Genomic DNA, 274714 nt, shown 5'->3' on the forward strand with positions numbered 1-274714 from the left:
AAGCAAGACCTGGACCCATCCTAGCGCAGATGGCACTAGCAGAACTAAGAAGCTGCTCTCAAGTTCCCCCACGAGCGACCCCTATGGGGACTCAGCTGACTCTTGACAATAGAGAGAAACAAAGTCAATTTTGACCAGCTTGATCTTAGACACCTACCAAAACCAGTTAAGCCAAAACACAGTCATTCCTGGGAGTAATGAAGGACAAGAACAGCTAGAAAAGAGGAGACAGCAAGTAGCCAACAGTCTCCACGGGGAATGTTCAGTCATGGCCTTGGCTCCTCCCCCTCACAGGACCTGTTAGTCCTCTTTAGGTTTCTCCTAATAGGACCACTAATAGGACCACATCTATTAAATTGCCTACAGAAGTTCCTGCAAGATCAGATACACAAAGTCACCAACCAGTCAGTCAATCAACCACTTCTTTAAGACTACCAGCCCTGGTGCCCAAGATGGAGACCTAGGACTCCTGACCAACTCCTCTAGCTCCAGAGACTCTACCCCCATCTAAAACACTCTCTAACCCCTTTTCCAGTTTTCACAACCTCTCTTTCACTTCCTAGGAATGAGAACTACTCTCCGGCAGGTCCACTCTGCTTGTTCTGCCTCTCTACAGCATCCCCACAAGGAAGCATCAAACCTAAGCTCCCCACACCTCAGATGAGGAGCCACCAGCCAGGCGAGGACTGGCAGATCAACTCCACCCACCTGCCTAGGCACAAAAAGCTTCGCTACCACTTACTTTGGTTGATACTTTTCCAGGTTGGATGGAAGCCTTCCCTACCTCCAGAGAAACTGCTGACACGGTTGCCTCCATCCTCATCCAGCAGATCATTCCCAGGTTCGGACTTCCCGCCTCCATCCACTCAGACAACAGTCCAGCCTTCACTTCTCAGGTTGTTCAATAGTCTCCAAAGGCCTCAACATCACTTGGAGGCTCCACATCCCCCACCAACCCCCATCCTCGGGTAAGGCTGAGAGGCCTAACGGCATTCTCCAGGATCATCTCACTAAACTTGCTATTGAACTCAGGCTCTTCTGGCCCCATCTCCTGTCATTGGCCCTCCCCTGAATTCGGGCAACCCCTAGAGCCCCCTCAGACGTTAGCCCCTTTGAGCAACTCTATGGGTGCCCTGTCTTAACCACCCAAAGCTTTCCGGTCACTCCCCCTCCCCTTGTGTCCTACCTGCTCTATCTCACACGTCCACACAAACTCCTGAGGGAACATGCAGACGGGTGTCTTCCTGGGTCATCCATTTCCTCAATCCCAGCACAACCACACACTGAATCAGACCCTCTTCAACCAGGTGATACAGTCTTACTTCAAGAGCTGTATCCTCAATCCCAGCACAACCAACCAACAAGCAGAACTTACAGCCACCACAGGAGCATGTGAACTAGCAAGAGGGAGAAAGCTCTCTCTACACTGATTCCAAGTATGTCTTTCATGTACTGGTTTCTCCTGCGGCAATCGGGAAGGAGGGGGACTCCTAACTACTAAAGGGACTGTATGATAGATGCAGCCTTATTTCTAATCTGCTACGGGCTTCCATGCCGCCTGTACAGCTGGGCATAGTCCACTGTGAAGCCCATCAGACCGACTCTTCTCCTGCCACAGTGGGCAACTCTAAAGCTGACCAGGCAGCCCGGTCAGCCGCCCTGCAGGCCCCATCCTCTTCCTCATTACTCCATCTTTCCTCTGAGGAGCGACCTCCTGACCCTCACCAGCTCATTAGATTCCTCCATTCACTGCTCCATTCTAGCCCCCAGAGCTTATCGACTTCCCTTCAATCTTTTTTCCCTCTTTCCTCCGACGATCAGACCTTTCTGCAACAGGTTACATCCACAGGCCAGATCTGCCAGAGGACCAATACCAACACCCCCCTTGAAATCCAGACCCTATCCTTCTCATCAGGCCTGTGGTCACACCCCGGGAGCTGATTGGCAAATTGATTTCACAAACATGCCAGGGTAAAAAACATCAAATATCTCTTAGTAGTGGTGGACACATTCTCAGGGTGGATAGAGGCATTTCCCACATCCAATAAGCGGGCATCCATGGTTGTGGATGAAAGGAAAGTGACCAAGAGGTCTTTATTGTGGCGCTGATTAACAGGGAAGGATGAGAAAGAGAGAGAGAGAGAGAGAGAGAGAGAGAGAGAGAGAGAGAGAGAGAGAGAGAGACAGCAGGGAAAGAGAAGAAAGGGAGAGGGGAGAGTTTTTATGGCCAAAATCCAATGGGATTTCTGGTCTGCAATCTGACTTGTTGGCGTGTAACGATCTCGGGTCACAGAGCAGGGGCTAAGGGTGTCATCTTCTGCCTTCAGGCAGACAGGCAGGGGTCAGATGTGGGTTTCTTTTGCACCAGACGGGTGGGGGTCAAGTGTCCAGCCTTGATTGGGGTCAGCGTGTCCAGCCTTGAGGCCACCTGCAGCTGACATTCCTGCAGCCTGCCCTGTAGCTAACTAGCTCCACTCTGGGGAGCCCCCTAACAGTGAGTCCGAAGCCCTTGGACGACAGCATTCCTGGGACAAATGCCTCCGTCCAGGGGAGTCAGGGCAGGGCACTGGGACCTCTGTCAGGCAGAAGCCCTGACTTACAGGCCTGCACCAGCAGGTAGGCCCCAGCCCTGGAGCTGAGCCACTCAACCCAAGCCAGACCCCCAAGGAGAGATTCACCACGTGGTCTGGTCACTCTACTCTACCCATCCTGCCCTCTGAAACCTCTGTGGGCCTCCAGGAGAGTCGTGTCCTTGACCTGTGGCTCCTCGAGGAGGTGCAGGAGATCTTAGCCTGGGCCAGGGTCAGGCAGAGTGCTCAATTGGGGTTTTCCTTCACCTATGTCAGAAATTTAGTGGGTTTGTTTTAGAAATTTTTTTAAATTGTTGATAGACCTTTATTTTATTTACTTATTTGTTTATATGTGGTGCTGAGAATCAAACCCAGTGCCTCCCATGCCAGGTAAGTGGGCTACCACTGAGCTGCAGCCCCAGCCCCTAGAAATTCAGTTTTGAAAGGGCAGATTATGAGGTTCCTGGGCTCTGGGGAGCAGAGAGTAAAGAGGCAGAGACTGGAGATCAGCTCTGTCAAGGGTCTACCCCACAGACACAGGTGGGGGACCTGAGGGACTGATGTGGCTGGGGTCAAGCTCCCATTTAAAACAGAGATGCAGCCCTGTAATCCCAGTGACTTGGGAGGCTGAGTCAGGAGGATCACAAGTTTGAGGCCAGCCTGGGCAACTTAGGGAGGCCCTGTCTCAAAATAAGAAATAAAAAGGATTTGAGGGTATAGCTCAGTGGTAGAGCATCAGTGGAGAATCCCAGGACCAGGTGCTGGCTCCACTGTGCCCCTGACCCCAACTAGCAGCCATCTCCAGATGACCTGAGATGGGTCGGGGTGAGATACACACCATCCCAGTGGCTCTGATTCCGAGGGACCGGCCTGGCCTGAGTCACTAACACGTCCTTCTGGGAGTGTCCCTCAACGTCTGCAGCTTGGAACCGGAGGCACACAGCAGCTCACAAACATCTCCCGGCCTCCAGTGAAAACCACACGGCACCCAGCCCCACCACCCGGCCACGTCACCCTGCTGATAATGACCAGATGCTGTCCACTGAAGCTCCTGTGTCTAAATCACCCAGCCGCAGGGTGTTATTGAGTAAGGACTAACTTCAGGGCAAACTCCTGTGCTTCCTGCTGCCTTTCAAGAGTCAGAACGTACCTTCAACGTCCTTGTTTTGTCTCAGCGGACGCTCTTCGGAAGAACGAAGGAGGAACCAGCCAAGGCCCTCAGGTCACTCCGACTCCGGCAGCCCGTGTGGACCTGGCTCATTCCAGGGCTGAAGGGAGCACCCCGGCCTTTCTGGCTACCGTCTTTCTTTCTGACCAGGTGCTCCATGACCTGGAGCGGAGCATGCTCAGAAACGTGCCTTTCCCAGGCCTGTGCCTCCTCCGTCAAACACCAGAACTCTCTGCGGGGACAGCATCTCTCTGAAAGGAGCCCAGTGCTGTCCTTACTCACCTGCTGCAGGTCATGAGACCCCCCACAGTGCCATCTCCCGCTTGTGCAGTTTGGCTTTGCACTCACCAAGTGCAGCACAAGGACTACCTTCTCCCCTGCACTGTTTGGGGGCCATTTGCCAAGTAACACCCCATCAACCCCCAAATAGTTAGTGTCTGTCTCTTTTGACCAATGCCTTGGCCTGCACAGCCACAGCCCTCGAGCTGTGACGTGGACTGGGCATCCGCCGTGGGGCCTGCAGCTCTCCCCACATACACGTTCTATCAAGTGACCCCCTGCCTGGCTCAGTGGACAGGATGTGTCCCATTCCCCGGCCAACTGAGGCAGGGGCAGAGGTCAGGCGGTCAGTGTCGGTAACAGGGTGGGGTGGAGAAGGTGGCGAGTAGAGAAGGAGGGTCGTTGGCCTCTGTGATCGTGCTCCTGGGCACTCTCGGCGTCCCTGCCCTTGGTCACGTACACACAGGGGAGACAAGAACTAAAGAGGGGTTCTGCAGTCTTAAAGAAGAAGTCGCACCCCCCACAGGCTCTGGCTCGGAGTCCCCGCTCCCCCTGGGAGAAGTCTGTCTCCACCATGTTCTGTGTGAACCTGGCTCTCGACGCCTGCCTTGGGACACGGACCCTCCTGAGCTCCAGGACGGTCATCAGGAGGGGGAGCTGTCCTCGGGCCCTGCTTGCCCTTTCTGCCTGATGCTCTTACAGAGGGCAGCGGCCTTGGTTGGCAGCCCTGCGTTTGGATTTGCCAGTGTCTCCTCAAGGTGGCCTCTTGATGGGGAGCCTGTAAGGCCAGGCTCAGGGGACCCCAATCCCAGGAGTGAGTCCCGGTCCTGTGTCCAGTGAGATTTTATAGGTTTGGGGGGATACTCTGTGTGTCACAACATCACAGCAAGTCATTCCACACCACGGGAAAGTCACACAACAACTCTTAACACTGGTCAGCACATTCACCAGGGGAACAATTTGGGTAGGCGATTGGTGAGTTCAAGAGGTGGACAGGTTTGAACTGATGGGTGTAGGCCTCGAGGGGTTGCAAGAGTGTAAAGGCTGAACTGCAGGGCAGCGGCCGAGACCCCTGGGAGGGCTGGGTATCTGGGTGTCTCGCTCTGGTTGGTTGTTGCTAGGTCCCAGTCAGGCCTCAGGCCTTCTTTTGGTCTTGGCAGGAACTTGCATTTGCTAAGTCAAGGACCTCTGGTCAGGGCAAATGACTCAGCAGGTAGCTTAGGGCCTAGGAACAGGTTTCCCAAGGACAAGGTCACCCTCCCTTTGGACAGGCCCTGCTGAGGTAGAGGCTGCTTTTTCAAAAATGGAGTCACATCAGTTTCTCAAACCTCACGGGACAGACCTGAGTCTGGAGCACCCCTCGAGGATGTCAGCTGCTCCCCACTTCCAGACACGAAAGCCCACGGCCACCGCTGCCCAACTGCGTCCTCTGAGTCTGGAGCTGAAGGCCTGTGGTGGCCACGCCAATTTAGCCCTGTGTAGGGAGAGGGATCTGGCATCTAGGCACAGCCATGCGCCAACCCGTCACGGACACCTTGTCCCTCGGCTCCCTTCTGCTCCTGGTCTTGCAGTCACACGGCCACCCCACTGCTGTTCCTTTCTCCCAGGAAGCACCTCAGCTGGCCAAGCGTCCAAGCCCGGGCACTGACCGTGCCAGCGTGGAGCCTCACCTGGATCACACGGGGTGGGAGTAAAAGGGTGCCCCGGGTCCCCCGAGTCAAGATGTACTTCGTGGCAGATGGTGCACCCCGGGCAGCCCAGGCTCTGGACGGTCAGAAGCCAGCGCCCAGCTGGAAGGGCCTCCTTTTGCCCATTGGTCGGCTCACCCGTGTGAAGCGTCCTCAGGAGCCAGTGCAGTACTCACTTCGGTTTAGTGGACCGTCGTCGCGTCCCCTGGGAAGCACTCCTGGGGGGGGGGGTCAGGACTGCTTTCCCGGCGTGGAGCCTGGGTTGCAGAAATGGGAGGCAGACATTCTGCCAGTGGGTCCTGGGGGAGTAGGGAGAGGAGGGCTCCCGTCCTGCCCCTGCCCCTGGGGCCTGCGCCTGGCTCTGGGAGAGAAAGCACCGTGCACTGTGAGTGATTGAGAGCTCAGAGTCCACTCTGGAGGACGCTGCCCAACCCCAGGGCCTGGCCACCAGGGGCCACAGCACCCGGGTCTTCAGAAGAGCGTCCCTCATTCCTCCGGCTCAGGAACTGCTTGAGGCGTTTCCTGGATTTCCAGTTTTGTGGTTGACAGATGTGACAACCCCCACTGGTGACAGGCAGGTCTGGTCACAGGGTGACTGTGTGGCCCGTGCCTACGTGTTCAGTCTCTAAGTCCCAGAAGCAAACTTCATAGCAGATACTCCCAAAGATGAGAATAGTTGTCAACTGCTAAGGCATCGTGTGGTGAGTCACCTGGGGGACCTGCCGCATGCCTGTCACAAACGTGTCACCGGTGCTGGGTCTGCTGCCTGGCGTGTGGCCAGGGCAGCCTGGTCTGTTCCTGGGCCTTCCCCTGTGACGACCTCCCACGTGCCTCTTCCTGAGCAGCCGGAGCGCCACAGGCAGCGGCATGGTCTCTCCCTCGGGGGGGACCCCGAAGGTGGCCAGGTCGATTCCTGCCCTCTGGGATGCATGTCCTATCAAAGGCCCAGGGCAGGTCCAGTGCGCTCCTGGGGGCCATGGCCTGTGTGTTCCTTAGGATGAGTTTCCTGAGCTTGTGACGCCCTGGAGAGCCGGACGCGTGCCCTGAGGGGGCTTGGGAGAAGCCCCCAGAGCCGTGGCGGGAGCAGGTGGCCGTCGCGCATCAGCAGGCGGAGCAGCAGGTGTGACTGGAGCCCTCCTGCGATCTGCCCGGGCCCCAGGCTCCGTCTGTTCTCTGAGCAGCTGCGGAGGGAGTAGGGACACGTGTTTTCACATCTGTGAGAAGGACTCGCCAAGCGGGCTGCTGATCTCGGGGATCCCTTTTGGAATGTGTCCTGCCCCCGGTCACCATCAGGAAGGCAGAGTCCATTCCCACAACTTCTAGGGGCCTTTCCCACGACCACAGCCACCCGAGGCTCAGGAGGCCAGGGTGGGATTCTCTCCTGGATGTGCGTGTCCACCTCAATAGTGCACCCCTGCCGTCACACACGTGTGCCCCCAAAGTTCACGCCGACCTCCCTGGGCCCCCACTCTGGTTGTGGACCACAGTGGGGCCATGGGATTCCAGCAGTGAGCAGTCACCCTGCAGAGGGCTGCTCGTGCCTCTCGGGGAGGCTAAGAGGAAGGACTGCCCACTAGAGTTTCAGCTGCGTCACAGGAACCTCGAGGCACCGGCTCTGGGCCCAGGGATCATCAGCTCCCGGCCCCCATCCCCAAGTCCCTTTTTCCAAATAACGTCACATTATCTCATGGGCCTCTCCAGCCCTGTGGTGGCTGCCATGGGACTCTGAGATTTCCACATTGCTGTCCTTCCACCACAGGGGTGGGGCGCTGGGTGACGGCCACATCCCTGGGCCAGGTCGGAGTCTGCAGGTGGAGCCACCACAGAGCTGACCAGGACAGTGCTCTGTCCTGGACTTCCTGGGGGAGGCCAGCAGGGAGGCCAACGTGCTCCCTGGCCAGCCTGGGCTCTGCAGGCAGGCCCTTGCACAGGCACACCCACACCCACCCACGTGTGCACTTGCACACACTCTGACACAGGAAGGTGGGGCTGGGGCCGCGTTCCCAGGAGAGCCTGGGCTGGGCCGCTCAGCTGCAGCTGTGCAGCGCCCCGGGAGCCCTCCCTGCACGTGGACTAGGCGAGACCCTCCAGAGCCTCTGGGAGGCCCCAGAGAGGGAGGCTTTGTTCGCCTTCCTGTTCTCAGAGTGTGCAGGGAGCTTGGCAGGGCCCCTGAAACCGGACCCCAAGCTCCCCAGGGGACACGTGAGCTGCCTCAGCCGGGGACAAGTGGACTCAGGGAAGGGCGGGGGTGTCAGGGTTCCCGGCAGAGCCAGGAAGGGCGGGCGCCGAGCCCGTCCCTGAACGGAGGCTTTCTGAGGTGGCCCCTTGCACCGGGACCCAGGAAGGAGGGCCCCTTCCCCAGGGAGGGTGTGAGAAGGCCACCCAGCTCTGCACCCAGAACAGTGCAGCAGGACGGACGCGGGGAAGGATCGCAGACGCCCAGGGCCCACGCTGTGTCCCCACTGGGAGCCCAAGTCCATGGGGGTGACTGAAGAGGCCCCTGGGCCTCCACCCTGTGTCCGGCCCAGTCCCTCCTTCACACCTGACTTTCACCCCAGCCCCCCACCCGTCACTGCCTGGCGGCTCAGCCCAAGTCCCACCTGCCCCAGGCCCTTCCTCGTCTTTGGCTCCCCCAGGTTCTCCTCTGCCAGTGTCCCCAGGACCAGTCATCTGGTGACCTCTGGACCTCCACCCTCGCTGGCCTCCCCAGGTCTGTGGGGCCTGAACCTGCCCAGGGCCCGGCGGCTTCCTGGAGGACAGACACCACCAGGCTCCTCCAGCCTGGGCCCAGCCGGTGGCTCCAGGCTCCCGTCTCCCTGGGCACTTGCTGCTGGTCTCCCGTGTCCCCTGCCTTCTTGGTCTCTGGGCTCAGTGGAGGGTCAGTTTGTCCAATGTTTGGACCCTCTGCACACCCCCCCCCATGTCTTCCAGGATCAGGGGTCATCCATGTCCCCTGCCTGGCATGAGGCTGACTCTGGAGGGCAGGTCCTGTCCATCACTGCTCTGGGACTCGTCTGGGAGTGAGTGGACGTGTGGGCAGAGGCACGGGTGGAGGACGACACAAACGACCCCCAGGGCAAGAGCCAGAATCCACCTTTCTGTGGCTGCAGAGAGCCCAGGCCCTGGCGGCCCCCGTGCAGGCGCTCAGGGTGCTGGGGTGCTGGGGAGCGGGTGATGGACCCAGCCTGATCCGTCTTAAGATTGGGAGCCATCTTGTCACCAAGCCGTGGGAAGCTCATCTCCGTTTTACTGTAAAATACTAGGATTTCTGTTGGCCTGCCGACATCTGACGTTGGGAACACTTGCTCCGGGCCCTGCCCATGCGTGGAGCTCGCCCCCGCCCGGCTCTCCTGGGCCAGGCAACACCCGCCCTCAAGTCCCAGCTGCCCTCATCCACTCTGATGGGACTCTGCTCCGACCTGGAGACGCACACCGCGAGGATCCTAAACCTGCCGTGTCTGCCCTTGTGTGGCGCTTGCCTGGACCCTGCCAGCTCTGAGTCCCCGAGACACCCGGCTTTGTGACGTCGGTGCTGTGACACCTTCTGTCCTCAGACCAGCCGCGGTCCTCTGGCCCGGCTGCTCGAGAGGCAGTCGCTGGTCAGCTCTCTTGGGCACGCAGTACAGCGAGCTTTGATTTGGTGTGAAGTTGGAGTAGGAGCAGGTGCAGGGCGGCTCAGGATGACCACCAGAAGGGCCCGTGCCCTTTCTCCACGGTCTGGGCCTAGGAGGTGGGAGGGGCTTCCTGCTGTCTCAGCCAGTCTTGCTGCAGCACAGTGTGGGGAGAGCGCTGGGTGTGGGCCAGCAGTGTGCCGGGTTCACTAGGAGGAGGGCACTCGAGCTGCCGGGCGCAGGCATGCAGTTCAGAGCGTCTGCATCCCCTTCCCTGGGGGAGAGGAGAACGGGGAATGCAAGTTCTCTCCAGGGGACCCCGTGGGCTTGGAGAACATGTGGTGCCCTGGACAGAGCCCTTGGACCCACAAAGGTTCTCTGTGGACCAGCTGGGCCTGTATGACCCAAGTCCACCCGTGTCCCGAGGACCACCATCGGCCTGCAAAGGATCATGGGGACTCGGGGGGAGCAGAAGCGATGGTCCTCTCCCTGGGGTCCGGCAGGCTCCCGCGATCGGAGGGAGCTGCTGTTCTCACTCAGGGCACCGTGTCGGGCGGCCATCTCCCCTTCAGCATGGGAGCCACAGCACAGGGCTGGGGGGCAGGGGCTTTCTGGAGCAGGCCCCGCTGAGCACCAGCTCAAGGGGACCCCAGGAGGGGACAGCTGTCCCAGTCACCATGCCCCTCTGGCCCTGGTGCGTGCGCAGGCACACACTGTGAGCACGTGCACTGGGCTCCTGGGGGACGCAGGGACGGGCACTCAGGAGCGGGTGTGTACACACCCAAACTCTGGCACCCGGGCCCGAGGGCGCACACCCCACGCGCACACAGGACAGGCAGGCCCCAGGCACACGCGGGTACCCACGTTCCAAGAAGGCACGCCGGCACTCCCGTGAATCCATGTGTATGTGCACATCGGCACACTCGGACACGCGTGAGCACACACGTCCACAGGCACTTTTGGCCCACAGAGGTGGAGTCAGCAGCTCCACCCTAGATGCTGGTCTTCGTGAGGGTCCCACAGGCTTGGCCATGACCCTGTCCTGGGCTTGGCTTCCTGCAGGACAGTCTCCCCAGCAGGTGACAGCAGGCTCCCATGGCCGGCTGGTTCAGGGAGTCCTCTGCAGGCAGCCAGCCGCAGAGAGGGTGTCGGAGATGGCTCCTGCTGCCCCGGCCTCTGGTGGCTCCCAGGCTCCTGGTTGGGCCTGATCTGGAGCCTCTGAAGGTAACAGTGTGAGGGGCTGGGAAAGACCCTGCTCCCGGGGGGAAGCTGAGGCACCCCAAGGCCTTGCTTTGTCTCTTCTGGACAATGAGGGGTTCAAAAGAGCATCCAGTCCAAACTGGTTTTTGGTTTTTTTTGGCACCAAGGATTAAACCCAGGGGCACCTGACCACTGAGCCAGGTCCCCACCCTTTTTTGTATTTTATTTAGAGACAGGGTCTCACTGAGTTGCTAAGTGCCTTGATGAATTGCTGAGGCTGGCTTTGAACTCGAGATCCTCCTGCCTCAGCCTCCTGAGCTGCTGGGATCACAGGTGGGCCATAGTGCCTGGCTCCAGTCCAGACTTCTATGGGGTGGCCGTCCGTACTGTCCTTTGCTCTTGGGACAGTCCTGTGTGACCAGAAACCATTAGGACCCGCTGTCCCCAGCATGGATGGATGGGACAGGCCCCTCGGTTGCAGTCCTGTCTTCTGAGCCTCACTGGCATGTGGAGGGAGGGTGTGTGGGAGGTCGGTGGCCCTTGGAGCCGAGGGAGGCCTGAGTCTGGGGGTACGAGGACGCAGTGCTGTGCCCAGGGCGGGGCTGGCCGAGGGCCTAGGCATGAGGTCAGGTTGGAGGCCGAGGCCTCTCTCGTCCTTCTCCAGGCACCCTAACCTCCTGCATCCACCAGCAGCTGGGAGTCCCCTGACCCTGCCGTGGGGTCTCTGCCCGCCAGAAGGCAGCCCTGCTGGCAGCCTGGGCTGAAGCTTCACGGCAATGCTGGGAGGGCGCGTGGGTGGCAGGATCCCCTGGTCCTCTGCCCCGGGACACCGTGGCTTTGCTGGTGGGGAAAGGCCAACCCACCCCTGTTACATAATGGGATCATAACAGGACCCACGATATGGGCTCCCAGAGGTGCTGCTGGTCACCGGGCCAAGAGGCTAAGCTCTTCTGAGTGGGCAGGGCCGGGCTACAGAGGGGTAAAGAGGTACTGTGGGGAAGGCCAGCCCCGTCTCTCCTGGGATCCGCCCTGGGGCAGGGTGGGGAGAAGGGAGGCTGTCGGGCTACCAACCCCTGTGGCCTCTACTTGGAGAAACTGAGGCCCGTGCCCTCGGGGTCAGCATCTGGGTGGGGGGGGAGAGACCCAGCCTGTGGGCAGGTCCTGGGTGTGAGGAGGGGTCTCTTCCCGGCAGACTCCCCCCCCAGCTCCTCAGTTCCCGGGAGAGGACTGGCCCTTCCCTCCAGCCCGAGGTCCTGGGGAGGGCAGAGACCCTGCTCCCTCTCCCCCCAACCAGCCCAGGCCAGAAGCCTCTGGGTCCTCTCAGACCCCAAGGGCCACTCCAGCCAGTGCCTCCGACAGGGGCTGGTCCTTGACAGCTGCTGTCCCCTCCCCAGAGCAGATTGCAACAAGCCCCAAACAGCCAGGCCCTGTCCCCCCTCAGCTGGACCCTGTGCACAGACACTGCTCCAGCTGGGTGGCCGGCGTCCAGTGGGAGGCTCAGGCTGCCAACACCTCAGCCTGGACAGGCAGCAGCCGTCCTGACCAGGAGCCCAGGTACCTTCCCAGGTGTGCCTTCTTTTCAGGAACATCTTGTAGTTTTCAGTGTATTAGTCGTTTGTCTGGTTGTTCAATTTATTCCTATATAATTGGTTCTTTTAAATTCAAAATGATTGTCTTGATTTCGGTTTTGAATTGTTCATTACTATTGCATGTTGATCTTGCATCCCACAACTTTGCTGAATTCTTTTTTGGTCCTGGGGATGAACCCAGGGCCTCCAGTGTATCAGGCAAGTGCTCTGTCACTGATCTACCCGCAGTTCCAGATGCTGTTTTCTTAATTCTTTTATCAGCTATAACCGTTATTCTGTGGTGATTTAGTATTTTCTAGATATAAAATCAAATCATTGCAAATAGGGATAGTCCTTCTTCTTCCTAATTTGGGTACCTATTCCCAGACTGTTTTATTGCAGTAAGATGCACATAGTATGCAGCCTGGTACCGACGCACATCTGTCATCCCAGCACCCTGGAGACAAGGCCGGAGGGCGTGGGTCACAGACTAGCCTCAGCAATTTAGGAAAATCCTGTTTTGAAAACCAGCCGACCAGCCACAGAGCAGACCCCTTCCCAGCTCAGCTGTGTAAGTGTGCGCCGGGGCGCCGGGTGCGGGGTGCCTGGGTGCAGGGTGCCAGATGCCGGGGTGCGGGGTGCTTGGGTGCGGGGTGAGCGTTCCCTCTGTTGCCTCCGCAGCTCTTGAGCAACTTCATTGTGCGCTGTTGGGGATCAGAGCCAGCTCTGGTGTCGCCAGGTCAGGCCGCTGCCAACCCCAGCCCTCACCCACCTTCCCGGGGAGGACTGGCCCCTGTGTGTCTTCTCAGCCCCTCAGGGTGCAGGACACGCCAGAGCGCTCCCCCCTCCCCTCCTTCCTTCTTTTCTGTAAGCAAAACTAATCACACGGTTTCAGCTCCATGATGAAAGTACAAATGACTGGGCAGACACAGACCTCAGAGGGATCAGCAAGGTTCCCTTATTCCGCCTGGAGTCAGTCAGGCACTGGAGGGCTCATTTCTGGGTACAAAAATGGCCCCAGGTTCCAGAAGGAGCCTGGGTTTTATAGTTTACACTGAGGGTGAACTAATCCTGCGGACCTAGTTGTGCAGGTTACAATGTCAGGGGAAGGGAGCCGCTGAGACCCTGGGGTGAGACCTCAAGTCCCACACAGCGCTCTCCTTCTTCCTCTGGAAGTCCCCGCGCTGGGCCTCCACGCAGCACTGATTGGCAAGGGGGGAAGGTCAAGCTTGGGGCCCAGTGTAGCGGCCTCCCTCCTCCAGGACCCACTGGGGCTGGGAAGGAGCTGGGTGAGCCTGGGGAGGGAGAAGGCCTGCTCTCCCCTGGGGCCACGTTACTGGGAAAGACTGACTCCTGGCAGAGGTTCAGGTTTGGCTGATTTTCTTCCCCCTCCCAAGCCAGGCTCTCTCCACGTTTCCGGCCAGGGGTTGTCTGGTAGGAATGTCATTCTCCAAAACCCTTCCTTTCCTTCCTCCCTGTCTTCCCACCTCCCTTCCTGTTCCAGACAGGTCTCTCTCTGTGGCCCAGGCTGGTCTCCAGACCCTGGGCTCAAGTGATCCTCCTGTCTCAGCCTCCCTAGCTGGGACTACAGGTGTGCCACCATGATGAACTTCCTTTGTAGAGCTGAATAGCATTCCATAATGTGGATGGCCTGTCCATTCATTGGCGGATGGACACTTGGGCTGCTTCCGGGCCGGCTGTTGTAGACAGCCTTGCTGTGTGCATGGAGTACAAGCACCCCCCCAGGACCCTGATTTCAGTTTGGGGGTATATATCTTCAATTGGAGCTGCTGGGTCACGTGGGGAGCAGCCAGACTGTCCCCGACAGCAGTAGGCCTGCTTTCCTTTCTTCTCACCTTTTTTGAACTGGGGACTGAACCCTGGGCTCTGCCTCTGAGCTGCTCTCTGCCCTTTTCATCTCATGCTCCAGCCTCCTGCCTCGGCCCTGGGATGGCAGGCATGTCCCTGTGCTGGGCTCAGTTAACATTCTTACCAACTGTGCGCCAGGCCTCTGAGGTCCCCGATTCTCCCTGCAGCCTGGCGCAGTCTTCCCAGTGAGGGGAGAGCACCTGGCGGCTAGAGCTGCTGAGTATCCCCTCTCTAGCCGGCCACTGTGCCCTTTGGAGCGGGGTCTCTCCAGGCCTGCGCCTGCTCTGTGAATCAGGCTGCTTCTTGGCGGAGTCTCAGGGGTTCTCTCTTCCTGATAGCAACCCCTACCACACAGTGACCGTAAACACTTCCATAGTCTCTTGGGGTTGCCCTTTTACTTTTGATGCCATTCTTTGGTACACACAGTCTGTGTGTGCGTGAAGCGGGCCAGGAGCCCGGGACGGTGGGCACTGGCTAGGCACACACTACTGCTGAGCTGCGCCCCACCCTACTCTGGGTGCCCTGGCTCTGGCTTGGACCTTGGTCTTTCGCGTTTTGATTCTGGTATGTGGTATCAGCCAAGGCCGTTCCATCCTCTCAAGTAGGAATCCAGTTTCCACACACCATTTGTTGAAAAACCTATCCTTTCCCGTAGAGTGACCTGCACCTGACCTTGCGCCGCAGGCTCCTTTCTGTGCCCTGGTCTTCTCCTCAGGGTCCAGGACCCAGCTGGCCGGCTGGTTGTGAATCAGGAAACAAAGGAGTCCCCCCCCCCCAGGACTGTTTATGCTACTTGGGCCCCTCTACTTGGGTCCCTTGAGATTCCCTACGAGATTCCAAATAAATTCTAAGATTCTATTTCTGAGAGAAAAAAGTCATGGAGTCCTGACCAGGATGGCCCTGAATCTGCGGATCACCTGGACCAGTGATGGTGGGGCCTAATAGAAGGGTCAAGGTTTATTTTTGCCACATGGATGTCGGTTTCCCAGCACTTCCAAAAGACTTCCTATCACTGGGTAGATGTGTTGGCAATGATCTGGCAGTGTGCACGCTGCTCTGCCCAGGATTGTCCCTGTTTTCTGGGCACCAGCCACTCTCCCCATTCCTGCCCCTCAGCACACGGGTGCAGTGGAGGCCCCCACCCCCGGAACACCCCCCTCGTGACCTCAGCGTCTCCCCCCCCCCCCCCCCCCCCCGGCTGCTAAGTACCCATGCACACTTAGGCGTCAGTGTTTTCATGATGTATTTGTCGGAGCTGGAAACAGGTCCTGCAGGCCTTGGGGTAGGAGTTGGGAAAGGTCCTCTATTTGCTGAGTCTCATATTGATAGTAGCCGTCCCTTGAATGTCTAGTAAATCGGACCATCTCGTCCCGGAGATCTCTTTGTGGAAATGTTTGTTAATAAAATCGAATTATAAAGGCTGGGGATGTTGTTCAGCGGTAGAGAACTTGTCTAGTATGTGCAAGGTCCTGGGTTCAATCCATAGCACCAAAAATAAATAATAAAACTAGGGGCTCAATACTGTGCTCTTCCAATCTTACACTGAATATCCTGACTCACTCCCCCGCCCCCGTCCTGAGGTTGAGCCCAGGAGCGCTCTACATCCCAGCCCTTTTTACATTGTGATCAGGCTTCCCCAAGTTCCCGGGGCTGGCCTACACCGTGTGGTCCTCCTGCCCCCCTCTGGAGGCGCTGGGAATATAGGCGTGCCCCCCGCCCCCCCCCACCCCCGACTGACTTCTTGGGTAATACCAAAGGTCTCCCCACCACCACCTTCCTTTCTGTATCTTGGCTAGAAATCACACTGCACCTTGATCTTGTGTGACCAGCCAGGCTTGGACCTTCCCAGACCTGATAAACAAGGTGTCTGACATCAGGCTCTGAACTCCACCCCTGGCCCCTGGCTGCAGACACAGGCAGAGGACCCCTCTGCTGCTGTCCCCAGGATGAGCTGCAGCACCAAGTTGCCCCCGAGCGTGCTTTGGACAGATCCCCGGTGCCCAGTGCTGCTTGGGCCTCTCAACCAGCCCATCTCGGGAGGCTTTGGGCAGTCCCTATGTATAATTGGATGGTTTTCATCACACTCAGAGTTGTGCAACCATGGAATCAACTAATGCTCAGCCGTGGCTGCCAGGAAACAGACCTCTCCTGCAGCTTAGGGGCAACGCCTTCTGCAGAGTCTATTTTTTGAGAGAAAGTAAAATGTTTTAAGTGACTTGTCTGAGGCTGGCCACCTCTGGGTGCCAGAGTTGGGGCAGGTCCAGCGGCCTGAGCAGGACTGCACTAGAGCACCCGTGTCCCCGCATCAGAGCAGAGCCAGAGGGCAGGTCCCTGAGCCTGGCCTTAGCTGGGAAGTGGTCCATCAGCCACTGAGTTTTACTTTTGCATTGCTGGGACTGAACCCAGCCCTTTTCTCATTTTGAGACAGAGCTCCCTAAATTGTCAAGGCGGCCACTCAAACTGCCCCCACTCGGCGCATCTGTGAATAATCTCCTCTTCTAAGCAAATATTGGTTCGGGGTTACACATAAAATTTAGCGAGGGGTGAATTTGCAAGTAATCTGCAAGTAGTGGGCGCCAACTGTTTGCATCAGTTCTTCCCATCCGGCCCTGGAGCCCTCCCCAGCTTGCTGGCCAGGTCCAACCTATGGGCACTGGTCCTCAGGTGCCTGGTGGGCAGTCACATGGGGGGTACTGAAGCTTAGTAGAGGCTTGTCCAGAGAATGACCAAGTACACAGGTGCTGGAGCCCAGGGACTCATGCACCAGCTGCTACTGAGCTACTTCCCCAGCCCAACAATTTTTAATGTTAGTCAATAACGTTTCACTTTTTTCCTACTTTTTCTATATATCTACTACATGTCCACTGTAGGCAGTTTGTGAAATATAAGACACCAAAGAGAGCAAGTGTTTTACCCACTTCCTCTTTCAGAGGTGGACTAAGCTGCACACCCTGGTGGTCTCCTTCTCTCTGGAAGGCAGGTGCAGCAGCTACCCGGGAGGACACAGCTCCCTTTGGAGGGCACGGGAGCTGCCGACTGCTCTGCTGGGGCCGCGCAGGGGCTTCTGGGCCGTGGGCTGCTCTGGAGAGGGAGGTCTGGCCTGGCTGCTCCTCTCCTGGGCCCCCCTGGCAAGAGCTGGCAAGGTGTGAGGGGCCGCAGGGTCTCGGGGCTTACCACTCCAGGCTGGACAGGTGGGGAGGCACCGACAAGGCATGGCCACTTCCTGTAACCGGCCAGACACCCCAGCCCGTGTGACTTGTGTGGTGGCTGCCTAGGGTGTCACCATGTCTGGGCCCTGGCTTCTCATGCTGTGTGGATCCTGGGGCCCCAGCTGCCATCTCTAGGTCCCACTCCTGCTCCTGAGCTGTGGGTCACCTCTGGGCTCTTCCACTCCTCCCAGCAGTGGTTGCTCTGCAGTCTGAGCGATCCACATGGAAGGGCCCGAGTCTGGGGTGGGCAGTCTTCTCCCAAATTGTGAGTTGCAGGACTGGCTTTGCCTGGGAACAACTTTTTGGATTAAAGTACAAAATTACCAGTTAGAAAAGTCTGACCATAACTCTGGCGGGCCTAGTCACTCAGAAGAGAGGCTACAAGACCTCAGGAGCAGCCTCAACTCGGATCAGAAAAGGAGAGAAGCCAGGTGTGGTGGCTGAGAGGCTGAGGCAGGATGTTCAAGAGTTTGAGGCCAGCGTCATCAACTTAAGGAGGCCCTAAGCAACTTAGCAAAACCCCATCCTGAAATAAAAAGTAGAAAGGGCTGGTAGCTCAGCAGTCACACACCTCTAGGCTCCAGCCCAGGTCAGACCTGCAGAGCCCCACTCCAGAGTCCTCCGTGGACAGGTCCCCTCCCCGCCAGCGGCTCAACTCACAGTGGAGAACACCTGGCTGCAAAGATGCAGGGAGTCCATGTGTGCGGGACAGTGGCCCACACCTGGGAGTCGCTGTTCTGGTGGCCTGAGCACATCCCTAGCCCAAGGACGCGGCTGTGGGGAGGCTGCGGGTGGAGATCCTCATGTGAGGGTGGAAGAAGGGGCCACCCAATCCCATGTCGGGAAGCAAGTGCCGGCTGGCCACACCTCCACTCCAGCAGCCAAAGCAGAGGACGTGGGACACAGGGGCTGCCTTCTTGTGGAACCGCTGTCCGGGCGACTTCAGAACTTACTGTTCTCCTCTCAGGCTTGCTGGTAATTTTTTTTCTTTTGGTATTGGGGATTGAACCCAGGGGCGCTTAACCACTGAGCCACATCCCCAGTAGCCCCTCCCTCCCCCCTAGAAATATATTTAGTAACAGGGTCTTGCTGAGTTGCTGAAGCCTTCACTAAGTTGCTGAGGCTGGCTTTGAACTCACCATCCTCCTGCCTCAGCCTCCTGAGCCACTGGGATTACTGGTGTGTGCCACTGCTCCTGGCTCCTGAGGCTGGTGACCCTTGACCCAGATGTCCTGGGGTGTGCCTTGCTCTGCTCCCCCCGACTCTGACCTGGCCACATGGTGTGGCTCCCTGCCTTTCACACAGCTGCTCCAACGCACAGGGGCTGGGTCCCAGGAACCCATAGCAAGGCGTAAATATCCCGAGTGGAAAAAGCATTTAATGCAACACATGGGCCAGCACCCTGGCTTGGCAACACAGCTAGGAGCCCAGGGTCCCCCATCAGATCCCACAGCTGCCTGAGCTGTGGCGTCATGGCCCAGGTCCGGGGCGGGTCGCAGGTTGTCGGTGGGAAAGGGATGGTGTTCCAAACGTAAGGCAGGCTCCCCAGCACGGGGCACATGCTTTCACCCCACGTAAGAACCCCAAGCTGACCCACGGCTAGCGAGTGTACACCTTCTGCACACGTCCACACCTGCCCACCGGGGGCCACCCGTTCTCAGCCACCCGCACATGGGAGTGCACACCTGTGCACACGCACACAAGGCAATTGCTTCGAGATGCGCCGAGAGGGCAGCTAGAACGCCTGGGTCCAGGCCTGAAAAGCTCTCAGAGCCTGAAGGGAGCTGAGCTGGGCAGGAGGGTGGCCGTGGGGAGGACTGCAGGGCCGAGCTGCCACCTGTGGGTGTCCACTGAAATAGGAGCCCAAATGAGCGCAACGGGAGGCTGCACTCGCTGCAGTTCCCCGGCTCCCTGACGGCGGCTGCATTAGGAACCCTGGCCAGGGTGGGAAGGACAGAGCTCTGTGTGGAAGACCTGATTGTCCAGCAGAATGGGGAAGGGCATCCTGAGGGCCCCAGGGGAGGCCAGCCCTGGAGGCTCTTGGCCGCAAGTGCAGCTTTACGGAGAACATGCCCTGATGCTGGTCCCAGGCCCTACCGAGCCGTCTGTGTGGGGAGGGTGCCCATGAGGCCTACAGGAAAAGCCCTCTCACTGGCCCACAGTTCTCCTGGCGTCCACTCCTGAGCATCCTGCCTGCCTGGCCTTCTGCAGGTGAGCAGAGGCCATAGCCTGGGAGCCTGGGTGTCCAGATGCTGGGCAGAGGCCCCTCCCTGCAGGCGTGATGCTCGGGCTGGGCTGGGGAGGTGCCTGTGGGCCCAGCAGCACCACCCTCCTCCCGTCACTCCTCCCTCCATCCCTGGGCAGCCAGAGCACGGGACTTGGTGGTCCTCGCTCACCCGAGCACCTGGCCCCTGAGACTGCTGAGAGATTGCGGGAGGCCAGCAGAGCATCTGCCCAGCACCTGTACTGGTGGCAAAAGGAAGCCAACCAGGCCCACCTGGGGGTAGCCACCAGGAGTCCTCAGTCACCGAGAGGTGAGGTCACCCCTCCTCTGCATGGGACACCAGTCCGTGTCTGGGTATAGCAGACAGTGCACAGACTTAAACCTGTGAAGGAAAAAAGCGAAGTCAAGACTGTGGGCCAACGGGAGCCCCAGGGGCCCAAAGCCTGCCACCTGCTCACCGTGTGGGGTCTTGCTGCAGACTGAAGCCTCCAGCCACGTTCACCACGTTGTGTGGGTTCTCGGGACCCCCGTAGCTTAGGGTGACCTGGGAGAACAGGAAGCAGACATGAGGGCCAGCCCTTTCTCCTCTACCCCTACCCCGGGGAAGATGCACAGGGGCTCTTTACCTGATGACCTTGTGCCCGGTAGCAAAATGACCTGGCCAGGGTCCCCCCCTGACCACACAGAAGTCCCAAGGCTGAGCCCTGTACTCTTGCTCAGCTGGGAGAGCACCTGGGTGACGGGCTGGCCAGCCAGGGTGATGGAGGAGGGTGGGGCAGGTCCAGGGGCAGGAGCGCCCGCTGAGGCGCCAGGGAGCCCAGGGCCTACCTGCTGGAGCACGGCCTCGGGAGGCAGCCTCTGCAGGTTCTCCAGGTGGGAGTGGAAGAGGGGGCTGTGCAGCAGGCGAGCACCCAGCAGCCCCTCCACGATATAGCCCACTGTGCAGTCATCCGGCAGCCGCACCCGCTCAGCAGTGCTCATGAAGCTGCCCAAGCTGCGGGGAAGGCTGGTCAGCTGCTTTAGCCCTCACCCCAATCCCGCCGCCTCCCAGCACCAGCAGCTGGGCCCCTACTCACCTGGCCCACGGGCTCATCTTGAGAGCAAGGCCCCTGCTCAGGCAGAACCCGGCCCCACCAGTGGCAAACCAGAACTTGCCTGTGGTCACCTGGAGACAGGAAGCTCTGGTCAGACCGCCCAGGAGAGAGCTCCTCAGCCCTGACCCCCAGCGCCATCCTCAGGCCATCTGCCCCATCACGCACAGTGCCGCCTCCAGGAACCCTCTCCGTGGCCTCAATGGGGTGGTCCAGGCTGGGCCTCCCCAGGTAGACGTCCTGGCTGGGAGAGAAGGCGGACAGCAAATGCAGCAAGCCCTCGGGGTTCACGTAGTTGTCATCATCCACGTGGCAGAACCACCTGTAGGGAGGGCAGTGGTGGACACGGGGCTGGTGGCTGAGAGGGCCCCCATCATTCACCCTGGGTTCCCTGGTCGGGGGGGACACCGCCGCCTACTTGCGACCGGACTCGATGAACTTGTCGTACTCCACAGACATCTTGCAGCAGAGCGCCTGGCGGGTTCGCAGGGCCGAGCAGTTGGTGTTGACGACGCGGCCGCCTGCTGAGTTGGCAGAGGGGAAGCGGAGGGTGGACGCCCAGCTTACCCCTGAGGTCGAGGCCAGAGGCAGCCGGAGCTCAGCCTCGCTCAGCTGGGACTGAACACATAACCGGCCCTTGGGAGTCCAGCAGTGGAAAAGGCTCGCGGAGGGGCAGCCCTGACCAGACCTGAAAGGGACGTTCCCTGCCGGGCAGAGGACGTGCACTGGCCCCGGGCCCCGGGAAACCTAGCAGTGGCAGTGGCAGTGGCAGTGGCGGGGGAACAGAACCTGGCCGGCAACACGGGGCCCCCGGGCGCTGGCCGGCGGGTGGGCGTCCTGGCTGTTCCCTCTGCTGGAATGTGACCTGGCCAGTGCCTCAGCTCCTGCCACGGGCGGCTGGGGCTGGACCCTGTCGAGGGACGCCTGACACCGGGCGACGCGCGGCAGCACCGACGCAGGGCGCGCTCACCTCCCAGCAGCTGGAGCTCGGGGTCGTCTCCGTCGGTGAAGATGAACGTCTGCGGGAGAAAGGAGCCGTGAGGCGCCCGCGCCCGGGGCCGGCGCAGGCGGGCGCGCAGGTGCGGCGGCGAGCCGAGGGCGCGGCGGGGCGCGCACCTGCCGGCGGGCCCGCGAGATCCAGGTGCGCAGCAGCAGCCGCAGGCGCGGCCCGTGGTTCTTCCGGGTGGTCTTGACGGCGATGAAGACGTCGTCGGGCCGCAGGCGGGGAGCGGCGCGGGTCGGGCCGGGGCCCGGGGCCGGGGCGGGCGCGTGTGGCAGCGGCAGCGGCAGCGGCAGCAGCAGCAGCGCGGCCAGGGCCGCGGCCAGCGCGAGGCAGGCCCGGCACAGCGCGCCCCGCGCGCGGCTCATGCGGCCGCCGCGACCCCGGCGCCGGGGACCGGCTGGCGTGGCCCACGGCCCCTTTAAGAGTGGCCCGCGCCCAGCCCCGCCCTGCGACCCGGAAGCGGCAGCCGCGTCGCCCCGGAAGTGGACGGCGCGCCGCGGCGGGGTGGTGGAAGATGCCGCTGCCGGTTCAGGTGTTTAACCTGCAGGTGATGAGCCGAGGCGGCGCCCGCGCCCTCCAGGCCTGGGGCCGCGAGGAAGGCGGGAGGCCGCGGGGAGGACGGGAGGTCCCGGGGAGGACGAGGAGGCCCCGGGGAGGACGAGGAGGCCCCGGGAAGGAGGGCGGGAGGCCTCGAGGACGATGGAGCGGCCGCTGGGAGGACGGGAGGCCGCGGGGAGGACGAGAGGCTGCCGGGTTGAGACTCCGCGCGCAACGTGGACTGGCCGCGCGGGCTGCGCTCGACCCGGCCCCTCCTCCGCCCTGCGCCAACGCTCCTCGGTCGGCGGCCGGGCGGGCTGCGGTCAGGTCGCGATGCCGGGCAGCCCTGCGCCCAGCTCGGTCTCCTCGTCGGCCTCCGACCTGCGGCCTGGCACGGCCGGGGACTGCAGCCTGAGCGTCAGCCTGTCGGCCTGCACGTTGCTCTCCGAGGTGCCCGCCAGGCCCTGCCCTCCCCGCAGGCCCTGCCCTCCCCGCGGGCCCTGCGCCACCCGATGATCCCTTTCTCCCTCCCCCTGACGCGGCCCTCACCTCCGTGTGGCTGTTCAGCACAGAGCCTCTGGGGTGAAGGCGGTGGCTGGGAACACAAGCCCACTTGATGTCTGCTTTCCTCCTCAAACCTGGGCAGCCACCAGCCAAGGGGCTTCTTTTGAGTTCCGTCGAGCAGGGGCTGGGGAGGGCAGCACTGGTTGGGGAGTGGTGAGCTGTGTCTTGAAGGACCTGAGAGCTGAAGGTGCCTAAGATGCCTGACCTATGTTACAGGGGGCTGTGGAGCCCATGCAGATTGATGTGGACCCCCAGGAGGATCCCCAGAATGCGCCTGATGTCAACTACGTGGTGGAGAACCCCACCCTGGTACAGAGCCCAGCCGGGGAGAGGCCATCGTAGTCCTGCTGGGTGTCCAGTCTGCTCTGTAGGCAGACTGATGCTTTTCCGTGACTTTTCTGGTCTTTCTCTGAACTGGGACTCTTCAGCTTTCTGTCACTCATTTATGTTGGGTTCTCAGCCTAGCCTGACATCCTGCACCCACTTCTCACCCACCTGGAGTAGCCCTGACTGTTGAGTCTCATCTCCAGGGAGACTCAACCTGTTAAATGCCGTTGGCTGTTCAGTCCAGTCCAGTACTAATAAGTGCCATGAGGTGCAGAGCCCTACCATGGAGTCTCCACCCACCCAGTGGTCTCAGCACCATCAGGTCCAGTGCCTGTTGTGGGCAGTCAGACTTCTGTCTGCTGTCTCTGGGCTTGGGATATGGGACCTTGCCTTATATGCACTGTCCGACCCTCTGTTTGTTTTCTTCTCACTCCTGTGCTAGGATCTGGAGCAGTACGCAGCTAGCTACAGTGGGCTGATGCGCATTGAGCGGCTGCAGTTCATTGCTGACCACTGCCCCCCACTGCGGGTGGAAGCCCTGAAGATGGCCCTTTCCTTCGTGCAGAGGACCTTCAATGTGGATATGTATGAGGAGATACATCGGAAGCTCTCGGAGGCCACCAGGTAAGGCCAGGGCCTTGGTAAAAAGGCATTTGTGGTGGGAAGTGTCCAGGGTGGATGTGGTGTTCCCCCTGCTTGGGACTGGCCTGGATGGGGGGGGGGGGGCCCTCCCGTGCTCCTGCCATGCCCGGTGCCCTAGCTGTGCAGTGACACAGCAGCACTCCCGCACGTGGTAAGCAGTGCAGGGGCAGGCTGCGCAGGCCCTGCTCGTGGTTGGATGGCATGGTTGAATGCATGTGTCCCAAATCCACACACCAAGGTGACCCCTGCCAGCATGTGATTGGGACAAGCCACTGTGTTACCTCTCCAGGCTGAAGGAGCTGCACCTGCCTGCATGTTCCAGGGGAGCCCATGGAGCTAGTCCTCTCCTGGAAGCACTCCCCTGGCCAGGTCTCCCCTCTTAGCCGAGGGCTCCTGGGTCAGAAGTTGTCCCTGTGCTCCTGGTACAGGTGGCCCTTTAGCTGGGGTTGGGAATGAGCCTCTTGAGGGCTTGTCTGTAGCTGGCAACATCTGCCCACCTCATTGGCCCCTGTGACCGTCGGCGTCCTGATGGCCAGGTCCTCCCTCAGGGAGCTGCAGAATGCCCCCGATGCCATTCCTGAGAGTGGTGTGGAGCCCCCACCTCTGGACACAGCCTGGGTGGAGGCCACTCGGAAGAAGGCCTTGCTGAAGCTAGAGAAGTTGGACACAGACCTGAAGAACTACAAGGGCAACTCCATCAAGGAGAGCATCAGGTGCTGGCCTGCCCAGGGAAGGGGGTGCCTGGGCCCAGCTGGCCCCCTGCTGTGTCCACTCACAGCCAGGTCTACAGGCGCGGCCACGATGACCTGGGTGACCACTACCTTGACTGTGGGGACCTCAGCAATGCCCTCAAGTGTTACTCCCGCGCCCGAGACTACTGTACGAGTGCCAAGCATGTCATCAATATGTGCCTCAATGTCATCAAGGTGGGCCTCTGGCAGGCAGGGGGCAGCACTGGGTAGCCAGGAGGTGGCAACCCAAGCTCAGTGTAGCCCTGCCCCTTGTTCTCCAGGTCAGTGTCTACTTGCAGAATTGGTCTCATGTGCTGAGCTATGTCAGCAAGGCTGAGTCTACCCCAGAGATTGCTGAGGTAGGGCCCACCTCCTTGGAGACCCTGCTGTGGGAGCCTGACCACTACCCTTTTGTTTTCATTCCCCTCTCAGGCTGGGGCTGGCCCCTGGGCCCCCCAGATGAGGAGGGGAGGGGCGCAGCCCTCTTATGCACGTGGCTTTCCCCTGCAGCAGCGTGGAGAGCGGGACAGCCAGACCCAAGGCATCCTCACCAAGCTCAAGTGTGCTGCAGGTGAGGCTCTCACCACCCAGAGGTTGCCCAGGCCCGAGTCCTCACCCCTGGGGCAGGAATGGCCCCGTCTCACAGCTGGAAGTTACTGGAAGGCTGCAGGGCACTGTTGAATGCACGTGTCCCAAATTCACACACCAAGGCGACACCTGCCAGCATGTGCCTGGGACAAGCCACTGTGTTGCTTTTGGCAGCCCAGCTGGTGTCTCTGAGCCTGGGTGTCTGATGCAGGCAGCAGCAGCAGTTCAAGGCCCTGGGCTCCTGGCTTGAGGAGGCATATCTGGAGTGTGGAGTTACTTCTGCTTCACAGTTAGGACTGTCTCTAGGTTGGGGGACACCACTGATGGCCAGGCCCTCGTGGAAACTCCAGGCAGCCTAATGCCGCCACCCTCTCCCTCATTGCCCCTTCTCTAGGCTTGGCTGAGTTGGCTGCACGCAAATACAAGCAGGCTGCCAAGTGCTTCCTGTTGGCCTCATTCGATCACTGCGACTTCCCTGAGGTGAGGGCGTCCAGGTCACATCGTTGGTCTCCTCTGAATGGGGTCCTAGGTGTTCTCTTGAGGAGGTGATGGGCCAGGTCATCAGTGAACCCATCTCCCTTTTTGCCCCTCAGCTACTTTCCCCCAGCAACGTGGCCATCTATGGAGGTCTGTGCGCATTGGCCACATTTGACCGGCAGGAACTGCAGCGCAATGTCATCTCCAGCAGGTGGGTGGGGTGTGGGGCCCTTCAGCCTTGTGCCTGGAGAGTAGAGCCCTTCCAGCCCTCTGGGTAGAGAGGGCAGGTGGAGGTGTGGGGCTGAGCACTCCGACATCTGCAGCTCCTTCAAGTTATTCCTGGAGCTGGAGCCACAGGTCCGAGACATCATCTTTAAATTCTATGAGTCCAAATATGCTTCATGCCTGAAGATGCTGGATGAGATGAAGGTGAGGGGCAAGGTCCTGGCCCTGCTGGCTGGATTCTGTCCAGCAAGGTCCCTAACCAGCTTTCCTCTGTAGGACAACCTGCTTTTGGACATGTACCTCGCTCCCCACGTCAGAACTCTGTACACCCAGATCCGCAATCGTGCGCTCATCCAGGTAGGCATAGGCAGGCAGAGGCTGGTGGGAATGGATGTGCCCCAGAGTGGCAGGCAGCTGTTGCTCTCTCTGCCCCGCAGTACTTCAGCCCTTATGTGTCAGCTGACATGCACAAGATGGCCGCAGCCTTCAACACCACAGTGGCAGCACTGGAGGATGAGCTCACCCAGCTCATTCTGGAAGGACTCATCAACGCCCGCATCGACTCGCATAGCAAGGTGGCTGGGGGCTGTGGGGCCCAGGGTGCCTGTTGGGCCCCTATTGGGCCCCGCTGAACCTGTCCCTGCACAGATCCTGTATGCTCGGGATGTGGATCAGCGCAGTACCACCTTTGAGAAGTCTTTGCTGATGGGGAAGGAGTTCCAGCGACGCGCCAAGGCCATGATCCTGAGGGCAGCTGTGCTGCGCAACCAGATCCACGTCAAGGTGAGCAGCTGGGGGCATCAGGGAGCGGGCAGCACCTGTGCATCCCCTGGCTGAGCTCTCTCCTGTCCACTGCAGTCCCCTCCCAGAGAAGGGAGCCAGGGGGAGCTGACTCCGGCCAACAGCCAGTCCCGGATGAGCACCAACATGTGAGGGGCACCCAGCGGCCTCCAGGATGGTTTGCACACCCCTTCCCTGCCCCCTTGGACATGCTCCTGGGCTTCCTGCCTGCTTGCCTTGAGGAGCTTGAGCAGCCTGACTTCTGGGTGCCACTCCTGAGCTTCTAGCCAGGCTTCTGTGTCCCTCCACCTGGCAGGACTCTGTGCTAGGGCCCGAGGAGGCAGACAGGGTGCCTACTGTGGCCACAAAGGACCGACCTCATGGGCTTCCATGCCCAGGGAACAGACTCCATGCAGTGCCCAGGCTCCTGCCTGGCAGCACGGTCTCCCACACCCTTCCTGTTCACGTGTTGTTTGGATTGCAGACTGTCGACTGCAACATACAATAAAGAGTAGACTGATGGTTGCTCTGGCTCTGTTTCCTGCTGTGGCCACTTGGATTGCACCTGGGTTGCTTTTGGCTTCTGTGGGCTCCCTCCAGCTGTCACCAGGTCTCCTGTGGAATGCTCTCTGGAGACTCTTGGGGGAGGTTGGGTGAAGCCCTAATTTCCCAGCTGTGTCCTGCATATAGGCTTTAGTGTATTGCCTCTTCATCTAGACTCCTAGGACCCTGCTGGTTCTAATCATGCCCTCCTAGCCCCGGGCCTCCCTGGGTCTGGAAGGGTGGTGGCCATAGGCTGTTGCATGTGTCTGCACATGTGTCTCTGAAATGATTTATTGTTCACTTTTGAACACACAAGCTGTGGACAAGGCAGGTCCAGCCTGGGCCTGCCTGGGTGCAGCATTGCCAGGTCCCAGTATGGGCCAGGGAGGATGTCGGCATGTCCTTCCATGTAAACCAGCAGGAGATTCCCTGAGTAAAGGCAGTTCCTTAAGAAGTGTCCAGGCCTCAGCTGCAGGCCCGGAGTGGGGGTGGCTCCTGCTGGCTCCTCAGGCCAGGGCACTGCCCACAACCTCAGAGAAGCCACCTGGTGCTCCAGGCCCTGTCTGTGGAGGCTCCTGCAGCCCAGGTTGGGTCCCTTTCCAAGTCAGAGACTTCTCAAATTTGGTTTTAAAAAGTAATCCGTGACCTAGAAAAGAAGAGATTGGGGGTCAGGAGGCCCAGATGCCCATTAGAGGTGGCGGGCTGACGGTGGAGACACCCCCTCACCTGGGCAATCTGCTGTCTCTCGGAAGGCTCGCTTCTTGCAGCAGCCCCGGCACAGGTTGAACACACACCTGTTGCCCTGGGCACAGGAAAGCTAGTGAGGTGAGGCCAGTCATCTGGAAGCCTATGCCAGAAGCCCCATGGCCTGGACACAGCCCTGGGAATCAGCACAGAAAGGCACTGCCCCCCAGGCCAGGTCACCCCATGGCTGACCTCCCGACTGGACAGTACCATCCCCATAGCAGCACAGGGACCGTCTGAGACAATGTTGGGGTAGCCTGCACTGCCCACCACTTCCTGGGCAGCAGGCTGCCAGGACTAACCTTTGGGTTTCCACACTGGTCACACTTTGCATATTTTGCTGGAAAAAAGAACAAAAAGAAATGCTGGTTGAATGAGAGCCAGAGATGGGCTGAGTGTCCATCTCCACAAAGCTTACTGGGGCTGTGGGGGCTCGGGGGCAAAGGATATGGGTTGGCTACATCCCACCCCCACCCAGTTCTAAGGCTCTGGTGCCCTTGGCTGTGTTTCCACAGCAAGAAGGCCAAAAATCAGGAACTCGGCCCCAAGCTCTGCTCTCTGTGGCAGCTACTCAGATGTGAGCAAGCATCAGAGTATCCAGGCCCGAGAGACATTACATGGTCTGGCCTAGGTTGCTGAGAGGAAGGCCACATTGGGTTGAGACCTCCCAGCACAAGCTTTGAGGCCACATGGAACTGTGAATCAGGTCTTCCTGTGAGGTGGAGCATTTTCACCCATAATCTGACCTCCTTCACAGCCTGCTACAGAGACCTCAGAACACTTCCCAAGGGCTCCTGAGAGCTACTCAGGCCATCCCTGTACAAGGCTGGGGCCTACCCAGTGCTCTGCTGGCCAGAGATATCCTCAGTAACCCAGTGGCCACCTGGACAACACCCAGCTGAGGACTCGCCCCACAACCTCATCTGACACATTGTAATAGATGTGTCCCCTGTCCACACCCCGCCACTCCTCCAGCACAGCACTACAACTGTGACAACTCCAAGCCCCTGGAGTGTGGGAAGGAAAGCCAGGCATCTGCTTCTGGCTCTGGAGCTGCGGAGAGGCAGGTGGAGAAGAGCCTCTGGGGTGGGCCTGACTGTTCCTGCCCAGCCATCGCAGGGTGCTCACGTTTCAGAGATGGGCTGAAGGTCTTGTGGGGGTTCCGCAGCTGCTTCTTCTGCTTGTTCTTGGACAGGCCATCTGTGCCACCCTCCTCTTCCTCCAGGGCCCTCTTGCTACGGCCACCACTGCTTTCCTTGGTGCTCTCCTTGGGCCTGGAGAGAAAGGGCAGTGAGCAGAGCCAAGGACACCCACAAGAAGTGATAATCTAGTCACAGCCACATGGGTCAGAGCCTCTTGGGGGGTCCGAGGGTGAGGAGGGACTGGGCAGCTATGGTGGGCACTAGTGCACAGGACATATGTGAATCTACAAAGCACCCTGGCCAGCTCCATTCTCAGGGTGCCCAGGCAGGGGCTGGCCTGTGTAGGACTACAGGGGGCAGCTACATACATATGGTGGGGTGAGTGGCTAGCACAAGGCTGGGGCCTCCCTGGGAGGGTGTCTGAACCTCAGGTGCCACCGTCTGAGCCACTAAGCCCAGGCAGGGCTGTGGCCACAAATGATAGCCTGCCTCAGCTGTAAGAGCTCAGGAAAAGTCCAGAGAATCCACGTCTTGACCCCAAGGACAAATCCCCCAGGTATAGAGGAGCTTGGGGAAGTAGCTTCTGGAACCAAATGTTCAGTGACAGCACCCTCCACCAAAGCCAGAGAGAGCAGGCGGGTCCCCAGGGGCAGCAGGTGGTACACCTGGGAAAGGTGCCTTGCTCCACACCAAGGTCCCCACGTGAGTCCCACATCCGTGGACTGGCCCAGGTGCTCACCCTGGCCGGATGCAGGGCTGGCAGATCCAGTGGAAGAAAGGCAGGTCACCAGTGGGCCTGGCTCCCTCCTCCTGCCGCGACATGTCCTCCTGCAAAGGCCCAGACCCGGTCATGACTGAGCCTGGCCACCATGGCTGGGCCCTGCAGCCCCGTACCTGCCTGGCACCGCAGCTTCAGCTCCCGGCTCACAGCAGCGATGCCCTCCAGGGTCTTCACTCTGGCGAGCTCCTCTCGAAGTTGCTGGTGCACCTGTAGCCTAAGGCAGATACCTGTCACAGGAGCTGAGCCTGCTCCTGAGCCCCAGCCACCACCCTGAGATGCACACAGGGCACAGAGCCAGTGCCTCCCACCCAGGCTCTCGCCTGCCCGCAAGCCTCTGACCCTTCAGCACCGGATTGGTGGCAAGTTGTTTTGGGAAGCACCAAGACACTGGGGCAGGGCCCCTAGATTGATGCCTGGGCAGTCCTGCTTGGCTTCTGCCTGATGTGTGACTCACGTGTGGTGCCAAAGCTTGAAGAGGTGGGCCCGGACGCAAGACAGTGGGCAGGGGTGCTGCCGCACAATGTCGAGGTACTCCTCAGCCAGCTCCCACACGGCAGGGCTCCGGCCCTCAAACAGTGCAGGGTTGTGCAGGTTGCCCTCTGCAGGCAGGAGGGAGGCAGGCCTTGTGGGGCCATCCCCTGGGCTGGGAGAGGAAAGCCTAGGACACCCTTTGGGTCACCTCCTGCTGAGGATAGGACTGACCACTTGGCTCACTGGCCAGTCACGAGTTGGAAACAGCCCAGGGAACCTAGTCTGAGAGTGCAGGCCCATCAGAGCAGACTGCCTGCTCATGAAAACAGGGCATCAAGGAAGAAGGGGGCTGAGCATCCGCCTGCTCACCTGCACTCATGACCCCCTGCACGCCTGTGTCCTGGATGCACCGCTCCACGTCCTGCAGGCACTGGATATTCCCATTGGCAAATACTGGGATAGCCACAGCCTTCCTGTAGGAGGAGAAAGGCCTGACCCTGCTGTCCCCAACAGGGCAGTGAAAGGCCCAGGAGAGACGGGGAAACAGGCCCCAAACTCCACGTTCGTGGGCCTCCCACCCCAACTAATCACAGAAAGTCAGGTGTACTGAACACCCCCAGGTGTGGAGCTGGGTTTATGCCCCGCCAGGAAAGACCAGGCTGTGTTCCCCACCCCGTCCACTCACCGCACAGCCTTAATGTGCTCCCAGGACGCTGCTCCTGACAGGGGCCCCTTCTGCTCCTTGGTGCGCCCGTGTACCGTCAGCAGCTAGGACAGACAGACCAGCACCCAGCTCAACCCACTGAACCTCCAGATCAACTCCAGGGAACCCCCTCCCTCAGTTTCTCTGCTTCCTAGCCAGATAGAGAAAAAGCCGTCCTGGGCCAAAGGTGCTGTGAGCCTTGTCCTTGGGATCTTGCTCCAGGCTACACCAAGGATGCCCAATCCTGTCCAAAGTCAGACCCCACAGGAGGATTGTTAAGTTCAAGGACAGCCTCAACAACTTTGCAAGGCCCTAAGCAAGGTCTCTTAGTGAGACCTTGTCTGAAAAAAATAAATAAATAAAGTGTTATAGGATATGGCACAGTGGTAAAGCCCCTCTGGGTTCAAGCCCCAGTACCGAAAAAAGAGCCAGTGCCCAGGCCAGGAAGAAGCAGTACCACCCAAGGTCATAGGTGTACAAGGGACCAGTGTGAGGGGGAAGGGAAGATGGGGTCTCCTGCCCAGGCCTTACCCCAAGATCACTTAGGATCCTGTCCAACCCCAGCAGTTAAGCACCTTGAAGGGCACCCTCAAGGCTGAGTCCCTCCAGCCTGCATTGGGCAGAGCTCAACATGCAGAGGACAGGGACAGGGGACCAGATATGCCAAGAGTGGTGTGGCCCGCCTCCCTAGCCCTCCAGGCTGCTGAGCTCCCCAGAGCTACTCCCATGGGGATCAAACCCTAGAGCCAAGATGGAATCTGTCACAGGACTGAGCTCAGGGTGGATGTCTGGGAGTCAATGGGGTCAGGCCACTGACAAGCCTACCAGCCCCAGCACAGAAAACGCCTCACCTGAATCCTCCAAGCAAGGGCCCCAAAAGGAGGGCAGACAACAGGCAGAAGCCTGTCTCACTGAAGCTTTCAGAGAGCTTGGCTGCCCCTCAGCCCTGACGCCCATGCCTGCAAGCCACAGCCCTCACCTGGCAGCCAGCCTTCTCCAGCATCTGGGCGTACCTCACAGTCTTGTCTATCTCTGGGAAGACGCGGATTTTGCACGTGACTGGAACTGAGAGTTTCTCATGGGCCAACAGAACTAGGAAGAGATATGGTTTCTGAGATCCCACTTTAGCCAGCTGAGCCCCACAGCCCAGGCCCCATGGAGTTGCATCAGCCTCCTGGAGGGCAGCTCTGGTCATCACCCAGCCATCACCCTCAGGTTACTGGGCAGGTGACCACAGCCTTTCCCTTGTCCTCACAAGTTCACATGACGTGGGGCCAATGCTGAGAGACTTGGCTGTCCCACAGGGCACTGGGGCTGTGGCCAAGCAAGGGTACTCCCACACCTACTGTCTGGCTCTAAGGGGAAAGCTGGTGCAGAACAGGTGGCTCTTCACAGGCACCTCTTTCCAACAGGGAGGGTACAGCAGCCAGGAGCTGCCAGAGTGATCCAGGACACTCTGTCACACTGTCCTCTCCCGGCCCTGCAGGGCTTCTCTGGGGCTCCTTCACTTGCCCACCTGGCGGCATGCGGCCACTCACTCATGCTTTGCAGCAGGTCCCACTCCTCCTGCAGAAAGGCGCCGTAGTGCCCTGTAGGAATGAGCATGGCCCAGTGAGGCCAGGGTGCAAGCTGCCTCAGCACCCTCCCACAACGTGGCCCACAATCCCTGTCCTTCCTGCAACCACAGGCCACAAGCCCCCTGCCAGGCTGCATAAACTAATGTCAAACAATAGCTGGGCATCTGGGTGGGGCAGGGGGATGATCACAGACCCAAGCAGTGTGCCAGCATCTGACTTGGGGGCTCTATTTGCCCAGCTGCACATGCTCAAAGGACACTGTACACACATCACGTGGGCCAGGACCAGCAGTACCTACTGAGGGGCTCAGGGAGGGAGAGGCTGAGCCCAGTGGCATGCCACATTTCTGCAGAGGCACTCATCACGGAGTAAGGAACCCTGCCTGTGCACCTGTCTAGTCAGGAGAATGGCTGCCTCCATCCAGCACTGAGGAACACCAAGGGAAGGACTGCTTGTTAGCCTTAGCTGCTGCCATGATCAGAGGCAGGGCCTGGGCCCCCACAGGGCTAGCGCAGGACCCTGAACACCAACTCACCCCTTTTGGCTATCATCTGTGGGCAGCCCAAGTTCAGATCAATTGCATCACAGTAATCCTGAGCCAGGAGAGCTGCCTGGACAAACACCTCAGGGTCATTAGCACAGAACTGAAAATAAGAAATATACCCATGAGCCAAGCCAGGCTCAGGTCCCTCAGTGCCCAGGCTGCCCAATCCTGTGAGGGGTTCCACTGTGACAAAATGGTTGTAGTCCTGGGGTCCAGCCTTGGGAGTATCCTGGCCTACCAACATTTACAATATGAGAGCAGGATTCATCCCCTCCCCACAGGAGAGTGCATTACAGATCTAGAGAATTCTCCTTGATGTGTAACAGAAGCTGCTAGTGCCGGCTTCTCCTAACAGCACAGGTCTCTGGTAACTGTTCCCAGAAGAAAGGCCTATGAGGGTGACGGGCAGCATCACGGTCACACCATGGGCTGTGAGTTGCTCCAGTTACCCAGGGCACTCCTTCATGAGTGCCTGAGCCAGCTCCAAGGGAGGGGTAAGCCTCTGGGAGGTGCACCTGGAGGATGGGCTCAGCCACAGGTGTCTGGCTGCTGGGAGTAGCCAGTGTGAAGGGCTACGGTCCTTCACCGCTGGGGACGTGGTTTCTGCCCACCTGCACTATGAGCGGCCTGTCCTCAGGACACACTTCGCAGTACAGGTTCTCCTTCCGGTAGTTGGCGTCCCGGACAAAGACCTGGGCATGCAGCATAGGAGTGTAGCAGAGCTGTGCCCCATGGCGGCGGCTCAGCAGCCTCCAGGCCAGCTCGCTCTGATCCACCATGGGCGCCACCACATGGCGAGCGCCCCCCAGGGTGCGGCTCCAGAACTCGAACCCCTGCAGCTTGGGCATCACGTCCTCACGGAGGGGGGCACCAGGCTCCGCCCCAGCCTGGGAGCCCAGAACAGGGCCAGACCTGGGGAGAGAGGCGGGCTCAGCCTCGGCCTGAGCTCAGTGCAGAGCGAGAGGCGGTGGGCACGGGCTCTCTGAGTGGTGACCCGTCTCCTCAACCAGCGCTGGGCCCGGGAACCACCTCCAGCAGGGACCCCGGCCCATCCTCGCCCTCCTCGGCCCTGGTGTTCAACGCTGCCTGGCTGGGCCGTGTGGACAGCGCCCCCGGGGCAGGGCCTCCCGCCCCGGCTCTGTCCGGCTGTCCGCGGCCGCCGGGGAGGCCCGCGACGGAGCGCCTTGGGGGACTGACTTCCGGCACCGCCGGGAGCCGACCAGCCCGGGGTTCAACGCGGGCCAGCGCCAGGACGCGCTCCGAGCAGGCCGCCCGCGCCCTTCCTTACCGCGGCACCACCAGGAAGACCCGCTGGAACGCGGCCGGCGCCCAAGCTCCGTCAGACTGCGCCGCCGCCGGAAGTGCCGCGCCGGAAGCGCGCCGCCGGGCGCTCCGGGAGGCCCGCGGTGTAGCAGGAAACACGGCCTCGGAAACCGCACCTGGCGCCAAGGGGCCCGAGCTGAGCGGACGTCGGCGGGAGTTCTTTCTCAGGTCCCAGGGACCCCGGCGGGAACCGGTCAACGCACCAAGCACCTCAGGAGAGAAAAGGTCCTTCTCCGGCCCGTCTCCCCAGTTCCGGTCGGCCTCAGCTCCCCGTCACCCCAGCTCCCTCGCTCCCCTCTCTCTCATCTCTCCTGCTCCCCGTCTCCCCTTTCTCCCCCTGCCCCCCCCCCCCCCGCTGTCCTAGTGCCCTGGGGTCCATTCCTTCCTGCCTTGTTTTGACCCAGACCTACTCACACTCAGGGATGATAGGAAGAATGTGAAGCTGAAGACACTGCAGAGTCAACTAAAGTTGAAACGAGTTTTTCAGAGCTCATCTGACCAGAGGCAGCAGCTTCTTAGAGCTTATCTGACTAGAGGCACCAGACACTTGCAAGGAAATTTGGGAATCAGATGGCCACTAGAGGGGGCTGGGGTTGCAGCCTTGCCCAGCTTGTGTGAGGCACTGGGTTCTGTTCTCAGCACTGCATATTAATTAACTAATAAACCAAAAGTCCACCAACAACTAAAAAGAAAAGAAAAGAAAAGAAAAGATGGCCACAGGACCTGCCACAGCTGCCTATGATCCCCTGCAGAGTCTCTGGGTCTGGGAAGCCAGCAAAGGAGGAGGTCCCAGCCTTGAACCTAAAGGCTGCTGAGCAGGAGCCTTGTGCAGGGTAAAGCTGTGAATGGACTTTGAGGGCATCTGCCGCCCACACTCAGAGCCATCAGAAAATGGTGCCAGCCTTACTGGGTCAGGATCTTTAAGTATAATTGCACTAGCCTGTGCTGGCCCAGGAGGCCACCCTGGTCAAACACTGCAGAGCATACAGACTCACACACAATTCATCCAGGCATGTTACTCAACAAGAAAAGAACAACACTTGATGGGAAAGAGGGAATTAGAATCCAGAGTTTCTATGGTATATTCTCTAAAGTGCCCAGTGTTCAATTACAAAATAAGGGCTTGGAAAAAATCAAGGCTGGCAAATCTCCACCCTGTCAGCTCAGGACTGACTTCCTCAACAAGACTCCTAAAGCACAAGAAATAAGATCAAGAATCAATAAATGGGATGGAATCAAACTAAAAAGCCCTCAAAGCAAAGGGAATAATCAAGAATGTGCAGAGCACATGTACAGAATGGGAGAACATCTTTGCCATCTGCACCTCAGATAGGGCATTAATGTCCAGGATACATGAAGAATTCAAAAAAATTGACATCATGGGGCTGGAACTGTGGCTCAGAGGTGGCGTGCTCGCCTAGCATGCGCGAGGCACTGGGTTCAATCCTTAGCATCACATAAATGTAAAATGAAGATATGTGTCTACTTAAAACTTAAACATTTTTTAAAAATCAACATCAAAACAACAAATAACCCAATCAATAAATGGGCAAAGGAACAAAATGGGCACTTCACAGAAGGAGAAATATAGTCAGTCAACAAACATGAAAAAAATGTTCAACATCTCTAGCTATTAGAGAAGTGCAAATTAAAACTTTCATCTCACTCCAGTCAGAATGGCAATTATCAGGAATACAAGTAACAATAATTGTTGGTGAGGATGTGGGGAAAAGGCACACTCATACATTGTTGGTGTAACTGCAAACTAGTGCAACTACTCTGGAAAGCAGTATGGAGATTCCTCAGAAAACTTCGAATGGGGGGGGGGGGCTGGGGTTGTGGCTCAGAGGTAGAGCACTCACCTAGCATACATGAGGCACTGGGTTCGATCCTCAGCACCTCATAAAAAAATAAAGATTTGTGTCCACCTATAACAAAAAATAAATGTTAAAAAAGAAAGAAAGAAAACTTAGAATGGAACCACCATTCGATCTAGTAAATCCACTCCTTATTCTATACCTAAAAGATTTAAAATCAGCATACTACAGTGATGCAGCCACATAAATGTTTATAGCAGCTCAATTCACAGTAGCTAAACTACGGAACCAATCTAATCTAGGAGGCCTTTAATAGATAAATGGATAAAGAAAACATGGTACATGTACATAATGGAATAGTACTCAACTGTAAAGAAGAATAAAATCATGGCATTTGCAGATAAATGGAAGGAACTGGAGACTATTTTGCTAAGTGAAATAAGCCAATCCCCCAAACCCCAGGCTGAATGCTCCCCTGATATGCTGATGCGCCTCACAATAGGCAGGCAGGGTGGGGTGGGGTGGGGAGGGGAGTGGTAGCTGCCAGATTGGACGGGAGGAATGGGAGGAAGGGAGGGGGATGGGAGCAGGAAGACAGCAGAAGGAAGTGGACATCACTCTCCTGTGTTCAGGTATGAACACATGACCAGTGTGACCCACATGGCGTACAACCAAAAGAATGGCAAGTCGCTCTCCATGCATAGACGATACGTCAAAGCACACTCTATTGCCATGGGTAACAATGGCAAGAAAAAGTCTCTTTAAAAAAATCAGGGCTGGGGGCCAGGCGCTGTGGCCCACACCTGTAATCGCAGGGCTTGGCAGGCGGAGGCAGGAGGATCTCCAGTTCAAAGCCAGCCTCAGCAATTTAGTGAGGCGCTAAGCAACCCAGTAAGACCCTGTCTCTAATAAAATAAAAAATAGGGCTGGGGTGTGGCTCAGTGCCCCTGAGTTCAATCTCTGGTACCCCCCCCAAAAAAAAATCAGGGCTGAGATGTAACTCAGTGATAGACCACATGCCTGGTGTGCCTGAGGCCCTGGGTTCCATTTCTAGCACCACAGGGAAAAAATTCAATCAATAAATCATGAAACATGTAAAGAAAGGAAAAGGTACAGACCAAGCTCGGGAAAGAAAGTGACGCCCAGAAGCCGTCTCTGACGGGTCCGACACTGCCCTGAGCAGACAGTTCAGAGCAGCAGTTATAAATAAGCTCAAAAACTAAAACCACATTTAAAGAATCATTATTTTCAGGACTGGGGATAGAACCCAGGGTCCTGCACGGGCCAGGCGAGCACTCTACCGCTGAGCTACAACCCAGCCCCTAAAGAAGTCTTTTTTAAAAAAAATAATTTTAACTGTAGATGGACACAATATCTTCATTTAATTAATTAATTTATTTTTATGTGGTGCTGAGGATCGAACCTCACACGTGCCAGGCAAATGCACTACCACTGAGCCACAACCCCAGCCCCCCCAAAGACGTTTTTAAGATGTGTGACGACCTGCGTTACTGAGTAGAGATGCAGGTGCCTACGTCTGATGGAGAAGGGCTTCCCCCAGCTGTTCTTGTTCAGGAGGAGATCTGCCTATACTGGCTCCTGTCTGACCCAGGCCTGGCCTATACCTGCCTGGCCATTGCTCTGGGACAGGGAGCCCAGCTTAGTGTCCCCCAGAAAACAGCCTGTGGTCGCCCTTGGCTCTTGAGATGGAAGATGCAACCTGAGGTGCTTTCCCATGGAGCCACATCCCCACCCTTTTTATTTTATTTTGAGACAGGGTCTCAATAAGTTGCTCAGGCTGTCCTCAAGCCTGTGATCCTCCTGACTCAGCCTCCTGATTTTCTGGGATTACAGGTTGGCACTCAAACACTGAGCCACATTCCCAACTCTTTTTTCATATTTTGTTTTGAGACAGGGTCTTACTGAATTGCTTAGGGCCTCCCTAAGTTGCTGAGGCTGGTTTTGAACTTGCAGTGCTCCTGCCTCAGCCTCCCCGACTGCTGGGATAACAGGTGTGCCCCACTGCACCAGCTACAATGCAATGTTTTTCTGTGTGTTTACAACAGCTATTATGGGCTCATTTCCTACCTCATTCTCATTTTTAGCCTGTGGGGAGCCACGCTGAGTGACCACCCCTTCTAGTCCTGATGCATCACAGGGATCTGAAAGATCACTGCAGTCTGGCGTGGTAGTGCCATTAGTGCCGTGACTGGGGACTCGGTCGTCTCCCCCACTTGGACAGCAAGGCCAGTTGTCTGAGTAGGCACACCTGGGGTAGAGCTACACTCACCTGTGCCTTCGTAATCCTCCTACCCCTTGCCCTGTTTGGGATAGAATGTTCCATGGAAACTCCCTTTGTGTGTCCCCTTCTCTTGCTCTGCCCTTGGGTGTGGCCTTCCTAGCTGTCAGTCAACCTGTTGACACATACATCAGGAAGCTAGACTCAGCACCCCCAAACCTGACCCCCTGCCTCATTGAATGGCTTCTCCCCAATAAAAGTGTTCAGCACGTTTTCTCTCTCTCTCTCTCTCTCTCTCTCTCTCTCTCTCTCTCTGACCCCTAAGGTCAGAGGAGCAGTCACAGGACCCACAGGAAAAGGTGTCTCTTGTGTGGTTACTTCATGCAGCCGTGTTCGTTCGCCTGGAGTGACTTGTTTTAGTTGTGAGGAGCGCGACAAGTCTGAATGATGTCTGTTGCTTTTGACAATGCTCTGGGAATGATGTTCCCTCGGTCCCTGTCCCCCTGGGGAGAACAGGGAGCTTCCTGGCCCTCCCAGGCATAGCAAGCCAGCACTGCTTCTGAGCTAAGGCTGGCACAGGCTGGGGATGGGGGCAGCCTGTGGTCTTCTCTGCCTGCCTCTCCTGGGCCCTGGGGCTGGAGTTCTGGGCCTGAGCTGCACCCTCTCCCCAGAGGGGGCAAGGCGGGGAGGAACCTCCGGCCTCTCAGCTGCTCTGGCTCCGCATGGAGCTCCTGCAACACAGAACCAGAGCAGGAAATGCCCCGTGGGAGCCGCTGTGGGCCTTGAGGAGGTGGCCATTCTCTCTGCCCCACCGGGCCCTGGGCTTCTGCCAGCTGGGCAGGCGCAAGGGAGTGATCCACAACAAATGCCCGGACTCTGTTCTGCCGGGATCAGGTGGACTTTCCTGAACAGTGTCTCTCCTTGGCTGTGTGCCCGTAGACACCTTCCAGAGACCCTTCCAACTGAACCGGCTCTGGGCTGGGGCTGGCAGTGATGGAGCAGGTGCCCTGCCTGCACAAGGCCTTAGGGGATCTCTGAGGGGGCTGCTCTGTTGGGGATGAGCTCAGCTCCTGGGGCCACCACTGAGGAAGTGTGGGTCCCCTTTGGTGCTTCACAAGGACGCTCTGGCCCTGAGCTGGGCCAGTGCTCTCCTGTCTGGTCACCCCCTGCCCCGGGTGCAGTGCGTTTCTCAGGGAGCCCACGTTTTATTTTTTGGGTGGCACTTAGACCCAGGCTGTCCTGCTGGCTTTAGGCCCTTCCACAGACCAGGGTGAAGGAGACGTGTGAGAGTGTGAGTGGTGTGAATGCCCACATGGGAGTGTGTGAGCATGTGAGATTGTGTATATGGGTCAGTGTGAGTGTGTCGTGTGTGAGTGTATGTGAGCATGTGTGTGATTGTATTTCAGTGTGTGTGAATGTGTATGAGCATGTGAGTGTGGGTGAATTGTGTTGGTGTATGGGCATGTGTATCTGTGTGAGACAGTATGAGTTTCAGTGTGTTAGTGTGTGTATGAGCGTGTTTGTGTGTGAACGTGTGTGTAAATGTGTGTGAACGTGCATGTGAGTATGTGAGTGTGTATATGTGAATGCATTGTGATCATGTGTGTGTAGCCTATGTGTGTGTGAACAAGCTAGTGTATGAGCATGTGTGAATGAGTGTGAGCATGTATGTGTGTCAGCGAGTGTGTGAGGAAGTTTGTGTGTGTGTGAGCATGTGTAATCATGTGAGCATGTGTATGAATGTGTGTGAACATGTGTTTGTGAGTTTGTGTGAGCAAGTGTGTGTGTGAGCTTGTGAGCATGTATGTGTGTGAGCAAATGTGTGAGTGTGAGCATGTGTGAGAGTGCATGTGAGTGTGTGAGCCGTGCATATGAGTGTATTGAGTGTAATCATGTGTGAGGAGTGTGTGTGAGCCTGTGTGTGAACAAGCTAGTGTGTGTGTGTGTGTGTTTGAGTGTATGTGAGCATGTGTGTATGTGTATGTGTGAGCAAGTTTGTGGACATGTGAGTGTGTGTGACTGCATGTGTGTGGAGCATGTGTAAGCATATGAGCATGTGTATGAATGTGTGAGCATGTGTGTGAGCTAGTATGCGTGAACATGTTTGTATGAGTTTGTGAGCAAGAGTGTGTGAGCTTGTGTGTGAGGGTGCGTGAGTGTGTGCATGAGCACATGTGAACGTGTGATTGTAATTTGTGATTGTGAGCATGAGCATGTGTGAGCATGTGTGTGAGCAAGTGAGCAAGTGTGTGAGCATGTGTGTGAACTGTGAGTGTGAGCGTGGGTGCATGAGTGTGTGTGAGCATAGGTGAGTGTGGGTGTGAGTGTGCATGTGTGTGAGAATGTGAGTGTGCATTGTGTGAGAGTGAGCATGTGTGAGCATGTGTGTTTGAGCATGTGTGTGAGCGTGTGCATGTGAGCATGTGCATGTGTGAGTGTGGGAGCATGTGGGACATGTGTGTGAGTGGGGGTGCATGTGTCTATAAGCATGTGTGAGCATGTGTGTGAGCATGAGTGTGTGGCATGTATGAGCTTGTGTGAACATGTGTGTAAGCATGTGTGTGTGAGCCTGTGAGCATATGTGAGTGAGCGTGTGTGGGTGCATGTGTAAGCATGTGTGAACATATGTGTGTCAGCGTGTGTATAAGCATGTGTGAGTGTATGAGTGTGTGAGCATGTGAGTTTGTGGGTGTGGGTGCATGTGTGAGTGTGTGTGTGTTTGAGCATGTGTAAGTGTATAAGCATGTGTGCTTGAGTGTGTGGGCCTTGTGTAAGCATGTACGTGAGTGAGCATGTGTAAGTGTGCGAGCATGTGAGCATGTGTGTAAGCATGTGCTTCAGTGTGTGTAAGAGTGTGTGATCATTGTGTGTGTGTGTATGAGCATGAGTATTTGTGTGTGTGTGAGCATGTGTGTATGAGCATGAGTGTAAGTGTGTACGCACGTATGGGCATGTGTGTAAGCGTTTATGAGCATGTGAAAGTGTGTATGAGCATGCGTCCGTGTGTAAGTGTGTGAGCATGTGTGTAAGCATGTGCTTCAGTGTGTGGGGGGGCGTGTGTGTGGGCGCGTGAGCGGTACCCCTAATTCCTCAGCTTAACCCTCGCTGCAGCCGCGCTCGGCTCCTGGTCCTCGTCCTCCCTCCTTCCTCCCGGGGACTCCGCCTGTCCTTCCTGCCCAGCACGCTCAGGCTCCTTCACTCTTGGACCTGGGGACAGGTGCACGCGTGTGCAGCTCCTCCCCCTCCAGACCCAAGGCACTTGCACTCAGCACGCTAGCGGTTTGCTAGGGTCTGCAGGACCCACTGGGCCGCATGCAGACCTTCACCGCCGCAGTGGAAGCGCTTTCTGCTTGGAGCTGTGGCTGGGGGTACACGCCAGCCCGCCATCGCTGGTCCCCTGGCAGACTGGCCACCAGCAAAGCCTCAGTGCCTGCCCCTCGCCTCCCTGGAGGAGGTGGGGACCTGGGCTGGGGCTGTGCTGGCCAGCCCCTTCTCATGAGAGGCCACACCCTTGGCCTGCAGGGGTCCGATGGCTTGGGCTTGTGGGCTGTCAGGGGTTAACACCCCTTAACACCCCGCCGCCCTCCCCCGCCGCGTCCTCCCTGGGACAGCCTTCCCGTCTGGCCTGGCTGCTTAGAATTATTCTGAGCGTCCCTGGAGCTGTGTGTGCCCCTGCGCAGGCCCACAAAGGCCGCCCACCCAGTCCACAGGCTGGACGCTGACGTCAGATGGGCCTGTGGGCACAGGTGTCCATCCGCGTGGCGGGGACCGAGAGTGCACCGCTGGGGGGCAGTAGAGGGTCCACTGTGCCTCTCTGGAGGCCGCAGCTGTGGAGGGGGGCATTTTAATCGGGGCTGTGCCCATATTGACATCTTGCTTCTTTTTCCCTTTTCTTTTCTGGTGCTCCTGTGGTACCCAGGGTGCCCTCCCTCTGGGCTACATCTCCAGCCCTTTAGTTTATTATTAACAGGGCCTCTCTAGGTTGCTGAGGCTGACCTTGAACTTGCAATCCTCCTGCCTTAGCCTCCCCAGTAGCTGGGATTATAGGCCTGTGCCATGGTGCCCAGCTAGTTCTTAAATTTTTATGCTATTGTAAATGGTGTTGCAATTTTTTTTTTCCCCTTTGAGATGGGTTTCACTGTATTGCCCTGACTGGCTTCAAAATCCAACTGAGTTTGCTTTTTAAATATCAATTTCCACTTGAGCTCTGTTCAGTGGCACACGCCTGTAATTCCAGTGACTTGGGAGGCTGAGGCAGGAAGATTTCAAGTTCGAGGTCAGCCTGGGAAACTTAGTGAGGCCCTGTCTCATAATAAAACATAAAAAGTGCTGGAGGTTGGCTCAGTGTGGAGCACCCTGTAGTGAAACATCACCCCTACTGATGATGATGGTGACCATGATAACAGAATTTGTCAGGTCTTGGTGTCATGGTAATGCTGGCCTCATAGGGTTGCAAATTATTTCCTTACTGTGAAGTAAACTGTGTCCTTTTCCAAATTTGCATGTTGGAACTCTAACTCCCGACATGACCATATTTGGAGACAGGGTTTATAAGGAGATAATAAGATAACAAGGTTATGGTAGGCCCCAGTCTGTAAGGATTGATGTCCTTGTAAGAAGAGGAATAAGCCGGGCACAGTGGCACTTGTTTGTGGTCCCAGCTACTTGGCAGGCTGAGGCAGGAGGATCGAGAGTTCCAGGCCAGCCTGCGCAATTTAATGACCCTCTTTCAAAATGAAACATGGGAGGACTGGGGTCACAGCTCAGTAGTAGACCTCCTCTGGGTTTAATTCCAGGCCCCCAGAAGAAAAAGGGGTGTGAAGGGGTGCCGCTGCTGTGCGACACAGTCTGCAGTCCCCGGAGAGGTGGGGAGTCCAGCCCAGGACCTTCCCTTACTGTCCTCCTAGCAGTTCTGTTTGAGGATGCGTACCCAGAAAACCGAAGCAGGGCCCCGGTGCCTGTGCACGGGCTCGCAGGGTGGGCCAGCACAGCTGATGCAGGAGGGCGGCCCGGCCTGGGGGCGCAAGGCCAGCCTGGGCAGCACAGCCAGATCCCATCTCAAAACAACAATGGACAAGGGCAGGCTTTGCTCTCCGTCCACCCAGCGGGCACATGGCAAGAAGGTGGCCACTGCAGGTGGGGAGGGTCCCACCAGGACCGCTGTCAGCGGAGACCCCAAGCTGCCCAGCTCTGGCGCGCTGCAGCAGGAGCCGGCCGGTGGGCCTTGATTTCTGGAGGAGTCGGGAGCCTGGGCAGCACTTTTCCTGAGTGCCTGCTGGACTGCAGCCCGCCTGGCGTCTCTCTGGGAGGGTGTGAACTGCACCTGTCTTTCCTTTGGTAGATGCAGGGTACTTGGGTTTCTGTTTCTTCCTCGCTTGGTAGCTTTTGGGGGATGGAGTGCACCGTCCCTCCGCGCTCCCCATCATTTGAGTCGTTCATGACCTCCCGTACTGTCCTCCTATCTTCTCTTCTTCCCAGTTCAGCCTGATTGAAGAATCATGAATCACTTACCTTCTCCAAGACATATTTCAAGGTGTTGTTGGTTTCCTGGTGTTTTTCTGTCCTTTATGTAATTGCTTTTCACTCTGACCTAGAATACCCCCTTTCTTCTGCTTACTTTGAGTTCATTTGTTCTTCTTTTCAGTTTCCTAAGGGAGAATTTGTGTTCCTTAATTTGAGATATTTCTTTTTCTATATGGGCCTTGAGTGCTACAAAATTCCCCAAATGTGCTTTAGCTGTATCCCACAAATTTTGGTGTGTCACGTTTTTGTTTTAATTTCCATTCATCTCAAGACATCTTCTTTTTTCTTTTTTTGGGGGGGGTACCAGGGATTGAACTCAGCGGCACTCGACACTTGAGCCACGTCCCCAGCCCTATTTTGTATTTTATTTAGAGACAGGGTCTCACTGAGTTGCTTAGTGCCTGGCTTTTGCTGAGGCTGGCTTTGAACTTGCGAGCCTCCTGCCTCAGCCTCCTGAGCTGAGGTGTGCGCCACAGTGCCTGACTGAGACACTTTCAAAAATCTTTTGATTTCCTCTTTGACTCACGGTTATTCAAAAGCGTATGTGGTTTCTAAATATTTGAGGCTATTCCAGACAACTTTTTGCTTTATTCAATTGAGTGAAAATATTTGATTTAAGGTAAATCATTTTTAACTTACTGAGACTGCTTTTATGACCCAGAAAAATGTCTGCTTCTCCTTCACACCTACAGATTCTGTTCCCTGTGACTGGAAGTTCTGATAGAGTGGCATAGGAGCAGGGAGGCTGTGCCTTTGGGTCCATTGACACTTGTTTCATCACGGAACGATCCCCTGCATCCCTGGTAACAGCTCTCTTTGGAATCAGCCATCCCGGGCAGGTTCCAGAACCTCATTCCCCTTCTGTGGCTGGTGCTGCCATGTGCAGAGGACCGTGCTGCCTGCCGCGTCTGTGGTGGGCGCGGGGCTGTTCCACCTTTGGCTATTACGAAGGTCCATGCTGGGAGCACGGTGCCTGTCTGGGTTCTGCCCACCCAGGACTGGGATTGACTCCAAGTGGGGGTCTTCCAAGGCACCAGTGGTTCCCACAGCAGACCACCGCCAGCAGGAGGGTAGGGACTCCTCCATGTCCTCAGTGCTTACTTCCTGCTGTGTGAAAACTGTAGCTGTCTTACGGGGTGTGAAGTGGTCCCTTCAGCTGGGTGCAGTGGACGCCTGTGATCCCAGCCGCTCAGGAGGCTGAAGCAGGAGGATCACAAATTTGAGGCCAGGCTCAGCAACCTAGAGAGGCCCTAAGCAACTCAGCAAGACCCTGTCTCTAAATAAAACACAAAAGGGCTGTGGATGTGGCTCAGTGGTTAAGCAACCCTGCCTCATCCCCCACCTCAAAAAAAAAAAAAAAAGAAAAAGAAAAAAAAAGACACAGAGTGAACATTTCCATCCCATCAAAAGAAGGACTGGGAGCAGAGCGGGACCAGAACCCAACTGGGCAAACAAGTCCTGAGCTCCATGTCCAGCATCTGGGGACACCGCCTGGAGACGTCCTCTCCCAGGGCTTGTGTAGCTGTCCCTGTGGCCCTTGTGGTGGCAGCCCCAGTGGCTTCCTGTTGGCTTGTCTCTGCTGGATTCCTGCAGCTTTCCTAGGGCCGGGTCCCACATTCCTGGCATTTCTTCACCTCCCTCCTCACATCTCCATGCTTTGCCCTCAGGGTTCCCCACGGGACTCTGACCCTCAGCACTCTGCCTGCCCACCCCCTGCCTTCCAGCAGAACAGCACCACGTGGTGAGGCCCAGTCTGCTGCCATCTCCAGCAGCAGCCCAGCCTCAGGGACCCTGGCTGCGGCAGCCTCTGCGGGTCTGGTGACTGAGCACAGTGACTGAGCACGGTGACTGAGCACTGGTGACTGAGCACTGGTGACTGAGCACGGTGACTGAGCACTGGTGACTGAGCACGGTGACTGAGCACGGTGACTGAGCACTGGTGACTGAGCAGGGTGACTGAGCACTGGTGACTGAGCACGGTGACTGAGCACGGTGACTGAGCACGGTGACTGAGCACTGGTGACTGAGCAGGGTGACTGAGCACTGGTGACTGAGCAGGGTGACTGAGCACTGGTGACTGAGCATGGTGACTGAGCACGGTGACTGAGCACTGGTGACTGAGCACGGTGACTGAGCAGGGTGACTGAGCACTGGTGACTGAGCAGGGTGACTGAGCACTGGTGACTGAGCACGGTGACTGAGCACTGGTGACTGAGCACTGGTGACTGAGCACGGTGACTGAGCACGGTGACTGAGCACTGGTGACTGAGCACTGGTGACTGAGCACGGTGACTGAGCACTGGTGACTGAGCACGGTGATTGAGCACGGTGACTGAGCACGGTGACTGAGCAGGGTGACTGAGCACTGGTGACTGAGCAGGGTGACTGAGCACTGGTGACTGAGCACTGGTGACTGAGCACGGTGACTGAGCACTGGTGACTGAGCACGGTGACTGAGCACGGTGACTGAGCACTGGTGACTGAGCACGGTGATTGAGCATGGTGAAACAACTTTCTAGGCACCCCCTGTGCAAGCAGTGTGCCCCACGGGTCTCTTCTCAAAGGAATTTTTAGTTGTACCCCCTGGAGCCTGGGACGGGTGTGGTCTTGCCAGTGCTGAGAGGCCCTTAGCCGTCCGCCCGCCCGTGGCCTATGGGAAAAGTCTTGAGCGTTTCTTTAATGGCTGTAACCATACTTTCTTTAGCCCCAGTTTTACTCACAGTTTTCTGGCCAAAGTGCAGGTTTTTAAGAGTTTTCTGCTCCCAAACGTCACAGTATACCTGGCTAAAAGCTGCCAGCAATGTTCATGCCACTGCACACATGCTGTGCTGTCTGGACATTTTCTCTGCCAGATTAGGAAATCCATCACCTTCAATTCAGACTCCCGCAGAAAGTCTCAGGACATGGGCGCCATGTAGACAGCTTCTTAGCCAGAACATGACCCGGTGCCTCTAGTGCAGTTCCCAGTGTCCAGGCCCTCTCTTCCCTCTGAGACCTCATGAGCCCTGCAGTCCTCTGGGTATTCTGGACTTGGGAGCTCCCACCAGAATCGCTCTGGAAGCTCCACTTACAACAATCTAAAATCTTTCCAGCTTGCATCTCTATAAAGTTTTCAAAAATTCTTCCCACACATTCCAAAAAGTTGAAGAAGCTTCTGAACCACAGGTCAGGTTAGTCACTGTGATGACCCCACTTGTGACACCAATTTCTGCTGTGACCCAAGGACTTTACAAGAACGAGAGAGAGGAGGAAAGGGTTATTTGGAGTTCATGGTTTCAGAGGTCTCAGTCCATAGATGACCCACTCCATTCCTCAGGGCTTGAAGCCGGGCAGAGTGTCACAGTGGAGGAGTGTGGTGCAGAAGGGCCGCCAGGAAGCAGAGAGCTCACACCCCAGGGGTCACTCCCCAGCCACACCCCAGTCAATCCCTGTCAGGCATCAGTGCACTCACTGACCCCATCACGGCACCTCCCACCGTTTTTGCATCGGCCCACACATGAGCTTTTGGGGGACACTATTTTGGATGGAATTGTTTTCTCTACTTGCTTCTAGATCATTCATCACTCGTGTGTAGACATACACTGGATTTGGTGTTCTGATTCTGTGGGCTGGTACTTCGTTGAAGCAGTAGGGTTTTGGTGGACTTGCTAGATTTCTTCCTGTGAGACCATGCCCTCTAGGGATGATCCGCTACTTCCTCCGCAAGGAGGCTCTTTCATTTCTTTCTTCTTGCCTAATCATGGCACAAGAACTTCCTCACCTGGTCCTCAGGGGACTCTCCTCCTTCCTTACTGAGCATGATGTCAGCTGCGGCTCTTCCCACGTGGGCCCCACCACAGTGACGAGGCCCCTTCCCGTGCCCTCCTAGTGCCGGTTTTGTTGTGGGAGGGAGGGGGTTATTACAAATGCTGTTGCCATCCCCACTGTGTGGCTTTCCCTTTATGCTGTTAGTCTTGCTGTCCAGTGACAGACACCACTGAGTCCTGCTGTGTGGTCTTTTAAGGTGGTGAGCCCAGCTTGGCAGTGGTTGGTCTGGATCCTTTCTTCCTGGCATCGTTGTCTGGTTCGAGTATCAGGTCTGGGTAGAATTAGTTGGAAGTATTCCCATCTCTTCGACTTTCTGCGGGGGTCGAGAAGATTGTTTCTTTTTCTTCCTTCTTCATACTGGGAATTGAACCTGGGGATGCTCCACCATTGAGCTGCATCCCAAGCCCCCTTTATTTCTTATTCAGGGGCTTGCTAAGTTGCTGAGGCTGGCCTTGAACTTGTGATCCTACTGCCTCAGCCTCCTGAGTGACTGGGATTACAGGTGGCTGTCACTGTGCCTTTTATATGTAGGGTGTGTGTGTGTGTGTGTGTGTGTGTGTGTATGCGCACTATATTGGGGTCAAACCCAGGGCTTTGTGCACACTACGCAAGTGCTCTGCCACTGAGCCACATCCCACTCTATGATTGATATTCCACTCATTTTAAGGTATTTTCTGATTTTCTTCTTTGACTCATTGGTTGTTTGAGAGTGCTTTTCAATTACCACGTATTTGTGAATTTTCCAGTTTTCTTTCTTTTATGGACTTCTAGTTTCACCGTAATTGGAAAAGACACTTTGTGCTGGGTGTGATGGCTCATACCTGTAAGTAATCCGTGACTTGGGAGGCCGAGGTGGGAGGTTGGCAAGTTCAAGGCCATCCTCATCAGCTTAGTACCTACCTCAAAATAAAAAGTAAAGGGGGCTGTGGTTGTGGCTCAGTGGTAGAGTGCTTGTCTAGCACATATGAGGCACTGGGTTCAATCCTCAGCTCGACGTAAAAAAAAAAATTTAAAAATAAAATAAATTGAGGGTATTGTGTCCATTTATAACTAAAAATATAAAAAATAAATAAAAAGTAAAAAGGGCCAAGCGCAGTGGCACACACCGGTAATCCTAGTGGCTCGGGAGGCTAAGGTAGGAGGATCACAAATTCAGAGCCAGCCTCAGCAACTTAGAGAGACCCTAAGCAACTAGGCTAGACCCTGTCCCTAAATAGGATATAAAAAGTGCTGGGGATGTGGCTCAATGGTTGAGTGGCCCTGGGTTAATTCCCAGTACCCCCCCCCCCAAAAAAAAAAAAAAAAGAAAAAAGTAAAATGGCTGGAGACGAAGCACAGTGCTTGTCCAGCACACACGAGGCCTTGGGCTTAAACCCCAGCACTGAAAAAAAACAAGCGCAGTATTAATGTCCCAGACTATGTCACTTTGGGGGACCTGTTCCTAGGTGTGTGTAATTGTTATCATCTAGATGAATGGGAGCACTCATCAGTCTATGAAGCCCATCTATCTCTTGCAAACTGTTTTGACTTAGCGTCTATTTTGCCTGGCAAGTGACGTGGCGCCAGCCCAGCCCTTTCTGTTCCTGCATGTATCTACGTGGGTGCGTGAGGCATCGACCCAGCTTCCTGCAGGCCGGGCAGCTCTCTGCCGGAACTGCACCCCAGCCTGGGTCACTGGGTTTTTTTTTGTCAGGGGAGTACTGGGGATCGAACTCAGGGGCACTCAACCACTGAGCCACACCCCAGCCCTATTCTGTATTTTATTTAGAAACAGGGTCTCACTGAGTTGCTTAGTGCCCCTGAGGTTTTGAACTTTCTATCCTCCTGCCTCAGCCTCCAGAGCCACTGGGATTACAGGTGTGGCCACTGCGCCCGGCTTGGGCTGTTGTTTTTATGGAATGTAATTTCCCACTCTTTTCCTACCTTATTGTGTCTATATCTAACGTCACTCTTTGGTAGATAGCATTACCACGTATTTGTGATAATGCTAATATTTGTGATAATAGGTGGCTCCTTTTAAAATCCATTACATTGACCTGATTCTTTTTTTTTAATTATAGCTAGACACAATATCTTTCATTTATTTTTTAATTTGTTGATAAACCTTTATTTTATTTATTTATATGTGGTACTGAGGATTAAACCCAGGGCCTCACACATGCCAGGCCAGTGCGCTACTGCTGAGCCCCAGCCCCAGCCCCTGACCTCTGATTAAAAATCAGAGTTTAATGGGCTTCCATTTAGAGTAAGTATCGGTGAGGAAAGAGTCACTTCTTATGCTAAGCTATTTGTTTCCTGCATGTCTCATATATATCTTGTTTCTACATATTTCACAATGGCCCTTTTTATGTACTTGATTTTTATAGTCTTTTCTCCTTCTTTCCATTTCTATATATTTTTACTCGAGTTCTTTGTGGTCACCTTGGGGATGATAGTTCACATCTTAATAACCACCCAGCTGAAGTACTACTAACAATTTTGAAAGAATATGAAAATGCTGCTCCAATATACATCTGGCCTTCACGCTGACCCCAGGGTCCACCTTGATGTTAACCTGGGTCATTTTTTCTGGCACTAGGGACCGGACCCCGGGTGTTCCACCACCGAGCCTCAGCCCGGCCCTGTTGATGGTTTTGTTTGGGGGCAGGGTTTTGCTGGGTTGCCCTGGTGGCAGGGCGGCCCCACACCCTCTTCTGGCCTCAGCCTCTGAAGTGGCTGCATCACAGGTGGGCACCACCACCTGGCGGCACTGGCTCTGGCACTTAGCTGTGTAGTCCCTTGAGTAGTATTCCTCATCTCCTCGTGACTGGGCCCCACTGACGTCCCCTGTCTTCCCATTCCAGCGGGACCCTGAGGTCCTCCTTGTGGGAAGACAGGGCTGTGGGTGCTGCCCTCCTCCAGCTGCACCTGTCTGGAGGCCTTCTCCTTCGCTGTGGAAAGATCTGCTGCTGGGTGCACTTCACTGTCACGCCCCCTGCTCTCTGCTCGTTTCGGATGCGAAATCAGCTCTAAATCACATCAAGGGTCCCTGTACACAGTGACTCGCTTCTCTTGCTTGGTACTTTCAAAACTCTTTTGTCTTTTGGTTTCCACTATAGAATCTTCTTGGACAGACACAATCACGTCTTTCATTGGAGTTACGAGGTTTTCAGTCATTATTTTTGAATGCTTATCATTAATAAATGCTTAACATTATAAGATATTTCAAAAATAACTTCAAGTACTTGTGCTTTCTCTGAGGCATATGCTCGTCTGTTTGATGGTGTCCATATATATATATATATATTTTTTTTTTTTTAAAGAGAGAATTTTTAAAATATTTATTTAGTTTTTGGGGACACAACATCTTTGTTGGTATGTGGTGCTGAGGATCGAACCCGGGCCGCACGCATGCCAGGCGATCGCGCTACCGCTTGAACCACATCCCCAGCCCCATATATTTTTCTTTTCTGTTTTTTTTTTTTTTCTGTTTCTCGGGATGAATGATCTGAACCTCCTGATCTTCAGATATATCCTTTCTTTTGCCTGTTCAAATCTGTGGTTGAACCCCACTAGTAAATTTTTCATTTCAATTACTGTAATTTTTACTCCACAATTTTTGGTGGTTTTGAAAGTTTCTATTTACTGATATTCTCATTGTAATCATAGGTCACTCTCCGAATTCCCTTTGCTCTTGGTCCCATTTCATCTCGTTGAGCCTGAACTCACTGAGTTTGAGAGTCAGATTCTCTCCCATCCTTTCCCCTGCATGCAGACTCCTCTGTGCGGAGTATGTCTTGGTGAGAGCTGGCATTTCTGCATCATAGCGTGGTGAGTGAAATGTTCCAGTTTCTTTAAATCTTTAAAAAAAAATGTTACTGTCTCTAAGTCCTCTGATGGCCATGGAGAGAGCTGTCTTGGTCCATTTTCTACTGCTCTAACAGAATACCAGAGACTGGGTACATTATAAGCAATAGAGGTTTATTAGACTCTTGATTCTGAAAGCTGGGAAGTCTAAGATTGGGGGGGGGGCTGCATCTGGCAAGACTTTCTCCTCTTCCATACCCCTGCGAGGAGTGGGGTGGAACCCAGGGGTGCTCTTCCTCTGAGCCACATTCTGTCTTTGCAGCTGGGCCTGGAGTTTCGAGGCTCCCATATTGAAGACCTGTCCCCATGTAGCCGAGCTTGAGAGGCCCTGGGAGGTGGCTGGGTCATGAGGCTCTGCCAGTGGGTCAGTGCACCAAGGGTGCACTGCTGGACCTGGGCAGTGGTGGAACTCCAGGAGGGCCCTGGCTTGGGGAGCTGGTCCCTTAGGGCTGTGCTTCTGGGAGCCAGTGTCTTGCTGCTGGCATTCCCTCTGCTTGGTCAAGTAGCTCTTCCAGAAGTGGCCGAGCTGGCCCCCATGGGCTGGACCTCTGAGACTAAGGCCAGACACACCTCCCCCCTTGCTTTGGGCAGACGTGTCGCATCAGAGGGCGAGAGGCTGGCCGGCACTGCTGACTGGTTGCTCCGTCTGTGGTCACCTGCATCTCAGCGCCAAGGACCTGGCCCTGGCGGCCTCCACCCACATCCACACCTGCAGGGCTGGCGGCTTTTCCCTGCACACTGCCCAGGCTCTGGGGCCTCCCCACCCACTCCCGCCCAGCCAAGACTGCTTTGCCCTACTGTGTGCACTCAGTGCCGCCCTACTGTGTGTGTTCAGTGCATCAGCTCAGGTAAGTGTGGCCTGGGTGTTGCCGAAGGTGCTCTGTAGGTGGGGCCAGTATCTGTCATTGGTGGGTCCAGCCCAAGCAGACTCCCTATCACAGGCAGCTGAGTGAGCCTGGTCCTGGAAAGGTGCCTGCAGGGCTCCGCTCCTCTGGCAGAGCCCGGCTGCACCCCACCCACTCGTGCTTCCCCCGATGGCTGCAGGTCCTGTGTGGACTGTGCTGGCGGATTGCCAGCAGGATGGGGTTGAGCTGCAGCACAGGTCAGGGGAGGAGAGAGATCTGACCAGGTCAGCGTTCATGTGCGGTTTAATTGTGGGGAGGCTTGGGTAACAGGAGGTCAAGAGCAGCATTTACCAAGTTGGTGTAAAAATGGAACAAAATCCAGACATGGTCCCGTACGCTGACAGTTACAATTTCAAAACCCAAGCAGCCATCTGAGTCATTTCTTGGAAAGTGAAGAGCTGGTGCCCGGCGCGATCCGCAGGGCCATGAGGTAGGCCCTGCATCATGGGTGCAGCCGGGGGTGCTGGGGACCCAGGGGCCACAGGCTACTGCACCTGCTGGAGACCTTGTTCCCTGGGGGTCCCGCCCTCCCCTGCGGTGGGCAGAAGGAGCAGGGACTGGCATGGGGGCTCCAGCCAGTGGGTCTGGGCAGCCACCCCTGTGCATGGGAGACACAGAGCAGGTCTGGTGCTTCCTGGAAGTTTGCCCAAGGTGGCTCCTGCCATATTCAGAGTTGGGGTGAGCCCTCAGGGGTCCTTCCCAGCAATACAATAAATATGAGAATTTAAATGGAGAAACAACTATCCAACCAGCGTGGCAAACCCCACACAGATACAAAAAGGCTCAGCCCGGCTCCTGCCGGCCCGCTGGCTCTTCACAGATCAGGTGTCTCCGAGTCAGCAGCTCTGGGTCCCCTTGCCCACCCTGGAGGGGGTGGGCAGGTGGGGCATGTGTGATGGTCCTACTCCTAGCAGCCGCTAGGGGAGGCGGTGGTGCTGGGCCACAGGCGGGGTCCCACCAGCAGGACCCTCTCCAGCAGCCCCTGTGCACCAGGTGTGGTGGGGGCGAGGACAGGGGCAGGACCTAGCCCTCCCGCACACTCACGCGTGGCTCGGCCAGGGAGCTGTGGATGATGCTGATGATGGACTCCAGCCCGCTGCCCTCTAGCAGCGTGCGGTGGTCGCCCTCGATGACGTGCACCGACACCTTCCCGTCACACACCTGGGGGTGGCGGCTGTCAAGCGGCTGCCCGGCCCCACCACTCGGGCGCCGCCCCACCGCCGTCCCGCTCACCTGGGAGAGGTTGTAATCCGAGCCCAGGTCCTCCCCGTAGGCGCCGCCCGTCTTGGCCCGCAGCAGGGTCACGTTGCCGTGGTACTTGGCCTTGGGCGTGTACTTCTCAGCTGCGCGCAGCTTGTGGTAGAAGGACAGGGCTGCGAAGCTCAGTTCCTGGCGGTCCAGGCCCTGGTGGCTCCTGGTGATGAGGTCCACGGCGGCAGCCACACGCTCCTCCAGGCCCTTCAGTGGCAGCAAGGCCTCCAGCACCTGAGGGGACCGGCTCTGAGTGTGCCTGGACCAGCGGCTCTGAGCCCCCCCCACAGCCCCACACCTCAACCCACTGTCCACCTTGAGTGCTCCTCCCCTGCCCTGGGCCCCACCCCTTGCCAAGCTCCTCCCCTCCCTGGGCCCCGCCCCTTGCCAAGCTCCTCCCCTCCCTGGGCCCCGCCCCTTGCCTGCTCCTCCCCCAGCTCTGGGCCCCACCCCTTGCCAAGCTCCTCCCCCAGCCCTGGGCCCCGCCCCTCAGCAGGCTCCTCCCCCAGCTCTGGGTTCCGCCCACCTTGCTGTGCTCAGCATCAGTGAACTGCTGCACGAAGAAGCACATGGCCTCCGCCTCCGCCTCCGCCTCGCAGCCAGGGGTCATCTTTGCTCGATAGCTCTGTGGGGCAGGAGGGGCTGCTGCAGTGGGCACTCTGCAGCGTCCAGGACTCTGCAGGGAGTTGGCCCGTGTGTAAAGCCAGGGCTCTGGGTGGGGCAGCCAGCCTGGCTGGCCTGGCTCTCACCTGGGTGTAGGCCACCACGTAAGCATGTGAGCCGTCAAACAGGAAGAGGCTGTGGTGGGCCGGGCCCTGCTGGGCCTGCAGTTGGGAGCACATCTCGAAGGCCACACAGGCCCCATAGGAGTAGCCGGCCACCCGGTAGGGCCCCTCGGGCTGCACCTGCTTGATGCAGTCGATGTAGTAGGCAGCTAGACTCTGGATGCTGTCCAGTGGAGCAGCTGGAAGGGCAGCAGCAAGCACTCAGCAGGGGCAGAGCAGCCAAGGGTCACAGCAGTGAGCACTGCTTGGCCTGTCCACGGGAGGTCTGGGGGGCTTACCTCGGGTACACTGCAGGCCATAGGTGGGCACGCTGAGCTTAGCGGCCAGGCTGTGGAACACAGTGGTGGAGCCCTCTATGGGGTGCACCAAGAACAGGGGCCGCTCGGAGCTCTGCACCGAGTTGAGCCGTGTTAAGGTGGGGCCCTCGGGGTTCACCAGTAGAGTGCTCATGTTCAGCTGGGCCTGCTGCTGGGCTGGGCTGACCACCTTGGATTTGGAGGATGCCACCTCTGCAAAGACAGAGGCAGATGCCAGCCTGGCCTGGCACAGGGCTCCCATGCACACAGTGCCCTCAGGAAGAGAGCTGCATTGCTCCCGTGCAGCTCTGGTGGATGAGGACCCTCCCCCTGTACGCACCAGGGGACGCATGGGTCTGGGAGGACAGCTCCTGTAGCTTCCGCAGCGTGAGCCGCTGCACCTCACGCATGGAGAGCACCAGGTCATGCTCCCGCTCCAGGGTCTGCCGCACCTCCACGCCCATGAGCGAGTCCAGCCCCAGGTCTGCCAGGGAGCTGTCCAGGTTGACCCCAGCCAGATCTCGAATGCCTGTGGAGGGAGGGACCCAGGGGCCAGTTGGAGTGGGCTATGGCCAGGGGTGCAGAGGCTTGCACCTGGCTCTGTGTGGCTCCCTGCCCCTGCCACAGGGCCACAGCAGCTCCAGCTAACTCTGCCCCTGGCCCTGCAGACTGGCGTGCCCGACCCTCGGTGACGCCCTTCCAGACAGGGGACGCAGGCGCAGCAGAGCGGGGTTTCTGCTGGCAGTGCTCACCCAGAATGTGGGCCACGGCGTCCACCAAGTCCTGCTGGCCCTCGGCACTGCCGCGGGCCAGGGCCTTCTTTTCAGCCAGCACAAAGCTGCTCAGGACGGCGTGTGGCTGGCTCAGGAAGAGGTCCAGCACCTCCATGCAGGAGGTGATGCGCTGGGGCAGCGTGCCGCCGATGACAGTGTCATTGGTGCCCATGGCCTCCAGGACGATGCCCACATCTCCAATGGCACCCCACTGCACAGCGAGGCCTGTGGGTAGGGGTGGGTGGGTGAGGGCTGAGGGCAGGGGCTGGGCAGGGCGGTGGGGTCAGGGCTGCGGGCAGCGGCGCACCTGGGAGGCCCTCGTGACGGCGCTGTTCACAGATGCGCTCCATGGTGGAATTGGCGAAGCCGTAGTTGCTCTGGCCAGCGTTGCCGCGGCCACAGCTCACCGAAGAGAAGACCACAAAGTGGTCCAGCTCAGGGCAGGCTTCCCGGGTCACCCTGTGGACACGCCCGTCATTCTCTGCCAGCCATCACATCCAGGATCCCCACCCGGCCTCCCCCAGGACAGAAGACAGGAGGCCAGCGCACCTGTCCAGGTTCAGGGTGCCGCTGTACTTGGGTTTGCTGACGTCCTGGAAGAGCCCTGGGGTCTGGTTCTCCAACATGGCGTCCCTCAAGACCTGGGGGGAGATGCCCTCAGCACCTACTGCTGCTCGAGGGCCGGCCCCCAGCCCTGTGGCTGCCCGGCACCTCTCCTCACCATGGCCAGGTTGAAGACACCTCCGATGGGCCCCAGCTGTGCAGCCTCCGTGACAAGGGCTCGGGCCCCCTCCAGTGAGCTGGCATCGCTGGAGGACACCAGCACCTGGATGCCCTGGCGCCTCCACTCACTGACCCGCTTGGCCTGGAAGCCTGTGGGACACGGGCCGAGTGCGGTAGAAGGGGAGACACCCAACCCCTTCCAGGGTGCCTCCCTGGGGCCATGGAGGTCCTGGAGGGATGGTGTGTGACCCTGCTGGGGCTGGCTTCTCACCTGTGCGGATCCCAGAGCGCGAGGTCAGCACAAGCTTCCGGGCCCCCCGCGTCACCAGCCACTGGGCCAGCTCAAGGCCAAAGCCACCCAGGCCCCCTGCGATGACGTAGCTCTTGTGTGCCGGGCAGAAGGTCTTGGAGACGGCTGCCATCAGGGTGGGCTGTGGCCGCTGAAGCACAGGCTCCTGGTCCTCCTCGTGCACCTGAGGCCCAAGCGGCAGTTGCTCAGAGGCCTCCGGAGGCCTGAGCTGGGGGCCGGGCGGGGCGCTGCCCTTACCTGCACGAGGACCTTGCCAATGTGCTTCCCCTGGGCCATATAGCGGAAGGCCTGCTCCACGTGGGCCTTGGAGAACACGGTGCGCTTGAGGGGCTGCACCACGCCGTCGCGGATGCCTGCCCGCAGGAGGTCTGCCACTTCCTGCCAGCTGGCGCCCGCATCCTCAAAGAGCGCGTCCAACAGGATGCCGTGGAAGGTGACATTCTTCAGAAAGATGGCCATGCCTGGGGGGACATGCTCTTCATGGACACCGTCTCCTGGAGCCCGCCACCCACAGCCCTCCCGCGGCTGCAAGCCTCACCCAGAGGGTGGTTGTTAGAAAGGTCGAATTTGCCGATTTCCAGGAAGCGGCCATGTTGAGCCAGGCAGCGCACGCTGGCCTGCAGCTTCTCCTCCGCCAGGGAGTTCAGGACCAGGTCGACGCCTGCAAAGGGCCAGGTCAGGCACCCGAAGAGGCGGGTGGCTCCTCCCCAGCCCGGCTGGAAGAAGGCGAGGCGAGGCCGGCTGCTCACCTCTCCCAGCTGTGTGCCGCAGCACATGCTGTTCAAATGACGTGTCCCGGGAGTTGGCAAAGCTGGAGTCCTCCAGCTGGGGGAACCTGGCCTGGAGGTACGCCCGCTTCTCCGCCGAGCCTGGGCAGAGACGTCAGTGAGCCTTGCTGGGAGGTCCTCGCGGGCCAGGTGCTCGCAGAGGCCTGTGCCTTACCCACGGTGGTGAAGACGCGGCATCCCATGCCGAGCGCGATGGCGATGGCTGCCTGGCCCACGCCGCCAGAGCCCGAGTGGACGAGCACCGTCTCTCCGCGCTGCATGCGCCCGCGCACCACCAGGGCGTAGTAGGCCGTGGAGTAGACGACGGGAACGGAGGCTGCCTCCTCCAGCGTCCTGAGGGCGCAGTGCAGGGTCAGCGGGGCCAGCCGGCACCCGCCCTGTGGTGGGGCCTCCAGCACCTGGCCCGCCCACTCACCAGCCAGAAGGCACATCCCAGAGGAATTGGGAGGACACCAGGATGGAGGTGGCCAGGCCTTCGGCAGGCACCAGCCCCATCACACGCTGGCCACAGGCATCGCGGCCCGAGAATTCCATGCCCAGCATGCAGTCCCGGTTGGCCCACTTCCCTGGGGACAGAGAGCACAACTCCTGTCAGCAGGCCTGCCCTGCCTGCAAGGCTGGGAGGAGCCCTCTCCACTTGGGCCCCAGCGGTCCTGCCCAGCCCACCCCAGGCCAGCTCCCGGGCACCTGGGATGGCGTCGGGAGAAAGCTTGCCCGTGGCCAGCATGATGTCTCGGAAGTTGAGCGAGGCGTAGTAGATGGTGCAGAGCTGCATCCCAGGGCTGCTGCCCTGCACGTGCCTCAGGGGCGAGCACACCCAGCGGATGGAGGAGAGGTCCCCCCGGGTGAGGACGTTCACAAAGGCGTGCCTCGTCTGCTCCTCGGGCTTGTCTGGGCACCAAAAGCAGGGCTGAAACAGGGCCTCGCTGGCCAGGGTCCTCGCCCTCCTCCTTGGCCCAGCAGGCAGGGGCAGGGGCACGGTGGCCTGGGCTCACCCTGCTCCAGTGGGAAGTGGCGGAAAGCACCCCAGGCTCCGTCGCGGTATACGTTCATCACGAGGTCACCCTGCAGCACCTTTTGCAGTTCTGTGGATCCAAGGTCCACCTTGGGGATGGGGGACGTGCTGCTGAGGTTGGACAGCAGGATGCACCTACGGGTGGACAGAGGTGTTGAAGAAAACTGAGGGCGGGGCGGGGTGGGATGGGGCGGGCACAGCTAGAGGGCACCTCTCCTACCGGATCCGGTGCCCACCAGGCTCTTTGCGGAGACAGTTCACCAAGCCCACCACGCCTGAGGTGGGGCAGCCAGTGGCGGTTAGCCACACAGGTTGGGAGGAGGACTCTGCCAGAATGCCCTGCAGAATGAGAGAGTGAGCCACCAGGAGAGGTCCCAGCCATGCCGTACCATGCAGGGCAGGACCCAGTCCCAGAGCCCGACCTTCAGGGAGTCCACCCATCGGAAGCTGGTGTCCTCCACGGGCAGGAAGATGGGGCTGTCCTGTGGGGCAGGCCGGCGGCACAGGAAGAGCACAGAGCCGTAGAAGGACTTCTTGAGGCCGACAAGGTGCAGTGCAGTCTTGGAGAAGAGACTCTCCCACTCATCCTGGGAGTGTGCATGGAGGTCAGTGCCCAGCCTGCCCAGCCTGCCCCCCCCCTACCCAGCCCCAAGCACCCAGCAGAGGTACCTGGCTCAGGAGGCTGGGCCCGTGCTGTGGCTCTGAGCTGAGTAAGGCCAGGATGTCTCCAAGAGCATGCCCCCTGAGCACGGCATGAAGTAGCAAGAAGCCTCCCTCCTTGAGGGCAGCTGACATGTTGCCCAGGGCCAAGGCTGGGTCCCCCAGGGAGGCCACAGCACAGTTGCACACCAGCAGATCAGCCATGCCCAGGCTGCTAGGGGCAGGGTCCGCGGGGTCCCACTCGCCCTGTGCCACCTCGTACTGCTGCATTAAGGGGGCGGCGGCCTCCAGCACCTGCGCCTGGCGGTCTGTGGCCGTGTAATCCAGCTGCAGCATGGGCTGGGTGTTGAGCAGAGCCGGGACGCGGGAGTAAAGGTGTCCGTCCCCAGCCAGCACCTGGGGGGAGGGAGCAGCTTCTCAGATCAGCCACCACGGGGCAGGGGTACCCAGGCCACAGTGGAAACGGATGTCCAGGGGCCAGCCAGGGGCACACACAGGCAGCTGCCTGTCTTTTACCAGAGGCCCCATCTGTGGTGCTCCTGGCTTGGAGTCCAGAGTCTCCCAGGGCAGCTGCACGAACCGGATCAGCCACTTGCAGACTGGCATTGGGCCCTGCCCCAGAAGCGCCCCCCTGCCTCCCAACACCACCTCCTTCTGTTCTGCTAGTGGGGTTGGATTCCCCCGTCTCAAGTAGAACCAAGCACTGGACCCAGAGGAGCGCCTACCTCCACCACCTTCATCTTGAGGCTGGTCAAGTTCTCCAGGGCTGTGTCCACACAGGCCTTCAGTGCTATGGAGTCGAGGAGGCCACTGAGCAGGGCGTCCTCGGGCAGCAGGGCCTTCTCCTGCACCAGTGCCTGGCCCAGCTCCTGCTGCAGGTTGCCGTTGAGCTGCAAATGGCAGGCAGCGGCCAGCAGCCGAGACAGTCCCTGCTGTGGGGGCTCCCGGGCCCCGTCCAGCCCAAGCACCGACGTCTTCAGCCCTGGCTGGGCTGCCCTGGCCTGTAGTGCCTGTGCCAGTCCTGGAGAGAAGATAGGCCAGTGTCCTCTGAGCCTCCAGCCACCCCTTAGGCCCACTGCCTGACCTGCCACAGGAGGAACAGACGGAAGGACCAAGACCCGGCTGGCAGACGGTAGGCAGGCTAGTTGCGTGGCCAGCCCAGGAGGGTGGGCTCAGTGTCCCAGCCCCCAGTCCAGTGGCTCAGGACATGCCTGGTCGCAGGCCTTCCTAGGGCACCTCCCTATCCCCAGAGGCACTTGAGGCTCCTGGGGGGGCCTCACCTTTGCACAGCTCCATCTCCTCCTGAAGCTCAGCTCTCTGGGACAGGCACCCTGTTTCCAGGTGGGGCGAGAAACAGAACTTCTCCAGGATGGGGGTCAGCTGCTCGTGTTGCCGCCGTGGGGCCGCCGTGGTGTGCAGCTGCATGATACGGACGCCACCAGCGACCATGGTCTTTAGATGGTGATCCACCACCATGTCAGCCCCTGCAGGACACGCCAGTGAGGACAGGCGGGGCAGGCTGGGGACACACAGGGCGTGAAGCAGGGGCTGTAAGCAGTGCTACCTTGGGTCTCCCCCTGCAGTGCATACACTTTCTGCAGGTGGCTGGCAGGGTCAATGTGCACGGCAGTGATGCGGGTGGGCAGGTGCAGGCTGTGGTGGCCTGAGCTCAAGATGGACATCTGTAGTACTGTGTCCAGGAAGGTCACCCAGTTGTCCTTCCAGAGCAGCTTGCCTGAATTGCCTGTACAGAGAAGGTGGTCAGCAGGCTGGGCCTTGCCTGCCTTGGGGCCACCTCCTGAACCCACAGGCCCTCCATTCCCTCTCGGCTCTGCTGCCCCAGCTGTAGAGAAGGGCTCCCTGGTGGCCATCTGAATAACTGGAAGGCCCTTGCCCACCTTCAAGAGTGGCCTCGAGGATGCCCTGGAAGTGGGGGCCGTAGTCATAGCCACGCAGCCGCAGCTCCTTATAGATGTCTGCCTGGGTCAGGCAGGAGGTGGGCAAGGCCTCAGCAGGGCCCAGGTCTTCTGGGTGCTCGAAGAGCTTGGGGTCAGGGTCCTCCCATTGATAGACCTTCCCTATGGACAGGAGAAGCAGCGGGCCTGAGCCAGGGGTGCAGCAAACCAGTCCTCAGCCCCAGGCCCCAGGCTCAGCCAGGTCCCACTCACCGCTCACTATCAGGCTGCCGTTCTGAGAGATCTCGAAGGCACGGGACGCCTCCAGCAGCCGCACCTCCAGGGGCACCGTCCCTGTGGAGCAGCCGGTCAGACTGGCTGGGACCCTCCCCCCCGGGGGCACCCTGCCTGGAGCATCCTCACCTGTCCGGGGCAGGATGGTGGCCTGGTGCAGTGTCACATCCTCAAATACCACTGGTACCTGCTCCAGAGAGAAGCCCAGGTGGTGGGCCAGCGTCCTCCAGGCCAGGCACAAGTAGCCAGTGGCAGGGAAGAGGGCGCGGCCATCAATGCAGTGATCCAGCAGGTAGTGGTCAGGAGACTCGGGACTGGTGTCTGCAGGGGGCACCAGTCTCAGTGCTTGTGGGCACAGCCAGGAAGGAGCCCACTGCCCAGCCCAGCTCCCAGCTCACCAATGGTATAGACGGTGGCAGAGGCGGAGCTGGACCCATTGGGGAAGTGCTCTGTGGCCGGGACATCCCAGGTCTGGCTGTGGTCCCACTGGATGAGGGGGGAGATGAGGGGGGTTCCCCGGGGAGCCGGGAAGTCCACAGGCGGGAACAGGGCATCAGGGTTGACATTGATGCTGGCAAGAGGGGAGGGAGGAGTGGCTCAGCTCCTGGGGCTCTCAGACCCTTGGCCCATTTCCAACCACCCCCAAGCCCCGAGCTGGCCAAGCTGGGGGCAGCAGAGGCCACAGCCTAGGGGCCATCTGGAGACAGCACGGTGCCCAGTCCCTGGGGAGTGGGACGGGAGGGAGACCCACCCTGCCAGGTGCAGTTTGCCGACGTTGGTGAGGAAGAAGTGCAGGTTGTCTTCGTGGCCCTTCTTCATCAGGGGGATGATGGTGCAGCTGGGCTTCAGGCCCCGCTTCAGCACAGCCTGGGGGCAGGGCACCACGCTGGGACTCCCAGGCGGCTTCTTGGCTGTACCCGTCCCCCTCCCCCGGGACCCTGGGCCAGTGGTGCCACCCGTCCAAGGCTCCACCCCCAGCCCTGCCTGACCCAAGGCGCACCTGCAGCAGGGCGTGGGGTGCGATCTCCAGCACCACGGCGTTCTCGGGCACGTGCCACAGCGCCTCCTGGAACAGCACGGGGCTCACCAGGTTGTTGACGCTGTACTCGGGGGAAAAGGTGCGGGCCAGGCTGCCCTGCCACTGGGCCTCGGGGATGGAGGTGCTGAGCCAGCGGGTGGAGCGGGGCTTCGGCTCCCGGATCACCTGCCGAGAGAGCCAGGTCAGCAGGAGCTCGGGGCACCGTCCCCTGGGCCCCACAGCCTGGCACACACCTGCTTGAGGGCCTGCAGCAGTGACGGGGCGATGGCCTCCATGTAGTAGGAGTGGAACGCGAAGCCGCCTGTCCGCACCTCCTTGGCAAACACACCCTCCTGCTTCAGCTGCTCCACAAACTCGCTCACGGCAGCCTGGGGTGGTCAAGGCGCAGGTCACAGGGGCCCCTGGACCAGCTCTCCTGGGCAGCACCTTCCCATGCGGTCTCCCCACCTTGGGCTCGGAGTAGGTGGTGGGGAGGGGCTTTTGGAAAATGCCCTTCAAAGGCTGGTGGGACCCAGAGGCCTTCATCCTCAGGCCAGCCAGACCTGGCTGGACACACGACACTGTGGGGCAGAGTTCTGTCCCAGAGCCGCATGGCCTACCTGAGGTCCCGAGATGGTCACTGTGTCCTCAGAGTTGTGGCAGGCGGGCACTATGCCAACGGGGCAACGCTGTTTGGACTCCTCCCAGGATAGGCCTGTGAACACAGCTGACCTAAGACGGCAGCGTGGGGCCAGAGCTCCACCCCCAGCCCTGCCTGACCAGAGGACACACAGGCACAGCTGGGTGTGTCCATGATGACAGGAGAGGGCACAACGACAGCCACACCTTCCCAAGGCACCTGCACCCCTGCTGTGCCTGCTCTCAGGCCAAGGCGTCATTATGGGAATGATGTAGGCGGGAGGCTGGGTGGCAGAGGGGCCAGGGTGGGGCCACCTGGAGCCCACAGGCCGTCCTGTGGGGGTGTAGCTCAGGCTCATGGTCTCTGGGGCACCCAGGGACTGCTGCACAGATGTGTCCAGGCAGTGTGGCCTCTCCCTGCAAGACAGCCTCCTTTTTCAGAGGTGCCAGGAGAGCAGTCCCTCCCTGGAAGGTCCTGGGGCCCACGGAGGAGGGACCCACAGCTGACACCTACCCACAGCTGCCATAGAGCCCGCCGGTAGGTGGGCCTCCTTGATGCACTGGCCTCTCCAGTAGGCAGAGAGCACAGCCTCCTCCTGAGAGAGGCAGCCATCGGCATAGCCACAGGCCACCTCCCCCAGGGAGTGCCCCACAATGCCGTCCGGTCTCAGGCCCATGGAGGTCAGCAGGTCCACAAGAGCAATCTGGGGTAGGGACAGGCCATGTCATAGCAGCCCCGGGCCCCATCAGGCCATGTCCACCTCTTGACTCTCCCAGACCACCTCGTAAGAGGCACATCTGGTCCCGGAAGCCCCAGCATGGCAGGCTTCCCTAGGTATCCTCTGCCTGGGGTCAGGACCCCAGAAGCACCCCTCACCCATAAGACACTGAGTCCGGCAAAAGGATCTGCCTAGCAAAGGGCCCATCACTGGGCAGTGGGACATCTGACCTGGTGACCCCAGCCCTCTGGGAGGCTTTGCAATCTGGGAACATCCCTGGGACCTGGCAGGGGACAGGTGCCCTACCTGGATGGCAGTGAGGCTCACAAAGGCGTGGACGATGTCATCGAAGACCTTTTCATCTGTGCTCAGGAGGAGGTCTGACACCTTCAATCCAAATGGCTTCACTGCCTCATCAGAGCGCAGGATGGAGTCGCGGAAGCTGCCCAGGCGCATGAGGCTCAGCCCCATCCTGCACCACTGTGCGCCCATCCCTGTCCAGAGAGCACACAGGGTCACCGATACAGCCACGTACCCTGTCCTCCACTGCCCCTCCAGAAAGAGGCCAAGCCCCACGGGGTTCATGGGGGCTGGGGGTCTCACCTGTGCAGATGAACCAGAGTGGGCGCCGACCAGGGGGGACCTGCTGCACTTCCCGGCCTCCATCCTCGACACCCAGCACAGCATAGCCCCTGAAGGGCATGGTGGCCACAGGGGTGGATGCGATGCTGTTGAGCATGCTCACAAAGGCCATGTCCTGGCCATGCTGGCAGCCCTGATCCAGCAGGCTCTGCACAGCCTCTGCGGTGCGCCCACTGGCCTGCAGCAGGCGGGGCAGAGGGGCATGGGGAGCGGGCACTGGGGGCAGGGACGTGTTGGGTTGGAGAATGACATGTACATTGGAGCCTCCAAAGCCAAAGGAGTTTATGCCCACGATGCCACCGCGGATGGGCAGGGGCTGGTCTACCACCTGTAGCCGCCCATCTTGCAGAGCGGGGATCTCAGGGTTGGGGTTGTGGAAGTGCAGGTTGGGGGCCCAAAGCCCATGCTCCAGGGATAGCAGCACCTGTAACCAGAGAATGCGGTTGGTGGACAGATGACCCCAGCAACTTGTGAGGCTAAGGCTGGAGAACTGCAAGTTCTAAGTCAACCTCAGCAACATAGGGAGACCCTAAACTACTTAGCGAGGCCCTGTCTCAAAATAAAAAACAAAAAGGGCTGGGTAGGGGCTGGGGATGTGGCTCAGGCGGTAGCGCGCTCGCCTGGCATGCGTGCGGCCCGGGTTCGATCCTCAGCACCACATACCAACAAAGACGTTGTGTCCGCCGAGAACTAAAAAATAATAAATATTAAAAAAAAAAAAAAAAAAAAAAGGGCTGGGTATGCCTCAGAGGTCAAGTGCCCCTGGGTTCACATTTTGGGGGTGGGGGGTGCTAGGGATTGAACCCAAGGGCCACCACACCCAGCTCGCAGTCCTTTTTTTTTTTTTTTGCATTTTACTTAGAGACAAGGTCTTGCTAAGTTGCTTATAGCTTCACTAAATTGCTAAGGCTGGCTTTGAATCCACAACCCCTGGTTTGTTCAATCCTCTGTACCAAATTTTTTAAAAACGCAGGTTATCTACTCATGGACTCAGGCCTGCCTCTGTACAGGGGTCCAGGGGCTTCCATGTGGCCGCATGTGCTGCAATACAGGGTACAAGACCCTCAGTGTCCTCTCTGGAGCCCCTGCTGTCTCCCAGCCTGATAGGCTGGAAGCCCAGGGACCGTGGTCCTCCAGGCTGGCATGCCTGCTCTCCACTGAGGGGCCAGCCTTAAGGTGCCCTAGGACTCTGCTGATTGGTCAAGAAGTGGGGATGGACAAGCATGCAGGACTGCAATGCAGGCGTGGGTACCCCAGAGCAGATGCCCACCTGCTCTGGCACAACTGCTCCTGGCCCTCAATCAGGGACCCTGCAGCAGCAGCAGGCCAGGCCCAAGCTCTCCTGCCATGCCCAATCTGCAGCGCAGCCTTGGGAACAGGGGTGCAAGGTAGGAATGGAGGCCACAGTGCATAGATGCCTTGGGAACGGGGGCCCAACCCACAAAGCTCAACCACTGACCTTGGCCAGGGCTGCAAGCCCAGAGGCAGGCTCAGGGTGTCCCATGTTGGACTTGGTGGACCCAATCAGCAAAGGCTCCTGGCGGGAGGTGCACAAGGCTCGGACGATTCCATTCAGCTCCTGGGGGTCTCCCACCTGTGGGGACACAGAGAGTCAAGGTTGCGGCCAGAGGGCCCTGCAGTGGGGGTGGGGCTCGGTGGGGCCTTCACCTTGGTGCCTGTGCCATGGGCCTCAATGTACTCGAGGGACTCGGGGGCCACCCCAGCCATCTTGTACAGGGAGTGGAGGAGCTGCTCCTGGGCCTCTCCAGAGGGGAAGGTCACACCTGTGTGGAGATGTGCATTAGATCTCAGCAGCCTCTAGGCCTCCAAACTGATGGGCTGGAGGCCTGGACACACACTCTTCAGCCAGGCCTGAGGCCAAAAGCCCATAGACCCCAGCACCAGCATGTTGGCTTCACCTGCAGGGCCAGCTTTTAGGCTCCTGGGGCCTCTGCTGATGGGTTGAGGGGCAGGGATGGTGTGCACACCGCCAGGGGCCCCTCTATCAGGGGTGCACGGCCTTCACCTCTAAGAGCATCCTCTAGTCTGGTAGTCAGCGCCCCCATACCCACCTTGCTCCTTGTAGCCATCGGTGTTGGTGCCAGAATTCAGGATGGTGGCGTATACCCGCCGGGCCAGGGACTTCTTGGTCAGCAGAACTGCTACCACAGCCTCCGAGCGGCAATACCCGTTTCCTGGGACAAAGTGGTACCCGAGTTGAGGTCTGGTTCAGCCCAGGCTCCACAGGGAGCATCTGCTTGGCAGATGGCTGCTCTGGGGAGGGGTTACTGGGATAGGCTGGCAGAGGACAGGAGAGGCTCAGAAGGAAAGCTGTCCTGTCCCACTGCCCTGCCTGACCCTTAAGACTCCAAGGGCTCAGCTAGCCAAAGTGACCAGGGAGACCCCCAGCTGGGCCTTCCTGCTATCCCTACCTGAGTCATCAAAGGACTTGCAGGTGCCCTCTGGGCTGAGCATGCCCAGTTTCATGAACTGCACGGAAGTGTTGGGTTTCAGCAGCACGTTGATGCCACCCACGATGGCAGCGGGGCACTCCCCGCTGCGGATAGCCTGGTAGGCGCAGTGCAGCGCCATCAGGCTGGAGGAGCAGGCTGTGTCCAGGGCGATGCTGGGCCCTGTAAGCAGCGGCACGAGACAGGTGTGGGCAACCCAGAGCAGAAGCCTGCCTTCCCGGGCCCCACTGGGTTTCTGAACAACACGCGAGGGATCCAGAGACCCAGAGCCAGGTTATGCCACCTGGGAGGCCTGGGTTAAACCTACCTTTGAAGTCAAAGAAGAAGGAGAGCCTGTTGGCCATCATGGCTCGCTGGCAGCCCACCATGCTGTAGCCCAGGAGCGTCTCAGGGTCCCGGCTCAGGGCCTCCGATGCCTCGGAGCCACTCACACCCACCCAGACACCAGTGTGTGTCCCTCTCAGCGACGCCGGGTTGATGCCTGTCAGAAGCAGCAGTCAGGCCCAGCCCTCCCCCTCCAACTCTGTGGATGGAGGCACAGCCCTTGGCCTGTGCCTCAGAGGAGGGGATGCCCTCTCAGCACTCTACAAGGGGCCTGAATGAGGCGAGGTGTCCTGCAGAGGAGGTGGGAGCTACTTGGGGCCGGCAGCCAGCCCAGGTTAGGGGAAAATAAGAACCAGGTTGTGGGAGGCCATCCTCGCACGTGATTTGAGTCACCTCCCTGGCTGGGTGAGAGGCCCTTAAACACAGCTGTGTCAGAGCTTTCCCCACCCTTCTCCAGGTCTGAGGGCTTGTCCGTGCAGAGGCGTGTCTGGCCACTGCCCCGAAGACCCAATCGTCGCCCCTGACCTTGGGAGGCTGCCCCCCTCGACCTTCATTGGATGTGATTTTCCCTGGAATTTTTTGTTCCCCAACAAAAGCTCACTCCCTGGCGTTCTCTCTCGCTAGTCTCTTCTGTAAACCTCGCTACTGCATTAGGTGGCTGGAGGCGGGAGCTAGAAGCTGTCCCGGAGCTGGTATTAAAGGTAATAAGAGTCTTGTCTCTTTAATTTAAAACTCCCTAGCATTTACTCATGAATCGAAACTTTTTTCATGAAGCCAGCGCTGGTCGTGCGGCAGACCAGGTCACGGAGGAAATGGGGCATCAGTGGGGCAGGCGGATCCCCAACTAGGTCAGGCGGCAGCCATAGGCAGCCACAAGGACAGTGGACAGTATTGTCCCCAGGCAACTCCCTTGGCCCTTGGTATCACTGGTGAGTCTGAAAAACCCACTGGCCAATGAGCATCCCAGCTCCAAGGGCAGCCTGCCCTGGGACAGGCTGAGATAAGGAGCAGCAGGGAGACAAAGGCCGAGTGTCCAGACTGGAAAGAGGGACACTGGACAGTCCCCAGGGAGCTGTGCAAGTTATCCAGGATGGGCCTGGGCAGTGGGAAGCCTAAGGCAAGGGCCTCCACCACTGCTGCTCCCACTGCAGAGGCCACCAGGGTCCTACCCTGCCAGCTGATCCTCATCCAAGGGTGGGCACAAGTGAGCCACACTGCCTGCAACAGCAGCTCTGGGCTGGTCAGCATCCAGTGACCTGAGGCTCACCCCAACCACCTTACAAGGTCTGCCTGCTGGGGACGAGTCCATGCCACAAGTAGTAGGACCCAGGGACAGAGACAGCTGCTGGAGGCACCCTGCACATCAGCAGGGCAGGGCCTCTCAAAGTTGAAGCCAAGCTGAGGCTGCCCAGGGCCTCTGCTGGGGGGGCAGGGGTGTAGAAGCACAGGGGCTACAGCCCTGGCAGGAGATCAAGGCCCCCTTGGCCAGAGCTACCTGCTCTGCTGTCAGCCCCACCCTCACCCCAAGACCAGCCAGGCGTCAGGAGTGAGGAAACTGGGGCAATGAGGCACACCTGGGACACGGCTGGTGTGCGGTTGTGAAACTTCCATCTGCCCAGGGCCCGCCTCCCAAGCCATTGGCCCCCAGTCAGGGTCAGGAGAAGGTGGCTCACGCCACTCGACACTCCAGGCACTCTCAGAGCCAAAACAGACGTGGCTGGCACTTTGCTTTTTTCTCGGCTTTTCTGTGGTGCTGGGGCCTCGGGCATGCCGGCCAGTGCCAGCTGAGCAGCCCCAGCCCTGGCCACTGCAGAGGCAGTGAGAAGCCTGGAGGAAGATTCTTTAACTGTAGGCCCCCAGGGTGGCCAGCAGCACTCCTCCACCCACCTCCATCCACAATGGCCTCATAGGTGACCTCCAGCAGCAGCCGAAGCTGGGGGTCCATTGTGTGCGCCTGCTTGGGGTGGACTCCAAAGAAGGAGGCATCAAACTTGGACAGGTCCTTCAGCTTGCCAGACCGCCTGGGCAGACCATAGAGCCCTGTGGACACAGAGACAGGTTTCATCTCTACAGAGGTATCCGTGGGTGTCACAAGGGGCCTGGAGCCAGAGGAGATAATGAAACCCTGCTCTTCAGTGGCTCTGGGGAGCCACCAAGGCAGGTCTGCCACGCCCAGCCCCACCTCTCAGAAGGAACCCTCCGGAGCAGAGACTGCTGCAGGAAGCCAGGAGTTGTCCCTGCTGCTCACTAGACCCCAGCAGGGAGACCCTCTGCCCATCCTAAGGTGTCCAGGCCAGGCCAGACCCACCATGCTGACTCACACCCATCCATCAGGTAGCACTGCTTTGTGGAAGAACCCACTGGGCATGAGAGTTGAGCCAGCCTCCCTGAGCACCGGGTGTCTGTTAGTGCAGGGCACAGGTGGAGGCAGCACGCCAGAAGGGCCTGTCTCCAGCACCCTGGACGCAGGACTCCAGCAGCACACCTGTCCTCTTAAGAGTCTAGCTGGCCCAGGAAGGGCAAAGTTCACAAGCCCTGCTCGGCAGGCAGGGTCTGGAAGAGCCTGAGGCATAGCCTGGAGCACCCTCCAGCTGCCCTCCTCCAGGGGCCTGCAGCCACTCACCTGCCTTCCACTGCCGGTCATTATCTGTGACCATGTCCACACCACCAATGAGGTTGGCCCAGAACTCCTGCAGGTTCTCCGACTCGGGCAACTTCCCCGACATTCCAGCAATCACAACCTCCTCCATGGTTCCTCTCTGTGGAGAGCCCAAGGTAGGTCAGTCCCTGCTTCAACACACACACCACCAGTGCCTCAGGGGCATAGCAGGCCCTGGGTGAGGACCGCCCTGATCCACTGATGGTGGGGAGTGCTAGCCTGAGGACAGGAGCTTAGAAAGCCCCACGTGGAGACCTGGATCCAGGCCCCACCCTCCCCTCTCACTGGGTAGACTGGTGTTCCTGGGTCTTACTTCTGGCCTGCCACCTCAGGAGCTCTGACCCTTTCTGTGCAGAGGCCTGACCTCGGTTGACCCCACCATGCTGTGCTGCCCTGATTCCCCACCTTCTGTAGTCAGCAGGAGCTATGCCAGCTCCACCCAGGGAGGGCCAGCCAGGGCAGAAAAAGGTGGCGCTCCAGAGAACCAGCAGGAAACCAGGGGTCTGTCTGGTCAACCAGCAAGGATGCTCATCCCAGGCCCCTGGGAGAATGGTGCTGCTCCTGTGTTGGGGGTGGGGGCTGGCTGCTGCCCAGGGCAGCATAGAAGATGCCAGGGCTGGGAGGGACCCAGGGGGGACAAGCCTGGGCACTATGGGTGCCAAGACCTTGAGGAAATGGGGTAAAGGTGGCCTCTGCCAGTAGGACGGGTCTTCCAGCAGGATCCAACCTGGAGCACCACTCTTGCCAGACTGGGCAGGTGAGGCCTCAGGATTCTGTGCCCAGGCCAAGGCAGCAGTGGGCTTTGCCAAGCAAGAATCTAAGTTCCTGAAACATCTGCCCAGGAGCCCGAAGCCAGGGGTCCAGCGCGGAGGATTTCTGCCGCCTTGAAGGCGAGGGGCCGGGCCCAAGGTAAGGAGGCAGGCCGGCTGGTCCGGCAACTTCCGCCAAGGCCTCGTGCACTCCCAGGGCCTCCCCTAGCCTCTTTCAGCCTGCGCCCCGCGCACCGAATTGGGCCCCCGGCGCGAGTGAAGGCTCTGGCGCCCGCCCTCGCCGCGTCCACGCGGGCCGCCTGCAGGCCCGCGGCGCCCTACCTCCCGCAACCCGCGGGCCACGTGACGGTAGCCAGCAGGCCGGCCGATGGGCTGGCCGCCGCCCCGTCCGCACCCTCCCGGTCCAGAGGCCCGACCCGGCGGGCTGCCCCGGGCCGCGGCCGGTGGGAGCGCGTGCCGGCCGGGCTGAGTCTTTGTGGGCGCGGAGGCCCGCGGTCGGCGCCCTCCAGGCCGCCAGGGGCCCAGGAGAGGGCCGCTGCCGTCGCCAGCCGCGCGGTCCCTGCCCGGCCGCCCGACTCCGAGCCCCGCGGAGCGCCGCGTACCTGGACCAGGCGGCAGCAGCGGCGGTGGCGGCGGCGGCGAGCGGCAGGCGGCGAACAGTGAGCACGGCGGGAGGAGCGGAGCGGGTGCCGCTGCGGTCTCTCTGGCTCCCTCTAGGCCGCGCCGGCGCTATTTAAACCGCGGCCATCCCCGCGCGGCCACGCCACATGGGCTGACAGCTTGGCTGCGCCGCCCAGGCCAATGAGCGTCGGGGCTGCGCCCCGGGACCCGGCGCGCCGCCGTCGGTGGGGTGATGCCCGCGCGCGCCACCCCCCGCCCGGCCTGTGCGGGCGCGCGCCCCTCCGCTTCCGTCCCCGCTCCCTCCCGGCGCGGGGCACAGCGCGCGGGTCAGGCCGGCGCCCACCCCAGCGCCCCGCTCCTCTCGCCGCGTGTGCGGCACGCGCGCTAGGTGGGACAGCGTGCTTGGTTCACACTGGGACTAACCGGGGCCACGCCGGGACCTAGCCGGGCAAGCGCAGACAGCCCAACCCCAGGAACCGGCCCGCGTCCCCGGAACTCGCGCCGCCGAGACCCCGCCACAGCCGTGCGCGCGCGGAGCTGGGGGGCGTGGCCTGCGCCGCCGCGACGGCCAATCGGACGCCGGAGCCGCTCGCGTCCGTCCAATAGTGGTGCGCGAGTGGGCGTTGCTAGGTGATAGGGTGATGGACCTGCGGCTGGCCGCGCAGCGCGGCGCGGGCCACAGCGCGAGCGCGGTCGTTGACCCCGGCCCAGAGCGCCGCGGGCGGGGTTACTGTCGGTCATCGCCGCGCAGGCCGCCCCGGGGCACCCACCATTCTCCCAGGAGGCCGCCCGGGGCACGGAGACGCGGGCGTACTCGCGGCCCCGGAGCCAGCGCGGGGGCGGGGCACGGCAGGCTGGCGAGCGGCCCGCCGGACCCCAACGGAGTGGTGGGAACAAAGGAGCCGCTGTCGGTCTCCCGGGAGGCCGCGCGCTTCCGGCGCCCTCTCTCACTCCCTAGTGACTTCTCTGCTCAAAGTGTTACAGAATTTTTGGGAAAAACCAAAACAAAAAAGAGATGGCCCCAGGATTGGGGTCTCCTGAGAGTCCAGGAAGGCCACGGCCGGCCTGGTTAGAGCAGGGGTCCCACGGGCCAGGAGCCCTGGCAGTCCCTGGCTGTGTTGGCCCTTGCCGGGACAGCTGCCTGGCTTTCCCGAAATCACAACCCCTGGAGCCTTTCGTCCTCTGTGTGGGCACCCAGGAGCTGTCTGCAGGTGGCTCCCCAGCACCTCCAAGGGGTCTGACTCCTGCACTTGATCCACACATTGAGCTCCCAGCGCTGCCCCTGCCTCCCAGGGTCCACAAGCAGGGCATAGAACCCCAGGTCCCATGCGGATTTCTGTCCTCACTTCAGGGGCTTCACGTGGCCCCTCCTCTGATTCTCTTCTAATTTGGGGGCCATCTGGAGCCCTGAGAACCCCAGCTGTGTGTACATTGGAGACTGTCAGACTCACGCCTCCCTGGCTGTGGGCTGGCCATCCAGTGGTCAGCAGGGCTCTGCCTCTCAGGTGATGGGGCTATGACCTCAGTATGATCACACTGAACCTGAGCCTGGGCTTGTCCTCAGAGGAGGGCCGCTGGGGACTCAAATCTCTGGAAGGCAGCATTCCTGTCCACGTTCTCAGTCACAGCAAGGGAGAGGCAAAGCCTCACCTCAGGGATGTGTGCCCTTAAGTGGGAGCTCAGGACGCACCCCCCACCTGCCCCAGGCAAAGCTGCATTGCATCTGGCCTGTGAGAGGGCAGCTCAGCTGCTGCTGCTGCTTTTTTACTGGGGGTACCCGAGACCCAGGGCCTCACATGTGCCCGGCAAGCGTTCTACCACTAAGCCACATCCCCAGCCCTTTTATTTTTATTTATTTAGTACTGGGGATTGAACTCAGAGGTGCTCCTCTACTGAGCTACATCCCCAGCCCTTTTTATTTTTGAGACAGGGTCTTGCTGTTAAGTTGCTGAGGCTGGCCTCAAACTTGCACTCTTCCACCCGCAGCCTCTGGAGCTGCTGGGATCAGTGTGCACATTGCTCCTGGCAGTTTGCTGCTTCTTGGAACCCTGGGACAGCCTGCATTGCTGTGGCTCCAGGAAGCAGTGTGTGCAGGGGGATCCTGGCTGTGTGCACCTGAAGAAAGGGATGAAGCCAACAGTGAGCACACAGGGTGGAGCAGCAGTGATCTGCCAGTCATTCTGACCTGGTCTTTGACCTCTCAGCCTGCATTGTGGACCACGCTGCCAGTGTGGGCTCTCCTGTGTCTGGCTGCTTGTCCAACCCATACACCTGTGTGCCAGACAGGGAGAGGTCACTATCCATAGTTTACATGGGTGCGAAGCTACAAAGATCACAGGGTTTGCCAAATCACGCAGTAAGTTGAGGCTGGGTGCAGCCTTGCCCATGGACCTCCCACAGAAGCTGCCTGCTTGGTTCAGAAGGGGCAAGGCTGCTGAAGAGCACTCCATGAGGCCCAGAATGAGGCCACAGCCTCATGAGCTGTGCTATGGGTAGGGCATGGACAGGCCCAGACACTAGGGGAGAAAGGGCCAAGGGATCTGGGAGAGTAGGAGTGGGACAGGCCCCTAACACTCTGCATGGTGGTGGCCACTGTCCTGGCCACAGAATGAGTCTGCGTGGCAGCAGGCCGGAGTGATGCTAGGCCAGGGTTTTTGGTGGGAGTGTGTGTTCCTATGGCTCTTGGAGTAATAGAGTGGACACGAGTGTCTCATCCTTGGCAATGGCCAGATCCAAACATCTCACTGGACAGAAGGCTTTGCTACTGTCCAATGTGGGGTAACGCACTGTGTTGGGGGACCTCCCTACCCAGCAGTGTGCAGAGTGAACACCCCAGCATTCATGAAAGGGGACCATCTGGGCCCCAGGCTCAGGCTCACTTGGGTGTTCTCCAAACCCCTTTGGGGGGTCCTTTCAGGGGGGCCCCTGGCATGGCACTCACTGGGGGCAGGCTGGCTTTTCTGGTGAGTGTTCTGCTCTGCACCCCACTGGGCTTTTGGGAGGGCCCCATGGTCTGCGACACGGCCAGCGTACCGGTGGCTGTGGGTCGTGACAGTGCACGTGCCAGAGCCTGGCCTGGCAGGTGACAGAGGCCAGGCCAGGCTCTGGCACATGCACTGATATTTCTCAAGGAGGACAGACAGACAACTCTGCCAGCGGCGCAGTGGGGAGGGAGGCACGGGAGCTTTAATGACTCAGAGGCCAGCTCGGTGGTCCTTGGAAGCCCACCTTGAAGCTCACAGCTCCTCCACCACGTGCCACCTGTAGCACCCCCGTGACATGTAGGTGAATGGGCAGGCCCCAAGCACCCATGGGGAGGCTGTGGTGGGGCCCACTTTGCAGGGGGCCGAGGAAGTCAGTCTTTCCAGTTGTAGTTGCGGATCCTGGGCGGCTGCTGGCAGCTTTTAGGCCTTGCAGGATGAGACTTGGAGAGTCTGGTGGGCTTGGCCTTTGACTGAGCTGCCATCTTCATCCCTTTGATGGTAAAGGCCACCTGCATCTTGACAGGGCTCCTGTCACCTTCCTGGGGACTGTGGGCAGCTGGCGAGGCAGGCAGCTCTACAGGTAAAGAGGAGCAAACAGGCCCAGGTCAGGAGTGCAGAAAGGGGGCAGACATGAGCCTGCTCAGAGCCAGTGCCCACAGCCAGCCTCCAAGTGCAGAGGGAGTCGTTCTGCTTGCTTGTCTGCAGGATGGGCCACCCCTCACCCTGGTTCTTTTTGAAGGTGCTTATGCAAGCCAGGTTGCCTTTCTGAGTGACCTTGCCATGCTCAGTGGTAGCATGTTCTGGGGTTCTGGCTGGTGCAAACACAGGTCTGTGTGGACAGGGTCTCCACAGGGTCTGGGCCTGCCCCTCCACTGGGCACCAGGACATGTAGCTCTGACAAAGGTTCTGTTCCATGGTGACAAGCTCCTGAGAGGGAGGACTGGGGGTTTAATGCTGGTTCTTAGCCCCACCACCCTCCGAGGCACATGCTCTGCCCTGTGCCTCCCTGGTAAGCCTGCAGAGAGGCTATGCTCACTGGGCACTTCTGACCACCCAGCAGCCCCAAAACACGAGGCCAGGCAGAGACCAAGGGCCTGGGAGCCTCATCACACACATACGCATGGGCGTCCCTTCCTGAGGCATATACAGGTAGTGGTTGTCTTTTTTTTTTTTTTTTTGGTGGTAACGGGATAGAACCTAGGACCTGTCACATACTGGGCAAGCTGTCTACCAGCTAGCACTCACAGGTCAACTTTATCTTTGCACTTTTTCTGTATTTTCTTAGTTTTTGAATAAAAAAAAATATTTTTTAGCAGGCATGGTGGTGGACGCCTATAATCCCAGCTACTTGGGAGGCTGAGGCAGGAGGACTGCAAGTTCCAGGCTGGCCTGAGAAACTTAGGGAGACCCTATCTCAAAATAAAAAAAGTTAAAACAGGGCTGGGAATGTAGCTCAGTGGTAAAGTTCCCTGGGTTCAATCCCCAGTTCCAGGTTTTTTTTTTCTTTTGTATATCGACAACCACAATGTTGTTAAAAGCCTGTGGTCAGGTGAGTGCAGGACGGGACCCCTCCCTGGAGGGCTAGCAGAGGCGGAGGCGGCTGCATTTTAAAGCATGATTGTGCAGTTTGGGGTCATGCCCACCAGCCTCCACTCAGCGCCTCAGCATGTGCAGTGGCTTGGGGTGACTTGCAGGGTCTGTCCACTGAGAGTCCACCTCCTCTGTGGCTGCTGGGGACAGGGGTCTGGAGAACCCAGCATTCACTGAGGGAGGCACCAGTGGGCACTGGGTGAGGGCCAGCAGCAGCTGCACAGCCTCCAGCTGAAGTCCCTGCCTGTGCAGGCTGAGGTGACACCGCGACTGGAATGGTGTGCGAGCTCTGGTCCCAGTGAAGCTGATGCATGGGAGCCGCCCCGCCCCCTGCCTGGCCTCCTCTCATCCTGGGCTGATTCTGCTTTCCCGACCTCATGGGGACACACCCTCTGGCCCCTAGCTCTGCTCTCCTGTGCCTCAGGGGCCTATGGAGCCCTGGGGGGCCTGGCGCCCTCCCACTGCCGCTGCTGCATCTTGTCAGCAGAAGGCCACTGAGAACGACACTGCCGCCTTTGGTGTCCCCAAACCCAGCACAATCCCTCCTCGACACAAAGACACTGCCACCCCACGTCTCCTGCAGCAAACCAGCCGTCCTCTGGCCTTGCCCTGCCCTCTGCCCACTGAGCCTCCTAGAAGCAGCACCTGGAGGAGGGTTGGTCACATCTGGAGTGCAGTGGTGTGACTCTGGGGGTCTCCTCATACTCAGTAGCCTGGGTTGTCCTTCCCTGTGACTCAGGGACTGGTCCTCCCAGGGATTCTGTGGGCTTTATCTGGCCAGCCCTTGTGAGACAATATCTGGGTAGAGTTCTGAGAGTGAGCTTTAGGGAGACCACCAACCCAGGCCACCGGCCCCTCCACGTGGGGCCCAGCTGATGCTGAAGGGCAAGAGAACTCGTCCTGCCCACCCAGGACTCTTGCTGCCCACATGGGACAGGTAGGGGCAGGTGACAGGGTGGGGAACAGCTGAGTGTAACTGGTGGCAATAGCAGGAGCTGGTCACAGTCAAACCCAAGGTTAGGCAGGTGGACGCTGACCCACAGCAAGAGACCCACCCCTGAGCCGGCCTGGCTAGAGGGACCTGCCTCGTGGTCTCGGGGTCTGTCCTGGACCCCTCTTTGCAGAGCCCTCCGTATGGGAGCAAGGCAGGGAACAGGGGCTATCAGGGCTCCAGAGCGGGGACAGCCTCAGCCTGTACCCTCCTTGTCCGGTTGGCACGAACCTGACTCCCAAGGCCTGGGTCCTGCAACCCTGAGGCTGACCTGGTCTCTGCCAGCCCTTGGCTTGCTCCTTACCCCACCCAGCACACTGGGGACTCTTTCCGCAGTGGCCGGAGTAGGTCTTTGGGACTTATCTGGACTCATACAGGGCTGGGCCCAGGACCTGCATACGGCTTCTGGAGAGGCTGGGAGCCCTCAGCCTCGACTGAGAATGAGATTGGAGCCTCCGGGGCTTCAGTCCTTAGGGTCTCCTGCGTGCAGGGTGAGACTGCAGTGAGAGGGTCCCTGTCTCCAGGCTGCACTGAGGTTGGCGCCTACAGGGATCTGGGGAGGGGGGTTGGTCACATCTGGAGTGCAGTGGGGCCTGCCTGCTGTCACCCTGGGACACCAGGGGTCTCTGAGCACCTAGGTGCAGCACCTACCCAGCTTTCGGCCCTGGGTGGGTTTCTCTGTACAGAGCCTCTCTCCAAGGCTGCCTGGCTGTAGGCATGAGCTCCTGTCCCTGATGGTCTTGGTGACACTGGGCACATGCTACCTGGGCTGCTGAGAAGGGCTGGACAGTGCCGCCTGTCCAGCTCTCCAGAGCTAGCCTCAGGGCTGGGGAGGGGCCCTGGAGTTCAGGAGTCAGACCAAGTTGTGGCCCTGGGCACAGGTCACAGAACCCTTTCTAACTCACAGTAGCCTCAGCTGGTCCGACCAGTCAGGTTTCTGTGGGCTTGGCTGCTGACCTGTGTGCTGAGGCCTCTCCTGTTCCATGGGCACCCTTTCATACCCAAGCTGGACACCAAGCCTCCTGGCAGCTTGTTCCAACCTGCTTTTCCATGAAGGCTGGTGCGTCGGGTTAACCTGCCTCAGGTTATGCCTGCTTCAAAGCTTTGCAGGACCTCAGTGTGGGCTGACTGGTGGATGTGGACGGTGATTGTGACCCTGCTCCTCCACCCCTGGCCCTGTGTCTCCAGAAGCTGAAAGCACAGGACCCCACACTGTGGTGATCGAAGGCAGCAAGAGCCCAGCATCCCTGCTCTTCCTCAGCCACCCGCCCTCCTATCTTCCTGCAGGAGCCCCAGTCCTGGGGCTGCACTCCAGGCCTGCTGGACACCAGAATCAGGACAGAAGCTTGACTGGTGCCTTCCTGGTGATGGGCCCCAAGGGACGCAGCCCAGCCTGGCCTTTCTCTAACTCAGCACCAGGGTGGGGGTCGGCAGGACCCAGGCAGATGGGGAGAGCTGTCAGAGAAGTGGCCCCAAGAGGTGCTCTGAGAGCCGGACAGCCTCTGGACCCCCTTAGGAGGGGGAAGGAGGCCTGTGAACTGGCTTCAGGATCCTAGAGAGTGGCTCTGGCTTCACGCCAGGACTCTGCAACCAGGGGCCCAGGTGCTGGGCTCTGTCCAGGTGGTCCATGGCGCCTAGTGCCCCAGAGAGCCAGCTGGTATGGGTGATGCTTCTAGATTAAACTCAAGAAGAGGAACTTCCAGAGGGTCTACCTGCCAGATCATGGCTCCCACTAGGCTCCCTGATTCCCTGAGCCACAGACCACAGCCTGGCTGGCCAGGGGCCGTGGGGCTCAGTGAAGGCTACACAGAGAGCCAGGCCCTCATTGCCTGCCTCTTGCCCCTGCTGTGGCACCGTGGGAGAGCTAGCTCTGCTCTCCTGGCCAGGGTCAACTGTCCTTATCTACTGGTATGTGGCCACTGTTGGGGAGCTGCCCACTGGCCATGCTGTCACAGGCTGCCCAGTTGCTCAAGACACTGTGGGTCATGGACCAGGCCAAAGGCCTCCCCTGGAATGCTCTGGAGATGTGGCTGATGGCCCTTGGATGTCTCTCTGGAAGGAGAGGTCAGGGGTGGCATGCGGGAAGCATGCGCAGGGCAGGTTGGCCAGGCCAGGCCTGCAGCCAGCACTGAGGGCTGCCCACGGGACACCCAGCTGGGGGTGAGGCTCCTAGCTCTCTGCGACCTCCCTGCTGCCTCTCCTAGTCTGACTGCAGTCTCAGCGCACAGGTGTGCTGGGAGGGGCAGAGACCCCACGATCTCCAAGTACAGGTGAGTTCAGTGGATGCGCAGACGTGGCTCAGAAAGCCACGCTGACCCAGCCTGGTGCTCAGCCCTCAGTGCAGCCTCTAGGAAGGGGTGGATGGAATTGTTCTGCAAGTTCCAGGGCCAATGGGCCCTGCTGGGAGAGTTGGGAGGCTAGGCTCTGAGGCCCAGGTCTGGGTGGAGGTGGACAGTGTTTGATACCGCCTTCCAGTGGCTTGGAGAAGATATGGGAACCAACACTTGGGTTTTACGTCAGCAAGTGTATCTGTCTGGAGCCAGGCCTGGGCTGGAGGTCAGCCCTCTCACCTTCTGCTGCACCAGACAGGTGCTCAGGATGGACACTTCCAATAGACTCTCCTACAGAGCAGGAGTTGGCTGTGGGACCTGAGTCATTGAGACTTCTGCAGGTCTGGGAAGGGTCAATGCCTGCATTTCATGGATGAAGGGTCACATCAGAAAAAGCTTCTGTGTCCCCTGGGGGAGCCCAGCTATTCCTGGGGAAGGCCAGTCTGACCTCCAGCCCTCCTCCCATGAGCCTCCTGGCTTCTGTCCTTATTGGTTTGGGACAAGGATGCTACAGCAGGGAGCCATTTCCATGTTCTAAGTCAGAGGCCACTTTCCTAGCCAAATTCCTTGACTTTGGGACATTGAGGGAGCACAGGGCCAAGAGAAGCAGCTGCAGCCCCTTTGGCAGGTGTTAAGGCCCTTGGTCAGGCCCCTGGGCCCTGAAAGGGACCACACCTGCCGGCCTTCTGATGTGGCCCACGCACCCACAGGGGCATCCTATAGCGGATAGCTGGGCTGTTCTTGCTTATCCGAAGGGTCTTTGCTGTCAGCAGGGAGGTTCGGCCCTGGTCCCAGCTGGCGCCTGGACTGTGCAGCTTTCAGCAGGAGCTATGGTGACAGTGTGAGTCCCAGGGGTGCTATCTCCCCCAGAGTCGACGGCGTCCCAGGTGGGCGTGGGTAGCACCTTCCATCCACCAGGGCCAGAAACACGGCCCTCCCTGGAGCCCCCAGCGTCAGTTCTGACTGGGCCATGACTATGCAAACCTGGCACCATCCCCACTAGGCCAAGTAGCTCGAAACTCAGTTGGGACAGTTGAAATTCCCTAATCTCGTTAGGCACGGTGGCGCACGCCTGTCATCCCAGTGGCTCTGGAGGCTGAGGCAGGAGGATCACAAGTTCAAAGCCAGCCTTAGCAATGGCGAGGTGCTAAGCAACTCAGTGAGACCCTGTCTCTAAATAAAATACAAAACACAAAATAGGGCTGGGATGTGGCTCAGGAGTCGAGTGCCCCTGAGCTCAATCCCTGGTACCCCCCACCAAAAAAAGAAATCCCCTATTTCTATAACCAGAAGAGTAAGATGCCTCACTGGAGGCTCCCACCAATGTGTCCAGGAGCAGCCCTGAGAACAGTGGGCTCTTGTTTCCTGACTGTACATGACAGAGGATTGGGGAGGCTCTGCCCTGAGCAGCAGGTGTGCTTCCTCCTGTTTGCACTCTGCCTCTTTCAGGCAGATGGTGGTTTCAACCCAAACCGTCTACACCTTCACACTGAGCTGGGTTGGGCGGGGGCCTCCCAGTACCTGTCAGACCAGCACAGTTTCTTGAACCAAGATGGAAGCTCTAGGTTGGTTTCAGGGCCACACTGAACATACTCAGCAGGAAGCCTTGAAGCTAGGAAAGGAGTTTTCAAGGGACTGTCCATTCCTCTCTGTTCCTGTTATCCAGAAAGGTACAAGGGTGGAAACTGGCCAGTTAACTTCATGAAGCAATTTTGCTTCCCAAACCAGACAAGAACACAAGAAGAGAGAATTACAAGCCTACCTAATTACAGGTAGCTGAAACCATGTCTAAAGCAAGAGCAAATCAAATCAAATGGTATTTTAAAAACACATCATTATCAAGTAGACTTTACCCCAGTAATGCAAGGCTGGTTCAACAGCCCGGACTAGGATTCACTGTGTTGATAAATGAGAAGAAAAAACAAATCACGTTATTTTAATGCAGAAAAATAGTATATAAGGTTCAACACATGTCTATAATGAACTTTTGATAATTCAGGGCTATAAAAGAATTTTTCTATTTTCTTTTGGTTCTAGGGTTGGAACCCATGGTCCTGGGCATGCTAAGCACAAGCTCTAACACTGAGCTACATACTCAACCAAGAGACTCTCCTAACTGGATAAATGCCCCATTGAGAAAGCACACAGTTCATCATATTTAGTGAAGAAACTTCAGCCTCATCCCCTTCGAGTGAGGGAGGGAGACAAGATGGCCACTGTGATCACTCCTATTGTGGAGGTTCTAGGGGTCCAGGTCACTCCAAAAGGAAAGAGAAAGAAGTGAGTGTAAGGCTTAGAAGAAGAAATTCATGGCAGTAACAACCATCTGCTCAGCATGACAAGAAGCAAGGGCAGACTGCTGACGGTGACACGGAAGCCCTGCAAGGTGAGCGACAGGCTGTAACTCCAGGGTACCCAGAGACACCAGAGATAGCAAGAGACTCCAAACAGCCTGTGGCCCAGTGTGTGGGGACAGATGCCACCCCAGTGCGTACTGTGGTGCCCAGGCCTGGATGGAGACACCCGGTTTCAAGGGAGGCTCGGGCCACCAGCCACCTCGGGCCATGCTTCTTCAGGTAGTAGGCCTCCAAGACCAGCAGCCGCTCAGGGTTTGTCCCCCACACTGATTTAAAGAGCTCATGTCCCATCTCTCTTTCTCTCGCTCCCTGTCTGGTGCAGGAGGTTGAACTCAGGGCTTCTCACACGCTAGGCCAGTGCTCTACTACGCCCACAACTAAGTGGCCCAGGTTGGCCTTGAACCTGGGGTTCTCCAGCCTCAGCCTGCAGAGTCACTGGGATTGCAGGTGTGGGTCACCACTCGGCTCCTGTGCAGACTGAAACGGAGGCAGCTGGGAGGTGGCACTGTTCCTGCACACTGCCCCTGGGGCTGCCCAGGCACTCCCGGGAAGACTCCCTCTGCTGTAATGACTTCCCTCGGGCTTCCCCAAGTGCCACAGGGCAGAAGAATTAAGAGGCCTCCGGGACCTGGAGAGGATCTGTGATGGCCCCAGACCTCCCACTGACAACTGCAAGTGGGTGACCAGGAGCACCTGTGCCTTTGAGGACACTTTACTGAGGTGTTCTCTCCTTCCGCTGGCTTAGAGAGCGCCGGTGGAGAGCTTCGGGCTACTTCTTCTTGGGTGTTTTGAGGTGTGCATTTCTTATTCTAGCCTGAGCACAAGAACCTAGTGTGCATTCAGACAGTTCCCCTGAGACGGTGGCTTGTCTTCTCCTCTCCTGGACGCATCGTTTCTAGGGCAGAGCTTTAACTTCTTTTTATCTTTGTTTTCGGCACTGGGAATTGAACCCAGGCAGCTGGCCCTACCACTGGGCCACACCCCCAGCCCCCCCCCCCTTTTTTTTCTTCATTTTGAGACCGGGCCTGGCTCAGTCACTGCAGCTTGCCCTCGCAGCCTCCGCCTGGGCCCCCTCAGCTGGGATGGAGTCCTGCCCTACGGCTCCCTCCTTTGTTTGCTTTTCATTACGGAAGTGGGGGGAAGGTGGGGTGGAAGCTGTCCAGTAGGCACCAGCCTTCCGTGGCTAGGATGTGCGCTGCAGGTGCCACCGAGTGCCCTCTGCCTGTTCAAAGCCCCCTTCTAGGGCGGGGCGGGGCTCAGTGGTGGGGCGCTCGCCTCGCACACATGAGGCCCTGGGTTCAATCCTCAGCACCAAACAAAAATAAATAAAAATGAAGGCATGTGTCCATCTATAACTAAGAATACTTTAAAAAGAAATAAGGAAAAGATCCCTTCTAGTCTCGATTTTCTGGGAGTTGTTCTGTTTTTTGTTTAAGTCATGAATGCCTGTGATGTGATACATAATAAATATATATATTGATCTTTGCCCCTATTTCCTGCCATATAATTGCTACTGCCCGTTCAACTGTCCCTCAGTGTCTACAGGGTCGGTTTCAGGACACCCCTGCTGTGTCCCCAGGCCAAATGAGCTGCAAGTCCTTACATAAAATGGTGTAGCATTTGCACATGATTTAGGCCATCCTCTCTGCGGACTGTAAATCATTTCTAGATTGGTTCAGTACACATACAGTAAATGCTGTGTCCACAGACAGCAATTACACCACACTGTCGGGGGGAGAAGTCTGCACATTCAGTACATAGATGCCATCAACAACCAACTTCTAGTGGCACACGCCTGTATCCCAGCTGCTTGGGAGGCTGAGGCAGGAGGAGCGCAAGTTCAAACCCAGCCTCAGCAACTGCGAGGCGCTAAGCAACTCAGTGAGACCCTGTCTCTAAATAAAATACAAAATAGGGTGGGGATGTGGCTCCGTGGTTGAGTGCCCCCGAGTTCAATCTCTGGTACTAAAAAAACAAAAAACAAAGCAAAGAACAAACTTCTGATCCCCAGTTGGCTGAATTCAGAGATGCAGAACTCAGGACAGGGTGTGGAGGGGGCAGGGAGGAGCCCCCTTTCAACCACACCTGCATGTCAGTGAGGGGACCACAACCCAGGGATAGCCCTAGTCAACACTGCTCCTGAGGGGGCCTCTGAGGCCACCCAGGAGGAAGGGGCTGGAACCTGGGGCGCTGGGCTGAGTGGGCTGCCCAGGCCAGAAGCCGCAGCCCTCCCCACACCTAGACCTGGGCCTCCTTCCATCTGGCCCTCCTGAGATGCGTCCTTTGTGATAAAAGGGCAGTAAGGGAAGGGGGTTCTGGGAGCCCTTTGAGTCAGGGTGGGTGGCTAGCAGCACAGTGACCACCAGGACTTGGCGTGGTGTCTGAGGAGGACCGAGCTCCCAGCCTGCGGGCTCAGTCCTTCTACAGGAAGCTGGCCTGCAAATGGAGTGGAACTGTGGGACCGCCTGCGTCCTGCCAGAATTCAAGGCCTGCTTGGGGTGAGAAATGCACACTGATGGCCTGGGGCGTGGCTCAGGGGCACAGTGCTCACCTGGCGTGTGCAAGGCCTGGGGTCCCATCCCCAGCACCAAAACAAAACGAAACAAAATAACAACGCCGTATGCCTGGGTGAGGGAGAGGTGCCGGGCGCCCTCCAGCTGGCGCAGGGCAGTGGGAGCAGAGTGGGAGAACGCCGTGCCCCTGCCAGCTCGGTCCTGAGGACTCCCGTGTGGCGTCCTCCTACTGCTGGTGCCCCCGACCTCCAGTCTGGTGTCACAGGCCCCGAGGAACTGCCTTTCACAGCGCTGGCTTTGGGATCCTCACCTGTCTGCTTTTGTGTGCTGGGGATGAGCCCCGGCCGTGTCCGTGGGAGGCCAGAGTCCACTGCCGAGCCACCCCGAGCCTGAGGTCTCCATGGTTCATGGATTTTGTGGTCTCTGCCCCTTAGAGACACTGGTTTACGGTTTTCTTGTGATGTTTTTGTTTGGTCCTGGTCAGGGTCATGCCGGCCTCAGAAAATGAGTTACAAAATCTTTCCATCCTTCCGTTTTTAAAAATGAATCTCTGTGGCATTCATGTCATCTCTTGATTTTCTTGGTGGGGGGAACCAGGGATCAGACCCCATCTCTGAGCCACATCCCATTCATTCACTTATTTTTCATTTTGAGACAGGGTCTCGCTAAGTTGCTGAGGCTGGCCTTGAACTGTTGATCCCCGGCTCAGCCTCCGAGCCTGGGGGACCACAGTTTGCACCACTGCCTGGCCGTCTCTGACTTCGTGTTCCCACTGGGAACTTGGGCACTGGGACAGGAGCCCTCCTTGAGGGAAGGCTTTGAGCTAGAGTTCTGTTTCTGCTTCTCCCTAAGTCAGGCCTGGGGCCTGGCCTGAGGTGACGGCCTGCACCACTGCCCTGGGCTTAAGGGTCTACGTTTCTCAGCTGCCAGGAGATTTCTTCTTTGACCCACGGGTTATTTAGAAGTGTTTTGTCAAAATATTTGGAAGGCTGGGGCTGTGGCTCAGTGGTAGAGTGCTTGCCTAGCATGTGTGAGGCCCTGGGTTCGAGCCTCAGCACCACACAGAAATAAGCAAACAAAATAAAGGCCTTGTGTCCATGACAAGTCCAAAAATTCAAAACATATATTTGGAGGTTTTTCCAGGTATCTTTGTTATTGGTTTCCAGTTACACGCCTTTGTGGTCAGGGGACATTCTGTGCAATTTCCGCTCTTTGGAATTTACCAAGAGCTGTGTGTGGCCCAGTGTCCCGGGCTCCTGGGAAGAACACGCGCTCTGCTGCTGCGGAACTCGGGGCTCAGTGCCCCTCAGGCAGGGCGAGGTGGCCGAGGGCGTCAGAAAGCAAGACCACGGTCAGCTGGTCCACTTCAGATCCCAACGGGGTTTGCTTTCAGGCCACACAGAGTTCCATAAAATAGAGTGAGTGTTCCAAGGACACAGCAGAAGTCGGCTCTACAGACAGGAAAAAGCCAAGGAAACTGGAAACAAAAGGCAAAACGAGCATCTCACAGTTACCTCCTGGTGAGGCCGGGTGAGGAGCAGAACCACAGAAAATACCTGATGGTGAACCCTCTGGGTTGACTTCTGTGTGAAAGGGTCAGGCCCCTCCCAGCTGCCTGTGGGAAACTGGGCTGCGGCGGGCGGATTGTGGTTCTGTGTGAAGGTCAGGCCAGCCTCCTGCTCAGGTTGAGGCTGGACTTGGAACTTCAGCAGGAGAGACCCGTTTTGATGCTCAGCCTGTTCTGATGGGCCCAGTGCCTCTGAACAGAAACCAGCGGTGCCAAATCTCCCACAGACCTGTCTGCTTGTCTGTCACCTGGAGATGGACGAGAATGGAGGTCTCCGCCTCCCTGGGGTTCTGGGTGTTTACTTCTGGTGCTCCTGGCCCGGTTCTCAGGACCCTGCTGTGCTGCCCTGGCCTCCCACTCCTGAGCAGGAACCTCCGTCCTGCCTCAGCCTCAGCCTCAGCCTCGGGCCGACACAGGTGTGTGCCGCATCCTCAGACCTGAAGGGCTATAGTGCTGCAGTGCTGGGGTGGGGCCCAGGGCGCGCGGCTCGCTGGGCCAGCTTCAGCCCCTAGCTCACGTGGCCCAAGCGTGCTCTTGAGCACAGGACACGGTTGAGTCTCGCCTTTTTCTTCCAGTCTGCTAACAGAGTGGCCATGATGCTTATTGTACTTAATTACTTATTTATCTGCAGTCCTGGGGATTGAACCAGGAACATTACCCACTGAGCCACATCCCCAGCCCATTTTATCTTCAGACAGGATCTCGCTAAGTTGTACAGGCTTCATTTGCTGAGGCTGGATTTGAACTTGCGGTTTTCCTGGCTCGGCCTCCAGGGCTGCTGGGATCACGGGTGTGCACCACCAGGCCTGGCCAGCATTCTTTTCTTTCTTTTTTTTTTCTTTAGAGGCAGGTCTGGTGAATTGCCTGGGCTGGTCTTATGACCCTCCTGCCTCAGCCTTGCAAGCCGCTGGGATCGCTGGCCAGTGCTGTGCCACTGAGCTACATCCACAGAACCACTGGCCAGGTTCTTTGCTGTCCTCAACATCAGGTGGCAATTAGATGTTTGTGGGCCAGGGGCTCAAGAAATACTCAGTGCAGGGCTGTGGCTGTGGCTGAGCAGTAGAGCGCTCACCTAGGCCACGTGAGGCCCTGGGTTCCATCCTCAGCACCACATAAAATAAATAAAGGTGTTGTGTCCATCTACAACATTCAGCGCAGAGCACATCAGTAAAGAGTAGCCCCGCCTCAGGGTCGTTCACAGAGGAACTGAGGACAGCTGCTTTGGGACCCTGCCTGTCTTAGTCCTGTAGACTCCTCAGCAGGAACAAGACAGATCAATTCAAGGGAGGCCAAGGATGTGTCTGCTCAAGAGGGCCGGCTGCCACACCATGTTAGGCAAGACCCCACCAAACGACCCAGACGGAGATCCCCAGACCAGGGAAGCAGGGGGCTGAGACCAGAGCCCACCACCACAGACCCTGGGAAGCCAGCCCCGCTGGGGATCTGCTGCCAGGTCAAGACGGCCATGAGAAGCCCTCAGGTAGTCAGCTAGTGTAGACGGTCAGCCCAAGTCCAGAGGGGACACTGGGCGAGACCTCCTGACAATCTCCCCCTGAGAGGGCTCCCTTCCTTCCCTCCTGATGGACTCTGAGTCTCCCCCGGTGCTGGGCCCTCTCTTACGAAGATACAAGAACCACTAGTACCCCCCCAGGACCCTCCCGGGCTCCCCCTCCTTATCATCCGGGTTTCCTGTTTTTTTCTCCTGTTTTTTTCTTTCTTTTGTTAATACCACCCAATGAGTTTTTCTTATCAAATATTACATTTAAAAAAGATCTCTAGGGCTGGGGTTGTAGCTCATTGATAGAGCACCCGCCTCACACATGTGAGCCATTGGGTTTACAGGTGTGCACCACATAAAAATAAACAGATATCGTGTCAATCTACAACCAAAAAAAATTTATTAAAAAAAAAACAACAAAAAAACCCCACAAACCTCTAGAGTTCGTGCGCCGTGGCGCACACCTGTAATCCTAGTGGCTCAGGAGGCGGAGGCAGGAGGATCGAAAGTTCAAAGCCAGCTTCAGTAATTTAGTGAGATGCTAAGCACCTCAGTGAGACCCTGTCTCTAATAAAATACAAAACAGGGCTGGGACGTGGCTCAGTGGTCAAGTGCCCCTGAGTTGAATCCCTGGTACCTCCCCCGCCTCAAAAAAAAGTCACTAGAAGTTATTTTTTTGGCGTACTGGGTGCTGCCCATGGGGTGCTCTGCCACTGAGCTGCATCCCAGGCTCTCACAAGTTGCTGGGGCTGACCTTGAAGGTGTGATTCTCCTGCTCTGGCCGACCGCGGGATTCCAGGAGTGGACCGCATGCTGTCCTTGGTCGCTCCTCTGACAACATGGTCAACGCTCTTCTCGTCACGTTCACTTTCTTCTAAACACATCAACACACAGTTCTTTCTCCTGTTCTGTCACCAAAGATCACCTCTTGCCTTTCGAGACTGCATTTCCTGCCCTCTGGGTCTTCTGTGGTCTAGATGCTGCTGGGCACCTGTCCCTCTGCTGGCCTGCATCCTGGGGCCGGGCTCCTGCAGTCCACCCGTCTTCCCTCCCACCGAGGACGGCCTATGCTACCTGAGTCCAGCGTTTTAGTTGTCCATGGGGAACCACAGCCTGGCAGAAGCAGAAAGGCGTGCCAGCCCGTCCATGTTCCCAGGACAAACTCCACTAGAAAGCAGGCTGCGGGGAAGGGGGGTGGTTCTTCACCTATTTGCTTTGTTTTAAAAGTCACTTCAACGTGGGTTACTTTCCTGAGTGGAGTGACAATTTCGAAAGAGCTACTTGGGCATCCGTTTCCCGATTCCTGAACCTTAAAGGGTCCTCGGCACTTGTTAGGGTGAGTCAGGCCAACTGGGGAGGCCACGCCTGTACTCCAGCGACTTGGGAAGCCACGGCAGGAGCACTCAGCAACTTGCCAAGAGCCTGTCTCAAAAAGTTAAAAGCTCGGGGTGCAGCTCAGTGGCAGAGGACCTGCTGGGCCTGTGAAAGGCCCCCGTCCAGTCCCAGCACCACAAAGAAAAGATGAGTCAGCAAGGCACCGGCAGCCAGGGGTGGCCCACCCCAGCCAGGACGATGACCACCACGCTGGTTCTCTCATTGCCCCAGCGGCGGTCAGCGGTGCCCACGGCTTCGGAGGTCACAGCAGGATGGGGCACAGATGAGAGGTGAGTGACTCTGGGAGCCAGAGCACGGCAGCCTCGCCTGCCGGGTGCTGGGAGGACAGCCGGGGAGCTGCCCTGGGTCCACACGGGGAGGGCCTGCTGAGCCCCCCTCCCTCCCGAGGCTAAGGCTTTTCTTGCCGCCCATCTCCCCTGGCCCTGGGAGCCCAGTGTCAGCTTCTAGCTCCAGCGCCTCGGGCTGAGGGGAATCCTGTGGCCAGTGCACGGGGGGGGGGGGGGGGGGGGGGGGGGGGGGGGGGGGGGCAGGTGGCGCAGGCACTGCGCTCTGGGTGCCTTAATAGCACCAACGGTCCTCGGAGGACACCCCAAGTCTTTATCTTCTCTCTCTCTAGGGGTGCTCCTCCACTGAGCTACACCCCAGCGGGGCTGGCCTTGAAACCCGTGATCCTCCTGCATCTGCCTCCCAAATGGCTGGGATTACAGGCCTGCACCACCAGACCACCCTCAGCTTGTGCAACCTTTTTGAAATAAGTTTTTCTTCATGGAAAAGCTAATACTCCCCCCCTCCTTTTTTTTTTGGTACTGGGGATTAGACCTGGGGTGCTCTACCACTGAGCTACACCCAACCCTCTTTATTGTTCACTTTGGACAAGACAGGGTCTCACTAAATTGCCCAGGAGCCTTGAATTTGCAACTTTTTTGCTTCAGCCTCCCCAAACACTGGGATCACAGGCATGTAATCCTGCTGCCAAAGAACAAAAAAAATCCTGTTCCAAAGAACAAAACTAAACATTAGGAGACTGGGGTTGTGGCTCAGCAGTAGATCACTTGCCTTGCATGTGTGAGGCACTGGATTCGAATCTCAGCACCACATAAAAATAAATCCGTCTACAACTAAAAAAACATTTTAAAAAATGACTTTAGCATTTCTTTCTAAGCTGTGGCCTCTGCTGGGGGATGAGATGAAGAGTGAGAACCTGCAGGAAAGCCCTCCCTGCTCTGACCAGGTGGAACCTGTAGGGTGCCAAGTGGGAGAGACCCCAACCCTCCTGCCTGCCCTGTCTCCAGCAGCCACATTCCTGGGTTTTGACCTTTGCACTCCGGCCACACCCTCTCCCCCACCCCTCTTCTGGAACTCCAAGCAGCAGCCTGCAGCGGAGGCCTGGCAGCCTGGGTGAGCACTAGTACCCCGGGCTGTCTCCCACCTGAAGGCCGGGTCCAGCCTGGCCTTCCTCTGCACAGCTGCGGGGAGAGCAGGAGTGCTCCGCAGCCCTCCCGCAAGGCCACTTCTGCCCTGCAGCTTCCTGCCCTTGCCAGGGAAGAGGTGCCTTTCAGCTGCACCCTCATGCCTAGCTCTCCTGGTCTCCGTGAGCAAGATGCAAGTCCTCAGCAGCAGAGAGCCAGATCTGAAATGGCCCCCAGCTAGGGGCAGGGCCAGCCTCCTTGGAAACTTATGAACTGCCAATAAAACAATGCTGAATACCAGGTTTCATCAGACTGGCAAAAAAAGAAGAAAAAGCCCCAAACCATATCTGAGAGATCTGCCAGAGCCAAGGGAGGCGAGCAGCACCCCCAGCCCGAGGGCCACCGGTGGGTTCTGAGAGCCACGTTCCTTCTGGAGACCTGTCCCGCAGCCAGAGGGGTTCAGGCACTACAGAGGAGTGACAGGAAGAGGTGGGTGGCAGATCTGCCATGTGAGGGCCCTGGGTTCTTCCCCTGAACCACGAAGGGAAAAGGATCCTCAGCTGCCAGACAGGAGGGGCCGCAGGGCCTGTGAAGGGCAAGAGCCTCCAGCCCAGCGTGGGCAGGCAGGGTGTCGGGCAGGCCGAGCACCGGGAGCCCCCACCCCTCAGGCAGCCGGAAGGAGAGGCCATGAACCATTGGTGCGCAGAGGGTGCCTCCCGCCGGGTGGCTGGTGGGCCACGGAACGGGGAAGAGAGGGCTACCAGCTGCAGCTGTGGTGTGGAGCCCCCTTGGCTCCCAAGGGTCCTGGCATCTGGCTGCATGTGGGACAGACTCTGGGGTTTCCTCATTCCCACTCCTGGAACAGACATTCAGGGTCCTGAGCTGCTCCCCACGAGGTGGTGGACGGCTCTGGTCCTCAGGTGCCTCTGGCCAGGGGACAGCTGTGGACTGGCTGGCCTTTGCCACACCCTCTAGGAGGCCTGTACTCTGCCTGGTGCTGCAGCTGAGCCCTGGCCTGGGGCAGCCAGCAAGGGTGCTGTTGCTGGGCTCTCAGGTCTGCTTGCCCTGTGAGATCAGAGCTCCCTAACTCCCAGCCACCTCCACTGCTGCTTCCAGACACCCTGCCTCCCCCACTGAGCCTCCAGCTCTGCCTGGAATGCTCCCTGGGGCTGCCACCCAGCCTCCTCCGCCTGCCAGTGGCTGAATTGCTCTTTCTTCTCCAGGCTCCTGGGGAACAATTGCCTTATCCAGCAGGCTCCACTGGACGCAGTGTGTGGGGGTTCTGATCCAGCAGGCTCCACTGGACGCAATGTGGGGGGTTCTGATCCAGCGGGCTCCACTGGGCGCAGTGTGGGGGGTTCTGATCCAGGAGGCTCCACTGGGCACAGTGTGGGGGGTTCTGATCCAGCAGGCTCCACTGGGTGCAGCATGGGGGGGTTCTGATCCAGGAGGCTCCACTGGACGCAGTGTGGGGGGTTCTGATCCAGCAGGCTCCACTGGACGCAGTGAGGGGGGTTCTGATCCAGCAGGCTCCACTGGACGCAGTGAGGGGGGTTCTGATCCAGCAGGCTCCACTGGGGGCAGTGTGGGGGGTTCTGATCCAGCAGGCTCCACTGGACGCAGTGTGGGTGGTTCTGATCCAGCAGGCTCCACTGGGGGCAGTGTGGGTGGTTCTGATCCAGCAGGCTCCACTGGGGGCAGTGTGGGGGGTTCTGATCCAGCAGGCTCCACTGGGCGCAGTGTGGGGGGTTCTGATCCAGCAGGCTCCAATGGACGCAGTGTCGGGGTTCTGATCCAGCAGGCTCCACTGGGCGCAGTGTGGGGGGTTCTGATCCAGCAGGCTCCACTGGGCGCAGTGTGGGGGGTTCTGATCCAGCAGGCTCCACTGGGGGCAGTGTGGGGGGTTCTGATCCAGCAGGCTCCACTGGGCGCAGTGTGGGGGGTTCTGATCCAGCAGGCTCCACTGGGCGCAGTGTGGGGGGTTCTGATCCAGCAGGCTCCACTGGGGGCAGTGTGGGGGGTTCTGATTCAGCAGGCTCCACTGGACGCAGTGAGGGGGGTTCTGATCCAGCAGGCTCCACTGGGCGCCCTGGGAGGGTTCTGATCCAGCAGGCTCCACTGGGCGCAGTGAGGGGGGTTCTGATCCAGCAGGCTCCACTGGGCGCAGTGAGGGGGGTTCTGATCCAGCAGGCTCCACTGGGCGCAGTGAGGGGGGTTCTGATCCAGCAGGCTCCACTGGGGGCAGTGAGGGGGGTTCTGATCCAGCAGGCTCCACTGGGGGCAGTGAGGGGGGTTCTGATCCAGCAGGCTCCACTGGGGGCAGTGAGGGGGGTTCTGATCCAGCAGGCTCCACTGGGGGCAGTGTGGGGGGTTCTGATCCAGCAGGCTCCACTGGGCGCAGTGTGGGGGGTTCTGATCCAGCAGGCTCCACTGGGGGCAGTGGGGGGGGGTTCTGATCCAGCAGGCTCCACTGGGGGCAGTGAGGGGGGTTCTGATCCAGCAGGCTCCACTGGGCGCAGTGAGGGGGGTTCTGATCCAGCAGGCTCCACTGGGCGCAGTGAGGGGGGTTCTGATCCAGCAGGCTCCACTGGACGCAGTGTGGGGGGTTCTGATCCAGCAGGCTCCACTGGGGGCAGTGTTGGGGGGTTCTGATCCAGCAGGCTCCACTGGGGGCAGTGTGGGGGGTTCTGATCCAGCAGGCTCCACTGGACGCAGTGTGGGGGGTTCTGATCCAGCAGGCTCCACTGGGCGCAGTGTGGGGGGTTCTGATCCAGCAGGCTCCACTGGGGGCAGTGAGGGGGGTTCTGATCCAGCAGGCTCCACTGGACGCAGTGTGGGGGGTTCTGATCCAGCAGGCTCCACTGGGGGCATTGGGGGTGGTTCTGATCCAGCAGGCTCCACTGGGGGCAGTGAGGGGGGTTCTGATCCAGCAGGCTCCACTGGGGGCAGTGAGGGGGGTTCTGATCCAGCAGGCTCCACTGGGGGCAGTGTGGGGGGTTCTGATCCAGCAGGCTCCACTGGGTGCAGTGTGGGTGGTTCTGATCCAGCAGGCTCCACTGGATGCAGTGTGGGGGTTCTGATCCAGCAGGCTCCACTGGGGGCAGTGTTGGGTGGTTCTGATCCAGCAGGCTCCACTGGGCGCAGTGTGGGGGGTTCTGATCCAGCAGGCTCCACTGGGGGCAGTGTTGGGTGGTTCTGATCCAGCAGGCTCCACTGGGCGCAGTGTGGGGGGTTCTGATCCAGCAGGCTCCACTGGGGGCAGTGGGGGGGGGTTCTGATCCAGCAGGCTCCACTGGGGGCAGTGAGGGTGGTTCTGATCCAGCAGGCTCCACTGGGCGCAGTGAGGGGGGTTCTGATCCAGCAGGCTCCACTGGGCGCAGTGAGGGGGGTTCTGATCCAGCAGGCTCCACTGGACGCAGTGTGGGGGGTTCTGATCCAGCAGGCTCCACTGGGGGCAGTGTGGGGGGTTCTGATCCAGCAGGCTCCACTGGGGGCAGTGTGGGGGGTTCTGATCCAGCAGGCTCCACTGGGGGCAGTGTGGGGGGTTCTGATCCAGGAGGCTCCACTGGGGGCAGTGTGGGGGGTTCTGATCCAGCAGGCTCCACTGGACGCAGTGTGGGTGGTTCTGATCCAGCAGGCTCCACTGGGCGCAGTGTGGGGGGTTCTGATCCAGCAGGCTCCACTGGGCGCAGTGTGGGGGGTTCTGATCCAGCAGGCTCCACTGGGTGCAGTGTGGGGGGTTCTGATCCAGCAGGCTCCGCTGGGCGCAGTATTGGGGGGTTCTGATCCAGCAGGCTCCACTGGGGGCAGTGTGGGGGGTTCTGATCCAGCAGGCTCCACTGGGCGCAGTGTGGGGGGTTCTGATCCAGGAGGCTCCACTGGGGGCAGTGTGGGGGGTTCTGATCCAGCAGGCTCCACTGGGGGCAGTGTGGGTGGTTCTGATCCAGCAGGCTCCACTGGGCGCAGTGTGGGGGGTTCTGATCCAGCAGGCTCCACTGGGCGCAGTGTGGGGGGTTCTGATCCAGCAGGCTCCACTGGGTGCAGTGTGGGCGGTTCTGATCCAGCAGGCTCCACTGGGCGCAGTGTGGGGGGTTCTGATCCAGCAGGCTCCACTGGGGGCAGTGAGGGGGGTTCTGATCCAGCAGGCTCCACTGGGGGCAGTGAGGGGGGTTCTGATCCAGCAGGCTCCACTGGGGGCAGTGAGGGGGGTTCTGATCCAGCAGGCTCCACTGGGGGCAGTGTGGGGGGTTCTGATCCAGCAGGCTCCACTGGGGGCAGTGAGGGGGGTTCTGATCCAGCAGGCTCCACTGGGCGCAGTGTGGGGGTTCTGATCCAGCAGGCTCCACTGGGGGCAGTGGGGGGGGTTCTGATCCAGCAGGCTCCACTGGGGGCAGTGGGGGGGGTTCTGATCCAGCAGGCTCCACTGGGGGCAGTGTGGGGGGTTCTGATCCAGCAGGCTCCACTGGACGCAGTGAGGGGGGTTCTGATCCAGCAGGCTCCACTGGGCGCAGTGTGGAGGTTCCCATCTAGCATTGGGATGGGGTTCTGTTCTTTTCAACTTTTCCACTTTCTTTTCTTTCTTTCTTTATTTGTGGTCCTAGGATCTAACCTAGGGTTACACTGTCACTGAGGTCCATTCTCAGCCTTTTTATTTTTATTTTTTCGGAGACGGGGCCTCACCAGGCTCTGGTCACAGTGTGTGGGCGCACACACTTGTGGGGGGTGCGAGGAATCTGGAGCTTGCTGATTACCTCTTCCCATGCATTTTATTGCTACAGAAGTTGAAAATCCACCTGCTCAGCTCCAAGAGAAATTGTTGGTATTTTGATTAAAATTGTGGTTTGGGAGTTGGGTTTATCACATCTGATACTTCATCTGGGAAGTGCCTGCTTTTCAAGGCTTGCATTTTTTAAACAATGCTGATTAGTCTCTAATCAGATTCACGTTTTTTCTTTAGAATCTTTCTGGATCTCTAGTCTCAGATTCCCATTCTCCCCTTATCTCTGCACAGGTTGACTGGTTCTGGCAGAGAGGTCAGGGATTAGGACAAAACCTCTCAGATGTCCCCACCCACAGGGACATTCTTGGAGCAGATAGAAGGAAAACAAGATAACTAAGTAAAACCGACCACTGTGCGGAAGAAAGCTGGGCGGGGTGACTGCTGGACAGGCCAGGGGAGCATCTGGAAGGGGGGCAGCCCTGGGGGGTGGGCCAAGTGCTGCAGGTGTGGAGGTGTCCAGGAGGGAGCTGGGCTGCAGGGCAGGCAGCAGGGAGGTGGGTCAGTGCTGGGCCAGCAGCTGCACACCCCCAGATGCTCCTCGGAGACTCGTGGAGGCTGCTGCGAGAAGGAAGGTGAGAGAACACGCCTGGCCTGGGGTGGACCCCGAGGGTGGGAAGGGCTGGGAGACCCCACAGTGCTGTCCCTCCAGGGGGGGAGCCGAGTGCAGGTCTGGGGGCTCCTGACCCCAGGGGAGCAGGCTGGGAGGGCGGTTCTGGGGACACCATGCTGCCCGGGGACCGGGCTTCCTCTGCTGTGCTCATAGCCTCAGAGCCTGGCGAGCAGCAAACTGCAAGTGTCACACAGTCGTGGGCAGCTGACAGCAGCAACCAAGGGAGATGGCAGTGGCAACAGTGGCAGCCACATTTAATGGCACGAACTGAAGAAGTGCCAGGTTGGTGACACGCCTGTGACCCCAGGGACTTGGAAAGCCAAGGCAGGAGGGCTCAAAGTTTGAACCATTTAGGAAGACATCTCAAAAATTAAAAAATAAAGAAATAAAAGAGCCGGGTTGCAACTCAGTGCAGAGCACCCTGCGTCCGTCCAGCGCCCAGCACTACGCCCAGCACTAGGCAGACGCACATGAAGACTAAGCGGGACACAGGCCCTGAAGGCTCCTCCCAGGCTCACGCAGCTCCGTGGGTCACCTGCCTTGCCCTGAGGGCTGCTCCCCCACGTGTTCTGACCCAGGGGTCTCCCACCTCCTGCAGTACCCACCTGTCAGCTCCAGGCCCAGCATCCAGGGCTCTAGTTGCCCATCTGCCACCTGCTTCTGCTGCTGCCCACAGGACACTAGCTTCTCCTCTGCTGCCCAGTCAACGCCAGCCACACACAGCAGGCTCCCCACCACCAGCTACCACCCGGGCTCACCGCTCCCTTAGCACTGCCTCCCGCCAAGCTTCCTGAATACGCTGTCCTCCCCGCCACGGTCTGCTCCAGTCACTGACATCACCCTTCCACTGCCAGTGACCTTCACCTTGAGAAGCAGCAGCCGCTTCCTCGCTCCGAAGTCTTCATCGTGAAGCCCCCGCACGACATCGAGCATATGCAACACACTCGGGGCTCGCTGTTGGGGGATGGGGCTGAACCTCCGTTACACCCCCCGTCCTTTTTGGAGACAGGGTCTCAAGTTGCTCAAGCCAGCCTCTAACTTGTGCTCCTCCTGCCTCGGCTTCCCTGGGGAGTCCCTGGGGTCATAGGCGTGCACCACCATGCCTGGGTGTGAGCCAGGGCTGGCCGGCACCGTCGCGCCTGTGTATTTACCCGGCCTGAGCGGCTGCTGTGCTCAGTGGCAAGGGAGGCTAGGTGGCTGCCAAGTCCAAGGCCTCTCTCTTTGGCCTCCCCAGAAGTGTGCTGGCCTCTGCTCTGAGAGGACTCCCAGTGAGGGATGACAGGTGGCCCAGGGCTGCAGCCTGCCCCTCTGGAAGCCCGTCAGTGGACGCCCTGGCTCTCAGCACGTGGATGTCTCACTGCGCTGCCTTCCTTCTCTGCATTGATGAGAAGCCAGTGACCAGTCCAGCCTCACTGTGACATCTACTCTCCCAAACAGCTCTTTTCTCTGTTTGAGTGGCGGCGGGGATACCAGGGGTTGAACTCAGGGGCACTTGACCCCTGAGCCACATCCCCAGCCCTATTTTGTGTTTTATTTAGAGGTCTCACAGAGTGGCTTAGTCCTTCGCCATTACTGAGGCTGGCTTTGAACTCACGATCCTCCTGCCTCAGCCTCCTGAGCTGCTGGGACCACAGGCGTGGCCGCCGCGCCCAGCTTCTTGTACAGCTCTGGGAACCACTGTGTCACCCTTGGTGGCCTGAGCTCTGTCATACCTTTTTCACCCGTGGGTTATATTTTTTGGTGTTGGGGACTGAACCCATGGCCTCATGCAGGCAGGCAGGTGATCTTCCCCTGAGCTATATCCCAGCCCTTTTTATTTGCTTCCTGTTGAGGCAGAGTCTGGCTCAGCTGCCTGGGCTGGCCTTGAACTTGTGCTCTTCCTGCCTTTGCCTCCCAAGGAGCCCAGCCTGGGTTTCTTCTTCTTTTTTTTTTTTAATTTATGGATTTTTAAAAATATTTATTTATTTACATTTTAGTTCTCGGCGGACACAACATCTTTGTTGGTATGTGGTGCTGAGGATCGAACCTGGGCCGCACGCATGCCAGGGGAGCGTGCTACCGTTTCAGCCACATCCCCAGCCCCAAATTTATGGATTTTTAAAATAGAGGACAGCAGAATGCGTCAGGGTTCACGTCACACCCGGAGAGCCCGTTTTCCATGTCTCTGGTTGCACATGAAGCACATTCACCCCGATCCGTGTCTTCGTCCGTGTCCTGGATAACGACGTCCAACACACTCCATGTCATTTCTGGGTTTCTTCTTAGGAGCTCTCTTGGGTTTGGGCCTTGCAGGCCTCCCGGATTAAGGAGGCTTCTGGTGAATGACATTTCTAGGATGCCCTGGGCCGGTGCCAGCTGTCCCCTCCCTCCTGCCCCCCTTCCTCTGCTGTGGTCCTGGAGGTTGAACCCGAGCCTGAGGCATGCTGAGCACCGCCCGCCTGAGCTGCCCCTCGGCCTGCCCGGGCTTTCCTCGTGGCTCCTCGTGTCTGGGTCTGCTTTCTGGCTGCATTTTCTCTCTGTAAGTACGGAATCTATTTTTTGTGGTGCTGGGCACTGGACCAGGCCTACACACAATAGGCAAGAGCTCCACCCGAGCTGTGCCCAGCCCTGGCACGTTTTGAGGTAGGGTCTGGCCTGAGCTTGCTCCTCCTGCCTGGTCCTCCCAGGCCGCTGGGCTGTGCCCGTCACTGTGTTGCTGCCCCACCCCCAAGTGCACGGGCGACCCTCCCGGGCTCTGCGTGGGAATGGCTTGCGTTAGCTGCTGCCTAGTTCAGAGTTGCTCTGACCTCTGGGGCCTCGGTGGTGTGGGCTTGTGCAGGGACTGACCTGGGTGGCGATTTTTCAGACACAGCTGCTCGAGTAGATGGGAGGGAGGCTGGCCCTGACGGCTGGTGGGTCTCCGAGCTCCAGCTTCTCGGGGGGCACCCATCCTTCAGCACCCACCCTGCAGGGCCTGGCTTCCCTCACCTGCTTCCTGGACTCTGGGAGGCAGTGACACCAGATTTCCACTTCACTGGTTTGACCAAGGTGGTGGGTGGCAGCCAGCTTCAGCCCTCTCTTCACGTGAGCCCCTGGCCGGAGCCAGGCTGCCTTCCTGGCTCCTGGCATCCCCTCCTGGGTCAGCTTGTCCAGTGGCCGCCAGGCTCAGGGCTTAGGCCAACAGGGCCAACGGGTACCTCTACCTAAGTGCACTCAGATGTCAAGCCACAGGCCTCAAAAGGTTTCCCAAAAAAAACCACCTCTGTTACTGGAAGAAAAACCTATCCAAGAAGTCACTATGGGAGATTTAGAAAGTAAAAATGGATAAGTAACAAGGAATTCAATCATGTTTACTCTCTCTATTTATTTACACCTGTTATCCCAGAGACCTAGGGGCTGAGGCAGGAGGACCACAAGTTGGAGGCCAGCCTGGGCAACTTAGTGAGGCCCTGTTTCAGAATAAAAATAAAAAGCCCTGGGTGCAGCTCAGTGGTAGAGCACCCCCGGTTCAGTCCTCAGCACCAGGGGAGATTCCATTTAATTTGAAAAGCAAACATGAATTGAAAGTCAGGGCCGCAGGGAGTGAGCGACAGGCAGGCTTCTCTGCCCAAGCTGTGTGGGGCAGGGGCCACATGGCCCCGCAGCCAGGGCCTCTTTGGCCCCATCTGTCAGAACACATTTTTGATTTAAAGAAGCCAGTGCAAAGCTAGCGTTCCTCCTGCTCCTCCTGTAAGTCACTCCCAGCAAGATCACAGCAAACAGAAAATGCCCTTCACTAAAGCTAAGAGCAGGGCCAGCACAGTGGCCACGCTGGTCACCCGGCGACTCTGGAGGCCAAGGCAGGAGGAGCCCAAGACTAGGCCAGCCTGGGCAACCCAGACAACTGTTTCAAAATAATGAATCAATTAAAAGGCTGGGGTTGTAGCTGTGGTGGAGCAGCAGGGGCCCAGCCCCCAGTAACACACACACACACACCAAAAAAAAAAAAGAAGAAGAAGAAGAAAGGAGGAGGAGGAGGAGGAAAGAGAAAAGGAGGAGCTGGTTCAGTGGCTCAGCCGGTAGTGTCAGCTGCTCGGGAGGCCGAGGCGGAAGGATGGCTTGAGCCCAGGAGCTGGAGGCCGTGGGCAGCACAGGGAGCCCCTGCCTCCACAGGAAGGAGCAAACCCAGCAGACCTTCACCAAGAACCCCAGGCAGCCCTCTGTGCAGAGCCAGGACCCGCAGAGCAGCGTGGTCAGTGCTGGGAGAGGAGAGGGGCCTGGAGCAGGGCTCAGCGGGGGAGCTGGGACAGGGATAGCACAGCACAGCAGGAAGAGACGCCCGTCCCCCGGGGAGCACCAGGAGGGCTGTCCTCAGAGCCACCTCTGCAGGGAGCAGGAGCCACACTGCTGAGGCCACTGGGCCAGCAGACCAGGCCACGCTGCGCCTCCAGCCTGGAGCGCAACCGCTGACCCCACCTCCCCGGAACCTGCCACACTCACTGGCCGGCCCTCCTGACCGGCCCCGCAGTCCCCTGTGGCCCAGCAGGCCCACCTCATGGAGACAGCAGCCTCCCTGGCCCCCGCCTGCGGAACCCACCCTGCCCAGCCTGCCGACACTCCATTTCACTGAACACAGTGTGGTCCCATCCCAGGACGAACGTAGAGCCAGAGACCTTGAGACTAAAGAGCCCAAATATAATGAATCCTCAGAAAACGAGAATAGAGTGGGGGGCACGGGAACCTCGTGGGCTGGGCCTCAAGGCTGCACAGAGAAGGAATGGGGGCAACTAGCAGGATGCTGAGGAAGAAACACCAGGGAAGACCCGACTGGCCCTCGGACACCACTGCACGCAGGTGGGCGGACCGCAGAGGGCCGGGGAGGAGCTCTCTACGCAGGAGCAGCCTGGTGCCGGCCCGCAGCACCACCTCGCAACACAGCACGGCAAGTGTGCGGCGGGTGTGGACGCACAGGAAAGCAGTGAAACCAGAGCTGCCCTAGAAGGTATGGACAATAAGGTGGGCGTGGCCCATGTGGGCCCCAGAGCTAGAAAGGATCATATCCAAGGACATTAGGTACATAAAAGTGAGAAATAGGTGCATAACAAAAGCACCACAGAAAGGGCTGGGGCCGGGGCTCCGTGGTGGAAAGCACCGGGTTCCATCCTCAGCACCATAAAAATAAATACAGATATTGTGTCCATCTGCAACTAAAATATACCAAAAAAAAAAAGTACTGTAAGAAAAGTGAAAAACTGGGCATGGTGCCACTCCTGGAATTCCAGGGACTCAGGAGGCTGAGGCAGGAGGATCCCAAGTTTAAGGCCAGCCTGGGGGCTGGGGATGTGGCTCAACTGGTAGCGCGCCCGCCTGGCGTGCGTGCATCCCGGGTTTGACCCTCAGCACCACATACCAACAAAGATGTTGTGTCCGCCCAGAACTAAAAAATAAATATTAAAAATAAAATTCTCTCTCTCTCTCTCTCTCTCTCTCTCTCTCCCTCCCTCTCCTCTCTCTCTCTCTTTAAAAAAAAAAAAAAAAAAAAAAAGGCCAGCCTGGGCAACTTAGCAAGACTCCCACACTAAAAAACTAAAAAGGGGTGGGGATGTGGCTCAGTGGTGGAGCACTGCTAGGTTCAATCCCCAGGACCAAAAAAAAAAAAAAAAAAAAAAGCCAATCACATGAAAAACTGGCTGTAGATATTTATAACTTTTGTCTCAGAAATAACCTAATTTCCAAAGAATTTCAACAGTCTAGCAAAGATGGATGCTGGGAAGACTGGTGACAGTGTGCAGGAAGCTGCCCTGCACGCCGACACCTGCCAGATGCAGTGCCTTTGGCTTGTGTGCCAGGGCTGAGCGGGCAGGCGGGTGAGGGCGCAGGCTGCGGCACAGCCCTAGCCTTCGGGTCCTGTTTCCAACTGGGGTGGGACCAGAGGCCTTCTACCTTTTTATCTGTCATTCTGAAACGGGGTTTTGCTGAGTTGCTGAGGCTGCCCCGAACGGCCGGCCTCCTGCTCCGCCTCCCAGGTGGCTGGGATGGCAGCTGGGTGATGTGCTCAGCTGTGAGGCCAGAGGAGGTGCGTCTGGGCAGGGGCTCTCACACCAGCCATACCCCACCCTGCGGCCCCCACAGGCCTTTCCTCCCTCCACCTCCTGCAGGAGCTGTGCCACCTGCACTGCCCAAGAGCAGACCCTTCACATGGGTTTTCCTGAAAACTCCTCCCTGCCCAGAGCTGTAGCCGGTGGGCGCCAGGAGTGGGGCACGGGAGGGGCCTGTGACATCCCCTGGCACCAGACGGAGCAGATGTGGAGAGCCGTAGGTCTCCTCCAGAGAGCAGCCTGTGCACACTCGTCCATCCCAGCATACCCGAGGGGCGCCGTGCTGGCAGGGGCTCCTGTCCCACAGGGTCCTGCTCTGCGGGGGACGGGGGACGGGCTGCAGGCAGGGCGAGGGGCTGTGGGTTTATGGAGCACCTGAACCAGAGCCAGGAGGCCAAGGGCATCAAGGCAGCGCCCGCTTGGCGTCCGCCTCAGGGAGTGGCGGGCACACGTCCCTAGCCATCACCCTCCAGAGGGCAGCAGCCGGGGCAGGCCATTCTCCTACCTGGAGCTGAGTCGTCCTGGGAGGGGAGGCCTGAAGGGCTGGAGCCCAGGTCTAGCAACCTCCAGGTGTCCTGGAGGGAGCTGCTGGCCAGCGAGGACGACCCGCGGGTGTGGCAGCTGTTCTCCTCAGGGACCGGGGCCTGCAGAGGCTTCCTGGGCCTGTTCTCTTTCTGGGGTGGTCTGCAGGTCACCCAGGGGGCTTCGTGTGCCCTCTGTAGAAGTGAGGAAAGACACGGTTGTCTTGAAAGCCCCCTTTCCTGCCCTGCTCCCTCGGCCTAGTGGGTAGAGCAGCCAGGGCGCTGAGGCAGGGAGAGGCAGCGGGGAGGACAGTGGGAGGAGGGGTCTGAGCAGCACTGGCAGTCCTGAGGGCAGGGCTGCTCGACCACTTTCAGGTCAGAGACCCTTTAGAAGGGAGGAGCTGCCTGTGCAGCATAGAGGGGAGCTGCCCGGGGTGCCAGTGTCCCCCCAGCCTCCACGCCCTCCTGGCCACTGGCGCCCCTTGTGGCCCACCCTGGGACCCAAGGGCACTTGCTCCCAGCACAGGCTCCAGGTGCAGTGAGTCCCAGCACCTTCTGCCCGGCTCAAGCTCACCTGCTGCACCTGGGCCGCTGCGCCTGCCCTCACCTGCTGCACCTGGGCCGCTGCGCCTGCCCTCACCTGCTGCACCTGGGCCGCTGCGCCTGCCCTCACCTGCTGCACCTGGGCCGCTGCGCCTGCCCCACCTGCTGCACCTGGGCCGCTGCGCCTGCCCTCACCTGCTGCACCTGGGCCGCTGCGCCTGCCCCACCTCCTGCACCTGGGCCGCTGCGCCTGCCCTCACCTGCTGCACCTGGGCCGCTGCGCCTGCCCTCACCTCCTGCACCTGGGCCGCTGCGCCTGCCCTCACCTCCTGCACCTGGGCCGCTGCGCCTGCCCTCACCTCCTGCACCTGGGCCGCTGCGCCTGCCCTCACCTCCTGCACCTGGGCCGCTGCGCCTGCCCTCACCTGCTGCACCTGGGCCGCTGCGCCTGCCCTCACCTGCTGCACCTGGGCCGCTGCGCCTGCCCCACCTGCTGCACCTGGGCCGCTGCGCCTGCCCTCACCTGCTGCACCTGGGCCGCTGCGCCTGCACTCACCTGCTGCACCTGGGCCGCTGCGCCTGCCCTCACCTCCTGCACCTGGGCCGCTGCGCCTGCCCTCACCTCCTGCACCTGGGCCGCTGCGCCTGCCCTCACCTGCTGCACCTGGGCCGCTGCGTCTGCCCTCACCTCCTGCACCTGGGCCGCTGCGCCTGCCCTCACCTGCTGCACCTGGGCCGCTGCGCCGGCCCTCCAGCCTCGAAGGCCCTGGCTCCTGCCGACGGGGTGTGCCGAGCCGAGCTGGCTGTTGCCCACGCATTCAGAAAGACGCTCTTTCTTGGTGTGCTGAGGGTCCTCCTGTGGCAATGTGATAAGAAGGGCTCAGGTGTTGTCCACAAGCTGTCCAACGGCAGTGACGACACTCGTCCCCAGAACTCTGGCATTATGGACTCACTTCATTTGGTGACCCAAGGCATGGCCAGGGTGGGGAGGCTTACTCCACCAGCCAGGACAAGGCAGGCTTCCTGCAGTCCAGCTATGTGCCTGCCTATCTTCTGGGGAGGGGGCAGCAAGCACTGTGCCCCTGGACACCAAGCAGAAGCCCACAGGGTTCTGGCCTGGAGAGGACAAGTGGACCCCCCGAAGATGCTGGCCTTGGCCTGGGGTGGAACTCGGCCTGCGATGGACATGAGCAGGCCCAGGACCTGTGGGTGTGTCGCCAACCAGGCCACCCTGCCCACTCCTGTCCAAGGGCTTGATCACACCCTGCCTCTGGGGAAGGGCGCAGAAAAGCAGGCAGAAGGAGGACCAGGAAGGACAGCCCCAGAGGCATGGAGGGAAATGCCCAAGAAGCCAGAGAGAAGCCCCATGGCAGACGCAGCTGCATGGAGCTGAGGGCATGGGTGACCAGGGGGCCAGGACCCCCATTCTGTCCTGGGCACAGTGGCAGGACACCAGCACGTGCAACACATGTGCGGGAGGTCTGTGGCCTTGCTTGGCCATGTCCACCTGCCCATCACTTAATGCACAGTTCCCTGGGTCCCAGTGGCCCCCAGCTTCCTGTCAGGCTTCTTCCCAGGGCAAGCTCCTGGGTGAGCCTGCACCATCCCTCCGTCCAGAACCCTGCCCTCGGCCGAAGCTCAGGATGCCCCTGGACTGGGCTGTGTGTGTGGCCTTGGGCTGTGGAGGCACCTCAGAGGGACCATGCTGGACCCTCCTCCCCCGCCAGCTGCACGTCCCACAGCCCACCTGTCTCTGCCCTCCAGCCCCCTGGCCCCTGCAGTGGGCTCTCAGCTCCCCAGGCAGAGCCTGACTCCCTCCTGGCTGGGGCAAACTCAGAGTGGCGTCACCTCAGGTCAGAACAGCCTGTCCCTCTCTACTGGCTCTTTTTGGTGTTTGTGGTGCTGGGGATTGGACCAGGGCCTTGTGCCTGCGAGGCAAGCGCCCTACCGCTGAGCTGGTCCCCAGCCCCAAGCTCTCTTATTTTAAACAATCAGGAAAGGCAAATGTGCTCTGGGAGAATATATTTACAGCACATCCAGCAACATGGATCCATATCAAGACTGGGTAAAATTCTGATTTTTTGTTTTGTTTGTTTTTCTCTCTCTTTTGCAGTAATTAGGATTGAATCTAGGGGTGCTCTACCACTGAGCTGCACCCTAGCCCTTTTCATTTTTATCTTGAGACAGGGCCTCACTAGGCTGCCCAGGCTGGGCTGGGACTTTTGTTCCTCTGCCTCCTGAGTTGCTGGGGTCACAGGCGAGGCCACCGTGCTCAGCCTCAATGATGTCCTTTAAAGAAGCCAATTATTAGCAGTTTAATTATTGAGCAATGCTGGGGACCAAACCCAGGGCCTCACACAGGGCGGGCACGTGTGTACCACTGAGCTGCATCCCCGGTTTTGAGCAGTTTAAAACACACACACATGCACACACAATGCCAAGGTGCAGCCATCGAGTGGAACTGCGGCTGCGTGGCAGCACACACCAAGGCAGGAGAAAGCTGCCCAGGGCAGGAGCACATGGTCCATGCTCACGGTGACCAGCTGCAAGCCTCTGCCCAAGGTATGAGCCAGCAGTGCTGCCCTGCAGGCAGCGTCCACCAAATGGAATATTATTCAACACTAAAAGGCAACGAGCTGTCACCATGGACAGACAGACAGACAGACCTCTCAGCTGCACACGGCTAAGCCTAAGAAGCCGGTGAGAAGGCTGCAGGTTGTGCGGCTCCAGCTCCCTGGGTAGGAGGGCAGAACCAGGGAGACGCGAGGGTCAGCATGGCCAGGGGAGAGAGGGAGGGTGCTGCAGAGGCGGACACCTCTTGATCCACCTGCCCAAACCTACAGAAGACTGCGTTCCAGTGTGGGCTCCTCCAGACAGCGCACACAGCAAGCACCACAGCAAGCACCACACAAGCACCACACCAAGCCCCACACCAAACACCACACCAAGAATCACACAAGCACCACACCAAGAACCACACCAAACACCACACCGAGAACCACACCAGCACCATACCAAACACCACACCAAGCACCACACCAAGCACCAGCACCACACCAAGCCCCACACCAGCACCATACCAAGAACTACACCAAGCACCACACCAAGAACCACACCAAGCACCACACCAAGAACCACACCAAGCTCACATCAAGCTCACACCAAGCTCACACCAAGCTCTACACCAAGCTCACACCAAGTGCACACCAGGAACCACACCAAGAACACACCAAGCACCACACCAAGCTCACACCAAGCACCACACCAAGCTCACACCAAGCACCACACCAAGCTCACATCAAGCTCACACCAAGCTCACACCAAGAACTACACCAAGCTCACACCAAGAACCACACCAAGCACCACACCAAGCTCACACCAAGCTTACACCAAGCACCACACCAAGCTCACACCAAGCTTACACCAAGCACCACACCAAGCTTACACCAAGCTCACACCAAGCTCACACCAAGAACCACACCAAGCTCACACCAAGCACCACACCAAGGCCACACCAAGCTCACACTAAGCTCACACCAAGGCCACACCAAGCTCACACCAAGTGCACACCAGGAACCACACCAAGAACCACACCAAGCACCACACCAAGCTCACACCAAGCTCACACCAAGCACCACACCAAGCTCACACCAAGCTCACACTAAGCTCACACCAAGCTCACACTAAGCTCACACCAAGCTCACACTAAGCTCACACCAAGCTCATACTAAGCTCACACCAAGCACCACACCAAGAACCACACCAAGCACCACACCAAGCTCACACCAAGCACCACACCAAGCTCACACCAAGCTCACACCAAGTGCCATACCAAGCTCACACCAAGCTCACACTAAGCTCACACCAAGCTCACACCAAGAACCACACCAAGCACCACACCAAGCACCACACCAGGCACCACACAAGCTCAGACCAAGAACCACACCAAGCTCACACCAAGCTCACACCAAGCAAGACCCACAACGGGAAAGGGGGCTATAGGAACTTGGCACTTTTCACCCAATTTTTCCATAAAACTAAAACTGCTCTGAGAAATAGTCTATTATTCTTTTAAATATTTAATATTTAAATAATAATATTGAAAAGAGCAGAAAATACAGATGTTATCCTGTTGACCTTCAAAGTCACCCACATGCAACAAACTGAAGGGTCTCCCTGTGCTTTGGGGGTGTGAGCCGGCCCAGTAGCTCTAGACTGTCATTTGGCCTGTCCTAGGAAGATGGACATGAGTCGGGGTAGTGGCACACACCTGTGACCCCAGGGACTCGGGAGCTGAGGCAGGAGGGTTGCAAGCTCAAGTCCGACCTGGGCAACTTAGCAAGACCCTACCTCAAAATAAAACACAACAAGGACTGGGGGTGCAGACCACAGTAGAGCCCCCCCCCCGGGTGTAGTTCATGGTACTGCAAAAAGGGGAAATAAAAAGAAGGGTGATTATTTACAGGGTACCCTGATAGTTAACAAAATAAAACGCCGGAAAAAATGGTGACTATCTGCCTTCACTCGAATAGAAACAAACCTTCCAAGTTGAAAAACAGTTAAATAAACCACTAGACTGTGAGTTCATTAGATTGAAAAAACGTTTTCAAGTTATTTAAGGATTTTTTTTTTTTCCTAAACTGGGGTTTGAACCCAGCGTGCTTTACCACTGAGCCACACCCCCGGTCTTTTCTACTTTTTGTTTGGAGACAGGGCCTTGCTAAATGGCCCAGGCTGGTCTTGAACTTTTGATTTTCCTGCCTAAGACTCCAGAGTCACTGGAGTCACAGGTATGCCCCACAGTGTCTGGTTTATCTGAGGATTTTTTTAAAAAAGGAAATTAAAAAACAAATGACAAATTTGGAAAGAGTTGTAACAGACAAGCAACAATTGCCTCAATATATAAAGAAGTCTTACAAACCAACAAGAATAAACACACCAGTAGAAAAATTCAAACATGCATAAATAACTCAGAAGAAATATAAAGGCCAATAAATGTTAGAGACATTGAATGCCCTAAAAACGTAAGAACATTTCACAGCTCTACAGACATACATATTTTTTAACTTATATTGACAAGGATTTAAAAAAATAACACCCAGGTGGGCAAAATCATAATAAAGCATATATGAAACAACAGTGATTTAAAGAACCACCGACAACACCTCAACGTGCCTTTGGCAGCCATGTGTGCCTGCTGGGAACAGGGGCCTCTCCTGTCCCCCTTAGTCCTCCAGCAGGCAGCAGGATGGAAGAATTACCTGAAAGGTGGCGTGGGTCTTCACCCGTCCCAGAGGTGGGCTGTGGTCCCAAAGCGCCTCGGGCGCCCTTCCCTGGTCCTGGGCCTGGGGGGCGGGAGGCCGGGGAGGACAGGGCAGTCTCCCTGGAAACGAGACCAGGAAAGGGTCTGTGCTCTGTGCTCCAGTCACTCCTGGATGGCACTCAAGGACAGCACGTTCCTCTTCAAAGCCAAGTCACTTCCACACCAGAGGACCTGTGCCAGGGCCAGCGTGACTGTCACACACAGATCCCGGCGGGCTCCCTCCAGGCAGCAGAGCCCACTGGGCCTGTTAACAGCACCAAAGGCAGACCTGCTCCGCAGCACGCAGGGTGGCCGCGGTGCACCTGTGGGCCCAGCCGCGTGGGTGGCTGAGGCAGGAGGACCGGGTAGCCCCCAGTTGGGGGCCAGTCTGGGCAACACTGCACAACTCTGTCAAAAAAAAAAAAAAAAAAAAAAGCAGCAGCAGCAAAAGTGTGAAATATATGCTTAAAAACGACAGCTGTGGTGAGTGCTTGAGCATCCCACCTGCCTGGATCCTGGCACAACATGGACATCTTTCCGTGAACTGATATCTCCGAGAGGTTTCTTTAAGCTGACATACTGCATAATTACTATGGAAATAACATTTCTAGAGCCAGGAATCAATTCAGGACTCCAAGAAGTCCTTGTTCTTATTTTCACTGCGGGGGGAGAACTATGATCACAGCTATTTATCATACTGGAAACTAAAGCAGAGGGATTCTTTAAAGAGCTTTTACAGTCCTGGGGACTCGACTCAGGGGTGCTGGATCACTGAATTAAGTTGCTAAGCCTGGCCTTGAACTCGAGATCCTCCTCTTCAGCTTTGCTGGGGTTTACAGGTAGGCGCACACTGTGCCCAGGCTTTTTACCTATCTCGATTGGGCAAAAATAACACTTTCGATGCTACTTAGTTCTCATGAGGCTGTGATCAGAGGCATTTTTATTCACTGCCATAAGCATCTCTAAACACCTGCAGGGGACGGCACCTGTGGGCCAAGGGAGAAGAGCTCACGGATGCGTGGCCCGTCTGTCGGCTGGACCTGAGATGGAGGCTGTGCACATGGCCGTGGAGGTGTGTGAGCAGGCACGCACACACATCTGGGTGCCTGGGCCAGGGCACGTGCGTGAGTGTGAACAGAGTCAAAGGACAGAAGTGCCGAGCCTTTTCACAAAAGTGTGAACTAACTCTAATTAGCAATTTTTGTTTTTCTGTGTACTTTTCAGCACTGTTTAAAAAAATCAATGGTTTTTTGGCACTGGGGATTAAACCCAGGGGTGCTCTACCACAAAGCCAGACCCCAGCCTTTTTTGTTTGTGTTTATTTTTGTATGTGGTGCTGAGGTTTGAACCTGGCGCCTTCGTACGCTAGGCAAGCGCTCTCCCACTGAGCCATGACCCCAGCCCTCTTTAGTTTGAGGCAGGGTCATGCTGAATTGCCCAGGCTGGGCTTGAACTTGTGATCCTGCTGCTTTGGCCTCCCGAGCGTGTACCATCATACCCAGCACGGTCTTAAATCTTTACAATGAGAAATCATCCTTTTTTTGATGAGAAAATTAAAGTCTTTTGGCCTGACGGGGTGCACTGGGCAGGCGTGAGCCCCATAGAGCGGGCGAGGCTCTCGGGTGGAAGGCACACTGCGGCCAGTGGGCAGACTGGCGGGGCCGCTCCAAGGCAGGGGCTGCAGGTCACACATGGGGACCACCGGGGAGGTGGCTGGGGTGCCTGCGGACAGCTGCCGACAGCAGGCGTGCTCGGCTGCGGGCAAGACAGGTCTCATTCTGAAACTGAATAATGACCAGGAATCTGTCACAGCTGGTCACTCCACTCCACCTAATGACTGTGGCCCCACGGCGTAGGAACCAATGGAGATGCAGAGCCCAGCCTTGCCCAGCCCTGCTGCCAGGACCAGGCACTGGGCTGGGGGGCAGGGGGCGTGGGATGAGCAGAGTCCAAGGTCCTCTGTTCTCTGGCCACTGTCTCCCTCGAAACCCAAGAACTGGCCGCTCCTGCCCAGCCCTCCCGTGGCTCCTGTGGGCCCACGGACCCCGACGCGCCATCCCCGGTTCTGACACACAGGCCTGCCTGCGCAGAGACACGCTGCCTGGAGGCAGCAGTGACCAGGAGGAGCCGTGGGGAGGAGGAGCAGGAGCTGCCAAGACACCTGCAGGCCCAGCAAAAGCCTCAGCCCACAGCGGGCGGTGCCTGGTGGGAAGGGGCCTGGCAGGGCCTGCAGGACACCTGGGGCGGGGCTTCCTGTGAGCACACAGCCCCCTCCTCCCCAGGCAGCAGCACTGGGAGGGAGCTCCAGCAGGTGCGCTGTGCCCACCGCAGACTCAGGTCTCTCAGCAGTGCTCCAGAAGCCCTAACCTGCCCTCGGGAAAGGCCTCACCCTGCTCCCGGTGGCGCTGGGGATGGGCCAGGCCTCGGGTGCTGGGTGAGTGCCGACCTGTGCTCCAGGCCAGCCTCGGCTTTCTCCTCTGAGAGGCCAGGGAACTGGCACTCCTGGGCTCCAGCAGGGTGGAGCCTCTTCCTCTGCCGCAGGGCCTCCTGGCACCTCCCAGCCCTTGGCTGCACTCCTTTGAGGCCAGGTGTGGGAGTGTTCCCCGTCTGGGATCTTTGTCTCTGATGCCTCTTCCTTAGAGACACTCAGATGAGATGGCCCCTGGCCTGTGGACACTGGCTTTCCCACGAGTGGCAGTTCTCAACTGAGCTTCTCCCAGAGAGAAACCAGTTAATGTGCTCCCAGCCCGGGGGGCGGGGGGGGGGGTGGTGCAGTTTGAGCCGAGGGCCCTGGCAGCACATGCTGAAGTGAATTCCAGCTCATTAAACCAGAGAAGAGGAACAGGGAGAGGCTCACAGGTGACGGAGGGAGCACAACCCAGAAGGAAGGGAAGGAGCTCAGGCTGTGGGCGCTGCCCGCCGCAGTTCACCAAGTCCTGAGGGTGGGGGTGGTCTTCCAGTGGAGTGAGAACAGCCAAGCTGAACCACCACAGAAGAAAACAGAAAAGCCACACGGGGTACGGTCCAGAGGCAGAGGCCAGCAGCCCGCGGAGGAGGCGCAGAGGTGCGCACTGCCCTGGGCTCTGCAGCGGGAGCACACCATGGCTCCCCTCGGCCTTTCATGCAGACTCTGGCTCCACGCAGGGACTGCACCCTGGGATGTGGGCAGGCGGGTGGGCGGAGGGAGAGCAGAACAGGTACTTGCTCAAACACAGGCTGTAGGAAGCCACGGGAGCAGGAAGACAGATTCACTGGATGGTCAACCAGGACAATGTGGCCAAGCTGGCAGAGGCTGGCGCAGAGGCCAAGGCAGGGGCACCACAGCTGACGGGGGAGGGCAGTCTCAGTTTAGAAGAGGACAGCCCAGAATGGAATCGAGAAAGAGGCGAGGGAGCGCTAACTGCTAAACCCACTGCCTGTAACGGTAACGGACAGGAGGAGCCAGGGTGCGTCCACCCGGCAAGCCCAGCCCTCAGGAAGCAAGTCTGAGGCCAGGCCGGGAAACTTACAAAATCCTCTCTCAAGATAAAATGAAAAGGGGCTGGGACCAGCGCAGGTCAATGCTCCTCGGGCCTGCGCCAGGCCTGGGTTCCATCCCCGCAGGCCAAAGAGGAGCCACTTCCTCGTGAGCTGCAGAAAGTGCCCGAGGGGAAGGCGTTGGTGTCGGGGGAGAGCCTCCTGCCCACACTGTCCCCAGCCTACTCCCTGCACTCCTAGGTTCCCCAAGGGGGCAGTGAGGGTGGACCATGGTCAGTGTCCACCAGTCCACACACCAGCACCTCCCCACACCTGCCGCTAAGGTCTGTTTACTGCTCCTCTTTCAGGGGCTGGTTCTCAGGACAAAGCCACTTCGATAATGACTTTCAAATACCTCAAAGGGGAAGGCTGACCTGGTCTCAGAACAGTGGGGCTGATTACGGTGAGACCCAAGTGTGCTCTGGGTGTGGAAGTGTGGACGTCCCTCTGCTCCACTCAGACCTCCTGCAGGAGTCCACGCTCCCTGGAGCTCTGCGGCCCTGCGCCCGGGGCTGCTTCTCCTCCACCTCTGCCAGGTTTCTTCAGAAGCCACAGAAGGACATGCTAAAACCACAACTGTCACCCTGCAGCCAGCCCCAGGCAGAGCCTGGAGGACGAGGCACAGCACCCTGACCCCTTCCCTCAGATGGTGACCGGTCTTCCTACCTTCCTTCTTCTCTTCCTCCCATTGTGGTGCTGGAGACTGAACCCAGGGCCTCAGGGACCCGAGGCAAGTTCTCTGCCACTTGGCTGCGCCCCAGCCCGATGGCACCTTCTAAAGAGCTCTCCAGCTGGGGCAGGCGAAGTGCTACTCCTGCTGGACCCTTTACCGTGCTTGTGGCTCCCAGGTTTTGGGGAGGCACTTCACCACTGAGCCACGTCCCAGCCCTTTTTATTATTCTCAGGCTGGGCCTCGCTAAGTGGTTGAGGCTGGCTCAGAACTCGGGGTCCTCCTGCCTTGGCCTCCTGAATGGCAAGGCCACCATGCCCACTGCTCCCAGCTGCTCAGGGCACACTGCCTGGAGTTTCCTGTCTGCAGCAGGTGTGTGTCACCCTAGTCCCAGCCCCAGCTGCTCGTCGTGTTCAGGCAATGGATAGAAGGCATGGCCAGATGGTGGATGCTCCAGAGCTGGCCTTTGGGGCCATCACAGATGCTTAAAGCTTGACAATTGTCATCTTGCTGAAATGCGCCCGAGGGCAGTGGGCAGGTGAGTGAGCAGGCTGCAGCGGGCACTGCGCTGCACCCCTCGAGGACCGTGGTGAGCCCGCACAGGGCGAGACTCCCACTCAGGCTGGGAGACCCTGGACTGGGACTCTGCTTCTCCCGGCCCTCTGGCCCTCGGCGGCAGCCGGCCTGGTGCCACCAATCCATGTCACAGTCTTGTGGTCCCGGCCTCCCTGGCCTTCCCCTCCCTCAGGGACCTGCTGCTGGGCCATTCCTGGAAGGCGGGGCCACGCGTCCCACCCCTGGGACGGGGTCCTGCCGGGCCAGAGGCATCTAACTGCTCCACTCTGGTCCTCTCCCTCCCCGCCAGGCCCAGGCCAGGCCCCTGCTGACCCCAGGCTCCCGACAGGTGTGCAGGGAGTGGTCCTGGCAGTCCTGTTCCCAGGGACTCACCTTTGGGGTGTCCCTGCTCTGCCCGGAGCCGGTTCCCCATCTCCAGGAGCTGCTCCTTCTCCAGGCGGAGGCGCAGGATCTTCTTAGCTGCTGCCTTCAGTTTCCTCTGCAGGTGGGGCACGGATAAGGTCTGTGGGGGCTGTGCCCCCAGCTGGTCCTTGGTCCCCACGGGTCTCTCATCTGCAAGGCCCTGGAAACAAAACCCACACGCAGACACCCTGTAAGACCCCAGACCGGAATGAAGAGATTCCAACATGGCGGCGGGCGCAGAGAGATCAAGTCTCTGACCTCTTCAGCTGTGCGGGCATAGGGAGTCGTAAACAACCTAAATCTGTTTGCTCAGGATCACTAGGCAATGCTGAGCTGACGTGGATCTGGGGCGAACAGTCTGGGCCTCTCAGAACACGCACTGAGTCCGGATCGGCTGAATTCAAGCTCACGTTCGCCTGCTTCCCGCAGACAAACAGCTGTGACTCAGCACTGATCCATGCGGCTGAAACAACTGGTCAGCCCTTCTCATCCTACGGAGGTAAATGCCCACCGAGCCTTCATAGGTAGTGGCCACAGGTTTGAAACGGGGCTTGGGAGAGACAGTAAGGACCCACCCGTCGCATTGGTCGCCCGGCAAAGGGAAGCGAACTGTCGCCATTTGCAAGAGACACCACCATGGCAGAGAACTGACGTCACCAGACTGCGGCGGAGGAGATAACTTCATTGAAACCTGCGGCTACAGGTGTGTAATCCCCTAGCCTTCCCTCTCCACACATCGGGGAAACCTTAAGGGCCCCTCCCAGCTCTCCTGTGAGTGCTATAGCCAGACGGAGGGAATCAGAGGTGGCACGGGACCCGCGGCGCGGAACTACCGCTCCCACCAGTGCTGACAGCTGAGGTCTCTTGCACCAGCTACCGGGGGCGTGGCTACCGGAGGGCAAGTAAAATTCGCTGAGGATTCTCAGCCCCAAGCTCTACAAACTTAGGGTCTGAGGGAATGGCAAACTGGAAGAGTGTGCCCAGTCGTTCATGAAAACAGGGCTCCTGGGAGCAGCAGACCTGGCGTGTAGCCAGTATTGTGGTGAGAGGGGCCTGGCTAGAGGAAAAGTGGGAAGTGACTAGACACAAGAGGAGGCCCTAGGCACTCAGGATTGGAGACTCGCCCAGTCTGGGAGGAGCTGCTGCACAGTGATTGGTTCCTGCGTATTGACAGGAGAAACTTGACCTGGTGGGCACAGCGCCACCTACTGGAAGAGAAGTTAATCAAACTCTAAGATGGCATTTATTAGTTTTTTTTTTTTTGATTTGGGTTTTTCTTTCATCTTCATTTTTCTATCTCGTTGTTTTTTTTCTTTTCTTTCTTTTACTTTTTTCTCTTCTAATTTTAATTTTAATTTTTTTAATTATTATTATTATTTTTTTTTAAATTTTTTTCTTTTTTTAGTTCCTATTTCTTTCTTCTTTTGTCTTTTCATTTTTCTTATCCCCCCTTCCTTGAATTCTACCTGCCTACTCTCATTCTCTTTAGTGACTTCTTCCCTTCCCTTCTAATACCTTTCCTCCCAAGCATCAAATAAATTTATAGGAGTAAACAGTAACTCAGCAGTCAAACAGAACAAGAAGCAACATGAGCAGCTTCAAGAAGCAAGGAAGAAAAGGAGTACAAACAATGCAGGAAAGCCTAAATATTCAGGAGGACCTAGAGTCATCAGAAAAATGGTCATATAAAGACCTCAAGGAACACCTTAGACAGATGGAATGGAACCTTAAAGAGGATACAAGACAGCAAATTCAAGCAGCGAAAGAACACATTGAGAATGAATTACATAAACAGATAAAAGAAGAAGTTAAGCATCTTTATCAGGAGATAGAGATTATAAAAAAATAATCAAACAATAATTCTAGAAATGAAGGAAACGATAAACCAAATTAAAAACTCAATTGAGAGTATCACTAACAGAGTGGAGCAAGTAGAAGCCAGAACGTCAGATAATGAGACAAAATATATCATCTTGAAAAGAGTCTAGCCAACTCAGAAAGGCTGGTAAAATATCACGAGAAAAACATCCAAGAGTTATGGGATAACATAAAAAAACCAAACTTACGAGTCATTGGGATAGAAGAAGGTACAGAGATTCAAACCAAGGGAATGAGTAACCTGCTGAATGAAATAATTACAGAAAACTTTCCAGAAATAAAAAAGGAAACAGATATACAAATTGAAGATGCATACAGGACACCGAGCACACAAAATCACAGTAGACCAACGCCAAGACACATTGTTATGAAGATATCCAATATACAGAACAAAGAGAAAATATTAAAAGCTACAAGAGAAAGGAGACAGATTACATTTAGGGGTAAACCAATATGGTTAACAATGGATTTTTCATCACAGACACTGAAAGCAAGAAGGTCATGGAACAATGTATTTCAAACACTGAAAGACAATGGATGCCAACCAAGAATTCTGTATCCAGCAAAATTAAGCTTCAGGTATGACAACGAAATAAAAATCTTTCATGATAAACAAAAGTTAAAAGAATTTGCAGCCAGAAAACCAGCATTGCAAAGCATTTTGAGCAAAACACTACACGAGGAAGAAATGAAAAACAATAACCAAAACCATCAGTGGGAAGTGCCTCGGTAAAGACAGAGGGCGAGGGGAAAGACAATCATGGAGAAACAAACTAAATTTGTTAAAAAAAGGATAAATAATCAAACATGGATGGAAGTACAAACCATATATCAATAGTAACTCTGAATGTTAATGGCTTAAACTCTCCAATAAAGCGACATAGGCTGGTATCATGGATTAAAAAAACAAATCCAACAATATGCTGCCTCCAGGAGACACATCTGATTGGAAAAGACATACACAGGCTGAAGGTGAAAGGATGGGAAAAAATATACCATGCACACGGTCCTCGTAAGCAAGCAGGGGTGGCCATCCTCATATCGAATAAAATCGACTTCAAGACTAAGTTAATCAAAAGGGATAAAGAAGGTCATTATATACTGTTAAAAGGAACCATTCATCAACAAGACATAACAATTATCAATATTTATGCACCAAATAATTGTGCTGTGACATTCATAAAACAAATTCTCCTCAAGTTCAAGAATCAAATAGACCACAACACAATAATTATGGGTGACTTCAACACACCTCTCTCACCATTGGACAGATCCTCCAAACAAAAGTTGAATAAAGAAACTATAGAACTCAATATCACAATCAATAACCTAGACTTAACTGACTTATATAGAATATATCAACCATCATCAAATGGATATACTTTTTTCTCAGCAGCACATGGATCCTTCTCAAAAATAGACCATATATTATGCCATAGGGCAACCCTCAGTAAATATAAAGGGGTGGAGATAATACCATGCATTTTATCTGATAATAATGGAACGAAACTGGAAATCAATGATAAAAGAAGGAAGGAAAAATCCTACATCACATGGAAAATGAACAATATGTTACTGAATGATCAATGGGTTACAGAAGACATAAAGGAGGAAATCAAAAAATTCTTAGCGATAAATGAAAATATAGACACAACATATCCGAATCTATGGGAGACAATGAAAGCAGTTTTAAGAGGAAAATTCATCGCCTGGTGGTCATTCCTCAAAAAAAGAAAAAACCAACAAATAAATGAGCTCACACTTCATCTCAAAGCCCTAGGAAAAAAAGAGCAAAACAACAGCAAATGCAGCAGAAGGCAAGAAATAATTAAAATCAGAGCGGAAATCAATGAAATTGAAACAAAAGAAGCTATTGAAAAAATTAACAAAACTAAAAGTTGGTTTTTCAAAAAAATAAATAAGATCAACAGACCTTTAGCCACGCTAACGAAGAGAAGAAGAGAGAGAACTCAAATTACTAACATACGGGATGAAAAAGGCAATATCACAACAGATGCTACAGAAATACAGAAGACAATGAGAAATTATTTTGAAAACCTATATTCCAATAAAATAGAAGATAGTGAAGACATCGATAAATTTCTTAAGTCATATGATTTGCCCAGACTGAGTCAGGAGAATACACACAATTTGAACAGACCAATATCAATGGATGAAATTGAAGAAGCCATCAAAAGACTACCAACCAAGAAAAGCCCAGGACCGGATGGGTATACAGCGGAGTTTTACAAAACCTTTAAAGAAGAATTAATACCAATACTTTTCAAGTTATTTCAGGAAATAGAAAAAGAGGGAGCTCTTCCAAATTCATTCTATGAGGCCAACATCACCCTGATTCCGAAACCAGACAAAGACACCTCAAAGAAAGAAAACTACAGACCAGTATCTCTAATGAACCTAGATGCAAAAGTCCTCAATAAAATTCTGGCGAATCGAATACAAAAACACATCAAAAAAATTGTGCACCATGATCAAGTAGGATTCATCCCTGGGATGCAAGGATGGTTCAATATACGGAAATCAATAAACGTTATTCACCACATCAATAGACTTAAAGATAAGAACCATATGATCATCTCGATAGACGCAGAGAAAGCATTTGACAAAGTACAGCATCCCTTTATGTTCAAAACATTAGAAAAACTAGGGATAACAGGAACTTACCTTGACATTATAAAAGCTATCTATGCTAAGCCTCAGGCTAGCATCATTCTGAATGGACAAAAATTAAAGGCATTCCTCTAAAATCTGGAACAAGACAGGGATGCCCTCTATCACCACTTCTATTCAATATAGTTCTCGAAACACTGGCCAGAGCAATTAGACAGACGAAAGAAATTAAAGGCATAAAAATAGGAAAAGAAGAACTTAAATTATCACTATTTGCAGATGACATGATTCTATACCTAGAAGACCCAAAAGGGTCTACAAAGAAACTACTAGAACTAATAAATGAATTCAGCAAAGTGGCAGGATATAAAATCAACACGCATAAATCAAAGGCATTTCTGTATATCAGCGACAAAACTTCTGAAACGGAAATGAGGAAAAACACTCCATTCACAATATCCTCAAAAAAAAAAAATACTTGGGAATCAACCTAACAAAAGAGGTGAAAGATTTATACAATGAAAACTACAGAACCCTAAAGAGAGAAGTAGAAGAAGATCTTAGAAGATGGAAAAATATACCCTGTTCATGGATAGGCAGAACTAACATCATCAAAATGGCGATATTACCAAAAGTTCTCTATAAGTTCAATGCTATGCCAATCAAAATCCCAACAGCATTTCTTGTAGAAATAGATAAAGCAATCATGAAATTCATATGGAAAAATAAAAGACCCAGAATAGCAAAAACAATGCTAAGCAGGAAGTGTGAATCAGGTGGTATAGCGATACCAGATTTCAAACTATATTACAGAGCATTAGTGACAAAAACAGCATGGTACTGGTACCAAAACAGGCGGGTAGACCAATGGTATAGAATAGAGGACACGGAGACTAATCCACAAAGTTACAACTATCTTATATTTGATAAAGGGGCTAAAAGCATGCAATGGAGGAAGGATAGCATCTTCAACAAATGGTGTTGGGAAAACTGGAAATCCATATGCAACAAAATGAAACTGAATCCCTTTCTCTCGCCATGCACAAAAGTTAACTCAAAATGGATCAAGGAGCTTGATATCAAATCAGAGACTCTGCGTCTGATAGAAGAAAAAGTTGGCTCCGATCTACAGATTGTGGGGTCGGGCTCCAAGTTCCTTAAAAGGACACCCATAGCACAAGAGTTAATAACAAGAATCAACAAATGGGCCAAGGACCTGAACAGACACTTCTCAGAGGAGGATATACAATCAATCAACAAGTACATGAAAAAATGCTCTCCATCTCTAGCAGTCAGAGAAATGCAAATCAAAACCACCCTAAGATACCATCTCACTCCAGTAAGATTGGCAGCCACTATGAAGTCAAACAACAACAAGTGCTGGCGAGGATGTGGAGAAAAGGGTACACTTGTACATTGCTGGTGGGACTGCAAATTGGTGCGGCCAATTTGGAAAGCAGTTTGGAGATTCCTGGGAAAGATGGGAATGGAACCACCATTTGACCCTGCTATTGCCCTTCTCGGACTATTCCCTGAAGACCTTAAAAGAGCATGCTACAGGGATACTGCCACATCGATGTTCATAGCAGCACAATTCACAATAGCTAGACTGTGGAACCAACCCAGATGCCCTTCAATAGATGAATGGATAAAAAAAAAAAATGTGGCATCTATACACAATGGAGTACTATGCAGCAATAAAAAATGACAAAATCATAGAATTTTCAGGGAAATGGATGGCACTAGAGCAGATTATGCTTAGTGAAGCTAGCCAATCCCTAAAAAACAAATACCAAATGTCTTCTTTGATATAATGAGAGCAACTATGAACAGAGCAGGGAGGAAGAGCAGGAAGAAAAGATTAACATTAAACAGAGACATGAGATGGGAGGGAAAGAGAGAGAAAAGGGAAATTGCATGGAAATGAAGGGAGACCCTCATTGCTATACAAAATTACATATAAGAGGTTGTGAGGGGAATGGGAAAATAAACAAGGAGAGAAATGAATTACAGTAGATGGGGTAGAGAGAGAAGATGGGAGGGGAGGGGAGGGGGGATAGTAGGGGATAGGAAAGGTAGCAGAATACAACAATTACTAATAGGGCATTGTGTAAAACTGTGGATGTGTAACCGACGTGATTCTGCAATCTGCATTTGGGGTAAAATTGGGGGTTCATAACCCACTTCAATCTAATGTATGAAATATGATATGTCAAGAGCTTTGTCATGTTGTGAACAACCAATAAAAAAAAGTGAATGAAACCCTTAAATTAAAATGTTAAAACAGAAAAAAAAAAAAAAAAAGACCCCAGACCACAGGGCCCTCCCAGAATGGGCCCTGCTGCCTGCCTGGCTGGTGGCCGCTCCCTGTGCTCAGCCTGGCCTGGGAGAGTGCAGTGCTCCAGGGCCCCTCCCCTACAGGTCAGCGCACCACAGGCCGTCCTCTCCAGGCTGTGGCCTGCCCAGGTCTCTCCTCCTTTTTCTGCTGGCCACAGGCCTTGGCCACCCCCAACTCAGAGTCTCTGAGAGTTCCTCCCCCACAGCCCTGCAGGGCATGGCCCTTGTGTCCTTGAGAGGGGACAATGAGAACTCATACACCCAACCAGCACAGTGGCTCCCCCAGGGCAAGCCCCCAGACCCAAGAGGACTGCACCCTGTGTAGGCGCTGCTTCTCCATCTGTAACAAGGACTGCAGACTCCTCCCTCGGGCCTGCGAATGTCCAGTGGGCAACTAAAAGCCTCCCATGGATCTGTCTCCTTTGCTGAGTCACCTCAGGTTCCCAGGGAAACAGACACCCTGTGTGAGTCGGACTACCCCAGACCACAGCAGGTTTCTGATGGACAAGGCCCCACCTGACCGACTCTGAGGCAATGGCACCAGACCACAGCTGACCAGGACAGCCTGACAAGGTGCGGGCCTGGCCAGCTGCCGGGTAGCTAGTGTCAGCACCTGGAAACAGGGTGGAAGGTGGTCCCTGGACTTTGCAGGTGACCGCACCCACCAGAGCGCCTTTCCTGCTTTTCAGCACCTTTCTCCCTTGGTTCAGGGGGGAGTGGCCAGAGCGAGCCTCTGGCCCAGGGCTGCAGTACCAGGCTGCTTCTCACCCTCCCGTCCCGCCCCAGCCACAGCCCTGGGCCTGCACTAGCCGCTTCTCCTCCCCCTGGGCTCACCCTTCTCCACCCCTGCGAAGCCGAAGAGCCGAGGTCCCTCTCTGGACACCACGGACCAGCTGTGGTCCCCAGCTGTGCTAAAGACGCCAGGAGGAGAAAGCCAAGGGGCCCAAGGGGGAGGAGGCTGATGCGAGGACCTGGAGCCTGGGCCAGGCCTGGGTGGAATCCTCTAGGAGGCACCATGTGGCTTACTGCCCGGCCTGGACAGGGGGCCCCCACCACACAGGGCCATGTGCAAGTACAGGTGCAGCACCAGGGGGCGTTTAGGGTAAGACCAGGGCACAGGAGAAGCCAGTGACGCCCCGGGCCCTGGCACTTGTGAGAGAAGCCAGGTTGCTCCCGTTTTGGCCACAGGAGCCCCGAGTCCCTGGAACAGACCTGAGTGCCCTGTCCTGGCCAGCTTCCCAGGACTGGAAGGGACCCAAGCCCTCCAGGTACTGCTGTTCCACAGGTGCCCCGGGAGCCGTGGGGCACTGTGTACCTTCAGCCTAGGCTGCAGGCCACGAGGGACCCAGGGAGTCATGGATGACACAGCAAAGAGCCGGGCCTGCCTTTCTCTTGAACCAGGAAAGTCCTGCGGCTCCGAGGTCTGAGGCCAGGCCCGGTGAGGGCAGCACCCAGGAGGGGTGCGGCAGGCAGGAGTACCCCGGTCCCCGGCGTCCTCTCCAGTGTGTGTGACTGGGCCTCTGACCCTCTGCAGGGGTGGCCTTCCCAGGGTGCGGGGACCGTCCTGTTTCAAGGCTGGCTCTGTGGGCGCCTCTGCCCTGCAGCCGCCTTCGGGCAGGAGGCAGACTCCAGAGTCTGGCGGCCTGTTCTCAGGGCTGGGAGGAGCCCGGCCTGCACGCGCGGGCGAGCGCTCTGCTGCGGAGCCGTACTCCCCTTCCTTTCGTTTTAATTCACTTGTTTTTTAAATATTTTGTTTTAGTTGTAGGTGAACACAAGACCTTGATTTTATTTTTTATGTGGCACTGAGGATCAAACTCAGCGCCTCACAGGCGCTAGGTGAGTGCTCTACTGCTGAGCCACAACCCCAGTCCTCATTTTTTACTTTTGGGACAGGGTCTCATTAAGTTGCGCAGGCTAACCTTGAACTTGAGATCTTCCTGCCTCAGCCCCCAGAGTTCTGGGAATATGGGTGGGCCCCACTGCACCTGGCTTCAGACATCTAGAGTTTCAGGGAAAATCTGCTCTCCAAATGCAGGCCCCTTGACCCAGAGATGGCGTCCACATGACCCAGCAGCCTGGTGGTGCTCTGGCCCCTCGATTGTCGTAAGGGCACAGCAGAGGAACGGCCCCAGCCGTGTCCCTGTTCCAGGCTCAACACTGACCTAGAAGATGTAGAGTGGACCTCCCTGGGTCAGTTGCTGGTAAAATTCTGTCTGCTATGTTTATTTTGACCAGGTTTGGTGGCACACGTCCATAATCCTGGCAGCTTGGGAGGCTGCGGCAGGAGGATTACAAATTCAAAATCAGTCCCAGCGATTAAGTGAGGCCCTAAGCAACTTAGCAAGACCCTGTCTCTAAACAAAAACACACAAATAAATAAACAAGGGACCTAGTTCAGTGTTTAAGCAATCCTGGGTTCAATCCCTGCTGAGGGGAAAAAGAAAAAACTTATTTTGATGACTCTGTGAAGTCTTTCCCCAAATAAAGATCACACAACCTGAGACATATTCAGGGGGACTTTTTTTAAACAAAGGCACCCTGAGCAGGTACAGTGGCAGTCCCACCCCTGTCCTCACCCCAGGGTGGGGATACTGCCTGGGCATCTTGGGAGGAAATGGAAGTGTCTGGCCCACTGAGACGACTCACTGACCTCCACCAGACACTGACCAAGCCGTCCTGGGGAGGCTGCCGAGTCGGGCGCGCTAGGCCCCAGCAGGCAGACCAGCAGGCCCTTCCCCCAGGGGCCAGCTGTGGCAGGGCCTTCAAGCCGGCTGCTTACCAGAGCCTCCAGGTGGCCAACACTGCCCCCCAGTGGACCAAGGGACAGACCTGGAGCTGCCCTGGAAACCCGAACAGGGCGGGACAGCCTGTGGCAGGAAGCAAGCCGACTTGAGCCCTCGGGTTGGCCGAGCAGAACGCCCCTCTGTGCAGGTCCCTGTGGGCAGAAGGCAGGGCCTCAGGGCCTAGGGGGAGAAGTGTGGCCAGCTTGAGACCCCTCGCGGCTGGCGGGGGACTGCCTTGGAGAGAGGAGCTCCAAGGACAGCGCCCCCCCCCAGGGGCGAGTGGCGGCTGTGTGCTACCCTAACTCCAACCCTAACCCTAACCCTAACCCTCCACGTGAGCCTCCCCCACCCAGCACTCTGAGAGCACATGGCGCCCTCGCGCCACCTCACTCGGACCTTCAGCCCCTGCTCTCTGACGGGGACAGGGACACGTGACTCCACCCGGTGTTCCCACCAGGCCTTCCCGGCTGGAGTCTCCTGTCTGGGACCCAGAACACAGGCAGCGTTGGAGGGCTGGTCCCTGGTGACACCGACTCCTGCAGTGCAGGCCCCCTCCCCGAGTGCCCAGGACACCTTGTGCCTAGGCTCCGCTGGCTGTGGGTCCCAGGGCGTCCTGCCTGAGGTGGGAGTCTTGTGTGCCGACCCTGGGGAGGCTGTGTCAAGCTGGGGCCCCTGAGGCCTCTCCACTGGAGACGCAGTGACTGGATTTCCAGTGGGCTTGGCCTCCCGCTGGGTCACCTGGCTGCGTGGTCCTTCACGTTGGACGTTCTGATTTGAGGTGCCAGCTCCTCTCTCATTGCGTACCTGTTCGCCTGCCCCATGTGGCCCGGTGACTGCCTGCTGGTTCAGTGAACTGTAGTCTGTCCTGTCATGATGGGGCCAGATGTGGCAGGAAGCCCCTCGTGGAGGGTGCCGTGGCCCCCTGCCTCAGTCTGTGCTGGTGCCAGTGGGCACTGTCCCTGCAGCCTTGGCCCTGGGAGCAGGGGCCCCTCCCACTGCTCCTCTGCGTGTTGGAGGTGGCTCCAGCCCTGTGTGGCGCCCAGGAACTGCCTTCCTGCCTCCCCTCTCCTGGCAACGGGAGCCTGGCACCCAGGTGTGCTGCGGGCAGCGAGCAGCATCCGTGAGGGTGCCGGTCACTGTGCTTCCTGAGCCTTCCGTTGTCACACAGGGTCTGCCCGCACGGCTATGTGCACGACTCTGAGGCCACCTGCCCTGGGAGAGCGGGGCAGGGCCTTCCAGCCTGCTGCTACCATGGATCAGTACCTTGGCTCTCGGTTCAGCTTCTGCGTGTGCTTTCTGCCCCTCTGCACTGGGCGGACGGGAAGGAGGAGCAGGTATAAAGGCTGCTGAGGCCTGGCTGCAGGTGCTGTTCTGGGAGGGGCTGCCGCAGGCTGGGGCAAAGGCCCGAAGTGCCCGGCAGCTGGGAGTCATCCTGGTGTTGCTGCACTGTGGAGGCAGGGCTGGGCTCTGGGTGCTGGGCACTGGGCGCTCTGTTGCTCAGCCCTGCTGGGCTTCTCTGGGACATTCCTAGGCAGCCTCTGCCAGAGGCCCTGGGGCTGCTCTTCCTCTCGGGTCCCTGGTGCTAAGGGGACACCTCCACTATCTTCACCTCCTCGGCTTCTATCAGAAGACTCTGAGTACCTTCCAGACACTACTTCATGTCCCTAAAACCTTCTGTTGATTGACAGGTCACCTTTGATAACCACAGACCATCCAGGTCACTAAAGATGACCACAAGTCACCACAACAGTCGCAGCAGATAACTGACGAGATTTTTGGGGGGCAGTACTGGGGACTGAATGCAGGGATATCTACAACTGAGCAATATCCCCAGCCTTTAATTTTTTTTTTTTTAATTTCGAGACAGGGTCTTGCTAAATTGTCCAGGGTTACCCCAAACTCACAATCCTCCTGCCCAGCCTTCCAAGTAGCTGGGATCACAGGTGTGTCATCGTGCCTGGCCAATGAAGGTCACAAGTCATTGCAGGTCACTGTGGGGCAGCACTGCAGGTTACTGGCAGGGCCTGAGGACACCTGAGGAGGCGGGACTGTCTGACCTTCCCTCATAGCTTTAGGTAAGGAAAAAGGGCCTGCCTGTCACTGCTAAGCAGAGTCAGGACCCGAGGTCCTCTGTAAGGCTGACCCATCACAGGCTGGGCAGGCACTTGGTGCCAAGACCTGACGGCCACCAAGGCTCTAGAGGCTATGGTGAGTGCCTCAGAGGCCCCCTCCCCTGGGCAGGGCCGAGCCAGTCCACACAACACCCGCCTCTCAGCAGACAGCCCAGGCTGTCAGAGGAAGCGGGCAGCTCTCTGTGGAAGGGGGTGTGGGCTGTGCTACAGCAGCCCTGCAGCTAGTCAGAGAGGACCAGAGGCAGGAGCAAGTTCACAGAGGGAGGAGGAGGAGGAGAGGGTGGAAGGACAGAGGCAGCCTGCACTGCAGACCAGCAAGGTGGGCCGAGCACCGGCAGGGAAGGGCTCCCTTGGCAGCAGTGCAGGAGGAGCGTGGGGCAGCTTGTGGGAGGCCGGAAGGGACCCACCTCTCTCCTGAGCTGCTTCCCGCCTAGAGGCTGCTCTCCTTCCTGCCGGGCTGTCCCAAGATGTTTCTCCAGCTCAGCCACCTGCTTCTGCAGCTCTAGCACCTCCACATGCACCTGGTCCACCTCTCGGGGAAGCTCGTGGTGGACGGTGTCCAGCTCCAGGGGCTTCTGCTGCACCTAGAAGGCCATTTCATAAAGCAATGTGAGGCACAAGGCAGGGGGGTGTCGGGGCTGGAGAAGGACAGGAAGAAGGACCCTCAGAGGCACCTGGGGAAAGTGGGGACCATCATGTAAGTGAAATAAGCCCATCCCAAAAAACCAAAGGCCAGGTGCTCTCCTGCTATGTGGACGTAACCCACAGTAAGTCAGTGGGAAGAAGAGAAGTTCACTGGACCCGACAAGGGGGAAGGAAGAGAAGGCAGGGGAGGGGGATGGGAAGACAGTGGGGTGAACTGGATATCGCTCCCTGCAACTCCACAACAGCGTGACTCCACGTCCCACACAACCACAGAGTGGGAAGTCACAGTCCACGTGTGTGAGGGGCGTCAAAATACACTCTGCTCTCACATACAACCAAAAAGAACAACTTTAAAAAGGCAGCAGGGGAGCAGAGAGGAGCGACGAGTTTCTCTGCAGGCGGACATGATCACCAGCGAGCCTGCCCTGCTGGCCCCAGTGCTGTGGGGAGAGTCTGTGTGGTGATGCACTGGAACCCTCCTCCCCATCCCAGCCCCAGGGAGAAACAAACACCTCCACAAAACTGCGAGCAGCTGAGAGCAGTGGGCCTCCCCCACCAGTCAGTCAAGGCAGCAGAGGTAGGCGGAGGGTTCAACTGAAGTCACAGGCCACAGCCAGAGCTGCAGGTGACACAGGCTGGAGGGACCTCCGGGGCCTGATGGAAACTGCACCGTCTCTGCTTTGGACACCATGAGAGGCGAAAAGACAGAAGGGGGAGACGCAGCAGATGGTGTGTCTGTGGGGCACTCTGGCCTCTCGACAGCGAAGACGAATGACCCAGTTAATAACGGCCACGGACCTAAACAGACATGGCCAGGGACCCCATGAAGAGGTGGTCAGCATCTTCATCACCAGGAAAATGTGAGTGACCACCTCACTGGAAGCCACTTCACGCCCACCAGGTGACTGGAGTGGAAAGACAGAAAACGGCCTCCCTGCTGGGCTGGGCTGTGTGGGGGCCAGGGCGGGGGTCCTGCGGGTGCTGAGCACGGAGCTGCCCCGCACCCTGCCGCCCCACTCAGGCAGACCCCAGCCCCAAATGCTCGTCCCCAGAGAAACCCACACGCGACCAACATGGCAGCACTACTCAGGCCTCTGCTGAGAAGAGGTGGACAGGAGGTGACGCACCACACCACGAGTGGACGCAGTGGGGGAGGGAGCAGGCGCTGGCCTGAGCCCCGAGCAGGCGGCCTTGAGGACCCTGTGGAGAGTGTGCACCTCACCCAGGGCCACCTGACACAGGCCCCCCGTCCCTCTGGCGGAACTGCTGAGCCTTCTTCTCCCCTCTCCCGGCTCTTCCTTTTTTTTTTTTTTTTTTGGCACTGGTAGGGAGTCCACGGCTGCTGTGCCATGAGCTATGTCCTCAGACCTTTTCATTTTTTGTTTTGAGATAGGGTCTCGCAAGGTGGCTAGGCTGGCCTAGAATTGCGATCCTCCTGCCTCAGCCTCCCCGGTTGCTGGGATCACAGGCCTGTGCCACCGCACCTGGGCACCTTCCACACGAGATCAGCCACTGCTGCTCACCTCAGCCTTTTGCTGAGAAGGAAACAGGCACAGAAAGGGCAAGTGGACTTCCAGGGTCAGCAGGCCTGCACCGCTGAATGGCTCTCTCGTAGGAAGAGCTGCACTGCCGTGCCCATCAAAGGACCATCTCACCTTCTTTCTGAGATGTGTCACCAGCAGGTTCAAGAGATGCACTCTGTCTCTGAGCTTCCTGAGTGCTAGTGCCCATCCAGTGGACGCCTGACCATCGGTGACAGATTCTCCTGCAGAAAACAGCAACTGCTGTGAGGCTCAGATCTGGAAAATCAACAACACCATCTCTCACAGAGGCCAGGGAGGCTGCGGATTGGACTCAGGGAGAGGAGGCCCTTCCCTGAAGTGAGGGTCTGAGTCCCTGCAAGGAGCAGAGATGTGCTGCACGTGACTAAGAGTCCTCACGTAAAGAGCAGGAGCCCCTGCAGGACAGACACATCTCACCACGTCGCACCTGAGAGGCCAGCGGCTGCTGCTTCTCCTAGACGGAGGAATGTTTATTTGGAAATTAAGCAAAAAGATGCCCCCGTGACACATGGTGCAAGAAGAAATGACGTAGGAGTGGTGGCGCAGACCAAGGCAGGAGGACACAAGTTTGAGGCAAAAGAAAAAACAAGAAAGAAAGGACAGGGGATGCCCTCAGTGGCAGAATGCCCCGGACAACCAATGGGCAGATCCAGTGTAGCGACACTCAGAAGGACGGACCCTGAGCACCAGGCCACTCTAGAGCCATCCAGGCGGCAGGCTGTGTGAGGAGGTGAGCGTGGGCCACCGGCCCACCACTGGGCACGAAGAACAGCGGGGCCAGGACACGAGCAGCCCCTACTGAGGGCTGTCCCTGGGAAGGGGCTGCGGGCACCCAGGAGGACTCCCGGGAGTCCCTGTCCTTTCTTCTCCCTCTACTCCTGGCTCAGGTGTCAGAGGAGCCTGCTCCCCAGAAACGCCAATGAGCTATGAACAAGGACAAGAGGCTCAAGGGGAGCCTGCTCCCAGAGCCCCAGGACCAGGGAGTCCCAGGACCAGGGGGAGTCCCAGGACCAGGGAGTCCCAGGACCAGGGGGAGCCCCAGGACCAGGGGGAGTCCCAGGACCAGGGGGAGTCCCAGGACCAGGGAGTCCCAGGACCAGGGGGAGCCCCAGGACCAGGGGGTCCCAGGACCAGGGAGTCCCAGGACCAGGGAGTCCCAGGACCAGGGGGAGTCCCAGGACCAGGGGGAGTCCCAGGACCAGGGGGAGTCCCAGGACCAGGGGGAGTCCCAGGACCAGGGGGAGTCCCAGGACCAGGGGGAGCCCCAGGACCAGGGGGAGCCCCAGGACCAGGGGGAGCCCCAGGACCAGGGGGAGCCCCAGGACCAGGGGGAGCCCCAGGACCAGGGGGAGTCCCAGGACCAGGGGGAGCCCCAGGACCAGGGGGAGCCCCAGGACCAGGGGGAGCCCCAGGACCAGGGGGAGCCCCAGGACCAGGGGGAGTCCCAGGACCAGGGGGAGCCCCAGGACCAGGGGGAGCCCCAGGACCAGGGGGAGTCCCAGGACCGGGGAGTCCCAGGACCAGGGGGAGTCCCAGGACCAGGGGGAGTCCCAGGACCGGGGAGTCCCAGGACCAGGGGGAGTCCCAGGACCAGGGGGAGTCCCAGGACCAGGGGGAGCCCCAGGACCAGGGGGAGCCCCAGGACCAGGGGGAGCCCCAGGACCAGGGGGAGCCCCAGGACCAGGGGGAGTCCCAGGACCAGGGGGAGCCCCAGGACCAGGGGGAGCCCCAGGACCAGGGGGAGTCCCAGGACCGGGGAGTCCCAGGACCAGGGGGAGCCCCAGGACCAGGGGGAGCCCCAGGACCAGGGGGAGCCCCAGGACCAGGGGGAGCCCCAGGACCAGGGGGAGCCCCAGGACCAGGGGGAGTCCCAGGACCAGGGGGAGTCCCAGGACCAGGGGGAGCCCCAGGACCAGGGAGTCCCAGGACCAGGGGGAGCCCCAGGACCAGGGGGAGTCCCAGGACCAGGGAGTCCCAGGACCAGGGGGAGCCCCAGGACCAGGGGGAGCCCCAGGACCAGGGGGAGCCCCAGGACCAGGGGGAGCCCCAGGACCAGGGGGAGTCCCAGGACCAGGGGGTGCCCCAGGAACAGGGGGAGCCCCAGGACCAGGGGGAGCCCCAGGACCAGGGAGCCCCAGGACCAGGGGGAGCCCCAGGACCAGGGGGAGCCCCAGGACCAGGGGGAGCCCCAGGACCAGGGGGAGTCCCAGGACCAGGGAGTCCCAGGACCAGGGGGAGCCCCAGGACCAGGGGGAGCCCCAGGACCAGGGGGAGCCCCAGGACCAGGGGGAGCCCCAGGACCAGGGGGTGCCCCAGGACCAGGGGGAGCCCCAGGACCAGGGGGAGCCCCAGGACCAGGGGGAGCCCCAGGACCAGGGGGAGTCCCAGGACCAGGGGGAGTCCCAGGACCAGGGGGAGCCCCAGGACCAGGGGGAGCCCCAGGACCAGGGAGCCCCAGGACCAGGGGGAGCCCCAGGACCAGGGGGAGCCCCAGGACCAGGGGGAGCCCCAGGACCAGGGGGAGTCCCAGGACCAGGGAGTCCCAGGACCAGGGGGAGCCCCAGGACCAGGGGGAGCCCCAGGACCAGGGGGAGCCCCAGGACCAGGGGGTGCCCCAGGACCAGGGGGAGTCCCAGGACCAGGGGGTGCCCCAGGACCAGGGGGTGCCCCAGGACCAGGGAGTCCCAGGACCAGGGGGAGTCCCAGGACCAAGGAGTCCCAGGACCAGGGGGAGCCCCAGGACCAGGGAGTCCCAGGACCAGGGGGAGCCCCAGGACCAGGGGGAGCCCCAGGACCAGGGGGAGTCCCAGGACCAGGGGGAGCCCCAGGAACAGGGGGAGCCCCAGGACCAGGGGGAGTCCCAGGACCAGGGGGAGCCCCAGGACCAGGGGGAGCCCCAGGACCAGGGGGAGCCCCAGGACCAGGGGGAGCCACCTGCCGTCTACCGCTCCTACCAGCTGGCTGTGTCCTGCCCTGTACCAGGGACAGCACCCTTCTGGGGAGAGGATATGGGTTTCCACCAAGGAGGCCAGCTAGAGCCAAGATAGCAACCGGCCAGGTCCCTCATCCAGCAAGCACTGCCCAGGACTGGGGCAGCCCTTTGAGGCCCCAGCTGGTGGCAGGGTCTGTTAGGCCAACTGTGGTTTCTTCACGGTGGCAGCCCTGCAAGTGGGCGAGCTCTCCTGGAGGGAAACAGCCGGCTGTGGACTACACAGGAAGCCAGAAGGAGCATGTGCACCACACAACGCCAAGTCGAGAAGGGTGAGGGGCCAGTGGCAGCTGGCAGGGGCAAGGCTCCTGGGTCTGGACCCCCACAGGAAGTCCTGCATTTGGAGGACTTCCCGTGGGGGTCATTTCCACTTCACTGGGCAGACAGCCTGTGACGCAGCCACCCAGGGACCCTCACCAGTCTCTGTGAAGGTGGGGGCGCTGGGGTGCAGCTCGGGAGGCCCCGGCAGGCCGGCCAGCTCTCCTTCCAGGGCGCTGGGGTGCAGCTTGGCATCCCCCGAGGATGTCTCCGGAGGCCCCTGCGAGCCGGCCAGCTCTCCTTCCAGGGCGCTGGGGTGCAGCTTGGCGTCCCCCGAGGATGTCTCCGGAGGCCCCTGCGAGCCGGCCAGCTCTCCTTCCAGGGCGCTGAGCTTGTGCTTCAAGTTCTGCACTTCTGCTGCCAAGGCCAGAACGTAACCTGCCCCAAACACCAGCAAACGTCCTCTGCTCCCTCCTGCCCACTAGGGCCTTCTCTCCCCTCCTCCCCCAGAGTGCACATGGGGAGACCCGCCCGGCCTCCACGTCCTCTGAGCAGGGATCAGAGACAGGGACAGATTCTACCGGCCTTTTCCCACAGGCCTCTGTGACAACAGGAAACAGTCCCTACCTCAGGCACTGGTCACACAGCTGCTCTGGTGCCCACTATGAGCCCGGCCCAGGAGGGACCACCGTCTCAGCCCCACCACAGGGTACTTCTCGGGAGCAGGGCCCTGCCAGGTGGCTCCCACTGCCAGCTACTCGGGACAGCACAGTGTCCTGCCTGGCCCAGCCTGTTTCAGTTCTAAGTGCATCAGGCGTGCACCCTGTACATTGCCCTCCCCTTCACCAAGAAAAAGACTTAAACACAAAGCTCAGGACCGTCTCTTGGGGGAACAGCAGCCTTCCAGCTTTGGAATGATTTGTTGAAGGGCGTTAAACAAGACTCGGACAAGAACCATCCAAGGCGACCCAGTGGGCAAGTCTAACCCTCCCCACCTCCACTCACGAGGAGGGGCCGTGTCCCCCGCAGCCTCAGCCTCGGGCAGGTGTGTGCACGCGTTCTCTCCCGACTGTGCAGAAGGAAGAGTCTCCCCACTCAGCGCCTCCATTTCCCTCCTCATCTGAGCGACAGCATTCCGCAAGCTCGTGTTCTGGTCTTGCAGCCGCTGGATTTCACTGGATGGAAAAGCCGAACTGATTTCCCCTTTGTGCTGCCTTGGGAACTGTCAAACACACGCAAGAGAAGAGTGGGGCACGGTGACTGCACCTATGACCCAGAGGCTCATGAGGCCAAGGCAGGAGGAACACAAGTTCAAGGGTAGCCTGGGTACCTTGGAAAGACCCTGTCTCAAAATAAAGAACTAAAAGGGCTTGTGGAGCACCCCTGGGTTGAACTCCCAGCATCACAAAGCAACAAACAAAAACAGAAAGAAAAAAACCAAATTAAATAAAATTTTAAAAAGGGCTGGGGATAGCTGGGTGGAGTGGCACACACCTGTAATCCCAGTAACTCAGGAGGCTGAGCAGGAGGATCCCAAGTTCAAGGCCAGCTCAGGCAATTTAGCAAAACCCTGTCTCAAGATAAAAACTAGTAACTGGAGTCATCCCTTCTCTTTGCTTCCCAGAGCAGGGCTTCACTGTTCCTCCTGATTTCCTTCCCTTCTTGCATTACCTGCCCCCGTCTCAAATCACCCCCAAATGTTCTTCTTTTCATCTTAGTTTGTATTTTTTTCTCTTTTCCGCCTTTGAATTCCTATGTAGTTAAATAGTATTTTGTTATCTTTAATAATCAGTTTCTCCAGTTTTATGCTTGGATTGGAGGAAGTCCAGGGAACACCCTCAGTACTCTCCCCCTGAGGTCAGCTAGTACCTGGCTCCTCCCTGAAGTGACTGCAGTTGGCCTGGGTCAGCAGCAGAGGCACATGCTCAGTGGGAGTGTCACATTCACACAGCCTGGGCTCCTAAGAAGAGGTGATCGTCCCCACAGACGGGAAGACACACAAACAAGGGAACGGGCCACCCAAGAGAGCCCACCGCACTTCAACTGCTGCGTCCATAAACACGACCGTGGGGGAAGTTCTGGTAGAATGTTCTATAAGCTAAAAGAAGATTAAGAAATGAAACTAGAGAGAAAATGCAGGAAATGAAAGAACATTTCTTTTTCAAAGAGATTCTGAAAAAGAACCAGAGAAATACTGGAAATGAGAGATTCAATAAACCAAATTTAAAATTCAGTTGAAAGCATCACCCACAGATTAGACCACGATGAAAACAGATTCTCAGGGCTGGGGTTATAGGGCTGGGGTTATAGCTCAGTGGTAGAGCACTTCCCTAGCAGGTGTGAGGCACTGGGTTCGATTCTCAGCACCACAAATAAGTAAATAAATAAAAGTAAAGGTTCATCGACAACTAAAAAATATTTTAAAAAAGAATAACTTAAAAAAAAGAAAACAGATTCTCAGACCTCAAAGACAAAGAATATAAACTTGATAATTAAGTCAACAAATAAAGAAAAGATGTTAGGAAATCATGACTAGAATATTCAAAGAAATCTGGGATAACATTAAGAGGCCAAATATAAGAATCATTGTTGTAGAAGAAGGCACTTGAATAAAACCAAAGGAATGCACAAATTTTTTAATGAAATAATATCAGAAAAATTTCCAACCCTTATAACAATGAAAATCCGAATATAGGAGGCATTTAGAACCCAAATAGATAAGATCAAAAAAGATCCTCTACAACACACATTATAATGATGGTACCTAAACAGAACGAGGATAGAATTCTAAGTCACAAGAGAGAAAGGAAGGTCACGTTTACAGATAAGCCAGTTAAACTTGCTGTTGTTCTCTCAGCCAGACTGTAAAAGCCAGAAGTGCTTAGAAGCATGGGCACCAAGCCCTGATAAACCACAGGTGCAGACAAGACTGCAGTATCCATCCAAGCTACCCTTCAGAACTCAAGCTGAAATAAAAATCTTCCGTGACAAGCAGAAACTAGAAAGAAATTCATGACCACTAAGCCTGCACTACAGAACGTGCTCAGTGAAGCATTTCATACAGATGAAATAAACATAAACACCAGAGCCAGTGAACGCAGAGTCCCAATCAATCAGGGGAGAGTCCTCTCTTAATTAAGCATGAGAAATAAGTTGACATGGCAGAAAATAAAAGTCATCTCTCTATAGTAACACAGAATGTAAATGGTCTAAACTAAAAGACATAGATTGGCACACGGATTAAAAAACAAGACCCAACCATGTGTTGTTAACAGAGACTCACCTTTCAGGCAAAAACATCCATAGGCCCAATGTGAAGAACAGAAAAAGATGTGTACCATGCAAATGGAGACTGAAAGCAGGCAGAGATGACTACTCTTATCTCAGACAAGGTAGACGAAGAAACAAAGGCCACCCATACTGGGCAAGGAATCATCCAACAGCAAGACACGACGGTAGGTCTCTACACCAGGACTGTCAGTGTGTCTGCACACAAGAGTCACACAGACCACAACCGGACGACACTGGGCGGGTCCAGCAACGTCTTAGCAGTAGACAGGTGATCCAGACAGGAGCTAACCCAGGCTCTCAGAAATAAAAATATCATTAATCAAGTGAAACTAACAGACATCTACGGAATATTTCATCCATCAACAACCAAATTTACTTTCTTCCCACTAACAAGGAATTTTCTCTAAAATAAACCATATTTTAGGGCACAAAGCAAGTCTAAGAAAATATTAAAAAATAGAGATGATTTCTTACATCCTATCAGCTCATAATAGGATAAAATTAGAAATCAATAACAAGATAAAAAGCAGAAACCATTTTTTAAAAACTTTTTTAAGTTGTAGATGGACACAATACCTTTGTTTTTATTTATTTATTTTTATGTGGTGCTGAGGATCGAGCCCAGGGCCTCACACATGCGAGGCGTGTGCTCTGGGCTACAACCCCAGCCCAAAGAGAAACCATCATAACACGTGGAGATTGAATAATATGCTTCCCAATGAGGAATGGGTCCTGTAAGAAATCAAAGGAGAAATTTTAAAAATTCTCAGAAACAAGTGAGAACAGAGATACAATGTATCAAAATCTCTGAAACCCCATGGAGGCAGTTAAAGAGGAGAATTCACAGCGTTGAGTTCCTACATACAACAAGGAAGCTCCCAGGAGCAGGGCCACGCTCAGGGGCAGAGCACTCGCCTGGCAGGTGCGAGGCACCGGGTCGGATTCTCAGCACTGTGTATAGATAAGTGAACAAAATCAAGGCCCAGCAATGTCTAAAAAATATTAAAAAAAAGAAAGATCCCAAATAAATAATCTCAAAGTCCCCAAAAAGCAAGAACAAACTAATTCTAAAATCTGTAGAAGACAGAAAATAACTAAGATCAGAGTTGAAATTAATGAAACTGGGATAAAATAAATAAAATAAAAAGGATCGGTGCAATGAAGAGTTGGTTCTTTGAAAAGATATATTAAGTTAATAAACCTTTAAAAATTTTTTGTGGTGCTGGGGATTGAACCCAGGGCCTGTGCATGTGAGGCCAGCCCTCTGCCAACTGAGCTGTGTCCCCAGCCCACGACTGATAAACCTTTACCCAAACTGAACAAAGGAAAGACAAAGGAGACCCATTTGTGATCAATGTGTCAAAATACATCCTACTGTCATGTAGAACTAATTAGAACAAATTAAAAAAATAAGACCTAAATCAACAAAATTAGAGCTGAAAGAGGCTACATCACCAGAGACTTCTGAAATCCAGAGGGTCATCCCAATAAATGGGAAAATCTAAACAAACCATTGACAATTTTCTAGACACACATTATCTGTCCAAATTGAACCAGGAAGATAAGAAAACCTAAACTGAACAATACCAAGCAATACAACTGACATAGTAATTAAAAGCCTTCTAACAATGAAAAGCCAAAACCAGATGGATTCTCAGTGGAATTCTACTCAATCTTTAAAGAACTAACCTCAAATTATTCTATGAAATAGAAAGGGAGGGAACACTCCCAAATGCATTCTATAAAGCCAATATCACCCTGGTACCAAAACCAGACAAAGACACATATCAAAGAAAGAGGACTTCAGACTGCCCTCCCTGATACCCAGAGGCAAAGATCCTCAGTGACATGTTAGGAAACAGGGCTGCGGCTGTGCTCAGTGGGAGACCGTTTGCCTCACTCACGTGAGGCACTGGGTTCACTCCTCAGCACCACATAAAATAAGTAAATGAGGGTCTTCTGTTCATCTACAACTAAAACAAAATATCTGAAAAATATCAGCAAACTACATTCAAGCACATATTAAAAAAAAACAAAACAGTATACCATGAACAAGCAGATTTCATCCCAGGGATTGGCTCAACATATGAAAGTCAGTAAGTGTGATTCACCACACAAATAGAAATAAAAATAAAAACATGATCATCTTCAATAGATGCAGAAAACACATTCAACAAAATGTAGCATCTGTTCATATTTAAAAAACACCGGAGACGCTAGGGACAGAAGCAACATCACAGTGAGAGGGGAAAAACGAAAGTGTTTCCTCTAAAATCAGGAACAGGACAAGGAGGTCACTCTTGCCACTCTTATTCAATACAGTTCTTGAAACTCTGGCCAGAGCAATCAGGCAAGAAAAGGAAATTAAAGGGATTTCACAAGTAGGAAAAGAAGTTAAATAATGTATTTGCTGATGACAGGATCCTATATGAGAAGATAAACAAACCCAAACAAAACAAGACAAAAAACAACTCTACTAGAAGACTTCTAGAGCTGATGGACAAGTTCAGCCAAGTAGCAGGACAAAAGATCAACGCCCAGCTATCCCACTCCTTAGTTTATTCCCAAAGGACTTAAAAACAGTATACTACAGGGACACAGCCACTTCAATGTTTATAGCAGCACAATTTATAGTAGCTAAATTGTGTAACCAACCCAGATGCCCTTCAGTAGATGAATGGGTAGGGAAATTGTGGTGTATAGACACAATGGAATATTACTCAGCATTAAAAGAGAATAAAATCATGGCATTTGCAGGTAAATGGATGGAGATGGACAGTATAATGCTAAGTGAAGTTGACCAATCCCCCAAAAACCAAAGGCTGAATGCTTTCTTTGAATTGAGAATTCTGACTCATAATGGCGATGTGGGGAGAGCATGGGAGGAATGGAGGAACTCTAGATTGGGCAAAGGGGAGGGAAGGGAGGGGAGGGGGCAAGAGGGTAGGAAAGATGGTGGAATGAGTCAGACATCTTACCCTAAGTACATATATGAAGACACGAATGGTGTGACTTGAGAAGTTGAACTCTATATGTGTGATATGAAATGAATTGTATTCTGCTGTCCTATATAACAAATTAGAATAAATAAATAACTTAATTTTAAAAAGCTATATTAAAAAGACTTGATGTATGGTGATTGAAAAAAAATGAAGTTTAGTTGCAGGAACTCTGAGATCACCACCTGAGGACCAGACACCACCCTCGCTGGAAGCAGGACACGTGGCGTGACTGGTGTAATTTTAGTAAAAGTAAATGCAGACTTCAAAAAAAAAAACACACCCATAAATCAGTCCCTTTTCTATACTCCAATAATGAACCTGCTGAGAAATAAATAAAGAACCTATCCTGCTCACAATAACCTCAAAATGAAATAAAATGCTTGGGAATGAACCTAACTGAGGTCAAAGGTCTTCACAACAAGAACTGTGGAACACTGAAGAGAGAAGCGAAGAAGATCCCAGAAGACGGAAGGAGGCAGAGTCGACACTGTTAAAATGGCCACACCACTAAAGTGTCATGCAGATGCACTGCAGTCCCCAACAAAGTACCAGTGACATTTTTCACAGAAATAGAAAAAATAGTCCTGAAATTCACATGGAAGACTAAAAGACTGAGAATAGCCAAAGCAATACTGAGCAATAGAGCAATGCCGGAGCACCAACACCTGCAGCAAATAATTCACAGGCAGTAAACACCAGCATGGCATTGGCCTAAAAACAGAGGAACAGGGCAGAGACGATCCACCGAGTGTCTGGTACTTAGGCATCTGATATACACATGTACACACGTGTACCTGGTACACAGTCAACCGATGCTTGGTAAAGGCGCCAAAAACATGTTGGAGAGCCAGGCCCAGTGGAGAATGCGGCTTGGCAGGAGGATCACGAGTTCAAAGCCAGCCTCAGTAACTTGGCGAGGTGCTAAGTAACTGAAGGAGACTCTGTCTCTAAATAAAATACAAAAAAGGGCTGGGGATGTGGCTCAGTGGTGCCCCCGAGTCCAATCCCTGGTATAAAAAATAACAACAACAACAACAAAAATATGTCGGAGAAAAGAGATGGTCTTTTTAATGAATTGTGCTTGGAAAACTGGATATACATACATAGAAATGAAACTAGATGTCTAAACTAGATGCACAAACTTCAACTCAAAGTGGATCAAAGGCTTAGGAATTAGATCAAAAGCTCTGCAACAGTTAGAAGAACATAGAGGGTCAACACTCCGACATCTCGGCACAGGTACTGACTTCCTTAACAAGACCCCTAAAACTCAAGAAATAAAACCAAGAATCAGTCAGTGGGATGACAACAAATTAAAGAGCCTCTGCACAGCAAAATAAAGGATCAAGACTGTGGAGAGAAAGACTAGAGAATGGCGCCCACTCCTCGGACAGGGCACTAATATCCAGAACACATAGAGAGCTCAAAAGACTCAACAACAGCAACCACACAAACCCATCAATGAACAGACTGAAGAACTAAAGAGACATTTCTCAAAAGGAGAAATACAATTGGCCAACAAATATATTAAAAAATATTAGGGAAATGCAAACTGAATCAGGGAAATGCAAACTGAAACTACATTGAGATTTCATCTCATGCCAGTCAGAAGGGCAGCCATCAAGAATACAGATAAGTGGGGCTGGGTCTGGGCCTCAGTGGTAGAGCGCTCGCCTGGCATGTGTGAGACCCTGGGTTCCATCCTCAGCACCACATAAAAATAAATAAGTGAAATAAAGGTATTATGTCCAACCACAACTAAAAAAAATTTTTAAAAAAGAATACAAATAATAATAAATGCTGGCCAGGCAGAGGGCACACACCTGAATCCTAGTGACTTGGGACACTAAGCAGGAGGATCATAAGTTCAAGGCCAGTCTTGGCAACTTTGTGAGGCCCTAAGCAACCTAATGAGACCCTGTTTCAAAATAAAAAATAAATTTAGGGCTGGGGTTGAAGCTTAGTGGTGTAGCGCTTGCCTCACACAGATGAGGCCCTGGGTTTGATCCTCAGTACCAAATAAAAATAAATAAATGGAATAAAGGTATTGTGTCCATCTACAACTTAAAAATTTTTTTAAAAGAAATTTTAAAAAGGCTGAGGATTTATCTCAGTGTTAAGCACCCCTGCATTCAATCTCTGGTACCAAATAATAAATAAATAAATAAATATGCTGGCAAAGGTGTAGGGGAAAGGCACAATGATATGTTGTTGGTGAGACTGCAAATTTGTACACCTTTGGAAAGCAATACAGAAAATCCTCAAAAGACTAGGAAAGGAACCACCAGCTAATCCACTCCTTGATATTACCCAAAAGAACCAGAACCCGCCTTCAGCAGCATTACAGGCACATCAATGCTTACAGCAGCACAGTTCACAAGGGTCGGGTTAGGGAACCAGTCTACCACGCGGCCTGCGCAGTGGTTTCATTAATGAGGTTCTGGCATTCAGTTAGTTAGAAGAGATCAAAATAAAACACACAGACAGTACCTTATTTTAATGCTAGGTCCAAGACGGCTCGCCTCTTTTCCCTGCCTCCAGCCGCCCAGCAGGGCAGCGAGGATTACTCTGGGCTAGCAGGAGAGAGAGAGAGAGAGAGAGCGAACACGCCGGGGATCAGCCTTTTATTTGGGGGGACAAGAGATTCAGGGGAGAATTCCATCCAATGAAGGTTGAGGGGGGGCTGTACTCCAAGGTCAGGGTCAGTGATTGGGTCTCCAGGGTCAGTAGTCAGGCACACCCCCACACGGATGGGCTCTCTCATCAGGAAAGGGTCGGGATAACTCCGACACAGCCAGAGTGCCTCAGGCCCTTAACGGGAGTCACCCAATCATGTGTCAGAATGGCTCCCCACAAACCAGCCCAGGCGCTCGCCCATCAGGAGGTGGGTGGATGACACAGGGCTCCTACTCGGTCGTGTAGAGCGGTGGACTAGTGGGATGTCTTCTCTGACACGGGGAAGCTAGAGAGAGGTAAGGGAGTGAAAAGGGACCCCATGGAAACAGGGAGGCAGACGGGGAGCAGAGGGGCAGAGCCCTGGCCTCCATGGGCACCAGTGCGCCCACACTGACCTCAGGCTCGCACAGCCGTCATGCACCCAGGGAACATCCACATCATGAGATAAAAAGTGAATGAGAACTAAAAAGGGGTGGGGACACAGCTTGGGGCAGTCCTGGGGGTAGCTCTGGGGTAAAGCACTCCCTAACATGCACGAGGGAGCGGGGGCGTGGGTGTGATCCCAAGCAGGGAGACAGAAGGAGGGAGGGGACGGTCAAAGAAACAGTCTCCCACTCCCTGGGTCCTTCCTGCCCCTGCTGGCTCCCCACCTCTCCTCCAGGCTGTGAAGGCCCTTCCCAAACTGAGAATTTGACAGCACTGGAATTGGTGCAGTGTTCAGGGGGTTGGGTCCCTCGGGCAGTCGAGTGTGGGAGCTGAGGGCTGAGGGGCGGGAGTCAGCGCTCAGTGGGCCAGAGCTCCAGTGGGGACCGGGAAAGCGGGGAAGTCCGGGCCATGGCTGGCAGAGTCCGCTGGACCACTGTGAGCTGCGGTCTAAGAATGGCAAAGATGGTGGGTTTTGTGTACATTTCAGCACCATGAACAACTCTCTGGATGAAGTGGAGTAAAGAGCAGATTTGAAAGCGCGGGGAAAAGTTACCATGAATGCACATGAGTAGAAAGTATCCAAAATTAAATTGGAGGGAAAGAAATCAAAAAAGAAAAAAGAGGCCTGTGGGGTGACATGAAGCAGCCTGAGACAGAAAGACCCACAACAACCAGGGAGCTCAGAACACGCATCTCAAAACAGGGTCACAAAGGTCCCCAATCTGCCAGGTGCAGGGGCAAAGTGGCCTGGGATTCTAGCTACTTGGGAGGCTAAGACAGGAGGATAACACGTTTGAGGCCAGCAACTTAGCAAGACCCTGTTTTAAAGTTAAAAAAACAAACAAACAAACTTTTTTCAGGCTAAAAGTGTATGTTTCACTATTTTCAAAATTTACAAATCACTATCTCTCAGAAGCTACAGAAAATTGAAAGGAACAAACTCCTTTGAAAATAATATAACACTGCATCTTTCAAAAAGAAACATGCACACTGCTTTCCCACTGTTGATAATGCTGTCAAAACAGTGTCCCCCAGAAACAGGATTTAAGTAAGAACTTAAAAAGGGTGGGGAATAGCCAGGCACGATGGCACACCCTGTGCTCCCCGCAGCGCGGAGGCTGAGGCAGAAGGATCAGACCAGCCTGGGAACTTAGGAGGATCTATGCTGAGTCAGCTGGGGTGCAGCAGGACCTTCACTGCCCGACCAACCCCTCTGCCTCTCTGCGCTGCTGAGCTATCTGACTCCAGGACCACGGGTCGGACACATAACCTCCTGCCGTGGAAACCAGCACTGCCCCCATCAGCAGTGGTGATGTCATGGCACCCATGACTCTGCACGGCCAGCTCCAGGGGACCAGGCCCACTGACCCAGATGGCTAGCCACGCCCACCAACCCTCGCCTCTGTACCTTCCCCGGTGGCCTTAAAGCTGGCACCCAGAGATCAGTCTCAGACCTGCCTTCCCAGTGGCACACACTGAGAACAGACTCCCGCCTCCTTCCCCAGCCCTTTCTGCCTAGTTCTCCTCTGTGCCAATGGCTGGGCCTCATCTGTTGGGACCTCCCAGGTCCCCAGCTGTGGCCAGGACTCTAGTGACAGGATACCTATTCTAGTCCCAGGCTGGTGGCATCCTCTCCCTCCTGGGAGCGTTAGTGAACCTCTGAACCAGAAGCACCCTACCACAGTCCACCCTGGGCTGTAAGTAAAGGTGGACAGCACCCCATCCTGAAGCTCTGCGTTGGAAGCCGGTGTCAGGCAGGCTGAAAGGCAGCCTGTGCAGCAGAGGTCCCTGGCCGCCTTGCCGCCTGCCTCCCCGCTCTCCTGCCTGCTGCACAGAGGCAGCACCTGCTGCTCTGCGGGGGTTGCCTCTGCACTGGGGCTGCTTTGCGCGCTGCTCCACTCTGGCACCAAGCATAGGCACCCGCCTCTGCACAGAGTGGTGAGCACCCAGCAGAAGCTGTGGTTGTGACCTCTGAGCCGAGTCAGGCAGAGGGCTAATCCTGCACTGGCCCCAGAGAAGCCTCCAGAACCCAACTCCATGCCCCCTGCTCCCCGACCTCCTCAGCACCTGGCGGCAGCCACTGCTCCGGCGCTGCAGTTTTACCAGGCGAGGCGCACTGCCTGCCCGGTGTCTGTCGGAGCAGGCTTCTGTCCTCACCTCATGCAGTGCTGTCAGCCAGGAGCTGCCACGGCCTCTCCCCACTGCACCCTGGCCCTGAAGCCAGGCTCCATCAGAGCTGGACAGTCTGCAGAGGGCCTCTGGGCACCGTCTGTCTCCAGGGCAGCTCAGGCTCAGTGGGAGCCTCCACGGTGCAGCTGCGGGGTCTCAGCTGGGCCTGGGTCCGAGACGAAGGATACTTCACAGGTGGGACGTGATTGTTTCTGATCCCAGCCCACTTCCAGGTCTCGCTTTTTCACCAAGACCAAGCCAGAGACAGACCCCGACCAGGCACCGACGTCCCCTTCTGGTGGCCAGCCAGGAGTGGGAGAACACTGACAGAAACAAAAGCCAGTTTCCTCCCTGGGGCAGTGAGGCGCAGGCTGCTGCTGCCGCCAGCCCCCAGGCACTGTGCCGCGAGAGGAAGCCGCCCCTCGTCTGTCCCTGGTCACCCTGGAAGGGGCCTGAGCCTGGCCATGGTGTCTGACTCTACCCCTGGGGCTCGCTGCCCACGGCGTGTGTCCAACATGCTCTCCTGGGACTCTGAGTGAGTGTGGGACAGCATGGCCCACAGGGGAGGGAAGAGACACTGGTGGCCAGTCTGGCCCTGCCTTCTGCTGCTGCGCTCCCAGGCACCTCGCTGCCCGCAGCAGGGCCACAGGCGAGCACCAAGCACCGGAAGCCGAGAGGCTGGAGCCGGCCCAGGGCTGCCCTGCCAGGACGGCCTGCTACCAAGAGCTCGAGGAAGAGCCACACTGGAGTGCAAGGCTCCTGCCTGCCCTCAGCCTCCCTGGCTGACCGTGGGCAGCAGGGGAGGGAAGACCTAGGAGGCAGGTCTAGGTCCCACCCAGAAAGGTCCCCTGAAGCACTCAGTCCTCTGCTACCTTAGGCAACAGGGGGAGTGGCTGTCCCTTAAGGGACATTAGTGGCCTCAACATGTTCTAAGAAGGGTCATGCTAAGTGCAGCCTCACCCTCCAGTGGACGCAGGTGAAGATGGCTTCTGAGCCTCGTTCCCAAACCAGATCCCTGACCCCTGCCTGCGGACCCTGCCCCTGCCCCTGCCTGGGGACACAGATTGCCCAGCAGCTGTGGCAGCTCAGGCCAGCTCCTCAGGCCAGAGCACCCACCTGAGCAGGATGAAGCAGGCTGACAGATGCTGTGTCACCGACCACAGTGGCACAGGCTTAGAACTTAACAACTATTGACCACTATCGTCCCCGCCAATCAAAACCAGGAGCTTCAAGGACAACATGGCATGAAATGACCCGCTACCTGGTATGAGGAAAAGACTGTGATAACAATTCTTCATCAACATCTACTGTCCAGTCGTATTTGGGATTCTGTTCTTTTTCAGCACTGGGGATGGAACCCAGGGTTCTGCTCAAGCTAAGCCTACGCCTGTGACTTATCCCTGGGCTACACCTCCAGCCTCAAGTTGCATTTGAATTTGGGGCTTTTAGTGCTTTCAAATGCTAAAGATACAGCGCTGACCCCATCTGTGATCCCAGTGACCAGGAGGCCAAGGCAGGAGGCTAGCAAGTTCAAGGCCAGCCTCAGGAACCTGGCGAGACTCTGTCTTAAATTTTAAATAGAGGGGGAGAGGGCTGGGGGTGTCACTCAGTGGTAGAGCTGCCCTGGGTTAAATTCCCAGCACCAAAAAAAAAAAAGGCAAAGATACGAAGAAGATTCTGAAGAGCGCTGAACAGTGTATGTACTATTCTAACTCTTTTTTTTTTCAGTGCTGGGAATGGATCCCAGCGGCTCCTACAAACCAGGCAAGTGCTCTGTTTAGTTTTTGAGATGGGTCTGGCTAAATTGCAGAGGGGCTGGCAATCCTCCTGCCTCAGCCACCTGCTGGCTCCACTTGAACTCTCCAAAGTCCCACACTCAGGCTTGTTTGTCAGCCAGTCACTGAAGGGACGGGACTGAAAGGCCCACGGTGGTTCTGGCCACAGGGCACTATTTGTGGTATCTGCTGAGCAGGAAGCTGGGAGGAAGTAGGCTCACCTCCTTCACAGGGAGGTGTCCCTGTGCCTGCAGCGCCTCCACAGCCTGGTCCCGCTCCAGGGTCACAGCCCTCAGCACCGCCTCCTGCTCACGCCGGGCCCGCTCAGTCTCCTGGAGTTTGGCAGTGACCTGGGAAGACATCCCTGGTGGAGACGGGCCGCACCGGCCAGTTCCTGAGACCAGCCTCCCTTTTCCGCTTAAGAGGCAAATGGCAGGTGCAGGTGAGAAAAGTCCTGAGGGCCAGTGCCCGTGGCACTCAGAACTCATGGCCATGTCTGCAGAGGCAGGCAGCGGACTTCCACCTTCCAGGCCTGGCCACCAGGGTGCCCTCACCAGGAGGGCAGCACACGGGAGGCAGGACCAGTCCCACCCTGTACCAGGGCACGGTCATAACTGCTCAGTGAGGCCTCTGCCAGGCACTGCCCGTGCTCCCGGCCCTCCTCCTGAAGAAGCCCCTCCTTGGGAAGCCTGCCCCCGCAGCACCACACACACCTGATCTCTGGCCTCCAGCAGGCCCTGGATCAAGGCCTCAGACCTCTGCATCTGTTCCCTCTCGATGCTGTCGCAGCGGCGCTGCCAGTCTAGGTTCAGCTGCACCTGGTCGCGCCCCAGGTTCCTCTCCCTTTCCACTGCCAGGGTCAGTTCCTGCTTGTACCTGTGGCACATCCAAACGCCCACATTAACGTGGCTTGAGGTTCCTTCCACGTGAAGAGCAGAGGTGGGGTGCCTCCTGCGGGGCTCCACTGCACCCGCCACGGGCTTCCTGTCTCCAGGTCAGCCTGTGCCGACACGGGACACACACGTGCCTGCAGGCACACGGAATCTTCTGTACTCAAGACTCAGAGGAGAAACGGCATCTGCAGATGGCCAACAACATGTCTGCAGATGGACAGATGTCAAAGATCACCCAACACTGAGAAAACCCCACGCCGCGGAGGGTGGTCACACTCAGGAAACCAGTTCCAGGTATACAGGAAGAGAAGGGGTGACCCTAACAGACAAAAAGCTGCGCTGTCCGGACCCTGCCAGGCAGCAGGCCAGCAGCAGCAGGACCGAGCCCCGGCTGCCGCCAGCGCGGCAGAGCAGAGGCAGGCCTGTGTGGCACGAGGGAGGCCTGCGCCGGACGCCGGCAGTGTGCAGGGCAGAGACCACCATCCAGGTGAGGAGCTGGTTCTACCAGAGAAAGTCCAGCTGTCGAGAAGCCAGGACGCCACCGAGTGCCCTCACTTGGCCAAGAACTTCACTACAGTGGCTGGGGCGATGGTGGAAAGGGGATCCAGACACAGCTACAGATTTCCAGGCCTCTCTCAGCTGCTGGCCAGAAGATGGCCACGAGGACACCAGAGACAGAAGGCGCCCCCCACCCCAGGGCCTGTGTGCAGTTCTCTGCCTGAACCTACAAGGACTGAGCCTTCTCAAGGGGCTAGTCACTGGGCCGGAGCAGGTTTCAAAGCCACAAGACAGAGGAGCAGAGGGGAGCCAGCAGATCAGACTAGAAACAGAAGAAAAGGGCGCTCAGAAACCTCAGAGTGATGGGAAAGGGGCGACCCTTCCTGAACTGCGGAGACACAGAATGCGAGCACCACACCGCGTCTGCGCGGCGTCAGAACCGTGGGGTGCAGCTGAGCTCTACTCCAGCCCAAGAGGGTGCTCAGAACTGCCGTCGGCTCCTGCCATCAGGGTCCATTGGAAACACAGCAAGCCAAGTGAACCCAAGGAAACAGACAGAGCAAACGCCATGAAACTGGACAGAGAAAAACAGTGAGAAGGTTAAGACAAAAACAAAGCAGAGACTGACAGATCAGCAGCCCTCTAGTAGGCTGGTGGAGAGGAGAGACTGACAGATCTGCAGCCCTCTAGTAGGCTGGTGGAGAGGAGAGACTGACAGATCTGCAGCCCTCTAGTAGGCTGGTGGAGAGGAGAGACTGACAGATCTGCAGCCCTCTAGTAGGCTGGTGGAGAGGAGAGACTGACAGATCAGCAGCCCTCTAGTAGGCTGGTGGAGAGGAGAGACTGACAGATCAGCAGCCCTCTAGTAGGCTGGTGGAGAGGAGAGACTGACAGATCAGCAGCCCTCTAGTAGGCTGGTGGAGAGGAGAGACTGACAGATCAGCAGCCCTCTAGTAGGCTGGTGGAGAGGAGAGACTGACAGATCTGCAGCCCTCTAGTAGGCTGGTGGAGAGGAGAGACTGACAGATCAGCAGCCCTCTAGTAGGCTGGTGGAGAGGAGAGACTGACAGATCAGCAGCCCTCTAGTAGGCTGGTGGAGAGGAGAGACTGACAGATCAGCAGCCCTCTAGTAGGCTGGTGGAGAGGAGAGACTGACAGATCTGCAGCCCTCTAGTAGGCTGGTGGAGAGGAGAGACTGACAGATCAGCAGCCCTCTAGTAGGCTGGTGGAGAGGAGAGACTGACAGATCAGCAGCCCTCTAGTAGGCTGGTGGAGAGGAGAGACTGACAGATCTGCAGCCCTCTAGTAGGCTGGTGGAGAGGAGAGACTGACAGATCAGCAGCCCTCTAGTAGGCTGGTGGAGAGGAGAGACTGACAGATCAGCAGCCCTCTAGTAGGCTGGTGGAGAGGAGAGACTGACAGATCTGCAGCCCTCTAGTAGGCTGGTGGAGAGGAGAGACTGACAGATCAGCAGCCCTCTAGTAGGCTGGTGGAGAGGAGAGACTGACAGATCTGCAGCCCTCTAGTAGGCTGGTGGAGAGGAGAGACTGACAGATCTGCAGCCCTCTAGTAGGCTGGTGGAGAGGAGAGACTGACAGATCAGCAGCCCTCTAGTAGGCTGGTGGAGAGGAGAGACTGACAGATCAGCAGCCCTCTAGTAGGCTGGTGGAGAGGAGAGACTGACAGATCTGCAGCCCTCTAGTAGGCTGGTGGAGAGGAGAGACTGACAGATCTGCAGCCCTCTAGTAGGCTGGTGGAGAGGAGAGACTGACAGATCAGCAGCCCTCTAGTAGGCTGGTGGAGAGGAGAGACTGACAGATCTGCAGCCCTCTAGTAGGCTGGTGGAGAGGAGAGACTGACAGATCAGCAGCCCTCTAGTAGGCTGGTGGAGAGGAGAGACTGACAGATCTGCAGCCCTCTAGTAGGCTGGTGGAGAGGAGAGACTGACAGATCTGCAGCCCTCTAGTAGGCTGGTGGAGAGGAGAGACTGACAGATCAGCAGCCCTCTAGTAGGCTGGTGGAGAGGAGAGACTGACAGATCAGCAGCCCTCTAGTAGGCTGGTGGAGAGGAGAGACTGACAGATCAGCAGCCCTCTAGTAGGCTGGTGGAGAGGAGAGACTGACAGATCTGCAGCCCTCTAGTAGGCTGGTGGAGAGGAGAGACTGACAGATCAGCAGCCCTCTAGTAGGCTGGTGGAGAGGAGAGACTGACAGATCTGCAGCCCTCTAGTAGGCTGGTGGAGAGGAGAGACTGACAGATCAGCAGCCCTCTAGTAGGCTGGTGGAGAGGAGAGACTGACAGATCAGCAGCCCTCTAGTAGGCTGGTGGAGAGGAGAGACTGACAGATCTGCAGCCCTCTAGTAGGCTGGTGGAGAGGAGAGACTGACAGATCTGCAGCCCTCTAGTAGGCTGGTGGAGAGGAGAGACTGACAGATCAGCAGCCCTCTAGTAGGCTGGTGGAGAGGAGAGACTGACAGATCTGCAGCCCTCTAGTAGGCTGGTGGAGAGGAGAGACTGACAGATCAGCAGCCCTCTAGTAGGCTGGTGGAGAGGAAAGAGAAACTAGAAACCGGCATCCAGACGAGTGCGGCTGACACTCACCTCCCATGTATTCAAAGCATAACAAAGGGCCACCAAGGGCAGTCTTGTGCCTTCAAGGTAATAGCTAGGTGAAATGGACAGACACAAGTTACCAAGTGGACGTAGGAAAAACAGAAAAGGGAAAAGGGGAAGCGAACCGTGTGCCTCGGACACTTCCGCAGAGAGAAGCCCAGACTGTGCCTTAAACACCCACTCCTCTCAAAAGAGGGTGCTAAGCCAAAGAAGCCAGATACAAGCCCAGCGCCGACGGCTCCAGCCAGTGCTGTGGACTCCAGCGCCGTGGGCTCCAGCGCCGGGAACTCGGACCAGGCTGCTCCTCTGCAGACAGAGCCCACCGTGGGGGCTGCAGACAGCTACTGGCTGAGGAGCCTGGGGTGGCTGTGTGGCGGTGACAGGCCACACAGCTGTGCAGTTGGAGTGGGCACGTCCACTACCTCCGAGTCACTCTCAGCGAAGCTGACCTTACAAACTACAGAGAACAGCACCCGGTGGGAAGCTGGAGGGGACCCCAGGACCTTAACCACACGCCAAGGACACAGGCAAGGCCCGCACAGAACCCCGGGGCTCAGGCCTGCTCGGCTCTGCTGCTGGAGGAGGCCCCCGCGTGGCCCTGGGAACGCCCTGCCACCCTCCGCGCCCCCTCATACCACGCTGTTTTCTGCTTTCTCATTTCTCCTCGAAGAGGGCCAGGCCAGGACTGGTCTGTGCAGCTGGACTCCTCAGGACCGGGGTGGTTCCTGCCTGCAGCAGGTGCTCACAGCAATGGCTGCCCTGGGGACATTACCTGGCCACATCCTGCTGGCGTCGGGCCAACTGTGCCTTGAGCTTCACCTCCTCTTCCCGCAGTGTCTGAACCTGAAGGTCTTTGGCGGTGGCCTCCTTGGACATCTGAGTGACCTGGGCGTCCCAGCTGGCTTTGAGAGCAGCTGTGTCTTCACGGAGCCTGCACGGAAGGTCCGGGGATGCGGTGTGCTTGCCACTTGTCCCCCTCCACCCCTCGACACCTCTGCACATCAGCTTTTCAGGAACACCAGAGCCCATGTCCCCAGCTGGACCCAGGTGACGGTTCTACCCAGAAGGACTGCCAGCCAGCCCAGCTACCAGATATCGCTGAACATAGTACCTAGGGATGTGTCCTGCAAGGCCACCCGCTGGAGGTGGCCCTGTCAAGCCACCGCATCTCTGCAGCCGTAGCTATGCCCAGCACAGCAGCTCACACACAAGGACATGCGACACACGATTCCAGACTGAGCCTAAGACGAGGCTCCACAGGACAGCAGAGTGCCTCTGGGGGGACACTGAGACAGGACCAGTTTCCCAAGAAAAACACGGGAGACACCTGGAGATACTAACAGGGGCCACGGCCACTAACCCCACAAGCAGCACTATCCCTTGCTCGGTGGCAGACCCTCCTATGGAAGACCACCTGACCAACCACTGGGTCGCACAGTGGCACCTGTTCACCTCACCCTGGAACAGACCTCCGGGTACCTGCACTGATGAGAGGCTGACTGTGGCGGTTACAAGCACAGAGGCCACCGCTGGTCATAAGGGGCCAGCCAAAAAACCTGGCATGGGAGGAGTGTTTCAAGCTGGGTCTTGTCTAGGGCAACTTGGGGCCCGGACTTCAGGGGCACCAGGAAGAGTCCTGTGGAGGCACCAGCATATCTGGCTCCTAGGCACCTGGCTACGAGCCCTCTGTGCTGGGACAGGGCTGCACCTCTAGGCAATGGCCTGCACTTCCAGATCAGCACAAGCACAGCCAGGAACCGTGTCTGCCCGGGCCCCCGTGCACAGCCACCTGCTCCCAGCTCAGGCAGGAGTCATCACAGGAGGACACCAACAGGTGCCATGAAGCAGAAAGCTCACTCCCAGCCATGGGCTTCCACCTTGATACCACAGAGTGCTGTGATCCCAACTGCAAACCAGCAGAACTGCTGACACAGGGGACGACTAAGAACAAGTCACTGCGTGATTCGGACTTACACTCCAGAAAACTTGTCTGAGTCAGAACCAAACTCCCTAGAGAAAAGGGGGAAGACCCGTTCAGAACCTGGGAATCTGTTGGAACTCCTTTCCAGAATAGCCTCCCTCTGGGTAGTCGTGGCCCTCAACAACAAACCAAGAGAGTCAAGAGCCTTCTGAGGCCTCATGGGGAGGCTGAGACCCTGCACCACTGGGAAGGGCCTGCAGCCACCAACCAGCCCGTGTCTGGGAGCACACAGCATAGTCCCACGTTGCTGAGTTCAGTGCCAGGCGTCCCCCCGACTGCTGCTTGAACTTGACTGGGGACAGGGAGAGGCACACCCGGGGAGGTTCTCCTGCACAGCCCCCACCCTGCGTCTCACAGTCCCCAGAGGCATCTCCCTCTCAGCTAGGAAGACAGCTGAGCAGAGAATGCTCGGCACAAAAGGGGGGTCCCAAGAGGTTCTAAGCATCAGCAAATGCCTTATGGGTCCTCAATGTCTCTGTGAACATGGTGTCCCAGGGTCACCGCAATGGCTTCCTTGGAGACACCTCTCCCTGGAAACTGGGCACAACTGGACAGAGCTGCTAACCTGCCACGGCTTGGCTTGAATATCAGAAAGGAACTGGACTCAGTGAAAACAATGTGCGTGCTGGTGGGAAGAAGACAGCCCTGTGGAAACTGAAAGGGGTGACTCCAAAGGTAAGCGCAGGGTCACACGAGCCGCAGCTGCACACCTGGGCAGAGTCCCAGAAAGACTCAGAGCTAAAGGTGGAAAGAACCCACAGGTTAATCAACAGGTGGATGAAACGTGGTGCTGCAATACGGAGGCAAGCCCGCCTTACTGACCACGAGCTGTAACCCTCAAGTCATTAAGATGGTTTATGTTGTATGTCTATTTTTTTTTTTTTTTAATACTGGGGATTGAACCCAGGGGTGCTCTACCACTGAGCCATATCCACAGCCTTTTTTGAGTCCAGGTATCACCAAGTTACCCAGGCCAACCTCAAACAAACTCTCTTTTTTTTAATACCTTTATTCTATTCATTATTTTTATGTGGTGCTGAGGATGGAACCCAGGGCCCAGGGCCTCGCACAAGCTAGGCGAGCGCTGTACCGCTGAGCCACAACTCCAGCCCCATAACCTCAAACTCTTGATCCGCTGCTTCAGCCTCCTAAGTAGCTGGGATTACAAGTGTGCACCACCACACCTGGCTTAAAATAGTAAATTTTTAAATTATTTTTTTAATTATTTATTTTTTAAAATATTTTAGTTTTTTTAGATGGATACAATATTTTTATTTTGTTTTTATGTGGTGCTGAGAATCGAACCCAGTGCCTCACTCATGCTAGGCAAGCGTGCTACCACTTGAGCCACATCCCCAGCCTGTAAATTTTCTTAAATGATAAATTTTATTGTGCATACTTTACCACAAATGATAAATGCAAACATATGCACACAGAAACTACATAAGGGAAAAAACTGAGCCCTGCACAGTGGCACGTGCCTGTCACCCCAGCAACTTAGAAGGCTGAGGCAGGAGGATTGCAAGTTCAAGGCCAGCCTCAGCAACTTAGCCAAGTCCTCAGCAACTTAGCAAGGTTGTGTCTCAAAATAAAAAAGGGCTAGGATGGGGCTGGGGTTTTAGCGCAGTGGTAGAGCGCTTGCCTAGCATGTGCGAGGCACTGGATTTGATCCTCAGCATTGCATAAAAATAAATAAATAAAATAAAGGTATTGTGTCCGTCCGTAACTAAAACTCAGTGGGGGGGAGTTTCCTGGGATGAAGCTCTGTAGTAGAGCATTCCTGGGTTCAATCCCCAGGACTGTAATCAATCAATCAATCAAACAAACAAACAGAAAATGACAGAAGAATCATTAAGAAAAATGACCTGGCAGCTACAGAAGTCACCCACCAGCTGCAGGCCCCCTCCCTCTGTGTGAGGTGGCAGGAGCCCACCCAGGAGCCCAGCACCCCAGGGCCCCAGCACCCCGTGGGTGGGGGCAGCAGCAAGCTGTAAGCTCACCTGTCAATGACAGCGTCCTTCTCCCTGGCGGCGTCAGCCTGAGTCCACTCAGCCCTGCGCAGCTGCACCTCCAGGGCGTCACCATGGGCCTGCAGCTCTAGGACCCTGGCCTCCAGTGCCCGCAGCTGCTCCGCATGTGTGCCCTTCACAGCCACCAGCATCGCGTCCCTCTCCCTGGCCAAACGGTCAAGCTCCTCGTGCCTGAACCACAGGGAAGGGCCCACTGTGTGTCACCCAGAGCTGCACTCAGCAGCCGTCCCCAGATCACGGTCCCGGCTGCACCTTGTCCCTGAGGTGGTGACTGCTGCTGCAGGCAGCACCGCCCGCATCTTTGGGGGACATTCGTTACCACTCCTCCCACATGGCACAGACACCCTGAACGCCCCAGGTCAGAGGTGTAAAGCACAGACCTGGCTCCACCACCATAGCTCCGGGGACCACTGAGGGCAAAGCGGTGCCCAGCGGCTCAGTGGCCCTGAGAGTCCGTCGTTATGAAAGCCGGCTTTCCTAACAGGCTGCAAGCTCCGTCGGGCGATTTGGAGCCCCCTCCACATTACCCCAAATGCCATAAAGGCACTGGCGAGGGGCGGCCTGCAGTGCAGGCCTGGCAGGACCCTGTGTCCCAGCAAGGACATGCTTTGCCAGTTTGCCGACTGGGGATATATTCCCTACTCTGAGACCCAGTCTGCCAGTCTGAGGTCAGCGATGGCATAATTCCTGAGGAGGCAAAGGCACTCCGTCTCCCCAGAGCTCCGCTGGTGCCCTCGGGCACAGGCTTTGGCCCTCCCACCCCACCAGCCCCTGGGCATTCCAGGTGCCTCCCAGCAGAGCAGCAGCAGCAGCAGCAGCAGCAGCATGGGGGGGCTTCTCACACAATCTCCTAACTGGTCAGTGAAGGGTCCTGCTAACCCTTGGTGAGCAGGTCCCCACCTGCTCTCTGCAGTCACCAAGGTGAGGAGCCCCTCAACTCATCAGCAGACGGGTCGTCTGCAACCATTCTTGCTGGAGGTCACTAGGTGCTGGTGCATAACCTGGAAGGAGGTGGGACCCACTCAGCTCTGCCAGCCCGGCAGGGACAAGGCCTCAGCCAGGCACGCAGGCTGGCTGGGGAGTCCACGCACCTCAGTAGGAGGGGCTCCCACGGTGCTGTGCATCCCACTTAGTAGTTGCTGATCTTATGGTGAACGGTGTTGTCTTGTGGACTGCAGACTAATAACTATACCTTAATTTAGAAACCCTTCACAAGGTCAGCACCTTGTGACCCCAGCAAGTGTGAGTTTTAGTTTAAATATTGTTAGGGTGATTGATTACAAATTTTTACCAGCATAAAAAATATATTCAAGTAATTCCTATGAGGATTGGGAGCAGGGGTCCAAGGATTGGGAGCAGGGGTCCAAGGATGAAGGGCATGGTGTAGGGTGCAAGAGGAAAGCCGTGGCAGGTGGCAGGTCACCGTGTGTTTAGATGTCCCTAGGTGCATTTGGAAGAGTAACCAAACAAGGTTCCTTCCTTTATTGTGGTTCTGGAGGCTGAAATCAGGGCCTCACAGGTGCTAGGCAGGCGCTCCACCACTGAGCTTGCACCCCATCCTTTTCCAACAGGCATGGCCACAGTGACCTGTTCCCTTTTACAATTTTGAGATATTGGGGCTGGGGATACAGCTCAGTTGGTAGAGTGCTTGCCTTGTATGCACAAGGCCCTGGGTTTAATCCCCAGCACCACGAAACAAACAAAAAAAAAAAAAAAGAAAAGAAAAAAAAAGGTCATCTGTAGCTATAAACTAAAACATTTCCAGGTTTCAAAAGCTAACTTTTAACTGAGGCTTTCAAAGTGTTTTTGAAGTGTGGAAGTGTTTTGAAGTGTTTCCAGTGCTGGGGATCAAGCCCTGGACCTCCAGCGTGCTCAGGGCATCTCTACGCTGAGCCAGGCCCCAGCAGCCACTCCACGGGGGGCACGTGCTCTGCTGTGGCCTGCTCCGGGAGGACTGGCTCAGCTGGCTCAGCTGTGTGACCTGGGCTCCGACACGAAGAGAGGCTCACTTCCTCTTGAATGTCTCCTCTTCTTTCTTCCTGGTCAGCTGCACAGAGTGAAGCTTATCCTCCAAGTCCTTTATCCTAAACAGAGGTGACAGCAGAAGAACAGGTAAGGAGCTAGCAGGACCTGGCCTGGAGCCAGCGAAGAGGGCAGACCCAGGGGTCCAGCCCAGCAGGCACGCTGGCCGGGAGGAGGAGGGCCACCCACCGGGCGTCCTTCAGGGCTTCCACTTCCCGCAGCTCCCAGGCGCGGCCCTGCAGCTGCTTCTCCAGCTCGGCGTTGGCCGTCTCTGCTCTCTGCAGACACTCTGCTGCCTGGGCCCCAGCTTCCTTTAGAGCCTCCAGCTCTTTGCTCAGTAGTTTAACCTGAGGAAGACTTCACAAGTTCAGAGGCGGGCAGCTGGACAGGAGGACGAAGGACTGCACTCTCCCCAGTGCTGCGTGGACGTGCTAACTGCCACCTGGACGTTTCAGAGCAGTGAACGCAGCGGGCCTGAAGGTCCCCACCACTGGGAGGCAACAGGGCCTGAGGTGGAGACGCGCCAACCTCCCTGTGTGACCACACACATCACACTATACCGTGTGTCAACAAAACATGGGAACACTCAAAAGGAGGATGCAACTGGCATAAACCGAGACTCCAGAGGTAAACTGCTGCTTCACCAGGAGAGAGCAGCAGCAAACAGGAAGAAGGTCCTCAGGCCGTCCCGACGAGAATACAGAGACACCCAGGACCTCTGAGGGCCCCCTCCCCGGCCCACCTGCAACTGACCAACTAAAACTACTCATCTCTCAACACAAAACTTGATTATCATTCAAATACTGAAATTGAACACAGAGCAAGGGAAGTCAGTGCAGGTCACAGACCACCCTCTGAGCCCTTCTGGGTGCTGCTCAGATGAGCCCTGGCCTCCCTGCCACCTGTACAAGACGAGTGTGAGGGCAGCTGTTGGGCCAGGGTGGCTGCCAGGCCGGGGCAGCAGTATCCACATAGGGCAACCCTCTTATGTGGCAGGTACTTGAGGTGTGCTACCTTATGCAGCAGACAGAGCTGAGAGCAGGCACCTCAGGGTCCTCACCTGTGTGCCCGGCCCATCACAGCACACAGGACATCCACACGGCCTACCTATTCTCTCTTTAGGCTTAGAGATCCCCAAAGCAGCCTCATGAGGATCCTGGTGTGGCAGCCCTGGCCTCAAGCCCCAGACAGCTCTGGGCTCTGGCTGAGAACTTGGTACTAAGCCCCGGGGTGGGAGTGGGGGTCTGGGAGACTTGGGGATAGGCCCTGTGCCAGAGCAGCAGGGGCCAGGCCAAGAGCCACCTACTGTTCCCCCAGCAGGGGCCCTCAAGCTGGCCCTTGTGTTCACTCCTCGAAGTGAGCTGTGTCCTGGCACTGTCCGGGGTGCTTAGTCTGTGTGCACACAGTGGCGGCCGCACTCTGCCCCCCAGCAAGGCTATGGCTCCAGCTGGGCCATGCGTCAGTTGCTAGCTCCAGGCAGGCCCTGACCCCCTGAGCCTTGGCTTCCAAGGCTTGCTGTAAAGTGGGGAGACCCCCACCAGCCCACGTGGAGAAGGCCAACAGCAGAGCAGGCTGCAGGAGGCTGGGAGTTGACAATGGAGGGAGGGCACCCTCTCAAGGCTTCAGGTGGCTGGACTGAGATGGAGAGGCTGACTGAGGCGGCACCACAGAGCCTGCTGCAGTCTTTGAGTGAGCTGTCTGGCTAGCAGGGCAGAAGTCGCCCTGCTGATGAGGACGGCTTTCCCAGCCAGAGGCGCAGTACCTTGAGCTCATGGGACAAGACCACACTGCTCATGCCATCAGCCTGCAGTCGGAACTCGTGCTCCCTCTTCTGCATTTCAGATTCGAATTCTAGCAGCAGTTCCTGAAACAAAAAGGACTCACGCTGAGAGGACAGCGGGGCCAGCACATCTAGGTCAGGGTAGGTGGACACAGCCGTCAGCTGCCACTGAGAAGTCAGGGGCCCATGGGGGAGCACTGGTGGGCCATGGCCACCGCATGGACCTCCTGCCACAGTGCACCGGGACACAAGTGTTTGCACAAACAACTCAAAGGCCAGCGCCGGGAGGGTCTACAGTCCGAATGTGGCCTGCCCCCACTCACCCATGTGCCGGAAGCCTGAGCCCCCCGGCGGCAGCCCTGGGGAGGCCTCTGGATGATCAGTGCCCGGGGCCCTCAGAGCGCTGCTGCCGCTCTCACAGGCAGGGACTGGCTCCTACAGGTCCTTCGTAAAGTCAAGCCTGGCCTGCCCTGGTCTCTCGCTTCCCGGTCGACCCACATGCCCCTTCTGCTCATGTCCCCTGTTCGTTTTGCCAACATGTTGTGACCAGCCAGAGGGTCTTCTCCAGATGCCAGTGTCAGGCTGTGGAGCCTCCAGCCACGTAAGTCATGAGCCAAGGGAACCTCATCTCCTCACACAGCACCCAGCACCAGGCACCCTTAGAGCGTCAGAGCAGGGACTTAGACACTGTGACATGGCTGCTCTGCCCTTTCGCTGGGTTCTGCTCAGCGCAGAGGGAAGGCACTGGGTGTAGATGGAGCACTAGCTGCTCAGGGACTGAGAAGGAGAGCACAGGGACCCTCCAGGGCCTGCCCACCGGAGCCCTTCCTGAGGACCTCCCACTCCTACCAAACTCAGTGCCCTGGAGGGAGGGTCCTGAGGAAGGCTGGGCCGGTCTCCTCCCACCCTGCTAAGCACCCTCTGCCCTGGCAGGCAGGATGCACATGACCACCTGGCAAGGCAGGGGCCACCCTGAGTGTACATGAGCCACGCCACGGGCAGGAGACAGACCCAGCTCCTGCCAGGGCCCACACATGGGGCCACTAGGGGGCAGGAGACCCACACCACTGTGCCTCCCTGGCCCAGACTGAACCGCAGCCAGGCTCCCCTGTGGGCCACCCAGCCCACCTCAAGCTGCTCCCGGCACGGTCCTCTCCTGGGACGCCACACCAGCCTGTCCCACCAGGCTCTGGCTCCCCCACTCAGCCCAACCTGTGCGACGTCCCCTGGTTTCCCCTGTTGGTGCACCCTGCCCTTGCAGCACGGCCCCATCCCCTGGGCCCTCCCAGCACCCCACCAGCTACTTCTGCTGCAGCCTGCTGTCCTTGAGCTGGGCGACTCACACTGCTCTGCTCAAACCAGCAGTTTCTCAGGTCATCCTCACAAAGGCCTGCGGCCTGCAGGCCTGCCTCCACCTCCGTGCTCCTGGGCTTGACCACTCCCTTCGAGGTCCCAGCTTGGAGCTCCTGCCTCCCTCCCCCCGAGCCACACTGCAGCTCTCAGGGGGCCTTTCTGATTGCCCTGTTCAGAAGTTGTGTGCCACCCCACCTTGGCACTCCTGAGCCTTCCCTGTGTCCGCACCAGACAATGCCGTTGGCCAGGCCAGGACTACTGACGCTGCAGAGGCTCAGGGGTCACCTACACTCCAGTGTCAGCCTGCTCTGTGAAAACAGGTGAGTCCAGGCACGTCCGGGGGTTCACACTCAACTCCAGAGCATGGGAGACCTCCAGGCATGTAGTTTGTGTTTAAAAACAAAAAAAAAGCTTGTTATATGAATGAATAAATCAGTAATCATCTGGTGCCTCCTCCAGTGGCTCCTCGCCTGCGACTGACCAACGGGCCAAGACTTCCTTCCTCCAGAGATGGCAGCTTGCGTGTATGACCAAGGTGACAGACCTCCCAGTACCACCACCTCACTTCAGAGTTCAGGACAAGAACCGTCATCCTCACTGGATAAATTCCACCCTGACCCACCCATGACCACACCAAGACCTTCTGAGGTCAGAGACAGCACGGCAGGCTGGCCAGCAGGGAGACCCCCACTTGATAGTGGAGACTGACGGTGGGGTGTCATCACAGACTACCCCAGAGCCACCCTGGGCTGACACCACCCGGAGAGACCCCCTGCACGTGTCAGCGCGTCCCCTTTTCCTGCTTCCAGGGACGGGCTGCCACCTCAAGGGATGGGAACTATGTAGGGGTCTGTAAGAGGCCACCAGAACGTGCCCTGCTTGGCCTAAGCGTTTCTTCTGCAGGTGGGCAGCCTGGAAAGCCAAATGCCAGGGGCCAGCGCCTGCCTGCCTGCCTGCCCGCCTGCCTGCCTGCCAGTGGGAACCAGCCCTGGATGGAGCTTCTTTGGAGGTGACCATAAGGAACCCTGTAACTCACAAGTCACAACCCGTCTTCTCTTAACCACACATTTCAGGCCTCCTACCTGAGGGCACGTGGCTCTCCAGAGCTCTCAGCCACCGTCCCCTCCCCGAAGATGCACTGGCCCATCCCCCTGGCGGCACTGTTCCAGGGCCTGCACCTCTGAACTGTGGGGGGTTGGGGGGCACGCCAAGCTGCCCCTTCCCAGGGGGAGGCTGGTCGCTGCGTCTGGCTTCCCCCACGTCCAAGGAAGAGGCAGAAGGCCTAGTGCACCTCCTCAGATCTGAGGCCACCTACTCCCCACTGGAAGTGTCACTCTGGCCCACTTACTGAGCAGCCTGAAGTCACCATTTTGAGTGAGGCCAGAGCAGGAGAAGGCTCTGAACAAGAGAGGTGGCTCTGCCACCTGGGCCTAGTGTCCAGCCCTCACACTGGGGCCTGAGGGGAGTGGCAGACACGGGTGCTGCCAGGGCTTTGGCAGCCTCTGCCTTGAGGGCTGGGGAGTGAGGCCTGCTGCCATCCACAGACAACCGCTCTCCTGTGAGAGAGCTCTTGGCTTGCTACTGGGACCACAGAGCTGAACACACGAACTGGGTTGGGGGTCACTGACCTTCAGAGCCATAAAGCTTGGCCTGTGCACTAACAGACCATCATCAAACAGAAATGGTGTCCATATGGTCAGGCCCCAGCCAGCTGAAGACACAGGGCAGTTATGGGAAGGAGCGGCCCCAATGCCCATGGCTCCCATGTCTGAGCCCTGCCTTCTCTCTCCCAGCCTGTACCCTCGGCTCAGGGGCGATTCTATCAGCACTTGACCCAGAAAAGGATGGCTTGCCCCTGGTCAAAGATGGTCTGCATGACTGAAAGTGGACAGCTGCAGCATAAGGACATCTCTGGAATGTCCGTGAAGGACAGTGGTCCAGGGGAACCCTCCAGTGGGCAGAACAAGGCTCTCTGCCTGGGAACCCTGTGCAACCCAGGTTTGCAGCGGGCAGCGGGGCAGCAGGCACTACCTGTCTCTGCAGAGCAAGCTCGCCGTCCAGTTCCTCGAGCTTCCTCTCCAGCCTCCACTTGAGATTCTCATACTGCTCCCGCTGGTGGCTGATCTCGCCATTCTTGTCACTGTGGCAAGCAGACACAGCACTGAGAGAGCACACCACACACGCTCACAGGCACGCCTGCGCACGCAGCTGGTGCTCCACATTTGCACAGGGATGCAGTGGGCAGAGGTAGCAGGACGTCTACTGCACCTGGCCAGCTGACTGCCAGCAAGAGAGGAAGCAAGACATGGAAACCCCAGACCCTCGACTTCCAGGACTCAGGCAAAGTCTTCGTCGACGGTGGCCGCACCGCCAGGCATGGTGGCCGCAGCGCCAGGCACGGTGGCTCGGGAGGCCGAGGCAGGAGCGTTATAAGCTCAAAGCCAGCCTCAGCAAAAGCGAGGCGCTAAGCAGCTCAGTGAGACCTGCCTCTAAATACAACACAAAACAGGGCTGGGGGCGTGGCTCGGGGGTCCAGTGCCCCTGAGCTCAATCCCTGGTACCAAAACCGCCCCCCCCCAAAAAAAGTAGAGGCCTAGGGACCTGCGGGACAGTGACCAGGCCTACCACTCATGCTAGTGGGACACCAGGGTGGGAAGAGCAGCGTGGGCCTGGGCCTGGAATCCCAGCTCTGGAGGGACACGCACTGAGGAGCAGAGTACTTCTACCCGTTCATTCCATTCGTTTTGGGTGTGAGAATTTGCTGAGGGCCATTACCAAGTAGGAATGACGCATCGAAATTTCCTTGCCAGCGTACCCCATGTTAAATGGACTTGCCTTGGAATTTCGCTGTTGACATTGCATGTGTGTTTGAGAAAGGTGACCCTACTTGTGGAGAGCCATTCTGACACGTGATTGGGTGACTCCCGTTAAGGGCCTGAGGCGCTCTGGCTCTGTCGGAGCTTTCCCGACCCTTTCCTACCCTTTCCTGATGAGAGAGCCCATCCGTGTGGGGGTGTGCCTGACCACTGACCCCGGGGACCCAATCACTGACCCTGACCTTGGAGTGCAGCCCCCCCTCAACCTTCATTGGATGGAATTCTCCCCTGAATCTCTTGTTCCCCAATAAAGGGCTACTCCCAGGCGTGTTCACTCTCTCTCTCTCCTGCCAGCCCAGAGTAATCCTCGCTGCCCTGCTGGGCGGCTAGAGGCGGGAACCAGGGAGGTGAGCTGTCTCAGACCTAGCAATATAAATAAGGTACTGGTTTGTGTGTTTTATTTCTATCTCTTCTAACTAACTTTATGCCTAGAACCTCATTAATGAAACCACTGCGCAGGCCGCGTGGTAGACGTACTCAAGGACGAGGGTGGATCCAGGATTAGGGTGTATCCTGCAGTTTGAGGAAGTATAGTATCCCGGTCCTTGGGTTTAGGGCGTTCCCAGTTTAAGACAATAGGGATTTTAGGGAAGTTGGAGGTTGAGGATTATTGCTGCTGGAAATAGGGCATTCCTGCTACCTGAGCTCCCTTTGAGTTCTCGTGAGATTCAGAGAGTATTTTGGGAAAAAAGCCTCGTTGAGTAGGTGAATTGGGTGGCAGCAGAACTGGGATTGCCCCAGAGCGTGTGTGGAGGCCAGTGTGAGTTCAGGAATAAAGAATTGCTGTTTGAATCTACAAAGCTGTGTGGTGGCTCGTGATTCTGTGCCAAGCCGAGACATTGGCAAGAATTAAACCGAAGGGCACTTCACCCCTGGGCCACACCCCAGCTTTTTTTTTTTTCTGTTTTTCATTCTGAGACAGGGTCTTGCTAAGTTGCCCAGGTGGCCTCAAGCCTGGGAGCCTCCTGCCTCAGCCTCCTGAGTTGCCGGGGTCACAGCGTGTGCCACCACGCCCAGCAGCTCCTTGAGTTTTGAAATTAATATATATTTCACATTAATCACAAACTTAAATGATTTATTAAAATAATATTGATCTCTAATTAGTGAATCAAATTCTAAATATTTAAACCAGATCCTGGGTAACTTCAGAGCCTCGTGAAAACCCAGAAAGAGGCCTTCCAGGCCCTGTCCTACCTGCCTTTGCGCATCATGCACTGGCCACCGAGGCCCGAGCCCTGAACCGGGGTCTCAGCTGGGGTGGGGGGGCACCGCGGGTGGAGCGGGGCTCACCTGTGGACGCGCTCCAGCTCCTGGTGGTGCTCCTGCGCCCTCCGCTGCTGCTGCTGCTGCAGCTCCTCCATGCGCCTGGCCTCTCTGGCCAGCTCCTGCTTCAGCCTGGCCACCTCCACCTTCAGCTCGCTCACCTCTGCCTGCCGGGCCTCCTCCTGCCCCCGGGCCTGGGCAAACGCAGCGTCGTAGTGCTCCAGCTCCAGGTCCCGCTCCTCCAGCACCCGCAGGTTGTAAAGGAAGTCCTCCTGCAGGCGACGCAGCTTCCCCTGGGCCTCTTCCAGCTGCTTCTGTGCATCCTGCAGAGCTGCCTCCTGCATCTGGGTGTGACGGGCCTGCAGCACCCGCCACTCCTCCTCCTTGTGGCTCAGCATCTCGCTCAGGGTCTTCTCTGAGCACAACGGCAGCATGACAGCAGCTGCAGCAAAGAGAAGGAGCAGGGCCCGCGAGCCATAAGGGACCCAGCCTTCCTTCCCCGATGCCCACTCTGCTCCCTGAGCCACGGTCAGCGCAGTCAGACGAAGCTCTGGGTCAGGTATTAGCTGTCCGATCATGCACAGGTTCTGAAGCAAGGGAGCGCTGGACTTAGACATCAAGGACCGGTCTGTCCTGCAGCCTGGGCTTCTATCCTCCCGTCCCTATAACAGGGGTGAGGCAGTAAACCCAGAAGAGGAAGAGGGAGGAAAGTTGGGAATCTCAAGGTTTGCACACCCCCGAGAGCAGGGCTCTTAGGAGCTCCACGAAGTGAGCACTTCACTTGTCTGTGGGGAAACCGGGCTGCAGCGACTCTGAGCACCAGCTCCCTGCCCGACCTGTGCTCTGTTCCTGGGGTCAAACTCGCTCCTGGGGGCCTGAGCCGCACGGTAGTGAATCTCTGTTCTTTTATTTCCTATCCAAAAAGTGGCCTGACATTTTGATAAAACAAGAAATAAAATGCTGGAAAAAATGATGCAAAGAAAGAGAAGAGGCCAGGTGTGGCGGCACACACCTGCAATCCCAGAGGCTCAGGAGGCCGAGGCAGGAGGATCGAAAGTTCCAAGTCAGCCTCAATGAGGCCCTACTTCTTTTTTCTTTTACACACATGAATAGCATATCATTTTGTTGTTGTTGTTGCTTTTAGATATACATGACACTTAAGTGTAGTGAGACACTATATCTAAATAAAAAATTTTAAAAGGGCTGGGCATGTGGCTCAGCGGCTAAGTGCCCCGGGTTCAATCCCTGGTACCAAAAAAATAAAATAAAAAGGTACATGCTATAGAAGTCCATTTTGTTTTTGTGACAAGGTCTTGCTAGGTTACCTGGCCTAGCAGGTAACATCTGATTTTTTAAAATACTAGATTCAACAACATAAAACTATTTTGCCAAACTGCTACCAAGTCTCTAAAACCCTCTTCCTCTCGTCTCTGTACCTGCCAAGGACCTGCTACCACATTCACCCTGAGGGCCTGCTCCTTGGCAGGGCACCTGGAGACTCGCCCGCACCCAACAGACAGGAGTGGCTTCTGACACACCAGCTGCTGAGCGTGGGACTTCCTGGTTTGACTCCCATAGCTGGCCTGAGGCCACTTACAGGAAAGGACCCAGGACCCAGGTCCTCAGCACCCCACCTGGGTACCATGGCTGGGTGTGCAGGCAGGGTGCAGAGCTCTGGTGCACACAGCGGTGACAGCGCCTGATTTGATGGACCTCTCACTGCAGAAGGGCCAGCAGAGGAAGGTGACTGGCAGTCTCAAAGAGTGCGAGAGCCAGCTTCTTGAAAAACCCTGCCTCGGGTCATCTCAGCTAAGTGATGCAGGGCATATTCACAGAAGCCTTCCTGGTCAGGCGGGGCGGCGAGCCAGAGGCGCACAGGAGAGTGGGAGAGCCTGGCAACCCAGGCCAGTGCCTCCCGCTGCCCGGGGCGAGTAAAGCTGGCATTCAGACACAGACCCCACGGGGCTGGGGCTGGGGTGGAGCGCTCGCCTGGCATGTGTGAGGCACTGGGTTCGAGCCTCAGCTCCGCATGTAGATAAACGAATAGAATCAAGGTCCATCCATCTGAAAGAAATTAAAATCAACAGACAGACAGCCAGCCACCAGGGAACCTCAGGGTGGTGTGTGTGGACACGGACTCCAGCACTCTCAGGCCAGAAGGGACCTGGAAATCAGCACAAACACGATGTTTAGAGACACGGAGTTCGTTTCACCCTGAGGTCACAGGTAACAAGAACAGACAACAAAGATCAGCAACACATCTGGCTGCGGCCGGTTTTTTAAAATACTAGATTCAACAACATAAAACTATTTTGCCAAACTGCTACCAAGTCTCTAAAACCCTCTTCCTCTCGTCTCTGTACCTGCCAAGGACCTGCTACCACATTCACCCTGAGGGCCTGAGGGTGGCAGGGCACCTGGAGACGCGCCCGCACCCACCGTCAGGATTGATCAAACAAGGGCTTTATCAATTTCACCAAGGAAATGGGGGTGCCCGTGGACAGTGGAACGCCTGGGCTCCTCCGAGCTCAGCACCAGTGTGTAGGGCGGCAAGTCAGAAAGGGAACATCTGGCGGAGACCCAGGAGCTGGAAAGCCACGCGATATCAGGTGTCCAGTAACACACCCTCTGAAGGCCGCTGCAGACCACCTCCTGCCCTCCTGCACCTGTCATGAGAAAGAAGAAGGGCAACTCTCCACAACGCGTTCAGAACTGGAGACTTTGTGGAGGTCCCCCTTGTAACCGAAGAGCCACAGAGGGCAGCTGAACAGCTTTCCCTGGAGAGGACATAGTAAGAGAGGATTTAGGGCTTTGAGCCCGGGGTCCCTGCAGTGACAGCTCAACCTGGGTGGCAGCAGTGGAGTGGTCAGGGATGTGGGGGCTGCACAGCATCCTCACTGTCCTCCTAGACAGGGGTCCCTGGCACCCGGGTGGCAGACAGGACAGTTTCTCACGACTGGTACTAGTGGCGCCCAACCTTCAGGGGTCCTGAGCAGAGAGCCCTGTCTGGACACACACCCAGCTGCACTGTCTTCTGGTGTGCGCACAGGGGCCTGCAGGGCCTGCAAGTGCTTCCAGTCCAGGGGAGGACAGGCACGGGCACTTCCGGCCTGGTGGGATGTGGACAGGGTGTCGGTGTGGGAGCAAAACGAGGGCCCAGCCCATCTAGGGCCCCTCTGCAGGAGAGAGAGCCAGCTGTGCAGAGGAGAGGGCACAGGGCCCAGGAAGACTGAGTGCGGGCGACATGGACCGTGAGGAGGGCGGAGGGGCCGCAGACACACAGGCCCCCCAGAAGGCACAGGTCAGCAGGCCGTGATCACCAGAGGTGCCGGAGCGCCTCAGGGGTCTAGAGAGGTACTTTCCCACCCAGGCTGGGCAGCTGGGGCAGCTCTCACTCACAGGCACAGCCCACAGCTGTCACATCACAGCAGCCTCCCTGGGCTGCAGAGCTGCCAGACACCCACCCAGCGCAGCTCCTAGGACCCTACCAACCCCCTGAGCACCACCCACCCTACGCCTTCCTCCGCCTCTCAGTTCCCCTGGCCTGTCCAAGGGCTTGGTCATCCTGCTGAACTTACCACGCCCACACCTCAGCCCCCACTCTTCTTGCACAGACCTGAATGGGCCATTCACCTTTTTGTGGCTACCAAAGGGATCTTTTTAAAACACACCTGCCCAGGGCTTCCCACCCACCCCGGGGCTCTGCCCGCACTACCACACTCCCTCAGAGCCTAGGCAGAGCCAGGACAGCCCCCACTGCATCTGAGCTGCAGCTGCCCTCAGCCGCATGGCCGCTGCCTCACTGGGACCCTGGCCTTCCAACCCGGACCAGTGTAGCCAGCAGCCCTGGCTGGCCAGTCTGCCCACTCCGCCTGGTGACAGTTCTGCGGAGCACGTGTGCAGGGCCAGTGCAGGAGTCCAGCAGCACAGGCACAGGAGGGGGTAGATCGCAGTCCCCCGAGTCATCTCACAGCACCACGACTCAGATTGAGGCCTCACCTCCTAAGGACCACCCGAGGCGCCCTGTCTTGGGCCAGGCTCCTGTCAGGCTCCTCAATTCAACCTCATTGGCCACCCACAGAAGCCACTCCTCCAGTATGGACACCAGGTCATGGTACCCCGTGCTGCTGGGCCTCTGCCAAGGCTCCTGGCTATCTTCTAACCAAATCCAATCTCCTTGGTACAGCATACAAAGACCCGAGGGCAGTCCTGCCTGCCTGGTCAGCTCTGCTGCCAGCAAGCCCAGGGCTTACATTTTTATTCTGTACACAGGTTGCTCTGGCTAAAAGGCCCTGGGTCCCCTTACTGGGGAGACTCCTTCCCATGGGGTCTCCTCAACTCACTGGGGCCAGGCCAAGTCGGCAGCAGTGGCCCCATTCTTCCCTCTGCCCTGTGTGGTCTCCAGGACTCTGTGACCCACACAGAGGAGCAGCTCAATAAGTACCGCCAGGGACTGGCCTGGGGCTCAGTGGTAGAGCGCTCGCCTGGCATGTGTGAGGCACTGGGTTCGATCCTCAGCACCACCTATAAATAAATTAAGGTCTATCAACAACTAATAAAATATTTAAAAAAAATAAGTACTGCCAGTGGCATCATCTTGCCCTGGGCGTCTGCAGGCCACAGGAGAGTGCAATCCACCGGTGAGAAGCCAGCTTCTGCCAGCCCCATCAACCAGCTGCCCTGGACCCCAAGCTCAGGGCCCAAGTGCAAGAAGCCGATGTGCAGTGCTTCTTCCTCCTGACCCATCAGACAGCCTGCCCTGCTTCTGTGCAGACGTCTCCAAAGGACAGCCCTAGGCCCAGGCTGAAATGAACTGGCTTCAAACAGCACCCATTCAGTTTGGATCCAATCTGTCAACCAACCAGCAGATGTTCCCAGAACGCACTTGGTTTTCAATAGGGACTACACAGAGTTTCTCCAGAGACGGGGAACCCCTGTCAACTGGACTTCACCTGCTCTTAGGACCAGTGGGGTCAGAGGCAGACACACAGCACCTGCATCTCATCGCTGTGGTTTTTCTCATTTTTAAAACACTAAGCCTTTTTCTTTCTGTACTGATTGAATCCAGAAGTGCTCGACCACTGAGCTACATCCCCAATCCTTTGAAAATCTTATTACATTTTGAGACAGGGCCTTACTAAGTTGCACAGGCTGGCCTGGAACTTGCGAACCTCCAGAGCGCCCGGCCTAAAACAAATGTGCTTCTGAACCCTCTTTAATTCAATTGGAATGTTGTAAGTATTCCTGTTGAGTCTGAAAAGCTCTTAGAAATTTCTGGCTTTAGGAAGATGGAAATAATTCTTTGTGAAAACCATGACTTCTCACACATGGGAAACTTGCAGGCCCCAAAATGATGTGTAGGCCACAGAGGCCCCAATTGAAAGATAAGCCTCCTCAGCAAATACAGCAAAGAAAATCTCAGTCCAGTCACCCCTCGGCTGGCACATGCCCTAGCATCAAGATGATGCCACTGACAGTGGAGTGGCCTGAGCGATGGCCCCAGAACTCTCCAACCCCAGGGAGGTCCCTGGCAGGGCCAGGTGGGCTGTCCCTGCGCCTGGAGTTCCATCAGAGGCCAGGAGAGCCAACGCAGCACATGGGAGCAACACAGGAAGAGGCTTGGTGGTTGGCTCTTCCAGGTAGCAAGAGTCTACGGGATAGCGCCATGTAAGTCATCACGGGGCCAAATCACCACCAGGGCAGGGAGTGGGACCCAGGGCCGAGCACCTCTTCTATTTATTTTTGCAGCACTAGAGATGAAATCCAGGGCCTTACCTTTGCTCTACCAATGAGCTACATCCCCAGCCTTTTTAAAAAAATTTATTTGGAGACAAGGTGTTGCTAAGTCACCAAGGATGGCTTTGAACTCAAGATCCTCCAAGCTGCTGGGACTGCAGGTGCGACCACCATACCTGGCTGCCAAGTGCCTCTTGACAATTGGCACCGTGCTCATTATGGAGGAATTGGAAGGCCGCAGAGGCTGCCATGATGAAGGCTGGGTCCCAGTGCAGCAGTGTTCAGAGGTGGGGATTTGGGAGGTACTGGATCATGAGGCTCTGATCACTGGATTAATCCACCGATGGATTCATAGATCAATAGGCTGCTGGGAGGTGGAAGAAACTGGGAAGTAGGGTCCAGTTGGAGGAATTAGGTCCCTGGGGCTGAGGATGTGCCCTTCAGGGGGATACTTGGGTCCCAGTCCCTTCCTCTCCCTCTCTGCTTTCGGGCAACCATGAGATGGGCATCTCTGCTCCGCCACATGCTCCTTCTGTGGGTTCTGCCTCACCACGGTGGAGCCGGTCAACCAGCACCGACACCACTGAAACCACCAACACTAACAGTTCCTCCTCTGATTTCTCTCACGTATTCCGTCACAATAATGAAAAGCGAACATGATTCTTGAGAGGAGAGGGTTCAAGGCAAAGAGTGAGTCCCAGGTTTATCTGGAAAGGAGCTGTCTGGGAGATCAAGACCATTCCCAGTACAATGTGCTGGTAGGACCTGCCTTGCTTGGTGCTGCCCCCATCTCTCCAGCAAACTCACTGCAGCTACCGCACCTGGTTAAAGGGAGGAACTTTCAATCCTCTGGTCCTTTTACAAGACTACCAGACCACCAGTCAGAGGCACCTAGCCTGCCCGAACTGCAGATTTAAAAGAGAACTAATCACCCTCTGTTCAGCTGGCTGAGAGTGTGCAGCAGTTTTCTTGGGATAAACATTTTGATAAGTGCTTATTTAAGAAGTACTGCATGGGGCTGGGGTTGTGGCTCAGTGGTAGAGTGCTTGCCTAGCACGTGTGAGGCCCTGGGTCTGATCTTTAGCACTACATAAAAATAAATAAAATAAAAGGTATTGTGCCCAACTACAATTAAAAAAAGAAAAAAGAAAGAAAAGAAACACTCCATGAACCCAAAAAAACATATGCAGTTGCAGATTCTAAAGTTTAAACAGGAGGGTAATTTGCAAGGTTACAGTGAGCCACTAGAAGCTTATGAATAAGCAGTCGGGCAGACACCAGGGCAGCGGTCTCCTTCTACATCCTGCCTCTGAAGAACTGCAGCTCAGACACATTTGACTCTCCACTCAGCCACCAACAAGAAAAGTTGCCCACCTCCAATGCAGAAGGGCCCAAATCTATCTCAAGTGAGGGATGTTGTTGACTTGTTGTCCTGGGAATGCACCCAACGACCTTCAATAATAGCATCTTATAAGACTTGAAGGCAGTCAGGTGTGGCTCGCTCTGTCTGCTGGGGACAGGGAACCCACAACTGGCACTTAGAATCCAACATGGGCTGCATGAACTGGTCAGTGCAGCTACTGTTTAATTGGGTACGCAGAACAAAACTCATGAACCTGCGACCCAAACGTTTTTTTTTTTTTTTTTTTTTTTTTTGCCAATGTGTAGCCACAACCCTTTTTAAAACCTGAAATGAGGGCTGGGATTGTGGCTCAGTGGTAACGCACTTGCCTAGCATGGGTGACGCACTGGGTTCGATTCTCAGCACCACATATAAATAAATAAAAAATAAAATAAAGGTCCATCAACAACTAAAAAATATTTAATAAATAAATAAATAAATAAATAGAACCTGAAATGAGGGACTAGCAGTAAATGAATCTTCACTCTATCACTGCACCTACTAGAGGAGAATTACCACCCCATGTGAGGGGCATGCTGCACGGTTTTCTTTGAATCTATATTTGCCAGAAAAGAAAAAGTGAGTAAATGAGAAATAAAATGAAAAAGAAGTTGTAGGGGCTGGGGCTGGGGCTCAGAGGCAGAGCACTTTCTTAGAAGGTGTGAGGCACTGGGTTCCATCCTCAGCACCACATAAAAATAAAGACATGCTGTATAGAGCGAGGAGGAGGAGGAGGAGGAGGAGGAGGAGGAGGAGGAGGAGGAGGAAGGGGAGGAGAAGAAGCAGAGGTAGAAGAAGTTGAATCTTGGAGTTAAGAACTTAATACTATATGGGCTTTTAGAACCACATAAATATTTCATGTAACAAAAAAAAACATGAAACTTAAAATCTGTATAGATTTTAAATGAAATAGAAACAAGCAAATCCAACATTATTAAAATTAAATAATGCAAACTGTAAAACAACTTTGGAAAAAATATTTTGATTATATCTTCTATATTTTGGCTATACATTTCATAAAAATGAAAACTGTACACAAATGTTATATTCTATAGTAAGTAGCTTTGGTTTTCACAGGAATATGGATTAGCAATTCTGAAACTACTTTCTGTATATCCCAGGACTGAATAAATCAGTAAGTATATTAAGAAAATAGGAACCAAACTGTGAGAGGTAAGGAGAAGCAGAATGAGTCCTGTGGTAACAAACCAGCATCAGTGTGAACTCAGTTCTCAGTACACACAGAGACCCATGCACATACCAAATGGAGCCAGGGATCCCTACAGAAATCATGCACTCAGCTACATCAAGGACACAGGATGAGCCTGAGACAGCCTGTGGTGCCAGAAATTTCAGGAAGCGCTCCAAGATTTGAGGACATGCTCTATGGACACAGAAACCACAGAAGGGGTTTCTAAAGCCTCAATCTAGAATAAATGCCAGCAATAGATTATAATCCATGAAACAAAAACAAAATAAAAACATCCATCCTAACATCAAAAATAATGAAATAAACAGAAAAAAATACAAAAGGGGAGTTTCTTTCTTATAGAATTTCAACTAATAAATGCAGAATCAAGAAATTAAAAAATTAACTGTCGGACTGAAGTTGTTGGCTCAGTGGTAGGGCGCTTGCCTAGCACATGTGAGGTACTGGGTTCCATTCTCAGCATCACATAAAAAAATAAACATATTGTGTCCATGTAGGACTTAAATTTTTTTAAATTAGTTTTCAAATGCCACATTAATAATTATTTCAGGTCTGAGGCTGCCAGAAGTAGAAGAGCAAACACATTTCTACACTCTGGCGGCTCCTGACTCTCCCCAGCTCCAGGAGGGCAGTGTGTGCAGGTACTCCATCTCTGCCATCTTGGATCAGGGACCCTGTAGCTGCAGTGAAAAAAATCCCAAGGGAAAACTCTGGAATAACAGTGGCTCTTCAGAGTGACCAGGAAACCTAGCGTTTCCTGCAGAGTTTAACAGAAATTTCTTGGATGTGAAGTGTACCTCAGGGTAAGAAAGAAGACTCTAGGGTCATCCCTGTGTGGATGCCACTGACCTCCCACCTCCCCAGGACCAGTCCCAGCCTGCCACTGAGGTCCTCCGGAGGACATGCTGAGGTCCCTCCCCCTGTAGTCCTCAGGGAGGACCCTCCAGTGCCTACATGAACCCTGTGGGTGGGGGATGGCAAGTCCAGGTGCCCTAACACCGGTAGCCGCGATCAACATCTCCTCACTCTGATCCAGATCCTACATAAAGACGCGTGGCCACTGGCTCGGAATTCTGTCGGAGGGAAGCGGAGCGGTGTGACTCTGTGAATCCCGAGGCGCTGCTTTCCCTGCCCGAAGTAGCAGAAGGCACAGTGTAAAGGACGCCAGTCACCCCAGGAACACTCGCAGGTGCTGAAGTCAGGAACCGCCAGCTCGCAGCGTCCCCACAGGAGGCACTGACAACAGAAAGTCCCTGCCCACCAGGAACCGGGCAGCCCCGGCACCACAGGCTGTCCGCTGGGCACCCCCGGAGGCGGGGAACCTACCAGCCCGGCGGGCACCTAGTGCCCCTGCAGGGAGGAACCCGCCACCCCTGCGGGGACGCACCACCCTGTGGGGAGTCTCTCGCCCAAGCGCGGCCCGAGCTCCACCAGGGAAAGCCCGGCGGCCCCGCGCCGCTCTCCTGCCGCTCGGCCGCAACTTACGCCGGGCTCGCCCGCCCTCGCCGCGCTTCGTGCAGGCCGCCGCACTCCGCCGCACCCCGGGACCCGCGCTCCAGATCTCCCGCTCGGCGTCTTCCGGGCGGGCTGCGTCGCCATAGCGACCCGAGTCCGTCGGCCGCGGTCCGGGTGCGCTGGAGGCGGCGCTCGGGTCCCGCCGGCCGGAAACGGGAGCCGCGGCGCCGGGTTCCGGTCTTCATTCGCTCGGCCCTCCGCGAGGGCGCCGAGGGGAGCGGAGCCTCGGGGGCGACAGTGGACGCGACCCTCAGGTGGGGGGATCAGTGCGCCAGGGCTCGCACCGTAGTCCCCGGCTTCCTCACCCAGCGGGGGGCGTCTGAGGACCGCCAGAGCCGCCTCTCCCGCCAGGGGTCGAGGGTCCGAAGTGTTGATTTTAGCCTGCTTGGGTGGCTTGGGCTGAGGGGACGCGGAGCTCGGGGCGGCCGGGGCTGCCGGTGACACCGGAGGGCGGTGGGGAGCCTCGGGCTGCACACGGGGACTGCACATAGTGGGGTAGGGAGCCTTGGGCTCCCGTGGAGGGCCAGGGCGGACAGCACCGGACAGGGCTGTCGGGAGCCAGGACTGCCCATGGGGGGTGTGGCAGGCTGCACGTGGGGACCCGCGGAAAGAGGGCGGGTTAAGGCCCTGTTCTCCTCCTGCCTGGGGGAGGAGCCACACGAAGCCCTCCCCGAAGGGCTGCCTGGACAGATGCCCCAGGTATTGGGAGAATGTCCCCCAGGTTCTTGGTGCCTGTGGGCTGGGTTGGAGAACTGGGGATGGAGTAGGCGTTGGGTTAGTGGGAAGAGCCCAGACCCAGAGCTCGTGGCAGGCTCCTGCCCATCACATGTAGATCCTGTCATCCCAGGTTTCGCCTTCCCCAATCATTCAAATCCTCCAAAGGTGTATCTGTTCTCCTTATCCTTCTACAGATGGGTACACTGAGTCCTGGCCCTGAGACAGAGCCAGCTCTTTTGCATCGGGCAACATGGGTGTCATCCCTACATGGCACCTGCATCCCGTAGCCCTCCTCCCACCCTCCATTAGGTGCTTTCCCTCCTTGCTGTCCCCATTCTCTGGGCTCATACATGGGGCCCTAGCTGGGACCCCTCTCTGGCTCCTCTGCTCTAACCCTTATCCTTCTGCCCTTACCCTCTGCTTCTCCCTGTGTCTGTCTCTGGCTGGATTAGAGCTTGTTCTGTTGGGAGGCAGGGCCCTGCAGGGGTTGTGCGGCCCAGGGGTCAGCTCCAGGACTAGATGCATCCACAAAGATGCCCACACCCCCTGCCTCTGCCCGATCTAGCCCTGCTCCTGGGTGCTTCCGTTGGGGGTGGCAGGTTGAGTTGGAGCCTCCATGTCCATGAAAGTTGAGGGGAGCCTGCCTGAGCTGGGTGCCTGAGGAGGTGCTGCACCACCCAGGAGGTGGTGTGTGTGTCTCGGTTTCCTCACCTATAAAGTGGGCATCTACCAGAAACCATGTGCCATGGACCACATAGTGTCCCCCAAAAGTTATATGTTGAAGGGGATGGAGTTGTGGCTCAGTGGCAGAGCACTTGCCTAGCATGTGTGAGGCACTGGGTTTGATCCTCAGCACCACATGAAAATAAAATTTATTTAAGTAAAATTTTTTTAATTATTTTTTTAAAGAGAGAGTGAGAGAGGAGAGAGAGAGAGAAAATTTTTTAATATTTATTTTTTAGTTCTCGGCGGACACAACATCCCTGCTGGTATGTGGTGCTGAGGATCGAACCCGGGTCGCACGCATGCCAGGCGAGCTCGCTACCGCTTGAGCCACATCCCCAGCCCCGAGAATGTGACAATTTTAGTTGTTAAAATTTTACTTAAATAGGGGCTGGGGATGTGGCTCAGGCGGTAGCGCGCTCGCCTGGCATGCGTGCGGCCCGGGTTCGATCCTCAGCACCACATACCAACAAAGATGTTGTGTCCGCCGAGATCTAAAAAATAAATATTAAAAATCCTCTTCTCTCTCTCTCTCCTCTCTCACTCTGTCTTTAAAAAAAAAAAAAAAAAACACTCAGGGTCATTCCAGGGGAATGGGGCCGCATGAAATAACCACACAAGAGACAGAGATACCTTTTTCTTTGGGGGTCCTCTGACCTTAAGGGTCTGCAGAAAGAGAGAGAGAGCACGTGCTGACCCCTTTTATTGAGGAGAAGCCACTCAAATGAGGCAGGGGGTCAGGTTTCAGGGAGGCTGAGTCTAGCTTCCTGATGTCTGCTGTCAGCAGACTGACTGACACCTGGGTAGGCCACACCCAAAGGCAGAGCAAGAGAAGGGGACACACAAAGGGGGTTTCCATGGAACATTCTATCCCAAACAGGGCAAGGGGTTAATATCCCAAAGGAACAGGTGAGCACAGCTCGACCCACAGGGCTGCAGGAAGGCAATCCTATGCATTAAGACACTTTTTGTGACATTTTGCGACTTCCAAGATTGGGGCAGACATCTAAGGCCACTTTGATGTGGCCAGATCACTTGGAAGTGACCCACAGAGCCTCAACTGATCAGGGAAGGAAAATGCTGGTCACTCAGTGTGAGGGCCTCCCACATAAATTTTTTTAAGAAAGTTACATGTTGAAGCCATAACCCCAGTGGGACTGTATCAGGAGGTGGGGTCACAGGGAGAGACCCTGATCCAGGAGGATAGGACAGGCCTCCTGACAAGAAGAGGAAGAGGCCACAGGAAGGACACATGAGGCACAGGGAGAAGGTGCCATCTGCAAGCCGAGCAGAGAAGCCTCCAGACAAAGCAGCACTCACTGCCTGCCCCTGCTCTCAGGGGCCCAGCTCCAGGACTGGGAAGTGTCTGTCACAGGCAGCATGTGGCTATGGCAGCCTGAGCTGAGACATTGCATCATAGGCAGCCATGCTTGGAACTGTAGGGTGGACAATTTCAGCATCATTGTTCTTCCAGGGGCAGGAGTAGGGAGCCGTGGGGCCCACAGCCTGAGTTCTAATCCCAGAGCAACTCAGCCAGGACAGCTTGGGCTAAGGCCAGGCCTCCCTCGGCCATCCTCCCCACCTAGGCAACCCCTGCACCCAAGTTCCTTCCAATACCAGCTTGAGGGTGTGTGGCACTCACCTGCCCACACCCTGTAGCCTCCAGGGACACCAAGCCTCTGCCCGTCAGCACCTCTTCAAGGCAGAGACTGTTCTTCACTTATTTATTTATTTATTCATTTATTGGTACCTAGGATTAAACCCAGGGGTGCTTAACCACTGAGCCACATCCCCAGGCCCCTTTTTATATTTTATTTAGAGACAGGGTCTTGCTGAGTTACTTAGCACCTTGATAAATTGCTGGGGCTGGCTTTGAATTTGTGACCCTCCTGCCTCAGCCTCCCAAGCCACTGGGATTATAGGCATGTACCACCACACCTGGCTGAGGCTGTTCTTTGTCCTTTGTCCTTGACACCTCGGCCTGAAGAGGTCCTTCTTCAGCCCTCACACACCCACACCTCCCTCCCCAGCTGGGCTCTCCCCGAACACACCTCTTGGTGCTACTGGCCCGGATCTGGTTGACAAAGACTGCATTTATCTCATCTGGAGCCCAGCACCATCAGGAGGATCAAAGAAGAAAGGGACAGGACATGTATTGGGGTCCTGTGACTGCCATAACAAGGCCCCTGAACCTTTTTTTTTTTTTTGGTACCGGGAATTGAATTAGCACTTGACCACTGAGCCACATCCCTAGCCCTATTTTGAATTTTTTTTAGAGACAGGGTCTCACTGAGTTTGCTTTGTGCCTTGCCATTGCTGAGGCTGGCTTTGAACTACAACCCTCCTGTCTCAGCCTCCTGAGCTGCTGGGATTACAGGTGTGCACCATTGGGCCTGGCCCCCTGAACCATTTTTAATGGGTATTTATTTTTGCAGAGTTCAGAATGCCAGCAGGCCGGGCTCCCTCCAAGGGGTCCAGGAGAGGGTCCTCTGTCTCTTCTAGCTCCTGGGTCGTGGCTATCCTTGTGTCCTCAGCTGCAGCCACCTCACTCTAACCTCTGCCGTGGCTACTACGTGGCCTCCGTGGTCCTCTTCACACTCTGCTCTGCTCAGGACACCAGTGACGCTGGACCACCCTACACCATTATGATCCTGTTTCCAAGTAAGGTCACATTTGAGGATGTGTGCCTGACTTGTGACTGCTTTCCCGGAGGTGACACTGGGACTACAGGCCACAGAGGCAAAAGCAGAGTGGCTCAGACTGAGGGACGCTGCCTGGCCCAGTGAGTGGTGCAGCTGGGACCTGCCCCTCCCCACACTCCTGTGCACAGCTCGTGGGGCAGGTCCTAGTCAGGGCTGGCTGTCTTGCTCCTGGCAGTGTCCCTGGCTCCAGGGCCCTGTCCAGCCCAGCACAGAGGCAGGACACACGAAAGGCAGGCCTTAGTTGCAGGGTGGCATAAACAAGGGAGAGCAAGAGGCAGGCCAAACACCAGGCATGGGCCAGGGCTCTCAGATCCCCAAATACAAGCTGCTTACTGGCCACTGCAGCCCAGTCTGGCAGATGGACGCTTATCAGAGAATGCCCCTGGGGTGCAGCTGCACCAGGGGGTTGCTCAAGGAGGCCTGATCCTAACTGACCGCGAGGACTCAGCACCTTCCTCTGATGTCCGCTGTAGGCTGACCTCACCCCCAGGCCCCCCCAGGTTGTCAGCTTCAGGCTCCAGGCCTCACCAAGGTCCAAAAGCACAGTGATCTGCTCAGAAGGTCGGGTGGGGGCCTGCCTGGACACCGACCCACAAGGGTTTGGGAGAGGCCTGAGACAGGCACGCAGGGCAACTGCTCCATCAGCTGGCCTCCCAGGCCCTGGGGGCAGGAGTGAGCTGAGAGAGAAAAGGGGATGTGGGGTCAGGCTGACCCCTGTTCCCTGGGGCCAGTCCAGAAGGACCCAGGAGTGGGCACAGACACTTGGGCAAATTCCCTGCTGAGTCCCAGGGCAAGGGGAACTTCGTGGAAGAGCCATAATCTCATTCTGGTACATACTGTCACCTGCACTTTACAGACGGGGACAAAGATGTAGATCAGGTGAGGGGCCAGGGGAAGATGTCTGCCACATATCCCCCACAGGTGCCAGTCTCCAGATGACCAGCCAAATGGTATCTTGCCTCCTAAGAGCCAGGGCTGCCCAGGAACAGGGCCCTCAGCCTGGGTCTATGGGCCTGGAGGCTGGGGGCCTAAGGAAGAGGCTCTGGAAAGGACAAGGAAGACTGGTCTTAGGCAGAGCGAACTGGGTAGCCCAATGCAGCATGAGAAATAGCCCAGTAGGAGCCTTGGGCAGTGGGCTACTTCCCAGAGGTCAGGAACTGGAAGCAGAGCCAGGTGCCCAGTGCATACGGGCAGGATGGCAGTGTTCTCTGAGAAGCTGGCCATCTTGTTTTAGAAAGAGAATGACCATGGTGGTGGCATCCACCTTCCTCTGCTGTCCTGTCCAGTACACAGAGAGCAGCCTGAGCAGTAGATGACTTGTGAGGAGGGGCATCTTGAGGGGCCTGTGGCCTTCTCACACTGCAGTCATATCCCTGGAGACCGTGAAGCCCACCCTCTTCAGGAATAAATGAGGAAACAGGTCGGGGAGCTGAGGGGCTCAGCGAGGCCCTTGCAGAACCAGGACTGGACTTTGCCCCCCCAGCTGCAGACGTCAGCCCATCAGCTGGTGTTGCTGTCAGAGGCCCCCAGCCCCTGGCCCACCACCATGCCCGTGTGCCCCAGCGGTCCCCCGAGTTCTCATGCTGAGTCACAGGGAGCGCGCTGTGGTTCCAGGCCACCGGAAGGTTGAGCAAGGCCCAGCCCTTCCCTCCAGCTGAGGATGGCGCTCAGCCCATCCCTGGGCCTCACAGCCTCACAGCCAGGGCCTGGCCACTGTCCTTGCACCCTTGATTCTGGCCTGGCTAGGGCCATGGCCCTTCAAGAGAGGCTTCCCTGGCAGGAGCAGGACGGTTGTGACCTCTGTCCCCTGGCTTTGGGGCACTCTGGGCTGAGGTTCTAGGGGGCTCTGATACAAGGTGACAGCTCCAGGTACACTGGGGAGTGAACCACGCTGAGCCCCGGTCACCGGAGGAGGAGAAATCAAGGAAGACAGTGTGTCAGCTTCTGGGGTCAAAGGTCACAAGGTGCACAGAGCTCTGAGGTCTGGTGAGAGCTCACGGGTCGGGCTAGATCAGGTGGACGCCCACCCGAGGACACTGAACAATGTTCCAGGCTGAGGAAGAAGGGACAGAGGCCGAGCAGGTTGGACATGAACAAGACCAGTGATGACCACTAGAGAGGGGCTGGAGGCTCTGTCCGGCCTCTGAGTGGAAAAGGGGCTGTGGGGGCCAGGGGAGAAATGAGAGCCAGCAGAACTAGGGGACAGGGCATTTCCTGCAGGTTGGGCACTCGCCTGCCTCGTCTGGTGCGGCACACCAGGGCAGCAGTGACCTCTGTGCCTGGGGGCCTGGCTGGGACCCAGGGAGCCACAGGACCAGCCACCAGCTTGACAGGGGGATTGAAGGACAGAGGGGACCCAGAAGGCTGGTCGAGGTGGGGACGGCCTCGCTTGGGCCCAGCAGGACCGAGGGGAGCCCCAGACACTGAGAGCTGCAGGGAAGAGTGTCTGGAGGACTGTGAGTGGAGGGGCCACCCCCAGGAAGTGTGGACCAGGCCCCCAGCAGGGCTCAGGAGAGCTGGGGATGCTCAGAGCTGCACAGGGAGAACAGGAGGGGCTGTGGGGACCAGCCCGCCCAGGAGTGCTCTGGGGCAGAGGCTGGTGCTGTGGTAGGCCAGGACCAGAGGCCTAGCCTGGAGTGTGGGGCGGGGACACGCCGACAAGGAGCCTCTGAGCTGGTGGGACTGAGGAAGGCCTTGGGCAGTGTTGGGCCCAGAACGTAGGGGCTGGCAGGCTTCGTCCCCTGGCCCCAGAGCCAGGCCCCCTCAGCCCCGCCTGGGCTGCCAGGTGACTTCCTGTGCCATCTCAGGCCAGGACTGGGACAAGCAGAGCATCACCTGCCGCTCTCTGCAGAGGACTGTCATCATCCACACTCTGCAGGAGACCAGGCAGCAGCAGAGGGGACAAGACATGGTGGCAGGGGGCCAGGGGCCAGCTGAGGCTGGAAAAGCTGTGGCAGGGAAGTGCCCTCTCACTGTCCAGCCATGATGTCTCCACCAGACTCACGCCCTCCCCAGGGTGACCTGAGGCCCAGATGGGTTCTAAGGAAGGGCAGGGGAAGCCTGATCATCCCCACCACCGTCCCCAGCTCAGGGCAGGACAGGTGGAGTGCAGCAGCTCATGAGGCCAGAGGGGCTGCCCGCCACAGCAAGAGGGGGCTGGGGGAGCCCAGGCTCAGGACAACTCCCGTCCAGCCTCCCCTCACTGGACCACCTGCCCAACCCAGTGCAGGGACAGAGGTGTCTCTCTCTGGCCAGGCCCAGCTACCCCAGGCCGGGCTCCACTGCTGCTGGGGCTTGGACGCCCCTACCCTTGCAGGGGAGCCAGGGAGGCTGCCTCCTGTTGTGGGCCTCCCCGCCCACTGATGAGGCTGGAGCTCAGCTGCCTCCACCAGGAGCACAGGCGGAAGACCCTGCCCCAGGGGAGACCCCTCCTGGCAGCACCTGCTACAGCTTAGCCATGGGAGGCGGTCAGGCCCCCCACATGGCGATGATCAAAGTAACAATTCAGGACCACCGGATGACCACCCGCAAAGGGGCCGAGTCTAAGCCTGTCTCTAACTACTGTAAACATGGACTGGCAGGGCTCAACACACCAGCCTCAGAGTTAAAACATGAACCTTTTAGAAGAGATGTAAGAGTAGAGTTTTATCCTAGCAGTGGAGAGGGAGAGAGAGAGAGAGAGAGAGAGAGAAGAAAGGAAGAAAGAAAACATAAGGATCAATTTTTTTCATGGCAATGGACTTTATACATGATACTCAAAACATAAGAAATGAAAGAAATAAAGGTGAAATTCTGTGAATCAAGAGTGAAGACAGCCCTCAGAATCGGAGAAAATGTTTGCAGATCACATATTTAATAAATTTAATATCTGGAATGTTTAAAGAACTCTAAAAACCTGGTCTAGCACCTGTGAGGGCTTGGGTCCCATCCTCAGGACTGCGGGGAAGAGACATTTCTCCAGAGAAGACTACAGGTGGCAACAGGCCCACGGAGAGGGGCTGGCACCACAACCACGAGACCCACCTCACACCCACACGAGTGGCTTTAATCAAGAAAAAAAAAAAATACCAAAACCCCACAGAAAGTGACAGTAAGGAGGGTTGGCAAGGACATGGAGAAACTGGAACCTCACACACTGCTGTGGGGCTGCTGCGGAACGTGGTGCGGCAGCTCCTCAGGAAGCCAGACTCACAAACTCCCCAGCCATGCCACTCCTAGGTACAAACCTACGGGAAATGAAAACCTATGTCCACACACGTACTCAAACATGGACATCCACGGCTGCACTGTTCACCACAGCCAAAGGTTGAAATGCCCAAGTGTCCCTGTCCATGGGCAGGGGACTGAATCAACAAAACACAGCATCTGTGCACCATGGAACGTCGTCATTCTGCCTTAAAAAGGAGAGAAGTGTTGAGAATCCTGAGAGGACACGGTGCTGTGAGAGAGGCCCATGGGTGTGATTCCGTCTGCATGAAGGCCAGTGCAGGGGCCGCTGAGTCCTCAGGGACAGAAGGCACAGCCATGCTCACCAGGTGGCGGGCCTCGGAACGATTAGGTAACAGGTGCCGGGTGTTGTCATGGGGTCAGGGGAAGGTTCTGAAACGGGAGCGGGCAGTTGCGCAATGCTGAGTGCCCTAAATGTCACGGGCTGTCTGCTTCATGATCATGGCATGTTTTGTAGACTTCACCTTGATCTGTTTTGTTCATATATTTTGAGATGGGGTCTTGCTGTGTTGCCCAGCTGACCTCAAACTCCTGGGCTCGAGTGACCCTCCTGCCTCAGCCTCGGGAGCAGCTGGGACAGCAGCGGTGCGCCACTGCACCTGGCCACCTTGATTCTGAAGAGGAGTGACCACAAGTGATACGTCTGTCCTGCTGGGAAAGTGGGACACTGAGGAAAGGGGCCCACTCAGGTGCCCTGGCCTCCATGTCCCCTCTTGTTCCGGAAAACAGAAGTGAGACCCTGCTCTGCCCCGGAGTCTGCCCTGCAGTCGACCTGGGCGACTCCTAGGGTCCCCACCACCAGAAATGTGACTACCAGGGGAAGGAGCAGCCCGTCCCCTTCGCCTGTGCCCCGAGGCCATGCTGGCCGTGAGTGCCCCCAGATCCTGCCTGCCCTCCCTCCCTCCCCAGGCCAGGCTGGCTTCCCACCTTCCGAGGGGGCTAGACCTGGGGCTGGCGCCACAGTGCCGGTGCGAGGGGCACCCTTGAGGGGCTGGTGTGGAAGGGCGTTCACTTCAGGGTGCCAGAGCCACAGGGGGTCGGCCCACATGGTGAGGGTGCCTTCCCCAGCAGACAGGCCGGGAGCGGGGTGTCCAGCCCCAGCTGAGACTTGGGCTGAGGCAGCCTGTGACCCTAACTGCCCTGCTCTGCCACTCCAGTCTCTGACCCTGGGACAGGGTGAGATGATAACTGCTGGCCACTGAGTTCTGGGGTGATTTCTTATGAGGGACAGGAAACGAACACGAGTCCCTGAAGATCTCGCCACCAGGCCCCACTGCCTGCTGGGTGGGGCAGCCCAGGCTGGCTGCCACCCAGCCCCTCTCCCAGAGCCCAGGTTTCACTGCGAGACTGGGATGGGGCAGCAAGAGTCGTCCACACTGCCGTTCCATGGGGTCTCTGCTGCAGAAGAGGCAGGACAGATCCGTGCCTCAGATCCTCCCAAGCTTCCCTGCCCCTGCGCGCTCAGTGCTCAGCCCCCCTGGTCACCCTCATCACAGAAGGTCCCAGAACCATGGAGCAGGCTTCCAGCTTCCTCGGAGGCCTGGACCTGAGAGCTCAAGCCTCCTGCCACCACCCCCCAAGTGTCCAGGAAGAAGGCACACGCAATCGCATGCAGGCCTCAAGAAGAGCTGAGGGTCCCAGGAGCCCGTTGGACTCCCTGTCACTCACCTCTGTGGCTACAGGGTCACACCCATCCAGGCCGTCGGGGAGGCATGACCCAGTGAGACTCAGGGAGTCCTGCTTTCACTGAGGCCCAGTCTCCTCATCAGTAACGGGGGGGGGGGGAGGGCCCCTCCATGGAGTGCCAAGTCCCAGGTGTGGCCAGGTGGTGGACACCAACATGCCCAGTTCTCCCAGCGCAGTGATCCTCAGAGGAGGCCCGTTCTCAGTCTGTGTCCCTAAGAAGTCCCTGGGGGCTGGGCCCTTGGGTCCCCACCTTGCTTGTGCCCACTCATGGCCTTCCAAGCACAGCGCAGCAGAGGGCACATGGCAGGCTCAGAAGATGGCAGGGAGGCCAGCAGGATTCAGCCCCCACCTGACCCTGAGGGTGGAGCCACAGTGCAGGGTGGACAGGGTGTGGGGAGGGGCTAGTGGACTTCAACTCTGGCCCAGGAGTCCACACCTGGGTGTGACCGGTGTGGGGACAAAGATGGGATGCGAACAGGTGAGAAGAAAGTGGGGTTTCCTCAGTGGACTGCAGGAAAGGCCATGGAGAGAGGCTTCAGGGCTACTGGAGGGAGGACCCACCTCACAGGTGAGGGTTAGAGGCCAAGCCCCAGGCCTAGGTGGGCCACAGCACCCGGGACAGGATACCCACACTCTCCTGCTGTGGCTCCCCTCCCCAGCCTCCTGGGTTCCCTGCTCCAGAGCTCCTCCTGCCCACTTCTGCCTCCCAATGACAGGTGAGGGAGAGGTCACTGCTGCCACCGAGAACAGGACCTGGACATCCTATGTCAGTGTCTGCCACCCAACCAGGCACAGCACAGCCCACACTATGCACCCAACCCTCACCCACCCACACCACAGGCCACACCTGCAGAAGGCTGCAGCACAGGTGTGTCCAGCCGGGATGGGCCCAGCTCCGGCTTCTCCCGCAGTCTCCTCTGCCCACTGCCTGGGCTGCAGCTCAGTGGGAGGGCCAGGCAGCTGTTGGGTCTGGGTTTATTTTCCTGGGAGTATGGAGAGGGTTTGAGGGAAAGGCCTTGGAGAAGGTGCATGAGGGGGAGGCAGGGCTGGGCTCAGACCTGGGCCACAGCGTGACCCTCTCCAGGCTGTGCTGGCGATGGCTGCTTCTCACCACCCCGGCAGAGGCCTGGAGTCTGTGCAGAGGTGTGGCCCCGGGCGGTGGGTGGGTGGGGAGGGACAGGCTGTAGCGGTTGTGTCACCAGATCCTCGGGACTCGGAGCCCTCAGGCAGCAGCAGCAGGAGCCAGGCAGTTGGGGACCCCAGGAAGGGAGTTGGCTCAGTGGAACATCCGTCCCTAGACTCAGCTTGCTTCACCTGACCTGGTCTGTCTCAGCCCCAGTCCCACCTACGGGGCACAGCTGGTTCAGGGTGGTACAGCCAGGCGTGGAGGGCAGGTGAGTAGGCTGGGACCTGGAGGGTGGGGGACCCCCAGGACTCAGGGTGGGGTCTGCATGGCTCTCCAAGCCTAGAAGGTTCCCTGGCACCTGACAGGAGTGAAGCAGGTCCTTCCACCCTCCTGAGGTGGCTGCTGGCGTCACTGTTGGGAAACTCTCCCCAGGTTGCAAGATCCTTTCTGGAGACGCAGTCAGAGCCTGGCCCAGCCTGCTGCAGGTGACACTGGCTCAGGGATGGTCCACACACACTGTTTCCAGGAAAGGCAGGGCCACCCTCCAGGCTGCCCCCACCCCCCGGCTCAGCCACTGAGGCTCCTCAGAGCACATTCAGGACCTGTCAGGACCTGTGGCTGTGACCTGGAACAGGAGGGCAGGGCTGGTGGACTGTGGTGGCAGTGCTGGGAAGCTGCCCCTTCACCAGGATGGTTCTCCCTCTTCAAATAGAGGGAAGCCTGGGCTGGGGTTTAGCTTGGGGCCACGGTGTGGGAACTGACCACTGGAGCCGTGCCTACAGTGGGTGCTCCCAACACCACCCAGAGCTGGGCAGCAGACCTCTCCATTCTCCCTGGTGGCTCCAGCCACACCCACCGGATGTGCCCGTGGCTCTAGGCCCTGGGATGGGAACTGAGGCCTGCCGGCATCACTGCCTCTAATGAACACAGGGAAGGCAGGGGAGGGCTTGACATCTCCCCTGGGTACCTGATCCTAGACCCCAGGTGCCCTCCGGGGCTGTGTGTCAGGTGCAGCCTGGCCATCCAAGATCCAAGTCCAGGTACAGGCCTAGAGGCCTTACCAGGTGCTGGGCACCCAGTGGGACCTTTCTGAAGTCTGAGTATTTAAAAGGCACTGGAGACTGATAGGCAGTTAGTGAGGTTCTAAACAACTTAGTGAGATTCTGTCTCAAAACAGAAAATACAAAGAACTGTGGATGTAGCTTAGTGGTAAGTGCCCAGCAACAAAAAAGTAAAAGAAAAAAAGAGCAATAGACCTTACTGTGCTGGACATCTCAAGATGTTAGGGCACCAGACAGTGGGCTCTGAGGCCAAGGCCAATGCCATGCTGCCCCCCCCCCTTTACTGGGCCAAGAGCCCTCTGGAAGAGGGTCCACCACCCACTCTCTCCCGGACCCCCATCCTGGTGTTGGGATCTTTCTGCTAAAGTCAAGTCACCCACCTCAGGCTCCTTAGCCCCAGAAGACCTGGAGTGCTCCCATGGTCCCCAAGGATGGCAGAGGACAAATGGTGTTCCAGGCCCAGGCTGAGAAAGGCCAGTTCCCTGGCACCTCCTCAAACCTTAGCACCACTCGGCTACTTTCATGGTGCCAATAAGAAAACTGGGCCTAGACACACCCACGGAGGACAAATGTGGACTCCCTCAAGCTGGAAAGAGCCCCTTGGCCTTCCAATCCTACTCCTTCCGGGGCAGGGGCTGGGGGCAGAAGCAGCTCCGTGGTTCTGGGCAGGGAGACAGGGGCGGAGGGTCAGGGCTGGGTTTGGGACTTTATCTGGTGTCGCAGAGGGCAGAGCTACTGAGGAAAGGGAAGTTGAGAGGGGCTGAAGGCCTTGCCCAAGATTGCCCAAGCTGTAACCGCCTGCACCAGCACCGGCACGACCCGGCCCGGCACCGGGAGCAGGCGGCGGTTCGGACGAGGCGGGAATACGGATGCGCGCAGGTCCGACGCGGCCTCAGGGAGCCGGGCGTGGGGCGGAGGGCTGGACCAGGCGGTGGGACGGTGGGACCGGGCGGGGTCCGCCGAGCCCTGCTGCGCGCGGTGGTGGGTGTGCGCTCCTGTCTGCCAGAGGGCGCGCCCCGGGAGTGCAGGACGAGAGGGCCCAGTCCTGGAGGTCGCAGGGACGCGGCCATGCTCCTGTCAGAGTTGGAGCAGAAGGAAACCGTGGTCTTGGGAGAGGAAATGAAGTGGCCGCGTCGCAGCCGGCGGGAACTCCTGGCCCAGCGCCAGAGGGAGGCTGCCGGGCGGCCCGGGTAGCGGCGCCGAGGAGGCGGACCGGCCGGCCAGAAGCGCGTCCGGGCAGGGGTCCGCTCGGGGAGCACGGACAGGGCGGGCCGCGGCCGGGTGTCCGTGGGCCCGGCGGGGCTGGCAGGCCTCGGGACGCGCCGTCGGGGAGCAGCGGCAGGGCCGCCCCCTCCGGCGGCGGCGCGCGGGGTCCGGGCGGGGCGGCAGGGGCGGCGCCAGGCAGCGGTGACGTGCGCAGGGGACGTGCCGCGCGAGCGACGAGAGCACTTAAAGTCGCCCCCGGCGCGGCGCCTGGCAGCCGAGTCGGGCAGCGGCGGGCGCGGCGGCCGAGCGGCGGCAGGTAGGCGCGGCCGGGATGCTGGGCGCGCGGGCGGAGGCCGGACTCTCCGAGTCGCTGGTGGGCTGAGCTGGCGCCGCGCGTCGTCCTCCTCGGGGCCGCGGCTTCCCGCCCCCTCGCCCCTTCCCCTCGCGGTCTACCGGGCTCTGGGGGCGTCTCGGCTTAGACGAGCCTTCCCGCCCCTTTTACCCCCCCAAGGGCTCCAGGCAGCCAGCTGTGTGCCTTCCAACCCCAGGCGCCCAGCTTTGCCTCCCAGCCCGCCTGGGCACCCATCCGTCGGGCGGCCCTCGGTGACTGGGCTCTGGCCAGGAGGAGATAGCGCCTGGCAGCAGAGCTGGTCCCGAGTATAAATAGCTCGGTGTGCGGGCCACCCGGGGCCAGGGCCGCGGGCTATATTTGGTGGGGCCACCTCCCTGAACGGTACACGTGCACGCCAGGCCTGGACCCTGGGGAGGGAAGCCCTGGGATCTTCCTTTTCCCGCCCCTCCTTGTCCTCTTACTATGTCCCTAAATTCACCATTACACACCCACGCTCCCTCCGCGGCCAAAAGCCAGCAGGCTGGATACAGGTGGGACAAGAAGTGGACTAGCCTCCCAGCCTCACCCTCCCAGCTCCCCAGCCTGAGGAAAAACTAGGAGGAGTTTTAGTTTTCTTATCTGAAAAGTGGGTTGATGACTAGCTGGATGCTGGGCCATCAAGAGCAGGCACCTAGTGGAAGGAAAGCCCTTAGCTCTGGGCTGAGTGTGTGGGTCTGGGTTTGTGTACTGGTGTGTGTGTGGCACCTGGAGTCTGGGTTAGTGACAAAGGGGCAGCTGGGGGCCATATATCCCAGAGGCACCGGGCTGCCTGTCTAGGCCACCCAAACTGACAGAATCACTCTGCTGACCAGAGTCAGGACCACTTGGTAGGCTGAGGGGACTTGTCCAAAGCTTACAGCAGGCCTGGGTGCTGGTGGGGATGAGGGGGGTGGGAGGAGCTGGGGGGGTGTCCAGAGGTCCTCAGCTTCGTTTTACAGGCCCAAGAGCTGGCTGGTGTCTGGTGGATGGGGAGAGGGATGGGGACAATCCCACAAGTGCCTGGGCTCTCGGGTGGGCAGGTGTGTGTGTCTTAAGTCCGTGATGGGGGCAGGTTTGCTCCCAACAGAACACTAGAGGCACTGCACTTTCCTGCCCAGGGCTCTGGTGTGGTCAGAGCCTCCTGTGGCCATTGGGAGGCCTCATCCCAAGACAGACTCCCTGGGTGACCTTGGGTAGTGCCTGCTACCCAGAAGGCATCTGGCCCTCAATGCCCACAGCATGGATACCTATTTTGGAGGGACAGGAGAGGGCTCTGTTGACCCCAAGCAGCCCTCTAAGAGTGTGTATGGAGGGGGCCTGTGGGTGGGACCCCACAGCATGCCGTGTGCCGGGCTTGTGGGCTCCTGGGTTGTCCTGCGGTGACCTGACAGTGTGGGAAGGGAGGGGCCACTGAGGAGCCAAGTGCCAGCTGCACCTAAGGCCCCGGGCGGGGCCTTCTGCATGGTGGTGCTGAGCAATTGGAGGCACCTCTGGATCAGGCCGTGGGCCACCAGGCACTGGGCCCTGGCACAGGGGCGGGGCCTGCGGTCCCAGCCTCAGTCTCCATCCGTGGGAAGGGTCCCACGCTGCAGTCCTACGCACCCAGGTTGCGCGCCCCTGGCCAGAGTTCGAGTCTTGGCCAGGATGCGAAACTCTGGAGTTTAGGAATCGGCGGCCCCCAGCCGGGCGCACCCGTCCTGCCTCTGCGGAGCACAGAAGAAGCCGCCCTAGCCCTAGGGGGCGCACCGCAGGGGGACGCGCGGCCCCTGCGGTGTGCGGGGCGGGGCGGTGGACGCTCAGCGCTGTACTGCTGCTGGGCAGACCCCAGTGGCACCCGCGCTGGCTAGTACGGTAGCGGAGGAAGGGCGCCTACTCCAGGCAATACGGCGGCGGCTCCTCCCTTGGCGCGGTCACGTCCCCCACGTCCCGCGGCCGGCCGCACGGGCGGAGCATCCTCCCCTTCCCCCTCCCGGCCCAGCTCCGGTGGGACACGCCCAGAGTGGCCGACCCCCACCCGCCAGCCGGGCGGCAGGAGCCAGCAGGCCCGTCCATCGGAGGAGGGGCCTCGGCTTCCCGCGCCCAGCCCTAGTGCCCTCGCCTCGTCTCACCTCTTCCCACCTGTCTCCCTCCACGCCTGATCCTGGGTGGGCGGGCACCTCCGGAGCCCTGGCCTTCAGGCGGAAGGCTGCAGGGGAGTGGAGGAATGGGTCCAGATGGCCAGGCGGAGGGGCAGCCCATGCAGGGTCCCACAGGCTTTGGTGTTGGGGGAGGGCAGCTCTGCGCTCACCCCAACCTCCACAGCAGCCTCAGCCACTGACCGCAGCCTTGCTGAGAAGCTAGACCAGATCACCAGGGCTGTCCACTGTGTGGCAGCCAAGGGTAGAAGCCTCCCTGTAGGAGGTGGGACTTGAGGGCGCCATCCCCGGGGCCACACTTCTGGGGGTCTGTACTCAGCCAGTTGCTAGCCTTGGGTGGCAGTATCCAGCCTGGCAAATGAGGTCAGTGTTTCCACCCCACTGGCCCCGAGAAGAGGATGTGAGCGGACAAGTGGGAGCCTGCAGGGGTAGGAGGCAGGCAGCGGAACCAGGGTGGAGGGCCCAGGCCAGCGCCCCCCCCACACACACACACCAGCCTTCTGACCTCTCCCTGGAAGCAGCCCCTGCCCCTGTGTGTATCTGCACTGGTGGGGACAGGGCTGAGGGTGCTGGCTTCCTCTCGCAGGGAGGGGCACACTGCTGGTTACCTGATTATTTATTTATTTTTAGTTTTTGGTGGACACAACATCTTTATTTTTATGTGGTGCTGAGGATCGACCCCAGCGCCCCGCGCACGCCAGGCGAGTGCTACCGCTGGAGCCACATCCCCAGCCCTGGTTACCAGTTTTCACAACAGTGTCAATGAAGGAAGGAAGAATGGGAACCCGGAAGCAGGCCCTCCCTCCCTGTCCCTGATTCAGCACCTCCAACCCTCAAAGGCCAGGTCCTAGCACAAAGGGACTGCTTCCTTGGTTCTCAGGGGTCTGGAATTTGATTGAAGGAATATAATTGTCCCTGTGCCTGCCACCTGCCTGGGCCACAAAGGCAGGGTCGTTGCAGGGACCTGGCCTGCACTCCTGGGGCTGACAGTCCAGCCTAAGGATTCAGGCTGCTGAAGGGTGAGGTTTCTGGGGAGGCCAAGAAAGAGCAGGCTGGGGCACAGGGTTGTATGGGAGGCGTGCAGTACAGGCAGAGGGGAGAGTACAGGGGCCCCACAGCCCTGACTTGGGAGGGTACCCTGGAGTCTCCCCGAGGGCCAAGATTCTCCATGTACCCCTCCCATGAACTGTCCCCTGTCAGCTCCTGGCGGTCTGGGGTATGGGGCCTTGGAAGGACCTCCAGGGATCAGCCCTGGGGAGTACCTGGAGCTCCTGCTAACCCAGATGCACCCAGGGAGATCAGCTTTCTGTAACCCAGAGGCCAGTTTATTTCTGGGCTGGTTCACATGCTTCCCTGGGAGGGTAAATGTCACCAAAAGGCCAGGCTGCTGGGCGTGCCCATGGATATGCTGTGGGAGAGGGACCATGGTGGGTGCTGCTTCCTCCTCTGGGTGGAGACAGATGGATAATTAGCCTGCACACACCTCAGCCTACCTATGCTCAGGGTCCCTGGGGGGTGGAGCCACAGACTTGCTCTTCCTGAGCAGCCAGGTGTAAGAGGTCCCAGACCCTCACTCCACCTACCCTGCCCCAAGCCTGGCTGGCAGACAGCCAGCTTAAAGTCAACCTCTGGTCTGAAAAACCACAACCTTGCTGAAGCCTCACTCTGCAGCGTCTCTGGGTGACAGGCTGGAGTAGGCACTGGTGAGCCATTTCAGGGTGCCTGAGCTGGGTGGCAATGGACCACAGTGCTGGGCCTTGGTTGGGAGCTTCTGCCCCAGGCACCACAATCTCCGTGGCACAGAGGATCTTCCACGTGTGACCCTCACGTGGTAGCAACCAACCTTGAAGGGCCTAGTACATGCTGTGCTCTCCTGGCCTGAGTCCTGGCACCAGCCCCCCTCTGCCTGCCTTCCCAAGCCACAGCCCAGGGGTGCTCTTTTCCAGCAGGTGGCAGATGTCTCTGCTTCCCAGCAGTCCCTGCTGCCTCCTGAGGACCCTGGATGCCTCCAAGAGGGCCCAGCCCCGGTGGGCAGTGGACAAGCAAGGGGGACTTCAAAAGGCCGGGGTGCCTGTGATTCCCCTAGCAGGACTGGGCAGGGCTGGTACAGCCCCACCTGCCTCACTCTGTTTCTGGGGAGGACCCTGGGCATGTGGGGTCGGGCTGCTGCTGTGGCCATTACTGAGCACTCCCCTCCTGGACTTTGCAAGGCCCTCAATTCATTCATTTAATTTTTGCAGTACTCATGTGTGCTAGGCCAGGACTCTGCACTATGTCCCAGCCTGCCTGACTCGTTTCAGAAAGTGCTATAAGCATCCAAGGCCACACTCCAAGCAAGTGGGGGCTGGCAGGGACAATCGCCCCTCCCACATTGGCTCCTTCGCAGTGAGTGGTCCCTAGGGTGACTGGTCAGCTCCCTGCTGTGTGGGCTCTTAGGTCTTTTATCTAGGCACTAAGATGGCGCAGTGATCCTGCCCTCAGTGCCCCTTGCAGTGTGTCCTCACTGTGCATGATGTTCCTCCTTTGGCCCCACTCCCGGCTGGGGGTCTCAGCTGGGCATAGCATCACAGAACTGGTGTGGCCCCTACAGGGGGCAGGGGGGGGACGGGGAACCCAGCTGAGTGCAGTCTCTAGCATGCCTGAAGGTATCCCCTGGGGCCCGATTTTCGGGAAGACGTGGGGAAGGGGGTGGGGTGCGGCCCAAGCCTATCCACCCCCCAGGTACCTGCCGCAGGGCTGGTCACACCACGGACAATGGCTAACCTGACACACCAGGGCTGCATTTTCTTCCCCAGAGAGCTGGCTGGCTGCACACCTCTGGTGGGAGACGCTGCGCAGGCTACACTGAAGGCCTCGGGTTCCAGACACTCAGGGACACAGACCCTGTCACAGCTCTCTCCCTGGTGAGGTGGGGGATGTGGGATTGGCAACTTCCGATGGGATGGGATGGGAAGGTGGAAATCTGGTCCCAACATTCCGACTTACTCTGTCTTAGAGGAGCTAAGCTCCTGGAATTTACAAGGGAAGTCAGCCCTGGGCCTGTGTGGGGCTTAGGACAATCTGCTCCTTCCTTGGCAGCCTGGGGGTGGCCAATGGAAGCCTCCTCCTGACCTTCCTGGGTATAGCGTAAGGTGCCCTCATCTGACCTATCAGGTCGGGACCTTTGGCCTCTCCCCAACCCCAATCTGGCTTGTTCCCATACGAAGGCCTCTGCCCTGTACAGCCAGGAAGCTGAATAGGGGTGGGGTGAACAGGGGCAGGGAGCCTGACTCTTCTGGGGGCAGGAGAGCAAGGGTAAGCCTGGCCATCTTATCTAGACAGTGGGGCAGAGGTTGGCAGCACCCTTACACGCCCTCCAGGGGAGGGCTTGACATGGCCCGAGGAGGGGGAGGGATGTTACATGCCAGCTCCTGCAGGCTGAATGCAGCGGGCCACAGGGGCAGGACACACACCAGCCAGGCTGTCCACCCAGCGGGGTCTGCACTTTCCAGGAGGCAAAAGTCCTGGCTGAGCCCAAATCAGCCCTTGCCCTTCAGAAAGCCAGCCGCAGGAGCAGGAGGCTGGGGAGGGGTGGGTGCAGCAGGGCAGGCTGCTCGCGGAGCCCCTGCAGCCATGAGTGCAGTGCTAGCCCTTGCCTGCCTCTGAGACTCTGGGCTCATTCACCCAACTCAGCTCTGCTTCCTCTCTCCCCAGGTGCGGCAGAACCAGCCCTCCTGGCCATGGGAGGAGCTGTGGTGGACGAGGGTCCCACGGGTGTCAAGGCCCCTGATGGGGGCTGGGGCTGGGCCGTGCTCTTCGGCTGCTTTGTCATCACGGGTTTCTCCTACGCCTTCCCCAAGGCAGTGAGCGTCTTCTTCAAGGAGCTCATGCGGGAGTTCGGGATTGGTTACAGCGACACAGCCTGGATCTCCTCCATCCTGCTGGCCATGCTCTACGGCACAGGTGAGGCCGTCGGCTCAGGGGCCACCTGTGGCAACGCCTGGGACAGGCTGGCCAAGTCCTGGTGGCCACAGGAGCCCAATGGGTGGGGCTTGTCCCAGGGTTGAGCCCAAACCATTGTAGATCCACAGTGGCCTAAAGGGAGCCCTTGAGATGGGGACCTGCTAGAAAGCAGTCTGTCTCCACCCCGTCCCAACATGTGGGTTGTTCAGACAGTCCCAGAGGGCGAGGTGGCGGGGAGCCCTCCTCTGCACCATGGCTAGTCCTTGATGACCTGCCCAGGCCCACCAGAGCATCATGGGAATACGCCCCATGGGTGGCTGGGCTCTGCCCTTGGGGAACCTGGTCTGCAGGGCTCCTGGCACCCCTGCTGAGTTGAGGGTGGCACTGGGAGGAGAGGCCCTGGGCACTGGACAGGCACAGCCTAGCTGGAGGCCGGGGCAGCCCCTCCTCAGCAGCCGCCTCCCCGCAGGTCCCCTCTGCAGCGTGTGTGTGAACCGCTTTGGCTGCAGGCCTGTCATGCTCGTGGGTGGCCTCTTCGCGTCCCTGGGCATGGTGGCTGCCTCCTTCTGTAGGAGCATCATCCAAGTCTACCTCACCACAGGGGTCATAACTGGTGAGCAGGGCCTGGCCGGGAGCCTCTGGGGGTGGGATCTGGGGGAGCAGGGAGCACAGACCCCCCCCCCCCAGGCAAGCAGCAGGGGTTCCTATCAGACCACACACCACAGGGCCAGCGTGGAGGGCGGGGGCAGGGACGCAGGTCTGGGGCCGGGGAGGGTCTCACCCTGCGCCTGCCCCTGCAGGCTTGGGCCTGGCTCTCAACTTCCAACCCTCCCTCATCATGCTCAACCGCTACTTCAACAAGCGGCGCCCCATGGCCAATGGGCTGGCGGCCGCGGGCAGCCCCGTGTTCCTGTGTGCGCTGTCGCCGCTGGGGCAGCTGCTGCAGGACCGGTACGGCTGGCGGGGTGGCTTCCTCATCCTGGGCGGCCTGCTGCTCAACTGCTGCGTGTGTGCTGCGCTCATGAGGCCCCTGGTGGCACCCCAGCCGGGCGGGGCACAAGGCCCCCAGCGGCCTGCCCGGCGCCTGCTGGACCTGAGCGTCTTCCGGGACCGGGGCTTCGTCATCTACGCCGCAGCCGCCTCCATCATGGTGCTGGGGCTCTTCGTACCACCCGTGTTTGTGGTGAGCTACGCCAAGGACCTGGGTGTGCCCGACACGCAGGCTGCCTTCCTGCTCACCATCCTGGGCTTCATCGACATCTTCGCCAGGCCCACAGCTGGATTCATCACCGGGCTCAAGAAGGTGCGGCCCTACTCGGTCTACCTCTTCAGCTTCGCCATGTTCTTCAATGGCTTCACCGACCTGACGGGCTCCACCGCCAGCGACTACGGCGGCCTGGTGGTCTTCTGCATATTCTTCGGCATCTCCTACGGCATGGTGGGGGCCCTGCAGTTCGAGGTGCTCATGGCCATTGTGGGCACCCATAAGTTCTCCAGTGCCATTGGCCTTGTGCTGCTGCTGGAGGCTGTGGCTGTGCTGGTCGGACCCCCGTCGGGCGGTGAGTACTGCTGAGGGCAAAGGCTGGCAGGCCCTGGGCTTCCTAGGGGCTCACTGAGGGCCCTGGTCAGGCAGGAACACCCACAGGCCTGGCAGCTGCTTTCAGGCCGTCTGCACACAGAGGGACGGCTGGCTGGGGGCCAATCCAGTGCTTGAAACTCTGGGCCTCTGCTGAGGAAACTCCCAGTGGGATCTGGAAAGTCCAACTGGAGGGCAGCATGGCCAGGTCCTGGCTCAAGGAGAGGTCACTTGGCAGGCCCTAGCCCCTTTAGCCCCTGGCTGTTCCTTTTCCCCAGAAGGATCCTGGGGTGGGGTGTGGTGGGGTGGGGTCGGAGGCCACACAAGTGGCCCTCCCTGTCTTGGGGTTGCTTGGTCACAGGGCACAGGGCCAGGCTGAGTCCAGCAGTGCCCCTCCCGAGTGGGCAGCAGGGCCACACCTGGGTACTCTGCAATGCCACTTCTGCTTTTAGGGCCTGTCTCTACTCTCTTGAGGCAGGAGGGGACGTGGGGACGGCAGGAAGACCTCAGAGGGCCTCGGGGGAGGGAGAGGGGGCACTTCTGCAAGTCAGACACCACAGGGGCTTCTGTAGGAGCCTGGCCCTGGGGTGTGGCCGTGCCCTTGGGGCAGCTGGTGACCCAAGTCCCCCTGCAGGCAAGCTGCTGGACGCGACCCATGTCTACAAGTACGTGTTCATCCTGGCGGGGATCGAGGTGCTCACCTCCTCCCTCGTGCTGCTGCTGGGCAACTTCTTCTGCATCAGGAAGAGGCCCGAGGCGTCACAGCCTGAGGAGGCTACCTCGGAGGCAGAGAGGCTCCACAAGCCCCCCACGGATGTGAGGGTGGACTCCCGGGAGGTGGAACACTTCCTGAAGGCAGAGCCTGAGAAAAACGGGGAGGTGGTCCACACCCCGGAGACCAGCGTGTGAGTGGCCTGGCGGGGCTGGCAGGGTGCAGGGAAGAGCTACAGAGACTGGCAACGCTTGTATTTATTTCACAAACAGGACCAGCTTAGGCAGGGCCACTGGCTCAGCGCTGGATGCTGGTCATCGGGTCATCACCTGACCTGTGTTTTGCGGGGAAGGTGGCGGGGTGGGAACGTGTCATTCCACAGCGGATCTGCGGTGAAGCCAAGCCCATGGTTACAAGCCGCCTGCTCACCCCAAGCAGCCCATGCCCCCCACGTGGTCAAGGACCTAGAAGCCCAGGCTTTGAGACAACATGACTTTAATAGGAGGGCGGGCTGGCGAGTGGACACCTCCCCGAGGCCTTCCCTGGTGCCTGTCTGACGCCCCCCGCCCTGCCCTCACCTCCTACGGTGCCCACCCCCTCTGTCTAGGGTACAAAGAGCTCATTCCACCAGTGAAGGTGCGAAATAAACCTGCGTGTGGCAGGAGTCTGGGGGGCATGGTCCTCGGAGCTACGTGTGGTGTGTGCTGGTGTACCCTCAGCTCGCTTGGGTTTGGAAATGACCTGGTTGTTCTTACAAACTGCTCTGGTCCTCGTCAGTTTTCCTACTGCTGTCTGCTCTGGAACATTCCCTGAGCAGCAACTGTGTTCACAGGGCACAGAGGGTGGAGAGAAGGGGGCAGGCAGGGAGGGGGCTGCAAGCTAGAGGGGTCCCCAGCTGGGTGCCTGGACCCGCAGGACCCAGTGTGGTGCGAGGGCTGAGTGGAGGTGCAGTGGGAGCTCCGTTTCCTGCGTGTGGCCTCAAAACACAACTTTCCTGCCTTCCATTTATTTGTCCCCTGGTTGGCTGGTAGATTTGCTCTATGTGGCCAGCGCCTGCTGATCTCTGCTCCCCATCCTCCTCCATCCAGCCCGTGTTCAGCGCTCGGGCTTGCCCTGGGCACCTCACACCCACCTGCCCTTGTGGCCAGCAGCGGCCTGCGTGGCTGGGAGCCCGGTCAGAGGCAGCTGAAGCCCCTCAGTAGGTGGTGCGTCGTGGGCGCTGGGGACGGCAGCGGGCACCCTGACGGGCCGCGTGCAGCCGAAGAGACGCCATGTCCCTGCTCCTCTGCAACGAAAAGGAGGCGAGAGCTCACGTCTCGGGCCCAGTCTCTCCTCTGTCCCGACCTCGCTTCGTTGGGCCCGGGCCCTGGCCCTGTCCACTTCTGTGAGGAAGCCAAGGGCAGTTTCATCTGCTGGCAGCCCTGATATAGTCCCATGGTTCTGGGGTGCCCTTGCCTTCTCTGGTCTTCCTGTACCCTAAATCAGGGGCTTGGCTGGTGGGCAGTGCTAGCAGCTGCAGGGGTGATGGGCTAGCCCAGATGGCCCAGGGCCATACATGTCCTCAGGTTATCAACCTTGCCACATGCAGTGGGAACAGTGGGAACCCCAGGCCTCAGGACAGGATGAGTCCAGGTCATGGCCACAGGCAATCTCCAGGAACCAGAGGGCGGCACAAAACATGGGGAGCAGGTTCTAGGAAAGTGTAGAGCCTCGGTGGCATGTAGCTAATGCTCCCCTCTCTCAGGCACCCCCACTCAGGGCCCCTGGGGGCCCCCAAGACCTGCTTTCTTCCCTCCTGGACCTGGCTGCCCCTGAAACTATGGCAAGAGCTGATCCGCCACCAATGGTTACTCTCTCCTGGTTCCCGAGTCTCCCACCTACAGCGGGCCCTCTTCCCCTGGGTGACTGCAGCAGGGCGCAGTGCCCCTGCTCCAGGGCTGTCAGGCCTTTCCCTCCCGTCCCACACTTACACCCAGAGCACGTGGCCAGGGATAAGAGAGCTAGGAAATGGTGATTCCTGAAAGTTAGGCTTTGGGGACCCGAGTGATTCTGAGATGGTCAGGATGTTGGGATGCTCCCTGGGAAGACGACTACAGCTCAGCTGGGAAGGACCCACTGCGGGTTTGCCCTTTCCTGGGGGAGGCAGTGTGGCCCTGAAGCCCTCCAGACCTATGAGCCAGTGGTTCTAGATGGTCTCCAAGCACAGGGAAAAGGACACTTCACATCCTTAAGCTGTGGCTGCTAGACAGGTGATACTGACCAGTGGGCAAGGTATGTGGCAGAGGGTCAAAAGAGTCAAGGAAGACCCCAAATACCCTGGAGGAAGCTGGGGCACACCAGAACCTGGGCTATGACCAGGGCTGCCCCACAGGGAGGATCTGGGCAGCAAAGGAGCTCACATGCAGCACCCTGTGAAGGCCAACCCTGAGCAGCACATGCATCAGGCCCATGCCAAGTGCGCCCACGCAGGCCTGTAGAGAGCACAGACATCCCTTGGTCCCCACACCGGCACTGGGGTCCAACAACCTGGGCTGCTGCCTGATCACGTGCTGGGGGTGCAACTCTGATCCCTGCCCTCATGCTCTCCTGGGCCTCTACCAAGAACTCCCAGGTCCAGGCATGCGTGGGACCCAGAGAGGGCCTTGGTGGCTGGGGGACACCATGTCCTGAAACCCTGAGAGGCCCACTGTGGGGCTCAACACTGCAGCCTGGCCTCAGGGATGCAGGATCACAACCAGCTCCTCACCTCCAGCACTGGCACCCTTAAAGGTTCATGGCACCCAAATGTGGATGGCTGCAGAGGCAGTGGGTGAACCACCACCCCATGCCTTCTGGTTCTGCTTGGGGAAGGTGCCAGCCTGGGCAGAGCTGACAAAAGTGTCTTGCCCCACAGCCAGGGAGGGGAGGGACAGGGAGATCCCTGCCAGCACCTCTCCGGGAACCCTTGTGAGGCAGGAATGACCAACTTGGGATGTCTGGGGAACAGGCAGGCTGCAGGGGGCTGGGAAAAGGCAATTCAGGCCCTGGGCCAGGCGTCCTGGTTACGGGCGTCTAGCTGGGTGAGATGGCGGGAAGGCACTGCAGGAGTCTGGCAGGACTGCCGGGGAGCTCCCCTCTGGCACATGCGCACATGCCTGCACAGGGCTTGTCTGTTCCTGGCTCCAGCAACCTCCAAGTGGGTGGACTAGGAAGTCCTGTCCACACCCGACTGCTGAAAATGCACCCTGACCCAGGGGGGCCTGGCTGCTGCCTGCAGAAAGGCAGACCAGGAGGTTACGAGAGGCCTGGGCGGAGCTCCAGCAGCAGCGGCCTGATGCCCACCCTGAGAAGGTATGTTGTGGTGAAGTGTACGCCCTCTCCCTGCACCTATGGGAATTTGAGTAGCAGTCACCATAGGGAAAATGCTGTCCACTGTGGGGTTCACCAGTCATCTTGCTAGCTTGCTCACTGTCTACTTTCCAGAAAGCCTGAGGTGCTGGTGTGCTTCTGGCCAACATAGCCCCTGGGGCATGGAGGTCAGGGGACTATCTCCGAAAGGGCACTAGGCTGGAGAGGGGCCCTTGGAATCACTGCATGCACCCCCGGCTCCAGCTCACACCCACCACAGTCCACTCTGGGGAGGTGGGAGGTGTCCTTCTGGAGCCTGCTCTAAGCAGGTCCTCAACACCACAGGCTAAGAGGACAAGCAGACCGCCACCCTCCCTGTCAGTTTCCCATGGTCAACCTGAACCCTTGGAAAACTCAGCTGATGAAATAAAGACCACTCAAAAGGGGCTGGGAACAAAGGTAGAAGTCATTATGAATTTATTATTTACATAATTGTTAAAAGTACACAAATACAGTGGTAGTACAAATGCACAGCTCAGAGACTGGTCACAAGACACAGAATGATACACACTCAACTACGCTGCCTGCCAGTGATGACGGGGTTACATACTGGCCGAGAACTGCAACAGCCACACCGAGGGATCAGGATGGGTCTGTTCCCAGTGCAAGCCAGCAGTCCCAGGCCAGGCCTGGTGCAGGGTTGGAGGCTGCCTGCCACCAGCCTTCTGGAACCATGTTGGGACCATGGGTATTGACAAAGGGTACTTGCCACATGGGACGGCTGCTGACAGGCCAAGGCCCAACTCGAATGAAGGGGTTCGCCACCACGAAAACCTCACACTCACCATGACCCGTCCCGAACTCCCTCAGCACTCCCAGAAATGCAGCCCACCCGGTCAAGGCCCCACACTCCAAAATGCTAACAGAATACCCAGTTCAGGATTCGGGAAGCAGCACTCACAGGCTCAGGAAGACGGCCGGCCCAATGGACAGCACCACTGTGCTTGGGGACACCACGGCACACCAGCAGCCTACTGCGGTGCTGTGCCAGGGAGCTCTGGGGAAGGAGGGGCAGCCACAGTGGCGCTGTCAGGCCCCACCAAGGGTGCCGGCTACCAGCAGCACTCACTCCACAGGCTGGCAGAAGAAATGGAAACGGACCCATGCACATGTACACTGCACCCCATTTCCCAGATGGGGGCCCCCAGAACCACTGCTGTCTCTACCATCTGGTGTATGACAGCACAGAATCTCAGCAGGGAAGAGCATCTTAAATTCTAGCTGCAGCAGCAGAGCAGCCAGTGCCCACAGCGCAGGACAAGACAGGAAGAGACTGGACCGGCTCACAGGGGCTGCCTCCTCACAGACTTCCAGCTCAAGGTCATGAAGTAGGTGGTGCCACCTTTCTGGAGGCGGAGATTCTCGGTGCAGCTGGACAGGCACCCGACTTGGCGCTTTAGGGCGGGTTCCCTTCAGCACACCCCGAGTCTGTGAGGACAGCCTGCTCCCTAGCTTCCAGCAGAGGCGACGGCGGTGACCATGTGCGCAGCAGTGTGTAAGCTGTTCAGAAACTTCGCAAAGTCAAAGGTAGAGAGGAACCACCACCACCAAAGTGACCACACGGGACCCCCAACAGGACCTCGGGGTGGCCGACTCACAGTCCTCTCCCCCCAGAAAACCAGGAACGCACACCCAGCTTTGAGTCTCGGAACTCCCCAGGCCTCTGCCTGGGCACCGCAGAGCTCTGACCCCCAAGGCCTCACTCCCTTCTCCGCGGCAGCCTGAGCCTAACCTGCGTTCGACCAGGCACCTCAGCCTGCAGTGGGGGGTGGCTGATGGGTCCGAGGCACACAGGCGCATACAACCACAACTTCTGACAAGATTTTCTCTCAACGGACAACACAACACGAGAAAACAAACAGAACACACATCCTTGTCCTTCACGTGCGCCCCTCTTCTGCCTCCATCTCACACAGACGCTCCAGCCAGGGTCTGTCTCAGAAGTCTTTGAAATCAACATCTTTTTTAAGACCGCAAAACAGACAAGAAAGAAACAATAAAAAGACGGATTTCTTTACACAGATTTAAGCCAGTAATTTTTAGCAAAATGATACAAAACTGTCTTAACCAAGTAGAAGACTGGTAGTTGCAGTGGGATCGTCAGGGAGCACAGGTTCGCCACCACTGGAAGGAGCTGCAGCTCTTGACAGGGAGTTGGGTTCTCTATGCAAGTCTCCCACACTCTGCTCTTCTGCCCAGCCCTGTGGAAACCGGGCTCACGTGGGGGCCACGCCGGCAGCCCCTGGCGATGGCGGCTCTCAGAGCCTGTCCGTTTAGTTTGTTTTGATTCCCCATGAGCATCGCTGGGTGAGTGGCCTGGAGGGCTCCCGGCGTTAACATTTCGGGTCTAGACCGGGGGGCGTGTCACTAGTAAAGCCATTGGTAACAGAGTAGATCAGCCATGCATTGTCTGCCCTTCACAGCAAAAAGGAGAGTCTCATCGGTGCACGACAGACTGAAGACCGCTGGAAGCCACCCGACCAGGAATCTGTCGGAGCCAAAGCACAGGACAAGGTCAGCATGAGGCCAGAGGGGCTGGCCAGCAAGGTGATAGGCACAAGTACCACATGATGCATCCCGGGGAGGGGACACACTGCTGCCTGGCCCCAGTCTAGACACCCGTGCCCCAGCTGCACAGAGGGGGCTCTGCGGCCAGAACACGTGCTGAGCAGAACAAGTGACAGGAAGAGGGAAAGGAAGAAGAGGCGTGCAAGCCAGGAGACCGCGGGGCTGCGCTCAGCAGCAATGGCAAGGATCCAAGTTGGGCAGAGATGCCCACTCCCAGGGTCCTCTCCTGAGAAGCAAACGGTTGCACTAAAAACAGTCAACCCCACTTGGGGGAAGACAGGAAAAGCAGTCTTGTCGACGCATCTCCGAGAGTGTGCATGGTGTTAACACTGCATGGGTCCCCAGCACTCCAAGCCCTGGGAAAACCAAGCCCCTGCGGGAAGGAGCCACAAGTGCCACGTGGCCGACAAGAAGGGAGCGCAGCGTAGACACCCGGCCATGCACCGACGGTAGGGAGCAGGTGGCTGTGGCTGGGTAGGTTAACACAGACGACAGCTGCGTGGACAGGGTGGCTAGGCAGGGACCAAGTTTGGAAAGAACACAAAATGAGGACAGAGATAAATGAGAGAGGAAGTGGGACGACTGAAAAAGCCGGGATGGGCAGAGACCACCAGGAGCCTGAAGGCAGCAAGAGCTCAAGAGCCCGACACCAAGCGTGGCGCCACTCAGCTGAGCACAACAGACATGCCCAACTGCAGCACAGGGAGGCCAAAGGCAAGGCCACAGCGGATGGTCCCCTGGGGTTGCTCCGTCCGAGACCAAGGATGGATCTTCCCCCAGACTGGGCAGCTGACCACGGCTGCTCTAGGACCCACGCAGGGAGAACAAAGCAGAAGAAGCCTCACTCTACTGCCAGCACCTGGCATGCAAGCCCAGCCCACTGAGTCCCCAAGGCGGTGGGGAGTGGTGGCTCCCTCCCTGCCTGGCGCTGGCCATCTGCTGAGCCCCACCATGAGCACACTCACCCAGTGCTGCCTTCCGCGGAGACGAGCAGCTACTTGCCGTGGTGTTCGAAAGGAATGCTATTCTGAGGTGGGGAAAAGACAGCTGTTGGTAAGCGTCCCTCTGGCTGGACCAGCACGCGAGGCCCCGACCCGACTGCCCACGTGGGGCCTGTGTGCGGACGTGCCTCCTTGCCTTGGCCAGGTCCACAGATGCTGACAGTGCCACCTCAGGAACCAGGGAGGGAAAGTCGATCTCTCCACGCGGCTCAGGGCTCACTGCCCTCTCATTGCTGGCCCTCCGATGAGAGTGGCCACTCTTTCTCCAGAAATGAGGACACACGACAGACCCTCCTGACTGCAAATGCACTGAGAGGCCAGCATCCAGGGGAATGGCAGGGCTGGGCAGGCCCTACAGCGTTTCTCAGCATCTCCCAGGAGACACTACCTCATTAATGGAGGCGCTGGGCTGCAAACCTTATTTGGGAGCAGGGTGTGGATTCAATGAGCCATCAAAAGGAGTAACTGGCACCTTTATGGACAGTACTGAACAAGGAAGGCCCCTCTTAGGGGTCACTGGCCAGACACTCTGCAGGTCCGTGTTCTTGTGGTTGATGAGAACACCTTACACCTGCAGACCAGGCCAGGTGGGATTCTTGGGCTCCCCAGAGGCTAGCTAACACAGTGGCCCTTCAGAAGACAAAGGGCCCAAGAGGAAGCGGTCACCTTCAAGCCAAGCCAAGGCAGCGACAAGGATCTATGACAGTGAGGCTGTCTTCAACCTGCACATAGCACTGTGAAGTCGCCACACCTCAGCAAGGGTGACTTCTGTAGCATTGTCCAGACATACCCAAGGGTGTGAGGACCAGAGAGTGCCACAGAACCTTTCCAATACCTCGCTGCACTCCCAAGAGGGCCTGCTTCTCACACTTGGGTCCTCCTACCTTATCCCCACTCTTGAGAGGGCTCCGAGGGGTGACTATAGAACTGTGGAAGCTGGAGTAATCCCCAGTCCTTTGGCTGCCAAACACATGGCTATGGGTCTAGAAACAGCTGGTAGAGGGGAGAACTCTTATTTGAACCCTTGGATTAAAAACAGGGGCAGTTACTGAGCACACTGGTGTTGGCACGCTGGAGGGAAAGGGATGCTCTGGAGTCCAACAAACCTGTCCTAAAGGTCGGTGAGGTAAAAGCCAGTCCTGGGGTAGGATGGAAACATTGGGGACAGTCTCAACACAAGCAGGCTGCAGAACCTTTACCTCAGTAGCCAGAGGGAAAGCCCAGCTATTTCTATGGAAGCAGCAGCCCTCCTTGATGGCTTGGAGCCTCCCTGTGTTCAAGCCCACGTTACACCTCTTCACACAGCCACGAGAGGCCAAGCAAACAGGCAGAATGCTGAGCCCACAGTGCAGAAGGAAACACACTATTGTAACCACGAGCAAAAGACAGTCCTGCCCTGGTACTGGCTGGGGCCACGTGCTAAGAGGAGGCTGCTGAGTTGCAGCTTTGACTGCCTGGCTCCTGCAGGGCCTTCTGACATTCGTTTCCCTCCACTACCAAATCCCCAACTATCAGATGTTTCATTTTCTTAAAACCCAGCCCTTTCCTTACGCTTTGCCTGCCCAGAATGTACTCACAGTGGCCCTTGTGGATGCTAACACCCATAGAAGAGGCCCTTTGATCCCTGGGTGCTGTGAGGGAGCAGTGTTTGCCTCTGCCCACCAAGGGACCACTCTCACAAAGCTGGTCAGAGCCCGGGGGCACAGCAGTTCAAGCAGCTCCTCACAGACTTCCTGCAGCTCTGGTCTCCAAGAAATCCACGACACAAAAGTCCACTGCTGTGGAGACCACCAGCAGGTCAGAGATGCTCAGTATGCCCTCGTTCACAGTACGCCTGTTACAGTCTTCCTGCTCCTTCCGGGCCAGCCCTGGCGCAGGCTGCGCTTTGGTGGCCCAGGGACACTGCATTTGCTCAGCAACATGCTCAGCTCCCCGAGTGGGGCAGCAAGCTGCATAGGTCCTTCCTAGAGACCAGATGGATGCCGCCCCATGACAGAGCTAGGCTGGTGCCAGTGCACTTCTGAGATGAGCTCCTGCTCACCTGGGAAGACTCCTTGGGGTGATCCAGAGAGCAACAGCCCTGCTGGAGCTTATCCCTGACCCCTTACCCCACCCACGGGAGGCAGACCCTAAACTCACATGAAGCAAAGAAATGGACACATTTAGTAAAAGTGGTTCTGGTGTGTGCAGAGAGGCACGTTAGAGTGTGTAAGGACTGCAAAGGCAGAGCAAGAGGAGGATGTGAGGAAGGAATGGCTATGAGAGGAAGAGGCCTGGCAGGGGCCCAGGCCTGTTTCCAAGTATTTCCTTCTCAGAGGATCAGACCCGACCAGCGAACGATGGGCCCCTAGTGGCATGACGCATCCCCCCGCAAGGCCACCGCTGGAGCCCTTGGAGGGTCCTACAGGCCCCTGCACTCAGCTGCAGGGATGACTGGCATGAGGTTCCTCACGGGGACCCTTCCTGTGGAGCCGCCCCTTCCCAGGCGCTTTGTTAGGGTGGACTCCCAGCAACTGGCGACGAAGGAGCCTGGAGGGTAGTGTGCCACAGCCTCCCCTCAGAGGTGTAAGCACAGTGTGGAGCCCTGCCTGGGGGGAAAGGAGGTGGGACCTCGCCTGGAGATCACAGAAGGGAGAAGCTCCACAGAGTTCCCTGCTGGGATAGCAGCTGTGGCTGGGAAAACAAGTCCACCAGCAGCTCAGCGTAGCTCAGCACAGGCTCCAACCAAAAGGCAAACAAGAACTAAGAGCATGCTTTGCCCACCAGGTGAACTCAGAGATGTGGGCGGGGAGGTCCAGGGAGTGAGAAGGAAACAGACCCTTCACATCTCACCCCACTCTTGACAGTGTGCCTGGAAGGCCAGGCCAACGTGTGTCCCTATACCTGGGCCTGGACTGCCCTGGCCATGGTCAGCTCTGATCACATACCTGTGAGGTGGACATGCGAGAGGTATCTTGTCGGCCCGTGAGATCTGACGAGGAGACGTTGACCGGGGCCCCACGGTGCAGCCGCATGCTCACTTTCCGCTCCCGTTCCATGCCAGAGACAGGCCGAGGAGAGGTGTTGGCTAGAGAGGGAAAGAGCCATGGCTGCTGAGGCCCCGTGGCTTCCCACATCCCACTGGCCTGCCACAGACCACCACAAGGGCTCTGGATGGATTCTCCCACATCTGTTCACAGCTCATTGATCCAGGCAGCCCAGCAACACTGGCTGGCAGTGCACTTTGAGCCCAACATCATTGCACACAGGGGACTGAGAAGTTCATGAGGGGGACACTTCTGTATGGGAAGGAAGTTTCATCTGAGAAATCACCAACCCTGGTGGAGAGCTTTCAGGGAACCCAACATCCCACAGGCTGTGTGCCCTGGCCTCTCTACTCCCAAGGACTAACTCAAGTAGGGGCAAACGCAGCATCAATCAATACCAAGTGTGTCTGGCCTGGGCTCCCAAAAGGCCACCAAACACAAGATAGACAGAAACCCGGTGTCCACTCCATGGGCCTGCTGGGACGTGTGCTCACCCGTGTGTGAGGTAGGGGTCAGGGGTGTTGGGGGAGCCACTTCCTGGGTCCCCCGCAGGCGGCCAGAGGCTGTGGAAGGGAGGCCACGGGTGGCTGGATTCCGGGAGTGTCTCAATCGCTCCTCTCGGTCCCGGCGTTCCCGTTCAGCATCATCTGCAGCCCGGCTGGCACCCTGAGGAAGACACAGCACCATCCCCTTGAGTGGCAAGAGCCTGCCTCCTAGAGGAAACCCAACTCCTGCTGCGGTGGCAAAAGGACCTGGGTCTGTCTAGCTTCTATCTTTGAGTCCTTACCTGTGAACATGATTGTGCATGGGGGAGGGGGACGATGGGAGACTGCCCAGACCAGGGTAGGACAGGGTGGCAGCAATGGGTCACAAAAGGGTCCAGCCAGAGTCCAGATCCCAGACCAAAGGGAAGGTCATGTCAGTGATGACAGCCCCACCTGCCCCATGCACACTCAGGTCCCTGCGGGACCACCCCAGTGCTCTGGGCATCTGACTGTGAGCAGCTAAGCTGAGGCACCAGCTTACTGAATGGTCTGTTCTCACCACCAATGCTACCAGGCAGACTCTGCAAACCAGCCCACAGCCAAATTCCAGTGCCATCCGTATTACTGGACAGAGACACACCTCTACCCACTCCCAGGTGGCCCATGGCTGCCATGAGGCTATATGGCAGAACTAAGGGATTGTGACCCTGCATAGCCAGGAAAGCTGGTGATGTGTTACTTGGCCCTTTCCAGAGCAGCTCTGCCTGGCTGTTTGTGAGACCGAGATAGTGCAGAAACCACAATGGAGAAGGGTGCTCTGGTGCTCCGCGCTGGGCAGCCTGCAGAAGCAGCACAGCACTGCCCTCTCAACCCGGCAAAGGCACCAGGTCCTGTAGCCTGGGCCAGCCCACTCTGCAGAGCACTCTCCTCCCAGCACCATGCTTGGTCAGATGGCTCTAGTTCAAGGTTCACCATTGCCCCTCGGGGAGACCGGACTCATGGAATAGTGGTTTAGACAAGACAAGGCTTCTAATTTTGTACTCCTGAGAAGGCACCTCTGTTCCTCCATTGGATTTGATCATCAGGTTTTAATTTCTATTTCCACCTACAAAGGATACATTTTTAATAAAAGAAGACACAAAAATTCCCCAGAAACTTGAATTCTGTCAGTGGTGTCTAACGTTAGTGATTTAAACTCACATTGCCAACCCAGGATGGGTGGCCCAGCGGCTCCTGGGCCTCCCTACTGCACCCAGGGATTCTCACATACTTCTGATGAGCCAACTGGGATGTCAGAGGAGACCAAATGTGAAACAGCCTGTTATAGAGCCCAACCAGACTGAACTCTAGGCTGCCCACCTGCCTGCTCTCTTAAGGCTCCTGGGTACACCCTGGACTCAGATGAACTGAGAGAGGGGGGCAGCCTGGAGAGACTGCCATGCTTTCCAGCAGTGTGCTGGTAGGTACCAGGCTACATCCCTACAGGGGGGTAGCCCCCAGGTTCTCTGAATTGGTGATGGCAAGATGGGTACAGCGGTGCATGTCTGTAATCCCAGAGACTTGGGAGGCTGAAGCAGGAGGATCATGAGTTGAAGGCCAGCCTGGGCAACTTAGAGACCGAGTCTCAAAATGAAAAATAAAGAGGGCTAAGGATGTGGCTCAGTGATAGGAAGAGTGCCCTGAGTTCCAACCTGGGTGCTCTGCTCTGGGCAGATCTGCACCATGGGCTCACTCCAGGGCATACACTACCCACACCAGCAGTCTCCACAGGCCCCTTTGCTTGCCCTGATGGCAGCTTGCTTCTTAGAATCCTGAGCCTGCAGGTAGATGCCCACAGAAGACCAAAGTTGTACCAGGTGTGCTCAGCTTTCACACCTCAGCCAGTGACTTTGACACCTGAATCCCACACAGCACAGATCTGCACGCAAAACTAGGAGGTGCAGCTCTGACCTACCCAGCGCTGGACTTGCCTGTCCCAGGAGGAGACAGGACTGAGTGGGCAATGCCACTTACAAACTTGAGCATGTTCCAGTCGAACACATAGTCGTAGGAGAAGCCCTGGCGGTGGAACAAGTTTCTGAAGAGCTGCCTCAGGTAGGAGTAGTCGGGCTTGTCATCAAAGCGCAAGGAGCGGCAAAAGTTCAGGTACGTGGCAAACTCAGCTGTAAAACAAGGAAAGACCTGAGGCTAATGACGGAAGCCGACTACAACCCAGAGTGGAGTTATCAACCCCTGCACACCACCCTGGCTCTTCACACTGGAGGTATGCAGGTGAAATCTGAGGAGGATTTCACAGTCATGCCGAGGAGGGAGCCAGCAGGGGCTAGGGACGGAGCTAGGTTAAGTGCCATCACTAATTGGTGAATCCCAAGTCCAGATGTATGTTGATGGAGCTGTATCAAGCTGTTCCCACTAGGTTCTTATTCTCTTGAAAGAACAAGAGACCCTGGGTTTTAGCCCATCCCCAAAGAACACCAAAAAAGAAAACAAAAAATCACCACCACAGGACAAAATTTAGCTTTTATCTAGTTAATTTATCTTAGGGGCAGTCACAAAACACAGACAGCGTCCCTGGGTTATCTGGGGAGGCCGAAGTAGAGTAGGGGCAGCTGACTGCAGTCAGTTTAAAGGCAGAATGATCACTGTGTCCCTCCCCTTCCTAAGTGCACAGGCAGCTTTCTGAGGCTGGGTCCTGTCTCTCCCGAGCCTCATAGAAAGGCTCTCAAAAATGCATCAGCAGGAGAGGGCTGCCTGTTACCATAACACAGAAACACCCCTTTCTTGCCACCCTTCTTGTAGAAGATGTAGGCAGAGTGACTCTGCAGTGGCCCTGGGCACAGGCACCACCCCACACAGGAACAGGCTGTGGCTGCTACGAGGAAGGACGGCGAGGGACTCACAGGGATAGCCTTTGCACAGCACTTCGATGGGAGTAGACATCTTCTTCTCACTGATCCTCTCATACTTCTGCCTCTTGGTGGCGGCCTTCAGCCCCTGCCAGGGGAGAGAGCCCAGGTTGAAGTACATCAGCACGTACCCCAGAGACTCCAGGTCGTCCCTTCGAGATTGTTCTGGAAAGAAAAGGGGGAAGTGTGAAGGGCAGTACATGTGTGCACACATAAAACCAAAAGATTAAGCAAGCATGACCATAGAAGCCAACTTTAAAAATAGCAGAAAAATAGCCAGGTGTGGTGGTGTGGCAGTGTAACTCCAGCAACTCGGGAGGCTGAGGCAGAATGATCCCAAGTCCAAGGCTAGCCTTAACAACTTAGTGAGACCCTGTCTTGAAATCAAAAACAAAAGGGATGGGGAGGGGGGTTGTAGCTTACTGGTAGAACACGCTGGGGTCCAAAATTCCCAGTATCACACACACAAAAAAAAAAAGTGTGCGCATATACACATAAAAACATTTAAAATAACAGAAAAATGTACGTGAATGGCTTCTTTACCAGAAGTGTCCCTTGCATGCTATTAAGGAAATCCGCAAACACCCCAGCTGAGTACCATCAGTGGCTCCAGCAGTCCTGAAGCTAGCCTGTCTGCTATGATGGTTGGACAACAGCCTCCAGACCTCTGGGGTCTGAGCACTGTACATGTCCACAACCCCAAGGTCACCTGAGAAGCTGGCCTTTCCCAAAGCTGAGGGACAGATATGCCCAGTGGCACCACGACCTAGGCTCACCGATTCCGAGGTGTGTGTTGATGGAGGCGTACCGCGCCGTCCCAGTGAGGTTCTTGTTCTCTCGGTACGGAATGTGCTGGTGGGTCCTCGCATCCCGGTACTTCTTGGCCAGCCCAAAGTCAATGATGTAGACCAGGTTGCCCTTTTTCCCCAGGCCCATGAGGAAGTTATCTGGCTTCACATCTCGATGGATGAAGTTCTTTGAATGAATGTACTCAATACGACTAATCTACAAGGGGAGAATCAATGCAAGAAGCAATTCAAGACCTCTTAGAACACCAGCCTCAAGAGAGGCACATGCTCTCTCTTCCTCAGCCAGAGCAGAGTGAACACATCACCAGGAAGGTGGACTGGAAACTGACCAGTTGCATCCCCAGGCAGCTCCAGCTCCCCTGCCCCAGGCCTGGGTGTCTCCTCTCCCTAGCTCTACAAGGGTGGACAGACAAAAGACTCTGTTAGACAATAGTGCCCACCAGCGAGACTCTGCACAGGCCACACACAAGAATCCCCTCAGAAACCATACCAGAGTTGCTGGGAATCAACTGTGTGATCCTGAGAGAACTTGGGAAGCCCAATCAACGCAACCACATACTCAGGGGGGTGGGGGTCCTCTCTCCAATCCAATTACCCGTGTCATTATCTGAGGCCAAGGAAGCCCGAACAAATTCCTGTCTAACATGCCTAATAATGGAGCAACAGCAGTGAAGTAACATACTCCATCAGGCAATAAGTGTTTGGGCATCAGAGACAGGAAAGCTTACCATTTGGTCAGCAAGCAGCAGAACAGTTTTGAGACTGAACTTCCTGGAGCAGAAGTTGAAGAGGTCCTCCAGGCTGGGCCCCAGCAGCTCCATCACCATAACGTTGTAGTCCCCCTCGGCCCCACACCATCTTATGGTTGGGATGCCCACTGGAAGAGAAGCCAAACAGAGCACTTGAGCCTAGGTCACAGCACCAACTAGCCTCTACTCAACTGACAGGCATCAGAGGTGCGGGCTAGTGTTGGGGGGGGGGGTCAGAAGATCCTGGCAAGACCTGTCCTCAAGGACCTGAAGCTACGATTAAGCCACAAATGCTAAAAACAACACAGAACAGACTCTGTTGAGGGTTAGAGCAGTCAGTGATGGGAAATGAGATGCACCTATGCTGACTTCACACCGCTGGCCTCCAAGGGTGGGGAGTGCAAAGCCCAGGAAAGAGAAGGCAGGAGGAGCAAGACAGCCGTGTGTGCTGACCGGCCAGCAGGGCCTACTGGAGAGAGACCATAGCCTCAGAGAGATGTGCAATGTCAGATCAAGAAACAAAAGAGAGAGGAGCTGCTGTGGGCTGGCAGGAGAGAAGACATTCTTGTTATTCACTTCTGATGTTGATGAGAAAAGCAAGAGCAGTGGAAACTCTTGGGGATACAAATAACCCAGATTTTTAATAGACAACTCAGTGGAAGACAGATTAAAGAAGACAGGATAAACCTAACAGAAACAACTGACCCAGAACGCCACAGGAGGGAAGGGCAGATCTGAAGACATGAATTAGTGTGACCCACTCCTGAAAAACTGGCACCAGAGCCCACGCACAGCCACCAGCTACAGGAAGGCACACAGTGAAGCTGAGAGCATGAGCTGATGGGAGCCTCCAGGTCAGGACCTGAGTGCTACAGGAGCAGGCACATGCTCACAGGACCTCCAGAGCACACTGCCTGGTTCTCTGCTTGCCCCACAGCAAACTCCCATGAGACCCTCCTCACACATATCCTGACTACTGTCCTGGGGGCAGGTCACAAGTCTCTTGGCCCTTCCATAACAAGACTCAGCCTTATAGTACGTGTTGATGCCAGCAGGAAAATCCACTCATCAAAAATCATTTCAAGGTGGGCAAGGTGACAACACACCTGTAATCCCAGCAACCTGGAAGGCTGAAGCAGGAGGACTGCAAGTCTAATGCCAGACTCAGCAACTTAGCAAGATACCATCTCATAGTAAAAAGGCTGGGGATGTGGTTCAGTAGTACCCCTGGTTTCAATCCCCAGTGCCAAAAGCAAAAAAAAAGGGTCGTTAGCTTTTTCCTTGATAAGTAATGTTTTAAATATTTTATATTAAGAAATCGTTTCTTACCTCAGAGTCAGGAAGAAATCTATTTATTACTTTCTTATAAAAATGTAGAAGTCATTAATTGTACTTCTAGCAGAGATGGAGTAAGAGGAACACAAACATCCTCACACTTACAATATCTAAGGAAAACCCCCAAACCACACAAAACATGGAAGAAAGTTTCTAAGACAATCACAGTCTCAGGCAGACAACAAACATAACTTCGCACCTACACCCCAGTTTCTGAGTGTGACCATAAGAGCAAGAATCAAAAAGACCCATGTAACTGAACTTCATTCCAGAACACAACTGAAAAAAAGGTGAGCAACGTGAAAATGCACGGCCCAGAAACTGACCCAGCTGCTGGAATCAGCCGAGAATGGCACAAGATCTAAGTTATAATGAGGTAAAACCGACATGGAAGTTAGAGGCTCGGAGATATAAAGACCCAAATCTAATGTCTAGGGCTGAGAACTACGGCGTCTGGAGCGAAAAAACCCACCAAGTGGAATAAGGAATCGGACACCACAGACTCACCCACAACAGCCAGCACTGAAACTCAGAGAAGGCCAGCGAGAGCCCCGGGAGCTGTGGGGCAACCCCAAGCCGTGGATGGAAGTGGAGCCCGAGAAGGGAGAAAGGGAAGAGGACGGATGCCAGCTCTGTGAAGCAGAAGCACAGAACCACACTAGGCACGCTGCACGGTCTGTGGGTAACACTGCAGCCCCAGCAGCCCCGCACCACCAGTGAGGAGGGAAGGAAGTCTTTTCTGCAGAGGAGGAAAAGCCAGGCGCCAGGTCTGGACCTTCACAAGGGGAACACAGCAGCCACCGACAGCCCACCCTTGTCATCACTCATTTATTCTATTTGAATCAAATTGGCCATTTGATAAAAATTGAAAGATAAGAATAAGCCTACCTGGGATCATGGGTAACCCTCTATTGCAGAAGTCACTCAAAGAGTTGACTCATGAATGCAAAGCACTCTGAAAATTTTCAGCACCCTGATCACCAGTGTGTGAATCAGACCAAGTATTCAAATAGCAAAGACACACATAAGACACACAATAACTCTGACAATCCAGTTTACTTGTAATCTCAAGATTCTGAGAACAGCGAGTGACCTTAAAACACCAGTGGTCACTGTGAACCAGTTCCACGCAGGCCGCAGGCAGCTTTCAACTGTGTTCCCTGTTCCCGGATCCCTGGACTGCCGCAGGCCCACCTGCTGAGGGGGCACCTCTTTCCTTCGGCGCCATGTTCTGGGCTCACTGTAGCTCTTCCTGCCCTGCTCTAGACCTGGCCATTTCTCTAAGCACTTTGGGCTCCTCTCAGTGGGAACCATGCAAGGGCCAGGTGTGTCACTGCTCCTAGGTCCCATCTAGAGCCACAGCAAGACAGTTCTGATCAGAAGCACTCCATAGCAAGCTGCACTACTTGGAGTATGGAATTCAACTTGCCCCTTCCCTCTTCTCCCTCAATTCTAGACTCACCTTGTCAAGTGAGAAAAGCTGCTGGATTTTGATGAAAATTTCACTGAATTTAAGAGCAACTCAGAAAACTGACATTTCAAAGTATTCCTTTCCAGATAGCTTTTGTATGGGTTTCTTTTTTTGTTACTTTAAATGCATTTTTAAAACTACATTTTGTTAACTGATTATTGTTGGTGTAATGAAATGAAATGACCATATTTTGCTCTTCAGCTAAACAAAACTTATCTCTTTCTAGGTTCACCAAGTAAAAATTTTATTGTCTATAAATAATAGCAGTTTTCAGCAATGTATTAGGTCAAAAAAAGTTACAGAATATAACTGTACTATACAACATTCAGAGCTGTGTCTATCTGGATACACAAGTGGCACAGACTCACCGAACTCTGGGTGTACCCAATCCAGTGCCCTTTCCTTCCAGGATGAGGGCAGCACTAACACAGTGGTAACATTGTTACCACCTGTGGCATTAAAAACAGAATAAAATATAGTTACCACCAAAGGGCTCCTGCTCTTAGGAATCACTGGCCAGAAAAGATGAAGCTTTGTGGCATGCTTCATTCTCAACTGCCAGCAAACGGGTGAAGCCTGTGCAGAGTGGCCACAGAAACACTCAAGAGGACATCCTGCTGATGCAAGGTAAAGAACCTTCTGGTCACAGGACTCTGTGAAACCAGGCATTTCACACCAGCAAAATCCAGAAACGGATCTATGCCTGAAAAGTACCAATTCTGGTGTTTTTGTGGAAACAACTGAGGCCAGCAGAAACCCAAGCACCACAAGGAGGACACCGGCTACTGCTGTTGCCACTTATAGCTGTGAACCCAGATGCTTCCCCTTATGGGGCCTAAGAACCAGACAAATGTTTGGGATGAAAACCAGGGGACAGAATCATATACTGGCACAAACCTTCCTTATGATTTACAAGAAGATACACTACAAATGTGGGGACTCAGCATTAATACAAATAAAAGTTTTCATGAATTTTTCAGCAATTTTAAGATGACTAAAAATAGCGCTGGAGTTGTGGATCAGTGGTAGAGTACTTGCCCATCAAGTGTGAGGCACTGGGTTTGATTCTCAGCATCCATATAAATAAGTGAATAAAATAAAGGTCCATCAACATCTAAAATAATATTAAAAAAAAAAAAATGACTAAAAATAAAAATGGCAGCTGGGAACATTGGCACAGGCCTGCAATCACAGATCTCCGGAGGCTGAAGTTGGAGGATCTCAAGTTCAAGGCCACACTGGGCAAAACTGCAAGACCCCAATTTAACAAACAACACACCTGCCAAATGTTTCCTGACATATCATTAGTTAAATTTTTTAAAACATTAATGTCTTGTGGGATGACAGAAATAAAAACAGAGCAGGGCTGGGGTGCAGCACAGTGGCAGAGGACTTGCCTAGTGTTCATTAGCTCTGAATTTGATGTCCCACACTGGAAAACAAACACCAAAAACCCTGGAAACATCAGGGGGCAAGTGCCTGTGGAGACAAACTCATGCAGGGCAGGTGGCCGTGCTCCAGAAGGGAGCCCAATTCCCTGCTGGGGTGAGTGGCACAAGCGTCCACTCTATCACCCACCACACCTTTCTTGACACACACACTTACAGTTCCCACACCTCGTGACAGAAGGATCATGGTGCGTGCACCCCTGCCTACAGAGACCCCACTCTCCCTGCCCCAGACCACACCAGCCACTTTCAACCTGGACCAGAAGCAGCTGTGAACCCAGTAAAATGTTCTCTGCTGGGGGGCTTACTAAGAAGAGCATTCTAAAGCTACTCCTGGGCACATTAGGGTTGGAAAAGAGCAGTGACTTTGGTCTCTAGGTCTATCTGGCAGTCACTTAGTGTCGGTAAACACTGGCTGTCTATCCCAATCTTTCACCAACATGGTTGATTTTAATTTATTTCTGATCAAGTTTTCTCCCCGCCCCCCCCCCTTTTGGTACTGGAGATTTAACCTAGGGTGCTTTACTACAGAATCATCTCCCCAGTACCACCCTTTTAAAATTTGAGACAAGTTTCACTAAGTTGCCTAGGGCCTCACTAAGTTGCTGAGATTGGCCTTGAACTTGTGATCCTCCTGCCTCAGCCTCCCAAGCCACTGAGATTATATGTGTGCACCACTGTTTTCGACCTATTGTCCCAACCAGATTGTGAACAGATGGAACTCTCTGGGCTCGTAATGATGCTCAGTGCTGCAGGGCAGAATACTCAAGTTCCTGCCTGTGTCCCTGGAACACCAGGAAGTCTCCTGTACCTCACTTGCAGCATGTGGTTGAGGAGTCAGTACATACTACATAGAAACACCTTGACTTGAGGACAGCGTGTCTCCCTGAAGCAGCGTGACCACCCGAGTGCAGTAGCTCTCTGGTCAGGCACTGTGGCACTACCAGCCTTACAAGTTTCCCAGATGAATGTGTCAGAGAACGATCACATCCACTCTGCCCTGACTTTCTCTTCCAGCATATCCTGAGATGACCCACATTAAGCAAGGTCAGAACAAGCACTGTCAAGAGTTAATTGTTGTCTCTTCCTGAAGAATAACCCACAACCACCTAGGCAGAGGACATGCTGCAAGAGGCTGGAGTGCAGCAAAGCACAGTGATTTCCAAGCAGAGCAGGTGCCTTCATCCTGTACCTGCTGACCCTAGTGTGGTCCTGGCTAGAATTCATCCAACAGGAACTGCTGAACACAGCATGCTCTTATTCCCCTTTTGTGGTACTAGAACCTGGGCTCTGTGCACGCCAGGCAAGCACTCTACCACTGAGCTGCACCCTCAACCCTTTTTGTTTTTTAAAACAAAAATCTTGCTAAGTAGGTCAATCTGGCCTCCAACTTGTGATCCTCTTGCTTCAGCCTCCCAAGTAACTGGGATTACAGGAGTGCACTGTGATGCCCAGGTGCAACATTATGTGTTTTCTAGAGCAAACCTTCAAGGTTATCTACCAAACACGCAACAGGGTTCAAAACCCTGGTTTATCCAATAGTAAAACCCGACCCACGTCTGGGGAATGGCAATCAAAGGCCCAAATGGAAGAAAGCCCATTTTTTGGGAATCATGTCTGGATTCCAGAATCCTGGAAAAGCGATGTGGGCAAAAACAAGGGAGCAAGTGATTCCTCCCACTCTACATTAAGTTCAAAGCAGGAGGCAATACTGCCCACCAGGGGCAGCTGGCATGGTCTGCAGACAGCTCTCCACAACTGAGGAGGAGAGGAGCAACTGGCAGAGAAGAGCATGTACAGGGAGCAGCGATGGTGCTGGATTTGAGACCTCCTGGGTGGAACAGGTTCCTCTCTGGCCATTGCCAGATGTCTGCACCAGTGGGACAGTTCTTCCCTCTCCCATCACAGGCTCCCCCAGTTTGCATGTTCTCATGAAGAATCACTCCTTAATGCCTTTTTTAAGCTTGTAGATTTTATGTAACCCCCAGCAAAGGTCAAACCCAGTGTCACCTTGTTCTACCCTACTCGTCACAACCTAAAAGCTGCATTATAATTTCTACGCCCCACAGAAGCTGATCCTCTATAGAAGGTCCCTCAGAGAAGTCTCTGGCGACCTCTCCTTGGGACAGTGGAGGAGGAATGACACCAGAGAGTTTTCATCACCGTAGCCTCCTCTGGTCACAAAGCCCAGGACACGGTGCTCTGGACATCACTAAGATGAACCACAGAAACAGGTACAGGTATGCTATTTTGAGATGTATCTACAGCCAAAGACACTTTGTTACAAAAATGCTGCTTTTGTGGTGAGAAGACCTCAAGCCTCAAAGATTCCCTCAACATCCCCCTTCTCCTACTGGCCCTTTTGGTCAATGAAGACAATGTGGACAAATGAGGGGGACTCCCTCTACCCTCCAACTATAACAGTACTGAAGGCTACTTCTAGCAAAGTGCAGCCATCCCTCAGATACAAACACTGCTCCCAAATGGGTTCCCTCACTCAGGCCAAGACCAGACCCTCAGATGAACATGTTGGTGAGCCCCACCCTCCACAATGTTGCTGTTTCCATGGCTTTGAATTCCCCAATAAAAATTCTCTTCTGCTCCACTAAAACTATATTTTTAGAGTCCAGAAAATTCTAAAAGCAACACTTCTGAGATCAAGATGGATACTCTCTGGTTCCAGATCTGGTACACCTACTGGATTCAAGCACCCCAAGGTCCTGGGGCAAGGTTCCACAGAACTGGAAAAGGGACTGACCTGGAAAGTGTCACAAAAGTTGCTCAGTTGAAAACTTTTATTGTATTCAAGAGAAAACTGAAGCCAGACAGTCTGAAGGGACCCCCAAAGCTGTAAACACAATATGTGACCCACCAGAGGCCACAGTACAATATGCAATATCACTGGTGACACCTGCCACCATCAATAGACACCATGCATTTTAAAATTCACACAAATCCTACATTTCAAGGACAGTATAACCTAGCAGAAGCTAAGAAAAGTGGTATGTAAGCAGAAAAGTACACAACTATTTCTCTTTGTTGAGTGAGGTCTTATGTGGCTGAGCCAGTCTCTTCAAGGAAAAAGCCACAAACAACTTGGTCAAGGGTATGGACAGACACCTTTCCCTACTTTCCCAAAATAAACCAGAGACTGGCTTGAGACACATCCTCTCTCTTATTGGATAAAACCTTGGCTTTCTCCTTCAACAGGTAAAGGACATACCTCCTCCTTGCATCATTTTGTAGATTTTGCTCTCAATGTGGAGCTGAGGGTGTTTGGTTTTGACACATTCAAGCTTGATGGCAACCTCTTCTCCTGCAGCAATATCCGTACCTTGGCAAAGAAAGAAAACCATACACATTAATCATCTGATGTCTACCAAATGACCCAACATCACAGTTCACTGCAGAAATGCTGGTAGCTTTTAATTTTCTGAGATAAACCAATGATGGATGCTCTCCATTTTCAAAGATGGTATCAACGGTTGACAACCGTCTGACAATTGTCTGACATGCATAAGAAAGTTCATTTGGAATTCTACCACCTGCTTACATCTGTACCCATGCCAGGGTCGCCACAGCCAAAGGGCCTTCCTTTCTGGTCTCCAACTTCCTTTCAGCCCTGTCCAGCGGCCTCTGCATTCACTTGCCCAGGGCATGCCACTGGAAAGTGCCATGATATTTCTCCATGCTGCCTTAATAGGCCTTTGGGAGTGTGCTTGAGTCTCCCTCTAGAATGAGGGAGGGGGTTTAAATGCCAAACCTCCACAGCCTCAGTCCAGACAGGCATAGCATCCACTCATCACAACCCTCAGCAGTCAGGCAGTTTCAAGTAGGCCCAGTGCCTACGTAGCTGCAGAAGCCATTTCCAGCCAGACTCTCAATTAAGCCAAAGGATTCCCTCACTCCCTTCCAGGGGACGTTAGATCAGAAAAAAGGACCCTTCCCAGGGCTCCACTGGTACCACCTATGGAACACATACTGGGCACACAACTTTTGTCAGTTTGTGACTAATACTGTAATGAACTACTCTATGAGTTTAGAGTTTTTTATTTTTATTTCATTCTCTAAAATATTTTTTTAGTCATCAATGGACCTTTTAATTTTTATTTATTATATGCAGTGCTAAGAATCAAACCCAGTGCCTCACACATTAGGCAAGTGCTCTACCACTGAGCCACAACCTCAGCCCAGTTTAGAGTTTTTATGTAGGGATGTCATGCCTCTGCTTTTCTCCAATAAGGACCCGCAGAGCTGGCAACCACCTTTTCTCCAGGCTCACAAGAATGTTCCTGAGCCCATGCCTGACCTGAAGCCCTACTTGATAACTCCTGACCCATTTTCATCACACGATGCAGCCAAGGGCTCTGAAAACAGAAACAAGGTCTTCTGCGATGGAACACCTGGCCCTCCTCTCCCCTCAAAGGGTCCTTCTAAATAGGAAGTACTAGCTACTCAGGAGGCTGAGGCAGGAAGGTCATAAGACTAAGGTCAGCCTGGACAGTTTAGAAAGATCCTGACTCAAAATAAAACAAACAAAAAAGGGCTGGGGATGTAGTTCAGTGGTAGAGCTCCCCTGGGTTCCATCCCCAATACCATGCCCACCCCTGACAAAAGTACAAAACACTTTCATCCTGCCCAGGGATGTGGTCATTTGCAAAGTGATTAACAGGGCTCCTACAAGCTGAGACTCCTAGGAGACCCCCCCCACTTGGAGGTTGTGCTAGACAGACTGCAGTGGAGGCAGAGCAGTCTGGCCAGCCCTAAGCAACTCAGCTTCTCTTCTCAGTTGAGATGGGTTGAGGGGACTCTGCAGACTGTTTCACAGGGAGCTACGGATATGAAGGGGCTATGGTTACACAGTGCTTGAGTCCCAGAGGAATACCAGATCAAGGCCAACAAGCATGAGGACATGACTGCTGTCCAGCGAGCCCCCAAGAACCAGTCACTCTGGTGGCTCAGAGTTCTGCACAAGACGCAGCACTCCCAGAAGCCTACCAAAGCCCTTGGGCAACGCTGAAGATCTGCAGAACTAATAGCACCTGATCATTACCAGTGACCACTCAGATTTAACTTCACATACCATTCAATAGACACTTTGGGGGCAATCACAAGATGGTAACAGAGCTCATTCTTCCTGCCCACAGCTGGGACAATCTATCCAATTGCAAAAGAAATGACTTCATCTAAAACATACCATGCGGATGAAAAATGACCTCCGAGTTCCCCTAAGGACCTGGACTCTGAGCTGAACTCACCATCCAGGAGGAATGATGACTCATCTCACCAGTTACATCAGCGACTCCCTGCACCTCAAAGCAGCACAGTTCCAGGAGACAACACCACGCTCCTTGCCAGCTGGCAAGTCCACACTGATAGGACAGTCTAGGACCAATGAACCTAGGACCAGGATCTTCACGAAGACAGAGGATGACTCTACCTAGTACTCTGCAGCTGATAAAGCTCATGTCTAACATCGCTCCTACAATACTGACACTTGTGGGAACAAATGACCACTGGCAGCTCTGAAACATAACCTGAATTATATCCTGCCATGCAGCCAAGAGCATGTGTTATAATAGCAAACAGAGCCAGTTTTCCTGCAGGACCATACAGGAAGATTGCCCTGAATCTGCTGACCAGCTGGAAAGGAATGATAGTTGGGAGACTGAGGCCTTCAGGAACTTAGCAGGACCCTGTCTCTAAATAAAAAATTAAAAGGGTTAGGGACATGGCTCAGTAGTTAAGTACCCCTGGGTTCAATCCCTGGCACGTGCGCGCGCGCGCGCACACACACACACACACACGCACACACACACAGAGAAAGGCAAAAATCAACCAAAAAAAGACAAATGTTTGAGAGTAGTACACTCTTACACCCTCCAGGATTTCCTCCATGGACTTCATTACCTATCAAGAAGAAAGACCAGGCAGACGGCTTCTGTGCACCCTGCAGGTCCCAATGCAAACCCACTAGCCTGCAGCCCTGAAGCCCTGCCCCACCTCCCTGGCTGGCAGCATCCCCATGCCCCACCAGCAATGCTTCCCTACACTGCTACTAATCCTCAAGGGGACAAACACAGGATAAGGAAGCACTGACAAGGTCTGACAGTCATTTGGCATTGTTGCAACATGTCTATCTTATTTATAAAACCTGTTCCTTTATTATAAGTATGCCTGAGAAATACTCTAAGAAGGAACAAAGGCATTTAAGAGCTATGATTCAGAACAAGACAAAATCAGGTAACCAGCAGATGTTTATTCAGGTTGTATATTTGAGGACATTAATCAAACCCTTTTTTGTGCACCTCAATGATTCTGGTCTTCTGTTAAGACAGGGCTCCCTCACTCAGCATAAATGTCGGTCTGTGTTTAGACATAGGATATTGCTAATTCCAAAAAGACAAAATTAAGTCCTTTGAGTTGAGCAGATAATAACAAGTAGTGAGTACTGGTGTTGTGGCTCAGTTGGTAGAACGCTTACCTAGCACATGCAAGGCGCTGGGTTCCATCCTCAGCACCACATTAAAAAAATTAAATAAATAAAGGTAACGTGTCCAACTACAACTAAAAAATAAATACTTTTTAAAAAAGAAATAATAAATAGTGAATTACATAAACATAACCCAGAGCATGACTCTGTCCTGGAATAGGAAGGAGTCACGCTAAATTACCAGCGTGGCTGTTGGTAATTCCCACCCAGGGTTATCAATAGAAAATAGGGAACCACCTTGGAACAACAGGTCAAAGTCATCTCTCAGGGACACTGACAAGGTGGTGAGGAAGAATATCATGATTTCTCACTGAGATGCTCATGTAATACCAAATTCCAAGGGAAATGGAGTCCCAGTAAGAGGCAGTGACTGCTCTATTCTCATGGTCAGCCAGCAGTGGGGTCACTCGCCAGAGACATCAGGGTAGTGAGGGGGAAACGTGAAAACCAGAGATGAATAGGTTACTAAAGTTTAGTTCCCCAAATATGGGACATCACGTAGTCTGATGCACAGTCCATCCAGGTAAGAGATGGACGGACAGATGAGACTCCCAGAAACTGAAGGAGTAATGGTGAAACAGTTGTCAAGAACAAACTCCATTCTCCTTGACCATACCGCGTGCTTCTAGAAAACAAATGATGAGACCAAACCTAGACCACATGGCACCTTGCAGGCACTCTATCCACAATGGCTAACACAGTGACGCTCCACTTACCATGACACCATCAGACAAACTGGCCTTCAGCCTGGCCCATGCCACAGGCTTTTCTTCCCATTGGACTGGGAACACATGGTCCACAACAAGAGCACTGGCTCCATTTTCAGATGTTATCAAGTTTCTAAGAGACACACTGCCACCCAAAATGAAAGAATTTCTGGTTTCCTCTGCGTCAAAACAAACAAACAAACAAACAAACAAAACCACCACCTCCAGTGATAGGCTGACACTGGGAAGGACACTAGGCTGAGACTGCCTTAAACCTACCTGCAATACCAGCACATGACATCCTGCCCAGATGTGCTCTCCACAGGCCTGTGGGCTGTGCTACTGTTCCAATCTGCCCCCTAAAGAGCCTTCCACACGGGGTTGGCTTGGACTGAGGAAGGAGACTGGATTTTTCTGGCTCCCATGGTAGCTCCAGTACACACATTTTCTGAAACTTGGACATTCAAGAAACAGCTCTACATGCTGCCCCTCTCTGAAGGGACAATTTTGGGAAAGGTGTGTACAACATGGTGGCACTACAGCCCTTTCTCCTGGTTACTGCACAGCAGGAGGCCAGAGGGTACAGGCCAACTAGGGGCACTGCCATAAACTCAAGGATAGCCTTCCCTTCCTCCCAGTCTCAAATACCTGGAAATACAGAAAAGTCCTGGGTTGAAATCCAAAACTACAGTGTCAGGCTCAAAGGAAGATGAGCCCCACTGGAGGAGTGAAGTGCTTTCTGAGAAAACAACCCGAGTTGCCACAGTTAGGAATGGTTTTAATCATACTCACACCAGAACTCACACAAAGACTTTAAGTCAAGACCCAGTTCCTCATGTCTGGTTGCAGAAAAATGGCAGATTAGTCCACCCATCCCATGGTCTTCAGACTCTGCACCTTCCATAGACCCCAAAGTTCCATACTCATGTTAGTACAGTATTTTTGTTTCAGTTCCTAAGTGGGGTGGCTTGAAAGGGGAGCAAAGTGGGCAAAGAGACAATGCCAATGTAAAGACTTATGGTACCCAACCCCATGCAAGTGAGTACGCCCTGATGGACAAACCAGTTCCTTTTAAAACACACAGAGGAGACAAAACAAATCCCTCTGAAGAGGTTGATCCAAATGGTCAAGTGCCCACTGTGTCCAGCACAAGGTACCCAAAGGATGCAACACTGAGGAAGCAGAACACTTGTGAAGTCTGCATGCTCATGCAACATGCTTACACCTCTGAATGACATGTGGCAGCCAAACCATAACTTGATTGTCAGAGTCAATCTTCAGAAAGCACAGTTATTTGGCAAGGTCTCAGAAAGCAAAAAATTTCAAAACACCTACTTTTTGGTGCCTGCAAAAGGGTGCCTAACAGATTGACTTTTCAGTACAGCTCCTAGATCCTGAGGTTAAAACCTGTGCCAAAATCCATTGTTCTATAAATAAGCTAAACGGCTTCCATTTACCCAGCACTTCTGAGTCCCAAAACACTGGTGAGAAGGCATCTGGCTGACTACTTAGTTATAAATATTTAAATAGTGAAACCCAAATGTCTTTACAGCATACTTTTCTCAGCAGGCCATTATAGCAGAAATACAAATTCAAAAACATCAAATGGCATGTGATGGGGTTACCCTGTAGGTTAACTGGGAACAAAAATGAGTTACCAACTACCGGACAGGGCTAGTTCATTAACACTGTCAGCCCTCAAGGTCCTGGAAAGGGTGGGAATGAGAAGCACTCAAACTTGGGATAATCTGAAAGGCAAGGCCCAAGGCACTGCTGACTCTCAACCATCCCTGACAGGGAGATATACACCCAGGCAGGGCTGCTCAACATCATAACTTTACCCTAACTCAGGCAGCAGTCGCTCTACAGACCCATCACTGTTAGGCCACACACTCTCAAGTTCAGGGGTTTGGAAGAATTTGTACACAATTCCACTGAGAAAAATTAATGGAATTTTAAGTTTAGAAAAATTAATTCTATTTCAAATTCCCAACTAGAAGCTTTAAGCCAACCTTTTATTACCCGTGTATACCCACATACATCCTTTTACTAACACAACTCAGGACATCCCCACCCAAATGTTTTTTCAAGTCTACCTTGAGAACTTTAAGTCCAAAGTACAACTCATGAGAACTTTCCTACTGCTCCCCTAGCCTCCACTTCTGCTAACATCTTATCTTTGTCTGAAATCAGCTAAATTTAGTTATTTTTTATTTCCAGGTATTAAGTATTCAATTCAGATGCTTATAATGTACTCAATGACTACTCCAAGGTGGAGGGACTCTGACCAGGGCCAGCCAAAGTCCTAGCTCAAGGGGAACATTTTCAGAATGTTTATGACTAAGGTGGTAACTTGGAGAGACATGGGGCCCCTCCAGTGGGTTAGTTACCTGAAGCTGCCACTTTGGGAAAAGGCAAGATCAGACAGCAACAAGGAGCCTTCAGAACCAGCCCAGGGTTTCCCCATTTGACTGGGCCACTCCCCACCTCCACACTACACTTGGGTTGTTTTGACATCCCTCCCCCAATTGTACAAGAAGCGGGGTCAGCCTGCAAGTGAGTGGGTGGAGACAGCCAGCTCAAGACCCGCGGTGGAGCCGCGCGTGGCCTTTGTTTACTGCTGTGACCTTAGATGGGGGTAGGGAGCCAAGGCCCCGCCCGGCAGCCCAGGCCCTGCCCCTCCGGGCCCCACCCCCAGGCCCCTGCCTCCACCCGGCCCCCGCGCAGCCCCAAACCCAGGCCCACCGACCCCGCGGCCCCCGCCCCTGCCCCTGCCCTGCAGACTTGGCCTCCAGGCCCGGGGCCCACCCAGCCCCAGCCCCAGCCCCAGCCCTAGCCCCAGGCTTGCCCTCAACCCCTGCCTCTCTCTGGGGCCCGGCGGCCCCGCAGTCCCAGTCCCGGTCCCAGCCCCAAGCCCCTGACCCCCAAGCCCCTGCCTCTCCGGGGCCCGCCCACCCCCCCGGCCCCGGCCCCGGCCCCAGCCCCAGCCCCGGCCCCAGCCCCAAGCGCCTGCCTCTCCCCTGCACTCAACCCGAGGCCCAAAGCCCCCAGCCTCTCCCCCACAGACTCAGCCCCGGGCCCCTGCCTCCCTCCCCGGCCCACCGGCCCCGCAGCCCAGCCCGCTCGCCCGTGGCCGTTGGGCGCAGGCCCGGCCCCCCGCGACCCCGCCCGCGGCCCCGCACCCTCCCGCGGCGCTCGACCGGGTCTCACCGAGATAGATGTCTCCGAAGGAGCCGCTGCCGATCTTGCGGCCCAGCCGGTACCTGTTCCCGACCCTCAACTCCATGACTGCGATACGGCTCGCTCCTGCCCGCCCGGCCGCTTCCTGGGTCTGCGCTCCGGGAGGCGGCGCCGCTGCTGCCGCTACTGCGGGTCCGGTCCGGCTCCGCCCCCCTCACGGCCCCGCTTTCACCATCGCTTTCCGGCCGCCCCGCCGCTCCCAGCGCCTCAATACGGGGCGGATGGGACAGTCCGAGCGCCGCCGCCGCTGCTCCGGCCCCTGCCGGCCCCGCTTGCCTTCTCCCCGCCGCGGATGGACTCGGATCTTCCGGGCCTCAGTCCCCCTTCAGCTGCCTAAAGGAGCCGCCGCCATCGCGCTGTGACGTCACTTCCCCTAGCAACCCGGAGGGGCGGGGCCACGCCGCTGGGGCGGGGAAGGGGGCGGGGCCCGACGCTCCGGTCGGAGCTTGCGCATGCGTCCAGCCGCATCCGCTCTGGGCTCCGGGATCCCGGGCCTGTCCTGCCTACCCACTGGCGGGCTCCCCTTGGTCGCGCGGGGCTTTTGGTTGCAAGTGTCAGGGAAGCCAGCCGGTCCTCTCGACAGACCTGGGAAAGGTGCCAGGCAGTGCCCTTTGCACGAGGACAGAGGGCCCCAGCCCTGGATCAGGGGTCATAAGTGTGCAGTCCACCCTGACAGGAGCTGCCATTTTCTGGACTTTGGGCGCTGCAGGACATCAGTACCTGCGGTGTTTGGCTGCCCACCCCTTCTCAATACCAAGCGAAGGGGGAGGAAGAGCTGGCCTCCTGGTCCACCTCTGTCCACCTCTGGGGCCCTCAAAGTGGGCAATAAGATCGGTGGATGGTGAAACCACCAAGGGTGCAGAGGGTGAGGCCCAGACATCTGTCTCCTCTCCCTGCAGTGCCATCAGCCTGGACACGAGGTCGACATTTTTATCTGATCCTTGTTGAATGTGAACTTGTTTCTGGAAAAAGCAAACAAGGATGTGGAAGCTCAAGTTGACAACTGGCTTCAGACGGAGGAATCCCCCAGAGAAGCCGCACACAGTAAGTGCAGGCACAGGCTCTCTAATCATGCATCTCTGCTCACAGCCCAGCAGAAAACGAAGGGCCATCCAACAGCCTGACCGTTGGACAGCTTGATGCCTATGTCTGAACATTTGGCACCTGCTCTGTGGATTAAAGCTCTTCTGTACCCACAGGGCAGCACCTGCCAGAAGTCCATTATCAAGCGCTGGACATTTTGAGATGAGATGGTCACAGACTGTACAGTCAGTCCAAGCTGGGCATGTGGCAGTAAGACAGACCCAGACCCAGAGACTTAAAACATCAACAGTTTATGCCATGATGGCAGGGCATGGTGGTGCCTGCCTGTAACCCCAGCAGCTCAAAAGGCTGAGGCAGGAAGATCATGAGTTCAAAAGCCAGCCTCAGCAAAATCGAGGCACTAAGCAACTTAGACCCTGTCTCTAAATAAAATATAAATAAAATACAAAATAGGGCTGGGTACGTGGCTCAGTGGTACAGTGCCCCTGAGTTCAATTTCTGGTACCCACCCCAAAAAAAGAATTTATGCCATGAGACCAGAGACAAGAAGCAGCCAACATCTCAGATATTGTGTCATCAAGTCTGAAGGAAGAGAGACACCTGGGAGTGTCTTGCTTTGTCTTTAACCTGCTTGTGGCCCTGATGCTTCTTGGGAGTCTGAAGGAATCACTGTGTGCTGGACAGATAGACCACCCATGTTCTGGCACATGTGACTAGCACTACGGCAGTATGTAGGGACCTCTGACATACAGAAGACCCACCAAAGGGGCACTTCTTAACCTTGCCTGTGGGGAGGATAAACTGCCCATGAGGGGTCCCTTGGGCTGGGCAGAGGCACAAAGTCTCCAGGGGGCATGGCTCCCACAAAAAAACATGACCTCTCTTTCTGGGCAGGACCACCCCCAAAATGCCCCATGAACTGCTGCCACTGGCCTGTGCCTGGCTGGACTGTAAAGGGTGAGCATGGGGAGGTGAGCTCAGTCTCACTGGTCTTAGCCAGGCCCCCTTTAGCTCTTCCCTCCCCATTCTCCTGGCTGGAAATCACCCTTGACCTTGCATGGTCAGAGGCCAACTGACAACCACCAGGTTAAGTTGCCCTGAAGAAGAGAGTCCAGTTCAAGACGTTGCCTGGACCCCTCACTCACAGCAGTGGAGTGAGGAGCTGTGGCATCCTGTGTGCTCCCGTCTGTCTTATTGCTGTCTGTCCAACACCTCCCCCCACCAGGCATCCCAGGCCCCGCCACAACCTGCTCTTGGTCCCAGCATCCCTCTGACCTGACAGAAACTCCTCGCGCTTTCTTCTCAGTGACTGGTGTCAATTCTCTCCTGGCAGCTTGCCAACCCTTGAGTGTGGGAGGTAAGGTCATAATTCTGCACTAGGATCCAGATCATTTCTGACTGGGATAGAACCTGACTTCAGGAACCACACCAGCGCCTTCTTTCTCCTTCCACTACTATGCCCCCACAAGCTCAGCTTGCAGCTAGAGCCGTCCCAAACTGACCACCTGAAAAGCTGAGCATGCCCCCAGACACTGCAAGGAGTGCTTGGTAGGTGCTACCCCACACACAGTTGGGGGCCTCCGATTTGTGGGCCATGTTCTGTAAGCCCTGGATCATCTTGCAGTACCCTGTGTTTCCCTTAGTGACGGAGAGATGATAACCCTGGGGACCTCCAGCCTGTGCCAAGGGGGCCTCAGCCTGGGGTCAGCCTGCTTGCAGACTCCAGGTCAGACTCACTCACTCATACTTCCACGTGACAGGAGAGGTCTCCAGAACCTTGGTGGGTCTCTATGGCCCGCAGTGAGGAGTTAACCCCTGTGTGGTGTTTGAAGCTCTCTGCTAACCGATGTCCTAGCCCCTGCCCCAGTAACTACTCTTATTCCCTTCAGTCTGCTGTTTGAGCCATAGCCAGATTTTGCAAAAAAGGGCCATCCCACCTTTCCCTGCTGCTCCTTTGCCGACTTTGCAGAGAGATCCTGTGCCCCACTCACCTACTGCAAAGCCAAGGCCTGGATGCCCCTCAGTCTTGCCCACACTCTAAATAGAGCCACCATGTGGAGAGAGCAAAATGTGAGGTAGCAGGATCCTTGTGGGGATGATCAGGGGAGGCCTGCCTCTGCCCCAAACTGGTGGTCCTGGGCAGCTTGCAGGTCAGCGTCAAGGCTGTGGGTTATGGTCTGAATGTGTCCCTCACAGTTCAGGTGCTGTGGACAATGCCAGTGGGACAGAGCTGCAAGGCAGGCCCTTCAGAAAGTGATCAGGACAGGACGGTTCTGGGCTCAAGTAGACCCAGGAGTGGCTCCTGGCACAAGGGGGTACTTAGGCGCCTCCACCCCTCACACGTGTCCTTTGGCCTTCTACCTTCCACAGGGGGATGGCACAGAAGGCTCTTGCCAGATGCAAGCCTGTTGACCTTGGGCTCTTCAGCCTCCAAAGGGTAAGAAATGTATCTCTGCTCATTGATTGGCCCCTGACCCCTCAGTGATGGGGATGAAACCAGAGCCTGGCGCATGCCCTATCCCCAGCTCTATTCCTTATACATCACCCAGTGGGTGGTATGTGGGGAGCCACTCTGAATGACCCACCCTGCACATACTGAAGCAAGAGGCTCTGACCAATCACTACATTCCACAGTGACTTGGACATTGTCCCCATTCAAGAAGTGGAGGGCGTGACTTCAGATGTAGGTGTGTCACCCATGGGGTCAAGCTGTGCTCACCTGTTCCTTTGTGATATTAACCCCTTGCCCTGTTTGGGATACAATGTTCCATGGAAACCCCCTTTGTGTGTCCCCTTCTCTTGCTCTGCCTTTGGGTGTGGCCTACCCAGGTGTCAGTCAGTCTGCTGACAGTGGACATCAGGAAGCTGGACTCATCTCCCTGAAACCGACCCCCTGCCTCATTTGAGTGGCTTCTCCCCAATAAAAGGGGTCAGAACCTGCTCTCTCTCTCTCTCTCTCTTTCTGCAGACCCTTAAGGTCAGAGGAGCCATCACAGGACACAAAGAAAAAGGTATCTCTGTCTCTTGTGTGGTTATTTCATGCAGCCCAGTTCACCTGGAGTGACCCTGAGTGTTTTAGTCGTGAGGAATGTGACAGTAGTATTCTGTTCCAACAGCAAAAAATGGATTTGCACTAGTGGCTTTTTTTTAGTTGTGTATGGACAGAATGCTTTTATTTTGTTTATTTTTATGTGGTGCTGAGGATCAGACCCAGTGCCTCAGACATACTAGGCAAGTGTTCTGCCACTGAGCTGCAGCCCCAGCCCCTGCACTAGTGGCTTTTTGAGACTGGCTCATACCCACTGGAGCCCAAGGCCCTAGCCTCTGCCCCTGGGTCCTGATGTGACTAGCCCTCTTGGCTTACTGTGGAACTTTGTGACTGGCCCTGGTCTGGGCTTCATGGAACACCCTGGGTGTTGGGATTAAAGACCTGGTGGCTGCTTCCTCTGGGCCCTTGCTCCAAGTTCAGGGAGCTCCTGGTGGCAACTGGGAGACTGTTGTGGGAGGGAGGTATGGAGAGCAGGCTAGAGGCCAGGAAGTGTGTGGGGGGCACAGGAAATTGGCAGTAAGCCCCAGGAGGTGATGTGGAGCTGTGGACAGCCTGGGGAGCTTTAGGAACCTGTGCCTTTGTCTGTGGTGGAACTCTGGGGACCTGCTCTTGCCTGGTGGGTAGGAAAGGCAGCCAGTCCAGGAAACTTCCTGGAGCTTGAGGAGGGTCCACATAGGCTTGGAATAGTGGACCTGACATCGGGGTGCTCTTTTTCCCTGCCCCCAGGGAACCCCTGGAAGAAACCTCTGGGAGACCATTTCTGGCTGGATTATTTCCCCTTTTACTTGCAGGCTTTGGTCTGAGCCCCCGGGGGTAGCATGATCTGATAGGGTCCCTGTCCTTGTTGAAGGTGGGGGTGAAGATGGACAAGCCAACCCACATACAAGTAAATACAATTGCTGGCTGGACAGAGGCTATTGGGGGAACCCAGAAGGGCTGCTGTTAGCAGCTTCTGGCAGCTTCCAGGGGACTCACTAAGGTCCCAAGGACAAAGAGTGGCCTTAGCCAGAGGGAGAGGGGTTAGGGTGAAGGTCCATGGTGCGATGTAGGGGTGTTCCGAGAGAGAGGTGGGGTATGTGCATGTTGAATGAAGCTAGCACCCAGCCAAAGGCCGAGGGTAAGGCCAGGAAGTGCTGGGGTCACCTAGGGCTCAGGTGAGACCCAGATATCCAAGGGACCCAAGGAAAAAGTCCTTTAGGTTCTCAGAGTTTGGTGGCAACCCTGATGACTAACTGGGCAGAGAAAAGCAATCCCTGACCCATACCAGAGCAACGGAAGTGAGTTCATGTCCTAACCTCCTTAGATCCATCCCAGCTCAACTGAGGCCTGACAGAGCCCAGGGCTGTGGTGCAGGGTTCCCGGGTGCACTACACAAGACAGCAGCCACTGGCCATGTGGAACTAAAGTAGAAAAGCAGCTGCTCAGCCTCAAACCATGTTCCAACCTCAGTGATACCTGGGTTTGGCAGCACAGCTGGACAGTCTGCCAGAGACCAGGGGTCTCAGCTGGGGCTGATTTTGCTCCCTGCCACAGGGAATGGCCCAGTAGGGCCAAGACAAAGAGCTCCTGCCAGACCCAGCCCCCAACTGCAGCAACCTCTGGCCATGCAAAGGTGGTCTCAGTGGAACGGACTCTTGCTGAGGCTTTGGGTCAGGTGAGCATGGACCCCCGAAGAGGCCAGGCAGTGGCAGGAGTTCCACTATGCTAGCCCTGGACAAGGCAGAGGTGGCCCACGTTGTGGATATTTGAGGCAGGGGCTGTGCTCTCTGAACGGAGATGATTCAGGTCTGACATTAGAGTCTGAGCTAGGATGCTCATCCCAATACTGGATGCTTGGACCTGACTGGCCCTTGGGCTGGGTGCAGCTCCGGTCTTTGTGGGCAACGGTGTCCCAGGGTTCCCTGGCCCAGGATTTCATTCCTGGCTCAGGAACATCCCTCCCTCTGCCTTGGCATTGTGAGAAGCCCCATACCCTCCTGAGCTCAGGCAGACCACAGAGCCCCGGTGGGTGGGCTTCCCCAGGAAGCTGGAATTAACCAAGGTTCTTGGCATCTGCCCCACTCTCCCACAGGACACCGTCAATATGCTCTCTCCTCCTGACAAGAAGAGCTCTGCGCTAGTGGGGATGATGGGTCCTTTCTGCTGCCCTCGTCTGTGGCAATGGACAGTGGCCCCCTAGCAGGATGGCATCCTTTCCTGCAGACCCTGAAGAGGAGGGACCAGGAGCCCTCCAGGGCTTGGCCTGCCTCTTGCACAATGCCAGGGAGGCGCAGCAACCCACATGGCAGCAAGAAGCTCTTCAGCTCTGTTTACCATGGGTGAGTGCAAGGGTTCCATGGAGAGGAGGCCTGCGGGGCATGGGGGAGCCCTAGAGTGGTGGAGAGCCAGCTGGGCTTGCAGTCTGGGGTCTGGGTGCTCCAGGCTTTGAGGCAATGGCAGGCACTTGGCCCAGAGACTTCCAGACTCGGGTTCTAACCACCATCCCCATCAGAGGCTCTCAGCAGGCTTGCTATCCAACCCTGTCCTGATCACTTCTTGGAAACATCAGAGGCCTGACTGTCCAAGCAGTGGGCAGAATGACCACTGGTGCTGCCCATCAGCTTCCTGGTCCTCCGTGTGGACTGTGCATACTGACTGTACAGCATGAGGAGTTGGGGAAAGAATCCTTCATTGGAGCACTGCCTCTTGAAACGATGAGATGGGAAAGGCACTTTGTCTCTGTGATCTTCCTTCCCTAATATCCCAAGCCCCAGTCAAAACAGGAGGAAACATCAGGCAAATCCCAGCAGAGGGACAGTGTAAAAACAACTGACCAGTGCTCCTAACTGTGAAGACCAGAACAATGAAAAGTCTGAGAAAAGCATAGCCATGAGGAGACAGGACAAGTAAGTGTCACGTGGGATCTTGGATGGGATCCTGGAGAGAAAAGCATCTCGGGGAACTTGGGTGAAGTATAAGCTTTAGTGATGCACCAACACTGGCCCTAATGGAAGCTGTTAACAGAAGGGAAACTGGGTGTGGGGTCGTGGGAACTCTCTGATATCTCCACAGCTGACCTGTAAACCTAAATTCATTCTAAACTAAAAATGTTACCTAAAAAATGTTTAAAAATTGCTTTAGTTTTCCGATTGTTCCCACAACAAGCTAAAGGTCTTCCCTGTTACTCCCAGCTTGCTAATAACAATGGGTCTTTAAATCTATCATTTCTTGAGATGATAAAATAGAAGCACACAAAACACATCAACAGGGTTGCCCGTGGGTCAGGGGAATGAGCAAGGAATGATTCAGTGGAGTGCTGAGATGGGATCGTACTCCATGACCCAGGGACTGCCTAAAGTAGGTCCATCAAAAGAAAGAAAGAAGGAAGCCAGGCAAGGGTCCCACCTGTGGTCCCAATACCCAGGAGCTGAGGCAGGAGGATCGAAAGTTCAAGGTCAGCTAGGACAACTCAGTGAGACCCTATCTCAAAATAATTTTTAAAAACGGGCTGTGGATGTAGCTTAATGGTAGAGTGTTTGCCTATCATATTCGAGGTCCTGGGTCTAAACCCCCAGCACTGCAAAAACAAAACAAAACACAAATAAAAGAAGAAAATTGGTTGTAAGATAGAAAGCTGGTGAGCCAGCTGCAGAGCCTCACTGACTTTCTGGAGAGCATCTGTTGACCTGGCAGGGAGAAGACTGGCCACTCAATGCACCAGCCACAGGATACCCATTGTGAAGTTATGGGAGATGATGAAAAAATAGGGGCTGGAATTGTGGCTTAACGGTAGAGCGCTTGCCTAGCATGTGCGGGGCCCTGGGTTCGATCCTCAGCACCATATGAAAGTAAACGAATGGAATAGGGGTATTGTGTCCAACTATTAAAAAAAAAAAAAGGAAAACAACAGAAATTAATGTCACAATTTAAGAAACACTCAAATAGAACTACTTTTAAATATGGAAAGAGAACTAGTAAGTATGGAATAAAGAAAAATTTGGACAATAATACACTCTTGAAAGATCTGGGTGTGTTAGGCCTAAAATCATCCTTACTAACTCTCCCTCTCCTGGCATCACACCTTGAGTCCAGAAACTTCACAGGGCAATGCCGGAGAGCCCCTGAGGATCCATGCAGAGTCAGGGATGGGATCGGATGCCTGGCTGTCTTCTTGGAAACCTGGAGGTGGTAGTGATGTGTGTCAAATGTCCATGGGTTCTTATCACCTCCTAGGTGAGGGTGCTCCAATACCCACCTCAGGGTGGCCAGAGTTAGCAAATAAAAAAAGTATAGATAGATTTTTACTTCAGATAAGCAAAATATAAATTTTCCACATTTTAATTGGTACACTATAGTTGTAGGTAATGGTGGGATTTGTTTCATATTCATACATGTACACAATATGATTATCATTTGGCCAATATCACTCTCCAGCACTTCCCCCTCCCTTCATCCCACCCTTTGGTCCCTTTCCTCTACTGATCTCCCTTCAATTTTCAAGAGATTCACCCCTACCTTCCTTTGCTGTTTTCCTCTCTAGCTTCTGCACATGTGAAAACATACAACCCTTCACCTTCTGGGCTTGACTTATGTCGTTTAACATGATGGTCTCTAGTTCCATCCATTTTCCTGCAAATGACATATTTTCATTTTTCTTTATGGCTGAATATAACTCCAAAATATACCACATTTTATTTATCCATTCATCACTGATAGACACATAGGCTGGGTCCATAGTTTGGCTCTTGTGAATCCTGCTGCTATAGACATAGGGATGCATGTACCACTGTAGTATACTGACTTTAATTCTTTGGGATAAATACTGAGGAGTGGTATAAATGGGTCATAAGGTGCTTCCATGCCTAGACTTTTGAGAAAACTCCATGCTGAATTCCATAGTGATTGTACTAATTGACAGTCCCCCCAACAGTGTAAAAGTGTCCCTTTTCCTGCACATTTGTCTAGTATTTATTTTTTTGTATTCTTTTTTTTTTTTTATATTTATTTTTTAGTTATCGGCCGACACAACATCTTTGTTTTGTATGTGGTGCTGGGGATTGAACCCGGGCCGCACGCATGCCAGGCGAGCGCGCTACCGCTTGAGCCACATCCCCAGCCCTATTTTTTTGTATTCTTGATGACTGCCATTCTGACTGGAGTGAAATGAAATCTCAATGTAGTTTTTTAAAAATATTTTTTAGTTGAAGATGGACACAATACCTTTATTTATCTTTATGTGGTGCTGAAGATCAAACCCAGTCACAACCCCAGCCCCTCATGTAGTTTTGATTTGCATTTCCCTAATTGTTAACAATGTTGAACATTTGTTCATATAGTTGTTGGCCATATGTATTTCTTTTGAGAAATGTATGTTTGGTTCATTTATTAATTTATTAATCGGATCATTTGCTTTTTTGCTGCTAAGTTTTTTGAATTCTTTATATATTCTATTTATTAATCCTGTCAGATTTCCTCCCATTCTGTTGGTTTTCTCTTTATTTCCCTAATTACTTCCTTTGCTGTGCAGCAGCTTTTTAATTTGATGCCATCCCATTTATTAATTCTTGGCATTATTTCCTAAGCTTTAGGGTTCTTACTGGGAAGTCATAAGCAACAGATAATTTTTTAGTATAAGTATGTCCCATGAGATATTAAAGGTAGATCTGTAGGGACTGACAGTAGATTTCTATGGCTGGGGGAGGAGCGGAGAGAGTGACTGCTAATGGGTACAGCGTTCTTTCTGGGAAATGAGAAAGTAAAATCGGTCATCAGTGACATCTGCTCGACTCCGAATATGCCGACCACACCGAATTGCAGACATTGAGGGTGTTTCGTGCAAAGGCACTGTAGCTAACGAGTCCAAGTGCTCCTCGGGAGTTCGGTGGTCCGAAAGGCCATGCCCGCTGCCCTCCCGTCTCAGGCACCTGCAGGGTGTTGTTACCCGCCGACGTCTCAGGACCAGAGCGACGGGCTTTTCGTAATTTGCAACTCGAGTCACTGGAGACTGTCACCTGCCCCGCGGCGCGCGTGCCCTATATGGATCCTAGACCCACCCGCGACCGAGCCGCCGGCGCCCTGGGGACCTCGGGGCTGGCCCTCAGTTCCGACGCGTGCCGTGGTTCCCGCGCGCCGGGGCCTCGGACTGGACGGAAGTTCCCCTGGGACCCTGGTGGGCACTCAGCAGCCTTCAGATGAAAGTGGAATTTTGCCAGCGGCTCGACTGACTCTGGCGCCACCTGAAACGTCCATGGCTGGGCTCTCCTGGGTCCATCGTGGGTCAGGTGCCTGTCTCTGGCCCCATCACTCAGACCGGAGCCTGACGTTCTGTGACTGGCCAGGCCTGGGTCCTGTGCCCAGGGAGACCGCGGCCGTCTGGGCTCCGGCTGCCGAGGAGGGCCGTCCCCGGAGCCTTCGCGGGTCTGGTCCTCCCGGGCCGCGTCTCGGTAGCCTCCGAACTCGGGCCTCCCGCCCCAGGAGACCCAGGGGCCACGTGAGCTGAGGTCCGCGTAACCTGCGGCCGCAGGCGCCCGGCCCTGGCCCTGCGCGTCGCCAGAACCCTCCCGGAGCCTCGGCGCCTGGCTGCGACGTCCTGGCGGGTGTGGGCTGGCGTGCGAGTGCGGGAGCCCGACCTGGTGGCCCGGCCTCGCGGGCGGGGCCCCGAGCTCTAGCGCACGTGCCCTGGTGGAGTGTTGGTAGGTGCCAGGTTCAGTGACCGCGGAGCGCACAGTCCTAACCTCGCGTCGCGAGTTTAGCGCCGGCGACAGCTCCGCGCAGCACGCCCGGGGACGTTCCCCAGGCCCTTCCCGCTCTGCCCGCCTGCAGCCCCAGCAGCGTCGCGGCTCTGCCGTCCCGGGAGCGCAGATAAATAGCACTGGTACGTGCTCCCGGGAAGGCTCCTTTCCCTGGGCGTCGCGGTTTTGAGGTTCCTGCACGTAGCTTCCTGCGTCAGTAGTCTGCTCTTCCATCATCCCAGGGTTATTCATCGTTCTGGTTTCCTTTCCCCCGACCCTGCTCACCTTGACCGAAATCGTAAGAAATTGGGGAAACGTGTTCCCTCCCCGGAAGGATGACGCCGCCGTCGTCGAGCAGGCTGTGTCTGGGCTGCTGCTGGCTGAGCGCACCGAGCCCAAGTCTTGCATTTGTTGCCCCTGGTGGCAGAGAAGAAAAGCTCTGGCGGTAGTATAGGGGGAACCGCCGCCTTCAGACGACAAGGTCCTCACCAACATCTCTGACTCAGCATCAGGGAGTGAATAGCTTACTTCTCACCCAGCACCTGGACCATCTCCCATGAACTCAGTACTCTTTCATCTTTTATGACCCCTGCACTTCCACACTTAGGGATACAAATACAAAGAGGTTTTCTGTTTAAATTCTTACTAAAGTTCCTGATAAAGGTTTTCACTGTTTCTAATTTTCTTTTAAACTTATTCGTAAGCTGACTTTTGAATAATTTAAATAACTACCACAATAACTAAAAACAGGGTGCTGTTGTTCATTTCCTGGTACTCAGGTGAGGACAGCTTTCAAGGCTGGGCCCAGTGCTGGCCTCAGAGTGTCTCTCCCCTCCAGGTCCCTCCACAGGAGTTCTGGAGAGAAGTCCTCACGGAGGCCAGAGGAGTGTCAGTGTGTGGATGGAAGAGAGACACAGCTGGGAGGGTCCAGGGTGGGGAGAGTGTGCAGGGAGGGTTCATGAGGTGGGGGCAGGCTGGCCTGGGCCCCTTCCCAGAACTTTTATGTGGCTGGGACATGTACCTCCTGCCAGCAGAAGTGAACCTTTTCAGAAGCTGTTGCGTTCAGACATGGTGCTGTGTCACCTAGGCTGTTCATGTGACAAGCAGGTTTCCACTACACTCCTGAACTCACCTCATTTCCATTACCAAGTCCAGAACTGCATCAGCGTGGACTGTGATAGCAGCTACCAGGAAGTTGTGGGCCGAGAGTGTTGACATAGCTCAGAGAAAGTGAACAATGGAAACAGCCCTTTTGCAAGGAAATGAAAAGGGCGGGGGTTGAACCTTTCTGCAGCCCAGGGCTGCAGGGACCCTGGCCTCCTTTCCTCAGAACAGTGCCCAAACCTCTTCCTGCCCCCTGAAGGGCCATCCCTGGAGCTGGCTGGTCATCAGCAGGGGCAGCCTCCCACAGGAGTCCTCTCCCAGGACAGAACTGCATCGGAGACTCCTGAAGGGGGTGGAAGCAGGATGAGCTCTCTGCTGATGTGGTGGGGCAGTAGACAGGGTGCAGGGCCTGGGAACAGGGCCCAGCTGTAGCTGCAGCCTTGAGGCCAGTCCTGGAAGGAAAGGCCTAGGTCCCCCACCTACACAGTGAAGGGCCAGGGGGCATGCTCTCTCCCAGAGCTCAGCTGGGAAATGGATTGAAGCCTCCATACCTGCAGGTTTTTTGTTTGGTTTTGGTGATGCCAAAGATGGAACCCATGACCTCGTGACACTAGACAAGCACTGCCACTGAACTATGTCCTTAGCCCCAGCCCTCATCACTGTAACAAGCTTGAAAGCCAGAAATTCAGTGACAGGAGTTATCCTGCCAAGCTAGCATCCCCACTGATGGGAGATTGGAGTTCAGCTCTCACTGGGTGGCTGACTGTGGACCTTGGAAATGCTGTCTGGGAGCCAGGAGTGAGCAGGACGTGGTGACTGGGCTCTTGGGGCTTGCTGTAGGGGATGTGGAGGAGTTCCCAGGGAGTGGGGATTTGTATGGGGTCTTGGCCTCCCGTGATCATGAGGCTGACCGAGTGGTCTCTGGAGACCGTGGTCTTTCATCTGATGTAGGAACTGGGGTCCCTGGGTGGGCAGAGGGAGGACAGGTGGAGGCGGGGCAGGAGAAGGCAGGGACACAAGGTCACCCGTGGCTCCGAGGAGGAGATCTTGCCTGGCGCAGAGCCTCTTCCTCCATGCCAATTTGAGGGTAGCAGCACCGGGCTTCCTTCCACAGGAGCCTGATCCCCTGCAAAAGCCCCTGAAAAGAACAGAGGAATGCCCAACAGTGACTAAGGAATGTGGAAACACACCTGGAAGAGGGCCTGCCGGCCCTGGAGGACATCAAACAGCAGGGAGGGACAGAGGACGGACGTCCAGCTGGCCCCTCCCAGTGGCCATTCTCTCTAGCCTGGTGGAGGCGGCCCCCCATGCCTCTCTGCACTGCCCCAGGAGGGACGTGGTACCCGCTGGGCCCGCCTCTTCTCTGGGTTCACCCCTCCCCCAGCTCTCCTTTCTTCGTGTGGGCCTGGACAGGGCCCAGGACTGGCGCCCTCCGTGTTGCTGCCACCAAGTCTTCACCAGGGCAGCACCCAGGTGGCTTGCTCCTTTCTCCTAACAAGCAACTGCCCCAGAGAAGTTCAAAGCTTGGGCCTTCCCTGGAGGCCAGCCTTGCCTCCACCAAGGGAGGTCTGCAGTGTCTGACCGTGGCTCCCCTGCCCCCCCCCCCCAGTCTGCCACCAGAGGGCAACTGGCCTGTGCTCATTGAGGGTAGAGGGTGTGGCTGGGCCTGGGAGACCCTCAGCCAAAAAGCTGTGGGAGGCCCCAGGGTGGAAGACAGTCCAGGAACTTGTCACCAGAGGGCAGTAGAGGGCTGAGAGCCAGAGCCGTCCCTAGGCTCAGGGTAGGCCCCAGCTGGCTCAGAGGGTCCAGGGAGAGGAAGGGCTGCAGTCAGGTCCTGGCCTGGTCAGCTGTGGAGGCAGGACATGCTGACCTTCCCACGTCTACCCCCAAGGCCCCTAAAGCCGGCTCTGCCTGGCAAGGAGGTCCTGGGGGCAGTGAGAGCGGCCAGGCTGTGGTGGACAGAGCCTGGGGAGTGGCCAGGCCAGGTGGGCTGGGCGGGAGAAGGGCATGAAGGAAGCCATCTGTGTGCAGAGCAGGGAGAGGGTGGTGTTGTGGGGCGGGCTCTCCAGGGGAAGAGGGAGGAGGTCTTCCATTCTGGGTGTGGGGGGCAGAGAAAATAGAAAAAACAGGTCCATGGCTGTACGAAGGGGCTGCCAGTCTGGGACCCGGCACTGAAGCTGAGGAAAGGCCCTGGGCAGGGGTCCTGGACCCTGGAGCACTGACCCCACATACACATGATACTCTGGGAGGAGGTTGAGGGAGGCGACCCACCCCTCAGCACCTGTCCTTCCAACGGCTGTGGGAATAATGTGACGGGGCCGTGCGCTCCATGACCAAGGGAGTGCGAGTCACTGTGTCCCTGGGGCTGCAGCAGCTGCAGGACCATAGCCAACTGCCAGGGTTGACCACTGCTCGCTGGCCCCACAGAAAGCAGCAGCCTCTTAGCCTGGACTCAGCCTGGTCTCTGGTGAGGCCCTTGGAATGAAAGGCAGAGGTGACCTTGGACCACAGTGACTGGAGAGCGTCTGAGGTCACCTTGGACCACAGTGACTGAGGAGCGTCTGAGGTCACCTTGGACCACAGTGACTGAGGAGCGTCTGAGGTCACCTTGGACCACAGTGACTGAGGAGCGTCTGAGGTCCATGGTGTGCTGGGTGAGGAGGGCTGTGCTCAGGCTGAGCAGGGGTGGGGGGGGGTGGGGTGGGGCGGCCGGGATTTGCAGGGTAAAGGTCATCTCTCAGCCGGTGCTGTGTGTGACCTCCTGCCTCCTCGCTGTGCAAGGTGTGTGGGTGAGAATGTGGGTTTCCTCCAATGCCCTACACCTGTGGTGCAGCTCTGCCCCCAGGGATGCCCTCTGGATGTCATGTGACTCATACCTCCATGATGGGGGCCATGTTGATGGGGACAGACCAGGTCCAAAGCAAGAGGAAAGGGAGGAGGGGGCTTAGCTTCCCCAGAGACCTCTTGGAGGGATGTGGGGGACCTCAAAGGGGCTGGCTGGTGTCATCCTTGACACCTCTGCCTCCTGGGGGCATCCTGGCCTGCGTGTGGGGAGTCCAGCTCTGCTCTGTGCTGAGCGTTGCCTGGCCTGCAGCGGGGGCTCAAGCCAGGGGGGCTCCCCGGGGAGTCGTGACACATGGAGCCCCGAGAGAGGTGGTCCCAGGAAAGGGGGCTCCTCTCAGGGCCAGACAGCTGCAGTGCTGGGCGAGGTGAGGTGTCGGCGTGGTGTCTGGGCCCTCCCGGGGCTGACAGTAGAAGGCGGCCCTCAGCCCTGTCATGAGGACCCAGGGGAGGACGTGACAGCCCCTGGGGCACCGCTGGGCTGCCTTCCTGGTGGCAGTCTGGGCCTCTGTGGGGACTGGCTTCCCCCCAGGCTAAGGACCACAGCCCTGGCAGTGGGACTGGTGCCACCTGATCACCTGCTGTCCCTAGGCCCACCCCTGGCTTACAGGTGTGCTACGTGGGTCTGACCTGGGGTCTCTCACAGCTGCTCTTCCCTGACTCTCTTGTCTTCTAAGAGGGGCTGGGCCAGGTTCTTGGAGGGGGCTTCCACAGGACGCGGGTGACTGAGCCTGCTCAGTCCCTGCGGACGTGTGAGGTGTGGTCAGGCAGGTGCCAGGCCAAGGCCTGCAGAAGAGGGCATCAGCTCAGCTCCCCAGGCTCAGGTTTCACAGACAGGAAACATGAACCTGGGACTGCAAGCAGGGGGAGTCATACCCCAGTCCGCCCAGACATTTCCAGGGGACATGGGGGACCCTGCAGTCTGGACAGTCAGTACCAGGTGACCACAGTGACCATGCTCATCCGGCTGTGGCCTCAGGACCTGCTCCCACCTCCCCAAGAGGGTTTCAGTGGCCCTCGAGGCGGGGACTGGGGAGGCAAGGGATGCCTCTCTTCCACTGGAACATAATCACCTCCTTGGGGATGGGGTCCTGCCCGGAGGAAGCCCTCAGGCAGCTGGGTCTGCTCTGGGCCTCACTCTCCAGGCCTTGAGGTGGTAGGGGCCAGGAGACTGCTAGGAAGGGGTCCTGCAAGGGGTGGGGGTCTCCCAGGCAGCTGGGCCCCTGGGTAGGAGGGGCTGGGGCTTGCTGCTGGGAACCCAGTGGCAGAAGAGAGAGAAAACACCTCCGGAGGCAGGATGCGGCTGGAGCCCACCTGAGAAACAGGAAGTTCAGCCTCAGGACCTGTGCCAGGTCCTGCCCTGTGGGCTTGACCTTCAGGTTGTGGCTGTGGGGGGAGGCCTCAGCTCAACGGCATCTTCTCACACAGGGTCCCAGCCAGCCTGGCACCCCACCTTCTGCTTGACCTCCAGGAGCTGCTTCTCGGATCCCACAGCAGTTGCTGTGGGCGAGTGCGGATGGTGCTGTCCACAGTGCAGCTGTCATGGGCCTCTGACTTGTGACCTGCTGGCAGGACCCCCAGGCTCAGAACACCCAAGACCCCCAGTGCCTAGCCAGGGCACTGCGGAGGGTGCCTAGCCCTTGCCGGTGTCTTCCAAGAGCTCCGGCCCCTTGTTTTCTGGTGTCTTTCTCTGTGGTCTATGGTGGGCTTTGATCTTGAGGTAGAAGCCCCCAGGTTGCACTGTGGAGTCTCAAGCACTGACTAGGTGAAGACTGCAATTCCCAGACATCGGGAGCCCTCTGCCTGGCTTTGGGGCGTGGGCACCTAAGACAAATGGCTGAGTGCAGAAGCATTTGCTGGGTGACCTAGGCCTTCCTGGTCCTGTGTCCTGTTTGGGGGCACTACTGTTAGGTGCAGGGCAGGCTGATCGAATATTAGCTGCAGGTGGGCTGGACACTCGACCCCCCACCCGTCTGGTGCAACGGAAACCCACATCAGACCCCTGCTCCGTCTGCCTGAAGGCAGAAGATGACACCCTTAGCACCTGCTGTCTGATCCGAGATCGTTACACGCCAACAAGTCAGCTTGCAGACCCAGAGACCCCATTAGATTTTGGCTATAAAATCTCCCTCCTGCTGGGCCCCCCTCTCTGGCTCTCTCTTTCTTCTCTCGCTTTTGCTCTTTCTCACTCTCTCTCACCCCCCCCTCTTTCCCTGCTCTCTTTCTATCTCTCTCTGTTCTCCTCTTTCTCGCTGCTGCAATAAAGATCTCTGGGTTGCTCCGAGTGTTGTGGTCACTTTCCTTTCAACTATCCCCCTCACCCTCCTATAGGTCTTTGCAGTGGACAGACCCCTTCCACATACACCTCGGGCTTCTGTCTAAGTGGGTAGGTGGGGCAGAGGGTTCTGAAAAACGGCCACAGGATCTGGTGGAAAGGAACCACTTCCTGGGGGGAGGGGATGGAGTCTCCCAAAGGGGCCCTTCCTCCTGGCCTACTGTTGGGGTGGGGACCCAGGTGGCCTTGGACAGACAGGCATCCTCTGGACCATGCTGTCCTGGCCTGGGCCACCTTCTCTGGCTTGGGGTGTCAGTCCCTGCCACCCGGGTCCTGGTAAGGACTGAGGGACTCCTGGAGAGTTTGAGGGGGAGGTGCCTGAGGAAGGGTCAGGGCCTGGGGCCTAGGGTGTCATCTGGACAGTGGGCCCCCTTCCCACAGCCTGGACCCAGGGAGGCTCAGGAGGCCCTGGACACTGCCCATCAGAAGCAGAGCGCGGTCTTCAGCCAGGCAGGCCCACTCCCTGCTGTCTACATGGGCAGGCGGGGCAGGGCCCAGAGATCCGAGAGTGGGGGACAGAGGTCCTCCTGAGCAGAAGGCCTGAGGGGAGCCTGCCGCTGGCTCCTGCTTGCTGCCTGGGAGGCCTGCGGGGCTGAGGTCCTGGGCCCTCCCTCCAAGCTGCTGAGCTCAGGCTCTGGGCTGGGCTCCCCAGAGGGAAGCCTGGTGGAGGCTGTCCCTGCTGACCCTGTTAGCAGAATTGAACTCTGTTGTCTGCTCAGGGCCTGTGTCCGGGAGACCCTGTGGGCAGGGAGGACAGGAGTGTGTTTACGGCAGGCAACCTTGAGGAGAGGCCGGGCTATGGCCTCAAGGTCCATCCAGGGCCTCAGGGGTCTCAGGGCTTTTAGAGGTGTGGGAGACCAACCTCCCACGTGACTGAGTCACACTCCCCAGCTGGGTGCTGAGGAGCTCAGTCGCAGAAATGTGGCAGAGCTTTCCCCATCCTTCTTGGGTTCGAGGGTCGGTGTCCAGTGCATGGGTGTGTCTTGCTACAGCCCCATGGGTGAAGCCACGCTCACCTGTTCCTTTGTAATATAACCCCTTGCCCTGTTTAGGGTAGAATCTTCCTTGGAAGTGCCTTGTGTGTGTCCCCTTCTCTGTGCCCCTGGGTGTGGCCTACCCAGGTGTCAGTCAACCTGCTGGCAGTGGACATCATGAAGATAGACTCAGCCCCCTGAAACCTGACCCCTGGCCTCATTTGACTAGCTTCTCCTCAATAAAAGGGGTCAGCACATGCTCTCTCTCTCTCTCTCTCTCTCTCTCTCTCTGTTCCTGCAGACCCTTAAGGTCAGAGGAGCCGTCACAGCGACCCCAAAGAAAAAGGTATTTGTGTCTCTTGTGGGGTCATTTTGTGCAGCCCAGTCAGCCCAGTTTTCCTGGAGTGACCCCTGAGCCTTTTAGTCGCGAGAACAGAAACCGGGCCTAGAGGGAAGGAAAGCAGGGGCCGAGAGGAAGGCCATGCTGAGTGGGGTCTTCCTCATCAGGCGGGCGTCTCCCTCCTGGTGGTGGTGGGCCTGGACTGCCTGGGCCAGCTCCTGCGGTCCTGTGGGCAGACACATCTCCAACTGCTAAAGATCAAATGCTACCGTTGGGGTAAACGGGTCAGGGAAACCAGGTGTGGGGACACATGGCCAAATTCCAGTTCCTGGGAGGCCGAGACAGGAGGATCGCAGGTTGGAAGCCAGCCTGGGCAACCGAGTGATGTCCTGTCTCAAAGTAAAAAGTGAAAAAGGGCAGTGGCAGGGTGCTTGCTCAGCATGTGTGAAGCCCTGGGTTCGACCCCAGTACTACAAAAAGGCACGAAGAAAGGAGGTGCTCAGGGAGGGGCTGGCTCCTGGAGGGGAGGGAGGAACTGCCAAGAGGGTCGCCCTGCTCTCCTCACTCTTCTGGATTTTCCCCTCCCCGTGCCCACCAGCAGCCCCCTGAGACCCCTTCTTCAGCCACCTCAGGCCACACTGTCCTCCGGGGTCATTTGCCCCTAGACTGCTGAGGCAGGAGCAGGAAGGTAGAAAATGAAGGGACAAGTGGATCCCTGCACATAGAGCATCTGTCCATGACCTAGTGGGAGGGCTGCTTGAGGTCCCCCAGATCCACTGGGATTCCCCAGTGGGAAGGGGTGGGGTGGCAAGGGTGTGCAGCTGGCAGCCGCGATGACAGATGAGTCCACGGACTTTGCTGAAGGGCCAAGTGTGGGTGGTGGGCTGCTCAGAAAAGGCAGGACATAGAGGGCTCCCCTGCCCTTGTGGGTGCTGAGCCCTCAGGAGGCCAGCCCTCAGGTCACTCTGTGGGTCCTTGGCCCACGTAGTGGTGGGGGAAGGTGTGGTGGCCAGGCTCTAGGTTTCAGAAAGTGGATGGCCCAGCACAGAAGCCTAGACCTGCTGGCACCGGGGTGGGGGAGGGCGCCAGGTAGGGGCTTGAGAACCTGGTGGGCGCTGCAGGTCCAGCGGGTTTTCCTGCCTCGACCGCAGCCCCAGCTTGAAACAGCAGACGGCGCCTGCAGCAGACTGACTCAGGCAGCTGCATCCTGGGGGGAGGGGGTGCGGCCTATTCACAGCAGGACCCTGGCCCGCAGCGGGGCTGTGCTGGCTGAGAACCAGGAGCGGTGGTTGCTGGTGCCTTTCCTCCCCGCAGGGGATCAGAAGCTTCCAGAAAGCCTGGGCCACCTCCTCCCCACACCTCCCTTTACCCCTTGCCTTCGCATGGGAGGCCGCTGTCTTGGACACCCACCAGGCCCTGAGAGACCAGCCAGAGCCAGTCACTGGGGCCAATGCCTGAGGCCTCCAGGAAACTGGGAGACAGCAGAGGCCCTGGTCCACATAAGCAGAAGGACTCCCTGTGGCTTTACCCAAACTACACCAACCAATCGGCTCTTTGTCTTCTTGTCTCCTGTGTCCACCTTGGGAAACCCTTGTCCCTCCATGGTCAAATGGGAGCTCGCTGGCCTTGGACTGGCCCCTTCTGTGGCCATGAGACCTGATCAGAAGCCGAGGACCAGCCCGACGACTGAATCGGTCGTGGTTCTGTCTTTTGACAGCACCCGGTGGCAGGTGTGGGCAGGGTGGGGTCCCTCTGCTTGCCGTCAACCTCTGCTTGAAGGTTGGGTTTTCTGGGGAGGGGGTAGCACTATGGCTGTTCTGGGCCGGCAGGACCCTCAGGGCTCCTGGCTCTGTTCCCTGTCCTGGGATGTTCCCACAGTCCCCGAATCTGAACCCTCCTCTCCTCATTTCAGGGAGCAGACCCTTGATTTTGGCCTCCACCCCTGCCTGGTCCACCATTCCAGCACGTCCAGAGCTGGCCATTCTCACTGCATCCTCAGCCTGGGTTTGCTGTATGCACTGCCCCAAACCACCCCGTCCCCAGCCAGAGGGACCCGGGACACCCTCTGCAGGTCAGGTGCAACCTGATGCCAGTCCTTCCCGTCTCCCATTCCCCTGTCCCGCCTCCCCTCCTCTCTGTGCTCGGGCCTCATGTCCCAGCCAGGTCCCCAAACACCCAGAGCTCCACCCTCATCACTGTCTGAAGAAGGAATGGCATGTGAACAGTGTCCCCCCAACTCGGGTCCACCCAGAAGCTGCACACGTGCTTTGTTTGGGAACAGGGTCTTGGCAGAGGTAGTAAGAGGAGGTGAGAGCTCGAGATTATGACTGGTCCCTCACATGACAGGGCTGATTTGGACACAGAGCCATGGATGCGGGAGAAGCCATGCACAGTGGGTCACAAGACCACCAGGAGCAGGGGACCTGCCCCAGGCCCTCACCACAGCCTCCGAGGGGCCCGCCCAGTGCACCTCCACTGTGGACTTCTGGCCTCCAGAACCACGTGGTCTGCTCCGTGTCATGGGATTAAGAGCTGGCCCGGGGTGGGAGTGTGCCTGATGAGAATCTCAAAACAGAATTTTCCGGAATCCCTGTATGTATCATGAGTGATGCCACGGGTTCCATGCACCCTCAGATAGCCACACACCTCCGTCCACAGGGCAGGTCTCAGCCAGTACTGGGGACTGAGTCCAGGGGCACTCCACCACTGAGCCACGTCCCCAGCCCCTTTTATTTTGAGACAGGGTCTCCCTAAGTTGCTGCGGCTGGTCTCAAACCTGTGATCCTCCTGCCTCAGCCTCTTGAGTTGCTGGGATCACAGGCAGGTGCCCCACACCCGGCCACTGTGCCCCTGAACCTGGCCATCCTCCTTTTCCACTCCACAGGTGGCATCTTCTCTGCCTCTCCTGGGTCTCTGGGTGTCCAGGGGAGCTGCTCCTTTGGGGTCATAGGTGGCTTGGCAGTCTGGGAAGAGACAGGGGATTAGCAGGACACAGCTCAGAGAGGCTCCGTCCCGAGCCACACTCAGGACGAAGCGCCCAGACATGGAGAGTGGGGAGGTGTGGGAAGCCATTCTAACACGTGATTGGGTGACTCCCGTTAAGGGCCTGAGGCGCTTTGGCTCTGTCGAAGCTTTCCCGACCCTTTCCTGATGAGAGAGCCCAATCCGTGTGGGGGTGTGCCTGACCACTGACCCCGGGGACCCAATCACTGACCCTGACCTTGGAGTGCAGCCCCCCCTCAACCTTCATTGGATGGAATTCTCCCCTGAATCTCTTGTTCCCCAATAAAGGGCTACTCCCAGGCGTGTTCACTCTCTCTCTCTCCTGCTAGCCCAGAGTAATCCTCGCTGCCCTGCTGGGCGGCTAGAGGTGGGAACCAGAGAGGTGAGCCGTCTCGGACCTAGCAATATAAATAAGGTACTGGTCTGTGTGTTTTATTTCGATCTCTTCTAACTAACTTTATGCCTAGAACCTCATTAATGAAACCACTGCGCAGGCCGCATGGTAGAATTGGCGCCCACGAGGGGGGCATTCTAGATTAGTTAGATTGAGTGGGAGCGCACTATAAAGATAAGGAAAAAATATAAAGATAAAGGAAGATAAGGAATAAAAATAAAGATAAAGGAAGAGGTGACAATTGGGTCACAAAAGTACCTGGAGATATTGAAGGAAAAAGACGTTAAATTACTTAAAATGGGAAATTCAACTTCTACGGATAAGGAAATGTATCTGACTATTTTAGACAGTATAATTAATCAGAAAGGAAAACAAATAAAGAAAACTCGGTTATTACAATTTTTAAAGATTGTAGGTGAATATTGTCCTTGGTTTTGTGAACAGGAATCTCCAAATTTACTTACTTGGGAGAAATTAGGAAGGAAGTTACAGAGAGTCTGTCTTTCTACTGAAATACCTGGAGGCATAGAAAATATACAGAAAACTTGGACAGCCCTAGAAGTTTGTCCTTTTGAATATATGGGCCACAGTTCGAGGCCCCCTGAAGACCTTTTAAAAGGCATTCAAAGAGCTGTTAAGTCTATTCAAATGGAAAATCAGCCTGAGGCTAAGTTAATTCCCTTTACCTTAAGCCATTTAAAAACAAAGGCACTAGGGGCCAAGCCAAAGGTTAGAAATGTGAACTTAAACTCGCAGCCCCATGCGGAGGATTCAGATGGCGTGGAGGATTCAGATGGCGCGGAGGATTCAGATGGCGCGGATCAGCCCGCCTTCTCGCCGCCATCATTTCCTCCTAGCGGGAGCCGAGCAACAATATGGGGAATTCCAAGGCGGGTCACAGAGTGTGACGTCACTGGCGCCGACCAGGACAGTCCGCGATTTTTACCGGGACAGGGACAGAGATCACAGACAGTTTTCTTAGGACCTTCAAAGACAGTTGAATTAAATCCTGAAACGGGGCCAGAACAAATTCCTACTGGGATTTTCGGGCCGCTTCCTGATAATACTGTAGGTTTGATTTTGGAACGTAATGAATTAAAGGGAGCCATTGAGGTAATACCTGGTGTGATAGATTCAGAATTTAAAGGACAGTTATATGTTACTGTAAAATCCAATTATGCCCTAAGGCTCACCCCAAAGGATATTTTTGCTCAATTAATATTATTGCCTTGTGTCTCAGAAAGGCACCTGCCAGTAGATTCAGTTTCTAAACCGCCGGACAGAGTACACTGGTCCTAGTTAGTACAGCAAGAACGCCCTTTATTAAAACTTAAAATTAATAATAAAAATTTCCTAGAAATAATAGACACAGGGGCTGATATCTCGGTATTGTCCAGTAGGTTTTGGCCTAGGAACTGGCCTTTACATGTAGCACCAGCTAACCTAGAGGGAATAGAACAGGTTTCACAGCCTGCTCAAAGTGCCAACTATCTCCGTTGGGAAGATTCTGATGGGAACAGTGGAATATTTAAGCCTTATGTGTTAGAGTCTTTACCAGCTAACCTATGGGGAAGAGATATTTTAGCCAGAATGGGATTGTTATTAGTTACTCCAAATTCTATAAGGTCAATTGAGGAAGTTAATCAGAGATATTTTCCTGGAGATGATAAGGAGACCTTTCAGGAAGAATATCTGTTTACAAGCCAGTCTCCACAACAAAGATTAGTAAATACTCCAGACCAAAATTTTTACTAGGGGCCCTGAGTACTTCCCCGATCCCTAAGACAGCTGAAAAAATCACGTGGCTCACAGAGGAGCCTATATGGAATTCTCAGTGGCCCATCTCAGGGGAAAAGCTTAAAATAATTCATAGATTAGTTGAGGAACAACTTCAGGCTGGTCATATTGAACCAACACTTAGTCCTTGGAACACACCTATTTTTGTTATTAAGAAAAAGTCAGGAAATTGGAGATTACTACAGGATTTAAGGGCAATAAATCATGCAATTCAGCCTATGGGATCATTACAGCCAGGACTTCCCTCCCCCACAGCCATCACTTTAGATTATAGCTTGATGGTAATAGATTTAAAAGACTGCTTTTTCTCTATAAGGTTACATCCTGAAGATTGTGAAAGATTTGCTTTCACTGTCCCAGCAATTAATTTTAAGGAACCTGTTAAAAGATATTGCTGGAAGGTACTTCCCCAGGGAATGCGTAATAGTCCTACACTGTGCCAAAAATATGTTGACCAGGCGATAAATCCCATAAGAAATAGCTTTCCTGATGCATATATTATTCATTTTATGGATGATATATTATTGGCTCATGCTAATCCAGAGGTACTTTCAGAAATTTTTACTCAGTTAGAGACTTCACTTACAGCAGTGGGTTTATGTATAGCTCCTCAAAAAATTCAAAAGGTATCTCCTTTTCAATATCTAGGTCAGATAATTCAAGGACGTACAGTCCGTCCTCAAAATCTTCAAATAAGAGTTAAGAAGTTACGTACCCTTAATGACTTTCAAAAACTATTAGGAGATATTAACTGGCTAAGGCCATCCTTAAAACTAACTACTTCTGAGTTAAGTCCTTTATTTCAGATATTACAAGGAAATCCTTCTCCAACCTCTCCACGTCAACTAACCTTGGAAGCTAAGACAGCCTTAAGAAAAGTTGGAATTGCAATTAAAAATGCACAGCTTACTAGAATAAATCCTAAAGAAATAGTGTATTTATTAATATTTCCAACTGAGCATACCCCAACAGGAGCCATATGGCAAAGATTAGGAGTTATTGAGTGGATTTATTTATCCCACTCCCCTCAAAAAACATCAATTCCTTTTCATGATTCTATAGCTCAATTAGTAATTAAAGGTAGAACTAGGATATTACAGTTAATTGGATCTGAGCCTGATATTATAATTATTCCATTTTCTGTTCAACAGACTAATTGGCTTTTTCAAACTTCTAGCTCATGGCAGATAGCCTTTGCAGATTTTCCTGGGCAGATAGATAGCCATTATCCTCGTGATAAGATTGTACAATTTGCATCATTAACGTCACTTATCTTTCCAAAGATTGTACGAGCTTATCCAATAGAGAAAGCTTTATCGGTGTTCACGGATGCTTCAAACTCCGGTAAGGCAGGTTTCTTCAGCCGTGTTCACACAGAGGTAATACAAACTTCTTATACTTCTGCCCAAAGAGCAGAGCTTCAAGCTCTGATTTGTGCCTTAGATTACTTTTCAAATGAGCCTATTAATATCTATTCTGACAGCTTATATGCAGTCGGAGTTACGAAAAATATTGAAACCTCAGTTATTGGGTTTACTTCATCACAGGAGTTATTTGAATTATTTCATAATTTACAAAAGACAGTGCTAATGCGAAAGTACCCATGTTTCATAGGACACAATCATGCCCATACTAATCTTCCTGGACCTCTAGTTTCAGGTAATGACAAAATTGATAAGTTAGTAGATTTTTGTCAACAGATGTCTTCGTATGACTGTGCACTAGCTTCCCATTCCTTACATCATCAAAATGCTTCTAGCTTACGTAAAAAATTTAATATTACCAGAGAATAAGCTCATCAGATTGTAAGCCAATGCCCTAAGTGTGTTATTCACACTCCATCTCTGCCATCAGGGGTAAATCCCCGTGGATTAAAACCAAATCAGATATGGCAAATGGATGTAACTCATATTCCTCAATTTGGTAAGCAATGTTATGTGCATGTCATAGTGGACACTTATTCTAGATTTATTTTTGCCACAGCACGTACTAAGGAAAATACTCAACATGTAATTTCTCATTGCTTAGCAGCCTTTTCCGTTTTAGGGTGCCCTATGCAGATTAAAACAGATAATGCTCCAGCTTACGTAAGCTCTTCTTTTCAACAATTTTGCCAAGAGTTTAAAATTAATCATAAAACAGGAATTCCTTATAACCCCCAAGGTCAAGCCATTGTGGAACAAGCTCATTTATCTATTAAGCTTCAATTACAAAAATTAAAAGGGGAGAATAGGATTGTGACTCCCCAAAATAGCCTTAATCATGCCTTGTTTGTTTTAAATTTTTTAAACTGTGATGCAGAAGGTCACACTGCTGCTGAAAGACAAATGTCTCCCTCAGTAACAGGCCCCTTAGGCAGAGTTCTGTGGAAAGATTTACAGACTGGTCAGTGGAAGGGCCCAGACCCGGTAATAATGTGGGGCCGAGGTCATGCTTGTATCTTCCCAGAAGGTGCTTTCCGTCCTATCTGGGTGCCTGAACGTGCTATCAGACATGGAGGAGATAGAACCCAGACTCAAGTGACTGAGGATCGACCCGGAGGAGCCACTACCCAGAAGGAGGAGATATCGGAAAAAGATGAAGAAAGACCAGATTGAACCAGCCGAAAAGCTGATTTCGTGGAAAGACGTGAAGAAGCTAACAACCCAGGCTTCCCGAATACTTCGACGCCTGGGAAAGAGCAGGACCCCAGTGATGATGGTAGCAACAGTAATTGCCCTACTGGGCTGTCAGGTAAAAGGGAATCAAGTAGACACTTATTGGACATATTTCCCAGATCCACCCCTGGTACACCCAGCTGTGTGGACTGGAGAATCTATTCCAGTATTTACTAATGACTCATTCATGATGGGAGGATTTACAGATACTCATATTACTCCCAATCATGTGGCTAGATTTAATTATTCTGGCTACAGTGCCCAATTACCTTTGTGTTGGTCACATGATAAACATGCTGGCTGTCTGAAAGTATCATTCGAAGAAAAGACAGCGATTGGTAGGCCTAGACTGACAAATAATTCTATTTATGGGGACTTAAAACCTAATACTAGATCAGTAATTAAGATGGGACTTTCCCATAACAAGCCAGTCATTTCTGCAAAACCTCCGCAGATACCCCACTGTCCAAATAGTTCTACAATTAAAATTGGCACCTTTCCTAAATGGATGGATTGTGTAAATACCTTTCCTGTACAACATAAGGTGTCTAAAGCTAGTGGGTATATTTTAGACTGGTCTCCAAAAATTGATAAGAGACAATTACGAAGAAATTCTGCTATGACACCTGCAGGATTTGTTAGTAATATTTTGACTTATAGTGAAGGAGGTGTTCAAAGAGATATTTGGCGTTTAATTGCTGCCTCAGAGTATTTACATTTTACAGATAAACCTTTACCAAAATTTGTTGGTAAGAACTGTAAAGAGGGATCTTGCTATGGCTTAAGAGCCTGTGTCCAATCTCCTTATGTTTTAATTATTGGAAATGTAAAAGTTAAATGGATAGATGATAGATATTTTGTTACTTGTAATAAGTGAAACCTAACCAATTGTATTACTAGGTATAATGGAGGAAAAGGAGTGCTGATACTTCATCAGCCCTCTTTTGTTTTATTACCTGCTAATATTTCAGAGCCATGGTATGCTGATGCTGGTTTACAAGTCTTGCAGCAAATTCATGCCCAGCTAACAAGACCTAAACGTGCTATTGGAGTCATAATTGTTGGTGTTTTAGCACTGGTCTCTTTTATTGCCTCAACTGTCTCTGCGTCTCTGACATTGTCTCAGAATATTCAGCATGCAAAATTTCTTAATAATTTAGCTCAAAATACTTCCAAGGCTCTGCGTAATCAAGTAAATATTGATGAAAGGATTGAGACTAAATTAAACACCTTAGAGGCGACTGTTATAAACATAGGTAATGAACTTCCAGCCTTAAAATTTAAAGAAAGGCTTAAATGCCATGCTAATTATAAGTATGTATGTGTTACAGCTGCCAAGTACAATGCTTCTCTCTGGGATTGGGAGAAGGTTAAAAACCATTTATTAGGTATTTGGCAAAATAGTAATAATAGCTTGGATATTCTGGAACTTCATCACCATATCCAAGACATTCAAAATAATAGAGCTGATTTTTCAGATCCTTCTTCTTTGGCTAACCAAATATTGAAGGAGTTAAACGGATTCAACCCTGGAAATATTCTTAAACACTCCGCTTGGTACATTATTGGATTATTCTCTTTGCTGTTAATTCTCCTTTGTATTGTAACTATAGGATGGCGAGTCTTCCAATCAAGAATCCAGGAACTCCAGAGAGTGAACCGCGGCCTCATTGTTAAGAAAAGAAAGGGGGGATATGTGGGAAGCCATTCTGACGCGTGATTGGGTGACTCCCGTTAAGGGCCTGAGGCGCTCTGGCTGTGTCGGAGCTTTCCAGACCCTTTCCTGATGAGAGAGCCCATCCGTGTGGGGGTGTGCCTGACCACTGACCCCGGGGACCCAATCACTGACCCTGACCTTGGAGTGCAGCCCCCCCTCAACCTTCATTGGATGGAATTCTCCCCTGAATCTCTTGTTCCCCAATAAAAGGCTACTCCCCAGCGTGTTCACTCTCTCTCTCCTGCCAGCCCAGAGTAATCCTCGCTGCCCTGCTGGGCGGCTAGAGGTGGGAACCAGAGAGGTGAGCTGTCTCGGACCTAGCAATATAAATAAGGTACTGTCTGTGTGTTTTATTTCGATCTCTTCTAACTAACTTTATGCCTAGAACCTCATTAATGAAACCACTGCGCAGGCCGTGTGGTAGAGGGAGGAGCTCGTCCTTCCTGGGGCAGCGCAGCTGGGTCCCAGGCGAAGCCCTCCAGAACCCCCAGGACTGCTCACAGCCCTCCGTGGCCCAGCCTGAGGTGCCCAGGGCTGTTCATCGTGAGCTGTCCACTGCCCACTTTCCTTTTTTGTGATTATTTGCCTTTCCCCACATAAGAGGAGTCAGTCTCAGCTGTGCATCCACGGCCCTCTGTGGTATGAAGAGCCCCTTCCTGGGTCCACTTACAGCAAGCGAGCTCTGCCCTCCCGTGGGAGTCTGCAGGACAGGTGGCAGCCCTGGGGCCTAGACCCTGCTGCGTTCCTCACTCTTAGCTCAGGACCTGATAACGGCCCATGCCCTTCAGAAGGGTCTCCCGCATGCTGACGGCGTACCCTCGGGCCGAGTGGAATTCCATGGGTTCTGGTCACGAGATCTAGACCTGAAGGTGCTGGTCCAGGTCTCTGCTCAGCTGCTGGCCTCCTCCCTCTCTCCGGCACCTCCCCTGGCCTCGTCCTCCTGGCTGCGAGGGCACGGGGCAGTTTGGCTGTGATCACGGACAATGGCTGCTCTCGGGACGCGGCTCGCCACGTTGGGCACCGCACTGTCACTCTAGCCACGCTGCCACTCCCCGAGGTCTGCGTTTGCGTTTCTCCCTTCTCTGCTGGTTTAACCGAGGCCAGTCCACGTTTGGTCCTCACTGCAGCTTCCTGGCCTCACTCCCCGCCGGCTGTCCAGGGATTCCCAGCCCCGTCTTCGTCTCGTCTTCTTCCCGTGGGGAGGGGTCTCAGCATGTCCTCGCCCCCATCTCCATCTGCTCTCTGCGTGTGTGGGCAGAGTTCTAGGTCCTTACGCAGATTGGGCGTTTCTTTAGTCTTCTTCTTTCTCTGTGACTGTCTGCTCGGTGCTTGGGCCTCTTCTTCCTTGACTATGGCCTCCGACGGTGACCTTGACTGACAGTGACCTTGGCTGATGGTGTGTGTTCCACCTCAGAGGCCTGAGGTGAGGACTGTCACCTGCGTGGTCTGTGGCTCGGGTATTGCCATGGCATTTAGGTCAAGTAATTCAAGGGTTAAAAGCACTGCTGGCCATAGGGGATAGGACCCCATAGCGAGCAGCAAGCAGCAGCAGCTAAAGTCTCTTGTCCCCAGCGGCTGAGTTACAGCCATTCTGATTCATAGGACAATCATGTAGTATTGACAAAAACAATAGAAAATTGAAACTTATTTCTCTCCAGGTAAACATCACATTTTCTCTCCCTTTTTCTCACTCTCCTAGCACAAACTTCTAGAACATAAAGGCCAAAAAATCTCTTTTTTTTTAAAGCTTTTTTTTTTATGTGATGCTGAGGATCGAACTCAGGTTCTGCCCATGCTAGGCAAGCACTCTACCGCTGAGCAACAATCCTAGCCCCCCAAAAATCTTTTATAAAGATTTATAAAAACAATTTTAAAAAATCCACAAAAACGTGCTTTCCATGGAGAGGACTCAACTCAACAACATAGCCCATCAATCATCTTAATAACTATATTTATTTAGAGTCTCTACAATTATACCCCCAAATTAAAAATTTTAACATCACAGATTTTCCTTTTGTCTCATTCACTTACTTTCTACAATTCTGCCCACAACACTCTGCAATCCTAAGCATGCTTAACTTCTGGAGAGAACTTTCCACTTTACTAACTTTCTTTAATATTTAAATTGGAGTCCCCTTAGGAGCCAGCATTTGTCACCTTTGTCCCGGCGGCAGACGCAGACCTTCCGCCCCATGTTGGGCGCCAATTGCTGGGTTTCTGTTCTCGCAACTAAAAGGCTCAGGGGTCACTCTAGTTAAACTGGGCTGACTGGGCTGCACAAAATGACCCCACAAGAGACACAAATACCTTTTTCTTTGGGGTCGCTGTGACGGCTCCTCTGACCTTAAGGGTCCGCAGGAAGAGAGAGAGAGAGAGAGCATGTGCTGACCCCTTTTATTGAGGAGAAGCTAGTCAAATGAGGCCAGGGGTCAGGTTTCAGGGGGCTGAGTCTATCTTCATGATGTCCACTGCCAGCAGGTTGACTGACGCCTGGGTAGGCCACACCCCAGGGCACAGTAAGAGGAGGGGACACACACAAGGCACTTCCAAGGAAGATTCTCCCCTAAACAGGGCAAGGGGTTAGATTACAAAGGAACAGGTGAGCGTAGCTTCACCATGGGGCTGTAGCAAGACACACCCATGCACTGGACACCGACCCTCGAACCCAAGAAGGATGGGGAAAGCTCTGCCACATTTCTGTGACTGAGCGCCTCAGCACCCAGCTGGGGAGTGTGACTCAGTCACCCATAAGGTTGGCCTCCCACAGTCTGTGGCTCGGGTATGGCAGGCTCGGAACATGGTTCTCCACCTTCCGTGTTTGAGGGCTATCCCATGTCTCCTGAGTTCTGGGAGGTGCCCTCTGAGTTCACTTGCCCTCCCTGCCTGAGTGGCCACCTGTGGGCGCATCCTCGGCGCCCTGTTCTGGGGGCCCTGCCCTGCCCTCACTCGCTCACCCTCATGTTGGACACGTGCTCCCGTGACCTCAGCTTCCCTTCTCTGTCTCCCCCTCTGGGAGGAGCCCCCTGGGACTGTCCCTCCCCAGTAGTGGCCTCCCTATCATTCCGTGTCAGTGATGGAGGGTCCACGTGGTTCCCTGGCAATTGTCTGCCAGCCCCCGTCCTTGGCATGTCCACGGCGCCGCTGGGCTCTGCCCTTCTCCCGGAGTAGAAACCCCTCAGGACGCTAGCTGTTGGGCCACGAGCCTGGCGTCTGGTCCAGGGATGGGTAGGTGCCCCTGGAGCAGGACAGGGGTGAGGCCCTGGGTAGCAAAGGCCTGGCCCACAAGACTCTGCCCATCTTGTTGGCTGCTCTTCAGAGCCAGCTGATGGTGTTGGGCCCAGTGCCATGGGGACCAAAAGTAGGTACTAGAGTGACATGCCCAGATCTGCAGCTGGGTTGGTGGCCTCCAGATGCCAGGTCCAGTGAGCACCAGCTGCTGGTGGACAGTGCAGAACTCACAGGACTCTCTGTGAGGGTGCTGCTGGCCATGCGGGCAGCCCATGGCCTCATGTACTCCCCCAAGAACTGGGGGGCCTCAGCGGCCTCTCCACGAGAACGAGGGTGGCTGGGGTGAAGCTCAGTGGAAGAGCGCTTGCCTGGCACGCCTAAGGCCCTGGGTTCCATTCCAGAGACTGGGAGACTGGTGAGCACCCCCTGGGAGAGACCAGGCCCTCCACGGCTACCCCAAGCCCTAACCCTAATCCTAACCCTAACCCCTGGGAGAGAACAGGCCCTCCACAGCCACCCAAGCCCTAACCCTAACCCTAATCCTAACCCTAACCCTAACCCCTGGGAGAGACCAGGCCCTCCACAGCCACCCAAGCCCTAACCCTAACCCTAACCCTAACCCTAACCCTAACCCTAACCCCTGGGAGAGACCAGGCCCTCCACAGCCACCCAAGCCCTAACCCTAACCCTAACCCTAACCCTAACCCTAACCCTAACCCAAGCCCTAACCCTAATCATGGTTGATTCCCATGCTTATCATTCCATATTTTTTTGTACAGATGTGAAAATCTGTAAGCGGTAGATAAAAACTCAATACACCCATGTGCATTTTGTTCTCCTAAACATGGGGCCACTGTGTCCTGCGACCAACCTTCATGGCTGAGTGGTGTCTTGTGAAGGTCTCAAGGTGAAGCTGAGGTGGTTTCTCCCATGGAGCCCTCCTGCTGCCCGCTGTGGGCCATGATCTGTGCAGCAGGTATCCTGAGTGGACAGTAGGTCCTTTCTCAGTTGTTAGTCTTTTAAAATTTTTGTGGTGCTAGGGATTGAGCCCAAGGGTGCTCCACCACTGAACTACGCCCAGCCCTTTCCAGGGGTCTCGCTGGGTTGCCCAGGCTGGCCTTGAACTCGTTGTGGTGCGCCTTCCTTGGCCTCCTGAGTGGTCAGTTTTTGTGGTGGAAGCCACGAGGCAATGCAGGACGCTACAACTTGGTCTCTGTGGCCAAGGACGATTTTCCTGGTGATACTTTCTGGAAGTGAGATTTTTAGGTAAACTGCACATCACACCACAGTATCGTTTAAATCTGCAAACCCTGTGGGTAAGGTCATCTCGCGTCCTTGGCGCTTCGAGGCTAGCTGCAGTGCGACTAGTGGCCGTTCAGGTGCTGGGGTGCTGTGTGTCTTGGGTGCCTGTTGATGGATGGGCCTCCTGAGCCTGGCCCTGTGCTTGAGTTCTGCCCGCCGTCCATGCTTGGTGGGCCTTATAGAGGGGTTTTAAGTGACCAGCACACAGCACCCACTGTCCTCGGGTCACAGATGGGCTGTAGACGGGCAAGGCCACAGTGGGTCAGCCGCCGTTTCCCATGGTGACCACCCCTGAGGGGGGCCAGGCGGGCTAGTGACCCCACCACCCCACAGAGGCCTGCAGTGGGGTTGTCGGGTCGGGGAGGGAAGTGGGGCTCTCGGGGGCGTGGCCGAGGCAGCTTTGGGAGCCAGCCAGCCCCCAGGCCAGGGTGAAAGGGAGCGGAGCCTCAGCTCGGGAGGTCTTGGGGACAGAGGTCTGTTCCAGGTCAGAAGCTGGGCCTGGCATCAGAGGTGAGGTTGGTGATGCTGACCTGGGCTTTAGTCCTGGGCCGCAGCTGGACAGAGCCAGACAGATGCAACTCTGGGGCAGCCATCCACGCAAAGGGGGTCCAGAGCTCACGTGTCAATAGTGAGAGAGGGTGGACCGGCTGGTGTCCACAGTCCTCGGCAGCCCTGTCATCCAACCACATTACATCCGGGGCCCCTGCCTGTGTCCAGGGGCTCTGTGTGGCAGATGGGATGCTGAGAGGCCTAGTGACTTGTGCTCCCGAGACTCTGCTGGGTGTCTCCACGCTCAGCCCCTCGTGGGCTGTCCCCTGGAGGGCCTCGGGGTGGCTCAGGGAGCAGGGCCAGCCATGGGCGGGGCGGGGGTGCTGTCCTGGGCAGCTCATGAGGGAGGTGGATCCTGTGGGTGGGGCCCCTGTGGTTGCCCTGTTTGACGGGTGCACAGAACAGGGCCAGCCGGGGCCAGCTGCCTTTCTCTGTGCCCCTCTTACTCTGTGGTGGGCAAGGGAAAGCCTGTGAGGTGTGGTTGGGGCAGGTGGGCGAGTGGGCACGTGTGGGCAGGCTTTGCTCCTGTCCCAGAGGCAGTGATGTGGGCTGGCTGGGGACCTGGCGCTCCCACGTGCCAGTTTCCCTACCCACCAATGGGAAATGAGGGCTCCTGTCTGCGAGTGCCGCCCTGGGAGCCGCTGGCCGGGGGCCAGGAATGCTGACCTCCTGAGCAGGGAGGCTGCATGCGGCTGAGGCCCTGCGAGCAGCTCTGCCCTGCCCACTGAGCCACGGCTTCTCGGGGCATCTGGGCAGCAGGCTCCATCCCTTCTCTCCCTGAGGACTCACACACAGACACTCTCGCTGAGGCCCGGGGGTTCGCGGCAGCCAGCCCCTTCCCTTCCTCAGCTCTGAGCAAATAGACAGCAGTCGGGAAGGGAGAAAACCGACACTTTATTCCTGAGGCTGGGTGGGTGGACCTCCCCTGCCCGCTTCGCCAGGCTGCAGGAGCTCTGGACCTGCCACACACCTGAGTCCATCCGACCGAGCAAGCCCTCCTAGGCTGCGGCAGGGAAAGGCAGGGGAGGATGGCCGCAGTGTGTCCCTGGTGGCAGCACCATCGGAGCCCCCTGAGGGCCTGGGAGGTGGGCAGGGAGGCTTCCTGGACCAGGTGCCCCATCCGCTGGGAAGTGCCCAGGAACCTGGTCCCTGTGTGTGGACCTGGGCCAGCAGGTCAGCAGGGCCTCTGCAAGTTCTGCGGAGGCAGGGCCGGAAGGACAGCGGGCAGAGGGGCACCGAGGGCCCGGTGGGCTCACTGGTACTGGTTGAGGGTGGACAGGGTATTGTGGCGGCGGCTGTAGCACATGTCCTCATACACCACGCTGGACGGGCTCTTCTTCCTCGAGGTGCACATTCCCTTAATCTAAAAGGTGGCCCACTGTTACCCAGGTGGGGGCTGGCCTGCTGTCAGCCCCAGGGAGCCCCGTTCCAGGGTCCCCTCCCATGCTCACACCCAGGGGCAGCTTTCTAACAGCCCGGGCTCAGTCACCCAGGTGCGGGGGAGTCTGCCTGGGGAGGCCCCACACTGCAGACAAGGCCAGGGGATCCTGCCCACCCTCTCTGCCCACATGGGAGGGGCCAGCTCACAGGCCAGACCCGGAGCTCACACTGACCTGCGTCCTTCTCAGCGTGCACAGCACCCCCAGGCCCAGCCCCATGAGGAAGAAGCCCACCGCCAGGGCAGTGGGGAGGGCGCGGGACATCAGTGAAGGGTCCTGGCATCTGTGCAGGGACAGTGTGTCTGGGAAGAACAAAGAGGCCCTTGGCTTCAGGGGGAGAGGGGCTGTGGAGCTGGCAGAGGGAGGGCGATCCCCAGGCTGCCTGGGGAACCAGGCTCCAGAGAGCGCGGAGGGAAGGAGCTGGCACGTTCCCCACCTGTCACCGCCACCAGGGTGCCGGGGCCTAGGACGTTGCTATCCAGGAAGTCCTGGACGGCCTCGCAGGTGTAGGTGCCCGAGTCGGCCTTCTGCAGGTGGTGCATGGTGATGGTCAGGTTGTTCTGAGGCCCCGAGAAGCTGACGCGGCCCTGGAACTGCTGGTCCACCGTGGAGGTCCTGCTCTCCTCGTCCTCATAGTAGACCACGTATGTGGCCTGGGGCCAGCTTTGCTTCAGGTAGAGCCCTTTCAGGGTCCCATTGGTGGAGCAGGTGATGCTGACCGAGCCCCCCTCTGGGACGGTCGTGTAGCGGGGAGACTGCTGCACCTCTACCAGGAGCCTGCTGTCACCACGGGCTGGGCAGAGGGGCAGAGGACAGCCTCTTTGCAGGGACAATGGCAGGGAGGCCTGGAGGCCCTCAGCACCACAGCGCCATGGGGTCTGGGGCAGCTCTGGGGCCAGCACCAGGGGCTGTGGGGCCCATGGGGCCAGGCTGCCCGCAGCCTCTCCACACCTGGCACTGGGGGAGGCTGCCGCAGGGCTTCCTTCCTGCAGCTACACGGCCCCGCCGCCCGCCCTGGCTCCACGTTTCTCCTGAGTCCCACCGACACAGCTGGAGGCCACTGCCCTCTCTCTCCTGAACCTTCTCTTCAAGGCTGGCTGCCTCGGTTTCCCCCACCGCCCGCAGCACCAGAGCCCGTGGCTCTGTGGAGGGGGCACATTCCGGCTTGTCCATGGGACCTTCAGAGACCAGCCTGTCTGACCGGCCCAGGTCCAGTGGCGCCCAGCTTCCCCGTGCAGACACAAACCATTCACCGTACCCTAGACCTGGCTGCCCAGAAAACCCGGAGCTGTGCTGCGTGTTTGCACCAGGTGGTGCCCGCCAACCTGGCTCCCACATCCACACGTGTGCACCTGACTGCAAGGCTCCCCCACGGTCTTCTTTAGAAGGACACCAGGGACAAAGTCCTCCTGATGACAAAGGCTGCACTGCTGATTGCAGAGAAGGAAGTCCCTGGCATGACCTCAGGGAACACAGAAAATCCTACCATCCTGCTGCCCAGACCTCAGCCCTGGCTACGACCCTGTTCCTGACATGGGCCCTCAGTTGTCCTGGCGGGGCCAGGGAGGGGCGGGAAAGGAGGGGCGGGAAGGCACTTACCTCGGGCAGCCAGGGTCCCAGACAGGGCGCTAGCCAGCAGGAGCAGCAGAGCCATGCTGCCTAAGCCCCCTGGCCAATCAGCACTGCGCCTTGCCCAGGCCTCCTCGCTGCTGGGGAGGCCCCGCCCGAGGCGTCTCAAGCACAGCTCTGGGGAACCTGGCGCAGGAGGCACCTCGGCTCAGCAGTGGTGACCGGCTGGGGCGCTCAGGGGTGGTTCCTGGGAGGAGGCAGGAGCTGCCACAGAAGGGCGGAGCCTCCCCTCACTCCTCCCACAGCTCCTGGCCAGCCTGGTGGCCGCCTCCCAGAACTTCTGCCCCGGGGACACCTGGCGGGGTAAGAGAAGGGCCAGGCTCTGGGGCTGGGAAAGATAGGGGCCCCCAGGAGGGGCTGGGAGTTGGGAGCTGCATGCATGAGGCACTGGGATCGATCCTCAGCACTACGTAGAAATAAATAAAGATATTGTGTCCATCTACAAATATATATAAGAAATTATGGTTTCTGTCCATATGTTGGAGGAAAACACCCAAACTACTGCTGTGGTTTGGATGGGAGATGCCCCCTGAAGGTACCTGTGCTCACTCTGTGCGGATCTTCAGAGGTGCAGTGGCTTCCTCAGTCCATCCAGCTGGAACTGTGCCAGGTGGGAGTGGAGGCCAGGCCTGGAGGAGTATGGCTGGAAGGGTGCATCTTCCTGCAGTACCTTTTCGCCCCTTCCCCCCTCTGCTTCATGAGCTGAGCAGATTCCCTCTGTCACACCTTTCTGCCATGATGTTCTGCCTCTCCTGGGCCCAGAGCAACACTTGGCCAGTCAAGGACTAACCCTCTGAAACCGTGGGCCCTAAGTGGCTCTCTGTGGGTACTTTGGTCACAGCCATGAAAAACTGACCAACACAGAAACTAGTACTGAGAAGTGGGCCGCTGGTGTGACCAACCGGCACGTGTGGTTCAGAAAGCCTCTGGAGCTGTTCGGCAGGAGGAGCTTGGGAAAGGTTGGAGATGCAGGCTGGAGAACCTTAGAAAGTCCTAAGTGGAGCTTAATGGGGGACCCTGTGGGAGCTCAGAAGACCATATTTTAAAATGATGTGCTGATTGACCTGGTGGAGGAGATGTCAAGGCAGCACAGTCTTCACTCAGTGGCACGGAAATTGCTGTCAGCTTTTAGTCATATTTACTGTGAGAAATCAGGATCAAAAAGCAGAGAAGGAAGATTTTATTCATTTTCATTTTCTTCAGGTGCTGGAAGGAGGATTTCAAAAACTTTCTGTTGGGCCAAAAAAGGGCATGTAAAACTGGGGCCAAAGAAGGTGCGATTGTTCCATCACAGCCGCTGAAGAGGTGCTGAGTACTTTGTACACAGACGCTGGGAAAGATGGCTTGAGGGCATCTGAGGAATTTGCAAGAGCCTACCCACTGCAGGGTCAGGGATGTGAGAGTGAAAGCTACTTCAAGAGAAAATGGGACCTTCTACTTGCACAGGGGTGCCCAGAAAATCGTTTTCCCAGGATTCGTTTCACTATGCTCACTACCCAAGCACTGATAGACCCCGGCATCTCCCACGTGGTACTGGTTCTGCAGGAACGCAGGATGCTGGAGTTCAGGGGTCGCAGAGCACTCAAAGGAAGACCTGGGAGGCCAGGCAAAGTGTAGCAGGGTCAGAATCTCCACGGGCTGCCCAAGTGGGCGATGCATGAAACTGTGAAGGTGGAGCCGAAGCTGGAATGGAAACCCGAGGAATTAAGCGATGCTAGTAATGTGGACTATCTGCCACAGAACCTGCTGGCTGTGGAGAGAGCCAGGCTAAGAGGGGCCATGAGGGCCACAACCACTAAGGCCAAAGAGGTGGGCAGCCCCACTCCTGCAGAGCACGTCCTGCAGCCACGTGTCCTAGATGCTGTACAAGGAGTCTGCCCAGATGGGTTCAGTCTTGTTTTGGTCTCATCTCTTCTTTCTGCACCCTTATAACTGTGATTTGGAATGGGAATGTGTACGCTGTGCCACTCCATATTGCATATACGTAACTTGCTTTTGATAAGTGCTCAAAGCCAAGAATTTACCTTGAGTCTCCGATGAGATTTTGGACTTGGACTTTTGGGCAAAGCTGTGCTGGGACTATGGGACTCTTGGAGAAGGACTAAATGCATTTTTGCACTGTGAGATGGACATAAGCTTTTGAGGCCAAAGATGGAATGTTGTGGTTTGGATGTGAGGTGTCTCCTCAAACCTCCTACATAAATACAGAAATATTCAGAGGAGAAATGATTAGATCATGAGAGCTGTGACCTAATCAGTCCATCCCAGTTTGAATGGACTAACTGGGAGGCAACTGTGGGTGGGTGGGGCATAGCTGGAGGAGGTGGGTCCCTGGTGTGCCTGAGGGGTGCATCTTTTCTGTAGTACTTCTTGCCCCCCTCCTTTCTCCGCTTCCTGGCTGCCATGAGCTGAGCAGCTTCCCTGGTCACATCCTTCCACCATGGTGTTCTGCCGGGGTCCTGCCCTCGCGGGGTCCTGGGAGGCGAAAAGATGAGACAGGAGTCGTTCCGTTGGAGCAATCTCCAGAGAGAGCGCTCATGCAGCTTTCTCTGGGTCCTCTTTTATTACAATTTTTCTCATCCTTATGGATTCAGAATACGTCATTGATTATACAATTTAAAACTTTGCCAAGACATGACATCTCCTTAACCATGATTGGGGGTACAAAAAATGTCACATTAATTTACATTTTTCCAGGATATGACCTTCAGTTATGTAATTATTAAAAGTACAGAATCATTAATAAAATACGACACTAATTTACATTTTTTGGATTTTCCCAAGATTTACTATTTTTCCCAAGATATGTTATTTTCTTATTAAGTAATGCCAAACTACGTAACCAGACTCTGTCTCCTAACCCATCATTAACCTAAAGTACACTTTTACTTTATTTCTAATCTAAAATCCCCATCTAAAAAAGTCCCCTTAAATCTTATATTTAAAACATCCTAAAGTTTATAAATCATTCTTTTTTTTTAAGAGAGAGTGAGAGAGGAGAGAGAGAGAGAGAGAGAATTTTTTTTTAATATTTATTTTTAGTTCTCGGCGGACACAACATCTTTGTTGGCATGTGGTGCTGAGGATCGAACCCGGGCCGCACGCATGCCAGGCGAGCACACTACCACTTGAGCCACATCCCCAGCCCTATAAGTCATTCTTAAAACATATCAGAAACCTATACAACTAAAAAGTTAAGAATTTCTAAACTTAAGAATCTAAATAAAATAATATTTCTGACATTATTCTAAAACGGTGTCTTATAAAGCTATTTTAATTAATTCCTAAATTTATTCTCATAAAACTGGTTGAGCTGCTTTCTCAAAGAGTTTCTTTGTTTCTCAGTCAAGGTGCACTAGTTCTCATATCTTTATAATCTTTCTCAATAGAAAGTAAGTTCTAAACATCAATCCACTTTCCACCAATGTTAACTATGCTCATCATATATCCCTATGTAAAGTAAGAAAGAGTTTATAAAAAGAGAAGAATATATCTTTATATGTTTCACCTTTCCTAAGTGTATAATATAACTTTCCTTAATCAAAAATGAAACTGCATGTGGTGAACTTTGTGAAATAAGCATACTGATTAGGTTTTCTAAGAGGCCGGAAATATGGGCTTGGGTTCCAGTTGATGTCATCAATGTGGTGCCTAAAATTCTCATGACCTTTCAAAGGATGGTTGTCCGTTATCAGGTTTGTCCACAAGGTACTGAGATAGAAGCACAGCCTTCTACTTGGTCCTTGATATGCTGAGGGGTAGTAGAACAGCCTCCAAGGCATGAACGACCTGTTCTGTTCTAGCCATCGGAAATTTAATTTGTTTGGCATTGAACATGCTCATGCCTCCTGTCAGGAACATCAGCATGAAAATGCAAAGTCCCAATTACATAAACAAGGGTCTCCTGGTCTTGGTTTCCCACCGACCATCGTGGCTGGGCCAGCCTTCAGCCTCACTGTCACCCTGGCAAGACAGTGGGTGGGGGATCGCCACTTGGCTGACCGCAGACTCAACCCCTGACACTGTGACCAGAAGGAACTCCTCCAGGTGGCTCTGGTCCGGAGTCTTGGTGACAGCAAGGAAACCTGACTCACCCAGTGGCACTGCAATCAAGAAAACACGTGCACATGTGAGCCCGAGAAGGAAAGTGGGGTGTGCTGGTTGGGATGGGCCTGAGTGGGGAGCCGGGGGGTCCCCCAGGAGAGGTCTGGGGTGCGAGGGGCCTGTCTGACCCGCCCGGGAAGCAGCTCCCTCCAGCCGGCACTTGTGACGCTCCCACTTTCTTTCCCTGAGAGCCTCGGCGGCTGGGTTGCGTCGCCCCCTGGTGGTGGGCAGGGGGTGATGCGTCATTTCAGACCCGGAGCCCCCCATCTTGGTCCTGGAGCCCTGGCAGCAGGGTCCACAAAACTTGTTTCTGTTCTTGGTCAAGACAGGCCTGTGCCCACGGTCCACTTAAGCCAAGGCTGGAGGTCCCCTGGCTTGCTCTGGGGTCTCTCAGGGAGTGGGGAGCCCCTGGAGCACAGGGGCTCAGCAGCAGGAGAGGGGCCAGGGCCCCCCTTGATAAGCAGCAGAGGCAGGGCAGATCCTGTCAATCAAAGGCTGTGCAGTTTGAGATTTCCCATTTTTGGACAGAGGTGAGGCAGCAGAGAGGGGCTGGAGACCACAGGGGCAGCTCTCCCTGTCCTGGTGTGAGTGATGGACAGAAACCCAGGCAGGATGCTGCCCAGCTTCCAGGGGCTTCCCCAGTGAGCTGCTGCACAGAGCCTGAGAGATCCACCACCTACATCCAGGCACAGGAGCAGGCTCTCCTGTGCCCAGCAAAAGCTCTCAGGATCCTCCTTTGCTCAGCCAAGAAGATGGTGACAGTTCCATGGGCCTTGGGATGCCGGGAGATATGGGCTTGCAAGGGCTGCAGGTGCAGGGAAGGTGGCACCCTGTGTCAGCCTCACTGTGGGTGTGTGGGATGGGGATCCACACTCCAGGTAGACTCTGATCCCACTGGACTCTGGTTCACAGGGCTCAGAACCTCTGCAGCTGGGGAGAGAGGCAGAGTGAGGGCCTGGCACAGACCCTGGTGCCATGCAGACACTCAGGTGTGCACAGGCACACTGCAGCCACACAGCGCTGCATCTGCAGGAATGCATACCCCTGCACACACGTGCACATGTACACACACACACACACACACAGCCCAGGCTGGGTTCTGAGTCCAGCAGGGTTGAAGTCACTTCCTGCTGGGCTCAGAGAACAGGTCTGTCCGGGACACAGATTCCCAGGAGTCTTGAAAGAAGCAGGGAGACCACCCCATGCTGCTCTCCTGGGGACAAGTGAGGCCTTGGGGACAGAGGGGCCCCTCTGCGCCTGCACAAGTCAGGCCTGTGGTTTGGCCTCAGCCAGCTGGGGTCTTAGGGAAATGTGGCCTGGGAGCCCCTCTGTGTCCCTGAGCCACTGGGGGTGCAGGACCGAGGGGCCCACTGCCCAGTACAGGCTGCAGGGAAACCTCCACCCTGCCCTGGACCACATGGAGGCCTCTTACCTGCACCAACTTCAGAGAACGCCGGCGCCAACACCAGCCAAGGGAGCCCACCACCAGGAGCAAGAGAAGGACAGCAACCAGCGCCCCCACCATGGACTGGGGCGTGGCCTGGGACCTGGCTTGCAGCCTCTCTGAGCCTGGGACCTGGCTTGCAGTGCCTGGGAAGGACAGGTGGGCAGAGTCACCTGCATCGCTGGTCACTCCACGCATCACTCACTGACTCCCACAGAGGTGTCCCCACCGCCTCCTGCCTGCCCACCCCACCCTCCTGGGCAGGGACATCACTGGGATGAGGGAGGCTGGTAGGTGGCACAGTGGCCCTGGGGTGGGCCAAGCACTGAGGAGCCAGGGGAGGGGTGGTACCTCAGGGACAGGGATGCAGCACCTACCCCAGGGAGGTGTGGACGGCCTCAGGCCTGCTGCCTCCTCCTGGTCTTGAGACTCTGCTGGGGAGACACTGTCAGGTTGGCACAGAGCCCTGATGTCCCTCTACCTCTGGGGCAGAGCAGGGGTAGGGCTCCCTGGGTCCCCTCCAGGGGCCAGATCACAGACACTGCCAGCTGGGCTCAGGTGACAGGGTGGATTAGACCAGTGGGGGGCCTGGGGACCTTGGATCTTGTAGGGAAGGAAAGGATGAGGTGGGCAGTGGGTTTAGGCTGGGAGGGGCCTGAAGGGACGCACCCAGGACACCTGCGGGCCCTGTGAGGCCTGGGGGGCACAGAGCCGCAGGAGAGGGGGACGTTTTCTGTGGTCCCTTCTATTTGTGGACAACTGAGGGAGCCGGTGGGGGAAGGGAGGAAGGTGGGGGAATGGAGCAGGTGCTGGGCGGGTGTGTCTGAGTGAGGACAATCCGGGGTGGTAGTGGTCTGAGGAGAATTTGCCCTTGTTATGGGGACGGGGTCCAGGGTGAAGCTGTGCAGCGGGCAGGCTGGGCGCGGCAGGTTTGGAGAGGGTAGGACCGCGCACAGGAGCTGGGGCCAGGGACTCTTTTGCTCGCTGTGTCTGGTCAGGACTCAGGCCTGCGCCTGTGGGTCTGTGCCCCCGGACCCTGCCCTCTGCTCTGCTCCTCCTCCTTGGCCGCTGCCCCTCCCAGTGGGGAGCCCCCTGCTGCCCCCAGCCCCTCCCCATGCTCCGCCCCTGGCCCACCCTCCCGCTGGGCCCTGGCTCTGGCCCCGCCCCGGGCCCACCTCACCTGAGACGTTCAGATACGTGGCTCTGTTAGTTCTCTGCAGCCCTCGCAGATGCCACTCGTATTTTCCCGCGTGGGCGTCCTGGGCGGCTGTGATCACCAGCTGGGCCTGGCCTCCGTGCACCTGGAGCTTCCAGCCATCCCTGGGGAAGAGTCCCGGGGGCCGCTCCTCGAAGATGGTCACGGTCTTTCCGTGGGCGCTCAGGCGGATGGAGATGCGGGAGAAGGCGTTGGAGATGTTGCAGGCCATCACTGCCGGCTGGCCCCTGGGCACGGACACCACGCCCTCTGTACAAGAGGGGCTGTCCCAGCCTGTGTGGAGGGGAGGGTCACACTGTGGGCAGGGCGGGGCCTGGGCGGGGCAGGGGCGGTGTCAGCGCCTCCAGGGACTCTACAGGTGACTCACACTAGGACAGGGTCCATCAAAGCCCACAGAGCTGGGGTGGCAGTGAGACACACACCGCAGGGAGGGAGGCCGTGTGCCAGGCGTGTGTGCCACCAGCTGGTCACTGGGCAGGAGGCAGCTGGTCAGCTAGATGTTCCTGCAGCTCCCTGCCCTGTGCAGTGCCACCACGCGGAGGCACTTTGTGGTGCCACCACCCAGGGAGGTCTTTGTGGTGTTAGGGTCTCCAGTTGCACCTCCTGGGGGATCTGACCCAAATTCTTGCTGTCCCCATTGGCTATCAGAGTGGCCAGGCTTGGGTGGCCCTGGGGGCATTTCTCTGCACAGCCAACCTGGATCTGGAGAGCTGCACGGGGACTCACTGGGGACCCTGTGCACTGCACCTCCCCGTCTAGTGCTCTGAGTGTCTGCTTGTCTAAGGCCCAGTGATGCTGAGGCTGCTGACCAGGGTGCATCAGGGACCTTGCTGGCAGGTCCTCGGTCCTGTGGAGCCTCTCGTCCCCTGGCCATGGCACCGGCCCCAACTCTCAGGGATCCTCTTTGCCTTGGAGCCTGGACGTGGTCTTGGGCACCCCCTGATGCTCCGACAGTGGCCACCAGGCATTGCTGGGGTGCCTGCCCTGCTGTCCCGGGTGCACGGGGCTTGCCCTTTCAAGACCCAGGGTCTCCTGCTGACTTCTCACCCATGGGCCTGGGTCTGCAGGGTCACAGTCATCACTGGGGGTGGGTCAGTTCTGGGCCTGACCTTGGTCTGCCCTTCCCACCCCTGTGTCCCCAGCCCTTCTCTGGCAGAGGGGCAGCGTCCCAATACCTACTTGAGTTCTGAGCACTCAGGGAGGCGACCAGGAGCAGGAGGATCCCGAGCATGCTGGGAACGCAGGGCTGGGGGATGCGTCTGGGGGACTCAGAGGGCCAGGTCCGCATGGCTGGCTGATAGGGGAGGCCTCAGGGGTCCCTTGTCCTGGATACCGGTTTCTGGGACACTCCCTGTGGAAGGGAGGGAGGGAGACCCGGGGTCAGAAGTCCCCAGGTGGTGCCCAGGCTGCAGGGAGCGGCCTCCACCTGGCCAGGGGCTGGGCAGTCCAGGGGCCAAGCTTCCTCTGGACGAGTTGTGCCTTCCATGCTTGAGCCTCCTCCCAGTGTCTGGGTCCCCAGCAGCCACCCTCCTTCCTGTCCCTGTGCTTCACGACGTGTGAGGCCCTGGCCACAGGAACCAATGGAATCACAGGAAGACAGGAGAACGTCTGTCCCCTGGACAGGCGGAGCTGGGTGGTCCCCTGCAGCTGGCCTGGAGTTGCTGCACTCAGAGGGACCACCCACCTGCGTGTCCTAGAGGGGCGGTGGAGCCACACCTGCTGGCGGGGGCTGCCCAGAAAGCTCCTCCTGGTCTCCAGGTGCCCTGAGTCCCCAGGTCCTTCTGCCTCTGCTCCCGGGAGGACTCAGGGTGCTCCCCGACTGCTGCCCAGTGCCTGTGGGATTTGGGCCCCAGCCAGGGCTGTCCTCCAGCTGGCCTGCCGCCCACCAGGGCTCACAGCCCCCGTCCTGACTATGCCCCAACTTAAGCAGAGCCTGCTTCCTGCCTGAGGGGGGATGTTCCTGGGAGTCAGAGGCATAGCTGGTGTGTTTCCCAGACCCCAGTGAGAGGCGTGCTGTGGGGGCAGCCCAGTGCAGGGCTGCGGACGTGACCTGGCTCTGTCATTCTGGTGCCCGTCCCAGCTGTAGTCCCCTCACTTATTCTCTCACTAGCTCAGTGGTCAGCACGGGCAGCACCCCTGAGACCCCCATTATGCTCAGGCGTCCACAGACCCTGTCCCACATCCACCGGGCAGCTTCACCCTGCCAATTGTGGGACAGAGCCCACTTGCTGTGCTTTCTAGTCCTGCGCCTCTGCATCCCTGCAGCACAGGCCGCCCCATGGACCTCAGGGGTGACAGGCTGCAGGCTGTTTAGGTGGGCCTCCCTGTGCAGTCTCGCCGGGGGCCTCCGACTTCACAGGGTGTGGCTGGCCTCCTCCCTCCCAGTCCCTGCCCCAGGGGTCCTGGCCTGGCAGTGGAGGTCCGTCCCTCCCAGCTTGCTGGCTACTGCGGGCTGTTTCTCCCTGTAAGTGCAGAGTCCTTCATCAAGTGCCCACTGCAGCTCCCAGGGGGGTCGCCTGCAGTAGAGCAAGGAAGGCCCCTGTGCCATGCTGACTCTTCTGCAGGGGGACCAGCCCTCCTGCCCCCCAGAGCTCTGCCGAGACCGGTGACCAGCCTCCCCAGACCACAGCTGCTACCCCAGGTGGGGAACCTCCTGGCTGCTCCGCTCCCGTCACACCAAGAGACGTGCACACACACAGGGGAGCGCACGGGGGAGCGCACGGGGCTAGGTGGCAGAGATAAGGCCCTGATAGCCAATGATACCACCACACCCTGCATACAGGAGGTGCTCAAGTGTGTGGATCTGGCCACAGGGAGCCGTCGGGGGCCTGCAGCCTCTTACAGAAGCCTGACCCCTCCCCACCTGGAGGGCAGCTCTGCAGGGAGGGAAGTGGCCCAGCAGCCCCCACAGGGCTCAGTCAGTACCCCATGGTGGGTCCTGACCCAATGCCTGGGCTGGACCTGGGTTGGTCAAAGGTCAGTCTTGGCCCTCACCTGCACCTGGTGACACGGACAGGTGGCAGCTTTGGTGGAGCTGTTATGTAACCTTGCTGACCTGCCAGCTGGGCTTGGGGAGGGGACAAGAGGGAAGAGCAAAGGGAGTGGCTGGGCTCTGTCAGGCAGGAGCCAGCTGGCGAGGTCCGAGTCCTCCTGGGAAGAGGCAGGGTGCTCCCCGACTGCTGTCCAGTGCCCTTGGGATTTGGGCCCCAGCCAGGGCTGTCCTCCAGCTGGCCTGCCGCCCACCAGGGCTCACAGCCCCCATCCTGACTATGCCCCAACTTAAGCAGAGCCTGCTTCCTGCCTGAGGGGGGATGTTCCTGGGAGTCAGAGGCACAGCTGGTGCGTTTCCCAGACCCCTGTGAGAGGCCATGAGAAATCACAGCAGAAGGTGCCACAACCCACCAGGGCGTCCACTGTCCCCAGTGGAAAACTGGCCTTGACAGCCCATGACATCGTCCCCAGGAGGCAGAGTCCTGGCTGGCTGAGGGCACTGGTCAGGGTCCAAGCCACATTGCCCAAGTCAGCAGTGTCCATGAACCTAGCCCTGGACATCCACAGGCCACCTCTCCTCTTGCTCTCCTGTGCTCCTCCTGCATGGAAGCCCCAGAAGGCTTCAGAATCCACGTAGGAGGACCCTGAGCGTGCCCCTGCCTTTGCCCCTCAGGCTGCCTCTGCTTGGGGCTGATGTGATGGCCTCTGTCACAGCCCCTGTGTTGCTGACCAGGCACCAGAGAGTCTGTAGGATGACCAAAACTCAGTGTGTTCACAGACCTCTTTTGAAGTCTGCACTTTGACGGGCTCTGGGGCCACCCAGGCCACCAGGTAGGACTGTGGGATCTGGGGGCAGCTTCACAACCAGGGGCCCAGCTGGTGCTGGGCAGGTGTCCCTGGCCTGGAGGTGGGGACTGAGCTTCCCTGGGGACCGGGACTGAGTTCAGCCACGGGAGGGAGGGCCTGCCTCCTGGCTCCCACGCTGGGCGAGTTCTCCCTGTTCAGAGCTGAAGGCGCTCTGTGTCCTTCTCCTAGGAGTCCCTGCTTTGCTGCCCTCCAGGCCTCCAGGCCAGCAGGGGGGAGGCCAGGTCTGCCGGGGCAGTGGGTTTCCCTTACTGGCCCGCCCGGGGAACCCCTTCTTCTGCAGGAAGCTGGGCTGTGTCTGTGTGGATCTTCCTTCCAGGGATTCTGAACCTTCAGGAGTGAGTCACAGGTCAGCACTCTGGCCACCAAACTAAAGGCCACCATGGATCTTTATGGCTCAGAGCTGGAAGTCCCCTAGAACACTCTGCCTACACTACTCCACCTCCCTGTGGGGTGCTGGTCCTGCCTGGGTTCCATTCTCGTGGAGGGACAGACCTGGCCTGGCCATCTCAGAGAGCTGCACCTGGCTGTGTCCCGAGTGGACAAGGGAACCACAGATCTCAGTGGCCAGGTCCTGGAGGCTCTGTGGGCCAGCTACACACACCAGACAGCACCCAGCTCCTCCTGCCTGGGCAGTGGCTGTGTCCACCTTCCTAACCTGACCGACTTGGCACTGGCCCTGTTCTGCCCTGGAGCTCAGGAGAGCCTGGCCTGGCTCCTGCTTCTGCAGAGCACGGGCTCAGCACGCTGCCTCTCAGCCTCCTGCTTCCAGCAGGGCCGGGGCTGGGGCAGCAGGGAGAGAAGCACTCTCCTCTCTTTGGGGCCTGTGCCTCCTCCAGGGTTCCAGCTCCCAGCCACCTGGACTCCTGGGCTCTGGGAACTTCCCCGCATCCCTCCAGCCAGCATGGGTGCTTCCCGCCTCTCACCTGAGGACTCAGTGCCCCTCTGGCCTTCCTTACTCCAACAGCTTGACCACTGACCCTCTCGTGGCATCTCCTGCAGCACCTAGGCCCTGACCCTTGTCCAGGAGGGGTGGAGGGTGGTTGGACCAGCACTGGGCTGGAGAGATCTCAGGAGCTGGTTGAATTCCCTGCCTTGAGACTCCTCCCAGGCCACACACCAACACCTGGCAGGTGCAGAGAAAGCCCCGGGACAGGCCAGCCGAGGTCACTCTGGCAGTGGCAAGGACACGCTTTCTGCTGCATTTTGGGAATTTTCCTATGCTAGCAGGAAGCCCCAGGGACAGGCCTGAAAATGACCTTCAGGGGACTCAGGGTCGGAGCATGGACACAGGAAGGACCGCGGTGGGTCTCCTTCTTTCCGAGGCTTCACACTGAGAGGCCCAGCTCCTCCGAGCAGTGACACTCAGTGGCAACCTGGAATTTGCAACGTTTCTTTGGGCGGAAACGCGCCCTGGTGCCACAGGCCCTCTCCACGTTCGGGATGCCCCGTTACGGCTGAGATCAGATAGGCCCTCGTCTTGCAGCAAGTTCAATATCTGGGACCTACCTGAACTAAGAAGCAACTCGCTGCCTGCATTCAGCGGTGTGGGCGCCACACTGAGGGCCCGTCCACCCCACTCCAGAGCCCTCTCACTTCTCTGACCGGCCGCCTCCCTTCCCACGCTCCTTTTCTCCTGCCCGGCTGCCCCTTGCTCTCCATGCCCCGTAGCCCCACTTGGGGGATGACCTGCACTTGAGGTCACCTGCCCTGGGAAGGGAAGGTGGCTGGACTCCTGCTGTGGGCCCAAGTGGCCTGGCCAAGTGGGAGGCCAGAAGGTGGCAGGGCTCCAGCTCACTGTGGTGGGCAGGGACAGCAGAGCGTGCAAACGCCCACCTCTAGTCAGAAGAGGGCAAGAAGCCCGGCTCTCTCCAGCACCCACCAGATGCTGGCCACAAGACAGGGGCCAGGCAGCAACTTGACCAAGCATGACACCCAGATTCAAGTTCTTGGCCACTCAGCCCACTCCTCGGAGCCCTGCATGCCCTGCCCCCTAGGTGACATCAGTCAGCTGGTTTGTGGGTGCCTGGGAGTCCTGGGGTCTGGGTGCACTGGGGATCTCCCTTTCCACCACACCTGAGGGGGCCGCACTCATGTCCTGCATGCTGCAGGAGCTTGGGAAAGCCGCAAGCTTCCTTGTCTACACAGAGAGGCCTCTGTCAGCACTGACCAGCTGTACTGCTGGCCAGCACTGCGAGGAACTGACCACAATTCTCAGAAAAGAGAAAGTGAAGCCTGCAAAACCACGGCCCGCGTGGTACAGGCAGCTGGGGCACAGGCAGCCGGGGGTACAGGCAGCCGGGGGCACAGGCAGCCGGGGGTACAGTCAGCCGGGGCACAGGCAGCCGGGGGTACAGGCAGCCGGGGCACAGGCAGCCGGGATACAGGCAGCCGGGGTACAGGCAGCCGGGGCAAAGGAAGCCGGGGCACAGGCAGCCGGGGCAAAGGAAGCCGGGGCACAGGCAGCCGGGGCAAAGGAAGCCGGGGCACAGGCAGCCGGGGGTACAGGCAGCCGGGGCACAGGCAGCCAGGGCACAGGCAGCCGGGGCTCCTGTCTTGGTTGCTGATGAGGCAGGCCGGGAGGGGACCCAGGGGCCACAGAGTCCCTGAGCCAGACAACCCTTCCCGCCTCAGACTGGTCACTCTGTGTCTCCGCCTGGCTGCCCTGTCCTCCTCCCTCAGGGCTCACTGGCCTCCTCCACACCTGCAGCCAGGCTCATGGTGGCAAGCCCTGAGCCTCCCAGCCAGCTCCGCCTCCAGGCGACCTGGGGTGAAGTGAGCAGGGTGCAGTGTGTCCTGCACAGGTCCTGCTCAGCCCTGGAGCACAGCTCCGCAGTGACATAAGGTGGGAAGTGGGGGGCTCCATCCCACACAGAGGACCCCCAGAGCCCACCTGGGGATCCAGGAGAGACGGGTCCTGTCCCCCCAGCCTGCCCATCCCCCTGCACCCCTGTGCCCTGCAGACCTGGCCAGACCCCAGCCCTGAGCGACCCAGGCCCATCTGAGCAGGAGGTGGCCAGGGGCTGAGTGTCCTGGAGGGGCTGCAGCCAGGACAGGAGGCCCCATCCCCCCAGTCCTGCCCACGGTGCTGCAGATCCCGCAGTGTCCAGGTGCCCAGCTGTGGTCCTCTGCCCGCCCAGGCCAGCCCCTCACCTGCTGCTCCTGCTCCTGCGCCTCCTTCTGCTCCCCTGGGTGCCTCCCGCCAGGGCTTTCTCTGCTCCGCCCAGAAGAAAACTGAAAGAGCCCAGAGGGAGGGGCCAGGGGAGGAGGCAGGTCTCTTGTGCCAGGGGACTGTCCTAAGCAGGGAGGAGACCTTTCTGGGAAGCCACCGGGTTTCGGGAAGTATGCCGTGTCCTCAGAACGTGCCACCTTCTTGGTAGCGCTCTTGCCAAGGCTGATTGTCAGAGCCGTGCACTGCAAAGCCTGTGGGGGGCAGGGGAGATGCCCTCCAGCAGAGCCGGGCGGGATGTCCCTTGCCCAGGGCTCAGGGCTGCTCCCCTGGGGAGCCGGTGGGCTCCCTGCTCTGCAGGCATCAGGGCCAGCGGGGTCCCCCAGTGCCCTGGGCGAGCTGTGTGGCTGCTCAGGATCCACCAGGCGCCTCAGGGCTGAGGCTGGGGGAAAGGCAGGCAGGTCGCTGTCAGGCAGCGCTGGGGGTGTGGCAGGCGCAGGCAGCTGGGTGGACTAGGTGGCAGGAGAGCCCCAGGGTTAACTGACATTTTTTTTTTTTTGTACTGGGGTTGAACCCAGGGGTGTGTTGGAGACCAGCTCCAACAGGGGGTCTCAGGAGACAACAGATGGTGGGCGAAAAGGGGTGGAGAAACAACACAGACACAAAAGTGAAGGTGCCGATTCCCCATCTTTACTTGTGAAGTTAATGATATATACTTTTCATTTTGGCAGGCTCACAGTACTTTGCGATTACAAAACAGGAATCATTATTCAAAGAAACAAAATATTACGTAGCTACAATTAGATAAGAAGAATGTATCTTGGCTTATACATAGGCAAACATTTTTACTTTCAGTTTGCGTTTTGCTTTGAGCTGTTTCTGTTAGTTAGCTTTTAATAATAGTTAGAAATGACCCAGACTATTGGCCTATACCTTGACTATTCTTTCTTGACTTACTGACTAGAATCGTGCCATGGTTACAGCAAGTGGTTAACTTGAAAAGAGAGGCTATTAATTTTAATCAAACAAGAGCAAGAGCACAAACCATTGTGCACAGGAACAAGAACAAGTTGCCCAGTACTAAGCACTAATCTGCCTTCTTAACATTAATTCTTCTTCTCTAGATTTTAATTTAATTTCTCAAAAACTTCCTTGACTGTTTTTCCTACAGGGGGGTTTTCATTAAACATTAACAATTTACGTTCCACAGCTGAATCATTGCATTTAGAGCAAACAGATCTATTCTTTAGAAGTAGTTGCATTAATTGGGAAAGTGATGTTTTTTCCTTCATACTTAATGGTCACATGAGAGGTCATGACTATACTTACTAAAGGAATACAGAAACAAACCAGCCCATTCCCAGAAACATACTGTGCTCCTCCAGAGGATGGACGCCTTGCACCATCCACCTCAGTAGGGCCTTGCCGTTGCCTGAGTCAGGGGAGGGGCGCAGCAGGGGTGAGCCACATACCCAGACTATTTTATATTTTATTTTAAGACAAGGTCTCGCTATTTGCTTAGGGCCTTGCTAAATTACGGAGACTGGCTTGAATTCACCATCTTCCTGTCTCAGGCTCTCAAGCCACTGGGATTACAGGCGTGTGCCACCGTGCAAGGCATTAATTGCCCTTTTTGACCACAAAATAAAGCGCCTGTTTCAGAAGGAGCCTTGCTCTGTGGACACAACCTTGAGAGCCCTGGCCCACCTGGGAGAGGCCCAGGAGGACCCAGTTCACAGGGATTTGTGACCCACTCCTGCACAAGGGCTCTGGTACCTCTTAGGAGGAGCCGACACCAAGCAGGGAAGGCAGAGGGAGGCTGGGACGCCTGGACCTCCTGGCAGGAGCTGGCAGATGCTGCCCCAGGTCCAGCCTCTCAGTCTCAGTCTGCCTCAGCTGCACACCTCAGCGCAAGTCAGGAGTGGCTTCTGGGCCTCGTCCACTTGTCATTCCTGGTGGTCACACTGCTCAGTCCTCCAAGCCCAGCTTCCCTCTGAGTTGGGGGTAGGTGGGTCCAGCCCAGTCCCTGACCCTGAGATGACCCCTGGGGCAGGGAGGGAGGCCGCAGGTGGTCCCAGGAATCACAGGTGAGACCCCGGGGAGCAGCTGGGGGCTGGCCTGGCAGGTGGAGGCAGGAAAGGCTAAGATGATCTGGAAAAGGGGTCTCCTCCACCCTGCGTGGCCTGGGGCCACTGGGCAGCAACAAGACCTGCACGTCTAAGAGCCAGGAAAGGGGTGGGGACGGGTGTGGAGGGGCAGGTCTCTAGGCCTGCTGGGGACTCTGGGGGTCTGTGGCCTGTCCCTGAGGGCTAAGTGCAGATGGTGTGCTGGGCCGGATGTGGGGTGGGGAACCCTGGAGGTCACTGGGCCTCTGCTCTGTGGACCCTAAGGAGACATGCTGGCAGGGAGGGCCTGGGGGTCAGGGATGGCCGGGGACCTTTGGGACAGCAAGGAGGGGCCCCATGGACTGCAGACACATGGGGGTTCTTGCCAAAGAAGGTGACAGAGGGATGTGGTGACCCCATTTTCACGAGGACAGGAGGAAGCAGAAGGAACCCTATTCTGAGAGCCCTCAGCTTCTGGGAGGTGACAGGTCATTCGTCCAGTCACCTTGCATGCAGAGCTTCGGGGACCTTCCAGGTGACCCGAGTTTGGGATGGGCCACTTACCTGGGTCATGGAGCCTGAGAGTTGGCTGGCA

The 274714-nt window shown here is 56.5% G+C and overlaps 9 protein-coding genes and 1 long non-coding RNA gene across 35 annotated transcripts; 3 read left to right on the plus strand and 7 right to left on the minus strand.

Moving 5' to 3' along the window:
• Positions 1 to 18520: 18520 nt before the first annotated feature.
• Positions 18521 to 21930, minus strand: RFNG (RFNG O-fucosylpeptide 3-beta-N-acetylglucosaminyltransferase). Of its 7 annotated transcripts, none has more exons than XM_081270749.1 (8): positions 21594 to 21926; positions 21448 to 21496; positions 20896 to 21001; positions 20646 to 20721; positions 20463 to 20551; positions 20215 to 20380; positions 19845 to 19930; positions 18521 to 19768 (listed from the first exon to the last, which is right to left on the minus strand). In XM_081270749.1, exons 1-8 carry the CDS (start codon positions 21843 to 21845, stop codon positions 19687 to 19689), a joined length of 906 nt encoding a protein of 301 aa, XP_081126875.1. In that variant the 5' UTR covers positions 21846 to 21926; the 3' UTR covers positions 18521 to 19686. The 7 variants fall into 7 exon arrangements, with proteins under 7 accessions (XP_081126875.1, XP_081126872.1, XP_081126871.1 ...); XM_081270746.1 differs by having other exon boundaries at positions 20646 to 20799; positions 20896 to 20998; positions 21594 to 21924; XM_081270745.1 differs by having other exon boundaries at positions 20646 to 20799; positions 21594 to 21924.
• Positions 21481 to 26876, plus strand: GPS1 (G protein pathway suppressor 1). Of its 8 annotated transcripts, none has more exons than XM_081270700.1 (14): positions 21481 to 21618; positions 22798 to 22890; positions 23351 to 23532; positions 24030 to 24263; positions 24341 to 24476; positions 24563 to 24640; positions 24792 to 24852; positions 25264 to 25349; positions 25463 to 25557; positions 25670 to 25775; positions 25848 to 25928; positions 26009 to 26146; positions 26220 to 26354; positions 26430 to 26876. In XM_081270700.1, the coding sequence occupies exons 2-14, from the start codon at positions 22813 to 22815 to the stop codon at positions 26502 to 26504; spliced, it is 1485 nt and encodes a 494-aa protein (XP_081126826.1). In that variant the 5' UTR covers positions 21481 to 21618; positions 22798 to 22812; the 3' UTR covers positions 26505 to 26876. The 8 variants fall into 8 exon arrangements, with proteins under 8 accessions (XP_081126826.1, XP_081126824.1, XP_081126825.1 ...); XM_081270698.1 differs by lacking the exon at positions 21481 to 21618 and adding an exon at positions 21875 to 22027; XM_081270699.1 differs by lacking the exon at positions 21481 to 21618 and adding an exon at positions 21875 to 22027 and having other exon boundaries at positions 24795 to 24852.
• Positions 26877 to 27167: 291 nt separating this feature from the next.
• DUS1L (dihydrouridine synthase 1 like) lies at positions 27168 to 34695 on the minus strand. Of its 3 annotated transcripts, none has more exons than XM_081270723.1 (14): positions 34594 to 34695; positions 33468 to 33768; positions 32848 to 32956; positions 32274 to 32324; positions 31715 to 31827; positions 30718 to 30800; positions 30402 to 30505; positions 30016 to 30160; positions 29679 to 29775; positions 29520 to 29608; positions 28767 to 28912; positions 27941 to 27978; positions 27621 to 27696; positions 27168 to 27540 (listed from the first exon to the last, which is right to left on the minus strand). In XM_081270723.1, the coding sequence occupies exons 2-14, from the start codon at positions 33702 to 33704 to the stop codon at positions 27401 to 27403; spliced, it is 1428 nt and encodes a 475-aa protein (XP_081126849.1). In that variant the 5' UTR covers positions 33705 to 33768; positions 34594 to 34695; the 3' UTR covers positions 27168 to 27400. The 3 variants fall into 3 exon arrangements, with proteins under 3 accessions (XP_081126849.1, XP_081126848.1, XP_081126850.1); XM_081270722.1 differs by lacking the exon at positions 34594 to 34695 and adding an exon at positions 34145 to 34457; XM_081270724.1 differs by lacking the exons at positions 27168 to 27540; positions 27621 to 27696; positions 34594 to 34695 and adding exons at positions 27718 to 27774; positions 34145 to 34457.
• A 17848-nt stretch (positions 34696 to 52543) lies between these two features.
• Positions 52544 to 71411, minus strand: FASN (fatty acid synthase). 2 transcript variants are annotated; one of them, XM_081270685.1, is made up of 43 exons: positions 71393 to 71411; positions 69543 to 69678; positions 68807 to 68959; positions 66903 to 67076; positions 66557 to 66757; positions 66197 to 66319; positions 65793 to 65908; positions 65584 to 65718; positions 64086 to 64548; positions 63789 to 63976; positions 63278 to 63467; positions 62745 to 62839; positions 62379 to 62513; positions 62107 to 62310; positions 61858 to 61973; positions 61505 to 61677; positions 61236 to 61427; positions 61086 to 61166; positions 60816 to 60995; positions 60482 to 60661; positions 60198 to 60401; positions 59643 to 59938; positions 58927 to 59313; positions 58680 to 58844; positions 58478 to 58596; positions 58238 to 58392; positions 57930 to 58133; positions 57658 to 57808; positions 57397 to 57575; positions 57204 to 57323; positions 56993 to 57115; positions 56692 to 56915; positions 56416 to 56617; positions 56143 to 56294; positions 55971 to 56062; positions 55729 to 55880; positions 55401 to 55646; positions 54989 to 55177; positions 54631 to 54861; positions 54317 to 54531; positions 54094 to 54192; positions 53550 to 53801; positions 52544 to 53477 (listed from the first exon to the last, which is right to left on the minus strand). In XM_081270685.1, exons 2-43 carry the CDS (start codon positions 69667 to 69669, stop codon positions 53340 to 53342), a joined length of 7521 nt encoding a protein of 2506 aa, XP_081126811.1. In that variant the 5' UTR covers positions 69670 to 69678; positions 71393 to 71411; the 3' UTR covers positions 52544 to 53339. The 2 variants fall into 2 exon arrangements, with proteins under 2 accessions (XP_081126811.1, XP_081126810.1); XM_081270684.1 differs by lacking the exon at positions 71393 to 71411 and adding an exon at positions 70951 to 71295.
• A 2641-nt stretch (positions 71412 to 74052) lies between these two features.
• On the minus strand, positions 74053 to 170393 carry CCDC57 (coiled-coil domain containing 57). Of its 3 annotated transcripts, XM_081270690.1 has the most exons (20): positions 170277 to 170393; positions 160471 to 160885; positions 158336 to 158444; positions 154934 to 155035; positions 153361 to 153518; positions 153159 to 153233; positions 151120 to 151320; positions 147911 to 148069; positions 143847 to 144009; positions 143355 to 143483; positions 130800 to 131016; positions 129954 to 130232; positions 126641 to 126750; positions 124748 to 124924; positions 112550 to 112739; positions 107375 to 107496; positions 102844 to 102969; positions 102374 to 102415; positions 101555 to 101765; positions 74053 to 74527 (listed from the first exon to the last, which is right to left on the minus strand). In XM_081270690.1, exons 2-20 carry the CDS (start codon positions 160875 to 160877, stop codon positions 74325 to 74327), a joined length of 3180 nt encoding a protein of 1059 aa, XP_081126816.1. In that variant the 5' UTR covers positions 160878 to 160885; positions 170277 to 170393; the 3' UTR covers positions 74053 to 74324. The 3 variants fall into 3 exon arrangements, with proteins under 3 accessions (XP_081126816.1, XP_081126817.1, XP_081126818.1); XM_081270691.1 differs by lacking the exon at positions 102374 to 102415 and having other exon boundaries at positions 102835 to 102969; XM_081270692.1 differs by lacking the exons at positions 74053 to 74527; positions 101555 to 101765; positions 102374 to 102415; ... (1 more) ...; positions 107375 to 107496; positions 112550 to 112739 and adding an exon at positions 124005 to 124242.
• Positions 170394 to 183615: 13222 nt separating this feature from the next.
• Positions 183616 to 193176, plus strand: SLC16A3 (solute carrier family 16 member 3). 3 transcript variants are annotated; one of them, XM_081270725.1, is made up of 6 exons: positions 183616 to 184070; positions 189055 to 189162; positions 189953 to 190201; positions 190671 to 190814; positions 191002 to 191760; positions 192412 to 193176. In XM_081270725.1, the coding sequence occupies exons 3-6, from the start codon at positions 189979 to 189981 to the stop codon at positions 192684 to 192686; spliced, it is 1401 nt and encodes a 466-aa protein (XP_081126851.1). In that variant the 5' UTR covers positions 183616 to 184070; positions 189055 to 189162; positions 189953 to 189978; the 3' UTR covers positions 192687 to 193176. The 3 variants fall into 3 exon arrangements, with proteins under 3 accessions (XP_081126851.1, XP_081126853.1, XP_081126852.1); XM_081270727.1 differs by lacking the exon at positions 183616 to 184070 and adding an exon at positions 187825 to 187962; XM_081270726.1 differs by lacking the exon at positions 183616 to 184070 and adding an exon at positions 187993 to 188644.
• CSNK1D (casein kinase 1 delta) lies at positions 192737 to 222462 on the minus strand. Of its 3 annotated transcripts, XM_081270731.1 has the most exons (10): positions 222085 to 222460; positions 214898 to 215008; positions 207400 to 207548; positions 206639 to 206867; positions 205857 to 206027; positions 204970 to 205118; positions 202966 to 203137; positions 202373 to 202512; positions 199410 to 199471; positions 196277 to 198364 (listed from the first exon to the last, which is right to left on the minus strand). In XM_081270731.1, exons 1-9 carry the CDS (start codon positions 222158 to 222160, stop codon positions 199439 to 199441), a joined length of 1230 nt encoding a protein of 409 aa, XP_081126857.1. In that variant the 5' UTR covers positions 222161 to 222460; the 3' UTR covers positions 196277 to 198364; positions 199410 to 199438. The 3 variants fall into 3 exon arrangements, with proteins under 3 accessions (XP_081126855.1, XP_081126857.1, XP_081126856.1); XM_081270729.1 differs by lacking the exons at positions 196277 to 198364; positions 199410 to 199471 and adding an exon at positions 192737 to 193774 and having other exon boundaries at positions 222085 to 222462; XM_081270730.1 differs by lacking the exon at positions 199410 to 199471 and having other exon boundaries at positions 222085 to 222461.
• A 119-nt stretch (positions 222463 to 222581) lies between these two features.
• Positions 222582 to 228765, plus strand: LOC308635918. Of its 2 annotated transcripts, XR_014019291.1 has the most exons (4): positions 222582 to 222715; positions 223014 to 223158; positions 225529 to 225595; positions 228279 to 228765. It is a non-coding gene; the product is annotated as an uncharacterized lncRNA (long non-coding RNA). The 2 variants fall into 2 exon arrangements; XR_014019292.1 differs by having other exon boundaries at positions 222608 to 223158.
• Positions 228766 to 256078: 27313 nt separating this feature from the next.
• CD7 (CD7 molecule) lies at positions 256079 to 258367 on the minus strand. Of its 2 annotated transcripts, none has more exons than XM_081270777.1 (4): positions 258197 to 258367; positions 257034 to 257363; positions 256772 to 256899; positions 256079 to 256521 (listed from the first exon to the last, which is right to left on the minus strand). In XM_081270777.1, the coding sequence occupies exons 1-4, from the start codon at positions 258249 to 258251 to the stop codon at positions 256411 to 256413; spliced, it is 624 nt and encodes a 207-aa protein (XP_081126903.1). In that variant the 5' UTR covers positions 258252 to 258367; the 3' UTR covers positions 256079 to 256410. The 2 variants fall into 2 exon arrangements, with proteins under 2 accessions (XP_081126903.1, XP_081126902.1); XM_081270776.1 differs by having other exon boundaries at positions 257034 to 257390.
• Positions 258368 to 262272: 3905 nt separating this feature from the next.
• Positions 262273 to 270461, minus strand: SECTM1 (secreted and transmembrane 1). Of its 2 annotated transcripts, none has more exons than XM_081270782.1 (6): positions 270355 to 270461; positions 266170 to 266341; positions 264955 to 265263; positions 264152 to 264205; positions 263763 to 263920; positions 262273 to 263260 (listed from the first exon to the last, which is right to left on the minus strand). In XM_081270782.1, exons 2-6 carry the CDS (start codon positions 266276 to 266278, stop codon positions 263246 to 263248), a joined length of 645 nt encoding a protein of 214 aa, XP_081126908.1. In that variant the 5' UTR covers positions 266279 to 266341; positions 270355 to 270461; the 3' UTR covers positions 262273 to 263245. The 2 variants fall into 2 exon arrangements, with proteins under 2 accessions (XP_081126908.1, XP_081126907.1); XM_081270781.1 differs by having other exon boundaries at positions 264152 to 264208.
• Positions 270462 to 274714: the final 4253 nt, after the last annotated feature.

This window comes from Spermophilus citellus (assembly GCF_964194105.1).
Source record: "Spermophilus citellus genome assembly, chromosome: 17".
Taxonomy (NCBI): domain Eukaryota; kingdom Metazoa; phylum Chordata; class Mammalia; order Rodentia; family Sciuridae; genus Spermophilus; species Spermophilus citellus.

What these genes read in the sequence shown, in the direction of transcription:
- RFNG (XM_081270743.1), bottom strand. Translation starts at nt 21,845, where the DNA reads ATGAGCCGCGCGCGGGGCGCGCTGTGCCGGGCCTGCCTCGCGCTGGCC. An exon ending in TTCATCGAGTCCGGTCGCAA is followed by an intron (nt 20,800 to 20,895) that starts GTAGGCGGCGGT and finishes CCCTCCCTACAG; the next exon opens with GTGGTTCTGCCACGTGGATG. An exon ending in CTGCAGCAAGACCCCACACG is followed by an intron (nt 19,769 to 19,844) that starts GTGAGCAGGTGG and finishes TTTCCTTCACAG; the next exon opens with GTTTAAGTCTGTGCACTGTC.
- CCDC57 (XM_081270690.1), bottom strand. Translation starts at nt 160,877, where the DNA reads ATGCTGCCGTTGTGCTCAGAGAAGACCCTGAGCGAGATGCTGAGCCAC. An exon ending in AGCTTGCTCTGCAGAGACAG is followed by an intron (nt 155,036 to 158,335) that starts GTAGTGCCTGCT and finishes TTTTTGTTTCAG; the next exon opens with GAACTGCTGCTAGAATTCGA. An exon ending in AAGGACGCTGTCATTGACAG is followed by an intron (nt 148,070 to 151,119) that starts GTGAGCTTACAG and finishes CCTTCCGTGCAG; the next exon opens with GCTCCGTGAAGACACAGCTG.
- SLC16A3 (XM_081270725.1), top strand. Translation starts at nt 189,979, where the DNA reads ATGGGAGGAGCTGTGGTGGACGAGGGTCCCACGGGTGTCAAGGCCCCT. An exon ending in CACCACAGGGGTCATAACTG is followed by an intron (nt 190,815 to 191,001) that starts GTGAGCAGGGCC and finishes CTGCCCCTGCAG; the next exon opens with GCTTGGGCCTGGCTCTCAAC. An exon ending in GGTCGGACCCCCGTCGGGCG is followed by an intron (nt 191,761 to 192,411) that starts GTGAGTACTGCT and finishes GTCCCCCTGCAG; the next exon opens with GCAAGCTGCTGGACGCGACC.
- CSNK1D (XM_081270729.1), bottom strand. Translation starts at nt 222,160, where the DNA reads ATGGAGTTGAGGGTCGGGAACAGGTACCGGCTGGGCCGCAAGATCGGC. An exon ending in CTTCGGAGACATCTATCTCG is followed by an intron (nt 215,009 to 222,084) that starts GTGAGACCCGGT and finishes TTCTTTGCCAAG; the next exon opens with GTACGGATATTGCTGCAGGA. An exon ending in GCTGTGCAAAGGCTATCCCT is followed by an intron (nt 205,119 to 205,856) that starts GTGAGTCCCTCG and finishes CTTGTTTTACAG; the next exon opens with CTGAGTTTGCCACGTACCTG.
- CD7 (XM_081270776.1), bottom strand. Translation starts at nt 258,251, where the DNA reads ATGGCTCTGCTGCTCCTGCTGGCTAGCGCCCTGTCTGGGACCCTGGCT. An exon ending in TGGGACCCTGGCTGCCCGAG is followed by an intron (nt 257,391 to 258,196) that starts GTAAGTGCCTTC and finishes CCCTCTGCCCAG; the next exon opens with CCCGTGGTGACAGCAGGCTC. An exon ending in CACCCTGGTGGCGGTGACAG is followed by an intron (nt 256,900 to 257,033) that starts GTGGGGAACGTG and finishes TGTTCTTCCCAG; the next exon opens with ACACACTGTCCCTGCACAGA.
- SECTM1 (XM_081270781.1), bottom strand. Translation starts at nt 266,278, where the DNA reads ATGCGGACCTGGCCCTCTGAGTCCCCCAGACGCATCCCCCAGCCCTGC. An exon ending in CACGTATCTGAACGTCTCAG is followed by an intron (nt 264,209 to 264,954) that starts GTGAGGTGGGCC and finishes GTGTCTCCCCAG; the next exon opens with CAGAGTCTCAAGACCAGGAG. An exon ending in GCCGTCCACACCTCCCTGGG is followed by an intron (nt 263,921 to 264,151) that starts GTAGGTGCTGCA and finishes TGTCCTTCCCAG; the next exon opens with GCACTGCAAGCCAGGTCCCA.
- FASN (XM_081270685.1), bottom strand. Translation starts at nt 69,669, where the DNA reads ATGGAGGAGGTTGTGATTGCTGGAATGTCGGGGAAGTTGCCCGAGTCG. An exon ending in TGACCGGCAGTGGAAGGCAG is followed by an intron (nt 68,960 to 69,542) that starts GTGAGTGGCTGC and finishes CTGTGTCCACAG; the next exon opens with GGCTCTATGGTCTGCCCAGG. An exon ending in CACCCCACGCCCTGCTGCAG is followed by an intron (nt 61,974 to 62,106) that starts GTGCGCCTTGGG and finishes CCCTGCCCCCAG; the next exon opens with GCTGTGCTGAAGCGGGGCCT.
- DUS1L (XM_081270723.1), bottom strand. Translation starts at nt 33,704, where the DNA reads ATGCCCAAGCTGCAGGGGTTCGAGTTCTGGAGCCGCACCCTGGGGGGC. An exon ending in GGACCTGCTGCAAAGCATGA is followed by an intron (nt 31,828 to 32,273) that starts GTGAGTGGCCGC and finishes ATCTCTTCCTAG; the next exon opens with TTCTGTTGGCCCATGAGAAA. An exon ending in CTTCAGCCCATCTCTGAAAC is followed by an intron (nt 27,979 to 28,766) that starts GTGAGCACCCTG and finishes TCTTTTTTCCAG; the next exon opens with CAAAATATGCAAAGTGTGAC.
- GPS1 (XM_081270698.1), top strand. Translation starts at nt 21,995, where the DNA reads ATGCCGCTGCCGGTTCAGGTGTTTAACCTGCAG. An exon ending in AAGCTCTCGGAGGCCACCAG is followed by an intron (nt 23,533 to 24,029) that starts GTAAGGCCAGGG and finishes GCTTGTCTGTAG; the next exon opens with CTGGCAACATCTGCCCACCT. An exon ending in GCAATCGTGCGCTCATCCAG is followed by an intron (nt 25,929 to 26,008) that starts GTAGGCATAGGC and finishes TCTGCCCCGCAG; the next exon opens with TACTTCAGCCCTTATGTGTC.